We start from the raw sequence: 238,573 nt of genomic DNA on the forward strand, positions 1-238,573 counted from the left end.
GGGTCTGACTCATTATTGAACCTTGGCAATACTGATCATTTTACAGTTTCTCAAAGACTAGATTGCATACAGTATTCATCAAAATGATGACGTATCAATTCCATGTCCATTGCAACATGACCTTGCATTTGGCTGCATCAAAATATGTTGTTCAAAAGAGTCCAGCTGACTAAATCACTCTGTAGAACCAACCTATTCTTATTATTTAACACTCAACCAATTTGTGTCATCTGCAAATTTGACCAGCAATTATTTTATGTTCTGTTCCATTATGAAAGGTTCTGAATAGAATTGGGCCAAAAACAGATTCCTGTTGGAATTCTTGCTTCAGTATTTTCAGGTGAATCACTGCCATTTTCAGCTTGCCATATAAAAGCTGTTACCACCCCTAAACAAATCTAGACCTACATGATTGTTATTCTTTTTGAGGCATGCTATCTATTTACAACTTCTCTCCATCACAGCATATTTTGAATAGAACACAGCCTCAAGAGGAAGAGGTTGGGAACCATTGCCTTACAGGCACAGGTCTGAGGCTAAGACATTATGCCCTTATGTTGCTAAACAGACTAGGTCACATGGGTAATATGCTTCTAAGAGATGCTGTAAGAAGTGATACCCTTAATTACAACAATAATTTTCCTTCACTGTGCTTCATCATGTAACAACACTGTTTACAAGAACAAAAGCTTACAACATAGAAGACGAAATAAAATGGATAAACAAAAAATATTAGATTTATTCAGGTTATTGGAAAAGAAGAGGTTACTCATCTTGTGCAGTAACTGGAATTTTTTTTTTTTTTTTGAGATGTGTGCCCCTATGGGTGCTCCACTTCAGGTGCACACGAGCTCCCATGTGCCTTTGATCAGAAATTTTTGGTAACAGTGCCCGTTTAACTTGTGCATGCTCCCTACACATCCTCATTCCCTATACTTGGGCTGGGTGGGCAAATCATCCTTTGTTCCTTCTCTATCACAAAGTCCCACAGAGGAAACTCTCAAGCATAGGGGAAGGAGGGTGGGTAATGGCGTACACACAGGGGAACACATCTCCAGTAACTCCAGTTACTGCATAAAGTGAGTAACCTCTTCTTCAAATAATGTCCTATGTCAGTCCACAGCAGGTGAGACTCAAGCAGCATTCCCACTGGGAGAAGGGGGCTTCGGAGAAGAGTCTAACCTGAAGTCAAAACTGCATTGCCAACTGCAGCATCTGATCTAGAGGCATGAACCAAAGCACAGAGCTTGGAGAAAGTATACACTGACATCCAGATTGCAGCTCTGTAAGTTTCTGCAACTGGAACATCCTTAAGTAATGCCACAGAAGTAGAATGAAACCATGTAGAATGAGCTAGCGCACTAGGAGGAGGTTGAATGTTGGCAGAGTTGTAATATGAGATAATACATCCTGAAATCCACCTTGAAAGTATTTGCGTGGAGATTGTAGATCCTTTGGATCTGTCCATAATTGAAATAAACAGTCTGGGAGTCTTTCTGAATTGTTTGATTCTGTACAGATAGAAGGCTAATGCCCTTCTGACATCCAAAGTCTGAAAGGCAGCTTCCTGCCTACGCCGATGGTGTTTTGGGGAAAAAACTGTAAAACGAATGGTCTGATTAATATGAAATTCAGAAGACACCTTTGATAGACACTTGCAATGTGATTCTAATGTGATCTTTTCCTTGAAAAATACCATAAAAGGGTGGGAATCTGCCATTAAAATCCCCAGTTCTCCTATATTCCTGGCAGATGTGGTGGCCACCAAGAAAGCTGTTTTCATGGTTAGATGGAATAACAAACATGTGGTTAGTGGTTCAAAGAAGTTTTTTCATAAAGCAATTAAGAACAATGTTCAAGTCCTATATTGGAGTAGATTTTCTAAGCTGTGGAAGAAGATTCATCAGTCCTCTGAGGAGTGTTGACATTGTGGGGATGGGTAAAAACCAAAAAGCCTTTGACAGGTGAATGAACCGCTGTTATAGCTGCCAACAGAACCTTGAAGGAACTAATAGTAAGATCTGATCTTTTCAGTTCTAATGGTAGTCTAGGATGGTGGAAAGAGAACGAAGAGGAGAAACTTGTCAACTGGTACACTGGAGAGGAAAGATCTTCCATTTCTTAAGGTAAATATGTTGTGTAGAATCATTGCTAATTATATTTGACTGTTTACCTATGTCCTGTTAGAAGTTTAACAATTTATCAACCAAATTATCTTTTAGATGCTAATTCCCTTTTGAGTCTTAATTGCCTGACATTATGTATGCAAATATGATCAGTTAACTTTAAGAACAAAGATGTGAGATACTGCAGGAAATTAATATTAATTTATATTCAGTTTATATTTATATTTATATTCAGTTTAACTATCTGTTATAATGAAGGATCAGCTAATTGCCTTATGTGAATAAGTGTAACTAGTTTACTTGAGTATGCTTAGGAAATAGAAGATAAGTGTGAAGCAAAGGTCCACAGACTCTCTGCATAGCCTCTTCTTCCTCAGTGGAAAGCCTTGGTGATGATTGCTGTGAGAAGGCTTGTCAGCCTGTTAGAGAACTATAGAAACTAGAGAAACCGTGGGTCTGATCCTTTCATCTCAGGTCTGCTTAAACTTTAACAGGGAAGGTCTAAGCCATAGGACCGAGATCTCCCAGTAGTTACTTGGATTATTCTGGAATTCTCATGGAAAAATTCTGACAGACTCTACACCTGAACTGCCTACTGGACTATAACCCTGTGGATTGAGTCGAGAGAGACTTTTACAAATCAGCAGCCTCAGCATCTCTTACTCTGAAATTTTACTAAGGACATTTTACTCGTTCATATGTACATTGATATTGTGACCATTTATAACTCTCTTCTTTCTTTGATTAATAAATCTTAGATTTAGTTAATAAGGATAGTCTGTAAGTGGGTATTTGACCTGATGGATAATGTGTCTGAGCCTTTGGGATTAGAAAGGACCACATATATGGTGAATAACCCCTCACTATATTAGACTTGGCTGTCTAGATGGGAGCCCAGGGCTGGAATGCCTAAAGTGGACTGTATTTGGCTTCTAGTTCAAAGTATGGTGCTACAGGAGCACTTTCGTTACTGGTTTGATGACTGTAATAGAATAAACCACCAGTTTTGGGGAGTGTCTGCCCTGAGTGTGGCATTCTCAGTGTGGCCCATGTAGGCACCCAGTCACAATACCCTTGGACAGAGGAGAGGCCAAAAGGGAGCACACAGTACTGGGAGTGATTATGGTCGACTGTAGAACAAAGAAACCTTTTGTGAGCAGTGCAGAATCAGAAGACTCATGGTCAATGAATTCCAGAGGGGATGATAATTGTACACCCTGGATGGCTGACATCAGTATAAAAGGAGATCTCAATGAAAAATGCAGTCAGTGACCCAGAAGATATCGGTGCAGGTAAGTGTCCAATACCGGTAAGTAACTGAGATTCTGGCTGATCTGACACAAGATGCTTTGAATATCTAAACTTTTGTGGTACTGATACATAAGTGGGAGTTAAGTGGAGTCCTGTGGAGACCAGCATCAGTATGAGATAGGGACCTGTCTAGAATGTTTCAGTGCATCAGACACCAAACATCTTGAGTATGACCAGTCTCTGATTCAGATGGTACTGATGTAGTGGTCTGGGGATCTGGTAAAGGTACCAAAGTCTACTGAAAGATCTCATGGTACAGACCTTTTTTAAGTGGAATGTCTGCTTGTATGAACATGAGCACCCAGAGCAGAAGAGGTCTTGGTACTGAGTCTCATTTAGTAGAAGCTTGGCTCTTAGAGGAAGCCTTAGGCTTTTTACTTGTACTGGCCCTCAATAGTACCCCTTTTGGGGTCTCCAGAACCATCTCAGTCAGAGACCAAGACTGCTTGGAAGGAGATATAATACTCCCACTCCTTTTGTTGGTACTCATAGACTTAGCATGCAAGGGTCTCAGCACCATGGGCATGGTTACACTGGCATGGATACAGTTGCTGTGTCTCATGAGGCTTTCAGTGACCAAGACCCAGAGATGGACTGAATAGCAGCATTTGCGACTCTCAATAACTCAGATCCAGAGGTAGATGGGGCACTAAATGTGGTCTTAGGGCTTGCTTCTCCAACAATAATTTGATCTTTATTTTCTTATTTATTCTTATTTATTTTATTATTTATTTTATTTAGTTTTACAAGATCTGTTCTTGAATGAGGAGCAGATCTTATACTTGGCTTGTATATGGGTGTCTCTGAAACAACTGAGACACAGAGTGTCCATTGCTAACTGGGATAGCTTCCTGTGAGGAAAGATAGCACGTAAAGCCTGGGGAGCCCAACGTACCTGTAGCCTGAACAATTATTACACTCATAAGATTATGGATTGGGGTGCAACATGCCCTTATCACAGATGACATGTTCTTTTCCTAGACAGCTACTCAGAGTTAATTGAGAAGATGGAATTTGGTGAAACACACAGAGAAACATTATTTAATACAGACAACTATAATTAAAATCAGGCAAGAATCAATCTACATAACAATTAGAATAAATATAGTGTAGTGGGTTTACTGCATTGTTCATACTTACAGTCATGTATTGGGCATACTTACAATTTATGGAGACCATTGGAAATAAAGATGAAAGGGAAAATATGTGAAGCCCATCAGAAGGAAGGTCATGATTCAGTTTACACTGTCTCGGGTACCCAACAAACCTGAAGAAATGGGAACTGTGTGGTATTTTATATCCTTTCTTCTGTAATTCTGTACCGATATATACCATACTGGTCCTTTACCTTGTTTATAAGAAGGTCAATAGCTGAGCCTAGCTATATGTGGCCTTTAGGGTGCCCATAATTAAGCATAAACCATTAATATTCATGATTTACATCACTTATTTCTTAATAATTCCTATATATAAATGTTATCTAACTGCTTAGATACTGCATAGCAACCTAACTGCTAAAGCCCCCACAAAACTCCTTTCTTGTGGAATCCTCTGGTATACTACACTTGTTTCTGGTTCCTTGTTTGTCCCTCAAAATGAGTGCCAAATATCTAACCTGGGATCACCACTTTGGGCATACACTAGTCAGTTAAATCCTAACCTTTAGCATAACTAGTCCTACCAAGCTTTAACCTAATATAATAGGCCCTTAACTATAGCAAGCTTAATACCCATTTACTTATGTTCACCTGTTTGCTCCCTTCCACCCGCACCGTGCATGTTCCAAGCTAATAAGCAATACAACTTTTCAATCTTATGCTCCTATAATGCCATTTTACCTCTCGTAAGCATAAAATGACCCTCAAGACATGAGTCAGTGTCATAGATCATAAGATCAGGTCAGGGGGTCAACATACCCCAGATTATGAAAAAGTCCAGAACAACCCCTCAAAGAAGGGGAAAAAACAAAGGGAAAACAACAAACCCCAACAACTATCTATCTAACGTACGCTAGGGATAAGTGAAGCGAGAATGCCTGATGCTCCATCTCAGGCCAAAGGCCATTGAGAAAGAACTGAAGGCAGTTTGCCTGCACAGACCCATATATCCTTGGTATGGGGCATGAGGATGTTTAGGGCACATGTACAGGCCAAACAGGCACTGCTAGCGAAAATCTCTGAACAAAGGCACCTGGGGAGCACCCAGAGGGACACTATCCAAAGAACTTCTGCTCCATAAGCCTGGGGTGAGGAAAACAGTGGCAAAAAGATTTTATGCCACCCACATGTTCCTCAGATTTCCCCTTTTTAGGACACTCCCTGAGCAGCAGAAAGTAGCTAGAAGGGGCATCAAGGGTCTGTCCCCAAATTTACAAGCACCTATTGTTTAAAAAGTTTGACTTCACAATCTTAGAGCCTCATGTGCAAGACTGGTATCAATCTCATAGCTTCTCTTTGTTCTTGCACTCCAAATCTCTTCCTCCATCCCACCTTTCATTAGAGAACTACTGAAATCAGGTTGCCATTCCACTGTGCCCATCTGTGATGCTGTATGATTGAGTATGACCATTTATATAATTGATATTGCCACTATTATACAATTGCAACAAATCTTATACAAAGTATGCCATGTACGGTGTCAATGGAAAAGTTACGATTTGCTAAGTATGCTTATACTGTTTATATGCATGAATCATCTTTGTAGCTGAAGTTATGAATATTGGCTATATACTGGTATCTTACACATGTTGTATTTCTGGGTAACAGCCCCGTGATAAATTTACACTAGGGCGAGACAGCTATGTGTTGATGGCCCATTAAGGGCACTCAGCTCATAATGGGTCGTTGAAGAAATTAATTTCACTTATTAAGCCTTTCCTGCGGATGCCTCTAAAAAAATATGGGCATTGGCTGCCTCTGTGAGTCATCAAAGCATGGAAGGGCATGTGGTATGCTCATGTGACCCTGGACTCCATCTTGGGCCAGTAATTTTCCATGCACCTGGGCTGTGGGCTTTGTTTGGGACAGCAGCATTTCATGCACATGACAGAGGATATAAAAGGACTCCTGAGATATCTCCATTTTGTCTTTATTTCATGCTTCATTTCTCTGAAATAGATTTCTAACAAGGAAGCTTTAAACAAAGACTGATGACCTCCAATCTGTTTGGGTAATTCCAGAGAGACTTTTGCAAGTTAGCAGGTTATTCAATCACTGCTTCAAACCAGATAAAAGAATTTTGAAATCACTTGTATGTATATGATCTATTAACCATTTATAACTCTCTTTGCTTTTATAAAACCTTTAGTTTTTAGGATTGGCATCAGCATGATTATTAGGTCATAACTGATATATATATTGATCTGGTTAAGTGACTGATCTCTTGGGATTGGAAGAACTCTATATCCAAGTACATTGGTTTTCAGTAACCACTCATAAGCAAGTCCAGTGTCTGGTGGGTGAGCCAAGGGCTGGAATGCCTAAGGAGACTGTTTTGGGCGGCTTGTTAACCAGTGTGGTGATACGGAAGTTTACTTTTGTTACTAGCTTTATATGATATAATGATAGAATAACCACCTGTTTGGGGTGAATCTGCCCCATTTCTCAGCAGTTTGTCCTGAATTTGGCATTCTCAGCTTTGACCCACTGAGGAACACCATCTTATTTAAAATATGTCACCAACTTAGCATGTAAAGGTTGAATTGAACCAATTTAGTTGCAACACCATGCAGCCTGCTCACTTGCATCCAAAAAACCAGCTGTTTCTCCACCTTCACAGGTATTCAAAGGCCATTTCTTTTGTTTCCTGGCATCCTTTCAACAGAAACTAGGGTTTGTCAATTACAATCCCCACAGCTTTGTCTCAAAGCAATTAATGTGTTCCTTGAAAATCTGATGTAGTAATTTCAAGGCATTCATTTTGCAAAAATGCTTCTTAGATTCAGGTAATTATTCACTCAGCCTTTTACTCCCACTTACTTAGTTTCATTCTCATTGGTTAGAAAAAACAAAACTATAAAGAAGAATAAGATTGTATCAAACTGTCACAAAAGGTTTTGCATCAGCAATTATCCTAATCTCAAATGATGGATGAGACTTCATCTTTTACAATATAGTTTTTAAGCACAGGTTACATTGTGTTTAAGATGGAACTAGGAGATAAGGGAGAGAGGTCACATTTAAATATGGCTCCAAACAAAACCAGATGATGGATAAGATGCTAATTTCAGTCCAGTTCCTATTCTACCAAAACAATCACCCTTACTAGCACACTCTGGTAAGGTGCAACAGAAGTGCACTTAGAGCACAGTGGAGTGGAATCTTCCATTATTGCTCCCTGCGAGCAATAGAATGCTCTGCATTTGAACATTATTTTACTTGTACAATTCCAACAGAAAGTGGTTCCCTATTACAAAATGATACCACCACATTTGGAAACCTTGTTACAGGACAGATGCCAAGGATAAAATGATCTTAGAGATCAAACTGTTTTCCTCATCCATGAAGATGGTCTCTACAAGTCAGAGCACAGGTACTTTTGTAAGGGTGGGAGAAGAATGCAATGAGACTTTTGGCAACAGTAGTTATTCCTTCACTTTTGCTAGAGAATTTCCACCTATTCGTTACTTCGAACTTCTGGCTCTTGCTTTGACTTAATATGTTTCTGTGGAATGGACTGCAGTTCTTTTGTATTTGATCTTTTACCCCTGTTTAAATCAGTACAGAAGTTCAAAAGGACTGTAATATTTTCTTTCGAGGGTGATTTTAATGAGGGGGTATAAATTAGTCTTTGAAAAACTTCACCACATGTTTGAACCTCTAATTTATTTTGAATACACCCACAGAAGTCACTGCAGCATCTTCGGTGTAGACAAGCATGAGTTGAGGTGGCCTCTGAATCCACACAGAGATATTGCAAGGGGCACATTAAATATACTTGAGATACATCAGGCTCTAGTTATCAGCTATGTAAAATCCCTCATGGTTCTATGGGACCAGCCAACCAAGTTTCCAAATTTCTGGCATGTATTTGTTATAGGGCCTCTACAGATCAGAGAGACTTCCTGGTGCCCCCAATTTTGACTTACAAAAATAGAAAGTACAGTACAGTTGTGAGCTGTTCTTTTGAAAACAAGCATTGAAGACACTAGTGCCTCAAGTTTGGTTAGGCACTCTTAGGCCTACTCTACATGGGCTCCACAATCCTGCATTGTGGGGCATAACACCTCTCTCTGGTAGTCATTTATCTCAGCAGAAGTGGTCTCTGGGCCAGCACACTATGTATCCAGTTACCCTTTTCTTTTTTCTGTTGCACGTATAGCAGCCAAGGAAGACCAGTTAGCAGATTTACATCCTCTCAATGCAGCTGAACAATCTAATAATAATGCTCATTGTAGTATCTGCCTGCATGAGCCAAATTATGTAGGGATATATTAGTATCTGCAGATGTCACTTGCTGCTAATACATGCATCTGCTTCTCCCCAAGGAGACTCCTGAATAGTGAGCCTGAGGCTGGCCTTCCATGCTTCTAGAGATAAACTCACAAAGCTAAAACCAAAATTGGGCAAGAGTACTCCAGGCCAAGACTTAGTACCAGTGCCACATAACTCTGCCTCTTCCCCCTGCTAAAAGGCCCATGCCATGTATTGGCTTTTGACACTCAGGGCCTCCAAGTTTGAAGTCGGTAATACAGAGTGGTGGGTCAAACAAGTAGAGTTAGCAGCTCCCAACTCACCCAACTGTTCAAGTAACTTCTGATGTGGGAGATACTGATAGGACCACTGCTTGAAATTGGATGGCTGCCCATAAATCTGCTTGGTTACAAATAACTGGGCTTTAACAAGAGATCCAGAGAGAGCTTAAGGACCTGATATTACAACATAGAGAACTTGCTTGGAGAACAGGAGCAAAAGGAGAGAGGCCTCACAGTCTCTCCAAATATTCTTTCAAGGGAAGATTTTGGTTCATAAGCGGACTTTCATGTAAACAACGAACTTCAAGGAAACTCACTACTCTCCTGCACTGGGTGCACTGTCTCAGCTATGCCAAAATTAGAGGAATTTAGAAAATGTACAATGGTAGTTAAGTGAGGAACAGACATTCTGAGAGGACACTTCTGCCAATACCATTGTATAGGGAGCCTGACATAATGAACAAGGTCACACCTGCTCACATCCAAGTATAAGTGAAAGGACTCCAGAGAGACACACTAATGTCCTGGAGACTGACATTGCCCAGGGAAGGGTCAATCAGGGACACTGGAATTAAACCTATAATCAGACTGCATGCTGACAACCTGCAAGAGAAATAAATTAAGGACCACGGAAGCTACTTGCTGAAGTGAAACTAGGGGCTTTTACTTATAGAAAGAACATATGTGAACCCTCTATGAGATTACTAATAGAATCTGAACCAAGGCCTTTTATCTACACACCAAGGTTTGTTGTAGCTTTGCATTATATGCTTTCATGTTATTCTAGTTGTCTTTCCTTTACTATGGTATGTAAATTTTACTTTTTAATTTGGGTCCTCGGATTGAGAACATACAGCAGTGAGTTTACCTCAAACAAAGGGAAATCTCTTTCTTAACTCTGACAAGAGCAAAAAGTACCTCACCTGATCCACTTAGTTAAGAAGACCTCCAAAGAGGGACAAACAGGCTACATTCAGCAGGGGCATGCAGGGGGAAAAAGAGACAGTCATGAGTAACAGCAAGATTAGGGAATGAAGTTACATATTCTGCACACTAGAGGAAACATATTGCCCTAAGAAAATATTCTCAAGCCAGTCAAAAAGAGATATTTACATATTGCTAGAATCAGTTCTTCACCTGAAATGTTATTTCAGTTGTTGCATGTAACTCAAGAGGAAGCATTCCTTATATTTAACATACTGATTATGAACACAGCAAAATATATTCAGTTTACCTTTATTGAGCTGACAAATACCAGCCAAAAAACATTTATAAAAATCAAAATACTTAAATAACCATTAATTGAGAGAAGTGCCCTTACTAGTTCAATGAATAAGATCTAGCAACTACTCTATAGTTTAAAGTGATTTTTTTTAACCTAACATCTTTTGTGCAGCTTTTCTATTATGCTGTGTGGAGATATCAAAGTTGTATGCCCCAATTCTGTAATGACAATGACATTTATGAAACCAACTCTTTCAAAAATAGTAAACTGTTCTTTTGGACATAAAATCATCATGTGTTGCACTGCCACATTCTATGGTGTAGTCAACTACATAAAATAAATGTTAGTTGGTATGTTATCAGTGAACAAACTATCTAAATCATTAGTTTAACTTTTGCCTCATTTCACATGGTATACAAAGGAACTATTTTCACTGCTAACGTGAAATACTACACAAGGAAACAAGCAATTCAGTAAAAAATGGTCAGAGATCTCCTCAAAACTGATACACTAATACAGTATATTTCAGAAACTGACTAAAAGTTAGGCTACTAAAACATGAACAAAGATTTTTTGCCACAAGTGTATATGATTTCAGAAATACCAAAACGTGGCTAAATTGCATTGAAACTACATCTTATTCAGCAGAATACAATACATATTAATCCAGGCAAAAATAAGTTTAAGGACAAAAGTTTCAACAGAAATAATTTGCAGCATTTATTCAATACTGAATATTCAGATACTTTATCAAGCCAGTTACATGTAAAGTAACCTCTGCCATTTAAATTACAATGTATAATGTGCATTATCTAAAATTACTAGAATGCAGTAGCTTACAATTTACAGTTAGCTTTGAATGAACCAACAAAAGTGAAACTGGTTTTATATTGAGATTTGAGGGAATAGCGTACGCTACCTATAACAGACATTTAAATGACTTTCATGGCAAGCTCAATCTATGTAAAAAGAAAAGGGAGTCATTTCAAGAACTATGAATTCTTTCAGTTTAGGATTTGAACATTCACCTTCAAAATTAAATTTCAGTTTTATTTTTTCCAAATAATGAGGGAACTAAATATTACATTTGATTTACTATAACAAAGCCTGCTCTGAACATCTAAGCCCTGTTTCTAACTAGAGCAGAACAAGGAAGTTCCTCCACCAGCAAGATAGTTATTCCACCCATATTTATGATTGGAAAGAACTCCTTCATTTTTTCTTGATTAATACCTTAAAGCTGCTCATGAAGAGCAAGATCACAAGTACAATGGGTAAACTGTTCTAAATAGGACTTCAAGCAAAAGAAATATTCAGAACGAAGCTGCTTTTTTATCTCAACAACTGTTTTCAAGTTGAAACTAGACTTGGAAATTCACCCATACAGTCAGTTGACAGATCTCCTGACATTTTCAGTGGATGTTAGTTCCCATGCCAGGCATATTTGATATCTAAAATACAAAATTATGTGAATTTATAACAGCATTTTATGAAGATTTAATGTGTAACACACTTACACTTGACACAGGAAATATTTTACAACTTTAATATATTAAACATCTCAGCAAGGAACATAAAGCCTATGCACACAATACAGTGACATGAACAAACACTAAAGACTTATTTTTCCTTTCAATAGCACTGACATCGTGAATGGTTAACAAGTTATACTATATCGTAAAACAGTCTCCTTTCTCCACACAACCTATACATACAGTATCATATGGATATATTACATAGCACAGAAACAAGCAGCAGATGCATTAAGGGAATAGGGGCTATATGCATCATATAGCCTGCCTAAGAAGAGGCAAACAACAGAAAACATTTATGCAGTCAGCATAGATACAATCCGTATAGCTAATTAAATACCCGTCATTTTCAAAAGTAAATCCACAGTTAGGGGAAGAAAGGCTTTAAAGAGAGTTTTGCACCCAGCTTCAGAAGCAATATGAGCAGATTAAGCTATCAAAAACTGGGTCCACTCTAGACTGGCCTTGATGCACATGCAGTACATTTGTTTTCAGAATGCAAGATTAATTGGGAATGTCCGCACTATTGTTTCGATTTCCATATTTGTGATGAATGACTAGCAGCACAACACCTAGAAAGAAGCATATGGACCCCACAGTGATGTAAGCAATTCCCAGAAATGGATTTTTGCCTCCCATCCATGATATGGTACTCAGGATCATCCGTTTCCGTCCATCGAAACTGTACACAGGGTAATCTGAAGAATATATAGGAAAATTCACCCTAATTCCAGTCATTTAATTAGAAGTACGGCTGGCATATTAAAACTTGAGATCATTTCAGTTGGTAACAGAATGTAACACCATCCCTCCAATATCTGATTTCATTAGTAACCTAATTTTCATTCTCAGTTTTCATGTACTTTCCACTACTGTGCAGCAAAATGAAAAACAATAAGCATAATTACAGTAAGACTCTCACTGACCAGTACACAGCTGCTTGTCACACAAATGATTAAGAATTCTTGTACAGACCCTGCTAAATTTTTAATATCAACCTCTGCAATGACTGCCTTTTCTTCCTCCTGTCTGGTATTTTGGATTCTCACCTAACCTTCAACCTGTCATCTACTTTACCTGCTGCTCTGACAACATCCGTCTCATTAAACCCCTTCACTGGCTTTCATTCACCTTCAAGATCAATTTTAAGCATGTCCTGGAGCAGATCCTCAGCTGGTGTAAACTGTCATAGCTCCAATGACTACAGTTTCTACAAGTGGAGGGAGATGGTCCTTCACGTTCAAGGCTCCCATCTATTTCCTATTCTTTTCGCACAGTCTTTCTCTCTCCCTTCACTACGCCCAAACCACCAAACTTCCCCCTTTTTCAGTACATCTTCACTGTAGAAGTAACTGAAATGACTGAATCTGGACATGATTAGCGGCATAGACCTAGCCCAGCCACAAAAGGCGACAGTGCAGAGCTATACTCGAGTGCATCCACTGGACTGTGTCCACATGGGAGCTGTACTCTCAATGTGAAGCATTAAGACTTCTGGGATAATACTCTATGGTTTAGTGCTGCACGGCTCTGTGAACTATTTCCAAGTGTTTTGTGGAAGAACCTGTCAGTCCTTTATGGGCACCTGTGCTGAAGTGGTCTTAGCCCACCGGAAGTAAACCATTTCCAGTCTGTCATATGCTAGATTTCTGTCTGTAGTCTCCATTCTAACTTGTAGCATGGCCTGGATCCAACGCATCTGCGGTTGGCATTAATGCAACTCTCATTCTGGTAACAGGAAGCAGATGCAGGCACGACACTGGTAGGCGACATTTTGACAGCAGCTTGTCACCCTGAGAATGCAGCAGTGTGCCTTGCTAAGGAGATCACAAAGGCTGAAGGCAGACATGGAATATTGGAGATAGTTGATGCAGGTTTTAAACACTGTGGAATCCCTCCAACCTAACTAATGCTTCTGGAGCAAAACCACAAGCAGAGTGATGGGACTATATTGTCATGGAGAGCTGGGATGATAAGCAGAGAGGCCAGAATTTCCACATGAGGAAGGCCACATTCTTGGAGCGGCATGAGGAGCTTGTCTTGGCCCGTTGGGACCAGGACATGCAGAAGAGACAGAGAAAAAAAGATATACAGCCTGGTGGAGGATTGTGGGAAGGCAATGGCAGATTAGTCGTCCCTGAGTCGATTTGCCTGTGCCCATACTGCAAAATGAACTGGTTACCAGACCATGCATAAGCAGCACTATGGCTTTAGCATATACCTCCAGAGAGGCCAGATAGCTAGGGCCGAAAGCACCATAACAGAGCTAGAAATCTGTGTATACAGTCAGGAACTAGGTTAGGGACAATATCCAAGTAAGAGCCCAAGTTAACTCTGCAGCGAAGACAAGCCCTAAGGGTCCTCCAGCTTTGTCTCTGGGTTTACCATGCAAACCCTGTACCTGGAATCCATCCCTTGCATTGCCATGCCTCCACCACCTCCTCAAAAGGCACTATCGTTCTCTCCTCAGTAAAGTATTAAACTGAATGATTGTCTTTATACCTGTCTAAAGGACTTAGCACATTACTCCCACTACATAAATAATTCCGTACAAAAAACTAGTAAAAGAAAATGACTAAAGTTACAAAGTCAAGCACTCAAAATTAAGAAATGCCAGGACTAAGGTTTCCACAAGATGGATTTACTTGTGCATCTGTATATCCTGAAATCTGTGCAGCATGCTTCTGAATTTCTTGACCAGGAACTGAAAACTCGTAAATTAAACTAAACAGATTACACTAGAGTGTGCCTGAAGCTTCTGATTTTTTGGAACCAAAATTAATTGGTTTAAACAGCTTGCAGACTCCACAAGCATATCCTACATTCTTCCTGACCCAAAGTTATTCACTGTTTATGAACTTTTAAAAACTCAGGCTGTTTGACAAAACCCATCAAGAAGTCTCTGCACACCTCAACATTCTCAGAGCTTCAAGTTTTCACAGCAAAAACCAATTCAAAAGCCTACAAAACAATCTAAGGACCAGTTCTCATTTGAGGACAAATCAAAAATGTGAAATGTTTAGGCCAGAGTTTCCATGTGTCTGATAAATGCCAGGCTTTTCTAGAGTGATTCATTTGGGCACTTTTTACAGTATCAAACTAGTTACCTCCACTATAGATGCTATGTTGCCCTCTTCCAACCAATTAACAGAGCAGTGTTCTTTGCACAAGTAGTAAACTGGGCTGATAATTTCATTAATTTACAAATAGACATGCTATGTGGTTCTGCTATGCAACTAATAAAATAAAGTACAAAAAGGATATTATTCACAAACAACATCCTATGCATTAGCTTCTCTGAATTCATCTCAAAACAAAAGTTTCATATTACATATTCTCAAAACTGAAATACTGACATCTGACAAATTCTGAAAGCTACAAATACATACATTCAAATATTCCAGATGATATTAGCAGTTTTAAAAGTTTCAATAAAGGATACTGTATGTGATGTCCAAAGAGTACTTTCCAGCTTGTAAGGTAGGCTGCAAGTTATTCTTTCTCTCAATCAAGCGATATAGTTTACGAAATGTAGGCAATGCTGCAGTACGCATCCACACAATAAAGTCTTCATTAATGAACCCATTGTTGTCTGGTTCTGAATCCAGCATATACACTGGTTTGGGCCAGTTCACAGGCTTTGTTGTGCCTAAAATTAAAGAATTCAATTAACTAGAAATATTTAGACAAGAGGTATATCTTCCAGGTTTAGATACTGGGGTGCTCTTAAGAACTTTTTTCTAAGACTCTGAGGTGTATATGCATTTCCAGATATCGGCAATCAAAGGTAATTTAGTTTTTGGCCAATTATAAATCAATGCAAGGAATTAATACAGTTGCCAGAGGATCATACTCAGATCAATTTCAGTCAAAAAAAGTTAGATTTTGGAAAAAAATGATTTTTACAGAACCTATCAATAGAAATATTTTTAAATTTAAGATTAGTGAAGTGCTTTTGGTATCTAAAGAGTTGTAGGATTTGTCAGAGTTAGCAACCCAAAAATTGCAACACTCTGCTAGCATATTACAATTAGAAAGTCAGAATGGTTCAAAACTAAGTGAAACGCAAAAAAGAAAAAGTAGTCTGAGTGGTACAAAGTTACATTATTAAAATATATAGTAATCCAAAGCATTATTAGCAGCATAAACAATAAAGTTTTCTTATGGCTATGATTTTAAGTCAGCATACCTTTAACCATGACACAAAAAGTTAGAACCAGATTAACAGGATTAACAGAAAGGGTGAAACAAGCAGAAATTAAAAGTAAGATGGTAATTAAGTGCAACATTAGCTGCACTCCAGCATTAATTGTTAGCTGAATATTTTGTTTCAAACAATGTTTAACTCTTATAAGAACGAGCGTATGCCTGAAAGCCATGACTTTCACGATGATAATTTTTTGTTTAAATAAAGAGCATTGCCCCACTCAGTCTCACAAAGAGCAATACGCTTCCATAAATATTTACAAGTTAGTTAGTTGTCAGATCCAATGAATGCGAGTTTTTTACACAATCCATATTATAAAATAAAGAATTTGACTTAATTCCCCACGAGAGTTCATAAAGTTAGAATAGCGTGCCTTGATTTTTCTTTTTATGTTTATGACATGTTTTGCTTGACAAACCACTAACTTTACTTAAGACATTTTCTAGAATTTCAGAAAGATAGGCAGGGAATTATAACATGTTCTAATTCCAGCATTTTAAAATTTCTTTTTGAAAGTTTGAAAGTTTCTTTCAATGACTGTACTGATTTTAAATCATTAATAAAAATACTACAGTAAAATAAACACACATATGATTGTCTGAAAATGACCGAAACTCTCTCTCTGCAGGGCAAAAAAAGTGTTGAGCTTGGTATTCTTAGCAGAACCACAGCACAGTTATATTAGAATGTCCACTGCAATGCTTGTACAGGAAGAAAAAAATCAGTAACAATAGCTTTTTATTAAAATGTATTTGACATGTTTTCAATATAAAATTTTAAGATCTTACCTTGGAAAAGTGCTGTCAAATTATTTGCATTTCCAGAAGGATTCCTGAACTTAACGTTTTTATCTGTCCACCAAGCAATACCTTTTTTATTCAAAGTAATAGGCATCCTTGTTTCATTAATAATGTGAAACAATTCCAATGTATCTAATATGAGAAATTCAAGTTAGAGAAAGGGGGTATAAAAACCTTCAACTGACTCTAGTTTCATCTTTTTACATTTATTTGATACTTCCACACAAACTGGAGAAGGCAGCATTTATAGCTATGATTATCAGAGTAAATGAATTGTTTCATAGGACACAATATGTCATAGAATCATAGCAATGTAGGACTAAAAGGGACCATGATAGGTCTTCTAGTCAAGTCCACAGCACTGAGGCAGGACTAAGTATTATCTAGACCAGTGGTTCTCAAAGCCGGTCCGCCGCTTGTTCAGGGAAAGCCCCCGGCAGGCCGGGCCGCTCCAGGTCAATGGGGGCTGCAGGAAGGGCGGCCAGCACATCCCTCGGCCCACGCCGCTTCCCGCAGCCCCCATTGGCCTGGAGTGGCGAACCGCGGCCAGTGGGAGCCGCGATCAGCCAAACCTGCGGTCATGGCAGATAAACAAACCGGCCCAGCCTGCCAGGGGCTTTCCCTGAACAAGCGGCAGACCGGTGTTGAGAACCACTGATCTAGACCATCCTTGGCAGGTGTTTGTCTAACGTGTTCTTAAAAACCTCCAATGACAGAGATTCCACAGCCTCCCTAGGTAATTTGTTCCAGTGCTTACCTACCCTTATAGTTAAGAAGTTTTTCCTAATGTCTGACCTAAATCTCCCTTGCTGCAATTTAAGCCCATTCCTTCTTGTCCTGTCCTCAGTGATTAAGGCGAACAATCTCTCACCTTTTTTTAAAACACCTTTTACATACGTAAAGACAGTTATCTTCCGTCCACCCCCACTCTAAATCTTGTCTTCTCCAGACGAAAGAAACACAGTTTTTTCAATTTTTCCCTATAGGTTATGTTTTCTAGATCTTTAATATTTTTTGTTGCTTTCCTCTGGACTTGCTCTAGTTTGTCCAATCTTTCCTGAAGCATGATGTCCAGAACTGGACAGAATATTCCAACTGAAGCCTTATCAATGCTGAACAGAGTGCAAAAATTACTTCTTGTGTCTTGCTTATAACATTCCTGCTAATACATCCCAGCATGATATTCACTTTTTTTGCAACAGATTTAAATTGTTGACTCTTAATTTGTGATGCACTCAACCCCCAGAACCTTTTCTGCAATATTCTTTCCTAGGCAGTCATTTCTCACTTTGTATTTGTGCAACTGATTATTCCTTTCTAAGTGTAGTACTTCGCATTTGTCCTTCTTGAATTTCATCCTATTTAATTTAACAACATTTCTCCATTTTGTCAAGATCATCCTGAATTCTAATTCTGTCCCCGAAAGGGCTTGCAACTCTTCTCAGCTTGGTATCATCCACATACTTCGTAAGTGTACTTCCTATGTAATAATTTAAATAAATTATGTAGATATTCAATAGAACCAGACCCAGGACAGATCCTCGCAGGGCCGCACTCTGATTTGCCCTTCCCGCTTGATTGTGAACCATTGATGACTACTAAGATAATCGCTAATGGCTCAGAGATCTCTTCAGCCAGTTCCTTACCTATTCTAGGATGGATTTAATCAGGCCTTGCCAATTTGATGACATCTAGCTTGTCTACGTAATTCTTAACTTGTTCTTTTCCTATTTTAGTCTTAGATCCTACCCCATTTACACTGGTGTTCACTATGTTAGTCATCCAATCACTGTTTGTTTTCACCAAAAACAAGCACAAAAGGCATTTAACACTTATGCCATTGGTGCAATTTCTTGTTTTTGTCTTTCCCTCCTCATTAAGTAATGGGCCTACTGGGCCCTTGGCATTCCTCTTACTTCCCATGTATTTGTTACCCTTTATATTCCTAGCAACGTTAATCCTGGTTTGTGCATCAGTCTTTCTAATTTTGTCGCCAAATGCTTCTGTTTTTTTTAATATTCATCCTTTGTAATTTGACCAAGTTTCCACTTCTTGTATGACTCTTTATTGAGTTTCAGGTTACTGAAGATCTCCTAGTTAAGCCAGCATGATCCCTACCAAACTTCCTATCTTTCCTACATTTCCCCCACACTGGGATAGTTTGCTCTTGTAGCCTTAATAATGTCTCTCTAAAAATCTGACAACTCTTATGAACTCTTTTTTTCTCCCTTTGATTTGCTTCCCATGGGATCTTACCTACCAATTCTCTGAGTTTGCTAAAGTTTGTCTTCTTGAAGCCCATAATCTTTATTCTGTTGTTTTCTCTCCTACCATTCCTCAGAATCATGAACTCTATCATTTCATGATCATTTTCACCCAAGCTGCCTTCCACTTTCAGATCATCAAATAGTTCCTCCGTTTATCAGAATCAAATCTAGAATAGCCTCTCCCCCAGTTGCTTTCTCCACCTGCTATAATAAAAAGTTGTCACCAATGCATTCCAAGAACTTGTTGCATAAGCTGTGCCATGCTGTAGTATATTCCCAACAGAAGTCCAGGTAGTTGAAATCCCCCATCACCAAGTTCGGTGTTTTTGGATGGATTTTATTTATCATTATTCGTTGTTTTTAAAAAAAAAAAAAAAGCCTCATTCACCTCTTCTTCCTAGTAGTCTACAGTGGAAACCTACTATGACATCACCCCTCTATCCTTACCCAAAGACTTGCAACAAGTCTGTCGCCTACTTCCCTGTCAACTTCAGTGCAAGCGTATATACATTTTTGAATATATAAAGCAATGCTTCCTCCTTATTTCCCCTGCCTGTTCTTCCTGAACAAGCTACACCCTATATCCAATATTCCAGTCATGTGAATTATCCCACCAAGTTTATGTGATGCCAATTATGTCACAACTGTGATTCAATGGTATTTCTGATTCTTCCTGTTCATTCCCCATATTTCTTGCATTCGTATATAGACATCTATTTATTAGATTTCCCCTCTACATTTCCTCTGCTTTCTTTTGTCCCTGCTGTGCTTGCCCATGTTTCCCCCCAGATTCTGACCCTTCACCCAGAGCTCCATATATTTTATTTTATATATAGTACTATATATATATATATATATATATATATATATATATATAAACACATACTAGATAAACGTAACAGCCAGTGCCATGTGGAAGTTATCCCCAACCCCTGCTGCTATAATTGAATGAATCTGATAACACAGTTTCAGAAGGAAAATAAGCAGTAGCAGTTCCCCTAGCATGTTTCCCCTCCAGCACTCAAGTATAACAAAATCTATTTGCTCTGCACAGTTAAAGCTTGTCTAATTTAAAGACAAAATCCTCTAACATTTTTAATCAATTTAAAATAATTTATAGCACAATTTGACATGTGGACCAGATTGCAAAAGTGTCTTGATATTTTTATAAGGTGGTTTAAAAGAAAATACCATACCATTAAACATACTGTTGGCAATAGCTCCACAAGGAGCAATGGGTTTACCCTCACTCGTGCGGTAAGGCTCACACTCCTTACTGGGATTCTAATATTTAAAAGAAAAGAAGAGATAGTTGAGATCTGCAGCTAACTAATCCTATTATCAACTACATTTTCAGTATGCCTTGAACAACATAACTTGAATTGCCAAAAGTCTAAACTATTTAAAATATCATTTTTAATATTAATTGTAATAATTTTTACTCACTAAACAAAAACTGAATCAGAATTCAGAACCCACATAGTGCATACATTGTAGAATATAAAGGGTTTTTTTTAATCAATGCTCTATATAGTGGAGTTTTTGTATGCTTTTGATCTAATGCTTCAGCATACCCAAAATATATTTAAATAACATTTCCACCATTAAACCATTGAGAAAGTTGACTATCTGAAAAAAAGACTTAGGCACTTAACAGGAAATATTTATATACTGATAAAAGACCAATAAATATTATAAAATGAAAATGTAAAATGTTTTGAGACAAAGCATCCAAGTTAAAAAACTTACTTCAGTGGCACTACAGCCACTTACTGGAACTCTCCCACCCTTTTATAAAGGTCACAGGAAACAGAGAGAGAAGTATCTGCTGGAGCCACAAATAGCCAACAACTCCCTTATCAAGAGCCTAAGACCCAGTCTTCACTTAAAAGTTAGGTCGACATAGCTACAGATATGAAAACTGCATACCCCTGAGCACGACAGATATGCTGACCTAATCCCAAATGTAGATGCAGCTAGCTTGATGGAAGAATGCTTCCAATGACCTAGCTATAGCCTCTTGGGTACATGGAGTTCCTACAGTGATGGAAAAACCCATTCCATCACTGTAGTCTATGTCTTACACTAAGGGGCATAGCTATGGCACCACTGCTATGCCACTGTAGCACCCTTAGTTTAGACACGGCCTAATTAAGAACATAAGAATGGCCCAAATGGGTCAGACCAATGGTCGATCTAACCCAGTACTTTGTCTTCCAACAGTGGTTGGTGCCAGATGTCTCAAAGGGAATGAATAGAACAGTCCAATTATCAAGTGATCCATCCCTGTCATCCAGTCCCTAAATCTCTGACTGCCGGAAGCGGGAACACCCAGAGATTGAGGTTGCATCCCTGATCATCTTGGCTATTTGCCGCTGATGGACCTATCCTTCATTAACTTACCTAATTCTTTTTTGAACCCAGTTATACTTCACAACAATCCCTGGCAATGAGTTCCACAGGTTGACTGTGCCTTATGTGAAGAAGTACTTCCTTATGTTTGTTTTAAACCTGCTGCTTATTAATTTTATTGGGTGACCCCTAGTTCTTGTATTATGTGAAAGGTAAATAACACTTTCTTATTCACTTTCTCTACACCATTCATGATTTTATAGATCTCTATCATATCCCCCTCAGTCATCTCTTTTCTAAGATGAACAGTCCCACTCTTTTTAATCTCTCCTCATACTCATTCTTTTTTGCCTTTTCCTATACTTTTTCCAATTATAATACATCTTTTTTGAGATGGGGTGACCAGAACTGCATGCAGTATTCAAGATGTGGGTGTATCATGGATTTATATAGTTGCATTATGATATTTTCTGTTTAATTATCTATCCCTTTCCTAAAGGTTCATAAAATCGTTAAGTTTTTTGACTGCTGCTGCACATTAAGCAGATGTTTTCAGAGAACTATCCACAATTACTCCAAGATCTCTTTCTTGAGTGGGAACAGCTAATTTAGACCCCATCATTTTGTATGCATAGTTGGGAATATGTTTTCCAATGTGCGTTACTTTGCACCAATCAACATTTCATCTGCCATTTTGTTGCTCTGTAACCCAGATTTCTAACTCTTTGCAGTCTGCTTTGGACTTAACTATCTTGAGTAATTTTTTATAGTTCGTAAACTTTACCACCTCACTGTTAATCCCATTTCCCAGATTATTCACGAATATGTTAAACAGCGTAGGTCCCTGTATAGATCCTTGGGTGACCCTGCTATTAACCTCTCTCCACAGTGAAAACTGACCATTTATTCCTATCCTTTGTGTTCCCACACCACCTGTAGAAAACAAAGCATGCCTAAAGAGGCCATGAGAAACTTCACATAGTTGTTTTGAATACATGCATTTTAGTACTGATATTTGATAACTAGTAGCTAATCAACTGGAATGCTGAATCTGAGTATCCAATTCTAAGCATTGAAATCTGCTAACTAGCTGGCCATTTTTCATTAGTGAAAGATAAAACTTCAGACAGAACAGATGGAGCTAAACTGGTTTCACTGCCTGAAAAGCACCACAGATCTAAGCTAATCTAAACACATTTATTTGCAGTGAGCAATAATCAATCTACTGTACCACAATCCATCAGATAGAAGTACAGAATGTCCATTCAGTGCAACATATATGAAGTCACCAATATGACACTGATTCTTTGACAATGTCTCCTACTACATAAAGAGAAGTGTCTATTTCACCTCAATGCTGAAAATGCTTCTGCAGCATGTTGATTTATGTTACCTAATTATTACTAATGATTAGACTTGAGCATAAGTTTACTTACAAATAAAGAACTATTATCACCATTTAGTTGGCTGTCATCCCGAGACTTCACATAACGACGATGGTTTTGATAGAAGTTGGACAGTCCATAATACATAAACACATTGGTCTGCAAAATACAAGGTGGCAGATTGAAAGAGGATATTCAATAACACCAATACATAAGATAACGATCCATAAGATACATTAATTCCTGGTTGATACAGCCAGGAAATTGACAAATATTTACATATTGATGTTCTACATTTATTCTACATTAGTAATATTCATAATATTTGCTCAGGAGACAAATCAAAACAAAATGTTTTATACTGCCAGTATTGTAAACTCAGCCTGGCTTCTGAAAGACAAGTTGTGTCCTTCTAGCCTCACGTATCACAAGTAATCATCAAGAAATTCTGAAATACCTTACATTCGCTGTTTAACAATTCAAAGGCAACAATGAAAGTTTCTTTAGTGTCAATATCTAAGTTCAAGGGGTGTCCACACTCACTGTATCCAACACTAAGGCCCATATCCACAAAGGGACTTAGGCACAGCAATGCTGAGTATTGCTGTGCCTAATTTTTAGGCACCTAGAAAAATCACTGAAAGAATAATGGAATCCACGAAGCCTGAGTCAGGGTCTTAGCCTAGCTTTTCTATACAATGAATACGGAGAGATAGGTTACTAAAGCTGTGATCCACACAAGCCAGTAAGTTAGGTGGCTCCTTGCCTAACCTAGCCAATGGGAAATGCCAATGACAGGGGTATATCATAAGCCCCCTCCCTCTCATGGATTTTCACTGGCAAAATCTGGGCTACAGGGAGGCATCTAAGCCTGCTTGTTATCCACAACTGGGAAACTCCTCTCCTGGAGTCAGACGGCTTAGCGCCTAACCCATTCTTGCATGAAACAGAGGAGCAGCAGCCACCTTCCTTATAAGTTTTAGCCTACTGGTTAGAGGACTCCACCTGGAATATGAGAGACCCATGCTCAGTTCCTCCCCACCCCATCTGAAGGGAAGAATGGATTTGAACAATGGTCTCCCACTTGTCAGAAGAGCACTCCAACCACAGGACTATTGGGTATTCTGATCTGGGGGGTCTCTCACTTACAACACAAGAGGGGTCAGGCAGCATACAGTCACATGGTATTGCGCAATTCAAGTAGTCCCAATTTTCCAAATCTTTACATTATATGAGTGTTTCTGAAATTCACATAGAAACTCAAATTTTCTTTTAAAACATAAGACCCCCCAAACTTGTAAAACTGAATGCCCTTAGGGACATTCATAATACTAGTTTGCAAGCCTTGTTTACACTGAGTTTATTGTCAAAATCTCCTTTAATTGCACTACCACCTGCATGGTTCCATCAATGACTGGGAGTGCTAATGAAGCTGGCCACTTGCATCTATACAACAGGGTCATCTAACCCAGGTTAATGATAGTTAAAACATCAGCAGGCAGTCTATGCGAATGCTCCTTCATATTGTACCATCAATGGTGCAACAGAAAGAGAATTTACTAAAACGCTCAGTACAGACTGTTAAAGACTCACATGGTAAATCTATGGATTCGTGACTCAAGGATCTAGTTAATGTTACACATTTCTGGGTGATGATAAATAAATTAAGATCTGATTCAAACCTGTTGTACCGGATGTAGTTTGTAGAGAAGACATACAACACACAGGATTAGTTGATGGGTGAAGAGAAGAGCATAACAGGATTTAATTTTTAAGAATAAGGCAAGTATGATCTTCTAACATACAAATTTAGTTTTTTGACTTAACTAAGCAGATGTGAAGATAGCTAGTACAATACCTTACAAAAGCAATGATAAAATGCAAAAGGTATGAACGTAAAATTATGAGTAATTCTGATGGCAACTCACACACGAAGTAACAGACCTCAAAGGGATGATCCAGTGTAAAGTTAATGGTGCAAGTACAAGGTGGTGTGCTATTCCAGGACACGTTTAAACATTTGTTGCAGGGACTAGAAGAGTCAGTTCCTGTGTAATCAATCTGCAAGAGAAAGAGGATACTGAGTTACAAAGAGAGAAAAACATATCACGATTACTAAACCAAACAGACTGACATAATCTCTGCTGTTTCTCAATCAACTCCATCTCAAATCCAAAGAATATTCCCACACAGAAGACTTCATATAGAATTAAGGTTTCATAGGTGGATTTTTCACATCACAGAAGGGGGGAAAAAAAATAGAATGTCTGTGCTAAAAACAAATCAACACATGGAGGTTTACTTAATACACTGTTACTCCCCATTTAGGCACCTAAATGATGAGGCAAGATTTTCAAAAGCACTCAGAACCCAACCTAGGAGCCGCTGGGTGCTTTTGAAAGGCTAGTTCTTAATATAAGATATTAAGACAATGATGTTGGCATGTCTTTAAGGAAAGCTAGGAAGAACAGATTACCACTGGATGGTGGAAAATACCATCGGTGTTTATTTGATTGATTGTGGATTACCTAACTTTTAAAATAATGTTATTCAAACAACATTAATATGAAGACTTAAAAACCTCAGAGAATATATACATGGGTCAACTCATCATCCTGTTTGGTGTTTTAAACAAACCTTTATTGCAAAGTATGTAAATGCATGAATTTTGCACTGTGTCCTGAAGGATCAGTGATAATTTGAACTGTTTGGATGGTTTTCTTAAAGGCTATTGCACACTGTTTTGACAGGTCTATTGTTGCAGTTAAACCTATTGCCGACCCCCATTATCAACAATACTTTTTCTAGTGTATACCAGGTTTGAGTGTCAGCAAGAAGGTTGAATTAAATAAGGTTATCTAAAAAATAAACAAGTTTTAGGCCCTGTGTTCACTTGGAAATAGCACCATTTCAGCAGTCTCTGTAAGCAATGTGTTTGGATATAGATCTGTAACAGTGCTGCCCAGCCTGTCCTGATCTATACAGGCAGTTGAACTAGTATTGTACTGACACCCGTTGTCAACAATTGATAGTTTTTCTTTGGCAAGCCAAATCTAGGATGAAGTATCTTTCACACAGATCTTAACAGCCAGAACCCACTCTATTCTCTAGTCAGCCAAAGAGTCCTACATAAAAAACAAAGCTTGTTATTTTAAGGTTAAAAAGGCAGTTTGTATTTTAAAATGTCAAGTCTTTAAACAACTGACTGTAAACTCTATGAAGTAGAAAATCTCTCTCTCTCCCTCCATGTTTGTATACCAACAATGGGACCATACTGTTGATTGAGACCTCTTGTCTCTATGGTAATACTAAATATATTAATAATATATTTTTATTTTATTTATTTATTTTATTATATATTATATAATAATAATATTAAACAGTAATTGATAGTAGCAGTAATGCAGAAAGAGAAAGAACAAACCCCATATTTTTTTTCATTTGTAGGTCACCTATAATTGATAGCACACTTAACTGCTGTTATAGGTCAATTTTGTTCATCCCAACAAAGTAAATAATTGGACAATCATTCTGTATACATCATATTATTGATAGTTTAAAAAAACTGCTTTCGACGTGGCTCAGTTTGTCAGTATCTTTTAGAATTGATTTTCAATGTGATGTTTCAGCTCCTGAATGATTCCTAAATAATTTAAATTTATCAAACACTTGCTGCACTGTTCCCTGGGTAGAGGAAAAGCAAGCAAGAGAAACTGGTAAGACACCTTTTTGCTAGCCATATATTTGTTTTCCATCCAACAATTTTTTTTTTTTAAACTGGACTGCTATGAACACACTACCTATCCTCTGAAGTATGTTCATACGACCTAAACAGAATTTCAGAAAATGCTAGGAAAGCGCCTTACGTAAAGGATATGTAATTTTATGTTACGTTAAAGCTGTTAGATAGCTTCCATATTTCAATTAATGACAACTGGAACGAAAATCAGTGTGAAACCTATATATTGTTACTTGACATTTAGGTGAGTGATCAGGACTAATGAAGTATGCTTAAATTACTTCTTATACATTCCCCTTCATAAATAAAACCAATACAACCATTATTTTTTAAACAAGAGACAGAGTTTTATGGAATAAACACGTTTGCGTATAGTAAGAGGTGGAATTATTCACTCAGTCAGACTGCAATTAAATGTATTAACAGAGGTTCCCAGTGGTCCGCGAGCTCCATTCAGGTGGTCCGCAGATAGTTCCCTCTAAGATGCGTGCCTGGGTGACCACATACAGGAGAACGAAGGGCCACACATCTAAATTAGTGGAGCCACGTAGGCATGGTTCCAATAATTAGATGCCTGGACCCTGGAGAAGACGCACATGTAAGGTGATGTGGTGGCCTTGGGGAGAATAGGGGGCAATGGGGTGAGAAGAGGCGGTGGGGGGGGGGGGGGGAATTTGGGATGTCAAGGGCTGCAGCGGCCAGAGAAAGGGGCAACTTTCCCCAGCTCCAGGGCTGCGGCTACCAGGGAGAGACGGCCCTACTTCCCAGCTTCAGCTCTGTGGCTGCTGCAGGAAGGGAGAGACCCCACTCCTTTCCAGCCCCAGCTCGGGGGCTGCCGCGGCGGGGGACCCCCTTCCTTTATTACTGTTTTTTATATAGTGCTTTTACACCGCAGATCACGGATTGGATGCAGATACAAATTTTGAATCCGTGCAGGACTCTATTTGCCAGCTCTGGATTATTTCAGAGAGGCATATAGGCTACTCTAAAATATGCCAGCTAGCTATGGCTCTGAAAGGACAACATATAAGCCAGAAATGGCCCAGGCACATTCACATTCCAGCCACACCCTTTATTCCATTCCAGGGACTGCAAGAATGGCATAGAAAACAACTAAAATGGGTCTCTGCCAGTTAGGAATTTACTCATGCCAAGGGAATCCAACAGGTCTGTTGCAGCACAAGAAGGCTAGACTGCAGAAGAAAATTTGGTTATGTATCTTTAAAAAGACAATCATTAAAGAGTCTGGGAAATAAATGAATGATCCCCACTGGGATATAATCTTTTATCGTTATCACAACATATATTCCATGCCATTGAACCGTAACTTGTCAAAAAAAAAAAAAAACAGTGGGAACATATTTATTTATTTATTTTTAAATGAACATTCCTCTACAGCTAGCAAATCTATTTTATGTACTTTTATAGACACTATGGTCTTAGTCTCAATATAAGAACCCCAAAAAGAAAATGAACAGAATGTTTCCCAACCAAGCTGAAAAATGCTAATAGTACATAAACTGTAAGAAACTAGGCCAAAATTTTCACAACTGGGAACTTCCAATTAAATCTTCTTAGTCTATATTTAGGCCCAATCCCAAAAACACTTATCCACATGTTTAACTTTAATCAGTGGGGCTACTCATGCAAGAAACGTTAAGCATGTGTGCAAATGTTTGTTAGGTCAAGGTCCTAGGCACCTAGATAAAAGCAGTATATTTTTCAAAGATATTAAGTAACTGAAGCACAATTGACCTCACACACTATGTCTTCACTGCATCTGGAAGCAAGCTTCCCAGCTTGGGTTCACACGCTTGTTTTAGCAGGCTAAATTCAATACAGCTGTGTAGACATTGCTTTGACGCTGTGGCTCCCAAGCCCACCCTACCTCTTAGATTAGAAAGCCTGAGCTGAAACATTTATACAACTTTTTTTTTAATCACACTAGCATGAGCTCCACTAACACAAATCTGTGGACCTGGGCTGGGAGGCTCACTTCCAGATGCAGTACAGACATACCCATTGAGGCTGGGAGGGCACAGCTTTTCTGAAAATCAGATTACTTAAATTTTGTTATCTAAATATAAATTCAGAGCCTTAACTTCAGGCACTCTGCTCTGAAAAATTTGCCCTTTGATTTTAAATATTTTTGTTGTAATAATTTATTCTAGAACAAAGCTAAGAAAATTTGTTTCTTTAAAGAAACGATCAGCTACAATGGTGGTGAATGTGTTAGAAGCAACAACTTTTTACTCTTGTAAACTCTAAATTTGAGTGTTACTTTAATGATTGGAACATGTCCATCCTAAGCGTTATTTCAAGAAGTTACTCTATCAAATCCAACCAGGTTCTTTTAAGAAGCTCAGGGCTGATTTGGAGATGGGATGTGTGGCCTCAAATCTGGGCAGAAAGGCATATATATTTTTAGAAAGCAATTAAGAGTACACACAATACTGGGAGTACGTGAAGTACATTTCCACCTTATCTTTTAAATTCCTTGCCTTTGAGGGTTTATTTTTAAGTAGTCTGATGTTTATATTCCTTTGCATATTGTATTATGGTAGTGTTAACATTTTAACAGAGATATACAAATGAAAAATCTCAGACACTCTTTCAATCTAGCTAATGAAATCATTTCCACAACTACTCCATCTTCACTCCTCAAGGAAGTTATCTCCACTGACTGATAGACAGAAGTGAACAATACTGTTTTCTATACAACTGTATGACTCGATCTGCACACCAAAGTGTATTTTTAAGGGGCTCAATCTGCAGCCACATATCCACTTCACCCTTATACTGTGAGTAAACCCACTGTTTTAAATGGTACTACTGAAAGCAGCATCTATGTAAGTGTTTGCAAGATCAGGGTCTAAATCAACAAGAGAAGCTAAGAGCTGATCAGATTTAACAATGACGGCAAGTTTGTTTTTGATGATGACGCACAACTTTTCAGCTTGGAGCTTTTTAAGAGTTGTAAAGCCAAAGCTTAAGGGTTTATATGAAAGCTGAAGCTAAGTACCAGATGCAAAGTATTGTCTGAGTGTTTATACTACGCTATCACTGGAAAATGCAAACTGAAGAGCACATACCTTTGGTGCATTTACTGCTAAATTTATCTCTGACATGTCAGTCTTCTAGAGAGCACACATGCCAGGAAAAAATGTGTTTTTTATCATCAAAAAATAAACATGACTTTTAACATGCTACAGATGTTTACCTCAGTCTGCTATTAGCATTAAACTACATTTGCCTTGTCCACACTATGATTTTACCATGTGTTAGTAAATGTGGAAAAAAGCCACCTTTTTTCTTAGTGAAATCAAGGTCCTAGTGTTGAAATGTATGCTGACCAGGCTAGAGTAGTGGTCACCAACTTGTTGTTTGCGATTGACTGGTCGATCCTACAGACTGTCCCAGTTGATCGTGATCTCCGATGGTATAGTGGGGCTGCCGCTAAGGCAGGCTCCCTGCCTCCCCCAGCCCCACACCACTCCTGGAAGCAGCCAATGTGGCCCCATGGGGGAGGAGGAGACAGGGTTTGGCCAATGAGAGCTGTGGGGGCAGTGCCTGCAAAGAGGGGCAGCGTGCAAAGCCACATCCCCCGTCGCCCCCCGGGACTACACGGGCATGTTGGCCCCTTCCAGAAGTGATGTGGGGCTGGGGCAGACAGGAAGCCTACCTTAGCCTTGCTGCACCGCCAACTGGGAGCTACCAGAGGTAAGTGTCACCCAACAGGAGGCTTCACCCCAACCTCCAGCCATGAGCCCCCTCCTGGAGCCAGCACCCCATACCCCCTTCTGCCCCAGCCATGAGCCCCCTCCCAGAGCCAGCACCCCAACGCCCCTCCTACACCCAACCTCCTGCTCCAGCCCTGACCCTCCCTCTCAGAGCCAACACCCCGTGCCCTCTCCTGCACCCCAACACTCTGCCCCAACCAGAGCCTCCTCCTGCACCCAAACTCCCTCCCAGAACTTGCACCCCTTACTCTCTCTCTTGCATCCCAACCCCATGTCCCAGGCTCAGCCCAGAGCACCTCCCACACTGCGAACCCCTCGGCCCAGCCCAGAGCCCGCGTCCCCTTCCAAACCCCAACTCCAATCCCCTGCCGCAGCCGGATGAAAGTGAGTGAGGGTGTGGGGACAGCGAGTGACGGGGGAGGGGAGGATGGAATGGGCGGCCCTTGGGGAAGGGGTGAGGTAGATACCGGGTTACCCTTAAATTCAAGAAGTGATCTTGGGTGTAAAAAGTTTGGAGACCACTGGGCTAGAGAAATCAGTATCAAGGAAAGATGCTCAGGGTAGTAGGCAAGGTCATCTTTCATGTTTTGAGTCTACCACTCTATGTTCTTTCAACCTCCATTAGACAGTGCAAGAGATAAACAAGTAATTCAAAAAAAAAAAAAGAACGTTAACATTCGACCAAATTGACAAACACAATCACTTCCTACAGCAGCCACTTTTTCCACCTCTAAAACCACATCAACGACAACAGCATGAAGAGACAGGAAGGATCTGGCAATGCCCAGTGGAACAGCAGAACCCCTTTAATCCTGCAGGCTGCTAGACTGTCACACTCCCCATAAAACCTACCTCACCTGACCCTGGTCTGGAGGATGGATGCTCCCTGTGGAAGACTGGGTCTTCCAGTTATTGCCCAGGCTGGGGATTTTTCTCTGTGTTTCAGAGTAGCATTTGCAATCTCAACCATAATGTGGGGAATTATGGACGGCAGAGACCTATTAGCTACGCTACACTCCCCGCCGCCGCCACAGGCCGGTACTGTACAGCTGGGTCCCTACAGGGTATTTCTCAGAAGTGGTCGGCCTGAGTTCAGAAAGCCCCGTTCCCTCTTCCCAACGTTTCCTGCGCTCGAGATCGCCCCCGCTCACCCTCTGCCAAGGTTTCACCGAGAGACGACGGGCGCCGAGGGGGAAGCTCAGGCACCAGCTGAGAACAGGGAGCCGGCAGCCCCGGCAGCCCAGCGCCGCGAGAAGAGGCGCCCGACAGCCCGCGCCCCGTCCCGACCCCTCACCTCGTACTCGCGGATGTTGTTGGAGGTGACGAAGATGCCGATGCCGATGGGGATGAAGATGAGGCCGATGATGAAGAAGGCGGGCAGCACGGTGCCCGCGGTCAGGATGGGCTGCCAGGCCGGCAGGCGCTGCTGCTTGAATGCGGTGTTATCCGGCTTGCGGCTCTTCCCGGCCCCGCCGGCCGCAGCCCCCACTCCTGACGTGTGCCCGTCCGCCTCCTCCTTCGCGCTGTAGTTCACCGCCATGGGGCCGCCGAGGAGGGGGAGCAGCCAGCGCTCCGCTCGGGAACCGAGGCCGCCTACGCTCGGGCCAGTGAGGGACGCGAGAGCCCTGCGCCTGCGCCTGCGCCTGCGCGCGAGGAAGGGGACAGTTCCGCACCCGCGGAGCCACTAACAACAAACAAACGTCACCAGCTCGGGTGACCGGGGCCACCTTCTTCCGCCCGCCTTCCCCAACCTGCGCATGCGCCGTCGCAGTGGGCGAGGCAGGCGCTTGGCTGGATCCGGAGCGCACAATCGATGACGATAAGTGCCATTAACCTCCACCCCGCCGGCGCAGCAGGCGCCCCCTGCCCGTGCCCTGACGGCGCATGCGCAGATGAGCCCGCGCGCGCAATCTCTTCTCTCTCCCGCCCACGTTGAGGCGTCGCGTGATCCAGTTGCGCTGCCTCGCGAACGGCGACTCGTGTCCTGCGCAGAGACGCAAACGCGTCATCGGGCGGCGAGGGGGGGACTCAGTCAAGCCGCCTGAGCTGCGCCTTTCGAGTCGCCTCTCGCCCCGCTCAGGGCACCCGCGGCCGCCCCTGGACGCCGGGAGCGGGCGCGGAGGGGCTCTGCCCCGCGAACGAGACCCTGAGACGGCTGCCGTCCTAGGGCCGGGTGGGGGGGGACGCTAGTTTGGGCACGGTCAGATCGCCCCCCCACCCCCCCCGTGGCGGCGCGGCGCGGGAGCGCCTCGAGCCCAGCCGGGCCCCCTGCGAACATGGCTGGCCACTGCCTGCGCCCAGGGGCGTTGCCGCGCCGACGGCCCGAGCCCCGCGTGCGCAGGGGGAGCTGCCGCCGGCATTTGTCACACGCTCATTGCTCGGTTCAGCGTCCGTCTGGGAGGGCTACACTGCCGCGGGAACTCGCCCTACGCTACGCCACTCCAGCTGCGGGGATCACGTAGCCAGGGTTGACGTACCTTGGTCGAGTTACTGCGGGGTCCACACTGGAGGGCTCAGGGAGAAACTCTCTTCACTAGACCCACTAAATCGACCGCTGGTGGGTCGATCTCAGAGCATTGAGCCGGGCTGTAGTGTAGCCCTGGTCTACCGTGGGGGGAGGGGGGATTGATCTCTATTCAGCTACAGTTATTCAGGTAACTAAAGCTGCTTAGGTTGGCTTACTTAGATCGACTTATCGTGGTGTCTTCACTGGGGTGAGTCGACTGCTGCCGCTCCGCTGTCGACTCCACTTGCACCTCTCGCAGCTGTGGAGTGCAGGAGTCGATGGGAGAGCGCGTGGGGGTCGATTTATCGCATCCAGACTGCCGGTGGGTAGTGTAGACATACCCATAGTCATGCCCTGTTGTCATGGACGGGACCCACCTTCTGCCAGCCCAGGCTGAGGGGGCAAAGAGGCAAAACCGTCTGAAAGAAGTCTACTTTCCCTTCCTGCCCACTTGCACCATCTGCTGCAAAGCATTGCTAAAATCACCACGAAGGTGAACTAGTTTAATTTTGACTGTACTTAGAAAGTGGCTTTGGCTTGGTACCAACTGCGGGAACTAGTTTTGTTCTTTTGTCCAGTGTAACTATTTTGATTGGGGTGTGATGGTTTTTTAAAAAACTGAAATAGTACACCAGTACAGTCCCTAGTGGGGCTGTAAATATAGCAGTGTAGCTTATTCCCCTTTTTGTTTAGAAGAAAACTATACTGAAATAAACACGTGTAGATAGATACTACTGCATCTACTTTAGTAGAGTTGTATGAATTTCAGTATATATATAGGTATAGTCAAAGGAGTACAATGTGTCTAGATAAGAGTCACAGATTGATATTATTCCAGGATTTTATATTGGGGGAATCGCATTTAAGGAAGCAAAAATAAAATATCACATGTAATTTCACATAGTGGTGATAAACTGCTTCCCTCAAACAGTTTTACTTTGTGGAGGGCATTATGCAATTTGGATAGAAAATGGGAAATATATACATTTTTTAAAAAAAATGTACACACACCAGTATTCCTTTTCCCCCAACCCCTTTTCTCCATCCCAGCCTATCAATGATCTCTTGTACCTATGCAGAGCTCAGTGTAAGACTGGGGCCTTAATGTGTTTCATTTGTTAATTAGTCTTTGATGAAATGAAGACTATAGCTGTATCAATTTCAACATTCTTTACCAGTCTTTAACTAAGTTACATTTGAAAATTAAAATTAATTTTTGGGTGTATATGAAAGAGACAATGTATGTATAGGAATAATAAAATTTTAAGAAGCTTGCCATGTGGTATACTTCTTAAAATCTGTGTATCCCATTGAGGCTGAAAAAGCTTTTTTCTCTTATTGGTCAGTAACTGGTTAAAAGATAGGAAACAAAGAGTAGGAATAAATGCTCAGTTTTTAGAATGGAGAGAGGTAAATAGTGGTGTCCCCCAGGGGTCTGTACTGGGGCCAGTACTGATTCATAAAGGATCTGTTAAACAGTGAGAAGGTGGCAAAATTTGCAGATGATACAAAACTATTCAAGATATTTATGTCCAAAGAAGACTGCTAAGAATTACAAAGAGATCTCACAAAAGGGGTGACTGGGCAACAAATGGCAGATGAAATTCAGTGTTGAAAAATGCAAAATAATGCACATTGGAAAACATAATCCCAACTATACATATAAAATGATGGGATCTAAATTAGCTGTTACCACTCAAGAAAGAGGTCTTGGCGTCATAGTGGCTAGTTTTCTGAAAACATCCACGCAGTATGCAGCGGCAGTCACAAATGCTAATAGAATATTGGGAATCATTAAGAAAGGGGTAGACAAGACAGAAAATATCATGTGGCCTCTATATAAATCCATGATATGCCCACATCTTGAATACTGCGTGCAGTTCTGGTCACCCCATCTCAAAAAAGATATATTGGAATTGGAAAAAGTACAGAAACGGACAACAAAAATGATTAGGGATATGGAACAACTTCCATATGAGGAGAGATTAAGAAAACTGACTTTTCAGCTTGGAAAAGATGACTAAGGGGGGCTATGATTGAGGTCTATAAAGTCATGACTGGTGTGGAGAAAGTAAATAAGGAAACATTACTTACTCTTCACATAACATAGGAACTAGGGGTCACCCAAAGAAATGAGTAGGCAGCAGGTTTAAAACAAAAGGAAGGATTTCTTTACACAAGGCACAGTCTATGCCTTGGAACTCTTTGGAACTATGGAACTCTTTGCCAGAGTATGTTGTGAGGTCCGAAATTGAGGGTTCAAAAAAGAACTAGATAAGTTCATGGAGGAAAGGCCATCAATGGCTTTTAGCAAGGATGGGTAGGGATGCAAAACCATACTCTGAAGTTTCCCGAAGCTGGGAAATGGGTGACGGGATGATCACTCGATGATTACCAGTTCTGTTCATTCCCTCTGAAGCACTTGGCATTGGCCCCTGTTGGAAGATAGGATATTGACCTAGATGGATGATGGGTCTGATCCAGTATGGCTATTCTTAGGTTCTGCAAGAATTTATTCCATCACATTATGAACTTCTTTATAGCAACAAAGCTATAATAAATAATTAAGATTAATTAATAATTAAAGTAATCATTTATATTATATATGAATAATTAAAGCTATAATTAATATAATCAAAATAAAACTTGAACTTAGTAGATACAACTGTATGCTGTTAAACCAACTGAAGTATAATATAAAATACCCAAACTCTGCTGGAGAATAAAAGTTATCTAGTTATAAAATACTTGAAATTTATGAACCTACAACGTTCTTTTAAGTAAAAACAAACATTAATACAAAGTCAGTTATTTAAAAAATGTTAACATTGTGACAAATAGATAAAAACCAGGGAATTCACAGTTGAAGATGGAGTGGTCAATGCACCTATGTAATTTTCTGGTAATTTCTGATTTTATACAATAAATATTCTAATTTTAGTTCCCCTTCAAGTCCAATGCTGCCCTGGGAGACATAAATTGTAAAACTGCTATTGACTTCAACAGGAAGATTTGTGTTTGCAGAACTGAAGAGTTTAGTTTAGTCCCACTCAAAAAAAAAAACTTGAACCATTGTATTTCCTCACGTAAAGCCATGTTAACAATTATTTAAAGGATCTGACTGACTATAAGGGCTTCTAAAGAAGATCATGTTCTTCACCAATTTTTCATTTTTTAATATTGTTGCTATTTATGGATTCAGTGTGGCATGTACATGGCTTCATCTGAAAACATCATGATTATTTCCTTTAAAAAGTGCATGTATAGAAAATCATTTTTTTAATATATTTTAATAGACTTCTTTCAACGTACCCCGAAACAGACTAATTTTTCATATTTTGAAGTCACGATCAAATCTGAATTACGTTGCATTTGAAGTCAATAATACTAATTCACAGAAAGTTAAAGTTACCCTCCATATGAAGACTCTCTGCACAGGTGTGATTTTCAACCAGAAGGTATTTGTTGTTTTAGAGCTGCTTGCAACATGCCAGTTCTGTCAAACTTTATAATTCCACTCCATATAGAAAAGCATAAGTAGTACCTATCTATATGGTGTTTTATTTTGGCCAGTGCTCTCAGTCTCCCTCTTAGATAAGTAAGACAGTTCATCCAAAATATTTTTAAAAACGGATTAGGATAAAATAAACTATAAATGCATTTCTGTTAAACACTGGCTTAACTTTTTAAACTTTTAAAAGTGTGAATATGGATGGGTCGGATCGGGGGACGAGTGTTCCTAAAAACAAAAGGAAAATGTTTCTTCACACATACCATAACTAGATTTTTTGTTAATCTAGATGGAGTGGAAAGAAAAACTCATTCTACTGTTATTGAGACATTTATGCTATTTTTAAACCCAGAGAAACAATTTCAGTAGTGTTGTGTTACGTTTCATATAGCTGTCAGGTTCATTATAGATTAAGTCAAGCCAGTTCTTATCCCAGTTGATTATTCATTCACAGGTAATGTTTTTTAAGGCAATGGGCTTGGTTCATCATTATGATAATTCCCATTTTGTGCTGGTGTAACTTCATAGACATCAATGGACATAAGTGGGTCTGATTCACCAGTCTTACTCCTGTTTTACACAGGAAATCAATATTCCTCAGTCTGTGTAAGGAAATTGAAATATGCTATGTAAATTCTGGATGTCATTATAACTTTCCCATATTGATTACTATATCAGCACTTTATACCCAGTGAAAGTGAATTCTGTATAAAAAGTTTATACAGAACAAAAGAATATTAGGATTTCAGGAAACTTGGATCCAAGCTGTCACATAAAACTGAATTTTAAAATGTTGTCAATAAGATATACAAGGGACAAGCATGCTCCTGCTATTCTGCAGCTGTCGAATTTGCTGCAGAATTCCCCCCGCCCCAGCCTTGCTGCAGAATTGTACTCCAGAATAAAGTTTTGCCTTAAAAAAAAAAAATCCAGTTTCAATTGTTGTGAAATAACCTTGCAAAGATGATCGGAATGACTATAAACCAAATGTAATGTTAACTTCTCAAGTCTGCAGACAGCCAGATGGGTTATCTGCTTCTTAAAATCTAAGTGAGATGTTAACATCTACTTTTGACAAATTTAAAATGTCATAATTGTTAACTATTTCACTTTTGATCATTTCAGCAAAAAGGATTCATTAATATGCTTATCCCCAATCTCAAGCCACCTCTCCAAATGCCCCAATAGTCCTGCATTCAGTTGCCAAATCTTCCAATTTTTCCCGCAGCTTTACAGTACCATTATACACTAATAATGCAAAAGTCTGCAGCAAATTGGAAACTAAAAATGTGGGGAAAATTTAAAATAAAATGAATTTATTATAAAAAATAAATAGCATGAGGGATACCATACAGGTTCTATTCAATTTCATATATAATTCATTTAAAAATCCATTTTTAATTCAAATGTAGCTGCCACAGAATTCTCATTATGCTTCTTCAGAATGCAGCATCAATCATGGAAGGGCCATTGCTGGAAAATTTAAGTGCACCTTGCAGTGGCATACATGGGGTCTTGTTATATGATCATTTGGCCATCTTTACAATACAGTTTCCTTATACTTATATAGATGTGATATTTGATAGCATAGTGAAAACTCAAAGTTAGAAACAGTGGCATCATTAAATTTGCCAGATGATAGATCTTTCTTCATAGTACTGACAATATCTGAATGCATATAGTGTGCACTGTGATACTGTAATGAAATACCAGCCTAAAGATGGCAACTACAAAAACCATACAATTCCTTTTTTATCAGTAGTACTTACTATAAAATAAAACAAACAAGATTAACTTCAACACTGTTAGCCTTAGACATTTGTGGCATAATCCAAACACTTCGTTACATTTATATTCTTGTGAAAATTTATTTGTTACAGTATGAAGAAAATTGACTTTTTTCAGTACAGGCAGAAATAAACACATTGTAAAATAATAATAATCACAGCTTAGTGAAAACTGGTTTACAATGTTTAAAAATAATCTTTAAAATCAGGTAGTACTTCAGGGCTTTGGTTTGTTAGTACTCAGTTTTATGCTGAACCTCTGCACAGTGCAAGAAAAATTGTATACCAGTATACCCTTTATGGCAGTCCTTTGAGCATTTAGTCTCATATTCATATGGTGGCAGGAAAATGTGTTGCATACTTCTGTTAAAAATAAAGAAAGCACTGTTCAGATTAAAATTTAAACGTTCTTTCCTGTCTTTAATACAAAAATATCAATCAAACACTAAGAATTTTGACAGTACATTCTACAAATTAACATGCCATTTAGCGATTGGAAGGTTTGGGGAAAGTTACATTAAAGTGTTTTATAAAAATAAATTATATGGAAACACCACCAAACCAAATCAAGCAGGTGCCTTAGGCTTTGCAAAATAAGAGTAACATTCAGTGGGCACCATAACTGCTTTTCTCTTTCTCTACATATTTTCAAAATATCAACAAGGCCATTATTTTTAAAAACTCTACAAATAATCATAATAATCCAATGGAAGCAGTAAAAAACTTCTGTCAGTGATCAGTAGCACAGGAGACCATGGTGATAGTGGTAGAGGGCTTCAACAGTGATCCATCCAACTGGTGTGGAGAGGAAGTGCACACATATAGAATACATTGGGTATGGTATCTCATCTAGAGTTCATGCGTAACTGATGAATGATGACACTTTCTAAGAGAGAAGAGCAAAACATTTACTATTATATAATTGGAAATACAGGTAATTTTTAATAAAGTTAATAGGACTTAGCATTTATATAGTGCTTTTTTTATCTTCAGAGACTCTTAACGATTTAATTAAACATCACAACACTCCTTGGAGGTAGCAATTATTCCCATATAAAGATCTGAGACTGAGAAGAAATGTCCTGGCCAGTGCTACAGAGGGAGTCTGGGTTAGAGCCAGCATTAGAACTCAGAAGGCTCAGATTCCAAGTTCAATGCTCAGACCATCTCTCTGTCATTATACACAAAAAGTAATTCAACTAAAATATGTCTATAAAATGTGCATATTGACTGTCTCTCTCCCTCTTCTTCATAGGTTGATTGTCCTCCTAAGCACAGTTCATGTAAGATTTACTTGCAAAATTACTTTACATACTCCGTAGTCCCATAGAAGTCACTGAACTCACATGTTTAAAGACTTGCTTGCATGCTCATTTCAAGGATGCAAGTAGTCTAAATGACTTAAATGGGACCACTCACATAGTGAAATCCTGGCCCTACTGAAGTCAATGGTACTTTTCCCATTGACTTCAACAGAGCCAGGATTTCACACATAATGTATAAAGCTATGTGTAGACTTTGCAAGATAAGAGCTTACGTTTGTACTGTGCTAACATAAGAGGTCCTTGATCCTGATCAGTCTTTTGGTAGTACCACAACAAATATTAAATAATTAACTGTCTTATGGTCTAAAGTAATGTGTTTCCATTGCGCCCAAGATGATATTTACTAAATTGGAGTTTAACCATAAATGTAAATTTCAATATGCAGTGCAGCTTTAAAGAAACAATTTTTGTGGGCTTTAAATGATAAAATTGCAATCAGACATTTGAAATGTAGTATGATGTGCCTTCCAAAAGCATTTATTTCTATAGTTGAAACTTCTTATATAACTATGTGATTGTCTTCCCCTCCTTGTTTTCAAAAGCCATTTACAAGATATGCAATATAAATTCAGTGTATCCTTACCACTTTTATTAACATGTGCCTATGCTTCACCTTTTAAAAAAAATGTAGAATGTTTGATTGTGGGAGTTGTACAATATTGTAATTTTAAAACAGAAAAATATTCAAATATTTCATTTACACTTTATGCCAGAACCTTACCATTAGATGGCATATTTTCATTATTTTACTCATATGGTAAAACAAGGCTAAGACAACAAGTAGGAGAATGTGGGAACACAAGTGAAACAATGGAATTTCCCAATCAGCTGTATTCCTCTACATTTAATTTACCATTTACATAGGTTTCTCCATCCATACATGTCTATATTTCCTCCCACATTTGAATAATGAATATAATGAAGAAGAAGAATAAACTGTATTAAAAGTTAACCTTCACGACCAATGCAGTTTTATAACTTCAGGTTCTTGGAGAATATGAAGCAAGGTAAAAGCTGTATTTGCTTAACATCAAATTTTATTCATTTCCAAACACATCTATTAATTTCAGTGGGAGTCACATGAGCTTATTTTAAGAAAATGGTTCTTAATATCCAGTATATACATTATATATCTATAGACAGAGTTTGAAGACAAAAATTTACAATTTAAAAACAAAAATTTGGTAGGCAAAAAATGTTTCTTCCTTGTAAGGTCCAATTAATAACTGAACAGTGTAACTATAGTAAGCTTTCAAAATCAAAGTCTTCCTCTTATAGACCAAACATAACAAGTATGCAGGAGGAGGTCAGAGACTAGAGAGGATTAAGAATTCATACATTGTGTATACTTGTGTTCACTAATTTCTCTTATGCCTCACCCCTTCTAACATTTGACTTTGTAGTAATGTATGTATTCTTGCTATTAAAATAGATGTCCAAAGAGGTGTTTGTCTAAAATTTTCATAGGATATAACCTAGGGATGGCCAAACTTACTGACACTCTGAGCCGCATACAACAATCTTCAGAAATTGGAGAGCCGGGGCGCACCTGCTGGGGCTTGGGGCTTTTGCCCCAGGGGAGGTATCTGCCAGGCCTTGGGGCTTCAGCCCGCTCCTGCTGAGCCCTGAGTCCCAGTAGGTGCACCCCATGGGGCTGAAGTCCCAAGACCCCCCTCCTCACTGGACAGAAGCCCCTATCCAATCACCCTGCTGCAAGGCAAAGGTCCCAAGCGCCCCCCTGTGCCTCGTCTGGTAGGTGGAGAAGGGAGGGCCTGGAGGGGCTCCACGAGCCACACTTTAATTGTAAAAGAGCCGCATGCAGCTCGCGAGCCATGGTTTGGCCATCCCTGATATATTCTGGCACAGTGAGTAGGAATAATCTGGCAATGGCTAGAGAGAATGCTTCTGGGACTATAAATTTTACAGCTTCCATGAGCTATACATTTACTTAAAGAAACAAAACTTAATTAATTTACTCTAATGATAAAATTAAATGAAGACATCTGTATGGATAGGACCAAATTCAGATTTAAATTATATTGGGGTAAATCAGAGGTCGTTGTAGTTATTTGCATTTACACTGTTGTAAATGAGTTTAGAATCTGGCCCATAGCGAACAATTTGCATGAAGTCTCACCAATTCTGATAATAAAAGCAAATCACCTGACATTTTAACATTTGAAATTTAAATTAAATTTCTTTTTACAATTTACATGAATGGATAAACCAAATTATACAAAAAGATGTACTGGAGACAATGTAAGTCCCAGTGACAAAAGTGGAACATCATGTACCAATATAACTATTTCTGAACTTTTAAAATCATGTTTAGAAGAGTTTTTAATATGGGGAGTTGCTCATACTTCTATCTTGCAAGAAGCCAAAAAATAAAATAAAATAAACCCACACATGGTCCTACATGGTTTTATTCCTGCAGCTGATAGATCCCAATTTGGAAGTAGTTAACCCTTTCCAAAAAGCCAAAGACAAGCAGAGACCAAGTAGTAAGACAGTTTTAAAGTGAAGTCAACATCTATAATGACATATGTTAGAAAGAGCTCTGTCTGGGAGAGCTCAGTTGAAGGGAATGAGAATTACTCACACAGATGGAAGAGAAAAACATTCCCCTAAATGAGAACAAGTTAAAAGATGAACTCATAGAAATTACTGCCAGCACACTACAGGTTTCAAACTGACTTAGTGATGTCAGCAACTGATATGCGATAGGAACATATAATTGGTCTGAAAACCATCCTTATTATTGTAGCCAGTGTTGAAAACATGAAACATGGTAGGACGGTAGCCTTCCCTCTTTAAAGATGTGCTCTTGAAATTCTGACCAGTCACTGAACATTAGTGTTAACCTTGAGAGGATCTGAAAACACGTTTAATATGTTTTAGGTAATAATCTGGTATTTAGTCTATAATTGGCATGAACCTTTGCAGACCAATGCTGTTTTAGAGATTATGCACATGATATTAATCACCAAGTAAGTGGTTTAAAGTTTAAATACTGTCATGTACATTCTGTATGGTCATATTTATAAAAGTCACAAAACGTTATTTGCTTTTTTAATAAGAGTGAAGGACTGTGATCACAAAACGAAAAGAGTAAACAACTAATGATCAAGGTGGCCATAAGAAGTCAAGATATTGGTTGCTTAGCATATTTTAAGATCTGAAAGAAAACCTTTAGACTAGAGCTTGCATGTCATTATGAACCAAGTTCTGCAACCTTTCTCACACTGAGCAGCACTTAGATCCGTATTTCTGTTTATGGCTATGAGACTACTCACATGAGCAAGCTGTACTTAGCATGAGTAAGGGTGACAGCATCTGGCCCTATATAATCCAGTAGAAAACTTGTGTTAAGGATCAGATTTAAAATCAAATACAGGGAAATTCAGTTATGGAAGTTACTAAGTCCTTAATTCCACACATAGGTGCTGGAACACTTTTGTGATGTAACCTGACTCATTGTTCTGTGACTTTTCTCACAGACAGAGTTATTGTAACAGTCATGCTTCTTTCACTAGACAAAGTTTTTAAGGTGCTGAGTGACTTATCTTATTGTAGTCAGTACCTAGATTTCTACCTTCAAAGGAAAAGGCACTCTAAACTGTATGATCAAGATAGCTACGGTTCAACTTTTTAAGACTTTTGTGCTACAAGCCTTTTTTTTTTGTTTTGCAATTCCCTCCTTGCCCATTCTCTACTTAGAGTAGCAAACTTCAAGTAAATTAAAACATATTACAAAATGCTGAACTCACCTTATTTTTTAACCAAAGATACACACTAAACTTAAAACAGATATTCATAAGTAGTTTTAGGCATACAGTTTTCTCCAGCTTATACAAAATATTTCATTTCCATGAACCTCAAATAAACTCGTACACGTCAATATTTAGTAAATAATTTACATTACCCTTTGGCTTACATCAACCCTTACACTTTATCCTTCTTTCCTTTTGAGACCTTTGTAAGTTGTGACCTACCCTCTTCTTGCTAATATTTAAACAAGATTAGTATGTTTTCAGAGTCTTTTCCTACCAATATTCACAAGTTGTTATTTTTTGTTTGTTTGTGGGGGTTTTTTCCAGATTAGTTTCAGAAACACCCTTTTGACTGATTCTGATTCCTTGACCTTTTGCTAGGTTGGCTGTGGATCAGAGATTTTTCTCTGGTCTGGTCCTGGCAGTGGGATCTGCTACTGAATCCTCAAAATACTAGTCTGACTTGTCAATTCTGTTTCGTCTGGTGTTGCTGCATTCCTTCTCACCCTGATAACTCCACAAGTGGTAGTTCTAAGTTTTCCTCTCCAATTCTAGGTATGCTGTGGTGGCACTGGATATCCAGTTCCATCTGATAATTTCTTCTTTAGATAAAGTAGTCTCTCAAATCCCATCCAAAACAGATGCTGCTTTCAAGGCAGGCACATTTAGACTATTGTCCCATATATATATATATACTCACTTAAGTTAGGAAGACCTAGTTTCTTTTTAAAAGCTCTGAAAAAGAAGGCTTAAGCCATCTATAGTTCATTACTGTATCATGCCACATTACCAGGAGGCTCATCTACTTTGCAGCATTTAAAATTACTATTTTTAACTGAGTGGAAGCTTTGGTTTAGCTCCGCATTTACTGTTATAATGAACTTTTAGCTTCATGTTATTATGTTTAGAACATCTGCTGAAAAAGCTCTGATACATTAGAAATAATAAGAACTCACTAATGATTTCGTGAGCTACAGCTCACTTTGTCGGATGCATTCAGTGGAAAATACAGTGGGGAGATTTATATACGTAGAGAACATGAAACAATGGGTGTTACCATACACACTGAAAGGACAGTGATCACTTAAGATGAGCTATTACCAGCAGGAGAGCGGGGGGGGGGGGGGACTTTTGTAGTGATAACCAAGGTGGGCCATTTCCAGCAGTTGACAAGAATTTCCAGCAGTTGACAGTCTGAGGAACAGTGGGGGGTGGGGTGGGGAAATAAACATGGGGAAATAGTTTTACTTTGTGTAATTACCCATCCACTCCCAGTCTCTATTCAAGCCTAAGTTAATTGTATTCAGTTTGCAAATTAATTCCAATCCATAGTGGCCAGGATGGTGTTTTCACCTGTCTGGCACCCTGACAGCAGGATTGTCTGGCTATGTAGACTCCCTCCTCAGGCCCTACGTTACCAGCACTCCCAGCTATCTTCGAGACACCACTGACTTCCTGAGGAAACTACAATCCATCAGTAATCTTCCTCAAAACACCATCCTGACCACTATGGATGTAGAAGCCCTCTACACCAACATTCCACACAAAGATGGACTACAAGCCGTCAGGAACAGTATCCCCGATAATGTCACAGCAAATCTAGTGGCTGAACTTTGTGACTTTATCCTCACCCATAACTATTTCACATTTGGGGACAATGTATACCTTCAAATCAGCGGCACTGCTATGGGTACCCGCATGGCCTTGCAGTATGCCAACATTTTTATGGCTGACTTAGAAGAACGCTTCCTCAGCTCTTGTCCCCTAATGTCCCTACTCTACTTGCGCTACATTGATGACATCTTCATTATCTGGACTCATGGAAAAGAAGCCATTGAGGAATTCCACCATGATTTCATCCCACCATCAACCTCAGCCTGGACCAGTCCACACAAGAGATCCACTTCCTGGACACTATGGTGCTAATAAGCGATGGTCACATAAACACCACCCTATACCGGAAACCTACTGACCGCTATTCCTACCTACATGCCTCCAGCTTTCACCCAGACCACACCACATGATCCATTGTCTACAGCCAAACTCTACGATACAACCGCATTTGCTCCAACCCCTCAGACAGAGAAACACCTACAAGATCTCTATCAAACATTCTTACAACTACAGTACAAACCTGATGAAGGGAAGAAACAGATTGACAGAGCCAGGAGAGTACCCAGAAGTCACCTACTACAGGACAAGCCCAACAAAGAAAATAACAGAACGCCACTAGCCATCACCTTCAGCCCCCAAGTAAACCTCTCCAATGTATCATCAAGGATCTACAACCTATCCTGAAGGAGGACCCATCACTCTCACAGATCTTGGGAGACAAGCCAGTCCTTGCTTACAGACAGCCCCCTAACCTGAAACAAATACTCATCAGCAACCACACACCACACAACAGAACCACTAACCCAGGAACCTATCCTTACAACAAAGCCCGTTGCCAACTCTGTCCACATATCTATTTAGGGGACACCATCATAGGGCCTAATTACATCAGCCACACTATCAGAGGCTCGTTCACCTGTGCATCTACCAATGTGATATATGCCATCATGTGCCAGCAATGCCCCTCTGCGATGTACATTGGTCAAACTGGACAGTCTCTATGTAAAAGAATAAATGGACACAAATCAGACGTCAAGAATTATAACATTCAAAAAACAATCGGAGAATGCTTTAATCTCTCCGGTCACTTGATTACAGACCTGAGAGTGGCTATCCTTCAACAAAAAAAATTCAAATACAGACTCCAACAAGAGACTTCTGAATTGGAATTAATTTGCAAAGTGGATACAGTTAACTTAGGCTTGAATAGAGCCTGGGAGTGGATGGGTTATTACACAAAGTAAAATATTTCACCATGTTTATTCCTCAGCCCCCCCCCCACCCCACTGTTCCTCAGACATTCTTGTCAACTGCTGGAAATGGCCCACCTTGATTATCACTTCAAAAGTTACACACACACACACACCCGATCTCCTGTGGGTAATAGCTCATCTTAAGTGATCACTCTCGTTACAATGTGTATGGTAACACCTATTGTTTCATGTTTTCTATGTATATAAATCTGCCTACTGTATTTTCCACTGAAAGCAACCGATGAAGTGAGCTGTAGCTCACGAAAGCTTATGCTCAAATAAATTTGTTAGTCTCTAAGGTGCCACAAGTACTCCTTTTATTTTTGTGATGCTCATCAGGACATATTGTGCATGAAAGAAGAATAAGAATGCCTTCAAGATAGTGAGGCTGGGATAAGCTCTCTAACATAAATATCTATATCTTTAATAGGGTAGCAGCCAAAAGTGTGGATTAAGGATAAAGACTTTTTTGTTGCCCTCCACCGACAGACTTTTCTTTCAACCTCTCCTTCGCAAGAGAAACTAATCCCCCAATCCTTTGGTTCATTGCACTGACTCTGTACATGCTTCTAACTGAATTTGCTTCCTTCAGCATTCTCCCTCCCATTCATTTTGAGTTACACTTGTATTCTTCATGCTGCATCAGTCATCTTCCTTTCTCTTCTCTTCTCCAGTAAGGGCACCCATATTTGTGGGACTCTTAATAGCTCATTCAAATGGCTGAATCATTATATATTTTTAAAATGCACCCCTGGCCGAGACATAGCATGTCAAGTTACTTCAACCCAGAGTTCCTTTATTGTATCTTACTTGTGTGGAAATTGAGTTGGAATTGGGGAAATTCCCTTGACAATTATGGTGCTAACAAATGAAATAATGACATCAATCATTTGCATCCACACCCATTTCCATGCTGAAATACTTCCTTAAAACATGCTAAAAAAAACACAAACGGAAAAAATGCAAATACTTCAGTATAACCAGAACAAAACAGAACACAAACTGGTATGCCATAGCACTGTAAACTGGGTCTGTATTTGAGATAGACACGTACCAAACTTCAGGGAACACGCTGGAATTCAGGTTAAGTTGGGTGCAAAGCCTTCTGTCCCCTACCCTCTGTATCTGAGCAGAGTTCTCCATCAATTACTTTGCACCATTAACTGTCTGTATTAAGAACTGTTCTAAGACAGAAGAACTCTAGATAGCTGAAGTCAAACTACAGCACACTTTCTAATTATGGGCCTGATCCAAAGTAAACTGAAGTCAATGGTCTTGTCTACACTACCACGGTAAATCAATCTAAGGGTATGTCTATACTACCCGCCAGATCGGCGGGCAGTGATCGATCCAGCGGGGGTTGATTTATCGCGTCTAGTCTAGATGCGATAAATCGATCCCCGAGCGCTCTCCCATTGACTCCTGTACTCCACCGCTGCAAGAGGTGCAGGTAGAATCGACGGGGGAGCGGCAGCAGTCAACTCACCGCAGTGAAGATACCACGGTGAGTAGGTCTAAGTACGTCGACTTCAGCTACATTATTCACGTAGCGGAAGTTGCGTAATTTAGATTGATCTCATCCCCCTGCCCCCGCCAGTGTAGACCATGCCATAGTTACACTACTTAGTTATGTGAATAATGTAACTGAAGTTGACATAGCTAGACCCACTTATCACGGTATCTACACCGTGCAGTGTTGATGGGAGACGCTCTCCTGCCAAGTTACCTTACTCTTCTCGAGGAGCTGGAGTACAGGAGTCAATGGGAGAGCACTCTGTCATTGACTTAGCAAGTCTTCTCCAGACCCTCTAAATCAACATTGCTGCATTGATCACAGCAGTGCCGATCTAGCTGAAAGTATAGACAAGCCCAAAGAAAGTAATTCCATTGACTTCCATGGGTTTTGGATCAAGCCCAGATTGTGGCTGTAACAAAAAATCAATTAGATCAGAGCTTTCCAAAGTGTAGTCTGTGAATCGCTGCTGATCCATAGAGAGATGGCTGGTCACATGGTGCTGGCTCTTCCTCTTTGTTTCTCCAGCTATGAGACTTTGTTAAAAGAGACTTAAAAATACATAGCTTTTCTAGCATTACTTCTCTAGGCAAGCAATGCTTTAGTTGTCTCAGGAATGTTAAGTGATCATGAAAAAGGAGGGAGAGTGGTCTATTTGATCGTGAGTGAGATGGAAGGTAGTCCCATGAGACAATTTCTTAAGAAGTGGCCCACCCTATCAATACATTCAATAACCCCTGAATTAGATCAATGTATAAGTGAGGCTGCTCAGTCTGATTTCATTGTCTGCAAACATTATCAGTCTCCAAATAGCTTTTTAGCCCAGCATAGAAACAAAATTATATTGTTAAATTAAAGTCAAGACACACACACCTATTAGTTTGTTATGTTAAGTGACAGTTTCAGGACTTAATTAGTAAATGCAAACACCAGCAACTAACAGACAGGGGGTTGATTTCCATGGTAGCAGTAAAACCTGCACAACATACCCCCTTAGCCACTGCCCTCAGCCCTTCCCCCCGCCCAGGGAGGCAGAGCTGCTGGCTGAAGATTTCTTCAGTTCTATTTTCATAGACTGAGTCTCGGCACGAGGCTCGAATTTTGTCACATTTCCTGCTCCTGGGGCTGCCACTACTGGCTTTCCTGCTTTCATACCTTTTGACACAGGAATACGGGTGGGTGTAGGTCTCTGTGATGACCCATCCTGTCCTGTCTGCAAGAGAGAGAAAGGAAAGAAAAAGGATATAATTGTAAGCAAGATTTTTAAGATTTTTTCTTTAACAGATCCTAAATCTGTACAGTTCCTTACCTATCCAATGCACTGAGCACCACTAATGAAATATATCCACTCCAACCCAGGCCCTCCTTAACAAAGAGAGAGAAAAGTTGGACTTTGCAAGCATGCCCAGAAGGTTAACAAATCTAGGCTCTTGTGTACTAGTGGTGGGGAGCAAGTTCCAAAATGGAGTACCCCTCACAAGGAATGCCCTACCATCCAGCACCCTTTCACTTATATTGGGAGGGTTCCAGTTTGAGTGCCTTGGCTACTCTCAACAGTGGCAGAAAATCACTATCTAGGGCAACCTGGTCACTTTGGGCATCTAAATTATTTAATTAGTATTCAACTTTGGAATCAGGGCATCTCCTTTGGTATAAGGATGGTTGTCTCCTTTGCAGCATATTTAAATATTAGTGGCATGAAGCAAAACGAAACGGTGAAGAAGACACTTCGTACCAGAACAATTACTGCACAATGGTGAATATCATGCTAGAGGAGGACCCAAAATGCAGAGGTCAGATCCAGACCTTAGTTTTCTGGTGTTCAGATCCAGTATTTTGGGTTGGCTAATTAGAGATGGGGATCAGGTACGAAGCTCTGGATCCATACTTTTCTAAAGTTTGGAGCCATTCAGATCCAGGGAATTGGCCTACTCTTTTATTTTTGAGAAAAGAGAGGAAAAGGAGAGAAAGTCTCTACTCTCTCACCTACATTAATGTAGACAAGACCAGCACCTCTACGGGAAGAGATGGACTAGAAACCTAATAGGTCTTTACTATTTCCTGTTCATCTGACAGGCCAATGCATTCTGCAGCAAAAGAATTTGGAAGCCATTCTTTGCCATAGAACTATAGGCCAGAATCTAACTATCATGTAGAGAAAACGTGCATAGCCTTCCTTCATGGTTGAGAACAAAACATAATGCAAGTGTAAACTGATGCAGCATTGCACATCCATTGCCCTATTGGGCTGTTAAATTTGAAGCTTAATTAACAATATTAACTGCTTCACCACTGATCATTTTAAACAGAAAAAAAAATTAGTTATTGTGCTAATCCCAAACTCCCAGAACACATTCTCAAGTTCCGGAAGTCCCAGCTATCCTCAACCTAGAGGCTAAAATACTTCCAGGTTCCCTGACTATTTCTACATAGTAATTTTGCAGTGTGAAGACCAAGTCAGCAGCACATTGAAAACAGCAAATGTGGAAACAACATAAACGAAACTGAGTCAACAAAATAAACAGTGTTGGGGGCACTTAGTTGATTGTAGCATTTAGTTGCACATTACAAACCTTCGTTTAAAATAACCAAATGAATCTGGCACAGAATCTCCTCCCTGCTGCACCAGACTGCAGTAGAATCTAGGACCTTTGCCATACAGTTTAGTTTCAAGTTGCCATGGAGCACACGGGGTCCTGTTTATATGTACGGAGCTTTCCAAAAAGGAGTCAAACTACCACCATCCTTACCAGTCAGTCAGCACTCTCCATTACTTAATGTTCCAAGAACAGTACAAACCCACATGCATACATACAGAAAATAAAATAAATTAAATCACAATTGGGAAATTTGAATACTGACAGACCGATAGGAAGCAAACCATTTTCAACAATCAAAAGCAGTGTTTACAACAACATTTAAAGGAACTCGCATTTTTATGTCAAAACAAGTAAGAACCATGTTGTATGGCACAACATGCAAACACAGTCAATCGAAGTTGAAAAATATGTCAACATACCCTGGAGCCAAAATGACAAACATCCTGAACTCCCTGAAAGCATTCTCCGGTGTGTAAACATACAGCTATTAAATGAAGTAGCTGGAATCTCAGGCATTTCTTGAGTTTTAATGACACGTAAATTATTAACTGAAGATTCTGGCACTCTAGAGTTACTAGCTTCATGTCTAAAACACTCAAAAATCATTTTAAAGTATTTTGACTCTGCCCCCCACAGTCCCCAAAGAGGCACACTAACACGTCATCCAGATCATAGCTGACACCAGCTCAACACACAATTCCAAACACATGTTTTCCCTGCTAAGTGAAGGGAAAATTAGCTGTATGCAGGTCCCCACTGTCTGGCCAATGTGACTGAATAAACATGTAGACTAGGCTTCAAACAGCCTCAGCCAGTGCTTGTCGCAAACAGCCTCAGCCAGTGCTGTTTCTAGGGGCGGGCAAGAAGTGTGGTTGCCTTAGGTGCCAACTTCCAAGGTGTGCTGTACCCCTGTGCCGCTTGTGTGTGTGTGTGTGTCTCTCTCCTCCCCTTTGCTGATTGGCCAGCTGTGGTGTTTTGCGGGGTTCAGCTGCTTATGGGGGGCATCTAAAACATTTTTTTGGTGGCTGGGAAAATGGCTAAAGCTGCTTCTGCCTTAACAGTGTCAGTTGGAGAGAACCTACAGTGCTGTCTCTTGGTATCATTTTGCAGGATGCAGGGTCCGGTTGGTTCCCTTCTGCCCCACACGTTTGCAGGTGACTGCATTTTTTTCTGTTTTATGCAAATACACAGCATCAGCCAGAATTTGGCTCTCTACACTTTTATGAAGTTAATGCAGGACACCTATAAATGCTGCCTAATTAGGACTTGCAGAGTGAAGCTAAGCTGTTCTATTCCCAGAAGTACACACTAGTGGAACATTATAGGTACCCAGAACTAAATTTTAATGGAGGAGTAAACACATGCAACTGCCAGGCTATTTACGCCCATAATGGTGGCTCACTGCAGAACAGGCAGACATGACTACAAGTATACTAGTCAAAGTGTTCACAATGAGGAGGGTTGGTTAGTTTAAATAAACAGCAATGATTTGGACTTTTTGAAAGGTTAGCATATTCTTAAGCAGGTTATAACACAAATCCTCTTGAGTATATTTTATTACTATCTGAGAATGGCTATGTCACTTGCACATTATCTCTTGTAACATTTTTTAATATGTGAGTGGCAAAGTGGTACAGAGGGGGCAAGAACAGTCATAATGCAATAGAGAATTGGGTCCCAGTCCTGTAAAAACGTCACAGAAGGTATGTGGAACACACTGATGAGGAAATTACAGGACTGTTAATCATGGATTTTTGTGACTTGCATGAGTTAGCCAAGCACATCAGCACTTCCAAGATGGTGTCTGTAATTTCATTCAAATTGAGCCTGCTGGAGGCACTTATATAGATTTTTGGAAAATAAAAATAGTTAGACAGACTAGAGGGGATGTCAATTAAAAAAAAATACCCTACGTCCTAAATGGCCCAGACATGAAATTACAGACACCATCTTAGAATTTCACAGCTCAGGCAGAACTTCTAAAAATTACATGCTTGACCCTATAGAAATATCCTGCCTGTATAACTGGTGGTTCTGCAGAGTTTTGTCCCCTGCGCCACCTCCCTCCCCCCCCAGTTTATACAGTTAAGAAAAAGTTAAAACCATGGCAAATCTGTCATAAACAGACAAGAGACAGGTTTCAGAGTAGCAGCCGTGTTAGTCTGTATTCGCAAAAAGAAAAGGAGTACTTGTGGCACCTTAGAGACTAACAAATTTATTAGAGCATAAGCTTTCGTGAGCTACAGCTCACTTCAGACAAGAGACAGGAACTTCAGAATTAAATCTCTCACTCTGTTCTTTATTCACCCCACTGGGAATTATATTGCTACATACATCATATCAATTAGTTGAGAGCTATACACTAGCTAAGCACAATGGACTAAATTAAGAACTGACACCTACAAAAAACAGAAGCAGGGTTTCTCTCTGCATTGCCCCCTCTTCCTCTCTGTCCACCTTTCCCAACCACCATAGGAAAGTTTACAGCACCATCATTCTCTCCTTTCCTACAGCTTTGCAAGAGCTTCCTCATAAGGCTCACCTCAAGTGATTATCGTGAGACAATGCCAAAATGGACCATTTAAAACACAACAGGGCAAATTCTGCTCTAGTTATCCCAGTTAAAATCCAGAATAACTCCAGTGAAGACAGTAACATTAACAGTTTTTTGCAACTGTTCTTCTACAAGGCGGTCTCACAGCAAGTCCATTTTATGGCTTCCCATCTCCCCACCATGAGTCTGGGCAGATATCCCATGAAATTCTCTGCTACTTACCACTGATTGTGTTCCTCGTGTGGATGATGTTGTAACTGGAGTTATAGTTATGGTACTTGTCACTTTGCTTGCTCCAGGCCTGGAGGAGAAATGGTTCCTGGGGGAACGAAGGACGGTACCAGTCATAACCTCCTTTTCTGCTGCAACATTCATTGGTCTGACTGTTATCACAGGACTAGCTCCCTCAGAAGCAGCACCAGGGGAGCGTTTAAACTGAGAACCTAAGTGAATGTGAATTTTGTTGTCCTCTGTTGTTATAATGTTTGCATTGGCATTGTACTTCCGGATTGGGGTTGGGACAGTTTGTTTTTCTGGTGTTACTTTGAAAACAGCCCTTCCCATAGTCATATCCTGCAATTCTGGAGAGACAGAGATTTCTGCTGGTGCTGCAGACGTAGATACTGTCATAATCTGAATTGGGGACGTGGGTCTTTCCATGAAAGGAGCTCTTCCTCCATCTGAGGACTTTTCTCTGGAGAATGTAGTTATAGTAACAGGTGACATAGCACGCTCTGGGCCCACTGAGCTTTCACCACCTTTTCCTTTTTGCGACACATTTGGAGAGGGAATGATGGTAATCCGTGGCTTCTGATTTCCCAAGGTTGGAATGACAGTGGTGCTTGAAAAGAATTCCTCAGATGTTGGGCTAGTTATCTCCAGAGTAGCTGTACTATTCTCATGATCTGGAGTCACCCGAATATGAAGAGGTTGCCCCTGCTTTGGGGAAAGGACAACCTCTCCAGGATGTCCAGGGCTACCATGTGTTCTGGCTCCTTTATCATGAGCTGCCTGGGACACATTCTCTCTTTTTCTCATCCATGGTATCCAGGATTTCCTCATTGCAAGCTCATTTGCTGCTGGGGGATACCTGTCAAGCACAGATGAGCGTTCTATGGGTTTTTTCGATCCTACCTGTCGCAGATTACTCATGATGTGATTTTCCTCTTGGAAGGATTTCCTTATAAACACGGCTGGGGTTTCTTCTTCTGCTGCTTCACTGCTTACTGCATCAGTCTGCACCCCAGTGGATGTCACAGGAACATCTACCATTCTTCTACCATTCATGCTGGGTCTGAGGACACGACTGTAACGCTTAGAAAGCTCTAACTCTTTTGTTAAGTTCAGGACTTCCTGACCCATATTTTTGTTTTTATCTTCTTCTTCCATAAATCTTTGCTGAAGAACGGAATAATCAACTTGGAGCTGGGAAAGCTGGTCTTCTTTGTTCATCAGCTCATGAATTTTTTCCTTAAGAGCTTGCACTTCTGCTTTCAAATCTCTGCTTTTAGCTTCTTCTAACCGAAACCTGTGCCTCAACTCTGCTTCCTGACTCACCACTTCACCCTTCTCTATTGCTTTGTTTTTGGCAATCTGGAGCTTCATTTCCTCCAGTTGTTGAGAAAGGAAGTTAGCTTTGTTCTGCTCAGTCCTAAATTTCTGCTCCAGCTGATCATATTCATCCTCTGTCTTCATCAAGTCTCCTTCAACCACTTCCAATTGTTTGAGACGTTTTTTCAGTCTTTCAATTTCAATGGTTAGTTCTTTAATCTTGTTGTCCTCATGATAAGCAAGTTCTGGTCCTTTTCTGGCTCGACCTCTTGCTATTTCTCTTTCTACTTCCTCTATACCTTCAATTCTTTTCTTTAACAAATCAACTCTACAACTCAGTTCAGAGGATTTTTCTTCTTCACTTTTCAGTTTCCCAATTAATTCATCTCTTTCCTTTGTTAAACTGGACACTTTTTCCTCCATTTCAGTTTTCAGTTTCAAAAGCTTCTTACTTTCATCTATTAGTTTCTCAGTCACATCCATAACTTTACCTTGTTCCACTTTAACATTTTTGTTCAGACCTTCAATTTTTCTTTCTTCCTGCTTTATTTTTTCCATCATATTTTTTCTTTCATCCACCAGCATGACAGTAAATGACTTCAGCTTGGTAAGGTCCTCCTTTAAGCTTAGTTCAGCTTTTTCCAACTTACTTTCTGAAGATTCAAGATCTTTCACTCGAGTCTTCACCATGTCCAACTCACTTATTAAGTCTTTGGTTAAATTCTTTTCTTTCTCCAGATATAAGTGCAACTGGGTACATTCAGACTTACTTTTACTAAAAGCCTCTTCCAGCTTCTCCAGTTCTGACATTCTCTTCTGCAATTTTTCCACTTCAAGTTTCAGCTCTTTGCTATGATGTTCTTCCTCTTGCAGTTTCTTTTTCAGCTCTCTACACTGGGATTCAGTTTTTGTGATCTCCTCATCTTTGCCTTCCATTTCAAGTACACGCTTGCGTAGGTTTTCCACTTCAGCCATCAAGCTAGAGTTTCCACATTCTCCTTTTGCTATTTTATTTCTTAATTCCTGAAGTTCTTCCTCAGCCTTTTGAAGATTTTTGTTAGTTTCTTCTAGCTCCTCAATTCTACGAGTCAAACCAACCAACTTAAGTCTCAGCTGTCTATTATGTGACTCTTGATTACCCAGTTTAGTGGTCATCTCCTCATGCTCTTGAGAAAATGATAATGTCTTGTGTTCAAGTTCTGCTTCTAACTTCATCAATTTTTGTCCATCTTCTTTTGTTTTTGAACTAATAACTTTAAGCTTTTCTTCTTCTTCCTTTAGTTTCTGAGCAAGATCTTGTATTTTCTGACTTTGCTGACCAAGTTGTTCAATATGCATTTGTCTCTCATCCACCAGCATGAGTGCAAATGACTTGAGTTTGACCAGTTCGTCTCTCAGTTTATTGAGTCTCTTTGTGTGTTCTTTCTCCTTACGGGCTTGATAGATTTTTTCCTGTTCAAGAAGCTTCTTTAACCTGAAAAAAATGGAATAAATACATTATTCAAGTGCAATTTTCCCTTTACATTTCAAGTTTCAGCCACATTTTCTACAGGTTTTCATGTTTGCATTAGTGTCCAAGAGCACTCTTTCAACATTTGGTTTCTTTATAAGTCTCCCAAAGCACAGTTATTTAAATTAGGAAGCTTACTGGAAATCACACAAAATCATTGAGTATTCTGAAAACAAGTGTCAGGTGTAAGACTTTATCCTCCCTACATATTTTTCCCTTTATCTGGGTGTAAATACATTATTTCAGATTTCCTCTTTAATCCAATATATATGTGGCATCATTCAGTTGCAGAATATGTTATCTTCAGTTGCAGAGGTGACAAAGAAGATTTTAACATACAGCTTTGAACTGAACTATTCTAAATGTATTTCTCCATCATCATCATCCCACCTGAAAAAGTGCACAGTTTACCCAACAGGACATATCTATAGATTTACTGTCCCATTTATACTGTGCCTACTTTATAAGATGGAAGCCTCATTACTTTATTGTACGTGCAAGAATGCGTGAAATGAGATCAGAATTGAGTGAGTAGCTTCAAGCAGCCAGGCTTCACCAAATCAACACTGGTCAGAAGTGAAACAGCTGAACAGAAGTACAGGATGTCAGAACCGGGTCACCATCTAGACATTGCAGCAGTGGAAAATTAATATAAAAATAAGTTTGTCTGCTTAATGACTGCTACGTTAAAGACTTAAAAGTGTTTATTTTGGCTCAATTCCATATACAACACAGTACACAACTGGTACCACTCTACTGACTGCGAGGATCAGACTGATCAAAGCTTTGGCTATAACACAAATTCTCTACTTGACATACAGAAACTAGAGAGCAATTGAATTTTCTGACATTTCACAGAATGTAAAGGCTGATATATGAACTAGATCTATTATTATCAGAAAAATTATTTAAATCTGTAATATGTGCAATGATACTTTTCCAGCCCTATTCATATAACATTTCAAAGCAGAAACAAAAGTACAGTTTTATACAGTTTAGGCTTGTGCTTTAAATCCAGAACACATAGATATCAATGTAGAAAGTGCTAGTGCATTATTTAGCAGAGATTTGTAAAAGAGATGTTTTTCCACCGATATAAAGAGTTACTGTTGTTGTAGGGATATTTTTTGCCATAAATTTAGTAGTACTGCTGTAAAAAAAGTAACAATATTGTTTTAAAAAAGAAGATACAGATATGTTTACACAAATTACTGGGAAACTACGTACTGTTCAATTCATTATCAAAGTACTCTGAGTTCCCATATGACGATCCATCCAACAATACAAATTCATTTGCTTTCTTCAATCTATAGCCAAAACATTTTAACCCTTCACAACCAAGTGAAGAGCTAATTTATCTGAACCTTGATTTAATAGCAAGAACTAAATTAACTTGGTTGCCAGTGACTATTAATCTCTCACTCCTGATACCATAGGGATCAAAAAAGACCAGGAACTGGGATGAAAAGCCGTAAGAAAGGGGAGGGAACACTCCAGAACACTGAAGAATGCAATAGGCAGGGGAGGCGAGTGTCAAAGAGCATGACTGAATGAAAGGGTGGGATGGGACGTGGGTGGAAGAGGAGACTAGCAATGTTAGAAATGGAATTCATTGTTGGCTCAGGAGGAAAGGCAACAGTGGGAGCAGCATTTATCAGTGAGGCTACGTTTTAACCATGAGTATTTTTAGTAAAAGTCACAGACAGGTCACGGACAGTAAACAAAAATTCACGGCCCGTGACCTGTCCATGACTTTTACTAAAAATACGAGTGAATAAAACTTGGGATGTCTGCCCGGAGGCCCCACGAGTGCTGGGGGAGGGCAGGCCAGCTGCTTGCGGTGGTAGGGGGAAGGGCAGCATGTGGCCCGAGACCCCCGCTGGTAATAGGGGAGCACGGGCAGCAGTGCGTGGCCCAGGACCCCCGCTGGTGCTGGGGGGGAGGGAAAAGGGCTTGGCGGGGCCAGCAGGCTCCCTACCTGGCTCTGCATCTCCCCCCCAGCAGCAGTAGAGTTTGGGTGTGGGACGGGTAGGAGGTTGGGGCACAGGATGGGGTGAGGCGGGATCTGGGCGGCGCTTACCTGGGGGGCTCCCTGGAAGTGGCAACATCCCCCTCGCTCAGCTGCTAGGTGGAAGCATGGCCGCCTCCACCTGCAGGCACCGCCCCTGCAGCTCCCGTTGGCCACAGTTCCCAGCCAAAGGGATGTGTGAAGCCAGCGCTCTAGGTGGAGGCAGCGTGCAGAGCTGCCTGCCCATGCCTCCGCCAACCAGCTGAGCGAGGGGTATGCAACTGCTTCTGGGGATCCCCCCAGGTAAGTGCCACCCAGAGACCGCCTCACCCTGCCCCGTGCCACACCCAAACTCTGCTGCTGGGCACAAGGGCGCAGTGGCCTGAGACTGCCCCAGCAGTGGGCAGTGCACATGATGCAGGGGCTGCCTGAGCTGCCCCTGAGCCAGGTGCACCGGCTGCTGCAGAAGTCACGGAGGTCACGGAAAGTTGTGGAATCTGTGACTTCTGTGACCTCTGTGACAAACTCGCAGCTTTAATTATCAGGTATAGGATGCTGTTGCACATAGCACAGAGAAATGGGGAGGGGAAAGAGAGGGGAAAATCAGGGTAGCTAGCAGAAGATAAAAGAAAATATACCAGGAACGGGAGTAAATCTGTTTGTCTATTGCAGCCCCTAAGAGATGTGAAAAAATTAAAGTGGAAAAAAAAGAAGATCCCCAAGCAACATGCACTATCTTTATACATTCTAGGAAATTGTGCATAGGATGGCACTACCAACACCAACCTCCGTACTGCAAATTTCTTAAACAAGAACTGATTAACTAAGCTCTTATAAGGTCAGGTAAGCAAAAAGAACTGTATCTTTGAAAACTCTCAGGCCCCTTTTCCCAAAAAAGTTAATTTAAAACAGCCTAGGTGTTTGAATTACTGACATTCAATTAAGATACACATCCCCTCTGAATCTGGCTCAGAGTAAATTAGATTCATGAGAACATAAAAATGGCCATACTGGTTCAGCACAATGGTCCATCTAACCCAGTATCCTATCTTCCAGCAGTGGTCAGTGACAAATGCTTCAGAGGAAATGAACTGAACAAGGTAATAATTGAATGATCCATCCCATTGTCCAATCCCAACTTCAGGTAGTCAGAAGTTTAGGGACACCCAAGCAGAGGGTTACATCCCTGGCCATCCTGGCTAATAGCCATTGATGGGCCTATCCTCCATGAACTTATCTAATTCTTTTTTTAACCCTGTCATACTTTTGGTCTTCACAACATCCCCTGGCAATGAGTTCCACAGTTGACTGTGTCTTGTGTGAAGAAATACTTCCTTATGTTTGTTTTAAATTTGCTGTCTATTAATTTCATTGGGTGACCCCTAGTTCTGCTATTATATAAAGGGGTAAATAACACTTCCTCATTCATTTTCTCTACATCATTCATGATTTTATAGACCTCATTCATATCCCCCAATCATCTCTTTTCAACCTGTACAGTCACAGTCTTTTTAATCTCTCCTCATAGAGAAGTTGTTCCATATCCTAATCACTTTTGTTGCCCTTGTCTGTGCTTTTCCCAATTCTAACATATCTTTTTGACTGGTGACCAGAACTATGTGCAGTATTGAAGTTGTGGCCATAACATGGATTTATGTAGTGGCATTATGACATTTTCTGTTTTATTATTTATCCCTTTCCTAATCATTCCTAACATTCTGTTCGCTTTCTTGACTGCTGCTGCATATTGAGTGTATGTTTTCAGAGAACTATCCACAAGGACTCCAAGATCTCTTTCTTGAGTGGCAACAGCTAATTTAGACCCCATCATTTTGTATTTATAATTGGGATTACATTTTCCAATTTGCATTACTTTGCATTTATCAACATTGAATTTCATCTGCCATTTTGTTGCCCAGACAACCAGTTTTGTGAGATTCCTTTCTAATTCTTCACAATCAGCTTTGGACTTAACTATCTTGAGTAATTTTATATTGTCTGCAAACTTTGCCACCTCACTGTTTGTTTACCCCTTTTTCCAGATCACTTTTTAATATGTTGAATAACACTGGTCCCCTACAAATCCTTGGAGGCCTCTGCTATTTTCCTATCCACTGTGAAAACTGACAATCTATGACTACCCTTTGTTTCCTATCTTTTAACCAGTTACTGATCCATGAGAGGACCTTCCCTCTTATTCCATGACTTCTCACTTTGCTTAACAGACTTTGTTGAGGGACCTTCTCACAGGCTTTCTGGAAGTCCAAGTACACCATATCAGTGGAATAAGTCTTGTCCACATGTTTGCTGACCTCCTCAAAGAATTCTAATAGACTGGGGAGGCATGATTTCCTTTTACAAAAGTCATGTTGACTCTTGCCCAACAAATCATGTTCACTCATAATTCTATTCTTTACTATAATTTGTCTGGTACTGAAGTTAGGATTGCCTCTGGAACTTTTTTTTAAAAAGTGGCATTACATTAACTCTCAGTGATCTAGTATAGAGGCTGATATAAGCAATAAGTTATATATTGCAGTTAGTAGTTCTGCAATTTCATATTTGAGATCCTTAAGAACTCTTAGGTGAATACCCTTTAGTCCTACTGGCTTATTACTGTTTAATTTACCAATTTGTTCCAAAACCTTCTCTACTGACAACTCAGTCTGGGACAGTGCCTCAGATTTTCACCTAAAAAGAATGGCTCAGGTGTAGGAATCTCTCTCACATCGTCTGCAGTTAAGACAGATGCAAATAATTCATTAGCTTCTCCACAATGGCCTTTTCTTCTTTGAGTGCTCCTTTAGCCCCTCGATTGTCAAGTGGTCCCACTGATTGTTTGGCAGGCTTCCTGCTTCTGATGTATTAAAAAAAAATTTGCTGTTAGTTTTTTTGGCTTTTGCAAGTTGTTCCTGAAGTGCTTTTTTGGCCAGCCTAATTATACTTTTACACTTGACTTGAGAGAATTTATATTCCTTTTTATTTTCCTCAGTCGGATTTGTCTTCCAATTTTTAAAGAAAGCCTTTTTGTCTCTAACTGCCGCTGCTTTTGTCTCTGATAGCCATGCTTTGATTTTTTTTGTTCCCTTACTGTTTTTTTATTATTTGAGGAATACATTTAATTTGAGACTCTATTATGATGCTTTTTAAAAGTTTCCATGCAGCTAACAGGCATTTCACTCTTGTGACTGTTCCTTTTAATTTCCATTTAATTAGCCTCCTAATTTTTGCATAGTTCCCATTTTTGAAGATAATGCTAGTGTGGTAGATTTCTTAGCATTTTCCCCCGTAAAAAGATGTTAAATTTAATTACGTTATGGTCACTATTAGAGTGATTCATCTATCTTCACCTCTTGGAGCAGATCCAGTCCATTTAGGACTAAATCAAGAATTGTCTCTTCACTTGTGGGTTCCAGGGCCAGCTGCCCAAGAAGCAGTAATTAACGATATGTAGAAATTTTATCTCTGCATGCCATCCTCAGGTGACACGTTCCCAGTCAACATGGGTATAATTGAAACCCCACAATATTATTGGGTTGTCTGTTTTTGTAACCTCATTAACCTCCCTAGGGATTTCACAATCACCAACACCATCTTTGTCAGGCGGTCAGTTGTACATTCCTACTGCTATAGTCTTATTATTCAAGCATGGAATTTCTATCCATAGAGATTCTCTGGTACTGTTTGATTCATTTAAGATTTTTATTATATTTGACTCTATTCTTTCACAGAGTGCCACTCTCCCACCTATGCCACCTGTTCTGTCATGCCTATATATTTTGTACTTTGATAATCAATGGGACATGGTAACATCAAAGTTCCATCAATTTTCTGTGATGCCTATTATATCAATATTCTCACTTAATTCCAGGCATTCAAGTTCACGCAGTTTAGTATTTGGACTTCTTGCATTTTTATGCAAGCGCTGATAATCTGTATCAGTATTTAGTTAGCTGTGTTCATGTGATGTAATTGGCTGGGGCTCTCTCATTTGACTGCTTTTCTTCAACTTCTACCTGTACTTAATCAACTTCTATCGTCTCCTCTTTACTAGGATATAGAGAATCCTCGTTAATAAATTCTCCCCTAAGCGATGCATCTGTCGGAACTGTACGCTCCTCAGCATTTGTTAGCTTTCCCCCAGTCCTTAGTTTAAAAATTCCTCTATGACCTTATACCAAATATTTGAATGAGCATAAAGAAAACTAAATGGGTATCCAGTACATACCAAAGAACAAGAAAAAAGTAGAATGGATGATACTTTAATTTACTCCCTCTTTCACCGTCCTGTTATTTTGTTTTTTCCTCTTTATGAGTTACTCTAGTTAGACAAGTTTTCACTCCCTTGGATTCAGTAGGCCAAATTTAAAGGCAACACACAGGGAGGAGATGCAAGTTAGTTTTGGTAGGTGGGTACCAGTCTAAGGGCATTTAATGGTATGTCTACACACTATGGAGACTATACTGGCATAGTTGTAGCTATGTTCACATAACCTTGTAGAGTACATGCAGCCTACATCCATGGAAGGGGTTTTTCCATGGGTGTTGGAACACCACGTCCTTGAATGATGGCAGCTACATCAAAGGAAACATTCTTCTACTGACGTAGCTATGTTGCCCTGGGGGTTGGAATAGTTATACCAAGATGGGGTGTTTAATAATGGTTGCTAAAAAAAATCCCCCACCATCCAAATTTATAAAAACACAAAATGACAACCACACTAACCATTGCACTTGTTCTAGTCAACATCCATCTGTCCTCTGGGAAAAAAACAGGCCCCTTTTAGAGTATTGCAAATTGGGTTCCCAAAAATCAATCCTAAATTTTGAAAATCTTGATCTAAATGAATTTGCTTCAACTATACACTTGCTTCTTGCATTCATTTCCCATTAATATCTGAATAAACAACCTTTACTGGCATAAATATTCACAGAAAAGGTGTCAAAGTCACATGGACAAATATTAGCAGAAATTAAGTATTTGCATCAGAAGTCCTTGCATATGCCAGGAAAGGTCATGTGACTTATCTGATTACTCACAGCTGACCAATGCAGTACAATCCACAATGTATTTTTAAATAACCTCAAGAAAGTCGTAATCTTCTTGCTGATATTAAACCCGCAGAAACAACAGCTAACCTTGTTGTGTAATTTGTTATAGATTATTCTCCATGATCTAGTTTTCTGAGACTGTTGGAAAAGGACTGAATGGACATGGAGATTAAACTACGCTAACACGTGCTGTGTCCAGGTTGTGTGAGTCAAGTTAGAGCATCATCTGACAAGGATAAAGAATCACAGAAAGTGTCACTTCTAACACTGAACAAGGAATTTTATTAGCAAAGCCTATTATTCCCAAGGCTACTCCATCTCTCTCTGCAATATTCAAGAGTTTCTGCCTAGAACTTTCCCCATGCTCTCACTGATGGGCTTCCTGCTGTGTTTTTAAAAACAGGATACCTACTTTCACAGAGGGTTATGTAAAAACTCTTTTCCTTTACTTATGAAGCCCTGGTATAGTGCTGCCAACTCTCACTATTTTATCGTGACTCATAATATTTAGTGTTATTCTTAAACACCCAGCTTCTGGAGTCATACAAGTATGTGAGAACTTGAGCTTTCATTTTAAAAAAAGAACGAAATAGTATGTTTCAAGTTCTCAGAGTTGCAGAGAAAAGCTTGCAAATGTGACCCCAATGTATTCTAAAGGTTCAAAAATCAGAAGGCAAATAAAAAGAACCAAAATGGTGGGTTGTTTATTTTTTTAAATCTCATGATTTCTAAGCCAGTCTCATGGTTTTTGCATGCCTGACCCCTTATTTTCCAATGCTTGTGGTCAGGGCCGGCTCTACACTTTTTGCCACCCCAAGCAGTGCACCAGATTGCCACCTGAAGAAGGAAGCTGCCACCAAATTGCTGCCGTGGGACTATGAGGTTACAAGCTGCCACTGAATTGCCGGGTTGCGGCAAAAAAAACCCATGCCGCCCTAACGACGCACGGACTGCCGCTCCTTTAAGATTGCTGCCCCAGGCACCTGCTTGGAATGCTGGTGCCTGGAGCCAGCCCTGCTTGGGGTTTGATAGTACTGGTCATCTGTCAACAATTGCGAATGCCAACTAATCTGCTAAGCAGAGTTAGAACCGTAACTGGAAACTATTAATAATAAAGCTCCTTACAGAAATAACTGTTTATTAAGATAGAAGAGACGTTGGGGATCAGATCCAGGAGCAGAGCCATGCAGGTAAGCTGGCACTGCCATTGTTATGCCATCCCTATTCAGAAAGCACTACTATTTCTGGGGCAGTCAGGCTTGAACCTTTCACAAACAGTATAGCTACTTTTAAAGAATTAATGTTACAGTACTTCTATATGAATGAATGAATTAGTGAGTGTGTGCATTTTTACAAATGTAGTGTTGGACCTTCAGAACACTTAACTCTGTCTCAGTTCCTACACAGTAAAATCAGTTTAAGAAGCGGTCTTACATCAAATAGTAAACTTCTATTTCAGTGTCCACAGAAACCATTGAAAGTTGTTTTTGTGGAGGAAGGGCAGCAGAACCAAGTCAAAACTGGTAGTGGTGTGACAGTAATAGCAGAAACTGACACCCTTGTCTTAGTGTTACTGCTAAGAATAAAAGTGGCTTTTGTCTTGCTATGGCACCTACTATACAATACTTGAGGTTCAATGGTTAACTGGAATTTCAGCAGAAACCCAAGCTATGCTGTTCCATCTTGACCTTTACTACTGATTTAACAGTAGGCTTTGCCTCCATCATTAGCTTGGATGCTGTTGTTAAGGCTATCTGAGTCACATTGGCCTATATAAACTCCAATGACTCACCAGAAAAACACCCCCATAGACTCAGAGCAGGAAGATCTTAATATATAGTCCGGAACAACTCTGCTGTCTCCCATTGTCTACAGCCAAGCTCTACGATATAACCGCATTTGCTCCAACCCCTCAGACAGAGACAAACACCTACAAGATCTCTATCAAGTATTCTTACAACTACAATACCCACCTGCTGAAGTAAGAAACAGATTGACAGAGCCAGAAGAGTACCCAGAAGTCACCTACTACAGGACAGGCCCAACAAAAAAAATAACACAACGCCACTAGCCATCACCTTCAGCCCCCAACTAAAACCTCTCCAACGCATCATCAAGGATCTACAACCTATCCTGAAAGACGACCCATCACTCTCACAGATCTTGGGAGACAGGCCAGTCCTTGCTTACAGACAGCCCCCCAACCTGAAGCAAATACTCACCAGCAACCACACACCACACAACAGAACCACTAACCCAGCAACCTATCCTTGCAACAAAGCCCGTTGCCAACTCTGTCCACATATCATATCATCAGGGGACACCATCATAGGGCCTAATTACATCAGCCACACTATCAGAGGCTCGTTCACCTGTGCATCTACCAATGTGATATATGCCATCATGTGCCAGCAATGCCCCTCTGCCATGTACATTGGTCAAACTGGACAGTCTCTACGTAAAAGAATAAATGGACACAAATCAGACGTCAAGAATTATAACATTCAAAACCAATTGGAGAACACTTCAATCTCTCCGGTCACTCGATTACAGACCTGAGGGTGGCTATCCTTCAACAAAAAAAACTTCAAAAACAGACTCCAACGAGAGACTGCTGAATTGGAATTAATTTGCAAACTGGATACAATTAACTTAGGCTTGAATAGAGACTGGGAATGGATGAGTCATTACACAAAGTAAAACTATTTCCCCATGTTATTTCTCCCCCCCACCCCACCCCCCACTGTTCCTCAGATGTTCTTGTTAACTGCTGGAAATGGCCTACCTTGCTTGTCACCATGAAAGGTTTTCCTCCTTCTCCCCCCACTGCTGGTGATGGCTCATCTTAAGTGATCACTCTCCTTACAGTGTGTATGATAAAACCCATTGTTTCATGTTCTCTGTGTGTGTATATAAATCTCCCCACTGTATTTTCCACCAAATGCATCCGATGAAGTGAGTTGTAGCTCACAAAAGCTTATGCTCAAATAAATTTGTTAGTCTCTAAGGTGCCACAAGTACTCCTTTTCTTTTTGCAAATACAGACTAACACGGCTGCTACTCTGAAAGCTGTTCATACAGTATGAATACTTCTATACCAAGCAGTCAACTGCTGCTATTACACAGCTAAATATAGCTAACAATAGATATAATGACAGGTTTCAGAGTAGCAGCCGTGTTAGTCTGTATTCGCAAAAAGAAAAGGAGTACTTGTGGCACCTTACAGACTAACAAATTTATTTGAGCATAAGCTTTCGTGAGCTACAGCTCACTTCATCCGATGCATCCGATGAAGTGAGCTGTAGCTGACGAAAGCTTATGCTCAAATAAATTTGTTAGTCTCTAAGGTGCCACAAGTACTCCTTTTCTTTTTGCGAATAGATATAATGGACTGACAACTGAAGGTCTTCTTAAACAGCCAATCTGTTATTCTTTAAAACAATGACAACCAAGTTTCTTTTGGTGTAGTTCACCTAATACATATGAATTCTTTTCTCTCAAATATATTGAAGATTTCAAAACAAACATAAATTTTTAAAATCTTTCTGTGCTTTATAACTTCCAACCAATCTTTCTCTGATGTGTGCATAGAATAAAAACATCATTCTGATCTAAAACATATGGAAAGTTTCTGTTTCAATGGCCATAGGGGCAATTCTACAATGTCATGCACAAATTTGAAATTTATTAAATGTACTTCACAATGGATGGTGAATAAAAACCAATAATGATAGTTAGCACTTAGAGTCAATATGAGAACCTAGATAAATTTATAAGCCAGGATTTTCAGAAGTGACTAGCAATTTTAGGTGCCCAACTTGAGATAATTTAAAACTCCTGATTTTCAAAGAGAAGGTGCTCAGCAGTCTCTAAAAATCAGGCCCCTTTAGGGTGTTTCAAATTGAGCATCCAAAAATTCAAGTACCCCAAATGACTTTTGAAAATCATTATAATAGATTATATTGCACTTTTCATTTTTATATCTCACAGTACTTTATAATGGTGGGTAAACATCATTAACTTCATTATACAGATGTGGAGAACTGGGGCACAGAGTAAAGTAATTTGCCCATGCAAGTCAATGGCAGCACCAGGAATAGAACCCCCAGTTCAGTCGGATAATGGATCGTGTCAGAGGAGGGAAAAACTGTGTAAGCTCTTTGGAGCAGGTACCATTTTTCTGTTCTGCTTGTACAGTGCCTAGCACCTGGAGGACTTGGCACAATGGTGGTCATGGAGCTCCTAGGTGCAGTGCAAAGAAGAAAAAATAATAAATTTCAGAATTACTGTTAAAGAATAGAAATACACACTTTAGCTATTTACGTTTCTAACACTGGCAACATCGGGTGTTAGTATATTACGTTTCCTGTGCTTTGTGAATGGTGGGGGCATGTATATAAATAAAAATTCAAAATCTACAGAGTAAGTTATTATGAAGATGAAGCCAGCTAATGAAAGCCATCTTCCTCTTTGAGGGGGCCTATGGCATCAGCTTACACCACTCCTGCCAGTCACACAACAATCTTGAGGAAGCACCAGGAAGGCAAGCTCCTTTTTCCTGTCTTTAAAACTTGAGCCACAGAGCCAGAGGGTAAGTCTACGCTGCAGTTACAAACCCAGGGCTGGCCCAGGGGACTCAGACATTTGAGCTTGGGCTGCAGTCTGAGCTCTGGGGCTTTCCCACCTTGCAGGGTCCTAGACCCTGGGCTCCAGCCCAAGCCCGAATGTCTACACTGCAATTAAACAGCCCCTTAGTCTGAGCCCTGCAAGCCCAACTCAGCGGGCACAGGTTTTAATTGTAGTGTTGACATACAGGGAGTTTGTTTCTGCAGGACCACTTGAGAGGCCATGCAACTCATTGTTTCCAGTTAGAACAGGGGTGGGCAAAAAACTGGCCTGCGAGCTGCACCACGCAGCTAGGCCCTGCTCTGGTGCTCCAGCCGGGGCGCAGGGTTGGGGGCCACACGACGTGGCTCCGGGAAGCCACGGCATGGCCCGCTCTGGCTCCAATGGGAGCTGCAGGGATGGTGCTTGTGGATGGGGCAGCGTACAGAGCCATCTGGCCGCACCTCCGTGTAGGAACCGGAGAAGGGACATGCCACTGCTCCTGCACCCCTGCCCCAGCCCTGATCCCCCTCCAGCCCTCCAAACCCCTTGGTCCCAGCCCAGTGACCTTCCTACACCCCAAACTCCACGTCCCCAGCCCCATCCCAGAGCCCGCACCCCCTCCCATAACCCAAGCTCAATTTTGTGAGCATTCATGGCCTACCATACAATTTCTATTCCCTGATGTGGCCCTCGGGCCAAAAAGTTTCCCCACCCCTGAGTTAGAAAGTAATTGCCCATCAAACCTTGTTAAAGAACACCTGAGTAGAATTTTTTTTCAATTAAAAATTTATATGTTTTAAATAAAGCAATTCCTTCCCTACTTTATTCATGCTTTAATAACACAAATGATTTTGGAGAAGATATTATTTCATAGGTCACTGGGAAATCCTCTACTTGTCATCCAGATTGATAGTGTGTGTGATGGGGGAGGGGATTGAAGTGTGCAGTGATGCCCAGATATTTAAGAACATCCACTAGTTTTGAGTACCTCCATTTTTGGATGCACACCTTGAGACACCTAGAACCTGATTTGCATAGATTCTGAGCACCCACAATTCCAGTGAAAGTTAATGAAAGGTGCTGGGGCTCAGTGTCTTCCTGGGAAACAAACAACAAACAAATAAATCCATCCTACTATTCAAGGGGATACTCCAGAATATATGAAGGCACCCAAAATTAGTGGACACTTTTGAAATTTTGGGGTTCAACCTCTCCCCCAAGTCCATATGAACTGACAAAGAGAAGAGAATGAATGAAATATATTTGTATTAATTCCTTTTCTTGCTAGTCCCTGAAATTCCAACAACATCTAGCAGAAGGAAAGGGGAAGGTATGTTGCAATTATCTTGATACAGAATATTTATGAATAGCTGTTCAATTTAGCAAATTATAAATTGCATAAAAAAGTAAAGGTTCGTTAAATAGGTGATCACCAATGCTGGTAATCTATGGAAAAATGTTACCTGCATCATAAAATTAAAGCATAGACTGTGTATGCTAAACTAACTGTTCAATCATGTATTTAGCTGTGACACTTTGAGTACATTTCCCAAATCTGAAGAGCTTTGTGTAGCTCGAAAGCTTATCTTTTATTGGACCAACTTCTGCTGGTGAGAGAGACATTACCTCACCCATCTTGTCTATCATAGGAAAGCACACATTACAAATTTCTGAGAAGTGACTTAAATTAAATCAGACTTGTACATTAATAATTTTGGCCCTGTGGAACTTCACAACAATTATCAACTTAGACAGCGAAACTCATTTCCTTTATTTAGGAGGCTACACTCTGCTGACCTGAGACAACAACAATAGTTTTTTGTTTTTTTCTTCCTTCTTTTGAAACTTGCTAGCTGATTGTTTCAATTTTATTTATTTATTATTAAAATCACATTTGGTTAATATGGCTCATCACTCTTAATTTGTCCTCTCCTCTTTGAAACTGCGTACTGAGTAAGCTCACTATTTAGAGCAATTACACTTATTAGCTCCAATGCCTTGCCAGCTTTCCAAACTCCTTATTCACTTCAGAAAATAACCAAGGATCTTCAAACAAACAAACAAAATTGTTCAGGATGCAAGACAATACTCCAAATACTCAATAGCACTTTACCCTGATTTTTTTTTTTTCATTCTGGCTTTAAAAGAAATCATAAATTAAAAGATACAGAATTGCAGCATAGGTCAGAAAGGGGTGTGGGCAGAAAACATTCAAAATACATCAGTGGGATAAGGAAGATTTAAAATTTAGATCAGAGATTACATTAGAGTGGGCTGAGGTTGTCTTTTCCGTAACACTTCAATATGTTGTCTGTGCGCGTGTGCACACACACAGAAACACACACAGAAGCACAAAATATGAGCACCAAAACAAGGTGTACCTTTAAATGGTCTTTGAATTCTTCAAACCCAAACATTCCAAATAAGTTATTTTAAGACCATGATGTTCCAGTACCTTAATATAGTTTTTCCTCCCTTTCAAGTGAGTTAAAGTCTTGAGAGAGCTGTAACTTAAAAGACTGCAGAGTTCTCCCTTTAGAACATGTCAGATTAGTCAGTGCTTCATTAATGTACAAACACAGTTCCCAAGCTGTTCTTTTCAATAACACTTACAGCTGTTTCCTTGCCAAGTAAACCCATTAACAAGTGAAAGGCGAATGTACAAGAACAACTAACATTTGTTAAATAAAAGCAGATATTGATTTTCTTACCTTACAATTAGGAATATACATACATACATGCATATATATATATATATATATATATATTTGCAAGAGGCAAAAAAATAAAAATAAAAAATAAACCACCCCACGTTTGCTGAAGTACTTTAGCAGGCCATGCTCAAACCCCTGCTCCACAGGGAATTAGCCATCACATTCCAGCCATGTCATCAGAACAATGAAAGGTGAATGTTGTGCAAAACAGCTTGGGACCACTCACTGATGATGTCATCCCTCCCTTATATGGTTCATTATTGTGCAGATTTACTTTGGTCAGTGAGAAGGGGTGGAGTCCAGTGACTCTGGAAGGGAAGGCAGTTCTTAGGAAAAGAAAATAAACTGGCTGCAGAAAGGCTTAGTAAAATGCATAATCTATTCTAGATGGGGGGAAAACTGCATCCCTTCCATCCTCCCCTCACTTTTTTCCCTTTCAGAAAAACTGGATTCCAGCCAATTCTATTCAGCATGGCTGAATGCAAGTAGCAATCACATTAGCGGAAGATGCAGCATTCTGAACTGAAGTTAGCCAGGGTTTAGGTAAACAATTGATCCATATACAGAATTCCATCCAAAATACAACACAACTAATGAATAGCAAGCAACTTTTAAGTTACCTTTTCTTGCAGTTGCTTTCTTGGAAGTTATCTTTAGCAAAAATGGATATGAATAAGCTCTCCACACTGACCTGATGCTTCTGAATTTAAATCAGTTTAACTATCGTCAGGGTTTGCTTTTGTCAGCATTCTGCTATAATCCCATCTCCCCTCTTTCCCCCCTCTCCCCGCCACGGCCCCGGATTATTATTAACAGCTTCCCACCCTCTACCACCAGGTTTATAATTTAGCAGTTATAAGATATTCATTTGAAATCAGGGAGCATCTACAAGTTATGTTCTTTTAAATTAAACAAATATGCACCAAAGAGAAGTTTACAAGGCTGAGTTGCCACTTTTGTTTTTTTAGCTGAAGAAAAGCTTGAGGTGGTTTTTTTTCGGGGGGGCGAGGGGGAGTTGGTTAAAGTTAACAGTCATACTCTTGTTGATGATTTATTGACCCTATGGTCCATTCATAAAGAGATTTATATACTTATGCAAATAAAGGAAATCTATTGCTGCCCCCTCCCCAAAACAATAAACTTGCTTGTTTGTTTTTAAAAGCACATGCATGGCATGTCACAAGAAACAGTAACAGGACAAAAAGAACAAGGAGTTCTTGTGGCACCTTAGAGACTAACAAATTTATTTAAGCATAAGCTTTCGTGGGCTAAAACCCACTTTATCGATGCATGCAGTGGAAAATACAGTAGGAAGATATATATATACACACACACAGAGAACATGAACAAAATGGGTGTTGCCATACACACTATAATGAGAGTGATCAATTAAGGTGAGCTATTATCAGCAGGAGGAAAAAAAAAACACCTGACAATAGCTCATCCACTCTGAAACCAGTGACAGGACAGAAGAGCATAGTATTGCCAACCCCCAGTGTTTAAAAATCATGACTCAAGCTCCTCTCCCCCTCCAACAATTGAGATTTTTGTGTCCTTTTTAGATGCCTCTATGCTGTGTTTGGGTCACCTTTTAAAGCTTTATTTCTATACAAGCCCGAGGACTAGAAACTTTTTACTTTTTGAATAAGAGACTTTCAGATTTTCATTAATCACAGGATTCCAGAAGCTGGACTTTTAAGAAATAAAATCAAATATATTGTGAGATGGAAACACTGCAAGCACTCTATTATTATACGTAAATATTGTTAAGGTTGCAACGTCAAGCACTCAAAAATTAGAAAATTCCAGAGTAAAGGTTGCCTGTGCAACCATAATTCAGCTGCTTTGTGAGTATGTATTATGATACAGCCTTTAATTACATGATCACATACTTTTTTCCTTCAGGACCCCTGCCTTGTTCAGTGCACAGAAAGGCACTGCTCTAGACATGAAGCATGGCTGTGCAGTGAAAGAGATTGTTGTAGGACCCCGGCTTCGTATGTTTCAGAAGTTGGAAGGTATATAGCGAATGAGGCAGGGGACTGCAGGAAAATAAAGTTCAGTCTTATGGTTTAAGGCAAGTAAATGCTTCCATGGAGAATATTAGATTCTATCTGTGCCTCTGCCACAAAGTTCTTATGTGATGCTGGGAAAATCACTTCAAAACAAACTTTTCACAGGTGGTCACTAATTGTGTGTGCCTCATTTTCTGTGTTCCCAACTTGACAAGTGCTGAGCACTCACATCTGCAACTGAAATCAATGGGAGTTGCAATTTAAACATGTAAATGCTATAGAATGTGAAGTACTCTGAAAAATCAGGTACTAGCCATCTCAAATTGGGCACCAAAATTAGCGGATACTTTTGACCTTAATCTCTCTGTGCCAAAGTTCCCTATCTGTAAAAAGGGGATAATAATACCAAAATTTCTCATAGGGCTGTTGTAAAAATAAATTCATTAATATTTGTTATGTAATCTGATACTATAGAAAAGCCTTCAGAGCAGGGTTTGAATAGTGTACAGTAAATAAGGCCTGGAACCACACTTAGAACAATGAGGAGAAAACATAATATGAATAGCTGATCAATAATGAGTACGATCCATCCTATGCACTGAATGAGTTTGGGGGCCTGTGAAAAAAATTACGTGATCATGTAATTAAAGACTGCATCATAATGCATAGATACTAGGAAGCCAAATGAAGATTACCCTTAATTCTGGCATTTCCAAATGTTTGAGTTTTTGACTTTGCAACCTTAATAAATGTTCACTTAATGTAGTTTTTGTGTAAGTTCCTAGGTTTGTTAAAAAGCAAACTGACAACAGAAATTACATTATGTGGTATCATACGGACATCCACAGGGATCATCAGCAGGGTTGGAACCTTTAGATCCACCAGACAGACTTCTGCCTCTTGAACTAATGGAGTAGTTGATAGCAGCAGCATGTTGTTATCCTCTTTATGGACCAACACTAGAGACAGATGGAACACTTTGGCAGTGTATTTCACGGATATTTGCAGACAGCCATGAGCAGCAGGTATAAGAGACTTGGGGAGGCTACGCCTCCCGAATGGTGCAAGAAATGCTGGATGGCCTGCCATCTTTGGAGTGCCACCACCGGCTGCTCCCAAGAAGTGTGGGGGCTATCGGCACCCAGACGACGGACCCGCCTGCGCTCCAACTCGAGGTCCCCTTGCCGCTCGGCCTCTTCCCCTGTGGCCCCACCTGCCCTGTATTTCTTCCCGCCCATACTCCACCTCTTCCCCCAAGGCCATCTCACTACCTGCCACTCACTCCTCTCTACCTGCTCCCCTCATCGCTTCTGCTTATGACAGGAAGGGGTAGAAAGGAGCAAGTGGCAGGGGACTCAGGGGAGACAGCAGAGAGGAACGAGCAGTGGATGGGTAGGGGGAGTCAGGGGAAGGGGCAGAGAGGAACCAGCAGTGGACAGGTGAAGAGGGCATCAGGGAAAGAGGTGGAGTGGGGGCAGAAAGAGGCAGAGCAGGGCGGAGTTTTGGGCAGAGTGAGAGGCAGGGCCATGGTCTGGGTGCGGATGGCCCCTCCCACTTCCAGGGAGCTTCTGGAGCTCCCGCCCAGTCTCCCCATATGCAAGAGTCACACACCACTTGTGCAGACAGCAGAGGAATGGTGAGACTCAGGAATCTTGGGCTACGTTCTATGCTCTGAAGAGAAGTGTGTGCTAGTGGGCACAGAGTCTATTTCTCATTTCCCCCAAGGGTGACCCCTTCTTCTCCATTCTTTCTAACCTGTCCTTGTCCCAGTCCTGCCTCGTCCCCACCCCTGACTCCTCATCCAAGTTCCATTTTCCTCACCTGGCCAGTCCCGGTCTCTATTCCTCAGGCTTTTCATCCCAGTCTCAGTATTCTGGGTCAGCAAATCCTAGTCTTGCCAGTTGTGACTTGCCCCTTGGACTCCCCATTCCAGTCCCAGTATTCACACCTCAACTCCTCCCCCCCGCCATTACCCAGCCATTCTCAGTTCCCCACTTCATTTCATCTCTTTCTCTCCTTCAACCTGGCCCCCAATTGTCCCTCCCCAACCCATAATCCTCATCCCCACTGCCTCATAGTCACAATCTCCTTGTCTCAGTGTCCACCTCTTCCAACTCCCTCTCCCTTGCCCACCCAGCCCCACTTCTCTCCTTCCCAACCCTTCCCGCCCCTCATCAGATTTGACTCCTCACCCCTATCTTATGTCTGACTCCCGACCCCTAGCTCAGTCCCAGTATCCTGGCCCAGCCAGTCCCAGTTTCCACCGCAGTTCCGCCTTTTCCTCAGTCTTTTACTAGCTCCCAGTCCCATCCTCACTAGCCTCATTTCCCTCCCTGGCTCCCAGTCCCACCCCCTCTGCAACTCTCAGTATCAGTTTCCCTCTTCAAAGTCAAAATCTCAGCCTCCCCACCCTGTCCCCAAGGATGAAGCTAATCACACACAGAGACTACCAGTGCAGATCCAGCTCTCTTGTTCTGGCTCATTCAATCAGGCAGCTTCCTCCGCCACACTGCCTGAGCTGGGGGTCGTGTGTGTCTGTGTCTGTCTGTGTCTGTCTGTCTTTGAAAGCACAGGAGAGACAGGCTCTCTGCTTACAGGGAAAGTCCTGCCAGCCCTGGGCTGTAGCTTGTCAAGTGGTCATGGAATCTTTGGGGACATTTAGCTGCTCAAATCTAAGGTGTTTTTAACACGTGCAAACTGTGATTTTTCAGAGGCTTAGAATAAGCATTTGGGCAGATTTTCACAGGGATGGCACAAGGCACATCCCTGATATAAAGGGCACTTCCCTGCCAAATTTCAAGTCCCTGCTGCAAGACCGCTAGAGCCTTGCAAAGAAGAGGTCACCAAAATTTTGTAACATGGGCAAAACAATGTGTTTTCCCTAGCCTCATTCTTGGAGACAGCTGAACAGTTTGAGCTAAAATAAAAGAGAGAGAGATCAGCCTAAAATAGATATGTGACATGGAAAATTTCAGCCCCAGCAGTTAATGTTTGGGAAAGTTAAATAACAACACCTATGTCTTCCGTAGCTCTTTTCATCAGTCGACCTCAAAGCACTATACAAAGGAGGTAAGCAACATTATCCCCATTTTACAAATGAAGAAACTAAGGCACAGAGCAGTGAAGTGATTTGCCTAAGGTCGCCCAGCAGGCCCGTGGCCAAAATGGAAATAAAATCCTGGTCTCCTGACTCCCAGTCCAATGTGCTACCCACTAGTCCATACTGCCTCCCTATAAACAACTGAAAACAAGGTCTTATAATGGGAAGTGTCAGGCAACCTTTATAGCAGGTGGTGCTTCCACCCCTCCTATGTATTATTTGTATTGCTGTAGTACCTAGGAGCCCAAGTTATGGACCAGAACCTCTTTGTACTTGGCCCTGCCAAACTCTTTTTTGTGTATTGACCTAGAGTCATGGGGCACATTAATGCGAAGAAATTTCACCTTGTAAAGTTTAAGATACTGATACGTCAACTGTATTTGCATATTCATTTTAGGCCCATATTCAGGGCCAAAATGCCCTGACTGCACTTTTTAGTAGCTCCACACACAGTTCCAACTGATTGCCATATTTAGGGGTCAGGAAGCAATCTTCTCCCGGGTCAGAGACCATGGGGTTTTTTTGCCTTCCTCTGCAGCATGATGCATGGGTCACTTGCAGATTTAATCTAGTGTAAAAGGTGAATTCTCTGTAACTTGAGGTCTTTAAATCATGATTTGTGGACTTCAGTAACCCAGCCAGAAGTTAGGGGTCTATTACAGGAATGGGTGGGTGAGATTCTGTGACCTGCAATGTGCAAGAGGTCAGACTAGATGATCATTATGGTCCCTTCTGCCCTTAAAGTCTATGAGTCAGTGTATGTCTGTTTCAAAGGGTGTCTCTGTTCTCATGCTGGGTTTTAGCCAGCATAACTCTAGGCATATCCCCTAGAAATCTGGAGGGAGACAGTGGGGTTGGAGGCCTGTGTATAGCAGGATTTGGGTTAGAGTGTGAGTGGGGCTGGGGCCCTAGAGTGTTAGAAAAAGCAGCACACAGCAAGGGATGGGTCGTGAGCAAGAGAAGCTGAAGTGACCCGCAGAAGTAAGAGGTCAGGAAGGGAGAGAGGAAGGAAACTGGAGAGGCGCACGCGCACATACACACACAACGGAAAGAAAGATAATATCAGTGAGGCTGGAGAATAATGAATCCAAAATACTGGAAAAAGGAGGCAAATAAAAAGAAATAGAGAGAGAGAGAGGGATGAAGCTGGAAGGAGGGAGAAAAGAAAATGACAAATAAGGATGATGGAATCAAATAGAAAAACAAGAATGTAACTATGTATGCAGAGTCAGAGATTCCAAGGTGAGAGGAGACCATTGTGATCATCTAGTCTGACCTCCTCTATAACACAGACCATAGAACTTCCCCAAAATAATATCCTTTTAGAAAAACATCCAATCTTGATTTTAAATTTGTCATTGATGAAGAATTCACCACGACCCTTGGTAAATTGTTCTAATAATTAATTACTCTCACCATTACAAATGTACACCTTATTTCCAGTCTGAATTTATCTAGTTTCAAATTCCAGCCATTGAATCATGTTATACCTTTCTCTGCTAGACTGAAGAGCACAATACATATTTGTTCCCCATGTAGCTATTTATAAACTGTAGTAAAGTCACACTTTAATCTTCTTTTTGTTAAGCTAAATAGATTGAAAAACTCAAGGAGCTCACTTACAAGGCATGTTTTCTAACCCTTCAATCATTCTCATAGCTCTTCTCTGAAACCTGTCTAATTTATCAACATCCTTCTTGAACTGTGGGTGCCAGAACTAGATACAGTCTTCCAACAGCAATCACACCAGTGCCAATACAGAGGTAAAATACCCTCTTTTCTCCTCAAGATTCTCCTGTTTATGCATCTCATGATCACATTAGCTCTTTTGGTCACAGCATCACAGCGGGAGCTCATGTTCAGCTGATTATCCACCATGACCCCAAATCTTTTTCATCAAAGTCACTGCTTCAAAAGATGGAGTCCTATATCCTGTAAGTATGACCTACATTCTTTGTTCCCAGATATATACATTTACATTTAGCCATTGATAAAAATGCTAAATAGAGGAGGACCAAGAAGTGATGCCTGCAAGACATCTGGAAGCAAACCCACTTGATGATGATTCCCTGTTCACAGTTACATTTTGAGACCTATTAGTCAGCCATTTTTAGTCCATTTAATGTATGCCAGGTCAATATTATATCATTCTAGTTTCTTGAATCAAAATGTCATGCAATAACAAGTCAAAAACCTAACAGAAGTATAAGTATATTATGTCAATAATATTACCTTTATCAACCAAACCTGTAATCTCATAAAAAAATATCAAATTAGTTTGACAGGATCTATTTTCCATAAACCCATGTTGATTGGCATTAATTACATTACCCTCTTTTAATTCATTATTAATCAAGTCCCCTATCAGCTGCTTCATTATCTTACCTAGGACTGATGTCAGGTTAACAGGCCTATAATAACCTAGGTCATCCTGTTTATTCTTTTAAATACAGACACCAACTAATACCCCATCTTGTGCTTTATCTGTTAGGACATTGATCCATAAACATTGAAGGTCATTTTCTTTCAAGTTATCAGTTACTCAGAAACAGTAAAAGAGTAGCAGCCGTGTTAGTCTGTATTCGCAAAAGAAAAGGAGTACTTGTGGCACCTTAGAGACTAACAATTTATTAGCGCATAAGCTTTCGTGAGCTACAGCTCACTTCATCGGATGCATTTGGTGGAAAAAACAGAGGAGAGATTTATATACACACACACAGCATGAAGTTGACAGATTTCCTCTGCATCCGATGAAGTGAGCTGTAGCTCACGAAAGCTTATGCTCTAATAAATTTGTTAGTCTCTAAGGTGCCACAAATACTCCTTTTCTTTTTTCAGAAACAGTAAAACCACTTTTGACAGAGTGCATCTCTCCCTACCCTTTTGCCCACTTGATCCTTTCTAATTAGGTTATAACCATTGATTTTAACATTCCAACTGTGTGAGCCATCCCACCAGGTTTCAGTCTTATCAACTAGACCAAGTTTATGCTCATACATGAGCAAGTTCAGTTTTTCTTGCTTGTTACCCAGGCTCCATTGGTGCATAGGCCATTAAAAGAATTTCTTCTCATCATGTCCTTTGGTTCCTTGATTAATTTTGTTCTCAGCATCTCTTTTGTGCTGTGTTCTATCTTCCCTTTTTTTACCCTCCCCTTTTGCTATTAGTTTAACCCCCTCCTGACTACTCTAGCCAGCCTGTCCCCAAGCTGATTGGTCCCCCTTCTACTGGATCAAGGATCCAGGCCTAAATTCATATCAGTTTTTATATGTTTAATGTTTTTATCTTTACTTGCTTTGTGGGTCTGTTACAGTTAGGTCTGTAACTGCATAAATCATGGCCCTTGAACCACACCACCTTTTACCCCCATGTGGAGCACAGATTTAATCTGATAAGTAAAAGTGAACAGCTAAAAGCATTAAAATCCATTTTCAAAAATAACTAATTTTTTTCTCAAAACATATAGAATCAGAAAGAACTTATCAGGTTTCAGATATAGATTTTATTTCAGTTTAATCTAGAACTCTGAGTGTTTACACATTCTTAGGCCCCAATCCTGCAAACTGGGCGGATGCCTGTGTAGCATTCCATTAGGAATTCCTGCATGAGTAAGTGTTCTGATTGTAGGATCAGGGACCTTTATCAATATCCACAAAACCTCTCACAAACCACCTTGCCTTAAATAAAATCTCCTCCTCCAATGTCCTCTAACTTTCAAGGAAATCCTGCGAAACTAGAGAGAGGTCTTGCTGTATGACATGAAGGTCAACAAATGCATATCATATATAGAATCCCTTGACTCTCAAACAAATGTTTTCCCCACACATTTATCATGGTATGTTTGGCTGGCTGCTTGCTGTGGTTCTTTGATATAGAAAAGCCCATCACAGTATCCAAGACTAAGAGTCTCCCTTAAATATGTCTTGTGTAGTGGGCTTAAGAATTAAAACACTTTCCTTCATTTATTTGAGCTATTGCACTGTGCCAAAGTATAATGGAGCACATGAGGTATAACAGCATGAACTAAGGCTGAATAGAGTTTCACCTTTAACCCTGAGAGATTCTTTTGAAGAGTGGAATTAAATTCAGAGACTAAGCATTAAATGCCTTTTTAAAATTACTTTTTAATCTCTCCGTTTACACAAGAGGACTGAATAGGTCTAGTTTGCTCCCTACAAGATTTACAGGTAAGCACAACTTTTGCTTCTTAATCTCTACATTTAAGCTTTCACCAACATGAAGTAGTTTAAAACACTAAATTCCTGAACAAATTGCACTCACAATATTTGAGAAACCACATAAGACAAAAAACAGGAAAAGAAAAGGAGGCTGGGGGAGGGGAATCTCAAATTCCAGCCTAATTTAAAATTTGTGCTACATAGCTGGGTACAATCTTTTGCTACTATGAAGAGGAGAAACTGAGAAGCAAAAGATGGAATTGATTTAACTGTTTAATGACGTGCTAATAGACTACACATTGCTCTGATTTGTTGCTCTCTTTTGTCAGTGTTCTTAAGTGTCTGTAGCCATTGCCTGTAGCAAATGAGTATTTGATTATAAAATTTGCTGTAAACACTGCTTTGTATTCTTTCCAGGGACAGCCCCACCCTCTCCCTTGCTCTTTATCTTCAGTCCAAGTACATATGTAACAATAATAGCAAAGGCAGTATCTGCAACCTCCCCAGATTCACTAGCTATATTACAAATAACCTAAATGCTGCTACTAGTGCAAAGCAAAGCAAAACAAAACAAAGATTTCTCTGAATTTGTATTTACTTACAGATATCAAAATGCACATCATGTAGCTTGACAGGCTGCAAATTACTGTCCATAAAAAAAGCAAAGCAATGAAAACTTTTCATTATTAGGCTCCAGTGTTCTCCATGATCTTTTAGGTCACTTGTCTTTGCTATGTTTCTGGATAATTAGAACTCATTTTTTAGGTGCAAATCATAGAATCATAGAATCATAGAATATCAGGGTTGGAAGGGACCCCAGAAGGTCATCTAGTCCAACCCCCTGCTCAAAGCAGGACCAAGTCCCAGTTAAATCATCCCAGCCAGGGCTTTGTCAAGCCTGACCTTAAAAACCTCTAAGGAAGGAGATTCTACCACCTCCCTAGGTAACGCATTCCAGTGTTTCACCACCCTCTTAGTGAAAAAGTTTTTCCTAATATCCAATCTAAACCTCCCCCATTGCAACTTGAGACCATTACTCCTCGTTCTGTCATCTGCTACCATTGAGAACAGTCTAGAGCCATCCTCTTTGAAACCCCCTTTCAGGTAGTTGAAAGCAGCTATCAAATCCCCCCTCATTCTTCTCTTCTGCAGACTAAACAATCCCAGCTCCCTCAGCCTCTCCTCATAAGTCATGTGCTCTAGACCCCTAATCATTTTCGTTGCCCTTCGTTGTACTCTTTCCAATTTATCCACATCCTTCCTGTAGTGTGGGGCCCAAAACTGGACACAGTACTCCAGATGAGGCCTCACCAGTGTCGAATAGAGGGGAACGATCACGTCCCTCGATCTGCTCGCTATGCCCCTACTTATACAACCCAAAATGCCATTGGCCTTCTTGGCAACAAGGGCACACTGCTGACTCATATCCAGCTTCTCGTCCACTGTCACCCCTAGGTCCTTTTCCGCAGAACTGCTGCCGAGCCATTCGGTCCCTAGTCTGTAGCGGTGCATTGGATTCTTCCATCCTAAGTGCAGGACCCTGCATTTATCCTTATTGAACCTCATTAGATTTCTTTTGGCCCAATCCTCCAATTTGTCTAGGTCCTTCTGAATCCTATCCCTCCCCTCCAGCGTATCTACCACTCCTCCCAGTTTAGTATCATCCGCAAATTTGCTGAGAGTGCAATCCACACCATCCTCCAGATCATTTATGAAGATATTGAACAAAACGGGCCCCAGGACCGACCCCTGGGGCACTCCACTTGACACCGGCTGCCAACTAGACATGGAGCCATTGATCACTACCCGTTGAGCCCGACAATCTAGCCAGCTTTCTACCCACCTTATAGTGCATTCATCCAGCCCATACTTCCTTAACTTGCTGACAAGAATGCTGTGGGAGACCGTGTCAAAAGCTTTGCTAAAGTCAAGAAACAATACATCCACTGCTTTCCCTTCATCCACAGAACCAGTAATCTCATCATAAAAGGCGATTAGATTAGTCAGGCATGACCTTCCCTTGGTGAATCCATGCTGACTGTTCCTGATCACTTTCCTCTCCTCTAAGTGCTTCAGGATTGATTCTTTGAGGACCTGCTCCATGATTTTTCCAGGGACTGAGGTTAGGCTGACCGGCCTGTAGTTCCCAGGATCCTCCTTCTTCCCTTTTTTAAAGATGGGCACTACATTAGCCTTTTTCCAGTCATCCGGGACTTCCCCCGTTCGCCACGAGTTTTCAAAGATAATGGCCAAGGGCTCTGCAATCACAGCCGCCAATTCCTTCAGCAAATCTGTCTTCAAACTTCCACCTGTCCACATATCTTCCCATAGCTTAATAGATGTTAATTAATTCAATGGAACAAATTCCTGGTAGAGCATAAAAGAAGAACTCAGAAAAAAAGACTTTTTAATATACTGTTGAAAATATATTGAATTAGGTGGTTCCCTGTGCCTTTTGGGAAAAGTATACACTATATATATATATACACACACACCCCCACACCAAATCCTTGAAACTGAACCTTGTAGGAAAAGCCTAAATAAAAACCACAAGTTGGAATCTGTTCTGTTATATATTCTAGGCTATGCATTTTTATGTGGTATACGTCATACGCCCTAAAAAACTTCATTTGGTGATCTAAGCTGAACAACTGGCTTTGTTCACCTTTCCTTCTTATTTAAAACAGGTTGTTCCATGCAGCTGTTAAAAAAACCCAAAAACCTTGTTTTATTATTCCCCAGATAATTTCTAAATAAGTCATGCTGTCTGGGTTTAAGATTTTTCTTCTCTTTTTTTTTCAGTATGTAAATTTCACTACATTTTGACGTTGTTACCTTATGGAAGTATGATCCAAGAGCTAACCATAAATGTTTCTTTCTTTTTGACTTAAGAGAAATCATTCTTGCTTTCATGGAACTGCTATATGTTCTGATAATATTTCAAAAAGCTGATTTTGGAAGCAATGATATTACACACCTGAGTGGGAGATATTTACTAAAGAAACAAAACAAACATGATTTAACTTAAATCATAGATAAATCATAGATAAATGCAGAGAATCATAATAGTTGGTTTATGCGACTAATCCTTTTATCTGCCTATGAAGAAAGCCAGAGTCAGTGAGACTTCTCTGAGACTTCATCTTTAACGATGATTAAAGCTGAACATCATTCAGGACCTACCTAGACAGCAAGTTGTACTATGTCAGGGTTCTAATTGCTTTATGGCGTGGTTTGTTCTTGCCAGTATGGACAGGATTCAATCATGTTATAGAGCAATATCACGGTTCTTTAACAACAGGGGCCAAGTATATCCCTGGAGTAAGTGGCCTCAACTCTCAATGATTTCAGTGGGGTGTGTAGCTGCTAATGTCAGGGCTGTAGCATGGTTGCATGCTGCCCCCTATCTACCTGTCTAGACGCTCATGCCCACCTAATCATTGTAGTATCTTAGGGCTAGTCTAGACTAGACTCTAGCACTTCTGGTGAAGATGATGTATGCCAACGGGAGAGAGCTCTCCCGTTGGCATAATAAATCCACCTCCATGAGAGGTGGTAGCGCTGTTCACACTGGCACTTAGGTTGGTGTAACTATGTCACTCGGGGGGAAGGGGCTTATTCACACCCTTGAGCGACATAAGCTATACCGAAGCCAGTGGTACTGTATGCCTGGCCTAAGCAACTTCCATGTTGCTTCAGAGTACACTACTGATCCTCTCTTGCTCTAGTCAGGTTTCCTCCCTCCTTTTCCTCAACCCCATCTTCTTCTCCACCTCGTTTAGTTCTATCCCTTCTTCCTCCTTTTCTCCAGTTTTCTCTCCTCCCCTCCCCTATATCTTGCTGCCTTTATTTTCTAATTGTTTATGTAAAAACACTAAGTTGAGGCTGTGAAAAATGCTAAGTTTTATATTCTGCTCTGAAGGCCACGAGGTTAGAGATCATTTACAATGCAGAAGAATAAGAATCCATAGTCTTGGGCCAGCCATACACTGTCTTCCATTCTCAGAAGTTTGACCCTGGGGGGCATAAGTTTCATAGGTCTAGTGGAATGTATCTGTCATGGGAAATGACAGATGAGAGAAAAGTGGTTCCTTAGGTAGCTTGAACCTGTGTCATGCAGGGCTTTAGAGAGGAGAACTGAGATCTTGACCTTGACTTGGTGTCATAAAGGGAGCCAGTGTGGTAAACAGAATACCAGAGTGGCATGTTCTTTTGTTACTGAGTAGACTGATGGTAGCATGCTGGACCAATTACAAGCTTTTGTGGCTGGAACAGTCTTCCTTCCTCTTCTACCCAGCACCCTCTTTCTTTCTTCAAGGTCTTCCTTAAAAATAGGGGCTAGCACAAGGGGGACCTAGTCCATCACTGGGGTTCCTAGGCACAACCATAATACAAATAGTAAATCAGCATTATCAACAATTCTCACAGCCCCTCACTCCAGAACTGTAGTGTCCTATGTAGACTAAGTTCTTTAATTTCTTACCTACTTTTATAAAGCTCCATGAAACCACCCCAATGCTCCAACATCAGCCCTGTTTCCCTTCTTCCCTTCACCTCTAAACTCATCAACACTGAATGAACCATTTACAACTGTTGCCTTGAGTTTCTTTTGCCAAGCCAGTCATGGATCCCTTCTACTCTTTCTACTCAACTTAAACTGTTATCACAAAGGTCTCTAATAAGTCTTCACAGACAAATCTCAGGGCCTCTCACTCCATCCTCATCTTCCTTGACCTAACATCTCTTCACCATCTATCCTTCCTTCCATTCTTCCACTTGCACAAGCCTTACCACATTCTTCTCTCTGGGTACTTTATATCTAGCTCCTCTCGTTGTCCTTTCTTCCTTCACAAATCTTCCACTTGCAATCATTTCCCATGTTCACCTCCTCTTTGTTTCTGGTATCATCTGTCCTAAACTGATCATCCTTTTATTCCTACCATCCTTTCCTCTCAGACCCCTTCCTCTCCCCTGTTATGCTGGTTTTAATTCGGCTGACCTTGCTTCCAGCTGCTGTTCTTTCTCATAATGCCACCTAGAAGCAGCATGTATGAATCACAGGATGACTATGAGTTGCCAATGTGATGTGGCTGTGAAAAAGGCTAATGCAACCCTAAGATAAATCAGGCGAGGCATTTCCAGTAGAGATAGTGAAGTATTATTAACACTATACAAGGCATGGTGAGACCCAGAGGTGCTGACTTTCTGAGTTTGCGAGGGGTGCTCTGCCCCCACTCCACCCCTTCCCCCCTAAACTGCCCCCTGCCTCTTCCCACAGCTGAACCGGTGGGCGGGAGGGGGAGGATCTGATCCGTGGGGCTGTCGGTGGGTGCTAAACACCCACTATTTTTTTTCCAGTGGGTGCTCCAGGCCTGGAGAATCCACGGAGTCAGTGCCAATGGTGAGACCTCACCTGGAATACTGTGTTCAGTTCTGGTCTCTCGTGTTTAAGAAAGATGGATTCAAACTGGGACAGATGTAAAGAAGGGCTACTAGGATGATCAGAGGAATGAAGAACCTACCTTATGAGGAGAGACTTAAGGAACTTGGCTTGTTTAGCCTAACCAATGAAGAACGAGGGGAGATATGATTGCTTTCTATAAATACATTAGAGGGACAAACACTGGGGGGGGAGCGGGGGGAGAGAGGAGTTATTTAAGGTAAGGTGCCAATATAGGCACAAGAACAAATGGATGTCAACTGGCCATCCATAAATTTAGGCTTGAAATTAGACAAAAGTTTCCTGCCATCTGAGGAGTGAAGTTCTGGAACAGCCTTCCAAGGGGAGTAGTGGGGGTAAAAAAAACTAACTTGTTTTAAGACTGAGCTCGATAAGTTTATGGAAGGGATGGTATGATGAGATAGGCCATATACCACTGTAGGCAATCTGCAACTGCTATTTGCAAATATCTCCAATGGCTAGAAATGGAACACTAGATGGGAGGGCTCTGATTTACTTCAGAAAATTCTTTCCTAGGTGTCTGGCTGGTGGGTCTTGCCCGCATGCTAAGAGTCTAATTGATCGCCATATTTGAGGTCGGTAAGGAATTTTCCCCCAGATCAGATTGGCAGAGATCTCTGGGATGGGGATGGGGGTTTGCCTTCCTGTGCACTTTTGGGCAAGGGTCACTTACTGGTTTGAATTAGAGTAAATTGTGGATTTTCTGTAACTTGAAGTCTTTAAATCAAATATTGAGAACTTCCAGTAACTCAGCCAGAGGTTATGGGCCTATTGGAGGAGTGAGTGGATGAGGGTCTGTGGCAGGCAGGCAGGCCAGATGATCACGGTGAACCTGTTATGGGGCTGGTGAACAGGAACTCCTGAGTTCTAAACCTAATAATAATTGTCAGTCTCATCATTTCCTTTCATTTGATACATCAGTCTAGAAAGGCAAATAAAATGAGAGAGCAAAACACACAAAAATGTGAGCAAAACACAGCAGAAATTGCTGTTTTGTGCCAATTAATCCCAAAAGTCAGAGTGACAGAAGTTCTGGGAGAGGGATGGATCTGACTTTTCGGTGAACAGTGTAACAGAAAAGCTCTCCAAAGCAAAAGTTGAGACTCATGACTTAGGAAACCAGAGTAGCTCATGTAGCTGTGTACAATGGCATGAGAATGATCTAAGATTTAGGAGAAAAGTGAAAATCACCTGTGTGCAGAGAAGTAAGGCCAAAATAAATAAATAAATAATATAATATAATTTTCCTAATAGTAGAACAATTGCTAATGTGCAATTGGAGTGCAATTTCTTGGGTTGATCCCACCTTCACTGAAGTCATTAGTAACATTCCCATTGACTTCAATAGTCTAATATCAAGCCCTTCATTTTAGACATTATTTTTCTACTTTTTGAAATTGTTGTTTTACCTTTACACTTTAATCTTAGCCATTTATAATGTCATTTGCCTATACAATGAGTTTATATTAATTCTTTCAAAGATGTTTCTTAGGGTGCCATAACAGAAATTCTTAGCTTTATTTACTGAGGCTTTTTTTTTTAAGCAAACTTTCCAAAGAATGGCTTTCTACATAATTTAGCAAAAATGAATTTTCAAGAACTGTGCAACATAAATCAGCAGCTGCTTCTGACCCCAGGTGAGACTAATAGGTTTTAATAACTTCAAAACTGAGTAATCCTGACTGTCACCACAACCTAATATACCATGTCACAACTGTCAGTAGGAAAGATAGGAAAGGTATTTTCATTAATGTCCATTTCAGTATCTGTGGATTTTGCCTGGAATGCAAAAGAGCAAACACCTGTTCATTACATCAAACCTGCCCCACAAAGTCTCTAGTACTTTCTGTCCCCTTATTTTTTCAGTGTAATGAAGCTAGAAAGAGTAGGTTACATGGATAAAATGTGTATTTGTATCTACAGCCAGTTTTTCTACAGCTTCTTTGCTAAAATTAGTAAACTTCCCAAGTGATAGCTATCTTCTGTGTCTGTGCTAGCATGTTTCAGAGTAGCAGCCATCTTAGTCTGTATTCGCAAAAGAAAAGGAGTACTTGTGGCACCTTAGAGACTAACAAATTTATTTGAGCATAAGCTTTCGTGAGCTACAGCTCACTGCTAGCATGTTTATAGGTGACTGCAGAAGAAAATGGCTTCTCTGTACTTTCATCTGTATTTTATGTTATTTCTAGTGTGTAGAAATAGAGAGACAATAGAGAAAGAGACAAATTTTGCCTTCACATACACAACTCCTCTTGACTTCCATACGTACAGACACTGGAAGTGTTGAGAGAACTTCTCCCCCACAACTTCGTACTATCCTGTTTGTCTTTCATTGGATAGCTGCAAGGTTCATGCATCTTCACCCACATCCCACTCCAATTTTGCATCTGTTTGCCCAACCGTTGACTACTACAAATTTAATTGCCTTGTATATTACTATTGTTTTGATACGTATACAGTGCCATAAGTATGAATGGTGTAAAGTCCCTTTCCTGAAAAGCTAAGAACCTAAAATTACCAGTTCATCTGCAATGTACAACACTGACTGACTGTTGTTATAAAAATAAATATACAGTATTTGGCTACAGAAATGCTCTAAAATTTATATGGTCACAAGTGGAACAAATATGGTCTGCAAGTTATTTTGCTACAGAGCTAACTTTTATTCAGAGACTAAAAGTACAAACTGCAAGTAGGAAACAGCTTATTTATATACTTTTAAAAAGTTATTATTCAGATTCTGATTGGACTTACACCAGTATAAATCTTGGGTAGCTCCAACGTCATCAAAGGAGTAGCACCAATGTAAACTTGTGTATGTGAGACCACTAACCACACCAATACATTTATGGATTAATTGTGCACTCAGGTCTAAATTACAACTTCCTGCATTAGCCTGAGGCAAGGAGCTCAGATGCCACTGTAATGGACACAAAATGGTTCAGGGGTCCTTGGCCTGCCGGGTAGGGGGCAGCTATTTATCGAAACTGTTTGAAAGATATACTCATAGTGGAGGCCTATTGCTAACTTTTGGCTATAGAGAACAGATTGAAAATATTTTAAGGTCTTTTCAAGACACCACTTGAACTGGTATGCAATACCACCATTTTTCTTATAGTTCCATCAGTTTCTGCAAGGTTTTTGAATGCAAAATTAAGACTAACATGCTCAAACTGCAGAGCCTAAAGTCAGAGACACACAGTCTTTTATTGGACCAACTTCTGTTGGTGAGAGAGACAAGCTTTTGACTTTACACACAGCTCTTCTTCAGGTCCTAACACCTAAATTCTTAATGCACCCCATTAATAAGTGGTGCATAAGTAATATGTTAGCAGTGCTGAGCACCTGCCACTTCCATTGAAACTGTGCTTCTAGCCTGTCTGTTTGAGAAGAAAACTTTCTAACTGTGACCCTGATTCAGCTACGGTTTCCTATGGCTGTAGACAGCGTGAAAACATGAGTAGTAGAGCTGTTAACGAACAGATTTGTTTCAATTATGTGGTAACCATGAAAGACACCTTTGCCAATTTTAATGTCAATATTGCTAGTTATTTCACTCTGCGTGGAGCTTGAGATTGTGAGTGGAGCTTGAGTAGAGTAACTTCTCCCCCCACCCCCACTTGACCCATTGAGTATTTAGAGTGATGGGTCTGCAGATGCAGTAAACTTGTTCAGAAATAATGCTATAGATCTCTTCTGCATAATAATTTTCTCTGAAGGCCTGTAAAGCTGATTCTGACTTAGAAATAATCTGCAGTTGGAAGAGTAGCTGAAATACCACATGATGCTATTTTATGTGCTCCCAGTAGTGACTATAAGATCGGACAGTTTTAGGGATTTGGTAGGGATTTGGATTACCCCAAACTCATGGCAAATAGCACATCATGTTAGCCTCACAATATTTCCTCATTGTTTTTGTACAGCTAGATGTAGCTATATGTTTTCTCATTATTTTAACATTTGTGGAACAGTCCTGTTTAAATCTGAGATCAGGATCACAAGCTTTACAACTCAGCTAAAATACACGCTGAATACACTGAAACTGTAAAATAGAACTTGAAGAATGGATGACCTCAGGATCTTTTGATTTACTTAACTGTTTGGTTTCAGAGTAGCAGCAATGTTAGTCTGTATTCGCAAAAAGAAAAGGAGAACTTGTGGCATCTTAGAAACTAACAAATTTATTTGAGCATGAGCTTTCATGAGCTATAGCTCACTTCATTGGATAATAAATTTGTTAGTCTCTAAAGTGCCACAAGTACTCCTTTTCTTTTAACTGTTTGGAATTTGTTATTGTCCAATGTTTTCATAATAGACTGTCATTAAACTTGAACAACTTAATCTGCAATCCTAAAATTTTATCATATCAAGAGAAAAACTAATCTTTCTGAAGTATATAGATACTGATGTCAAGCTAAAGGAATGGGATGAAAGCCGTTTAATGATTGTAAAACTGTTGCCTTTGTCATTGTCAGTTTTTTAATTAATTAACACAAAATTCAGTTTATAGGTGCAATTACTGAAAAGTCAAAATAGACTGACTCAGTGAGTTACTGTTGCCAATAACGTAATGATAAGATGAGTAACCGTGGGCCATGCTGTGGATTCCTACCTACTGTGCTGGCTTTTCCTTCAGGCTCATAATTTAGAAAGCAGGTCAGAAAAACAAATAAATGAGAAAACTCAAAGTCAGAATAAGAAAATGGCTGAGAAGTCTTGGATGGATATACGCAACTCTCATCCGTGAAAGTTTCCAGAATTTAAAAGAAAAAACATGTTATATAATTAAGGGCCAAATTCTGTGCTATTTTATACTCTCCGGAGCCCTTCTGAAGCCACTGCATGGCATTACACTAAGAATTTGGCCTAAATGTTAAGTCCGAGAGATTAATTAACAGTGAACATTTCAAAATGACCTATGTTTGGTTAGACTATGCTGTAGATCGGTCACTGGCTGATTGATACTGTGGCCTTTTCTTCATTTTACTAATGCTCTAAAAATCAAAAGAATCTACAGGTCTGAAGGGGACCACGGGTAGAATCTTTACAACAATCTCAGAATTCTATCTCCTACTAGTACCCCCCTGGCTATTTCGGGTATATTTAAATAAATGAAACAACTGAAAATGTTTAATAAAGAAAGGGCTTGGTGCTGGCTTCTCATGGGATAAGGGAGAGGAGAAACTTTAATAACAAAAGCAGGGGAAAAAAAAGGACTTTGAAATCTGCTAACATCAATACTCCCATTTTTGTTTCAAGAAGGTTGTGCTTTTTATTACTTGCAGATCAGTTTTCTTTGCAGGTGATGTGGGCCCAGCATTACATCACCAGAAGAGCAGCCAGGAGTATCTTGATGCCAGGATGACTAAAGCAGAGAGGAATGTATTATCACAGACCGCTGAGAAACTTGCCAATACATTCCTTGCTGGGGGTGCTGCTCTGGGGGAGGAGGAGAGGAGACAATTTTGCATGAAGGGTGAAAGAAAACTTTGTAGAAGAATGATTGGGGTCAGAATCCTGCTGTCTCCTCTGCACAGATCTAATTATGGTCATGTACTTCAAAAAGAGGGTTTAACTAAAGCCAGATTTAGCTGGGCATTGCTTAAGAAATACAGCATGAATTCTCAACCCTGCCTTGGAGGAAAATGCTAAATGCTTCTCTGTACTTGGAACATTGTCCCATTAGTTGCAGAGTGCAATTTGAGGCTACAATGAGAAATGCAAACAGCCAATTCAAATCTTTATCACTGTAATGAAGTCTAGCATAAATATGTGTGTGTGTGTGTGTAATTTATATATCCATACATACATTGGTTCTGTCAGGCTGAAATATTGGTGTTCTATATTGACAGATAGGAAAGACATGGTATGTGTTGTGCTATAAATGTTTTATCAGCCTGGCTTTGGGATGGTATTCCCAAGTGTCAAAGCCATGAGTGAGTTACACAGATCATCCCAACTACATTCCAGTAAAACCCACATGCCATCCCACTCCATCATGTATTCTGTAAAATATATGCCATGTATATTACAGAAAAAGCTATTTTAGGAATGTTTTAGAGGGCTTTCAGGGGTATTTCTTGTATTCTTCTGCAAGACTATGGGCTTGGGCCTGATCCTGAATCATTAACATCAGTGCCACTGACTTGAATAAGAGAAGAAATGCCCTTATGAGTCCAACCAAACCAGGATTAGAGGGAGATAAAATTCAAACCAATAAATTTAAACACTTCCACCACTGATGCAAAATAGCTTTTCTAGGACTAAAATTGTCAGGGTTTAAGTCTGATCTCTCAGGCCTCTCCAGGACTTGTAGCAAGAGAAGTTTCACTGGGGATCTCTCCATTCCATTGTGCCTATTTCTAGCCCTGCAGGATCACTAGATAACAGACTTTAAAGTTTCAGAGTAGCAGCCATGTTAGTGTGTATCCGCAAAAAGAACAGGAGTACTTGTGGCACCTTAGAGACTAACAAATTTATTAGAGCATAAGCTTTTGTGGGCTACAGCCCGCTTCCTCAGATGCATAGAATGGAACATACAGTAAGATATATATAGCTATAGATATAGATATAGATATACACACACACATACAGAGAAGTGGAAGTTGCCATACAAATTAAGGTAAGCTAGTATTAGCAGGAGAAAAAAATGTTTGTAGTGATAATCAAGATGGCCCATTTAGGTAGTTGACAAGAAGGTGTGAGGATACTTAACATAGGGAAATAGATACAATATGTGTAATGATCCAGCCACTCCCAGTCTCCATTCAAACCCAAGTTAATGATATCTAGTTTGCATATTAATTCAAACTCAGCAGTTTCTCCTTGGAGTCTGTTTTTCAAACTTTTCTGTTACAAAATTGCCACCCTTAAATCTTTTACTGAGTGGCCAGAAAGGTTGCAGTGTTCTCCTACCCATTTATGAATGTTATGATTTCTGATGTCAGATTTGTTTCCATTTATTCTTTGCATAGAGACTGTCCAGTTTGGCCAATGTACGTGCCAGCAATGCCCCTCCATATACATTGGCCAAACCGGACAGTCTCTATGCAAAAGAATAAATGGACACAAATCTGTCAAGCCGGGCCTTAAAAAACCTCTAAGGATGGAGATTCCACCACCTCTGTAGGTAACCCATTACAGTGCTTCACCACCCTCCTAGTGTTTCACCAGATCCAAACCCTTTTATACTCTGGAGTAATTCAGATCTTAATCCAAACATGTTAGCTCAGATTCATTTCTGCAAAATGAATCTGAACACCACCACCTGATACAAATCCCTCTGAGCTGTACAGATTCAGATCTGAACCTGAACATTCAGGCTCAGGCCCATCTCTAAAGCCAATCTATTGTCTAGTTTTAAACAACAATATCCAGCATTGTAGTATCTCAATTCTCAGGCCCAGATCAAAGGCATTTAGGTACCTAATTCTTATTTGAAATCAATGGAGTTAGTTGCCTAAATATCTTGAGGATCTAGGTCTCAGAGCCTCCCAAATGATTAAAAATCAAGAATATAAACAGCCAGTGGCCTAATTTATTTTCTCTATGGGCCTCAAGATAGTTGGGGTAAATTTTTTGTTTGTGTGGGTTTTCTTCCATCTCTCTCAGCTACCTCTCCTATTACTCCCTTTCTTGTTCTTACTTCTTGTCTTCAGCTCTTTCTCTTCCATGATGTTGTTAGTTGTGACTGTATGGAAACCAAGTCAAAGGAGTGAGTTTTACCTTTCATTCTGAAGGCTCTGAGAATTGCAGTTGAGCTCATCTCGACTGCTAATGCTTTCCAAAGGCTTGCTCCTCTTGCCAAGGAAACCTTGTCTCCTCCTCTCATGGGTTTTACCTGTGAGATTGACAACTTCATAGGTCCAGTGGAGAACTTCCACTGAGGGAGATTGCACAATGGAATCAGGCATTCTCTGTGACTGTGTCTATTTTTGAGGACTGCATTGTCGCAACCCGCAGCATTGTGACTGAATCAGTGAGAGTCTGCAATGGTGCAATGCTTCCACCCTAGCCATCCTGCTTTAGGTGTACACAGCACTCCCTGCAAGCATTGCATGTTCTGGGTTTTGTTTCACTCATCCCATAATGCCTACAGCTGGGGGCCATGGTCACACCTGTAGATCGTAACCAATCACCCCTGAACCACTGCCAGACTGACTCTGGAGTGGACCTAGAGGCACAAGCTGTATTATGAGAAGCATCACTGCCTATGAGTGATGATGCCTGCAGACGTGAGGGACTGGACTGTATTCATTTCATTCATTTATTCAGTAGTATTTTTCATTTCAGTTTTGCCATTAATGTTTTTTCAGTTCTTATTTTCCTGGTCTTTTGCTTTCATTTGTAGCTGAACTAATGGCTTTCTTCTCTCCTGAGTGGAGAAAGGGGAGTGATCCAAGCCAGGATCTGAAGAGAGGCCATCTCTATAGGATACCCTCCATTTAGCACATCTAGTTTCTCCTGCTCCCTGCACAATGCAGTAGGACTTCCAGGTTACGAACCATTCCTTGGGGGGACAGTGAGGCAATGAATGGGTGCTGAGGCACCATGGGGAATTACAAGATAGTAATGGGATTCGGTGACAGCAATAGCCTTACTCTGCATTTTAGCTAATGACCCTTTCTATGTTCAATCTCAGGAGTGTGGGAGACACTGAGGCAGTGGATGGACAGCAGTGGCACTCCCCCAGTAGAGTGCACTGAAGGGTGTGCCCGCATTTGTCTGTTAATTGATCTTTGATTTTTGTCTTTTGTTTTCCAAGTGAATCTCCATGGGACCAAAGAAAGAGTTTAAAGTTTGTAATAAGTTGTAGTTTTTGTTATATTTTTATATCTTCTTTGCTATCTAAGGGTTGGGACTAAGCAGAGCTGAGGGCAACAAGCATTCCCTCTTGGCCTTGCCCTGAGGAGAGGTTTGTGGGTGAATGAACAGAGCCAAGAACTGCCTCAGCTGCTCTCATGCTTGCATGCAGCCAGCTTGACAGGTGATGGAGTCAGTGCTCTCAGCTGTCAAAGCTGTGACTGAAGGATAGGGAGGATCATTGTGGGACTGTGCTGAAAGGATCAGTTGCAGCTGCTACACCAGCCCTTCCTTTTCTACAGTGGCCAATTCTATCCAAGACCCCATCCCAACTCCACCCAGACCCAGCCATTCCTGGATCTTCACCAATCCCCAAGACCCAGCCATTCCTGTTCCCTCTGGACCCCACTTACCACTGATGTCTTTGAAAAGTGGCCCAGTGGCTTTCAGCCCTCTCCTTTCTTCCCAGGCTCTCTAGGGGCCTTAGATTGCTGTTCTCCTCCCACACTGGGACTTTAGGGGAGTTGAGGTGCCAGGCACAGGTTACTGCTCTTCCCACCTATTGAATTTTCTGTAGATAGTACTAGGCATTCTCCCCCAAGCCTTGGGCTGGAGGGATTGCCAGTCTGCTCACTGCTGTGGCATATACAATATACAGAAATATTTGCAACTATACAAAGACTTCAGCCATGATTTAGCTGGAGGGATGACTGTCCCCTTTCTGGACACAGGAAAGGGGCCTCCTAGCATCCCATCTCCCCAAAAACTTCATGAATGAGGAAGAGTTGGCCCTTACCCGGCACCTCATCTCCACAGAAGGCCCAGTGTGCTGTGAGTGGCCATCTTGTACTACTCACCCTATTAACCCTGACAAGGTGGGAGGGGAATGAAGACTACCCCACTTCCCTACCCAAAGCCACCAAGTACGAGTGAGGAAGAAGAGATGAGTGACAGGGTGCTAACCATGAATGCGAAGGCAAGACAATACCACAGGGCTATGGAGCTTGGTTAGCCTAAAGGCTTTGCAGTAGGAGAGAACAACAGAGGAGACTAAATAGAAGGTAAGGAGACTGTCAGGGAAGTGGCTTGGGAATAGGCCTGGATCTAGCTAATGTGTATGCTAGGCCTCAGTGGGTGGGAGGAAAGAAGAGTGCCAATGAAAGTGCAAGGCCTGGATAGTTGGCTGATGGAATGGTATCACCTGTACCTAACAGATACTGGCGAATTTAGCAGGCCACCAGGCGTCCTCCTGAAAGACAGCACAGACTGCAAACAGGATTAATTATATCTAATAATATATCTCATTGATGGAGATATTGAACAAGAACAGACAAGTAGTAAACTTTGCTAAACAGTAGAGGATAGAGAAGTACAGAACTGAAAAAGAGAATGAGGGTGGAGAAAATGGTGATAGAAGTGAGTAAGGGTAGAAAGATAGAATTGTGGTTAAGTTACAGGACTAGAAACAAGATATGTGGTTTGTATTCCAATCTTTATAAAAACAAACTATAGAGATATTTACAAAACACAAGGCCACCCTTTCTCTAGGGGCATCTTCTTTTGGAACTTCTGATTTCAACTCTTCCTAGTGTAGGGGTGCCTTCTTATAAGATTTTTTTCCCAGCATGCCTTTCTGGAGCTGGCTTTTTAAATTTGGTGAAGTCAAACAGCTACAGCCTTGGGGATCATTTTGTGACTGATTGCTGCTTGCTACAATTGCCTCTTCTTGATGGGTATGTTTATATGCTCCTGTTATGTTTTCCACCCAGTGCTTTGACAGTTTTTGATTGAATACCTAAACTATATAAGTATTATAGCATTATAAATATTATAAATGAGGATTGGGAAGATGTAAGAACAACGAGCCCTCTGATTGTTCTTAGAGAGCTCCAACCTTTAGCTTGGGCAAAGTGGTATGGGGCATGTGGTCTCTGAAAGGCAGCCTATAAAGTTATGAAAAGTTTAAGTTCTTTGAAGAGGGAAAGAGACATATAACTTCTAAGCATTATCATCGTTATGCCTGACTTGTAAGAAATGGACCTTCTACAGGATTGTTCTTTCTCTAGGTGTCCACTCTCCATTACCACTGCAGATACTGCATGTATAATGGGGTGAACAACAGTTTAACCTCAGCTCAGCTTCTGCTTTCCCTTGCACAAGGGGGACTGGATATTTGTTCAGTTCCGAGCACAGTGGGGCCTGGGCCTCAGAGAAATGCCATAATATGAATAATATAGATGATGCTGATGGTAAAATAAGAATGGCTAAGGGAAGAGAGAAGGGAAAATGCCTTTGGAAGGGTTGGCTCCCCATCCAGTGTCTTAGACTGGATTGAACCTTGAGCTGGAGATGGGTTTTTCTTATCTCAACTTATTTTATTTCCTGTTACAAACCTGTCTCTTGATGAAAAGACCTTGCTGACAGTTTCTGTGGGATTTTGTGATGAGTCATCTCACTAGTTATCTTTCTCTCTGAATTTGTCTTTCTAAAGATATACTTTCGTGTTTAAAAAATATATGAAATAAGCTATTTGAACTCAGATTAGTCTGGATCCTGAATTCCTTGTGCACTCCGATCCTAAAGGATCTGTCCCCTGAGGGTAAGAGTTGAGACCATTTAAGTCTAAATTAATGAACAATTTCCACATCTCATTCATAATGCCACTATATAAAGCCACGGTACACACATGCCTTGAATACTGCATGCAGTTCTGATCACCCCATCTCAAAAAAGATATATTAGAAATGGAAAAAGTACAGAGGAGGGCAACACAAATAATTAGGGATATAGAACAGCTTCTGTATGAGGAGAGATTAAAAAGACTGGGATTGTTCAGCTTGGAAGAGAGACAGCAAAAGGAAGAATAAGTGAATAAGGCAAAAGCGAACAAGGAAGTGTTATTTACCTTTCACATAACACAAATACCAGGAGTCATCCAAAGTAATTAATAAGTAGCAAGTTTAAAAAACTAAAAGGAAGTATTACTTTACACAATGCACAGTCAATCTGTGGAATTTATTGCTTGGGATGTTATGAAGGCCAAATGTATAACTGGGTTCAATAAAGAGCTAGATAAGTTCACGGAGGATAGGTCCATCAATGACTATTAGCCAAGATGGTCAGGGATACAGACCCAAACTCTGAGTGTCCCGAGCCTCTGACTGTCAGATGCTGGCACTGGATGACAGGGGTTGGGTCACTTGATAATTGCTCTGTTCTGTTCATTGCCTTTGAATTATCTGGCATTGGCCACTGTCAGAAAGACAGGATACTAGGCTACATGGGCCATTGGTCTCATCCAGTATGGCCGTTTTTATGCTATCCGATTTCTCTTGTCACTCAACAGAAATCAAAGGGGCTTCAACAGGTGCAATTCTTGCCCCACATCTATTTGTCCTGGTGACTGAGGCAAATGGCCTTGGCTGGGGTTCTCAAACTGGGGGTCAGGACCCCTCAGGGGGTCGCGAGGTTATTACATAGGGGGTCGCGAGCTGTCAACCTCCACTCCAAACCCCACTTTGCCTCCAGCATTTATAATGGTGTTAAATATATTTAAAGTGTTTTTAATTTATAAGGGGGGTCACACTCAGGGGCTTTCTATGTGAAAGGGGTCACCAGTACAAAAGTTTGAGAACCACTGGTTTTGGCTATTCCCAAAGGATCTGCTTTCAATATATATTTAAATTCAGAATTTTCTTTTTATTGCTGTTTTTGCACTATTCATGGAGTTTATAAAAGGAGGCACATAATGGAGCAGAGAGACTGAGAGAATGCACATAGAGATGGGACTGGATGTAGAGGATTAGTAACAGGAGACAGAACTCAACTCCAGATCACCAAAGAAAACATCATAAGCCAGTGATGACCAAGAGTTATCATTTTAGGGCTGTTTAGTGGCCCATATGAACTGAGCCGGTGATCTCAATTAAATCGGCAGTGATAATACAGTACACATAATAAATACCTCTCATCCTTGAAGGTGCTTTTCTAGGTTAGGGATAAAGTGAGGTTGCAGGGAAACTCTCACTGGCACTTTCAAACCATCCCTGATTGGTGGATTAAAAAATGGGCTTTAATCTCCAGGGTTGGTAGTGCTGCCAACTCTTATAATTTGATTGTGAGTCTCAGGATATTAGTTGTTTATCTTAAAGTCCCAGCTCCTTTAGTCATGTGACTATGTAAGACTCTCAGCTTTTTTTTTTTTTTTTAGTATCTTTCTAGCCCTTATGGCTGTGGAGAAATTATTGAAAATAGGAATGCTAACAGATCAAACTCAAAAGACAAATTTAAAAAGTCCCAGAAATTATTTATTGAAATCTCATAATTTTAAAGCCAATCTCATGATTCTGAGGGGCCCGAGTCATGATTTGTGAACATTTGGGGTTGGCAATGCTGCTGACAAACCAACAGAATTGTTTAGGGTTGCTCAGTCTGATTGATCTGAAATGCTCCCATGCTAATAGAAATTTGTGTTTGTTACACTTTTTAGACCACACTTCAGTGCTTTTGCAGTAGTCACTTTATAAGCTGATCAAATATATGAGAAATAATGTTGGCAAAATCAATGTGTAAAAAGGCTGATTTTGGAGATGTCAGTAATTCACTCTTTTTGCCTTATCTAAAAGAAATATTTTATACCTATTCTGTCAGGACAACACTCACCAATACTGCCTATCAGGAGAGAGAGTTCAAGGTGCAAAACTGCATTATTTGGACAACACAAATTCATTGCTGGGATGGTGAGATGGCAATAACTGCCAGATTAAAGGGAATGAGCTGGGTGATTTGTAGAAAGTAAATCAGAGAAGATAATACTGCAACACTCTTATAATCATTTGTTATCATAATATGTACTTCTATAGTGCTAAAGGCCTGATCCAAAGATCATTAAAGACAATCGGTAGCTTTCAATTAACTTCAATGGGCTTTGGATCAAACCCTTGTTTGTTGTAGTCTCTGGGCATACATATGTATCCCTACATACATGAATACTCAGCATATATAAAAATAATTTATATACAAGCACCAAAGGTGATAATTGTCATACTCCTTAACTGGAAAAACAAGCCAACATAATTCTTGATATGCTGTGAAGGTGACAACATTTCACATTATTGGGTAAAATGCAGCAGAGTTGTGCTCTTTGAAGTTTGTCAATCAGCTCAGCAATGCAGCCAAGACATACAGACTTAGTAGCTTCATGTATCATCTACAAAAAGATGGTCTTGAACCTCGCTGAGGAAACAGGTACAAATAATTTACTCAGTGAATCTCGCATCTTTCTTTCTGGGAATGTCTGCACGAGTCTGCGGTAGCAGATGGGCAGGACTAGGCAATTTTTAGAAAACATTTCCTTCCTGGGACACACACACCTTGCCTGAAGCTTCACTTTTCAATCAATTGTGAATTCACAGCCCTGGATGTGAAGAGTGCAATCAACTTCTTCTCACTTCCATGCCAAGGCTCTAGAATGTGGGTTGAAACCATGTCCTCCTGCTGTGCTAAACAGTGTTCCATTCCATAAGAAGCCTACCACCTTGGGTTCAGCATGCCAGATTAAAATTCAGTCAATGTAAATAAAATTGGATCACTTAAAAGTTTCCAGAAGATGAACCCAAATTGGGCACTGGTGTGGCCAAAGGAAATTCATTTTAAAATTCAAGTGCATACTCACAGAAATGTCTGGCGAGATCTCCCAGCTCTGGACCTGAACAACGTTTAGTACAATGCGATCACGGTGACATTTTACAAATAGTTCGCATGGGCAACAGATGTATCATATAAAAAAAATTTCACTTCTTAACTGAGGAAGTGTCAGGATGTTGAGGATATGCTACATAGTAACTCTAGTGCTCACCTTCACGCTCCTGCTCCAAGAGGTTGGTAAAGTCATCACTTTTGTTCATGTAATCTGTATGTTTATGCTTCTCGTTTTCCAGCTCATAAACTGTGCGCCGATGGCACTTCTCGGCCAAGAGGAGCTGTTCCAACATGCGGTCGATACGTCCTCTTTCTGCTTTTCTTCCAGTCTGTCCAGCTGGATTGTTGAAAAGGAGAATGGACTGTTTGAAAGGTCTCATTAACTGACATTGGCTGATCAACTAACCGAAGAAACTGTATTTAGTAATACCAGTTCAGTAATTTTATGTCTTGGGTTTACAAAAAAGCAGCGGCTAGGAACCAGAATAATTGTTCTGTGAAAAGAATGATTTCTTTATACAGTATATTTATATTAAACATTGCATAGCTCCCAGATATATGAAGAACAGAATGTGACACCATTTTATAATACTGAATGCTTCCTGCAACATGGTGCTGAGCACCTTCAACTCCTACCAACTGGAAGAGGAAATGAGGGTGTTCAGTGCCTCCAGGGAGGCAGGTCTGAGACAGTGATCTTTTAAGAACCTGAACAGACAAGGTGTTCAGCCTCTCCTGTCTGATAATGTGTTCTCAGGCCTATTGAAGTCAATGGCAGTTGAGCACACCCATCAGAACAAACGAGGGTGGACTCTATGTACAAATTAAGATGCCTAATGTTAGACAGCTAAATCCTGCATTCGAATGGCTAGATGGGAATTTAGATGCCTAAACATGGGGTTTGGCACTTAAGTTGCATGCCTAAAGCTGAAAATTGGGGTGTGCATCTGTGACATGCATAGATAGTCGCAGCTGCCATTCATTTGATTGATTAAAAATAAAATTAAATTAGCTAGAGTCAGTGTAGATTCTTTTTGTAATACTTTCTGGTTACTGTTCATTTTAGAACTTTTTTCTCTTCCTCTTCTTTTACAATTTATCTCATTACTTTATTGGGAATGGTTTATATTTTTTTAATTAGTCTAATTTTATTAGTTATATTGTTAATTATTATTATTTTATTATTATTATTATTCCAGCTATTTTTTCAAACACTAGTTTTCTGGTACATGTGTAAAAAGTTGCGAGGAACAGCAATACCAAACATTGCTATTCACGCTGCTACTTTCAGTGTTTTGTTGGGGAGAGGGCAATTGAATCTGAGTTCTCATTCAGTTTGTAACAAACTTCCCACTCAGCTAGACCCACACAGTACCTTTCTGATTATTGCCTCCAACAAAAAATATCAGCTATGTCCTGCCCTGATCACAGCTCAGCCCACCCATTTTGGGATCATGTCTTCTATAGGCCAGGGCTGGACAAGCTAGTTGACTAATTTTATGGTATCCCTGTAATAGGCTAAAGGAAAGATGAGAACAGGATGCCAGCTCTTTGAAACAACTCTAGATGATAAACAGGAGAGTCTGAGGTGCTCATTAAACCTTCACAAAGGGAGAGAGCCCTGGCATCAGCTGCATTCTCATCTGGACAATGGACCTTTGAAGCCAGAAAATATTGTAAACGCAGTATTTTTTATACCAATCATCTTCTAATAAATTCCTTGCTGTACAAGGTTTACAGAGAATAAAGAGTCCCTCCCAAACTATGGGACTCCATGGATACAATGTCCTTGCCACCTAGTACAAAAGAGTCCTTGTTAAGCTCTTTTAGCATTGTTCAAGTGAATATTTAATGTATCCTCCTGATGGTACAATCTGTTTTCCCTGCTTACTCGCCTCACAAATATTCCAGAGAATGTCACATTAAAAGTACACAGTGAATTTTAAATTGTCTTCTACTAGACACAATTAATATGAATTGTACTGTGTTCTACCCAGAGAGTCTTTGAAAAATTGTACATACATTGTGGCATATTATACATTTTTTGGCTGGCAGTTATCAGTGCTAGTTTTTTGACTTGCGGGTAGAGTTCATCAGCTGAACTGTTCCTATTCTGGTACTAAGCAATAAAGTGGCTGCATGCATCCTAAGATTCATGAGTGTTCTGTGACTCCTTTTTTCCTATATGAAGCAAATGTTGGCATGAGTTAATATGGGGGGTCTCTTGGCCATTCTTATGAATACCTAGCCTCATAATTTGCATTGGACACCTTGATATGGTGAGGGGATCTCAGATACATATATGTGTATTTATAATTTGTCCTGATCCTTCTTTACATTTTTTTAAACATAACCAATCACCCAGGCATGTTGAATCAGTTTGATCACTCTGTTGACCTCTAAATTCTGAAAAGATGTCATCTAATACAGTTGTTGTTCAACCATTGTATCATTATTACTGTAAGTATTGGTACCATTATTACTGATCTATTTAGAAAAAGTAGAAGAGATTAACTAAAACCCTAGGGATGCTAGTCTTTACCTTAATAACTGAACTCAAAGATGGCCTTTTTACCTTAAGAACATGCTCGGTGCTTAGTTTTGGATACACCCTATAGATATTAGGACCTTTTTCTGGTTTCCTACTTATTCTACACTGGTATAGCTTCATAGACTTCAAACCAAGGATCAAATGCTATACGTCTAACTTAGAGCCTGATCTTGCTCCCTATGAGCCTGATTCTCCACACTGTTACAACATTTTAATGCTCGTGTAACTTTGTTGACTTCAAGGGCATTACACCAGCATAAATCAGCATTATAATAGAGAATCAGGTTGACTGATGCCATTGGGTGCAGGATTGTGCCCACAGTCATCAGATTGGCAAAATGACTGTTGAAGACAAACTTTCTAAGGACTGAGTAAAGACTACGGGATTGGTCCCTAGACTTAACTTCTTCACCTGATGCTATGATCCAGTCTCATGAAAATTGGGGTGGGAGCTGAAATTTCTTGCATGTGGATTGACTTCAGTGGAGTAATATTAATAGTCTTCTCATCCTAACTGCTCACTTGATGATACTCTAACAGGAGACACACTGTCAAGAGCACTTATCACTAAAGATTGTACCTATTAATGGAAAGGAATTTAAAATGTAGAGTCAAAATTCACCATCCTAGGAGGGTTTGTCTTTGCTTAACTGCTTCAAGTTCAATACTTAGGGAGCAGGGGAAGGAGGGCAAAGTCCCCTAAAGAACATGAGAGGCTTTTGTTTTTGCATTCAAAGCCAATGCTATTATCATGAGGACACATGCTTTAGTGGTTTCTTAACAAGGAAATATTCACCTTCCCTTCAATTCCTTTTATTTGCATGAGCAGTGAACACCTGCATTTGGGCTCTTGCTTTGTGCAATGACAGCAAGTAAATGGGCACAGTCTATTCATCATGACTCACTCTATCAGTCCTTTCTTGGGGAATTGGATAAGTTATTACCTCTGAAATGGGTTTCTCATAGACATCTTCCCCTACAGATTTTTCTTGGGCAAGGATGGCATCCCTATGCAACACTCGCAGCACGTTCTCTGGAGCTGCAGATCCATAGTGGGGCCTCTAAAACTTCAGGTTTGGTTTTCCTCTGTCTTCAGCATGTGGATGACATCTTCTCTAGCCTGCGGGATTCAATTCATATAATTAGACAACCTACAATCAACAAGCAAACACACTTGTATTACTATAACTACGTGTGTGCAGTGTGTGTATATAGTACACACACAGAGTACATTGGGGGAGGGAATTAAAAGAATATTAAGATTGCAAAATCAAGCAGGTGGGAAATGCCAGAATAAAGATTGCCTCTGTAATAATTAATTTGACTCTTTGTGGGTATGAATTAGGATAGTCTTTCCTACCATCACGTATGAAGTCTATGACATTCAGGGGTAAAACCTAGCTCTCCTGGGTCCCAGTCTAGGACCTTAAGCAGAAATAAAACATCCTTGTTCTTCTTATTAGCTCCTGCCTCATCCACTGTCCATCCTGTGCACTGGATGAGGCAGGGTGTCTTGTAGAACAAAGAATATATGATCATGTATTAAACTACACCATACAGCACACACAAGGGGGCTGAATTAAGATTTCATGGGAAACTATAATTCTGTCATTTCCTAAATACTGAATGCTTGACTTTGCAACCATAATGTTCTTTTAAAGCCATTACGGTATGTAATTTCTAGGTTTTTAAAAAAGGAAACTGGAAAATAAAATACATGGAACCATATTAACTGCCACATGGATCAGCAGTAAGGTTTGAATCAAGGACCTTTATATTCATAGCATGGATCTCAAAAACTTGAGCTAAGAGAGTAACTAGTAGTAATAAAGAGCTGTAACATCTATGTGGATCAGCCACTACCGTGGGGACATGGCACACACTTTGACAGTGGCTTATCTAATATTTGCTAGACAACAGAGGAATCTTAGGAGTTTATTCCCGTCTCTGGATGTTTGTTCTTGTGGTTACAAATAGCAGAGCCAAGCACATTGATTTGACATGCTGTGGTTCTGCCATATCAGAAACAGAGGCCAGGTCTCACTCTGTCTGAAGTGACTTTGTGCAATACCTGTTGCCCATTGGTAAAATGGGGGAAGGGACACTTGCCTGTCCTCTTAACATGAAGTTATGAAGCCTTGCTCAATAAGAAGGGTTGTGAATTTCACAGAATTATAGTCAGTAAGTAGAGAAGAACTCATGCTTTCCTACTGGCTCTCCTCCTTCCCTTAGGTCAAAGAGGCAGCTGCTGCTCTTGCCCCATGTAATGCTCAATCTGTGCAGAGCTGGGAAGATATTTCAGTGCACATGGAAGGTTCAGAGATTTTAGCAGCAAGCTTCTATAAATCTCTAAACACACAAATGGTGATTTTCAAAGGCTTATAACTTGGCCAAATCTGGGCGTGTTTCCATGGGGAAGAAAAGGTACCTCTCTGGCCCCAGGACTATCACTCTGCTAATTTTACCAGGGAGGCACTAGAGCTCTTCAAAGAAAAGACTTTTAAACGTTAGCAAAACTAGCTCTTTTCCCAAACTTAATTCTTGGAAACAACTGAACCACTTTTACTGACACTTAAAAATTGAGCCTGAGGTTGAGAGTAAGCAGCCCACATAAGAACATTAACAGTTATAAACAACTAAGAACAGGGGCTTCTAATGGAAAATATTAGGCAACCAGGCATTGCAACTGTCTCTTCCTGTAATATAGAGAATTCATGATAGAGGAGTATAAATATTTTATCAGCATGAGTCTGAGGAAGCCACATTACTTATGAGTGACAAAATGAGTTATACAGGTCATCCCTAACTTATGCCAATAAAAGCTGTACACTACAATCCATCATGTCTCTGTATAAGATACTTACAGTACATGAAAAAAAGTTATTGTAGGAATGTTTTAGAGACATTAAAGAATATTTATCGTGACTATTTTTTCATACTCTCACTGTAACAGCAGGTAACATTACTTTATCATGAGTTCAGTGTTTCTGGGCTCAGAGGGAGCCATAAAACCCTCTCAAAGTGGAATGAAACAGTTTTCTATGTATATAAATATCACAATTTTCAAATCAATTCTCCTAGACCCCTCCAAAGGAAGAAGCAAGTATTGGATCCCACAGAAAAGCGGAAAGCACAGCAAGGCTGCAAGATATTGGATTATTAATTTGTGATTGTTCTGCCCCTCTACTACAGGACTGAATGTAATTTTAAGGGGGAAACAAGTAAATATTTCTCTGTGAGGTTGATTTTATTTCATATATTATGACCAACTCATTGAAGATATTTTTGGAATGTTAAAACGTTCAAAGGAGGATGGGAAGATGGATGGACAGGGGACAGATGAGATGCTCAAAGATATATGATATTAGTTCTTCACATAGTTCTATAACTTTTCAGATGGATATCACCATATGTGTATATATTTACAATATGTGATATATGTCCATGTCACATGTACTGTATATTCCCTTGTGTATATGTGTTTGTATGTGTGTATAAACGAATAAGTGTGGTGTGTAGATATAATATGCTCATTGTTCATATCCTCATCTTGTCAGGGGTATCAGCTAGTTCACCAAGTACTGTTTCCTTGTATGTTACCATGGGCTTATGATAACAATTTAGTGAAAAGCAAACTAACAAACAGATACTCCACTGAGGTTGCTAGGAAGCATCAAAGCAAAAATAGGTCTGTGCTAATAATAAACTGAACACAAATTGCTTTTATCTGGTAGACACAAATCCAGGAGTGGGAGGATTTTGAAGTGCAACTGCTCTTAAATCTTAATGGGCTACAGGGTCACAGAGTAGCTCTCAGTAGTTCTCAGGATTTCAGTTAGTCTCCCTACAAACTCCTCATAATGATTGCATAGGGAATTGGCTAAAATAGCTGGCCTGTGAAATTAATGATTTCATGCTTCCTCCAAATTACTAATTTTCCACTTAAACAACAAGACTAGCCCTTGCGTTGCTGTTTACGGTATAGTGAAAAAGTATATAATTAAAGATAAATTTTAGGACACAGGCCATTTTCAGATAGCAAGCCAAATAGTTCTGTTGAGAAAGAGCTGGGTTGCCTGGGCCACATACTTGGTTTAAAAAAAAGAAAAAGGCAGATTCTCCACTGTGAAGTACTTTTGTTGAAGTACTTCTTGGCTATGTCTTCACCACAAACGTCACTGACAAAACTTTTGTCAGTTTACAGCCACTGACATTCCTATATCACAAGAACATGTGCAACATTTGGCCGCTTTTGTTGTTGCTGCACATCGTAACCACTAGTGGTTGTGTCAGCAGAAGATGTAGTGCACTTTGCGTGGACATCCCAGTATCTTCTGCACCACTGTCTGATGCAATGCTTGTGGGACATTTTGCAGTGCATTTTGGGATACCAGCATAGTGCTCAGATTATGGGAGCTCACCCATAATTCCATCCCATAATTTTCATGCCATTTTAAAAAATTCCCACAGTTTCCTCATGCCACTTTTCTGTCTATCATGTCGCCAAAAGAAACATGAATCCTGAACAGCTCAGGGGAATTTTCAAGTCTGTTTTAGAAACTCAATGCACATTGAATTTGTGGAACTTCCGCTACCAACTGTAGTGCTGCAATGAAGATAAGACAATTGAGGAGGGGTAATGTATAATGTAGACAGTGAATTAAAACTGAGGGTGTTGCAGGCATTTGCTGATCACCTCCAAACAGTGGAGTGGTGCTTCTACACTGGAGAAAGGAGCACTGAATGGTGGGATCGCACTGTGATGCAGATTTGGAGTGACCAGCTGTGGCTGCAGAATTTCTGGATGCAGATGGCCACATTCCTGGATCTGTGTGTTGAGCTCACCTCAGCCCTCTAGCACAGGAGACATTAGAATGAGAGCAGCTTTGACAGTGGAAAAGCGGGTGGCAATTGCACTCTGGAAGCTGGCAACTCTGGTTGGTAGGTATCACTTTTGGTGTTAGAAAATCCAGTGGAGTGGTTGTCAGAAAGGTGTCCAAGGACATAAGTAGCTCTTGATATGCAGACATGTGAGTCTGGGCAATATGCAGAAAATAGATGAGGGATTTGAAGCCTCCCAAATTATAGTGGGACAATAGATTGCACACATATCTCAGTTCTGGCAAACAGAGACTCTATCATCCCAGCTGGTGGGTATTTTCTTTTATGTTTCCTGTTTGTTTAAGGATACAATGTTACTTAATATAACAAGGCACAAGCACAAGGAAGGGATTTCAGATTGGAAGTAAACTTGCATATAAAATCACAGACTGCAGTCTCTAGTGGGTTTTTGGTGGAATAAATGGGGTTTTCTGGCACTAGAAAACCATTTCTCAACTCCTTTCCCCTTGCCATTGCAGTAAGTGGGAACATCAGAGATATGAGATGATCAGATATTACAACAATTTCTAGTCAATCGAGATTTATTTTAAAGTTTGAGATTATTTAGACAAGAGATTAAGAATCACTGTGAGGAACTTAGAAAATGGACGAGTTTTCACTTTTAGAAAATCACTTTACCTTTTAAATTCACTTAACTAAAATTGTTTGATATGAAAACTCCAATGCTATTCAGATTGTATGTTCTTTAAAGCTGGTACCATATCTTATCTTCATTTATGCCTGTACAGTGCCTACCATGTTACTGATGCACTAGCAGTAGTTTTAAAGGTGAACTAGCACAAAAGTTACTTTTACCTAGTTAGAGTAGAAAGGTTTTTAGTTACTAGCAGTTTTTGTTCACCTGGGAACCATGTGAGGGGCTCTGTTGTGAACCTTTGAGAGGAGGCTTATGAATGTTACAAACTCAGTTCCACCTAATCTGAATTTAAGGCCTAAATTTACAAAATAAATAAGCCATTGCATTTGGGTGCCTCCATTTTCAGTGCCCAACCTGAGAATCCTTATACCGTGTTTTTCATACTATAAGAATAAAGGCTACCCAGTAAAAATCAGAGGCAATACAATTTGAAACTGATAAAATGAAATAATTTTTACACAACCACAACTAGCACATAGAACTCATTGCCACAAGATATTAAGTCCAAGATCTTACAGGAGTAAAAAATACTGGACATTTATAGGGATTCCACAGTTACATTAGAAAGGATAAAAGTATAAGGGATATATGCCCTCATGCTTGAGAGCCTAAGCCAACCACTAGCTTCTCTGTAGTTAGGCAGAAAATGCCTGTTTTCTGGCTTTCCATTATTGTCCATTGTGAATATTCTTATATCTTCTTACTCTGAAGCATTGGTTCTGGCCTCTATCAGAGAAGCTAGTGGACTAGATGAATCACTGATCTCATCTAGTATGGCAATACCTATATTCTTAATAACTAGAGACCATATTGTTGAAATTCACATATGCAGCTGGTGAGTGTTTTCAACTCAAAGGTAGAGAGTGACCAGGGCCAGGGTCAGAGCCAGGAAGCTATGGAATTTTAACTCTGGATTCCTGAGTTTCCAGTGTTTAGGGTTTTTATATAACATAGAATCATAGAATATTAGGGTTGGAAGAGACCTCAGGAGGTCATCTAGTCCAATCCCCTGCTCAAAGCAGGACCAACACCAATTAAATAATCCCAGCTAGAGTTTTGTCAAACCGGACCTTAAAAAACCTCTAAGGATGGAGATTCTTACCACTTCCCTATGTAATCCATTCTAGTCCTTCACCACCCTTCTAGTGAAATAGTGTTTCCTAATATTCAACCTATACCTCCCCGACTGCACTTGAGACCATTGCTTCTGTTCAGTCATCTGCCACCACAGAGAACAGCCTAGCTCCATCCTCTTGGAAACCCTCTTCAGGTAATTGAAGGCTACTATCAAATTCCCCCTCACTCTTCTCTTCTGCAGACTAAATAACCCCAATTCCCTCATCTGCTCCTCGTAAATCATGTGCCCCAGCCCCCTAATAATGTTTGTTGCCTTCCGCTGGACTCTCTCCAATTTTTCCACATCTCTTTCTGCGGTGGGGGGACCAAAACTGGACACAATACTCCAAGTGTGGCCTCACCAGTGCCAAATAGAGGGGAATAATCACTTCCCTTTATCTGCTGGCAATGCTGCTACTAATACAGCCCAATATGCACACTGCTGACTCATATCCATCTTCTCATCCACGGTAATCCCCAGGTCCTTTTCTGCAGAACCGCTGCTTAGCCAGTTGGTCCTCAGCCTGTAGTGGTGCATTGGATTCTTCCTTCTTAAGTACAGGAGTCTGCACTTGTCCTTGTTGAACCTCATCAGATTTCTTTTAGCCCAATCCTCCAATTTGTCTGGGTCACTCTGGACCCTGTCCCTACCCTCCAGAGTATCTACCTCTCCCCCCATTTTAGTGTCATCTGCAAACTTGCTGAGGGTGCAATTAATCTCATCATCCAGATAATTAATAAAGATGTTGAACAAAACTGACCCCAGAACTGACCCCTGGGGTACTCTGCTTGATACCGGCTGCCAATTAGACATCAAGTCGTTGATCAATTTGAGCCTGACAATCTAGCCAGCTTTCTATCCACCTTATAGTCCATTCATCCTATCCATATTTCTTTAACTTGCTGGCAAGAATACTGTGGGAGACTGTATCAGAAGCTTTGCTAAAGTCAAGATATATCACATCCATCGCTTTTCCCATATACACAGAGCCAGTTATTTCATCATAGAAGGCATCTATTAATATTGTGTTAAAGGACAATATTTCTCATCCTTGACAATCACATTCTTTGGTTGGGAATTTGAGTTTGGGGTTAGAAAGGAGCCCGAGGGTGTAGTTTCAATGGGATTTCAGTGACTGACAAATTAGGCTCTGCTGAAAATTAACCCGAGATATTTCTCTCCCACTTAGCATATAGAGGCTAATCTGGTTGAAAGAGCTGGGTAACCGGTAGCAGGTTCTGTAAGAAGAGGGTTTGGGCTGAGTGTGATCTATCATGTTATCTGTTTTGATATCTCAGTGTGATCTCTGGTGTCAGCTCAGCACTGAGGAATCATTTATGCCTTCTTCCTAATTCTTCCTGAGACCTGAAGGGAGAACAGTAGGATGCATTCTCCCCCAAAGTGAGTCAGAAATCATGTGGTCCTCTGGTCTAAAGCCTCTGAGAATAGCTGTTTAGTGAGCTGTTGAGGATTTAATTTGAAAAAGAAAGCTGTCTGTGAAGCTAAAGATTACAAAGGGTGAAAGACCATGTCTGACTTCATCATGGGAGGATACAACTCCATTGTAGCCTACATCTTGGAATCCCTTTTTTATCACTTCCCTTCATTCTACCAACACTGTCAGCCTCACTCCCCTTCATGCCCTCTTCCCACTTATAGCTTTATGCCTTCATCATGCTATTACCAGTGGTTGGAATAACCTTTCAATCACATCCTCTCCTCATTCAAATCCTTTAATAAAGGCACACTTATTCTGTAAGACCTTAACACTAATATTTGTCAATGCCTTCTCTACCCCAACACATTATAAAAGGAAGAGAGAACATTCCCCAAATTATAAACTAACACTGCCCCTCTCCTCTGGTCACCCAACATATCTGTCTTCTTTACCACTGATGTGGCTTTGATATTGTTTCTTGTCCCAAACTGACCATAGTCAGTGCTTTACAAATAATAAATAGCATCACAGATGTTTTAATTTTGTATAAAATATTCTTGGCCTGATTCTCACCACAAAGTTCCATTTACATCACTCTGGCCTTAAAGTGGGTATAAATTACACTGTAAATAAGGGCTTTGTGAAAAGGAGTCAGGCTGAGAACATTTTATGCAAAAGAGGAGGTTACTCATCTGTGCAGTAACTGATGTTCTTCGAGATGAGTGTCCCTGTGGGTGCTCCACTCCTGGTGCTGATATGTCCATGCACCTTCGCTCGGAGATTTGTACACCAGTACCCACACGGGCCGCACATCTGTGGTGCCTGCCTCAAGCGCTGCTGGTGCCTTAAGAGCATGTGCACAGCCATGACTCCTCAGTTCCTTCTCTATAAAGGAGACCGCCTCATACTCCAAAGTAGAGGGGAGGAGGGTGGGTAGTGGAGCACTCACAGGGACACTCATCTCGAAGAACGTCAGTTGCTACACAGGTGAGTAACCTCCTCTTCTACGAGAGAGAGATGTCCCTGTGTGTGCTCCACTCCAGGTGACTGAATAGCAGTATCTCTAGGATGTTAGGGACTTCAGATCTGGTAAGAAAGCTGTAGACAGCACAGCTTGGGCCATTTGAGTGTCAGTCAAGGGTCCCCAAGTAAAGGCATAGTGTTTCGCAAAGGTGTGCTCCGAAGCCCAGGTTGCAGCCTTGCAGGGGAATGTTATGTAGGAATGCAGCAGATGTTGACTCAAATCTGGTAGAGTGTTCCTTAATAGAGGTTGGAGGATGTATCTTCTTTAGTTGGTAGCATAAACAGATGCACTCCGATATGCAGTTGGATATTCTCTGGGTGGATAACGATTTGCCCTTAGATCGCTCTGCAATTGAGATACAAAGTTTAGGGGAAGCCCTGAACAGACTAATCCTAACCAAATAAAAGGACAAAGTTCTGAGCACATCAAGTGTGTGCATTGCTGCTTCGAAAGAGTTCACATGTGGTTTAGGAAAGAAGGCTAGTAGATGGATAGGTTCATTAAGATGGAAGGATGAATGTACCTTCAGGAGAAACTTTGGATGCATTCGAAGCATGACTTTATCCTTAAAAAAGATAGTATACGGTGGGTTAGCCATGAGAGCTCCAAGTTCTCCTACATGTCTGGCAGATGTAATTGCCACTGAGAACGCAACTTTCATTGAGAGGTGTAGTAGAGAGCAGGTTGCTAGCAGTTCAAAGGGCTTTTGTGTCAAACATGTGAGGACCAAATGGAGGTCCCATGGCTGAGTGGGGGTCTGATGGAGGACAGGGTCTGGATGCCTTTGAGGAATCTTTTTGTGGGGTAGGCAAAGATAGCAGTGTCACCCATGTTCTAGTGAAATGCTGTGATTGCTGCCAGATGTACCTTTATGGAGCTGAAGGAGAGCCCAGATTGTTGGAGCTCCAGAAGGTAGTTCAGCACGACTGGAAGAGGTGCGGAAGTAGAAGCGATTTACCTGGCAGAACACCATGCTGTGAACCTAGACCATTTATTGATATAGGTGGTGTGTGTAGATTGTGTCCTGCTGTGTAATAGTACAGTTTGCACCTGCTTGGAGCAGCCCCGTTCTTCGTAGGAGAACCATTGAAGAGCCATGCCTTGATGTGGAGCATTGCTATGTTTGGGTGGTGTAGATGGCCCCTGAGTTGGGACAATAAATTCGGAAGGGGGGTGAAGGGAGATTGGCGGACAAGTGGACGTCTGTGTTAGAAGTGGATACCATGGCTGTCAGGGCCATGTAGGGGCTATCAGAATGATCCTGGCCCTCTCTGTCTGTATCTTTAATACTATTTTGTGTAGGAGTGGTATCAGTAGGAATGTGTATAGTAGGCTGTCGTTCCATCTCATCATAAACGCGTTCCACATGGAATGTTTCCCCAGTCCCTCTCTGGAACAGAATTTGGGGCATTTCTTGTTGGTCACGGTTGCGAAGAGGTCCAGTTGTGGATAACCTCAGGTTTTGAAAATGTTGTATAGGATGGTGTTGTTTATCTCCCATTTATGGTCGAGTGGGAAGGATTGGCTGAGCTCGTACGCTGTGGTGTTTTGTGCGCTGATACGAGGCGGAGATATCTATATTGTGTTGAAGGCACCAATTCCAAAGTTTCATAGCCTCGGTGCAAAGTGAATGGGATTGGGCTCCCCCTTGTCCGTTTATATAAAACACAAAAGCAATGTTGTCGGTCATGATCCTGATCTTTTGTTTCTTGATGAGTGGGAGAAAGTGGAGGCAGGCATTGTGGACCACTTGCAGCTCGAGAAGATTTATACGCAGTAAGATGTCTGTAGGGACCATAATCCTTGAGTGGTATGGTGACCCATGTGTGCCCCCCAACCAGTGAGGAATGCATCTGTAGTGATTATAATTGAAGGGGATTCCTGTAAAAATGGGACCCTGGAACAGAGATTGTGTGGTCGAGTCCACCATATGAGTAAGTCCTTGATCTTGGTAGGCATGATGAAAGTTGCATAGTCTGTGTACATTTGGTTTGTGGATAGCCAACATTATAGGCATCGCAAGTACAAGCATGCGTTCTTGACCACAAAAGTGCATGCAGCCATGTGGCCTAGAAGTTGTAGGCAATCGTGAGCCGTGACCTGTGGGCTGTTCTGCAGTTTGGTGACCTGATTCTTTATGTTGATGAATCTCTCAGTTGGAAGAGATACAATGCTAGTTGTGGATTCGAGGTGTGCATCTAGGAACTCCAGCCATTGAGTAGGGATTAATGTGGATTTGTTTGTGTTTATTTGCAGGCCAAGTCCCTGAAAGCAGCCAATGGTCATCTGTGTGGTTCGGATGACTTCCTCTCGGGTCTGCAACTTGAGGGGGCAATCATCCAGGTAAGGGAAGATTATTATTCCTTTTTTCCTCAGTTGTGTGGTAACCACTGTGAGGATCTTGGAGAAGATGTAGAGTGCTGTTGAGAGGCTAAAGGGTAGGACCCTGTATTGGTAGTGGTTTGTTCCCAGAACAAATATGAGAAGATGTCTTTGGGCAGGGTGAATAGTTACGTGAAAATAAGCATCCTACAGGTTGAGGGCTGAAAACCAGTCTCCATGATCCAATGCTGGAATAATGATCATTAGGGTAACCATTTTTAATTTTTGCATTTTGATGAACTTGTTGAGTTGGCTGAAGTCGAGAATGGGTCACCATCCCCCACTCTTCTTTTGCATCAAAAAATAGTGGGAGTATTTTTCCCTGTGCTGATTGTGTACCCTCTCCACTGCTTCTGTTTGCAGAGGATGTTGTACCTCTTGGTGGAGCAAGTAATCATGAGAGGCGTCCCTGAAGAGGGACAGGGAATGGGGGTGAGGGGTGTATGGACAGAAAAGGGATGATATAGTCCGATTGGATAACCTCTAGGGCTCATCTGCCCATAGTGATGGCTCGCCAGTTGTCATACAATGGGGGCAAACGGTGACCACAGGGTTGAGTAATTAGTGTGAGCGCTGGAGTGGGTGGGAGGTCTTCTATGGCCTCGACCAAGGCTTCAAATCTGCTTGTTAGATGAAGGAGGTTGGGATGCTGCTGATGGCGGGGGAGGGGGGCGGCGGTGTTGAGACCTATGTCTCTGGTGTTGATGCTGTTGCTGAATGTATGGCTGTTGGTGTCTTTGTTGTGTGTACGCCGGGTATCATGGGCGTTGGTAAGGCAGATACCTATATTGTCTCCTTCTAGAGGCCTGTGTATGGATGCCTAGAGATCTCAGTATAGCCTTGGAATCTTTCATGGTGTGCAGCATCTCATTGGTCTTTGCTGCAAATAATTTCTCACCATCAAAGGGGAGATCCTCCATGGTGTTCTTTATCTCACGTGGGAAAGAGAAAGAGTTGAACCATAAAGCCCAGCGCATAACAACGGCCATCGTGGTGGACCTGGCTGTGGTGTCTGCAGCATCAAGGGCAGCCTGGAGTGCCATGTGGGAAATTATTTGCCCTTCAGAGACCACTGCCTTAAATTGCTGTCTCTTTTTTCTTCTGGAATATCATTAATAAATTTCATGAATTTCCCGTAATTTTTATGGTCATATTTGGCTAGGAGGGCGGCATAGTTTGCCACCCTGAATTGCAGTGTGGAGGATGCATAAACCTTGCAGTCAAATAAATCCATTCTTTTACTGTCCCTGTCAGAAGGAGTGGACTGAAAATGCTGCTGCTTGTTTCTTTGGTTCACTGCTTCCACTACCAGTGAGTTGGGAGCTGGATGTCTGAAAAGGAACTCTGAGCCCTTGGAGGGAACATAGTATTTTCGATCTGCCCTCTTGCAGGTTGCGGGTACAGTGGCTGGAGTTTGCAGATATTCTTGGTTGGGTCCATGATAGCTCCGTTGATCAGGAGGACAATCTTGGAGGAGGGCGCAGGTTACAAGATGTCTGTCAGTTCATGTTGAGTCACTGACACCTCCTCCATAGTGATCTTGAGTTCGTTAGCCACCCTTTTAAATAGTTCTTGAAAGTAGGTGAAATCATCTGCCATTGTCAGCGGGTGGTGGCATAATAGTCTCAGCAGGTGCGGAAATGGATTATTGTTATTTGGAGAGGTATCGGATGGCACCTCTTCTGTATGCACCACTGCAGGTTCCTCCTGTATCTCCAACACAGACGTTTGCGGAGGAGATCTGGTGAGTTTGCAGTTTGGTCTCCAAGCCCACTAAGTCTTTAGCCTCTCCAATCAGACTGCTGACAAAGCTGCACTTTAGTGCCCATTGAGGTGGTATGTTTTGGGATAGGACACTTGTCCACTGCAAGCTGGACTGAACGAGTCAAACTTGTTTCACATAAACCACCAAAGAGCCATTAGATTATATCAGTTTTCAGTCATTACCAAAATGGGCTGGATTGGAGTCAAACCAATGAGTCATTGGTGAAAGTAAAGCTCATACCAAGCCCCTGAGCCAATCAGTTTCTTAACTTCTTTCTTCAATTCTGGCTCTGCATAACTTGCCTTCCTGCTAACTGGCGCCACATCTTCTCAGAGCTACCTGCCTATCAGTAATAATCTGCTGCCTAACTAGTTAGTAATTAGTTTAGAATTTGCTGATCAAAGAGCTTCTTTATTTCAGTAACATAATGAGAATTCCCCAAGCTATTAGGAAGGAGTGTGGTGTAAAGTTAAGGGCAAATGATATCATTCATAAGCAATGTTTTCAGGAAACCATTAGAAGTTCATCTGGTATTTTTCACTTTCAAAAACTGCCTTTCTAATCACCATGGCACATTGGAATGATTACACAGGTAAAAGCACCATATAATACAGGATCAAAGTTTACAAAGTCATATTTTATCTCTGATTAATGGCATGACAGTAGCTGTGAAATCATGGATAGGAGGACATTTTTTATTACTTGTGCTGTTATTTTACACCTGCAGTTTATTAATAGTGCAACAGCTGCTGTGTACAGGAACAGAAACTAGATAAGGTCACAGGTTCCTCATGCAGTGTGGTGATCCTACCAGTAGCTAATTTCCTAAATTCCAATAGACTTTGCAAGCTTTTCACATAGTGCTAATAAAGACCAAGAGCAAGGCCTCATATTACACTCCTCTCAAGGAAATCAGGGGCTGTTCTCAACCTGGGCTCAGCTGTATCTGAAGCATGCTGGGTGATATGTCACTGCAGAGATTGAAGGGATCTTTTGTTTCTGGAAATTCCAGTTAGACAGTTCAGGTTATGCATGTGTACAATAAGGGTTCATCTAGATAAAATTAATGCAGATGACTTCTTCAGGCAGCTGTAGCCCTATTGTGTCTCAGAGCACATTATAAGCAAACATGGATATCAGGTGTAACATTCCTAACAAAAGTCCAAATGCTTAGATTTTGTAACTCTCCTTCTCGTTAGATTTTTAATAGATAGACTAATTTAAATATTTTTTTAAATCTTCCTACATTTTATGTTAAAATAAGAAAAAAATAGAATGAAGAAATAAAACTGGCCACTCCCAAGATATTAAATTGAGGCTCCTTTGAATCATATAATATTAAATTGTCCCTTTAAGGTCCTTCCATTAATATCCTACCTCCTCAAAGTATCCCTATGTACTCTTACAACGACTTTGTCACAGGGTAGCTGGGCTTTCTCCATAGACTGAGCCCAGGGCCCTGGACTGGAGCAGGTGAGCCCAATCAAGTTAATTAAAGAGGGCTGGGCTACACCTGCCCTAATAAGGTAATGCTACACAACAAAGAAAAACCCACAGCTGGCCTGTGCCAGCCAACTTGGGTGGATGGGTGGTTCAGGCTGTCTTTCACTGTTGTGTAGACTTCCAGGCTCCAGCTCTCCCACCCTGCAGGGTCCTAGAGCCCAGACTCCAACCTAAGCCCAGAAGTCTACACCGCAATGAAACAGCCCTGCAGTTGGGCCAACCGTGGGTTTTTCTTTGCTGTGTCGGTATACCCCCAAGGGCTGTTAGTAGGCAGCTGGCAGGAGGAAGGATTGAGACAGGCTGAGCCCTTGAGAGGAAAAGCCACAGCAGAATGGAGCTAGCAGCTGTGGTTGGTCCCTGGAGCAAGGGGGCAAGCTGCTCAGGGAAGCAGCCCTATGGATGCTGATCCAGGAGGGTAACAGAGCTGACTGATGCTGGAGGCTGCCAGGAGCTAGAGTGCTCCTGGGAGGGGTGGCCCTGAAGCCTGGGGCTCAGGATTGAGTTAAAACTGTTCTGTTTGTTTGTTTACCTCTGATATGAAAATAAACCTCCTTGAGTGAGGCTGGGCATAGCAGCCTGCTTTGGATCCGGGGAGAAGTGGTGGCCCTTGAAACACTCAAGCTGGGCATGTGTTGTTGGGATCAAATGTTTACTGAGCGCAAGATCCATTGCACAAAGCTAGAAGCTTGGATCCTGTCACTGAGCACCACTGCACGTTGCTTTTTTTTTTTTTTTTTGGTCAAACCCCTGAGAAATAGCTGTGGGAAAATGAAACTGAATTGTGTTATCCCTGTCCACAGCGTCCGTAACTTTTACCTTCCATTATGACACTGTCAGCGTGATATCAACTATCACCTGCATATTGCTGTGAGTCTCTTCCAATGATAATACAGAAAGTCCTATTAAAATCAATGTGTGGGGGGAGACATACGTTGGGCCAACCCGTCCCTGCTGTAAACACCACTGAAGTGACGCCAGTGGAGCTACATCAGAGATTAATCTGGGATCTTACAGTTTAAAAAAAAAAAAAAAGTCCAAGCTACAGATGGCTGTGCTACGGAGAAGTACTGAGCAATATATTACTTCTTACAGAAAGCTTCGAAACAGATCAAATGAGCACTAGAAGGCATCTGTCTGTTATTTCCTGCCCACACAGCTTTGTTCTGCTTTATTGCCAGAGAGCTCCATAGATGATGTCACTTTTCTCTGAAGAGAACAGGCCACCAGAGCCTTTCACTGACATAATTAATTATCTGTAGTCTGGGCTAGGGCCAACAAATTCCCATGGCAAGGCCCTTAGAAGTATTAACTCTACACTGCTTGATGCTTTCTGACTTTTAAAAGGCTGCAGTATAATTTCTTGTCTGTTGACATTGAAATGGAGCTCTACTCTGTATTATCAAATAATGGGTAGGTTGCTGCAACATACAGATTTACAGTTTCATGATCTTTGGCAGTGGAAAAGCAAACTCAAAAGGTCACTGTAGATTATGTACACAAATCAAAGCATGTTGGGATATGTCTTACATGCTTCAGGAATGCATCATAATGGCTCAACCTGCTGTTTTGGGGTTTGCTTTCTCCAGCCACATAAATGGTATCTTAGCCGCAGTTAATCATATAAAATATTGTACCCTGATAAAAGGTAACTTTGTTCAAAGCAGATTTTGCCAATAGTTAGTAACTTTGAATGCATAGATTTTAAGGCTAGATGGGTCTGTTTGATCATCTAGTCTGACCTCCTGTATATCACATCCCATAGAATCTCATGCAGGAATTCCTGCATCAAGCCCATAACTTCTGGCTAAGGTAAAACATACCTTTTTGCAAGATGCCCAATCTTGATTTAAAAACATGATGTGGTGGATTTGGCAGCACTTGCTTTGGTAAATTGTTCCAATGCCTAACTACCTTTACGTATAAAATGTGTTTTATTTCCAATCTGAATTTTTTAGCATCAGCTTCCAACCACGTGCTCTTGTTATGGCATTGTCTATTAGATCAGTGGTCCCCAAACTGTGAACAAGAGGTGCATCCCAGTCCTGGAGTTCCTTTGAATTGTTCCCCTGTGATATCTAGCCTCTGAGGCTGGTTTCTCACAGAAATATCAGATCCTCTGCCCCCAAGGGAGCAGTGTACACCAGTTTACCAGTGTACAACAGTTTACCTTAAACCATTGCTCCTGTAAAATGCAGAGCACTTGTAAGCATTATAATAATACAAAAGAAGGCTTATTTAAGAAAGAATAGTGATTCTACTAGAAATAAGAGAGTGTGGTAGAAACAGATGGCTGCAATACAAAACAAAATCATGAAATGTGAAGCTGGGTTTACACTTAATAGTTACCTTTTCTTTCTAATAAAGTTTAGTCTGTTGCAGAGCTGTCTGGCTTCACAAGAATCAGGGTCCAGTTTTTCATGAGAACATCTCCACTCCCCAAGATGCCTCCTCATTGAAAGGCTCCAGAGGACCTTTCCCCACTCTGTGTTACACTGAAACAATCTTTTGTCTCTATTCACAGGCAGGATGAATCCCTGTCTTGTTGTAATGTTCCTTTTTTTACCTTAAAGTGATTTCAATTGTTTGCAGTTGCCTCTGATGGTTTTCCATTAAAGCTCTTGGTACTGAGCAAAGATAAACAACTGAGGCTGGCATTGGATCAGCAGCTGAATAGGATGGGGTGACAACTTCCTCCTGCTTGAATGGGCCATCACTGATATATATTATCCCCTGGGGACTCATTGCTACTCCAAGTCCATAAGTACACTTTCAATATAAATACATTATCCCTTAAATATTACCCCTGCATATGTCTCATAATTAAGGCTAAGATTTTGTCATGGTTATTTTTAGTAAAAGTCACAGACAGGTCATGGGCAATAAACAAAAATTCACAGAAGCCGTGACCAGTCCATAACTTTTGCTGCTGAGGCTCCATGGTTTCTCCTGCCACTGTGGTGGCTGGGAATTGTACGGTTCCCCCTCTGCCCGCAGCAGCTGGAAGCTGCAGGGCATCCCCCCTCCACCCATGGCAGCTGGGAGCTGGAGTGACCATATTTCCCAAAGAGAAAACGGGACACCCCGAGCCACTCGCCCAAGGCATTCCCCTCCCTCTCCCCTGCATGAGGCTGTCACTCATCCCTGGAATCCTGAGGAGGGTCCCCTCAGGAGTCTGTCACCTGTCACTGGAACCTGGCGGGGCCCCCGTCACTGCTGTTATCTGTCGCTGGAACCCTGCCAGGGCCCCACTGGCTGCCAGCTCCAGAGTCCCACAGCCATTGGGGCTGAAGCAGAGAACTGTTACAGAGATCTCTGGAAGTCATGGAATCTGTGACTTCCATGACCTCCGTGATGTAAATGTAGCCTTACTCATAATGACTATGAATCTTGACAAGTTACAAGCTTTCTGTAGATACCTTACATGCTACTCTTTATGGATAAAGAGCCTGTAAGACATGTTTGGTGTAGTGAATTTGTCAGGTCTGAGGTGAGAGCTATTTGCAAAGAACAGGAGACCCTTTCCCAAGGAGTCTCTCTCATAACTATCTCCTGTTGATTGGTTCCTCCTGTGTTCAGGGAAACAGGACTTTGTACATTCCTTGTAAATAAACAAGATTACATCAAAGATACCTGATCCACCAATCTCTTCTTCTAGCTGGAACAACCTTGAATACCCTGGATTTTTAGCTGGCTTCTTGAGCCAAAATGGGATAGCACAATGTATGGTCAGGGCCAAAAAGGGCTAATCAAATGCAACACTCTCAGATACTAGGGATATAAATACCACAGAAAAGCCTATAAACATTGTAATCAGCTCATTGATAAGTGGTGCCATTGTCACCTCAGTGTAATCTCTCCTCCATTACCCTTCTTTTTAATTCATTTTCATACTGCAGCCCAGTTGGGAATGAGTAGGGAACACAACGACAAAAATACAAATATACCTTGCATATCAATATAGTGTTTGCCTAGAGAGTACACCATCATTAAGCTTGCAGGGGTGCAGCAGGAGGAGACAAGGGGCACTCTGATGCCTCAGTGCCCCAGCAGTCAAGATGATGAACTGCAGATGAAACCCTGCTGCCTCCCTGTGTAAGGTCTTAGTTTAACCCAGAGCACGATACACACAAACACAAATGTGTGCTAGTAGGTGGTGTTGGTAATAAACTGTATACAGAACTCTGCCTTGTCCAAGCGTTTCCTTGGCTTCTAACACGCGGATTTCAGTGCTCTGTATGCCAATGATGAACATTCATTTACTGATGATTGACATAGCTGCAGTAAAACTAGGACTGCATTACAGAAGATACTTGCCAGCTTAACCAACCATTTAAAACTATTTTAATGGAAGTTATCTAAAAAAATCTGGTCCTCCCAACATATGTCCCAATAGCATATGAAATTTAACACACTTAATATCTCACTATAATTTACCTTTTCAGCCTTCAAGGAAATAGTTTTCCATTATAAACCTGAACTCCTCTCTTTGTCTCTTTCAGACACAGAAGGGACAGATGATTATAAATTAAGAACTATACATGTTTGGTCTAAGGGCACTCTATTTTTGTTGTTGTTGTGGGGGGGAGAAGGGTCTGTTAGGAAATTATACTAAATTCTCTGAAAAAAAGAATCTATCATTTCCAGGACTCAGAAATATTTCATTTGCAAACCTCAGTGGGTGTATTTAGAGGAAGGCATCCCTTGGACAGTCTATCAATGATGCTTCATTTTGAGTGATAGTCTGGCATTGTTGTCTCTTGTATGCAGACCACTAAAATAAATCAATCAGACTCAACTTTTTTTTTGAACATCATGCAGAATCTTGAGGGCAAAGCCAGTAAGTTAGGGAAGATGTGGCAAGACCCAGGAGCATGAGAATAGTCAACAATTATCTGAGTGAAAATGTTACATTTCTCCCATCTAAAGCAATCAATAGGTGGAGCCTGTAACCCTAGATACAAGCCACTTTCTCAGAGTTCAGGTTTTCCAAAATATGGTTTGAAAGCTTATATTTGCTGTTATTAAAATGCATTTTTGGAAGGAAAAATATTAGTTTTGATTTCAAGAGATTATCTGCTCCTCAGCTGATGATCAGGAGACACAAACTTAATAAAAAGAAAAGGAGTACTTGTGGCACCTTAGAGACTAACAAATGCATCCGATGAAGTGAGCTGTAGCTCACAAAAGCTTATGCTCAAATAAATTTGTTAGTCTCTAAGGTGCCACAAGTACTCCTTTTCTTTTTGTGAATACAAACTAACACAGCTGCTATTCTGAAACTTAATAAATACACCATTAGGGCAGTAAAGCCAATAAAACCAGACTCAGAGCCACAAACTCGAACATTAACTAATGACTGATGACTCAGTACTGGCCTGCAATGTGACCTGTGATACATATGTTCACCGCAAGTTTGCTTCAAGAATCCCAGATAGTTTAGAGCTGGAGCGACTATAAAACTGCCGTGTGTTACAGGAGTGTCTGACATGTCTCTTCAGTAAAGAATGTGTCTTCGGTGAAGTACATAGGAAATTATACAAGCAATTCCCATGGTTGTTACTACACAATTCCCTATTAACTGAAGGAAAAAATATCTTCTGATGTCAGCTGATCAAAAAAACCTTTTATCCATTAACTTCAAAAGGTTATAATGAAAGAAAAGGCAATTAAAGAATGTGGATCATAATCGGCTCCCCTGGAAGCCAATGGAAGTCCAGCCATTGACACCTCTGGGAGAAAGATTCTGTCTTATAATTTTAGGAATGGTGGTGTCAGACTGTCCAATTCTGAAAGGCTAAGAAGAGAAGGCTAAGGATATTTCAAAAGAAATGTGTGTGACACTGGTAAACGAAGTGCCTGCTCTTGCCAAAGTTATAGGTGTCAGCTGAGCATTGACAAATTCATAGCTGGAAACCAGACCACCGCACCTATATGTTAATATTATTTAAGATGGGGGTTGAACTTGTAAAAATGTGTTTAGTCTCTATAAAATGCTTGTAAGTTGCTGCATGCAATAATCTTATTTGTAAAATGCCTGTATTCCATGCTATAATATGTAAATTTTGCTTTCTAACTGAAAAATGCCTGTTCTGAACTTCGTGGCACCTTAGAGACTAACAAATTTATTAGAGCATAAGCTTTCGTGAGCTACAGCTCACTTCATCGGATGCCTTTTCTTTTTGCGAATACAGACTAACACGGCTGCTACTCTGAAACCTGTTCTGAACTTGTGAACCTAGAGAGGAAAAGTGGTTCTCCCACCCATCCAGAAGAAATATCAAGACTTAGGGGACCATTGTGGAACATCACAACAAAAAGGCTGAATAAGGGCCCTCTTCTACCCAGGAAGGTGCTATGTGTGAGAAGGCAGGTCCCATCAGTTTGAATTCTGGAAGAGGGAATAAAGATGGCTAACATGAAGATTTTTCATCTCTTTGCTGTTTGGACTCTGACAGGGCTGGAGCTATGAAACAGAAGCAGAGATCCCCAGGGTCAACCTGGATTAGCTCTAAAAAGACATTCAGTGCTGACAGATTAATACATCTCTGTCACCTTTTGGAATCATAGACCAAACTCATTTGTGTATGCATCAGGGATGACCAAACTTACTGACACTCTGAGTCACATATGACAATCTTCAGAAGTTCGAGAGCTGGGGCATACCTGCCAGGGCTTGGGGCTTCAGCTGCTTTTGCTACTGCCTCTCCCCAAGGAGCTAAAACAGAGACCCCTCCCTGCAGCTCCCAGCTGTTTGCCACTGCCTCTCCACTCAGAGCTAACACCTGGGAGCTGAAGAGAGGGGCCGCTGAGGAAAAGAGAGGAAGTGTGCCTAGGGGTATGTAACTCTGTGCGCTGCTGGGAGGGCCAAACATTTAAATTGTGCCTCCCCCACTCTTACAGGTAGCTGTTGTCTCTGGTGGAAGTCCCTTGCCCCACCATCTCACTGCAGGGCAGAAGCTCCGAGCTCCGCCCCACAGTCTGGTAGGTGGAGAATGGTGGGTTTGGAGGGCTCTGGGAGCTGTACTTTAACAGCAAAAGAGCTGCATATGGCTCACGAGCCACAGTTTGGCCACCCCTGGTATATATATTGCCTGCTTTCACCTGTAAATAACCCTCTAATTTCTTTTTCTTAGTTAATAAATCCTTATTTAGCTACCATTGTTGTCTTTGGTGTGAGATATATTGTACAAATTGATCTTGGGTAAGTAACTGATCTCTTGGGACTGGGAACAACCTGAATATTTTGTGATTTTTGGTGTAAATGACCATTTATCATTAAGTCCAGCTTGCCTGGGTAACAAGATAGACTGAAGTGCCCAAGGGGACTGTTTGTGACTCCAGGGTCAGACTATTACAATGACTCAGGAGTTCACATTTGTTACTGGGTTGGTGAAGTCTAATTATAGAACATACCACCAGTTTGGAGTGTCTACCCTGCTTTTGACAATCTGCTCTGAAGTTGGCATTCTCAGTTGTGAGCCATTCCAGCCAGCATTACAAGGTACTCTTAGCCCTCCCTCAAGTCTAGTCTAGAAGATCCAGTAGAACTGACACCCGCCCTGGTTATTCTTTCTCTGTTCTGTTACCAATGCTAAGTTGGTTCAACAGAGTGTGATACAGCATGATGAGAGGGCAGCAGAAGAGTGTTAGAAGGGAGCCTTATTCCCTGTAGAGGGAAGAAAGTTTGCTATAGATTAATTAAAGCACCTGAAGCCAATTAGAGCACCTGAAGTCACCTGATTAAAAAACCCCTGCTTTAATCAGACAAGTGGAGGAGTTGAAGCAGAGTGGATTGTTTGAGTAGAGAGTAGTTTGGAAGAGTTGAAGCAGAGTGAATTGGTGTTGGAGTAGAGAACAGTTTGGAGGGAAGCAGAGGAGAGTTTGGAGAAGTGCTGTGGTGGGCTAAGAAGACCATGACCCTAGGTAAAGGGACACCTGGTTTGTGCAGGGGGAGGGCAGGAAGCCTCATAAGCTGAAGGACAGGAGAGGGAAGTAGCCCAGGGGAAGAAATTGCTAGTTCAAATGGTTTACCGCTATCCCGAGGGCCCCTGGGCTGAGACCAGTAGCAGAGGGTGGGCCCGGGTCCCTCGCTCTCCACTCCCCTCCTCTAGGACACTAGTGTGGTAGTTAATACCCCAGTTCAGGGGCAAGAAAAAATTCCCTGAACCCCTTCCAAGAAGAGAAAGTGCAAGACCCATCATAGTAGTGCTGGCAATTTGCCCTCAGAGACAGACTCTGGTTTTCACAGTTCATGGAGGAGGACAGATGGAGCTATTATGAAGGACCGATTCACCCTACAGTAAACTATAGGTAACAGCTTAAAAACTGACAGCTGATGTTTTTATAAACACATTTTTAAAAAAATGATCTACTTTTAAGGCAGTTTTATTTCAGCATTTTCCTGTTTCTACTGAAGTTAAGCTGGCTCTTTAGTAATAAATCGCCATACTTCTGTATACTGTGTCTTAGTACTTTCTCTTGCAAAGACAGAAGAGTTTCATTTTGTAATTCTAAATTTTTGTGAGTAAAGACTTGTGGTATGCTGGCTCGGATTGCCTTGAATCACAGTGCTTAAACAATGTAGTGATCGTATATTATAGCAAAACATGATTACACAGAATTGTTATCAGAGGTAAATTCCATTGTTTAAAAAAATAGAACTTTCATAAAGCCCTTACTATCTGAAATCTACTTTAGTTTGGTATCATGTCAAAAATAATGAGTTGCTAGAGAAGCAACATATATTCAGTCAGATCTGAGGGAATAGTTTAGTTCCTTGTAGTAATATGTTTTTTTGTTTTGTTTTGTTTTGTTTTTTTTGCACTCTCTTGTACATGGCATCTGCATAGCAACATTCTCTAGACGCAGTTGTCGGTCCATAAGTCATTTCAAGGACTCTTTTCTGATGTGGTTTTTTTTTTTTTTTTTTTTTTTTTTTTTTTTTTGCTACTTTACCATTCTACTGCTGACATTCTGCTGCAATATCGAGTCCCTCCTTCTCCTTCATTCTCTTCCTTTTTTTTCTCAATCCCTCCTCCTTTTTCCTTTTCCTGCTCTCTCTCTGTCATTGGTCTCTGTTCCTTTTCTCTTCGACTCCCTTCCTCCGTCATTCTACTCTTTTATTTCATTTAACCTACTTCTCTCTCCTGCTACTGATCTTACTTGTCTCCTTTTTTCTCTTGCTGTGTATATACCTAGAATGTTCTCGGCACTTTAGTAAAGTTAACTCTCATCTAAGCAATATGATCAGATAAGAGTTGACTAAATCAACTCATAATGTTCAGCATAGTTAATAACACCTTCACCAAACCACTACATGCATATGCTTCCTGCTCTCCTCGGCTCTCCTCCTCACGTCTCAGACACAGGTTTATCAATCCTGGTCACCCACACTCCATTCCAGATGACAAATGCTTCTCACACCAGCTGATACTCCTGATGGCCATTTCAGAACTCCCTCCACTTCCCTCACCTCACACACACTATTTGATTCTGTTGCCTTCCTCTGGATTGATTCTCCAGCAGCTTCTTCCCACTTCCCTTTCTAAGTGAGTCCCCCTCACAAATCATAACAACACCTCCATATACCACTCCTCCAACAGCTCCACCTTCCCTGCTCCAGTATTCAAGCAACTAATTATTTAATCAAATCAATTCAAGAATGTGGGAGCAAATGCTCCAGAGGAAAAAAGTGAGTATGTCCCATATTTCTTTAATCACTTTCCATATCACCCATCACAACAGTGTTTAAGTCTATCATCACAATTTCTGATGGAAACAAATACAGTACAAGCAGACAGAACCAGTTCTTACTGCCACAGTGATATCACTGTAAATACCCAAGAGAGATGGGAGGGAAGATGAAAAGCAATGATGTAGGTACACGTATTTATCTCAAATTTAGACTAATATTGATCTCCAAATGTGGAGATAAGGTCTTTGATGTGAAACCCATTCTCCAATTTGTCAAGGCCATTTTGAATTCATCCTCTCCTCCAAAGTGCTTGCAACCCCTCCCAAGTTGGTATCATCACAAATTTTATAAGCCTACTTTCCACTCTATTATCCTGCTAATTAATGAAAATATTGAATAGCACCAGAACCAGGACAGACACCTGCAGAACCCCACTAGATTTGTCCTCATCTAGCTATTAATTATTCTTTGAGTATAGTCTTTCAACCAAAAAGAAAAGCAGTACTTGTGGCACCTTAGAGACTAACAAATTTATTAGAGCATAAGCTTTCGTGAGCTACAGCTCACTTCATTGGATGCATTTATGCTCTAATAAATTTGTTAGTCTCTAAGGTGCCACAAGTACTGCTTTTCTTTTTGCGAATACAGACTAACACGGCTGCTACTCTGAAACCAGTCTTTCAACCAGTTTTCTTCATCATCAAACACACATAGTCTACTAAGGACCTTGAGAATCAAAGAATCATAGAAATGTAGAGCTGGAAAGGACCTCAAGTGGTCATCAAGTCCAGCCCTCTGCACTGAAGCAGGACCGACTAAACCTAGACCATCCCTGACAAGCGTTTATCCAAACTGTTCTTTAAAATCTCCAATGATGGGGATTCCACAACCTCCCTTGGAAGTCTATTCCAGAGCCTATCTACCCTTATAGTTCTAATATCTAACCTAAATTTCCTACCTTCAGCGGACATTGAGAACAATTGGTCACCATCCTCTTTATAATAGCCAGTAACATTTGAAGATCATTTTCAGCTCCCTTACCCCAGTCTTTTATCAAGACTAAACATGCCCTTTTTTAAAAAAAAAAACTTTTCCTCATAGGTCAGCTTTTCCAAACATTTTATAATTTTTGTTCCTCTCCTCTGGACACTCTACAATTTGTCCACAACTTTCCTGAAGTGCAGCACCCAGAAATACCAGCACCTCATAGAGCAGGACAATTGTCTCCTATGTCTTATATATGACACTCCTGTTAATATAAGACCATTGTACCTTCCAGAGTGACCACATCTGAGAGCACTGCACTAGGCATCATGTAGTGAAGTTCCCAGCTTTGGCTCAATCCTGCAAATCCATGAATTTCTGAAGCAGCTGCATAGGCAGTGCCAGGTAGGGTCAGGGTGTGCATCCTTTCAAGCTTCAATGGAGAGTTTGGCAGCATAGTGCACTAGTTGCATTTGTCCATTCTGGGAACACGGCCAAAGAGCATGCAACACCACTTTGAATATAACAAGCAATGGAAGGAAGGCTAGATCTTTGTGAGACTCTGACATTTTGCACAGAGTCAAACCACTTTGTGCTCAGGATTTGGTGCTAACACCACATATGGAATGTCTCTAGCCCAGCGGTTCTCCAACTGTGGGTTGGGACCCCAAAGTGGGTCATGACCCTATTTTAATGGGGTTGCCAGGACCGGTGTTAGATTTGCTGGAGCCAGGGGCCAGAGCCGAAGCCCAAGTCCCACTTCCCAGGCCGAAGCTGAAGCTCAAGCCCCACAGTTCGGGGCTGAAGTCTGAGGGCTTCAGCCCTGGACAGCGAGGCTCAGGTTACAGGCCTTCTGCCTGGGGCTGAAGCCCTTGGGCTTGGACTTTGGCTTTGGCCTCCTCACTCAGGGTGGTGGGACTTGGGCTTTGCCTCCCAGCACCTGGGGTGGTGGGGCTCGGGCAGGCTAAGGCTTTGGTCCCCTCTCCTGGGGTTGTGTAGTAATTGTTGTTGTTAGAAAGGGGGTTGCAGTGCAATGAAGCTTGAGAACCCCTACCAGGGATTTCCCTATACCCTCCCATGGGGGTGTTTACCCCCCCAAATTTCCCCAACTACCCTTCCCCCCCAGTTTTGTGAACTAGTTACATGCGGTGTTGCCAATTTAGTGATTGTTTGGAAATTTGAATTGAAATTGAAACATTAATACACACTTTAAAAGCATATACAGTATATGATAAAAGATGTGTATCTGAAAAATTATAATAGATTTGAAAAGTATGAACATAGCCTAGCTTCCTTATACAGCTGTTGTTTTTTATGACCATGTCAGTGCATTCATTTTGGTGATATTGACCAACTTAATAATTTCAAATGATGATTTGTAAGCAAAGTCTAAATGAGCTCTCCCTGACAGCTAGTGATGAGCTGGGGCTCAGGGGGAAAGGCTTCAGAACCAGACTGTATTTACATTCACACCTAATCTACCTAGATATCCAGCAAACAGAGCTGTGTTGCCCAAGTGATAGATTTTGGCTGGGGTTGGGTTACAAATCACTTGAATGTGGGGTGGGAGGGAGGTGTAATGAAATGTTCTTATTGTATGAGTAAAGGGCAGCAGAACTCTACTTAGCCTGTGCTGATTGTGGGCATCGAGAGAGGGTGGAGGCAGGTGTTTTGCTTGATGGTCTGCCTGAGTCACAAGTACTATAAGACCTGCCCCTCTCCACTGTTTAAAGACAGAGCTGATTAGGCTCCATAGATAGACCTGATTATAAGTGATTTCAGTTGTAGTGATCACTTAACAAAACAAAGACTAAGTGTTTAGATCTGCTGTGGGACAGTGTCTCTGTGGAAGAGATGGCCCAGTCTGCACTAGCAGTGAGGTTTCCCCACTAAGAGCTCAGCTAAAATCACTGAGAGCTGGGTGGAACCTCAAGAGACCAACTCGCAGAGGTCACAGTGGCAGCAGAAGGTGATGGTGCAGGGCCATTGGCAACAGAGCAATGGAGTGAATGGTGGCACAACGAAGAACAGTGAGCAGCTGAAGGAATGAGCACGGTGCCTTCTTGCCCCCCACCTGGGAGATGAACTCATGTGAAAGCACCTCTGAACTCTGAGTGTCCATTGACCAAGGATAACACCGGTGTGTGTTAATGAAGCTGTTAAGAATGTTGGAGACACAACACAGTTCATGTGAACAAACATGGCTGTGGCATCATACTTTCTATTTAAGTAAGAGATACCACACACTACAAACTGGAGGCCAATGTTAAGTGCATTGTCACTTGTTCATCCTGAAGTTGGTTCCGAACAAGATCAGCAAATGCTCACTATCTTTCTGCAAGAAACTCAACTGACTGGCTAGATGCATGTGGTGCAACAGTGAAAGACTCAACAGCTGAAAAAGCGAAGAACTCTCGCATTCAAAAAATTTGCATACATGACTGATGAATGCACCAATGCATATGGTCATCAAGTATTAAGTCTTGAACAGTGGTACGTCAGTATCATGTATCCTGTACATCAGTAGTAAGCCAGTACATGCATTTCTAAATATTCAAGTTGTAGAAAACCGATTGGCTGTATCTGTGACAACCCACATCTTAGAAGAGTTAAATGCTTGTCAATTGGACCCCAAACAGATGGTTGCTTGTGCATTTGATGGAGCTCCAAACTTCTCTGGAAGACATGGTGGAGGACAAGCTTTGCTCAGAGAAAAGTGTAACTCTAGTCTCTCCTATACACACAGCAGAGGCCATCTACTCCAAATAGCACTAGTACGAGCTGCAGACTCTTCAAAAGACATTTTAAAAGCTATAAATGTAATGTCTTCATTATATTCTTTTTTCAGCAAGAGTCCAAAAAGACTGAATATCTTGGAAAATATAGAAGATACACTGGGAATGAAGTTCAAATTAGTCCAACCTGGGAAAACCCTCTTGCTTTCTCATGAGCGATCCTTGGTTGTTGTCTTAAAATTACTCCAGCCATTATTACTGGCTTTGGAAAGTATCTATCAAGATGGGAGGGATCTAAGTAGTGAGACTGGTGGACTATTTTTGCTACTACGTTCAGAGAAGACTATTGCCATTCTCTCTCTCTTGTAAGTCTACTGTTGAAACCACTTGGGTCATTAAACAATGCCATCCAGGCATCTGCTACAACTGTATCTGCTAGATCTTTGTCCAGCAATAGAAGCTACATTTGGATCAATCAGAGAGCTATCCATTGAGAAAGTACTGAAAGAAACAAAGACTTCAGTCCAGAAGTTGACTAATGAAGGCATTTATATTGAATCCTTAAGTGAAGAAGATAAGAAGTGTTTGTTAAGACAACTGAAAAAGTACACAGACTTGGTTCTTTAAAATCTACAATAGCGACTTCTAGATTTTACTCAACCTCTACGTAGCTTTTACAAATCCCTGTCTTATAAAACACCAACAGTTGAATGGAGTGAGGCACTACCAGCAATGGAGCTGCCTTATGCTCAGGACAGAATAGAGAATTTGAACACAGAGTGGAATATCATATGACGAATGAATGAAGATTTGACTTCGACTTCTTTTTTATCATTTAATAGTGGCTCGACCTGATCTTTATGCTATGTTTCCTGAGCTGAAAGAAGTAGGAATTATCTCTTGCTACTCCCATCACAATAGCTACAGTTGAGCATTCTTTTTCATCATTGAATAGCATTTTGTATTTTGAAAGATGTCACCTTCTGCCTGATCATGTGAATGAACTAATGAGCATATCAATTGAAGGAATGGAAATACTGGATACACGAGAAGCCACCAAAGATGAATGCATTGCATTCAAAAAGTTCATTAACAGAGTTGTGCAAAACTATAACAAGAAACCAAGAAGGATGTAGATGTAGTGCTTCATAGAAGGCTTGAGTAGCCAACTTTAATTTGTGTGATGATTTTTAAAATCTAATAAAATGGTCATGTAACATTTTTCAGTTTTTACTATGGTGCCATACAGCCCACCTTCACCCTCATGGTCTCACTCCTCATCAGCCCTGACCCCGCCCCCCTTGTAATTTGAATGCCCCCCCAATTTCAATTCTTGGGGAAAACACTGACCCTACTTAAGCCATTCCAAGCCCACCTGTGGGAGTCCAAGTTTCTGATTCATATAGCAATACAGATTTGATATATCCTGAACATAATCTCATAGCAAAGATGTTTTTGTGTCCATTAGTAAGACATGGACTTCTTACAGGAGGCAGTAAGAACTATTTGTTGAAGAACATCTGGTTTGCTGTGACCATTTGAATTCTGCTTGCAGCCCAGGTGGATGAACTTGACAATGCTCTACACAGTTCTTGACCCCACTTTCTCCTAGAGTTCTCGTGGCCCAGCTCTCAGGTTCTGGATCTCAACCAGGTTTGCACCCACCTTATAGTAATTTCATCTATACCACATTTCCCTAGTTGCTTACGAGAACGTCACATGGGACTGTGTCAAAAGACTTATTAAACAGCCTACAGCTTCCATCTTCTCCACTAGACTAGTAAGGGACTTGGTAAGTAGTAAGTTTTTAAGGTCAGGCTTGACAAAGCCCTGGCTAGGATGATTTAACTGGGACTTGGTCCTGCTTTGAGCAGGGGGTTGGACTAGATGACCTTCTGGGGTCCCTTCCAACCCTGATATTCTATGATTCTATGATTCTAAGCCTGCCAAAGAAGGAAATTAGGTCGGTTTGCCATGATTTGTTCTTGACAAATCCATATTGGCTATTCCTTATAACCCTGTTATCCTCTAGGTGCTTACAAACTGATTGTTTAATAATTTGTTCCAGTATCTTTCTAAGTATCAAAGTTAGGCTGACTGGCCTATAATTCCTAGGTCCTCTTTGTTCCAATTTTTAAAGGTAGGTGCTATGTTTGTCCTTCTCCAGCCTCTGGAACCTCACCTGTCCTCCAGGAGCTCTCAAAGATAATCACTAATGGTTCCAAGATTACTTCAGCTAGTTCCCTGGAGTGGAGCTGCTGGACTGGAGAGGGTGGTGGAAGTAGGCTAGACTTGGTGCTGCTAGAAAAGAGGAGTTTGGGGGACAGGGGCTTGATCACTGAAAGGAGAAGGATGGTGGTGGTGGATGGGAGGAGTGGAGATAGTGATCAAAGGTAAGTGAGACAGGAGTGGGAGGGGATTGGGGATGAAGGGTGAAGAAGATATGAGACTGGAGAGGAATGAAAGATAGATCATTGTGGAAAGGGGAGGAGAACACAGCTGGAAAAGAAGGAAAAAAAGAGAAAGCTAAGGAAAGAGTGAATGTCAGATACTGACAGAGAGAGAAAGGTAAAGCAGAGTAGAATAGAATATATGAATATACAATGGAAGGAAAGAAAAGTGAGGTGAAAGGAAAGAGCAAGAAAAGGCTGTAATCATTTACCATTCTTAATTATTTATTAGAAAGATGAATGCCAAAATGCTACAATAAACTACCTATAAACATTGTTAGAGTACTGTATATGTACATGTACACACTATTTGAATTTGTAAGTAAAGGGGATTTCCTTACATCTTCGGAGGTCATTCCTTTGTGGGGCTATGACTACCGAAATCTCCCCCAAAGACCTTAACAAACAGAATAACAATTAACCCTTAAAGCCTTCATCATATGTGACACAGCAGCTCACTGGCATCAATGTGGAAAGGGTTCACTGTTCTTTATAAGCAGCTCCTGTTTCAGACCAGACAAACTCACTACACCACTTTCCTGGTATTTATCCATAAAGGGTAGCATGTGAGGTGTCTACTGAAAGGTTGTAACTTATCAATACTCATAACCAATGTGAGATGTGTACAGATAATATTTAAGGAATAATGGACCTTTATTGAAAACTATGCCTTATGGTCGTAAAGTAAAAATTAGTCACTCAAAAGTTAGGGACTCGTGTGTCTCAGTGATGGCCCATTCAAGTGCGATGGAGTTATCACCCCTCCCTGCTCGTCTGGTGATGTAATACAAGATTTAGTTGTCTACCCATCCCAGAACAACTATCAAATGAAAAACTATCGAAGACAACTGCAAACAATTGAAACCACTTGGAGTTAAAAAGGAACATTACTGCAGACAGGGGAATGCACTGTCTGTGAATAAAGACAAGACTGATGCAGCTTACCACAGCGTGGAGGAAGACACTGTGCATCCATTCGCTGAGGAGGCATGTTGCTGGCTGGGAGTGTTTCATGAAAGATTGGATCCAGGCTCTTGTAAAGTCAGCCAGCACTACAACAGACTGAACTTGGAGGGTGGGGGTGAGGAGGAGAAACCTACTTTATTAGATGGGAAAGGTAACTATCAATTAAGTATAGGACCTAGTTATGTTTTATGATTTTATTTTGTATTGTAATACATTTGTTTCCATCACTCTCGCTTGTTTCTAGTGGAATCTCTACTCTTTCTTAAATAAACCTTCTTTTGGTTTATTATAAGTATTGAGGATTACACAGGAGCAGCAATTTAAGGTAAAACTAGCAAACTGGGGTACGCTGCTCTCTTGGGAGCAGAGGATCTAGAATTTCGGCGAGTAGCCAGGGACTGAATATTACAGGGAAACAATTCAAGGGGACTTCGACACTGGGAGGCACCTACTGTTAACTTGCAAGGCAAAGACAGGGCTGGCATAGCCCAGATGAGGGCCCCGAGAGTGACTGACTAGTTGGTGGTGTTGGGGAGCTAGAACCCAGCTACCACAGGCAAGACTCCCTCTCATTAGAGGCAGGGGATAATAAGGTGACACTCTCAGTTCCTGGTACCATGAGAACCAATTCCAATATACCTCTCACTGACAGGCCCAAGACAATAGATAGTTGAATCTTACCGCATGCCCTGAATTCAACAAGTCCTGGGTCTGGCGCAGAGAGAATTGCATTCCTTAGGCCTTGCCTATACAGGGGATTTGTCCCTATATCAGTTACCAGTGGTAACAGCCACTACATAAACCCTTAGCATAGACAAGAAGAATCACAATTTATACAACATAGTTTATCCCAGTTTCAAGCAAAGGTAAGCCAGTTAGTGGCTTTGTCTGTTAGCTGTGGGGTTCTGGGATAGTGCAACCACACCAACGGTTGGGCAATGATAGCTGTGATTAGGGCAAACATCGGTGTAGCCAAGACCTTAGGCAAGGACTCCAATGGAGACTGCCCTGCTATCAGCCCCCTCTTTTTTTAATTGCTGGAAGTACTAGCTCAAGCACCTTGAATGTATGCAACTGATACAGTGTAACATAGGAAGAGATGCAATCCCTCAGATAGCTAGGCCCAAAGCAGTTAGAGTTTTATAGATTAAAACCAATACCTTACATGCAGTGTGAATGGTAGCCTTAGTCCAGTTCCTAATGTATAGGGGTTCACGTTACAAATTAGACTCGTATTAGCACTCTATCCAGAGAGACCAATGATTGAATGGACACACCAAGAAGTAGTCCCTCCAGGCTGGGAATTGGTGGTATGGTGGAAACTTGCACTGCCATTGACTATGCTAGGCCTATTGCTCTTAAGAGAAATGAATAACTCCAGTCTTCAGGGCTCTCAGTCTAGGGCCTTTCATGAGCAGAGGCACGGGTGCAAAACGAGGGGTGCAGAAGATGCTGCACCACCCCCTGGTTTTACGCGGGACTCCCAGCTGCCGGTCAGGCACCTGGGGCTCCACCTCCACCCCCAGGTTTGGCCCCAGCCTCAGCCCCCTTATCCCGTCCACATCATCACTGTCCCAGACCCATGGCCCTGCTCCTGGCCCCAGTTCTAGAGAGCAGTGGGGGGCACGGACAGGGGTAAGAGAGGGCACAGCTCCCCTGCTCTAAAAAAAAAAAAAATTCAAGCACCACTATTCATAAGCATCAAAATTAATTATAAAATGAAGCCTTGTTTTTAAAGGATAAAGCAAAATGTTTCCTTTACATATGGGTAGAATCACTTGGTCTTATTCCTTAAGCAAAGGATGTTACTCTGGTAGATTAATCTCTGCCCATCTGTCTAGCAATGTTTACACCTTGGACAATAAGCTCCTAAAAAGATGTTACATCTGACAATTTGAAAGAAAGACAGTTTCTCAGGGCAGCTGTTTTGTGGTAAATTCATACACCCTGAGTTTTAAGAATGAAATTTCATCCATCATATGGATAGTCACATTCCCCAGTATACAATCCACAACAGACAAAAATATTTGTAATTGGTATTTTATCAGGTTTCAGAGTAGCAGCCGTGTTAGTCTGTATTCGCAAAAAGAAAAGGAATATTTGTGGCACTTTAGAGACTAACAAATTTATTTGAGCATAAGCTTTCGTGAGCTGCAGCTCACTTCATTGGATGCATTCAGTTGGGAAATTTATATATACACACAGAGAACATGAAACAATGGTTTTATCATACACACTGTAAGGAGAGTGATCGCTCAAGATGAGCTATTACCAGCAGGAGGGCAGTGGGGGTGGAAAGGAGGAAGAAAACCTTTAGAGGTGATAATCAAGGTGGGCAATTTCCAGCAGCTGACAAGAACGTCTGAGGAACAGTGCGGGGAGGGGAGCGAAATAGTTTTACTTTGTGGAATGACCCATCCACTCCCAGTCTCTATTCACGCCTAAGTTAATTGTATCCAGTTTGCAAATTAATTCCAATTCAGCAGTCTCTCGTTGGAGTCTGTTTTTGAAGCTTTTTTGTTGAAGGATAGCCACCCTCAGGTCTGTAATCGAGTAACCGGAGAGATTGAAGTGTTCTCCGACTGGTTTTTGAATGTTATAATTCTTGATGTCTGATTTGTGTCCATTTATTCTTTTACATAGAGACTGTCCAGTTTGACCAATGTACATGGCAGAGGGGCATTGCTGGCACATGATGGCATATATCACATTGGTAGATGCGCAGGTGAACGAGCCTCTGATAGTGTGGCTGATGTGATTAGGCCCTATAATGGTGTCCCCTGAATAGATATGTGGACAGAGATAGCAACGGGTTTTGTTGCAAGGATAGATTCCTGGGTTAGTGGTTCTGTTGTGTGGTGTGAGGTTGCTGGCGAGTATTTGCTTCAGATTGGGGGGCTGTCTGTAAGCAAGGACTGGCCTGTCTCCCAAGATCTGTGAGAGTGATGGGTCCTCCTTCAGGATAGGTTGTAGATCCTTGATGACGCGTTGGAGAGGTTTTAGTTGGGGGCGGAAGGTGATGGCTAGTGGTGTTCTGTTGTTTTTTTTTTGTTGGACCTGCCCTGTAGTAGGTGACTTCTGGGTACTCTTCTGGCTCTGTCAATCTGATTCTTCACTTCAGCAGGTGGGTATTGTAGTTGTAGGAATGCATGATAGAGATCTTGTAGGTGTTTGTCTCTGTCTGAGGGGTTGGAGTAAACACAGTTGTATCGTAGAGCTTGGCTGTAGACAATGGATCGTGTGGTGTGATCTGGGTGAAAGCTGGAGGCATGTAGGTAGGAATAGCGGTCAGTAGGTTTCCGGTAGGATGGTGTTTATGTGACCATCGCTTATTAGCACGGTAGTGTCCAGGAAGTGGATCTCTTGTGTGGACTGGTCCAGGCTTAGGTTGATGATGGGATGGAAATTGTTGAAATCATGGTGGAATTCCTCAAGGGCTTCTTTTCCATGGGTCCAGATGATGAAGATGTCATCAATATAGCGCAAGTAGAGTAGGGGCATTAGGGGACGAGAGCTGAGGAAGCACTGTTCTAAGTCAGCCATAAAAATATTGGCGTACTGTCGGGCCATGCGGGTACCCATCGCAGTGCCACTGATTTGAAGGTATACATTGTCCCCAAATGTGAAATAGTTATGGGTGAGGACAAAGTCACCAAGTTCAGCCACCAGGTTAGCTGTGACATTATCGGGGATACTGTTCCTGACGGCTTGTAGTCCATCTTTGTGTGGAATGTTGGTGTAGAGGGCTTCTACATCCATAGTGGCCAGGATGGTTTTTTTAGGAAGCTCACTGGTGGATTGTAGTTTCCTCAGGAAGTCAGTGGTGTCTCCAAGATAGCTGGAAGTACTGGTAGCGTGGGAGGAGGGAGTCTACATAGCAAGACAATCCTGCTGTCAGGATGCCAATGCCTGAGATGATGAGGTGTCCAGGATTTCCAGGTTTATGGATTTTGGGTAGCAGATACCCCTGGTCAGGGTTCCAGGGGTGTATCTGTGCGGATTTGTTCTTGTGCTTTTTCAGGGAGTTTCTTGAGCAAATGGTGTAGTTTCTTTTGGTAACCCTCAGTGGTATCAGAGGGTAATGGCTTGTAGAAAGTGGTATTAGAGAGCTGCCTAGTAGCCTCTTGTTCATATTCCGACCTAGTCATGATGACAGCATCTCCTTTGTCAGCCTTTTTGATGTCAGAGTTGTTTCTGAGGCTGTGGATGGCATTGTGTTCTGCATGGCTGAGGTTATGGGGCAAGCGATGCTGCTTTTCCACAATTTCAGCTCGTGCACGTCGGCGGAAGCACTCTATGTAGAAGTCCAGGCTGCTGTTTCGACCTTCAGGGGAGTCCACCCAGAATCCTTCTTTTTGTAGTGTTGGTAGGAAGGTCTCTGTGGGTTAATATGTTGGTCAGAGGTGTGTTGGAAATATTCCTTGAGTCGGAGGCGTCGAAAATAGGATTCTAGGTCACCACAGAACTGTATCATGTTCGTGGGGGTGGAGGGGCAAAAGGAGAGGCCCCAAGACAGAACAGATTCTTCTGCTGGGGTAAGAGTATAGTTGGATAGATTAACAATATTGCTTAATATTGGTGGGTTACGGGAACCACTGTTGTGGCCCCTTGTGGCATGTAGTAGCTTAGATAGCTTAGTGTCCTTTTTCTTTTTTAGAGAAGCAAAGTGTGTGTTGTAAATGGCTTGTCTAGTTTTTGTAAAGTCCAGCCACGAGGAAGTTTGTGTGGAAGGTTGGTTCTTTATGAGAGTATCCAGTTTTGAGAGCTCATTCTTAATCTTTCCCTGTTTGCTGTAGAGGATGTTGATCAGGTGGTTCTGCAGTTTCTTTGAGAGTGTGTGGCACAAGCTGTCAGCATAGTCTGTGTGGTATGTAGATTGTAATGGATTGACAGATTGACAGAGCCAGAAGAGTACCCAGAAGTCACCTACTACAGGACAGGCGCAACAAAGAAAACAACAGAACGCCACTACCCATCACCTTCCGCCCCCAACTAAAACCTCTCCAACGCATCATCAAGGATCTACAACCTATCCTGAAGGACGACCCATCACTCTCACAGATCTTGGGAGACAGGCCAGTCCTTGCTTACAGACAGCCCCCCAATCTGAAGCAAATACTCACCAGCAACCACACACCACACAACAGAACCACTAACCCAGGAACCTATCCTTGCAACAAAGCCCGTTGCCAACTCTGTCCACATATCTATTCAGGGGACACCATTATAGGGCCTAATCACATCAGCCACACTATCAGAGGCTCATTCACCTGCGCATCTACCAATGTGATATATGCCATCATGTGCCAGCAATGCCCCTCTGCCATGTACGTTGGTCAGACTGGACAGTCTCTACGTAAAAGAATAAATGGACACAAATCAGACGTCAAGAATTACAACGTTCAAAACCCAGTCGGAGAACACTTCAATCTCTTTGGTCACTCGATCACAGACCTAAGAGTGGCTATACTTCAACAAAAAAGCTTCAAAAACAGACTCCAACGAGAGACTGCTGAATTGAATTTGCAAACTGGATACAATTAACTTAGGCGTGAATAGAGACTGGGAGTGGATGGGTCACTACACAAAGTAAAACTATTTTCCCCCCCCTCCCCACCCCTCACTGTTCCTCAGACCTTCTTGTCAACTGCTGGAAATGGCCCACCTTGATTATCACCTCTAAAGGCTTTCTTCCTCACTGCCCTCCTGCTGGTAATAGCTCATCTTAAGTGATCACTCTCCTTACAGAGTGTATGGTAAAACCCATTGTTTCATGTTCTCTGTGTGTGTGTGTATATAAATCTCCCCACTGTATTTTCCCACTGAATGCATCCGATAAAGTGAGCTGTAGCTCACGAAAGCTTATGCTCAAATAAATTTGTTAGTCTGTAAGGTGCCACAAGTACTCCTTTTCTTTTTGGTATTTTAACATAAATGATTAATTTAGGCCCTGATCTGCACCCACATAGAGTTGGCTGTAGACTAAGGGCCTCAGGAAGTATTTTCCACTTTGACAATGTCTACACTAACGAGCTTACAGCAGCACAGCTGTACCGATGCAGCTGCACCACTGTAAGATTGCTTGTGTAGCTGCTCTGTGCCGGCGGGGGAGAGCTTTCCTGTTGACATATTAAAATCACCTTCACATGCAGCAGTAGCTATGTCAGCAGGAGAAGTTCTCCTGCCAACATAGCACTGTCCACATCAGCGCTTCTGTCGGTGTAACTTATGTCGCTCGGGGTGTGGGGTTTTTTTTCACCTCTCCCCCCCCCCCCGAGCGACATAAGTTATACCAACAAAAGTGGTAGTGTAGACATGGCTTGTCTAAAGAGTGCAAGAGACAAATATAACTGGTAACCTCTGAGCTGTGTCTGATATATACCAGTGCCATGCTAAGGAATCATGCTAACACAGAGGTTATAACTAGAAGGTTGAGTTGAAAGGTGCTTCTACTTTAATTGGTGGGTAGTGTAGCTTTTAAGTTTGGTAGACAGTTTCCTACATCTGTCAGGCAACAGACAAAAACCTGGCTCATAATGATTTTCCTTGAAAAAATTAACTATTCCTAGTGGAGTACTGGGTTTGCAAATGAGATTTTTTTTTTTAATCCAAAATAGGAGGGAGGCTAGTAAAAATGTGTATATGCTGCTTCCTGTTTCCTTTCAGGCCCCTGATCAGGAAATGTTTAACATCAGGGTGGGTATTTCTGTAGATTAATGGCTGCTGTTTGGAAAGTATAGAGGGTATATTTTTCTTGCCAATACAAACATGTAGATGTATCAGACTAAAGCCTGTGCACGACAGATAAGATGACATCTTAGCTGGAAAGATTCCCCGATGCCTCTGCTGTTCTGTTATGGTAAGCTATGCCTTTTCTTTTGTGTCACTGAAATCACTGAAAGTATCAGGTACAGGGATATTATTCTTTCATGTCTGACTGTAGTTCAGGTTCTTCTTAAATCAATTTTTAAATCGTGATTTAAAAACCTGCAGACATTTTTCATGTTGTTATAAGGAAAACATCCCCTGCAAATTGTTTACCCCTATGTGTGAGGTGGATGGTTAAAGACTACATAATCACTGCTTACAGAAAGCAAGCAGAAAGATACTGCAGAATAACAACTATTGTATCAAGCGGTGTGTGGCTTTTTAAATTAGTTCCTGGCATGAGCTTGTTTGTTTCTTATTCCCTCCTGGAGAGGCTGTCTTTAAGGCTTCCCTGCCCATGAATATTGGGAAGAAGTCTAATTACTGCAAGTTTGTATATACATTTTTTTCTTCCTGCTTTCTTACAGAACCGTGTTTAAGCACTGGTGACTTTAGTGGTTTATGAAACTCTATTCTTCTGTAAATTCAGTAACTAGATATGGCCAAGCTAGGAAATTTGAAGATCAACAAATCAAAGTGTCTGACATGGCTTTAGGAACCAACTCAGGCTAGCTACTGGAGGTCATTGTACTTTTTTAAAAAAAAGTTATAATTAACAATGTTAGGAGACATCCATATGGCTTGTTAGCATTTTCAGCCCCTGGAGCAGAAGCTAGGGATTCACATCCCATACTAAGGTCTCATTATCAGTACCGACAGCAATGCAACAGAGTACTGGGAGGTCACTGCATTGTTAGAAGTCTGATAAATTAGATCAGTTGCCTTGTAGATGTTAAAGACTTTATGGCACTTTTTACAAAGATATTGGTTAATCCTAGATGCAAAGCCTGCAGTCATTTTCTCAACAAAACCTTGTCACGTGTCTATATGATGTTTGTTCTGCTGGTGTTTAAATGGTTTCCAAAGACAAGGCAGTACACCCCATTTTGCTTGTCCTGGACCCTGTCTCGATATCTTGAGTAGGAAAGGTGCTTTATAAAGCATCTAAACCATGGCACCAGAGCTGGGGCTAACAGGAGTCTCTTGTTCTGGAGATCAGCTAAGTAATGTAATTTGGACAATCCAGAAGGTTTGAAGACCAAACTAAACCCAGAGTTTGATTTGGCTCTATGAATCAAAACACTAGTCAAGCCACTACAAGTCAAGTTGACTATACACATCTGAAAAAGAAAATACGTAAAATGATACAGTGTAGTAGGTGACTGTGACAGCCAGGGAGTAATGCCAGTATATTCACCCTGGCATGATTCTTCTTTGGCATGTCCTCATTTATAATCACAAAGCCCAGACTTTCATCTCAAGCCAGGCTTCTTTGGTCTGCCCACTCTATTAACAATTCAATGCATTTAGCATAACTGGGTAAATAATTCAAATTGGTTTTTGAAGCTATATTAAAAACCCTGCGGATTAACAATTAATACTTCAATAGCATCTTCCTCCTGAGGATCCCAAAGTGCTTCACAGACTTGAACAAATTTAGCTTCACAGTCCTCTTGTGGGGTAGGTAAGTATCAGTAGATTATAAGCTCTTTGTGGCAGGGACTATTCATTTGTTTGAATAGTGACTAGTACAATGGACTACAATTTTGACTGAGAACTTTGGATGCTACTGCATTTCAGATGATTGTGCTCAGTTGCCATATGAGGATAATGGGTGGATGGATGGGCCTTTAATCTTTCTGTTCCCTCAATGTAAAGTGAGAGACAAAGACTGAAGACCCTGCTGGGCTCCAGTGAAGGCCACAGGAATTTACATGAATGGGAGCAAGATCAGCAATAATTTGTAACGAAAGAGGTGGCAGGGCTCAAGTTGGGTGGCGGGAGAGTGGCTGCTGCTGGCCAGCACCAGGCATGGTATGGTGTTGCCACTGTTACTTCTGCACTGCTGCTGCCAGCGATGCTGCCTTCAGAGTTGGGCAGCCAGAGAGTGGCAGCTACTGACCGGGCACCTAGCTCTGAAGGCAGTGCCGTGGCCAGCAGCAGCACAGAAGTAAGGGTGGCATGGTATGGTGTATTGCCACCCTTACGTCTGTGCTGTGGCTGGCAGCAGCACTGTCTACAGAAGCCCAGAGATGCTGGGGCTATGAACTGTCAAGCCTAGCAGTGGATTGAGTCCTGGCAAGCCCCAGCACAAATTAAGCACTGGGGATCAGGCTGTAAGTGACTTAACCAAAGTTAGACAGGATTCTACAACAGAGCCAAGAATAGAAGCAAATCTCCTGTCACATAGGCTTGTGTCTTCACCACAGAAGTCACAGGTTTCAGAGTAGCAGCCGTGTTAGTCTGTATTCACAAAAAGAAAAGGAGTACTTGTGGCACCTTAGAGACTAACAAATTTATTAGAGCATAAGCTTTCGTGAGCTACAGCTCACTTCATCGGATGCATTTGGATGAAGTGAGCTGTAGCTCACGAAAGCTTATGCTCTAATAAATTTGTTAGTCTCTAAGGTGCCACAAGTACTCCTTTTCTTTTCACTACAGAAGTGTACTTCATCCCTCCCCTATCAGTGGTGCATGCAAACCATTGAAGTGATTTCTGCTTAAATCTTTCAGGAAACTATACATATGCTAAATGATTAATCAGAGCAGACTGCATTCAACACTACAGCTGTGCGTGACAGTTTTGCTTTGCAAAAACTAACACTGATATTTTCAAACATAGTTGCAAATCTCATCCAACGTGAAATCTTCCCATTTTTAACAGTATACGTGGCTAGTGAAATTCTGCCCCAGAACCAATAGCATGACTTTTTGTAAAACTGAATCAGACAGAATTTCTTTCTCTTTATTTCCATTTGTCATAGAAAATTATTGTTGTATTCCTTTGGAAAGGTGCCTTTTGTTTGTGACATATTAAAGTTGAAAACCAAAGAACAATTTAGTTTCTGCTGCTAAATGAAAAGGAAAAAAAAAGCTGGTTTCTCTTCTCTGCTAACAAGATTATTTTTCTTTTATACATATCTACTAAGAAAGCAACCAATCAATGAACCTTAGACTGTGCCTTGGTATTTTGGTGATGAAATACTGGATGGAATAATAGTGTTCAGTAATGAGCTCAGGCCTGATATTTTTGCAGTGGTGGTGTAACCCAGATTTCTCACTGGTTGATCACTCACAACATAATTGTGTCCTGCCAGTGGATTAACGGGGAGGCAATGGGGATCAGTCCAAAACTAAAGGAAAAATCCAGCGAATGTGGCTTTCAGGAAAAGCAGGGATAACAGGCATAACAAAGTACTGTGAAAGAGTGGTTCACTGGAAAGAAGGGGCTGAGGATGATAAAAGCTGACCTCGTTTAAACTGCATGTGGAAACTTTTAGGAGAAATGCAGAGTGGGGATGCCACTATGAAAAGAAATCCCATCCCCCCTGTTATAGCACCATCCCATCTGTAGGTAAATGTCTCAACTCGGCCAGGAAAATTGGCATAGCTTTTGGAATGTTGCTGTGGTTCACAAATATAAACACAAGTACAGTATAAAAGGCTAAATTGTTTCATGTATTGCCCCACTGTCACCTCCAAGTTCTTTTCCAGCATTACTGATTTCCAGGTTTCTCCCTTGCACTGAATAACTGTCTTCTGGGTTATTTCCCCCATTGTACTTGTTTTGCATCTGAATCTCATTTGGTTGTTTTCTGCCCACATGCCTAATCTCTTTAGGCCTCTTAGTATTTCTCTTTCTCTTCTGACTGGTGTTTGAAACTCCTCCCACTTTAGTATCTGCAAATCACTAATGAGGATTTCAATAAGGCTGTACTTAATAGTGACTTCTGCACTAAACACCTCAACCTACTCAATCCCATTTGTGATTATTCCTCCTTTGGAGTCCTTTGTCTTAAATTTGTGTGCCAATGTTGAGATCCAAGTCTCTCAAGGTACGTCTACATCTGGAGCTGGGGGTATGATGCATAGCTGCAAAAGACATCCTCGCACTAGCTCTTACTGAGCAAGTATGCTAAAAATATAGTGTAGCCCTGGCAGCGTGAGCAGCAGGAGGGCCTAGCTGCCATAGCGTCTGCCTAGAGAGTCTCGCAGGCAGGTATTCAGGGCAGCTAGCCTGTCCCACTGCTTGCCCTGCTGTGGCTACATGCCATATTTAGTGCAATAGCTTGGTGAGGGTTAGTGTGAGTACGTCTCCTGGAGCTGGGAATTATCTCCCCAATTCCAAGGGCAAACATACCCGCAGAGAAGAGTGTAACAAGGAGAAGACACAGAAGAGTTAGGATGTTTTATTTACCTGCAATTCTCCTTCCATTATACTGAGGAGCCGGACTAAGTCCTCTTTAGAAAGTTCTATGGATTTCTTGTTCTTTCGTTCACCAGGTGCTGGTGATTTTAAGTGTCGTTTTACAGTCCCTGAGACCATGACCTCCTCTTCCTTTTGATGAGATTTGTTCTGTTTCTTGGCATCTTCCTGAAGGTTTTCATTCTCTGCATTGCTGACAATGGGCTTAGAACTGGAGAAATGCCCATTAGGAGAGCTTTCTCCACCTTGATTTCGGGATCTCATCCCCCCTACAGAGAGAAAATTATAAAGATGCATTTTCTAAGCATGTGTTCGTGTAAATAGTTTTACTTTATCTACAGCAGAATTATTGCCAAGAGGAAGAGCCATCTTCTCATTCTGAATACCAAGATTAATGTTATGCTCAGTGCAAAAGTGCTGAAAAGCTCCCCCATGTCAATAAGTTTGTCTTCGGAAGCCGATGAATCAAAATATTGATTATAAACTTAATAGAGCCTTAAAACATGGTAACCATACTGAGATGAGTTACATTCTGCAGTGCTTGAAATGATGTGGGAAACTGGTAACTAAAATTTTCTAGTCTCTATTTTATCATTCAGCATTCTGTTGGCTCACTGTAAGAAAAAATGAGAACACCAGGATTTGGAGGCACATCTTGATTTAACATGAGAGTTAGCTGAAAGGTAAGACTGTACTTAACATTTATAAAAGCATATACCTGGAGTGTAAGTTTTCTAAGAGACAGAGTGAGGCGGAATGTGACAAACTAGCTTCTTACCTGTGGTGTATTGGGCTCAATGTTGGTAACTGAGATAACCCTCTTATGCAGACTCTCCATCATTTCCAGTCTTGATTATTGTGATATCAACCTCTCCATCCCTCCCTAACACTTACATCACCTTCCTGGGTTCATACTAAACGGAGCTGTTAAAATAATCTATTCTGTATATCCCTCTGACCACAGAAACACCGTTTAATCCCTCCATTGGGCCTCCTTTAACTACACCAAGTTGAAGCTGTTTGCCCTCACTTTCAAGTGTCTTCCCCACACTGTCCATCCCTACATGTCTGCTCTTACCAACTTGCCTCTCATGCAGTTTTCACTCTGCCAAGAACAGCCCCATCTGCCAGTTTGTTGGCTTCTCTCACAAACATCTGTGTCATCTTCTGTGCTGCCCTCCAAGCACACAATTCCCTTCTTGATCTGATCAGTAAGGTCATTATTCTCTGTTCCATCACATCTCTTTGAGACTCACCTAGGTCTCAATGCCTATAGGAAATCAGCCAGTTAGTTATTGCTCAGGGGGGAGGTAGGATTTGTTGGCTCTCAATTATAAAATGCAAAATATAGTCAAGTGTATATATCTGGACATATATCTCTACGCTCCCAGCCTTCATATGTCACTTACCTATGGTAAGGTGTTTGATGCAGGGACTGTATCTTTCTAAGTATTTTTACAGTGCCTAGCACCATGAGTCCCCAGTTATGATTTGTACTCTGGATGCTATTCTGTGGCCTGCGCTGTGCAGGAGGTCGGACTAGATGATCAGAATGGTCCCTTCTGACCTTAGTATCTATGAATCTATGCTACTGTAATAGAACTATAAAATAGTAATAATGAATTTTGAGGCCTGTTTCAGGGCCAAATTGAGAGGTAAGAAGGCATAAGTTAGACTCCCTTACGTTAACTTTGTCACCCTAAAACTCAGACTTCCTTAGTCCTACTTATTAATGTGTAAGACTATAAACTGATGTAATTTATAAGCTGAACATTCAGAAGAAGGCATAAAAAAGTTTAAGTTAAAGGAAGGGGGGCCTCTTCAACTTCCGTTTTACACACACCCTGTTTCTTTCTGTGCTACACTCCTGTCTTCTGGCCCCTTTTTGTGTGAGTTGAGCCAATTTAGATTCCCTTAGACTTGGTTGGGTTAGGTAGGCATATTCAGAACTAACGTGTAAAGGGGTTGAAGATATAATAAGTGGAAGTGAGTGGAAAGGAGCTTAGATGGAGCATAAGTATAACAAACCTGTTTGAGGGACCTGGAGGAAGGTGTAAATAACGATATCTTAGATGCTCTCTAGACTTTCTTTGACATTCTTAGGGCTTGATTCTCTGATCGCTTATACTGGGGTAAAACTGATATAATTTTATTGATTTCAGCGGAATTACTCTTGATATACATATTAATAAGAATAGAATCTGGCCCCTAGATTTTTTTCTCAGACTTGCCTAAATTGACTTCTGACTTTAGTTTGCACTTTGTTCTCTAGTCATAGAAGATGATTTTCAGCACCAGAAGTACTACCAGTTTGGTATAATTGCCAATCTGTGTTGATGAAAAGCCCAGAAGTAGCAGAACAGTAATGACAATGCAAATCTTAAGGTACACTGGCAAATCAGTCTGGGTAATCTTACATAGAGCCTAGAAGGATTACACTTAAGTTGATTCTAGCCAGTGATATAAATATCTTGTTTAGATTAGCCTTAATTTTTCGTAATGTCATTCACAGTGTGCCTGTTTGGTTGTTTTTGTTTTTTTTTTTTTTCATTTTCATTTTCATCTGTTATATACTGGTTTAATGCTGTTGAATTCAATGAAGTCTATCTTGAGAAGAGAATCCAGCCCAGCGTTTTTAAGCAAGAGAGTCTCGTAATGAAGTTGCTTGCATTGTAGGGTTATTTTCACCCAGACAATATGTGATACAGGTATACAATAGCTACTAACTTCCTGAAAGCCTGCACAGTATATTATTCACCAGACAGTTTAGATTTATCACAAGAACTATGTTTTCTAAAAACAGATCTCAATTATGAGCATGAACAATACCTGAAGAGTTCAGGAAATCTTTTGGGTCTCAGGTTTGTAATGGAAAAATAAACACTGTACTATGTTTCCTTTCAGATAGGGCTACTCAATTTGTTTGGTTGTAATGGGTTTTAAACTCCACAACCATGTTTCCTCTCCAAGACGGAGCACTTGGGATTTACTTTGTCTCTATTTTCTATGTATTTCCTTTTGAGTCCCTCTGGTGTGCAGCCTCCAGCCACAAGAGCACCTAAAACATTTTTCATGGTTTAGACTTGAGAGTGAATGATTTCATGGTTTTAGAGCAGTGGTGGGCAATCTGCGGCCCTCGGGCCGCACATAGCCCATCAGGATAATCCACTGGCAGGCCGCCAGACAGTTTGTTCACATTTGCATGGCTGCCCGCAGCTACCAGTGGCTGCGGTTCGCTCTTCCCGGCCAATGGGAGCTGCAGGAAGTGGCGTAGGCCACAGTAGAGTGCCCTATAAATAATAAGGAAAAGATGAATGCTGTGATTATTTACTGGAACCTATATTGTTGTTCTGGACATACACAGATTCTTCAGTTTTGAAAAGTTAACACATACAATTTTTTTTGAAATGTTCTTTACTTTTATTGTAAGAAATCTTTGAGTAATTTTGCTGAGTAGAATGTCGGGAAGGTAGACTATCCGTTGTTCCAACTCTTTTTCTTCTATCTATTGTTATATAACCTCACTAGGGTTCCTGGAATAACAGACCAGATTGGAATATATTGTTACAGTAGCTGTGGGTTTATTAGAATCAGATCATGCAAAGATTTCTCTGAACCTAGCAGACAGTCCTTATGATAAGCAAACATGCTGATTTTGGCTATATAGTGGTTTCTCTTCTCAAAACAAAATAGTGTGAGAGTTCAAAAAAGACTGCTGATTTGGAACCATACTATGGTCACTGGCTGTGGACACAAATTGTCAACTGAAGATTAATAATAGATCTGAAGAAGAGAAACACCATACCGGTGTTTCTGTGACAGACTAACAATACGCTGCATGTATGTCCTATAAAAGGCTTTTTAAAGATGAGTCCAATCTGAAGCCATTTCTCGAAATTCCTCTTCCCTCAAAGTTTGGCATTCGGGTACTATGAAACACAGATTTGAGTCATCCCTGGCTTTGGTTTTACAAAATGCTCTCATGCCAATTTGAGTTATGCTACACATGTAGCCAGAAGAGAATGTAACCCTAATGACTAACAGTATGAAGAACGGAACAAACGTTAACCCTTTGTAGTTCTGCAGTTTGCTAAATCTCCAGGGGAAAAAAAAAGGGCTAGAGCACTACCCTACTGTGCTCTCTAGCTGCCGTTCTTCTCCTCTTATGGGTCACAGACTACCTGTACATCTGAAGAATCAAACTAAATACGAGGGTTTATTCCTCTTACCTTTACCAAATGTAAAGTAATTCATCAGGGGAGAGAGGGGGATTGAAAGATCATGTCCTTTTGTGATGGCGGATGTCAGGTGCTTGGTTAAGTACAGGTATCTGTACACTAGGTATCACGGGACAAACCCTTGCCTTGGTGCTTAGATAACCAAGCTGCAGGCTGATGATCTTCACTGGGACCAGGGAGAGAGTGCCCTCTCCCCCAGGGCACTGCATGGCTGCTCTATTTGAAATAACACCAGCAGTGCTCCATGAGGTAGGAAGAAGAGCTGGTGGATCCACAGGTCACACCCCTGCCTCTTTCTGCCAGCCTAAACTCATCTGGGAGCATGAGTGCAGTGAGACCCATACAAGTGGTTCACGGCCCCTGTGCAATGCATTGGAACAGCACTGCTGATGTCGGGGAGCACAGCAGTCACGGAGGAGAACCTGGATTTGGCCCTATTGGCACTATGTGGTTTCTGACAAACTGAATGGGGGAGGGGGTGTATTATAAAATATATTGGTATCTAATGTATATTACTGCTTTCTACTATCAATGGAATGGATGGCTAAACATCCCCTAACCTACGTTGGTGATTCTCTGCTCCTTGAAGCCTTTAAACCACGATTTGAGGACTTCAATAGCTCAGACATAGGTAAGGTTTTTCGTAGGAGTGGGTGGGTGAGATTCTGTGGCCTGTGTTGTGCAGGAGGTCGGACTAGATGATCAGAATGGTCCCTTCTGACCTTAGTATCTATGAAACAAGAACTTTTTATGTTGGTAGAAAACTAAAAAAAAAATAGAAAAAAACCTGCTCTCTGAGGTGCAGTATTGGTTGCCTTAATTTCCCTCTTTTTCTCATATTTTCAAATCAAATTATTTATTTGTATACTTTTTCAATTTTCTTTTCTTTTCAATAAAATGTGTGCTGGATGTGAGAAATTTCTGCATTATTTTAAATGAAAAAATATGTATGACTCAGTTTCCCACTTGCATATTGTGTATTTGCCTCTGGGACAGAGTTGGTCAGGTAGGCATGTCTGGATTGGTATGAATGAGTTATCAAGGACTTCAACAACATATGAATGGAGTTACCTTGACGATATAAAGGACGACCAACAACTGGACATTACTTTTAAGGAGACAAGGTGGATGAGCATGGGTAGCGGGTGAAGCTTCCCCTTGAAGGCTAGCCCCCGTCCCACCTCTTCTGACCAAGGCTCCACCCCCGCTCATTGCTCTTGGACCTCCCTCCTGTGACCCCAGCCAGGGGGCTGAGAGCTTGGTCAGGGCCACGGGGGGGAGGAGGCTGAGAGGTTGGCCCTGCATGGCAAAGCTCTCTGCCCTGGCTGGAGTTTGGCGCCCCTCTTCCATTCTACCCCTTATGCCCCCACTCCGCCTTTTCCACCCTGCGGCCCTGGCTGCTGCTTGCTCCTTCCACCACCCACTCCCCTTCTCCACTGCGGCCCTGAGACCAGAAAAGCTGTTCCCCTACTGCCACAGCGGGGACCAAGAGCTCCTCCAGCCACAGAGGGCCGTGGTGGGGGGAGATTTTCTGGGGGCCCCAAATCTGCCACTGATCCCCACCGACCCCCCATAGCAGCGCAAGGTTTGGAGAGGCTTAGCCTCCCTTTGCCTCCATTGCTTGCCGCCTATGTGTATGAGGTAATATCTTTTATTGGACCACCTTCCGCTGGTGAAAGAGACCAGCTTTTGAGCTTACATAGCACCGAAGAAGAGCTCTGTATAAGTTCAAAAGATTGTCTCTCTTTCACCAACAGAAGTTGGTCCAATAAAAGATATTACCTCACCCATCTTGTCTCTCTACTAACCAACGCAGCAATTAAATTTTGAATGACTGCCAATCAAGGGAGGTTGAACATGTGAAAACAGCTTGACTAAAGCTTGAAACCAGGAATTGAGATGTTAGGGGTCAGGCATAAGAACTCTGCTGCTTAGTGTAACGGATTTGAATTCAGGATGCTTGGGCAAGAGAGGCAGGTTGGGTTGCTACCATAGACACTCTTGCACACTTTTCTTTTCCATTCTAACCTAAGGACCTACATACTGTCTTTCCTTTGACTAATAACTGCTGGCTTGTCTTGAAAAGGCTGTCACTGCTAACATCCCTCTCAAAGGGATAGTGTCTCTGACAGGAATTCAGGTTCTTTTGGACTTGCTGAAAGAGCCATGGTGAGAAATAGGAGAACTAAGAACTATTTACCTATCAAAAATATTCTGAAACTTCCTTAGTCGTTGTGAGTTGATATAATGTTCTTCAAAACAAGACAGTTTCACAAAACTAGTGATATAACCTTCAGGGCAAATCCAGTGGACACAGAGTACAAAGCATGTGGTTTTATGATAGTGTCACTTTGGCTTCATCAATTTCAAGCGAAACTTTCAGTTACATTAGTTGCTCTTGAGCAATCCACTTTGTCTAGCTAAGGAGTGGCATGGACTTGTTTCACAGGGAGTCATGTCTAGCTGCCTTCAACTGAAAAGGCATTTTGACTATGTTGGCTGAGGGATAATCAGGAGAGGAATTTAGGTCACTACCTACTCAAAATGAACTTTTATCATTTGATCTGTGTCTGTCTGTTTGATTCCAAGGCTGGAAGGGACCATTGTGGTCATCTAGTGTAATTTCTTGTGTAACACAGGCCATAGAACTTCTCCAAAATAATTCCTAGAGCTTAACTTCTAGAAAAATATCCAGTCTTGATTTAAACATTCAGTGATGCAGAATTCACCAAGCACTTTGGTAAATTGTTCCAATGGTTAATAACACTCGCTATTAAAAATGTATATGCCTTATTTGGGTGGAGTTACTGTCCTTCCTAGCCTAGTACATCCAGTGCATGTGTTCTCACATAGCAAAGTGCCCACCTACAACTACAGTGCTTTTTTCTACTTATGATGCAACCTAAATGGGTATCTGGGATGCTTGTTTTTTAATCTGATGTTACAACGAAGTTTGGTTTTAAAAGAAAGTCATCACTGGTATATCAGTAATCAAGCAGATGGCTATTTTTACTGCACGGTACATTACTCTAATTCGTTTCCCACTAGGACGTCAATAGGAGTTTTGGCATTGATTTCAGTGAAATCAGAATTTGCCCAAAAATACAGTACTCTATAATGGATAGAGCCAGACTGTGCCGTTAAGGCACAGGGCTGTACTGGGACAGCATATCTGATCCAGTGCCTTTTAAGGCCAGGTGTACACTACACATTTTCTTTGATATAACTAAAAAGAAAAGGAGTACTTGTGGCACCTTAGAGATTAACAAATGTATTTGAGCATAAGCTTTTGTGAGCTACAGCTCACTTCATCGGATGCATTCAGTGGAAAATACAGTGGGGAGATTTATACACACTGAGTGAGAGAGAGCGAGAGAGAGAGAGAACATGAAACAATGGGTTTTATCACTCTCCTTACAGTGTGTATGATAAAACCCATTGTTTCATGTTCTCTGTGTGTGTATATAAATCTCCTCTGTATTTTCCACCAAATGCATCCGATGAAGTGGGCTGTAGCTCACGAAAGCTTATGCTCAAATACATTTGTTAGTCTCTAAGGTGCCACAAGTACTCCTTTTTTTATTGTGGCTTTAGGATCAGATTTTCAAAATTGCTCAACACCAAAAATTCCCCCACTGTGACGCTTATGGCCAAAAACAGCTCAGCAACACCCAACATGCTGAACACTCCTGAAAATCTGGACCTGATTTAGGTGCCTAATAGGAAATGAGCTCATTTGATTATCTAGTTCCAGTTCCTTGAGCTGAACACGTTTTGGAAAATCTGGCCCCTATTGCCCAAGATAAGTAAATATGACAAATAATAACGTATTTTTTTTTAAATTATTTTTGCATTGGTAATGTAAAGTGCTATTCATAAAAGATGTACTGGTAGTAACAGAGGTATATTGCAAAAAATACATTGGCCACAATTTTCAAACTCCTATGACTAGTATTAGGCACATGATGTAAAAGTGGCCTGGTTTTCAGAGTCATTGAAGGGCATTGTGCAGATGCCAAGTACCTTTGAAAATCAGGCCATTTTTTAGATACTTAAATATGGATTTAGGTGCCTAATTTTAGGCATTCAGGTCTGGTAAATGCACAAGAAAAGATTAGGAACCTATAAGGTCCTGGTTTGCAAATCAGACTAGAAAGATGCCTACAAGCAGAAAAATCACGGTTCCTCAAGAATTATACATAAACTGAGAAAATATTTTTCCCAGCAGTTCTGTGATAAGTGCTACTTTACTTTAATAATTTTCAGCCGACCACCAAGGAATGGTGGACAACAGATAAAGAATTATGGGCTTATTTTCCCAGGAGTGTTTGCAACCCCTGCACGGCAAAGGAGCTTCACTGTTGGGGGAGTGCTGAAGGCGATAGAGCTGTTGCCCTCTCCTGAGTGTTTTGCCGGGGACAGCAGCTTTATATTCCTGCCAGGGAGCCAGCCTGACTCTAACCTGCCTTGGGAGCCGTAATGCCCCATTCCAGCTCACCTAGCATAACAGGGGTCACAGGCATTTTAAGCCACTGTCCTCACGCTTGGCAGAATTTCCACCACTCTGGATTGTCAGCATGGATTTTATTGGAAGAAATCTCTGAAACCCAGGCAGTGAATTGGGCTCAATGCTTTTACCTCCCAACCATCTAAAAACTTGTGGTTGGAATAACTTAAAATATACAGTGAGGGGCAAGAGGAAAGTGTAGCTATACCAGTTGATATTCCCCTATATATCACTCCTGAATTATGTATTGGAAGACATTTTAAAGCCTACTCAATTTTCTAAATTGTGATTAATGAAGAGGAAAAAAACAGTAGAGATTTATATGCTGGAGAAAATGTGGCATCCTCCTTGACTATGCAGACCAATAAGATGGCTACACAAGAGTTAAATAGCAAATATTTCTGGATGGAAATGCTGATTATTATTATTAAAAGCTTAAACCTACCCCCGTATTTAAATTGCTCAAAATTACATCACTATAACTTTTTTTTTTTTTTTTAATTTTTGGATGGATCTGCTAAGCAGGGGACAACATAACTCCCATCAGCCCCCTTCCCATTTGCACATCCCCTTCCTCCTGGCCAGGTAAGGTGAACCAGAAAGTGGCCAGCCTGTGTTTGGAAGTAGCCCCCACATGGTGAGTCAAGAGCTGCAGAGAAATTAAATGTAGAGGTGAACCCCCAGGAACTGTATGCAAAAATTAACCGTGTGAAACAGGCTGTGACAGCTGGGCGCAAGTCTGTGAAAGATTTGTGGGGTAGCAGCAGCGGCTGGGCTAGGAGCCAGTGCAAAGGGGCCCCAATGACAGTCACTAACTGAGCCTGGCTTGGAAATGGGGAAGCTTCTATTTCCTTGAATAGAGACTGACCTAGACAGGGAACTCCAGGCCTGAAGAGTCCTAACCCTCTAATTGCTATTGCTCTCTTTGAACTGTAACTGTACCCTCTGTATCTAGGGTATTAGCAACTTATCTCTTTCCTGCCAGCCCTAGTAAAATACCCTTTCACTTAGCTGTGTGGCTGAATGGTTACTGGGACCTGCCATAGCTAGTACCAAGGCTATCCACTACAAGGCCTATCTGCTGAAGTGCTTGCCATTTCAGGAAAGATGTGGACAAATTGGAGAAAGCCCAGAGAAGTGCAACAAAAATTATTAAAGGTCTAGAAAACATGACCTCTGAGAGAAGATTGAAAAATTGGGTCTGTTTAGTTTGGAGAAGAGAAGACTGAGAAAAATTGTTCTTGACCTCTGAGGATAGGACAAGAAGCAATGGGCTTAAATTGCAGCAAGGAAGGTTTAGATTGGACATCAGGAAAAACTTCCTAATTGTCAGCATGGTTAAGCACTGAAATAAATTGCCTCAGGAGGTTGTGGAATCTCTGTCATTGGTGATTTTTAAGAGCAAGTTAACACCTGCTCTAGATAATACTTAGTCTAGATGATGGTCTAGATAATATTTAGTCCTGCCATGAGTGCAGGGGACTGGACTAGATGACCTCTTGAGGTCCCTTCCAGTCCTATGATTTGACAGAGTGTTGCCTCCCTGGTACTTGCATGTTTGTTTATACTCCAGCACTGAGCTGCCCATGCAATGACTGGGTTTGGGGCAGGGGAAATTAAATAGCAATTATCCTCTATGGATATGCTGTGTAATGGAAACCTTGGTCAGTTATGTTTGCATGTTAAAACCTAGTTAACCTATCCTACTTCCTTAAATGAAGAGGTAATTTTCTTTATATATGCTTGACTATTTCTTCACCAAATGTTATGATGTAAAATTGTATCTATAAAAGTCACAAGATTTGGCAAAGAACAGAAATTTCCATTCTGTCCCACACCCTAACCTCATCTCACCCCCCCCCCAAAAGAAAATATATCACATTAGGGTTATTCTTTGTAATTGAAACTTCTGGGAAAGCTAGAAGTACACTCTGATCTCCTGATAATGTTCATTTCTAAACCACCAACAGAGCTTTTTCTCATCTCCCCACTGCTTGCTCACACATGCACTGCTCTCTGCAGGTTTTTCATGGGCAACAGACATTTTTCACACCTGCTAAACTGAGAGTTTAATTGCAATTCTCCAGAGTGCAGAGTAACTGATTCTAGAATAATTATGCTCAGATTAACTCAGTGGGCCTAAATGCTCTGTATATAGTGAGAATACATCTTCCATACAGTTTTAGAGCAGTCAAGATAAAAAATGCACATTAAAGAAATAAATCCTTACCAGAGGTATTAATAACACTTCATATTATTAAAGCTGAAAGACTCTGTCAAATCAATTTTACTTTCAGGCGTTTGTGTGCTTGTTCACTTTTTGCATTTCAGCGGACAGTTTGTCTTCACTGCACTGTTAGCTCAGGGTATAACTCAAATATTGGCCCTAGTCCAACTACGGTTGCCAAATGTCTGATCACACAAACCTAAACACCCTTCCCAAGGCCCCGCCCACTCCATCCCCCCTCCCTCCACCACTCACTCTTCCCCACCCTCATTCACTTTCACTGGGCTGGGGTTGGGGTGCAGGAGGGAGTGTGGGGTGCAAGCTCTGGGAGGGAGTTTGGGTGCCGGAGGAGGCTCAGGGCTGGGGCAGGGCACTGGGGTGCAGGAGAGGGTGAGGGTTTCAGGCTTTTGGAGGGAGTTTGGGTGCAAGAGGGGGCTGAGGACGGGGTTTGGGTGCAGGAGGAGGTGCAGGGTGAAGGCTCCATCCACGAGGCTCTTACCTCAGGCGGCTTCTGGTTGGTGGCACAGCGGGGCTAAGGCAGGCTCCCTGCCTGCCCTGGCCCTGTGTCACTCCCAGAAATGGCTGGCATGTCCCTGCGGCTCCTTGGGGGAGTGGCAGGGGGCTCTGTGCACTGCCCATGCCTGAAAGCCCGCCCCCATGGCTCCCATTGGCCGCAGTTCCCAGCCAATGGGAGCTACAGAGTGGTGCTTGGGGCAGGGGCAGCGTGCGGCGCCACCCTGGCACCCCCATCCCTAACCCCCACTGGGAGCCGCAGAGATGTGCCAGCAGCTTTCAGGAACAGCGCGGAGCCAAGGCAGGCAGGGAGCCTGCCTTAGCCCCGCTGCGCCACTGGACTTTCAGCACCTAAAATCTCCTGATTTGGCTTTAGTAGCCTCTGAGAGCTAAGGCCTGATTCCAGGAGACACCCAGCGAAACCAGGAGGGTTGATAACCTAAGCCCGACTTTTGTCTGTACACAAATATCTCTAGCTCAAGTTAAGTGGTGCTTTCAACTGGAACTGTCAGGCTCATCAGGAGGTATGGGTTGAAGGTGGTGTGATGCTGATGCTTGAGCTATTAATGCCGTATGGACTCATTTAGTCTGTGCCTCTAACACTAAACATTCTGTGCTGTCTGAACGTTGTTTTGCAGTGTGAATGCTCTCACATGAGCTAGGCTAACTCCAGTGTGGATAACAGGACCTGATGCTTCAATGAAGACAAGTCTTCAGCCTAGGAAACTGAATTAGACTGGTCAGTTTTCTTATTGTTTCTAATCAGTTTCACTTTCTGATTTTCATGCAGCAATACAATGATTCAGTGTTTTGGGGTTCAAACACTGTAGACAAATATTTGAATCCAACCAAAAACATGATAAAACTATTTAAATCAATATTAAGTTTTGTAACTTGTTTAACTAACACAAATTTTAAAAGTCTAAGTTCTGATATAGTCCTTGAATTCATCTGTACAACATCATCAGACATGATTCAAACAGTGACTTTAAGTAAACAAGTCAACAAAATCCCAATCTATTCTAGAACTGCTTAAATGATGTGGTCTGATATGGACCTTTTTAGACAGTAACTGCAGCTGGTGGCGTGTTGTGTGATTGTATTTCATTATGACCATTGTTAGTGGTTTTTGTTGCTGTTGTCAGAAGAAAGGTTTACATACAGAGCAGTGACAATATGCATATCCTTATGCCTGCTGCAGTGCTTGCAAAAGCGTCTTTATTATAGCTGTGTTTATTGATTCAAAAGCCAGTTACTGGTTTTTAGGCCAGGAACTATGGGTCAAGAAAAAACATGTTAAAGGAAAGATTTTTTTTTTTTTTAAAAGTAGAAACATATCTGTGTGGTATTGTCTGATATTGTCCGGTATTGTCTATGGTTCAATGGATGGACTATAACATTGACCTTTACAACTACTAGAAACTACTGAGTACCACTGCAAGGGGAGTATCAGATACTGACCATCCTTCAGATGTATGATTTGCTGGGTCAAGGATAAGTATGAAAAACAGAGGGTTACCATTGAAAGGATAAAGGGACCCAGAGCATAAAAATATCTTTAAAGCCCAGAAATTCTCTAACATTCTAAGCACTATGAACTGAGCCATTCTCACAGAGTGTCAGCAGTCTCGGTTCTCTCCCTCAGTTCATCCTCATTAGCCAGCTTGTTGTTCAGGGTGTGCATTAGCAATGTGCATTCAGTTCCTGAAGAGACCTAAATAAAGGCGAATCTCTCTATTCTGGTAAACCACAACATGCCTGAATAGCTCTGTATTTATACTTGTCATTCATTGGCCCCTTTTTACCTCAGACATATAATTATGGTGAGGAAATTAAAAGAGATTTGATCATCTTGAGGTATCCTTCCCCATCCAATAATTTAAATACTATGAGATCTCAATATACTTTTCCTTCATAATTACCCCCTGAAAACCAGAAACATAAATATGAAGAAAAGTACTAAAAACCCTTGCACACCATGGGAAGCTAATAAAATACTATTTCCCACATCTATTGGTCAGTTCTATAAAAACAACATTTATTGTACTTATTGACCTCTAGGGTTTTCTAGCTGTGATACCAGCCTCTAATGAAAAAGAAGCTGGAGAAAGCTCTGTAATGAGGCTTTTTCAAACCTTGAAGAAACATTTCTAAAGCCGTAAAGGAGAAGGCCTGAGGTAAATGCTTTGTTCAAGTAAAGAATAATTATTGGGCTATAGAACACCAACACATTTTTAAATAAGACTGCAGCATGATCCAAACATAGTTTACTTTGGTGTGACATCGGATAAGTCATTAACGTACCACAGCCACTTGAGGAAGACAGTTATCACTCAGCACAACCTGCTCAGAAAGCCAGTTCAACCTGAGGTGCAAACTCCTGGGCACTTAAATCATCAGCCCTTGCCTCTGCTATTCAACAGTAGAGTACTGTGCTCCTGACTGGTGCTGCTCATCTCACAAGAGGCTGGTCGATGTAGAGCTTAACAAAGCTATGCATATTGTTACGGAGACTTTACGGAGAACTCCATTGCCACGGCTACTGATATTTAGTAACATAACACCAGCCCATATTCATCGTGAAAAGGCCTGTGTCATGCTGCTGGCCAAGATCTGTGACAATAGTGACCTGCCATTGTATGCAGACTTCTTCAACCATCTGCCAGCTCTCCTTTCTTCTAGACACCCTTTATGGTCATTTATGCCACCACAGGATATGACAATGGCATCTGCTTGGCGCAACGAGTGGTCAACGATCACAATCATTAATCACCCTCTCACTACTGACCTAACCGTCTGTCCAGCAGATTTTGATCTGCCAAGATACCTGTGATATCTCTGAACCAGTTTTGAACAGGACAGAGCAACTGTGAAACCAATCTTTTTAAATGAGGGTTTTCTAATGACCACTTCAGACTATATTGCATATCCTAGATGAGTGCCCACTGACTTATTGTGATGGTGGGCTACTGGCTCTCATCTGACTGATGATGATGATGATGCCATTAAATGGCTGGGCACATTGCACATACATTGACGATGAGTTAGCTCCTCTGCAGTGTGCAACCCAGGCATTAACATGTAAATTTTGCTCTCACTTATATAGTCTTTGTGTGTGTGTATTGTTGCACAGGGTATAGAAAACTAGAACTAGAAATATTTAATGCTAAATTCTGACCTGACAATTTAGTGCATGCAGTGTAGTTGTAGCTGTATCAATACCAGGATATCAGAGAGACAAGGTGGGTGAGGAAATATCTTTTATCTTCTGTTGGTAAGAGAGACAAGCTTTTGAGCCACACAGAATTCTTCTTAAAGTCGATGACCTTTCCAAGACCTGAACAACAGCTCTGTGTGGCTCAGGGGCATGCACAGGGGGAGAGGGGGGACAAGCAGGGGCGTAGGGCCCCAATAACTGGCAGGGGCACAGAACTCCTCCAGCCCTGGGTCCAGGGTGGGAGCTGACTGAGCTCTTAGCTACAGCATTTGTCAGCCAAAACCCCTCCTCCAGGAGCCAACATTTTCCAGAGCTCACCCACCCCACCCATTTCTCTGCCTCCACCAATCAACAGCTGAGATGATATGGGTGAAAATCCTCCTAACCAATAGTAGAGAGGCAGTGAGCAGAACCTCTGGGGGTGGGGCAGTCAAGGAAGGCATCAGTCGAGGGGGGAGCATGGGGTCCCTGGTTGTGGTAGCACAGGGTACCCTGTGGTGAGGGTGGGAGGAGAGGGGAGAACAGGGTCCCAGTGGTGCCACAGGGAGAGAGTGAGCTCCTCTGGTCTCGGAGATGGAGGCAGCACAGAATGTGCCCCTCCAAAAAGGGTCAAATTTTTATTCCTGTGAACACCCCTGGTGTGGCTTGAAAGCTGATCTCTCTCACCAGCAGAAGCTGTTCCAATAAAAGATATTTCCTCACCCACCTTGTTTCTGACAATTGACTGTCCTTCTCAATGAAATTAAAACTTTTCAGAACAAGATGTTCTCTTGGATGAAATATTTCATCTAAGGGATCTCTCTATCCTTATTAGTCTAAACCTATTCCATTTCTTGGAAGCTGATTGGCTCCAGAGATTGTGCCCCCCCCCCCCCCCGCCATGGCAGCCTGACAGTTCAAGCCAACTGACTCTAATCATTCTATCTCAGCAGTCTCTAGGGTCACTAATAAGACCTGCACTGTTCGTTCACCTCAGCAGGATGTTGTTTAATATTTTGCCTCACAGCAGTGAAGTCAAATCAAGTGATGTCATCATTTAAGAAATAACCCTGGGGACAAGTATAGCTAACCAGAATGGCAGCATTTATAGCAGTACAAGACACGTTTTCCCTTATAATTTCTAACTGAATTATTTGTGGATCCCAGCAGAATAGAAAATAAATGGGAAAGTGACATAAAACCAACTTGACATTTGCAGAACATATAATCTGTTATTGCAACTGACAAATGATCCAAGAGTGCTTTTGAAAACTCTGAATTGAACTATGAGAGGAAAAAGGGAAAATATGTTAAGAAATTGGAGCCAGACTCTCCTTTCGGTTAACCTGGTGCAATTCCATTGAGTCAATGGCTTTATACCACTGTACCTGAAAGGAATACCTGGCATTATATGACATGAGATAATTTTACTGATAAAATAAATACCTTTTTTTCCTGGAACGTTAGAACAGGAATTTTAAATCCCAAACAACTACTTCCAGAGTACAATTGTGCAATCTCCTTTTGTTTGTTTTGTTTTATTCACAGAAAGCATTTCACACCAGAACTGCAGTCAAGGACATCATATTTGTTATACCAAAGAGCTCTGAATCATGACTGACATTACACTTTACAGGAGGCAAAGCAGAGATCTCTGGGGTATTGATGTTAATTTGCACAAGATACATGAGGTGTAAAGAAATCATTGCTTTGCTTCATAAGAAGTCTGTCTTTTGGGACATATATGTGGCTTTGATCCTGCACCCATCAGAGTCAATATGAGTGTTTTCATTCATTTCAATGGGGAAAAGGATCAGGTTTATTATCTTTAAAAACTAATATAAATATGCAATCGTATAGAGCTGATAAAAGATAGTGAGCATTCATTCTGGTAATGAAGAGCTTAATTTTCAGTGCAGTTAATAAATGTTAAGAAGCAAAGGGGGATAATTTTTCTTTTGATTTGTATACTTTAGTAGATATTTAAATTATCAGAAGGGTGATTGTCATACACGCAAGCTAAGGGTAGCATAAAATCCCTCCTTTACCTGTAAAGGGTTAAGAAGCTCAGATAACCTGGTTGGCACCTGACCAAGAGGGGAGAAGATACTTTCAAATCTGTGGGGGAAGGCTTTTGTTTTTTAGGCTTGTGTGCTCTCTCTGGAGACAAAGAGAGAGACCAAGCAAGTAATCTAGCTCCTACTGAATGATACATCTAAACTTACAGAAATAGTGAGTAACAGCAAGAAAATGTGTTAGAGTATCTTTTTGTTTTAGCTTTTGAATTTTCCCTAGGCTAAGAGAGCGTTTTACTCCTGTGTTTTGTTTGTTTGTTTTTTTGTAACTTTAAAGTTTTGCCTAGAGGGGAATCCTCTGTGTTTTGAATCTGATTACCCTCTAAAATTACCTTCCATCCTGATTTTTACAGTGGTGCTACTTTTATTTTGTTTTTATAATAAAGTTCTGTTTTTAAGAACCTGATTGGTTTTTAGGATCCTAAAAACCCAAGGGTCTGGTCTGTGCTCACCTTGTTTACCTATCTGGTTGGTAGATTATTCTCAAGCCTCCTCAGGAAAGGGGGTGAAGGGGTTTGGGGGGATATTTTAGGGAAACAGGAACTCCAAGTGGTCCTTTTCCTGAATCTTTGTCTAATTCACTTGGTGGTGGCAGCAGTTCCCACCCAAGGACAAGGAAGGATTTGTGCCTTGGGGAAGTTTTTAACGTAAGCTGGTAGAAATAAGCTTAGGGGCTCTTTCATGTGGTCCCCACATCTGTACCCTAGAGTTCAGAGTGAGGAGGGAACCCTGACAGTGATTCTGACATGCTGGCACATGTCTGGAATAACTCCAGTTTGTTTAAAAGAGTTCCTCCAGACTTGGATCATTTTAAGTAAGATCAGAATCTTGGCCATTAACTTGAAAAAGCAACTTGGTCCATGATTTTCTAAGGTCTTGTTCACAGGGCACATAGTTTTAAAATAGCACTGGAGCATATTTTGCCTCCACACTATGTAATTTTAAAACTATGTTACAATCATGTTAACCATGTTCAAACCTTGCTCAGAAGGGGTAGCCTAGAACATGGCTCTGAATCGCATGGTTTAGCATCACTGACTGTTCATAGAGTGCTGGTCTGGTGCAGATGCTTTAAACCAGTTTTGAAAACTTTTTCATTCAATGCCAAATCATGTTGCAAAATAATCATTAGCTGTACATGTATAGATACAGTTGTATATGCTGGTTTCATTTTCTTATCTTGTTTCCAAATTTACTGTCTTCCAAGGTAACTTTCTCGTCTCTAGCCAGTCATACACTGAGCCTGATTCTTTTCTCACATACGCTGGTGTAAATAAGAAGCAACGCCACTGATGCTAATTAAATTAAACCAACATGGAAACCTGTGTGAAACCACAGATCAGATCTACTGACACTACCTTTTAGCTAAAGTACTGACTGTGTTTAGTTAGTCTTGGGTTGAAATCACTGGGATTTTTACCATTGATTTCAGTGGGATCAGGATTTCACCCATGCTGTTTGTATAAGTAGATTAGAAATCACTCTTTATCTTTGTACAGCAGGATGCATTTTTATTAGACCACAACATATCTTTCTCATTTTTCTAGGTCTTACTGTTGAGAATTTTAATCACATGTATATTAGCAGCATCAATATATTACTTTGAAATATGAGGCATGGAAATGTATAAGATAAACAGAGATCTATTTTTCAATTAGGATTGCCAGCAGATCCATCTGACACCAATGATTCCCATCAATTTGCTTTGCAGGAATTTGCTCCCCTCTGTTCCTTCCCCCTTTCGCATATACTGCTTTTGCCCCTTGTTCTCTGATGGAAAAAGGGAGGCCACTGATCAGGAAGATGAGTTTTTTAAAAGGAAATCAAGGTGTGACTGAGATCTATTCTCTAAATCCCTTTTGGAGACAAAATGTAGTGAAAATCCTTAACATAACATGCAGGGTCATGCAGAAAACACATTCTTCAACATTGCACTGGAGGTCTGTGCAGAGGCCCCAAAACAAGGAAGCTGGATCCACAGAGCAGAGAGCTGGCCAAGATACTCTAATGACCTAAAGATCTAATGATATCGCCCCTTCTCGCTGACTCTCCACTATTATTCTTCAGCAGGCCTATAGGCCCCATTTCTCAGTAAGGCTGACCCTGGGCTGAACACAGGAATGGAGGGGCTGGGAGTGGCAAAGAAGGTTTCAAACCTCCCTTTTCACTCCCTTTATTTTGGTATTAGAGTAGCAGCCGTGTTAGTCTGTATTCGCAAAAAAGAAAAGGAGTACTTGTGGCACCTTAAAGACTAACAAATTTATTTGAGCATAAGCTTTCGTGAGCTACAGCTCACTTCATCGGATGCCTCCTTTTTCTTTTTTTATTTTGGTAGCTATTTAGTGGCTGAGGCAGCCCCAACATCACTGAAAGCAGCCTCAGGACTGCTTAACTTATGGCCTGCTTCCCATGGCCCAGGGGAGACCAGTTGGAATGTGGTGTGAGCCTCCCACACACCAACTTCTTGCACAAGACACTATTCTAGAAGCCATGTACCAGTGAGCAAGCCCCCTTGTACAGCAAGTATTCCCTGGGGCCCCTTTGCAGTCCCTTTTTGCAACAGATAACTGGCATTACTCTCTGTGTGTGTGTGTGTGTGTGTGTGTGTGTATAGTAACTATGAATCTTCAAATATATCCCCAGAATACATATATTCTGTGTATCTCTAATGTGTATGTGTATATACTTGAAGATTCATCTTTATTACTAGCTGAAATATTCTCTAGCATAAAAGTTTCAATTTTTGTTTACTCTCAATTATCCAGTTAATTTGTTTTTGATCATTTTTGAGAGCCCCCTTTCCTCTTGCTTAACAACATTGTTTGTGGTTTTTAAAAGCCTTCTGTTCATTGCTGGCATTAATCTTCATATGTCCACTTAACAAATTAGGCCTGTGTTGCTCTTTTCCCTACTTGTATTAGGGCTCTATGTTCCCTCATGCTGTGATACGTGGACAGCAAATAAATATAAAATGAAGTTAAATAATCCTGAAATGAGTGGAGGAAGGGGAGAGGAATCAACCCAAAATCTCCTCCAATCGCACAGCACCCACACAAGCATCCAAAACCGTGTGGTCAGGGCTCCACAAATCTAGGAAGGGTATGTAGTTTCAGCAGATCTCCAAGGCAGTTGCTCTTTGTGGCATGTTCCCTTTGAAACTTGGTGAAACTTCCAAAATCAGTTGAAATTAAAAGAGGAAAGATGGTCTTGTGGGACTGGAAGTCAGGCGATTTGTCAGGCTACTTAGGGAGACATGCCACCTGGGAGCAGATACTTCTCAAGTTGATTGAAGTGACAGCCAGTCTACAGATATAAAAAACCTTTTCTCTATGGGTCACTGGGATTTGCAGGTTGACACTCCCTTCACTTCCACAATCCCTACTACCAATGGGCAACATTGTCAGAAACGCTGCACAATTAATCCCATGGAATCTCCTGGATTTCTGGACTTCTCTCCAGGGGTTTTATTACAGGAGAAGTATGAATTTTAAATGCCATGTCCCAAACTGTCCTGCCTGTTTTCAAAACTGGAAACATTGATCACATACTGTATGATGCCCCTCAGATTTTTCTCAGCACTTTTTTTGCATTCTATCAAAGTAGACTTTCTTAAGATCAAAACCAGGATATGTTGCTTCATTCAAGGATTAACCTCATCAGTATTTCAAATCAATTTGCTATTGAGTTTACTGAGGGCCTTGATCCAAAGCTGATTGAAGTCAATGGAAAAACTTTTTATTTCATTTACCACATAAACAAAAAAGTCTGTATTACTCGAGCATTTTGCAAAGTAAACATCTCTTCAATTCAGCTGTCCAACACTGAAATTCCTAAGATTGTTGAGAATTATTTCCCATTTGTCCTGTAGCATTGATTTGAGGTTTGTGATAAATATCAAAGAATTTTTTAATTCATAGTTTAAAAGCCTTTATAGCAGAAGTTCAACTATTATTTCTGGTATTCTGCTCTGAGCTAATCCTAATTAAGTATAAGTACTTTTTGTATTTATGCATTTCGTCTTGGAAGATACCCAAAAAAATGTAGCCACAGGAAAAGTATGATAAACTGAGAGGTTTATTTAATGGTTAATAAAAAAAAAACTGCTGGCATAGATTATTGTTAGTTTATTTTGGTTACAACATGGTTTGTAACTGAGGCCTGGTCTACAATATGTGGTTATTTCGGAATTAGCCGAGTTAATTCAAAATAAAACTGATTCCATCCACACGACCAAACCGTTTTTTTTTTATTTAAAGGGCTCTTTAATCCGGTTTCTGTATTCCACCTCAGCAAATGGAGTAGCGCTAAAATCGAGATCGCAGTTTTGGGTTACTGGTACTGTGGATGCAATTCCACGTTATTGGCCTCCGGAAGCTATCCCAGAATGCTCCCTTGTGACCGCTGTCAACTCTGATGCACTAGCCAGGTAGGCAGTAAAAGTCCTGGGAACTTTTGAATTTCATTTCCTGTTTGGTCACCATGGCGAGCTCATCAGCACAGTCCACCATCACAGGTGACCATGCAGTCCCAGATTCGCAGACGAGTTCCAGCATGGTCTGAACGAGAGGTACTGGATCTCATCGCATTTTGGGGAGACTAATCTGTTATGGCAGAACTACGTTCCAAAAAAAGAAATGCAAATATATACGCTAAAGTCTCCCAGGGCCATGACAGAAAGAGGCTACTCCAGGGACACAGAGCAGTGTAGTACAAAAATCAAGGAGCTCAGGGAGGCGAACGGGCACTCTGGGTCACAGCGCCATACATGCTGCTTCTACCGTGAGCTGCATGCAATTGTGGATGGTGACGACACCACTACCCCACCACTGTCCATGGACACATGCAAGGAGGGAGTAGCACAGAGAGAGGAGGAGGAGGAGGAGTTATTGGAGGATGAGGAGGAGGACAGTGCACAGGTGGCAAGTGGGGAATCCGTTTTCCCCCCTAGCCAGGAACTATTCTTAACGCTGGAGCCAATAGCCTCCCCCCACTCTCAAGGTGGACACCCGGACCATGACCCTGGAGAAGGCACTTCTGGTGAGTGAGAGCCTGACCGGAGCCATGTGGTGGGGGTGGGAGGAAACCCAGCTGTGCTGGGCTGTTTGCGGTTAGTTTAAAGGGCTCATCCCTGCTCAGAGCCTCATTGGAGCCACGTTGGGGGGTGGGGGTTGTGTGAAGCGATCATCCCAGAGAGCCCACAGGCCCTCCTTTTATACAGCAAACCCACCAGGCATTGCTTGCTATGGGAAAGGGGGCCCAGGAGTTTGAAAGCATTGAAATGAATGCAGAAGAAGCAGAACCCCTTGTACCCCTAGGGTTTACTATGGCTGACTGCAAGCTGAAATCTGTTGCCCAGCTGCGTGTGATGGCTTACTCACACCAAAGTGGCAGGCACTTCAGTATACGAGGCAAAATGCAACCTTGTACAGAAAGAACATGTGCTGTGTACTACGAATTGCCTGTTTCACTGAGAAAGAGTGTCCCCTTTGTTCTCTAAAATGTATCTTTTAAAATATTACCCTCCCTTTTCCTCCTCCTGCAGGTGCAAATGTTTCAACATGGCCCCTATCTACTCTGTCCCAGAGGCTGGTCCAGATTAGAAGGCAGAAAAAATGAACTTGGGACAACACGTTTGCCGAGCTCATGCAGTCCTCCAGCAATGACAGGGCCCAGCTGAATGTGTAGAGGTAAACAATTGCAGAGTCCTGTAATGCGTTCAGTGAACATGAAGAGAGGAGGGACAAGTGCTGTCATAAATATAAAGGGAAGGGTAACCACTTTTCTGTACAGTGCTATAAAATCCTTCCTGGACAGAGGCAAAGTCCTTTTACCTGTAAAGGGTTAAGAAGCTCGGGTAACCTGGCTGGCACCTGGCCAGCACCTGGCCCAAAATGACCAATTAGGGGACAAGATACTTTCAAATCTGGGAAAGGCTTTTGTCTGTCTGTGTGATACCTTTGCCGGGAACAGATCAAGGATGCAAGCCCTCCAACTCCTGTAAAGTTAGTAAGTAATCTAGTGAGAAAATGCTTTAGGTTTTCTTTGTTTTGGCTTGTAAAATTCGCTGTGCTAGAGGAAATGTGTACTCCTGTTTTTGTGACTTTTTGTAACTTAAGGTTTTGCCTAGAGGGATTCTCTGTTTTGAATCTGACTGCCTGCAAGATTATCTTCCATTCTGATCTTAGAGTTGTTCTCTTATCTTTTTTTTTTTGTTCTTCTAATAAAGTTCTGTTTTTTAAAAACCTGACTGGGTTTTTGGGGTCTTAAAAATCAAGGCTGGTTTGTGCTCATCTTGTTTGTTCTCAAGCCTCCCCAGGAAAGGGAGGTTAGGGGTTGGGGAGATATTTTGGGGAAATAGGAACTCCAAGTGGTCCTTTCCCTGTTCTTCATCTAAATCACTTGGTGGTGGCAGCATACTGTTCAAGGACAAGACGAAATTTGTGCCTTGGGAAAGTTATTAACCTAAACTGATAAAAAAATAAGCATGGGGGGTCTTTCAGGCAGGTCCCCACATCTGTACCCTAGAGTTCAGAGTGGGGAGGGAACCCTGGCACGCACAATGAGTGCAGGCAGGATGCTATGCTCAAGCTCATGGGGAGCAAACTGACATGCTCCGCTGTATGGTGGATCTAATGCAGGAAAGGCAGCAAGACCACAGACGGTCGCTGCAACCCCTGTATAACCGCCCTCCCTCCTCCTCAAGTTCCATAGCGTCCTCACTCAGACACCTACACACTCAACCCTAGAGGATTGCACAAGCACCAGAAGGCTGGCATATCCGAAATTTTGATTTGGTTTCTGGACTTGTCCTTCCCTCCTCCTCCACCCCCTAACCGAATCACCCCGCCTCCCCCAGTCTACCTTCTTATTTCTCTCAATGTGTTGTGCAACAAATAATAAAGAACGGTTTTTAAACAATTGTGACTTTATTTCCTTTCATATATATAGAGAGAGAGGGCGGCTAACGTCAAGAGAAACAAACACAACTGTCACACCGCACCCTGGCCAGTCATGAAACTGGCTTTCAAAGCTTCTCTGATGTGCAGCGCGCCCTGCTGCACTCTTCTAATCGCCCTATTTTCTGGCTGTGCGAAATTGGCCGCCAGGCGGGTTGCCTCAACCTCCCACCCTACCATAAACATCTCCCTCTTACTCTCACAGATATTGTGGAGCACACAACAAGCAGCAATTACAATTGGAATATTGGTTGTGCTGAGATCTAACCGAGTCAGTAAATTGTGTCGGAGTGCTTTTAAACGTCCAAAAGCACATTCTACGACCATTCTGTGCTTGCTCAGCCTACTGTCCAGGGTGCCTGTGTACGGCTTCAGGAGCCATGGCATTAAGGGGTAGGCTGGGTTCCTGAGGATAACAATAGGCATTTCAACATTTCCAGCCGTAATTTTCTGTCTGGGAAGTAAATCCCTTCCTGCAGCGGTTCAAACAGAACAGAGTTCCTGAAGATGCGAGCGTCATGCACCTTTCCCGGCCATCCCATGTTGTTGTCGGTGAAACTTCCCTTGTGATCCACCAGTGCTTGCAGCACCATGGAAAAGTACCCCTTGTGGTTTACATATTGGCCGCCTCGGTGTGCCAGGCCAAGATAGTGATATGTGTTCCGTCTATCACCCCACCACAGTTAGGGAACCCCAGTGCATTAAAACCATCCACAGTGGTCTGCACATTTCCCAGAGTCACTACCCTTGATAGCAGCTGGTCAATGATTGTGTTGGCTACTTGCAGCACAGCAGCCCCCACAGTAGATTTGCCCACTCCAAACTGATTTGCGACTGACCGGTAGCTGTTGGGCATTGCAAGCTTCCACAGGGCTATGGCCACTTGCTTCTCAACTGTGAGGGCTGCTATCATTTTGGTGTCTTTGCGCTTCAGGGCAGGGGACAGCAAGTCACAAAGTTCCATGAAAGTGGCCCTACTCATATGAAAGTTTCGCAGCCACTGGGAATCATCCCATACCTGCAACACTATGTGGTCCCACCAGTCTGTGCTTGTTTCCTGGGCCCAGAATTGGCGTTCCATAGTATGAACCTGGCCCATCACCACCATGATCTCCCACTCGCCACATGCCGTGCTTCTAGGAACACCTGTGTCCATGTCCTCATCAGTATCGTAATTGTGCTATCATCGCTTCCTCGCCCAGTTTTGCAGGTACTGCACGTACTGCTGGATAATGCACGAGGTATTTACAATGGTGAAAAATGGAGCGGAGATCTGAGCGGGCTCCATGCTTGCCGCACTATGGCGCCTGCACAGGTAATCCTGGAAAAAGGGCATGAAACATAGGAGAGCAGAGTGGCAGCAGAAGAGGTGCTGTTCAGTTCATGATAGCCGAAAAAAGGCAGGAAATGGTTGTCTTCTGTAGCTTTCAAGGAGGCAGGAGTCCAGGGCAGACAACATGGAGAGGCTCAGTAGCATGGCAAGAGCAGGAGAGCAGAGTTGGCGGTGGAAGCTGTGCTGCTCGGTTCACGATGGCAGCGGAAGCAGTCGACAAAGAAGAGAGAGTAGATATTATAGAGATTACATAGGAAGATGAGAGGAAATGTGAGTGGATTCATAGTAGCACCATACTGCACCGTCTGCTGAAAGCAGTATGGCATCTGCACGCCAAAAAGGCGCAAAACGATTGTCTGCCATAGCTTTCATGGAGGGAGGAGCGACTGACGAAACACACCCAGAAACACCCGCAAGAATGTTTTTGCCCCATCATGTACTGGGAGCTTATCCCACTATTCCAATGGGCGGCAGGGACTGCGGGAACTGTGGGATAGCTACCCATAGTGCACCGCTCCGACATTTGATGCTAGCCTCGGTACTGTAGACACACTCCGCCGAATTCACGCGCTTAGTGGGGACACATACGACCGAACGTATAAAATCACCTCTGAAAATTTGAATAGAATAATTTCAAAATACTTTCACACCATAGACGTACCCTGTGAGAGTAAGGCATTTTGTTAGAAACAGAGATGGACTGAACAAATTGATTTTTGAAGAAACTTTTAGAGCTCTCACTTTTCCTATGGCCAAGAGACAGCTTGAAATGAGTTTCACAACAACGGAAAACAAATTTTTTAACCAAAAAAACCCAAGAAATTTTTGGTAAAAATATTTGGGTTTGGGGAAAAAACTTATTTTAAGTAAAAGTATTCAGTTAAAATTTTGGGGGTTTGGTTTGATTTTTGGTAAAAATTTTCAGTCATTTATTTTTTAAACGCTAAATTTTTACAGAAAGTATTTTTTGTAACAAAAAAAAGTTTTGGGTTCATTTTTTTTGGTTGAAAAACCAAAATATTTTGATGGGAAAATGTATTTTTTAAAAAAATTTCCTTCGAAAACAGACTTTATTTTAAACCAGAACTACCATTAAGCCCCTATGATCCAACTGAGTTGGGTGAGAGTCACTGTAAGGTAGCTTTACAAAAAAGCCTCAACACAAGGAGCTTTCTTATATTACTGAAGTGGGATTTTATTATAACAACTAAAAATTACTAAAATATATTATGTATCTTAATCTTATTCATATCTATTCCCACAGCCCTCTTCGGTTTCATAAACCTACAGTCAAGGTTGGTGGTCCATTTTATTATTACCAACTCACTTCCTTTGCCAGTAAAATGTAACTGTTCTCATCCGTTTCTGTTAGGAAGTGCTAATTAAGCTGTTCAGATCCAGGCTCAGGAGTATTTAATGGGGTAAAACAAGGTACTGAAAGGAGGAGGCAGCTGTCCAAATTTATGTGCCTCTGTGGCTTAAAATATATAGTTAAACTCATGGACAACTGCCATAGCAACTATATACTTAAAAATAAGCATTGTAAAAACTGTGCTTCACGTAAAGGACATTTTGGCATGACATTTACATCGGAGCTATTCATTTAAAATCCTTGATGTAATCCACTGAAAGAGAAACATACTTTTAAAATTAACTTGTCTTTCTCGGATACGGAGCTGGTGCACCAATACTCTTTCCAATAGAGAAGTAACATTTCAAGCTTCTCTTCTATCTTGACAGATACAGAATATTCTAAATTGAATGTATAAGGATATCAACAGTATTTTGAATAACATTGTATACTAAAGGGACAAGTGGGTGAAGTAATATCTTTTATTGGACCAACTTATGTTAGTGAAAGAGACAAGCTTTTGAGTTTACATAAAGAAAAAGGTATTACCTCACCCACTTTGTGTCTCTACCCTGGGACCAACACTGCTTCAAAAACACTGCAAACAATATTATGTACTAAAGGCATTCTGGGTGATATTAGAAGTGTTATCTAAAATCAGCTATAAACAAACAAAACCATATATTGAGCCTTACCTTGTGTCAAAGATGCCTCCATGGAACAGACAGGAAAACATTGTATAATATAATTCAGCTAATGGTTAACTAAAGATTAATGCATTGTTAACCAGTTATCTAAATCCACTACCACTTCTTTTTAAGGTTTTGGGTGATCAGTTGTGTTGTGATTTGTTTTATAATAAAAAGAGCAAAGCTACCTAAATATCATGTTACTTATAAGAAAACCATTTACTTTTGTTATACCAAATTTAATTAGGCAACATAGGAACACAGAATTTGTCAAGCCAGATAAGATCAGCTGTCCTTCTACTCCACTATTCTACCTCTGACAGTGGCCAGTATGAGATGCTCCAGAACAAGCAGCCCTCCTAGTATTTAAAAGGAATTTGTTTCGCTATCTTATATGGCCATTGTTTATTATTCATATAAAAAAATCTTTTTTAAATTCCTACTAAGCTCTTGGCTTTAATCATCTAGTTTGGCAGACTTAACATGGGTTAATTATCCATTCTGTAAAAAAAAAATTTTCTTCTGTTTTTAAATCTGTAACCTTTCCATTTCTCTGCTAGTCTGTTGTGCTTGTATTATAAAACAGGTTAAATAGAAGTGTCCAGACAGTCTTCTCTATACCACTTATTGTTTTGTATATTTCTATTCTGTTCTCTTTTATTCCTTTCTTCCCTGAACTAAGTAGTTTTTTCAATTTTTCCTCATAAAGAAGTCACGCTGTGCCTCCTAATCATTTCCATCACACAGCTCTGAAACCCTTTTATTTTATCTATGTATTTTTTCAAAGATACTGACAAGGACTGAACTGGGTATTCTAGGTGAAGGTATACCACTGATTTCTAGAACAGCATTATAATATTTTCATTATAATATTAGTTTTGCATCCTAGCATTTTGTTAATGGCAACTGCATATTGAGCAGAGATTTTCATTGAGCTGTCCACAGTGATGCTCAGATCTCTTTCCTAGGTGGTTTTAGACATTCTAGAACCCAGAAGTGAATATGAGTAATTGACAATTTTCCTTTCAATGTGCATTCTCTTGGTGTTTTTTAACAATCAGTTTTATTTGTCTGTGATGGGGTGGATAAGCCCCACACCAGGGAACCAAGGGCTAACAAGCAGCTCTGGGACCAGAAGATCCTACCCAGCCACACCTGCTGGGCATGCTCAGAAGGGAATGGCCTAGCTCAGTCAGGATGGACAGAACAAGGGAGCAGTCCTGTGCTGATAGCTCTTGTAGAAAGGCTGCAGGAGCTCCATACTACCTGGACCAAACCCTGCTGCAGAGCTGCCCAAGACCCACTTGGAGATTGGGAACAGTGGGAGGGGATTGAAAGACCTCCAGATTGCTGTCAGTGAGAACCACCAGCCCTGCCCTGCCCTGTGAGTCCATAAACTGACTCCTGTTGTGACACTGGAGGGCCAGAGGCTGTAGAAGGAAGTGACCCAGGGAGCAGGTTTGGTGCCATCTGCCCCCCAGGCTGCATATCTGACCTGCTAGTCAAAGGGCCCTGGGTTGGAATCAGTTGGAGCAAGGAAGATCTGGGTTCCCCTACTGCCAGCCCCAGGGGTTCTCACCACTGGGTGAACCTGCTACGGGCTTGGGCCCAACCCTTCCAACATTTCCATCATACCTATCTTGGTTAGGTCCCCCTAAAGTTCCTCTATCTCCTGTATTCATGACTAACCTACATAATTTTCTCTTCTACAAATTTTGCCACCCAACTTTTCAAACCCTTTCCGTCTTCATATATTAATTCTGGTCCTAAAATAATACCTCTGAGCATTGCATTATTCATCTTTTGCCATATTAAAAATATACTATTATATATTTGAAGAGGAATTAGAAGATAACCCATTGTTTGTTTGGCTCCAATGTATCTTTACTCATTTTATTCGTTTATTACTACTTAATAGGCAATGGCTGCATAATTTTCAGCCTTCAAATAAAGGACTGAATTTTCCTTGTCTAGCAAGGAGTCATTGTTCATTATTATTGTTTAAGGGAGATAAACAATTCATGACAAGCTCTGGACAAGATGCAGGATCAGTCAGCCTTTCACTTTTAGTTCATTGGTATGAATCCAGTCCAGTTGATAGTGATCAAAATCATTATACTCCTTGACTTTTCACTTTCTGTATGAAATTAGTTGGGTTTTAGTAGAGTTCCTAACAGACAGATGTCCACATAATACAAACAGCACCAGCACACCTCGCCTCCGCAGAGTTGCTAAACACCGATCAAGCATAGAACATGAACTAATCTCCCACCTCCAAAGTGGATTGATAAAGAGGTGTATAGGCCTTACAAAGGTGAGGAAATCCTCCTGGGCCAGCAATATTTCATTCCAGGGATGCCTTTAAATACCTGTGGGTCAGGGGGCATCCTCACTGAGGGGAGAGGAAGGGTTCTCTGGGAAGCAATCTGGAGTTTAAGAAGTGCAATTTGCCAATTCTGGGCTTAGGCTGTAAAATAGAAACTCTATATGAAGGATAGATTGGAATCCTCCTCTAGCCTCATTGGTGAAGGTCAAGGCTGGATCAGGGTAGTTCTGGTTGACTTCTCTCTGAGATCTGGGAGAGCAATGTTGCTAGGAAATGTAGTCCTTCCTGAGACCCATATTTTAATCCTGATCTGATGCAAAGCATCAGGTAAGGACATAAAATATGTCTTTTCCACAGCTGAGGAGAGATCTGGAAGAAGTGAGACTGTGTTGGTATTGTCTCCTGGAAGCTCTGGCACGTGAACCCATTTTTGGTTGGTTGGTTTTTGTTTTGTATTGGGTTTGCAGCAGACCCCTCTGAAGAGGGTCTCTAAATTTCTGGAAGACTGTGGAAACACTGTACTGCCTTTGCTTGCAAACTGAAATAAAGCCCCTGGCAGGGGAACATTTTCTGTTAATAAACATCATAGATGAACATTTTGGGTTGTATGGCCTAGCCCAGGCTACCTCTATAGATGCACATAACTAAAAAAACTATTTTAGATATGTTTTAAAAAGATACAAGACTTGCCATTTTCCCTTCACCTGCTATTAGAAGCTTCCTTAGTAGTGTGTGACCAATATGATACTACTACCAAGCTTTCTTAGACCCGTAGATACGGCTGGGGAGCGTAAAGGTGAGAATATCAGTCCTGATAGGTCATGGGAAATTGAACATAAGAACAGCCATACTGGTCAGACCAAAGGTCCGTTTAGCCCAATATCCTATCTTCCAACAGTGGCCAAAGTTAGGTCCTTCACAGGGAATGAGAAGAACAGGTAATCAAGTGATCCAGCTTCTGGCAAACAGAGGCTAGGGACGTCATCCCTGCCCATCCTGGCTAATAGCCATTGATGGACCTATCCTCCATGAATTTACCTAGTTCATTATTGAACCTTGTTATAATCTTGGCCTTCACAATATCCTCTGGCAAAGAGTTCCACAGGTTGACTGTGTGTTGTGTGAAAAAATACTTCCTTTTGTTTTAAACCTGCTGCCTATTAATTTCACTTGGTGACTCCTAGTTCTTGTGTTAAGAGAAGGAGTAAATAACAATTCCTTATTTACTTTCTCTAAACTAGTCTAAACTGATTTTATAGACCTCTATCATATCCCTCTTTAGTCATCTCTTTTCTAAGTTGAAAAGTCCCAGTTTTAGTAACCTCTCCTCATATGGAAGCTTTTCCATACCCCCTAATCATTTTTGTTGCCCTTTTCTGAACTATATCTAATTCCAGTATATCTTTTTTTGAGATGGGGTGACCACATCTGCATACAATATTCAAGGATTGAATTGGATTTACATAGAGGCAATATAATATTTTCTGTCTTATTATCTATCCCTCTCTTAATGATTCCCAATACTCTCTGCTTTTTTGATTGCCGCAGCACATTGAGTGGGTGTTTTCAGAGAACTATCCACAATGACTCCAAGATCTCTTTCTTGAGTGGTAACTGCTAATTTAGACCCCATCATTTTATACGTATAATTGGGATTATGTTTTCCAATGTGCATTATTTTGCATTTATCAACATTGAATTTTATCTGCCATTTGGTTGCCCAGTCACCCAGTTTTATGAGATCCCTTTGTAACTCTTCACAGTCTTCTTTGGACTTAACTATACTGAGTAGTTTTGTATCATCTGAAAATGTTGCCACCTCACTGTTTGCCCCTTTTTCTAGATGAATATGTTGAATAGTACTGGTCCCAGTACACACTCCTGGGGGACACCACTATTTACTTCTCTCCATTCTGAAAATTGACCATGTAGTCCTACCTTTGTTTCGTAACTTTTTAACAAGTTACTGATCCATGAGAGGACCTTCCCTCATCCCATAACAGCTTACTTTGCTTGAGAGCCTTTGGTAAGGGATCTTGTCAAAGGCGTTCTGAAAATCTAAGTACACTATATCCACTGGATTCCCCCTTATGCACATGATTGTTGACCCCCTCAAACAATTCAAGTAGATTGGTGAGGCATGATTTCCCTTTACCAAAACCATGTTGACTTTTTCCCAATAAATTATATTCATCTATGTGTCTAACAGTTCTGTTGTTTACAATAGTTTCAACCAGTTTGCCCGCTACTGAAGTCTGGCTTATTGGCCTGTAATTGCTGGGATCTCCTCTGGAGCCTTTTTAAAAATTGGCATCACATTAGCTATCCTCCAGTCATCTGGTATAGAAACTGATTTAAATGATAGGTTACAAACTACAGTTAGTATTTCTGCAATTTCACATTTGAGTTCCTTCAGAACTCTTGGGTGAATACCATCTGGTCTCGGTGACTTATTACTGTTTAATTAATCAATTTGTACCAAAACGTCCTCTACTGACACCTCAATCTGGGACAGGTCCTGTGATTTGTCACCTAAAAAGAATGGCTCAGGTTTGGAAATCTCTCGCCCATCCTCACCCATGAAAACTGATGCAAAGAATTAATTCAGTTTCTCCACAATGGCCTTATCATCCTTGAGTGCTCCTTTAGCGTCTCGATTGTCCAGTTGCCCCACTGGTTGTTTAGCAGGCTTCCTGCTTCTGATATACTTAACAAAAATTTTGCTATTACTTTTTGAGTCTTTGGCTAGGTATTCTTAAAATTCTTTTTTGGCCTTCCTAATTATATTTTTACACTTGGAATGTTAGAAGTCATCCTGGGAGAGATAGACTAGTGAGCAGAATCCAGGCAAGGTGATCAAAGCTGCATGATAAATACAGCTTTTCGCATGGCTGTTTGCACCATATAATAATGTGTTTAATTAGTCAGTGGTTTGCTACCAACATTAAAAATCAATTGAAAACAGAAATGTATACTAATGTGTGTACATATAACTTTTTAAAAACAAAAGGCCAGATTCTTAGATTATGTAAATCAGTGTAGCCGTATTGAAATCAATGGAGCTATTGCAATTTAATCTCACTGAGGGTCTGGCCCAAAATGTTTACTGCTACATCGTGAGTGATGTCTTTGGTAAACTGTTTCAAACAAATGTATTCATTAAATTTAGTATGTTGATATAGTGCAAAAGGTCTCATTTTTAGAGTGATTGAACATTATAATACATATTCCATAACATAGTACACAGGCTATCTGTATCTTCAACAGAAGTCAGTTGAAATCAAATGACAGGCTACTATTTGGACCTTGGCATCTGCCTTTTACTTGTTTTATGCTAGACAGTCACACACAGGAAATATTTGTTATTACTGAGCAGAACCTGTTCTTGTAAAACAGAATATTTAAAGGACCTGAGAGTAAGAATAAAGGAATGGTGAATTGCAAAATTTAGAAGTATCTTCTTGCCCTTAAATTTAAATCTGAAGTCTACTTATTTCCCATGAAACAAGAGCTAAGGGTTGAGAATGCCATTTGTCTCTGGGAATTCAAATCAGTTGCATGCCATGGCTGAAGTGAAAGAGCATGCTTTTCATTAATGCCCACAATCTCTGTACTCAGAAAAGAAAAAGTGACTATGTTGCTTGCACAGTTTTAAAATACCAAGAGTTTTAATGTTACACCATCCAGAGACTTATATTTACTAATAAACTAACTATTGTGCCTCATAGAAACTCTTTAGTGACATTCTTCTAGCACCAACATCAGTGCTGAAACGGTTGCTTATTTCCATGTTGTCTGTCATCCACTTCTCAGTTAAGATAAAGAGACCAGCCTTAGTGTAAAGTATTGGAAATGTGATTCCCTTTGACAGAGCTAATTGAAGGACCACTGAAGTGCTTTAACTGCAGAAATATTTTAATATCTGAAACCATTAGCAGGATTCAGACTACAGGTATTAATTAAAATTACTGTTTCGAAAATAATTTCCTTATATGACAAGCTGTGTTCAAGATTCTCTCCCTCATGGAAGAGCTGGTGAAATTCCATCACATAAAGCATTATGAAGAATGCAGCCCCTGCTCTACTTTGTGTTGGTGATATATCATCAGCTCTTAGAGAAAGAACACAGAACCTTGAATTTGGTTCTTGGCAGATAAAAACTGTTCGGTTCACTTGTAAAATGTATTTGTCTTTAAATTTAAGGACACATTAGTTGTATTAGATGTAAATGCTTTCCCCAGTCTCCAGCCTGAATAACATGGCTGGGTACTGGGATCTCTGCAGAGACAGAAGTGGGGGAGATACCTTACATTCCCCTCTATGGACTCAGAGAGGAGTCATTTCCCAGATGCTAGTCCACTATCAAGAAACTGCTAGCACCACCCTTCCACAGATGCAAAGGGCCAAAGGATTCAGTTATCATCAGATCTTCCTGCCTTGCTCCAAACCTCACTGGCTCTCCATTTGCATGTGGCAATATAAAATAGCCCCTGTGGACCTGAGTGCTCTCAAACATAAAAAGTGAGCTCCCGTTGTCTCCATGCTCATGAAGCTGAGGGCATGACTTGCTCACTAATGATTTAAAAATCTTAGCCTTCTGCTTTTTTTTTCCCCAGTTCACCCTTAATTGCACTAAGGAATTAGTATTATTTGTATTGTGGAAGCTAGAGATGCCAATCTGGGCTCCATTGTGCTAGACATTGTACCCACATGCCCCAAGACAGTCCCTTCCCCCAAAGAATTATAAACTTAAAATACATTTTTGTGGACATCTTTTCTTTACATTTATATATTTCCTTTTGGAAGGGAGCTAGGGACTGGTCCTGTGAATTACTATGTAGATCTGGGTTCTTTGCTGTCATATACCATCTACCCTTAAGGAACTAAAAGGATCTAACAAGGATAACATTATCACAGCTGAATTTTTTGACCATAATATTATTGGGTGTGTTCAATAATACTAGCATTTCAGGTCCGTCATATCCAAGAATGATTACAATTCTCTTAGCTTTTTGCATCCATCAAATGGCAGCAGAACAAAAAGCCAATCTGCCCTTTTAAGGTAACAACAATGGCAAGCAATCAGCATTGCAGTTCAGGGAAGATGTTAAAATAACATCTAAAGGAACGTACTTAATTTCAGCCTACTGATGTAAATGAAAAATTCTTTTCAAATATATTTTGATATCTGATGTGCTGCTAAATACTTTTCAATGCTATGACTTTGATAAGTTCCATATATTCAAAATTTTGTTGCTACAAATATTTGGCATTAAAGTTAAACACATTTTAGATATTCTGAGATGTTCTTGGAGAAAATTAGTTACTCCCCCTCTGTCTTATGTCGAGTCTGATTATATAATAACATATGTCTGTATTGTACAGCAGATTTTATGCGGGTTCAGATGCCCCCATGATGAATGTGCACTGAATACACGAAACCTCGTTTCCTACAAGTCCACAACTGTTTCCATAAAATAAGCTGCCATATAATTTTTCAGTGGGAGTAAGAATGGGAGGTATGAAGCCCCATTGTGGAGGTGTGAATTCTCATTCCACACAATAACGGCAGCACTGCTGTGAAAGCTAGCCTTGCTCCTGAAGCCCTGACTGATGATGGGGAGTTGGGCAGAGAGATGGCAGGAAGTTCTGCACAACTTCCTGGGTCTAGGGCAGGTGAAAAGCAGGAATGGCTGGGACAACAGTGGTGCAGGGACAGCATGTTGTCCTGGGGAGTCTGCTCTGCACTGTACATGAGACTAAGCCAGAACCTCAAAAGGAAGAAGATGCCCCCGTCGGTGACTGAGGGAGTGAGTGAACAGATGTGTGGTGCCCTTTATGTCCTGCATATCTGAGCAGCCTGGGACTGTTTGTTATTTTGACCGCTAGAGGGAGAGCAGGAAGCAGTTCAACCAGAATCTGCCACTGAGCGGTCAGCTAGGGACCAGACCCAGGGGCCAGTTGAGACTCATCAGAGAAATCTGGGCCAGCACCAGGGATTATAGCAACAGACACCAAACACAACATAGACCTGGACTTCGCACTCAAAGCTCACACACTAGAGAGACACAATGGGGCATTTTGGATTCGGAATCTGTCTGTTTCTAATCAAGGTGACTGTTTGTACTAGTAATGGCATGGGAGTGATTCCTGGGTAAATTCCTGCTTCTCCAAAAGCAGTAAGAGAGGTCTCCACCACAAGCCAAGTCTTAGTAAGAAAAATTGAAGTAGATGCTACGATTGAATAATTCTCTTTCTTGATCTAAACTTAAATTGTCAGACAATGGGAATGAATGTTGATGCCTGATCAAATCCATTTTACCCACACTCCACATGTCACTTTTAGGGTACTATTAAATCAGTACACTAGATTCTCAGAAAACATGTGGTATCTTACTTTAAAAAAAATAGCTCCAAGTAAAGACTGAAGTTTTCTTCATTTGATTTATTAAATTCATTTTCCTCTTTTCTCATGCTTTCATTGAAAATCAACCAACTGAAAGTGTCCTTTCTCATTGTCTTCTCCTCCCTTTTATTGGCTATTATGTTTTAGAATGTATGTGAGATCTCTGGAGGACACAGGTGGCACATTTTCAAAGATGCTTTGAGACACCGTCTAAATATTCTGTATAACAATGGCAGCCAAATTTATTAATTTTTCTCCTTATCTGAAAAAGATTCATTTTGGCAGTGCTCTGGAAATATATGGGAACAATTTAACATCTGTGATTTATGTTTTCCTGCCTCTAATGTTTTATGACAGCTTTTTTAAAAGATGTGCTTATTTGACACTCAGCCAGTGTAATCTACTATGTCCTTAGGAATTCTGACCCTTTAAACCACAGTTGAATTTTTAATATAAGCTATTCAAGGCAGGGGATTTTTTCTCTAAGAAGCTGTTTTGAAATTCAAGAACAACATGGATGAAATGCTACAGAAGCCTGCCCTTAAACTAGAACTAGACAATGCTACTAAATTCTGCTGTGGCAGCAGGTATGTAGATAACATCTGTTTCTGCCCTGCACAATAGACTTGTGGAAGAAGAAAGTCACAGGAGAAGATGTTTTGCAAGAAAATAAACCTAACCTAAAATATAATACTGTAGCTTCTAAAACTTTCTTAGAACATCAAAGGCTACAGAATCTGGCCCCTAAAAGTGATTTGCAAAAGGGGGAGGAATCCTGGGGTTTGGGTCATTTTTAGTACTGCTCTGGCATAAAAGGAAGGCAGCAACTTGTTTTAAACATGGGGTATTTTTCTTGTTTCTTACCTTGTTCTGAGGCAGTATGGGGAAAGAAACATAGGGCTAGCCACTAAGTGTCCCATATTCCTTGCATCTGAATGGATTCTGGGACCATCTCCACAGGGCCTCCTGTAGCTCCATACCAGCTCTGTGCCTCAGGACCCACTCCTTCCAACTGCTTCCTGGCAACACAAGCTCCACTGGAGTCACACTGCCACCACTTTGTCAGTCAGCAGCAACCCTATGGACTAGCCTTAAAGGATGATGCCCACCACCAGGGGTCCAGCAATGGAAAATGTGGGAGGTTATTATTATTAATTATAGCCTGGGGCTGTAATAACTGCCTTATGGAATCTCCATGGGATCATCCAGAGTATGAGGCATTTCCGCTCAGCCTTACCCTGACATGTCTGCTGCTCTCCAATCCCAACCTCTCTCTTCCTCTTCTCATCTCACAGATCCTTGGACCTATGGTGCAGCCTTTGCAGGATGTAGGACAAGACTGGGTTCTGAGGTAGCTAATTCCCCACCCCTTCCCCTGATCTCTGTGTGGAGAGCCCACTCTGCATAAATCACTAGGGCATGATTAAATGAAGGGGGGAATTATTAATTGAGAAACTTGACTGTACTTACTGGGGGATTTTTATTTTATTAACTTGGGTAGCACATCTTTCCACTATTATTTTGATTATACATAGTAAACATAGACACTATTGTATTATATATCTACCTGTACATGGCTACTGCCATTGTCAAATTACATAAATTGGTATTTGGTTTCTTTGTGCACAAATTAAGGGCTTCTCTTCACTACCAGGGTAAGTCGACCTAAATTACGCTGAATAATGTAGCTGGAGTCGACGTAGCTTAAGTCAATTTACCGCGATGTCTTCACGGCACTGCGTCGACGGAAGATGCTCTCCCGTCAACTTACCTTACTCTTCTCAGGAGCTGGAGTACCGTATCAGAGTCGACTGGAGAGAATTCTGCTGTCGATTTAGCAGGTCTTCACTAGACCCGCTAAATCGACTCCCGCTGCATCGATTGCAGCAGTATCGATCTCCCCATCAGTGAACATGAGCCCTAACACTGATAAATAGTAAGTTTCTACCTTCTTTAATACTGCACATGAAAGTGCCTCTTTATGCATCCGATGAAGTGAGCTGTAGCTCACGAAAGCTTATGCTCAAATAAATTTGTTAGTCTCTAAGATGCTACAAGTCCTCCTTTTCTTTTCATGAATAGACTAACATGGCTGCTACTCTGAAACCTGCCTCTTTACTGTTTTCTTTTACAATTATGGAATATCTGCAGTCCCCTCTCATTTTAGTCTGGGTCCCCTTCTCCTTCTTTCTGCTCAAGATCTTTGGTCTATGAGATTATTTTGATGAGATTCCATTTCAGTGCATCACCAGAAATGTGTTCCATTAAGAATGTGTTCTGTAAAGGCAGCAAGAATAATTGCACTGCTAGGAGCAGAAGGAGAGAAGTGGTATGCAGGTAAACCCATGAGAAAGCTAGTTGTTATAGTCAAAGTAAAAGAGCTAAGAGGTAGAGGTGGTGTTGGGATTAACTGAAATGTTATCTGTTAGCTGTAGCTGTCAGCAAAAATACTAAAGAAACAGCAGCTGCATCATACCACTAGCAGAGGAGTGGAGCAATCCTAGATCCAAAACAGACTTCCGAGTCAGTGTTTTCTTCTAATGAACCCCATTAAGAGTCATGAGCTGTTTATTTTAAAGGCTAGTTTGACCTGGATGATAACGCTGCTGCTATTAAAATGGGTTCATAAAATATTTGAAATACAAATACAGAAGGCAGAACTATTTAAAGTAGAAGTTATGTGGGTATATTACTACATATCAGTTGTGCAACTAGCCTTACTAATGATTCTCAGCTACTGTATCCCAGCTTCATTTTAATTAACATAAAGGATAATTAATTGCTAATAAAAATACAAATTACATTGCTCAGTTAAAGCAAAAAGAATTGGTTTATTTTCAGCTATTGTAACATTTACTTGTCCTTTTTGGGAAAATATTTACAAAAGCATATCTTTCCATCTTTTTTGGCTGGCCTTATAGAATAAAAGAAACTGTCATTTTCTTTTGATCATGAATGCCAAGATAAATGTAATAAAGCCTGTGGGCTTTTTGTTGTTTTACTGTTTAGAAAAACCTATGCAACAGCCTGATGCAATTCTGATTGTCAAGCTAATGAAGTACAGTCAGACTTGTGATACTACAATGGGTCAGGAGACCTGGACATTTCTGAACTGAGGCCAAGGGAGCCCGGACACATCACAAAGGTGATGCATACATAACCTTTGTGGGAGGGCATGCTCAGTTAATTTTCAGCACCACATAGCTGCCAGATTCAAGGAGCAATCCTGATTTAAAGAGTGGCAGTTGTGCACTGATCAGTTTCCCAAGGGTTGTTGCCAAGAAAGCAGAACAAAGACGATCAAGCCAGAGTGGCTTAGTGATCTATGCTTCAGCATTTAAATTAGACTCACTGGACCAATAGGTCCAAATCTCAAGGTCCTTTCCCAGTAGATAGATGTACCATACAAGCTATTGTCTGGGGAACTTCTGATGATCTTTTGAGGACAATGTTTTCTGTGTACATAAAAAAAAATAAATGGCTCTCTTCATAAGAATTGTGGTGTTGCCATTGTGTCCATGAGAAGGACAGGCTGGTCGGCTGGAAGCCACACTCACTTAGACCTTGTTACATTTCAGTGGTACCCTGTGGTATGCATACAGATGCACAGCAGTTTTGATCCTTCAGAAAACTAGTCATGATGGGCTCAGTTTTGAGTAGTCTGGAGCACTCACCACTTTAAGGTGAATTGTATCCTGTGCCATAATGTTAGCAATTCTGTTTCCAGCAGGGCCAATTCCCATTCCCCTCTCTCCTCCTTCTTACAACTAAATGTAATATCTGCCAGAGACCCTCATTTCTTTACTCTCCCCCTACCCTTCCTTAGATGTGCCTTCTCTCACCCATCCCAATGGCTTCTCAAAGCTACAGGAGCTTTCACTGCCGCTTTAAAGAAAATTGGGAGCTCTCAGTGGTTCGCCCTCTGAACAGTGCTAGCTTGACTGCTTTTGGGGGTTTCTACTTGTCCTGGACCTCCACCTTTTGTCTTTCTCTGGAGGGAGCCTCAGGACAAGGAAAGCCCACCCCCCAGCCCGGAAATCCAATGCGACCCATAACCTGCTAAGAAGGATCTCCCAGATTTCTTGTTCCTAAGCCCCTTGGTCTTAACCAGCTAGCAGATCTATATTGGAAGTGGCTCTCCTTGGTAGCAGCAACAACTGCTAATTTGCAGCAGAGCCTTCACACTGATATCTATCTTCTCCTGTGTCTCAGCAACTTTAAGTGTGACCCCCAATCTGTTCACTCTTTGGACTGTGATTAACATGTGAACGTTGGACCTTCCACTAAGCTCAGACTCACTCTCCCTTCTCTCTAGCAGCATTGCCAACCACAAGCATTCAAACTTCAAGTCAAGACCCAAAATTTGAGGTTGGCTGGAAAATCATGACTTTAAAGCAATAATTTGAGGGGTTTTGTCCCTTCTGGTACTGGAATGTTTAGGATTCATGTTTTTTATCGGATTCCAGGCTCTAACAAAAATGCCAAATATCATTGTACTTGTGAGAGATGGCAATACTGTGTGAGCAAACTGTAGGCGCCGGGCTGTGACATTTAAGCCTTTCTCTTGTCTCACCAAACTGAGTGCACAACTCAGGATGACAAGATTGTTTTACAGGAACTTTTTTTCCTCGCAGGTTCTTTAGTCCCCTTCCCTGGCAGTTTTTCCTCTGGCTTTCCAACTTAGCTAGTGGAACCCAGGGCCCTCTGGTTAATTAGGAACTTCTGTGTTCCTCTCAGCTACTGGGTTACTCTGTCTTCTCCCGTTGGCCGATTTTGCCCCCAATTTTCTTTTCCTTCAGCACTCCATCTTGCACCAGAAGGCTCTCTGGAGTGCTGTCAGTGGTCTGACTACCATAGTGTTCCCTTGTCTATAGTAGGAAGTTTTAGAAAAAATGTCCACTGGTTCATATGGGAGTAATGGGAGTCAGAGTGTAGAGGAGGTATTTTTACTACTGTACCATTTGCTGACACAGCAGTAAACCCACCAGTAGCTGCCCAAGGCTTTTCTATGCACCGCCTCTGTTGCAGCTGAGCCAGCTGATATGTTTTTCTAAAGCTTCTTAGTGTTGACATTACTTAGTTTTTATTTGCATGGGTTTCCCTTATTGCAACATCATGGAGACATCTCACATCTTCACTTCCCCTCTGATGCCCTTTCAGTGCTGGCTAACTAACTGTTTTCCCTGCCTCAGAGCATAGGCTGTCCAGCCACACTTCATACTGTCCCCCTCCTCTGAGGCTGCATATTCTTACCCCAGCTTCTCTTCCCTCTTTATGCTGTAGAATCTGCTTTCCAAGAGTGAAGAGGTTTCAACTCTATTTTTGGTACAGTATCTGAACCTCTCACACTCTTTAATGTATTTATCCTCTACCCTGCAAGGCAGGGAAGAAATGAGGCACAGACAGACTATGTGACTTGTCCAAGTCTTACAGGAAATTTACAGTGGAGCTGGGACTGAACCTACATCCCTCAATTCCCAGGAAAGCATCATAACCCCAGGACCATCCTTCTCATCCATTATTATCTCGAAGATCTGATATCACCGCATGAAAACTGTATAAGAAGGATGGACTATGCATTCAGAACCTAGGGTGAATCAATTATGAAAGATCATCTGAATTTAGCAATGTAGCCTTCACCCACCAGGATATTGTCTCATTAATGGGAGCCACTTGTCAGATGCTTTATCATGCCTCAAGTATCTCCACTTTAGTATTCTGAACTCATTGTTGAGCAATATCTAAACACTGCTCCTCTCTGCATTTATGCCTGTCACTGGAGCTATCTTTATGTATTGCTTGCTTCCTCTGAGGAATTTATTGAGATCACAGTTGCATCCTGTGGAATTGTTATTCCTGGTATATTCATTTCATACCCAGCAATTAGGCCTTGCCAATATCTTGGATTCTGTATCTGTAAAACTCAGGCATAACCAGGTCAGGTATTGAGCTCTGGACAGCTAGTGGGTTTTATTTGTGATGCATCTTTCCTGTGCTTCCTTTGTGATGCTTGAGCTAAGGAGAAACTCAGTAATTCACATTTTTTGCTTTTGCAGCACCTTGTAGGTTCTCAGAGAACTTTGCAGACATGACTGATATATGCCTCATTGTTAGGTAGAGAAGTATTCTTGACTTCGTTTTGGAGATAGAGGCTGAAGAAGTGAGAGACTGTGTGAGTTGCCCAGGGTGTCTTAGGAGGTATTTCCATCTCTACTGCATAGAGTACAGGATCACTCAAGGTAACCTGTTTCTGTGGAAAAATCAGTTGATTGTATTACTGTCATTAAAGTGCTGTAAGTCTAAGTATCAGCAATACTGAGGGCAGCTCCATGCCTCAGTCCTCTGGTCTGCTCTTATATATTAGTTCTCTCATTTTTCCAGCACACGTGAGTAGATCCCCAGATGTAGGCTTCCATTCCTTTCACCCAAGATAAAGGGGCTTGTGCTAGAAAGTGTCTTCTCACACCGACATTGGTAAGGAATTTCCTCTGTGCCGATTTGTCAAATCCCAGGCACACCAGTTTTTGTTTTGGGGCCTTCAACCCAAGACTGTTCCTGGGACTGAGAAAGGGGAGTTTGGTTATCTGTTCCCCTGTATACACACTTTTTACTTCTAATGGCCTGGACCCTTTGCAGGAGCGGAGTGGACAGAGCAGTCATTATCCTAGTTGCCCACATAGTTTAGGGGTCCTGTCCCCCAGGCTTACTGGACTTTGTATGGAGTACATATGAGCTCTTTCAATCTGATCTTCTCTTTTAGAGGTCACCACCTCTACTCAGCGTCACCTTCTTTGAACCTCTTATCCCTCATAGTAGCAAATATGCCTGCTAAATAGCTGCATCCCTCAACAAAGAAGCTCTACTGTGGCTGGGATGACCTTTCTATAATTGTTTGGGCAGACATATTACAGCCTCGGGTTCTTCCCTTCAATAATTCTGAGTTTTGCTAGGTACAACAAGGGCTTGCAACACTCTTGTCAGAGTTGTTTCAGCTAGCTCAGCCTTCCAAGATCTAACGGGCTTTTTTTTTTACCATCTTCATACCTCCAAGTTTTCAGTGCCCTCTTATACAGAGATTCCCTCACTTGAACCTGTCATCTGTGCTTCACAGGCTGTGGGGAACTTGTATGAAAAGTTCCCATGCAGCTGTTGGTGGTGAAAGCAGGTCCTTTAGTAGTTATAGCCCTGACTTATCTTATTAGATAATTAAGATCCCTAATTATTGACTCCCCATTCTTTGTTTTTTCACAGGACTGAGACTTTTAAGAAACCTAAGGCAATGTTTGTTGTTGTTTTTCATGGTCCAAAGAGAGAAGAAAAGGGACTCCTCATTTCTAAGACTGCAGTTAGTAGCTGATAGAAATCTTGTATTAACATGACTTGTCAGCAGATGGGTAAACCACCTTTGCAGGCTCATTACAGTAGAAGCCTTTCCATTTCTTGGGTGGAGAAAGTGCAAGCCTCATCCCTTTGAAATCATCAGGGCTGCTTCTTGGTCTTTGCTTTGCCCCTTCACCAACCACTATGAAGTAACCCTAGACACATCTGTACAGACTTTGAGCAGAAAATAGCCAAAACTACTACTCAGGTTAATCAGTGTCACCTCTGGGAACACTGTTTGCCACATCTGCTTGCTATTTGGGTCCTCAGCAGGACAGGAGTAGAAGGAGATGTTCAACATGGGAAGTTTACTCAGCCGTGAAAGAGTTTTTCAGCATTCCCTTTCTTCTATCCAGCATCCCTGCACCACTTCCTTATTTACACGTTCATTTTACTCTCTCTTTCTCTGATAGTTCTGGTGTTTGGACTACCTGGAAGGATGAAAGGTGAACTCTGCTTCCATATATTTTCAGGCTTTTGATTTTCTTTACCTTCTTGCTTTCTGATAGATGGCACTAATTCTAACTGTGCTGCACTGCCGGAGGAAAAGGAGGAGGAATGGACAAACTCCCTTACCATGAGCAATCTTCCACTAAGAACACTTTTTAAGTGAAAAGGAAAAAACACAGCTTTCAACTGCTGTTGCTTTTTTGCCCTGATGTTGTTTCTGTTAATACTTAACAAAAAGGAACCAAATTGTTTCACTGTTACTACTGAAATCCTGAAACTGTTGCCAGAAAGAAAAGCAGTACTTGTGGCACCTTAGAGACTAACAAATTTATTAGAGCATAAGCTTTCGTGAGCTACAGCTCACTTAGCTGTAGCTCACGAAAGCTTATGCTCTAATAAATTTGTTAGTCTCTAAGGTGCCACAAGTACTGCTTTTCTTTTTGCGAATACAGACTAACACGGCGGCTACTCTGAAACCTGTTGCCAGAAAGAAACCCTGGACCTTCTCTCTGGTTCACTTTGTCTCGATGGTACGGTGAAGAGGATTGATTCCAATCTACTTACTACTACTAAGGAGTAGTATTTCTTATGTTCAAGCTTTCTTGATCCAGAGATGATGGGACACATGAGAGGAGTTTAGAGAAATGGGATTTGGGGTAAGATTGTGTCTCATGTGTCTATCACCTGACAGTGATACTAGCTGGACTTGTCCTAACTTGTGATAGCTGCTGCTGAATCTGGCACTGGATCCCAATGCCTCAGTCTTGTGGTTCTGAAAGGGGAACTTGAAAACCCCCTATCATCTCCAGACCTAGGAAACCTTGTTGCTGTGTGGCTTTGCATACAGAGGATCTCTCCATATTCTGCCTCCCTACAATCAACACTGCTCAGGGAACTCTCTGCCTGGCATTTCTCACTCTGGGGGCTAACAATTAAAATAAAGGGTATTTTCTTTTGTTTCAAAGGGTTTTTCTAGAGATGGCAACTGAACTCCTCACCCATTTAAACTAAACACTGCTCTACCCTGCTTTTGGTATGGGGGAACTTGCTCCTATGGCGGAGAAATTAGAGGAGAAGAGAAGTGCTATGGGAATAAGCACTGTTATCTTTGAACTGAGTTGTGATCTCAGAGGTGGTATGATCATAGTTACTGTTTTTGACAAGTAGGGGTTTCTTCAGCATTTGATGTGTTGATTGTTTAGATAAATGAGATTTTTTGATAACTGAGACTTAGACAAACAGAGTTTAAATGAACTTTAAATGACAGATCTCTGCCTAGAAGCTATTGTGCTCTGGGCAACATAGCACTGAACCATTTAAGGCTAACCACAAATGTTTTGCCACTTTTTCATTTGTGCCCAGGACTACATCTTTTAATGGCACAGTTAGTCTCATGAACAATCTACATTATACAGCAGAAAGATAATAATAGCACTTGAGTCACATAGCTAGGTATTCAGGGAGCTTAAGAGTTCTGTCTGGAATGTTCACAAACTCTGAACAGGAGAGCAAATCACATGGTTTTATTTTCTTTTAGTGTTTGTTTGTCAGTACAGTAACTACAAAGCTAATGGAAATTGCATCATTTCATTAAACATTCAGGTTGCTTCACTGAAATGGCATCATGAACTCACCATTCTCTTTCCTGTTGTTGTCAAGCTGTTTATCATTTAGCTACAAGAATGGGTACTAAAATAACTTACTTTAGACATGAGCGCATTAGAACTATGACTCACACGTAAGGGTCTGGTGGAAGACCTTCTTTTCAAAGGCCTCTTGGATAAACAAGGCAAGTTAGCAGTAATTCAGTTGTGCTGATTTCAGGATCTGCTACTTTCAACCACATTAATTTAGTTTACATTTTCCAAAAAAAAATTTAATCCATTTGATAAAGTAATGAAAATTCTTGTAGTAATGCGGCAGTATCTTTTTACTTTCAATGACACTCTTAAAACAAGTTAATAAAATTCTCTACTTACAACTGTTGTAATTGTTACACCAGTAGAATCTAATTTTTCAGTTGTTTAATCTATTAGTTTTATAAAGCAATGATATGTGCTTGTGTATATATATTTATATTCTCATGTATCTCTCAGTTAAATAGTTGAAACATTGGAGCAAAAAATAATAATAATCCACAAACAAAACAAAAACCACCCACCTCATCCCTAAATCTTATAGACTTTAGGGAAGAAAGATGCCCTTTAGATAAGAGACTTTAGGTTCTAAAATATTACTTTCACTCTTTCAGTAGAACAGCATAAATCACACAACATTATACAGATTGACATCATTTCCCCAAAAAGGAAGTGCAACAAAAGCAGCTCTTACTGAACTAAAGTACTGCTGGGGTTTAAATCAAACTAGAGCTTATTGCAACTTCATTGTGGGGTTTTCTCTCCTCAGATCCCATTGGTTAATATCCAGATGGGATAGGTCACTTCATATATTATTTTTAAAGTTTTATGAAACAAAATGAAACTCTTCAGTTACTATACAGAAATCTCTTCAATTCATCCCCCTCCCTCTAATTCCGTCTTGCTCATGTCAGCTAAACTGCAAGAGGTGGCCATTTAAGGGAAAAATACAAGCTCCAGTTTATTTCCCTGTAGTTTGTATGTTTTTCTCCCACTCCCTCAGCATTCTGTGATGCCAGATAGCATTTTTAAAGGGAAAAAGACAAACACTTCTGATTAACTTTTACTGCTAATGGCACATCTGCAGAATCAACAAAGTTTCCATTAAAACATTCTATTTTCTCTCTTTTCCTCTCAATTTGGTAGTATTAGAGTTAGCAATTTCCTGTTCATTGGGAAAATAAATAAGCAATAGTGTTTTATTGCTACACAACACTGATCTCCACACATCATTTTTAAACCATTCTTTGATTGTTTTAATAACTATGGGGTCAGTTAATGTGTCTCTTGGAATGAAGAAAATTCATAAATTGCAGAAATATTGTATAGTTATGCTTTTAAGCTATGTGTTCTTCATGGCAGGACCTCTGAAAAGTGCCTAGCCCATTATGGTGGCTACTACAATCTATATGATCTTACAAAGCCATCTTTGAATCTAGTACTTGTGGCTTTTACTTCTTCTGGATAAGATTTGGAGAGGTACGCCAACAAAAGCATCAAGGCAAATGACAGATAAAATATCTTAAATGGAAAAAATCCCTTCGTTCCCATTTAGTACGGTTTTATGTATGCACTGATTTTTTTTCCTGACCTGGTAATGAATACAAATCAGACAAAAGTACAACAATATTTGTGGGGAAATGAAAATGATAGATCTAATAATTTATGCTTCCCCAGAGGAACACTATTCCCAAATACATTATGCACACTTAAGTCTTCAGTTACAGTTATTAGACTCAATCCTGCTCCCATTGAAATTAATAGCAAAACTCCCATTGTCTTTCTTGGGAGCAGCATCAAGCCCTTGTACAAGAAAATATAAGTACCCTGCCACCCTTCCCCCACGACCGCCACAAACAATAGGCCGTGGTCTGGATTATAAATAATTTATATATCAGTATCACTAATTCTATAAGAACAGTAGTTGCTGAGTGACAAGAGAGAGCTTGAGAAACCCTAATTCTTTTCTAGAAAGCTGGCTTCCACTCCAGCTGTGTATCCCTAGAACTCAGCAGCACTGCACATTCCAAACAGGATTCTTAATATCATTGTATACAATTCTTCTGCCAGTTTTATGTGATGAGTGGATTCTGAAGTTTGTCAAATATACAAGTGGACAAATATTTTTAATAGTCAATGGAAAATAGATGAATGGAAGTATCCCCACGTCAGATCCTTGTTAACACATTAGGATAGAACTATAGAACTGAAAAGTGAGTTTGTGATTCATATAAAGAAGTGCTAAATGGTCTTTTTTACTTTAATGAGAATCTTATAAAATCATTGTCACAAGGCATTTTCTGTTTAATTATAATTAATTCTTGTTCAGGGTTTTCAGATACTAAATTTCCTCCGTGTCATTTCATATTGGATTTTATACAGCTACCTTACGGTGCATGGTATTTTACAGACATGTAAGAGGACACAGTCCTGCTCCAAATAGAGTTGACATTCTAAACCAGGGGTGGGTAAACTACAGCCCACAGGCCGGATCCGGCCTGCGAGCCATTTTAAGCTGGCCCGCGAGCTGCACCACAAGCTGGGCCCTGCTCCGGCGCCATGGCCCCACTCCTGCTCCTTTGTGCTCCAATGGCCCCCTCCAGCACTCTAATGGCAGCTGCAGGGATGGTGCATGTGGATGGGTCAGCGTGCAGAGCCGCCTGGCTGCACCTCCGTGTAGGAGCCAGAGAAGGGACATGCTACTGCTCCCAGGAGCCACTTGAGGTAAGCGCTGCTTGGAGCCTGCACCCCTGAGCCTTTCCCCATGCCCCAACCCCCTGCCTCAGCCCTGATCCCCCTCCCGCTCTCCAGACCACTTGATCCAAGCCTGGAGCACCCTACTGCACCCCACACCTCCCATCCCCAGCCCCACCCCAGAGCCCACACCCCCTCCCATACCCCAATTCCAATGTTGTGAGCATTCATGGCCTGCCATACAATTTCTATTCCCCAATGTGGCCCTCAGGGCAAAACGTTTGCCCACCCCTGTTCTAAACTAATATGATGAGAAACAACAATAGACTATGAGAAAGGAAGGGGAGAAACAGGAAACTAGGGGAAAAGTAAAATAGCTCATGGGAAAAGATTATTTACAAAGAATTCAGCTGCTCTATTTTTGTTTGATGTTCCTGTGGGGGAGTGGATACTTGTTTGTTAATAACTAAGCACTTAGACCCTAGAGGCCTGATTCTACTCTCATTGAAGTTAATGGCAACATTCCCCTGGGCATTAGTCATATGGATTTGGCCTCTGATTCAGTAAAGCGCTTAGGCATATGCTTAATTTAAGTATGAGAGTATTTCCATTGAGTTCAGTGGAACTATCCACAAGTGTAAAGTTAAGTATGTGTGTAAGTCTCTGCCGGATGAGGGCCCTAGCTTTTGCAGTGATGAGTACTATAGATAAACCATAGTTTGCTAGATTACATTAGTGTTTTAATATAGCCACTGACATAAGAGAGGAACAGATAATACCAGAGCTGAGATTAACGACCCACAGAATGTAAGATGGGGAAGGTAGAGGAAATGATAACTGATGGAGGCAAGGGCAGAACTACATTGAGCTTTGAAGGAGAATTCACAGTCTTTGAGCCTGATGTGTAAAGTGACATGGTCGGAATAGCAGGATAAGATGATGATTTTAGCTTTGAGTAGACTGAAAAAGGGAGGCCATAAAGGAGGAAGTTGCTACAGTCAAGATGAGAGAATTGAGCCATGAACCAGAGTGGTAGCAGTAGATATTGAAGGAAAGGGCTTGACAGTCTTTAGCATCATTATGACATGATTAGTTTCCCAGTGGCCACAGGTTCCAGAGGCTCAAATAAGAATGCTGTAATATGAAGGACAAATAGATATGACTGAGAAAATGACTGTCTGTGCTTATTCCAGTTTATCTTCCTAGATAATCTATATGGAGAAAAATACAGGCAACACCTGAAGAACTTTTTCTGCTCAATATAAAATTTAAGTTGGTTTCCATTCTGAAGAATAGTCAAAGCTACAAACAATCACAATGAAACCAGCTGTTGAATGGCTATATTGCCTATTTCACAGAGTTGATTGGAAAAATCTCAGAGCCTCTTTCTGGACACCTGTTGAGAAGAGTAATTTTAGCCTGCGTGCCCATTTTAAAATGGAAAAAGAAGGCAGAAGAATGTATAATCGTGATTTTATTTTGGATGGAGGTTTTCAGCAAACTATTTGAAAGTCACTTCATTTGATCAAGTTTTGGGGCTAATAAGACTAACCCTCCTCTTCCCCCCCCCCAAAAAAGGTTTATGGAGGAAAATTAAAATTACAATATAAAATGACATTACATTATTTTTGCCCCGAGACAGTAGTTATCCATAAAATGAGAGGAGAATCTGCTATTTCTTCTCAGCACTTTTAGTGAATTATCTACCACTGTATTCAGGAAGAAAATGACCAGATTTATTCTACTCTAATATCAATGAATATTAGAAAACAAACTTTAAACAATTAATATTTTCTACCCTATAGTTTTCTCTAGAAAAAAAAACTTGCTCAAGAAATATCTATGCTCTCACAAACTCTGAGTTTCCACTGTGAGCCTGAAAGAGGTCACAATAGAGTTGAAATAATTGTTATTATTAACTTATGGCTCACTAATTACCACTACATGCAAAAGAGTTTATTTCGAAGCAAGCAATGTGCCCCTTTTTAGGAAACAATCTGGTAAAAATGTAAAACATGGTGTCTTTTCAGAATTCTTTCCTGGCCTCAGCACTTCATCTTTTCCACTGTTTCACTGGCAGTTATATCCCTTGGCACTGCCAAATCAGAATTGATTTAGTGTATTGTTAGTTTTATCCAATTTGTAAACATTTCACAGCTGAACTATGGTACTGATGTAATGTATCTAGTATGCCGGGATGCATCTAAAATCCATTTTGATAAAGTAAGAAACTCTACACTTCCTGCAAGAGTCTATACCCTGAGTGTCAAACAAGGTAGAGGACACAGTCAACTCATATCTATTGAAAGAATCCCAGACTACAATCTCTTATCAGTGCTAATGGGATTTTTATTATTCCCCTAGTAATCTTTGCCTTCAGCCCTTAATAGGTATGGTACGTGGAATAGCTTTTGTAGTGAGCACATATTCCTTATCCATAAATGATAAAATTGTATAAAGAAAGCTGCTTTAGAAGAAAATATGGGTTAGTTTTTATTATTCCTTCATTTGACCGAGCTGCTTTTGTCAGTTCTGACATAGACTAATCACTATAAACAATTCCTGCTTAAATTACTTCGCAGTTCATGAAGCTGAAGAATACATGTTTTGAATAGATTCTCTTGAGCTGTTAGGGGAAAAGGTTTAAGTACTGACTGTCTTTTTTTTTTTTTTTTTTTTTTTTTTAAGAAACAAACAAACAGTTAGTGGAATGCAAAAAATTACACAGTTTAAGAACACTCGGGTACTAAAATCATAAGGGCTTTTTAAGAAGGCTCTGATCTGCAACTATCCAAGCAGCAATCTGATATTATACATATCGAAGTAGAAGCAGAAGCACTTAGAACTGTTGTCACAAGAGTAGAACAAAATGTACCAGGTGATACTAGTGTCCTTAGAGTTATGGAAAAAAACAGAAGAGTAGAAAGCAATAGCTCACAAGAACATACATAATTCAGCCACTGTATGGCTATTTCCTCTGGCTTACTACACAGGCTGTTGTTAGTTTTTATAGCAGTTAAATCTCTGGCTGCTAAGGGACAATAACCACTTTATTATTAAATCTTGGTGTGTCTTCTAACAGAATGAGTTTACAAAAACAAATTTTGAGAGTCTCAATCCATATTCCTTTTTCATGTGATTACTAGCTAGCGTCACTAGTCTTGTTTCAATCAAGTTTCAGAAAATGGTCTGAACAACAGTTTGATTCTCTGCTAAAACAGAAAAAAAAAGACATGCTCAACTTCTTATTTTAGCTTTTCTTTACTGAATTTTTCAAATTAGTAGAAGACTAATCACAGAAGGAAAAAAGACAAGCAACTTTCACAGGAGAAAATATAAATCACATCTTACAAAGATAATGTATTGGAGTAGTTAGTTCATTCTTACCTGACAGCAGTAGGAACCTGGGAATGTATTCTACAATGTCAGTTTGTTCTTGGTAGATCACAGCAACTTGCTCCACACTACCCAGGCAGATTTAAGACCTAGAAAAGTATCCAGTGCAGAAGCATCCACAGAGATAAGCTTTTTCCACTCTTCTAGGTCTACCAGCAGCTGAAGTAATGCAGAAAATAGGGTAGAGAGCAGAAGAGGAATGTAGTTTCTCCTCACAGAAATCCTAGTCAGGAGAAATAGGAGGTATGCTCTGTCTGTCTCACACCCAGACTTTTGTTTAAAAAGTTTTTCAACTGTTGCTAGGTGGTGTTAGGCTTTGGCAGTTTAGTTCTGAGATTGTATTTCCCCTCTTCTGCTCTCTTCACACACTGTTACAGCAATGACTTTGTTGAGCTCAGCTCGCTTGTTCTATATTTAACCAGTGTTCTCAGCAAGTCAAGCCTGTCAACAGCTGAGAAGTTTGAAGCAGGCTTTACTGAGTTCCTCAGCTGCTGAGTTACCAGTGGATGTAGAACTGCATCTCCTGACAACTACATTAATGAAAAGTTGTAGAGAAACTGTCAAAATCAAATCTTCCAGTGACTTCACTGGAGTAATTACTATTTTAAGCAATACATAGACGTTCTGTATTTGGGAATATATTTTCGAATGTTAGAAAGATACTTGTGTTGATACTCGTATTAACATCAACTCAATTTACACAGTAAGGAGTTTAATAAAACCTAGGATGTTTGTAATTTGAAAGGTATTCCCAGCCCTTGCAAAAAATAAATAAATCACACATTGGGAAAACATTTAAAAATATGTTTATTCTGAGTAAATGAGTAAACCATTTTCTGTTTGCACAGTTCAAATGTATCAAGCTGGCATGGAGATATAATGAAAGGCTTAGCTAGAAAGTGTTCAGAGTAACTTTTATTATGAATAAGACAGTATCAACTGTCTTCTTCCACTTGGACATTGCTGTTGTGATCCATCCCTTCATAACCTCCACATTTGAGTATGTCAGCTCTCACTAGGAATGAAGGTGAAAGACAGAAAAACTCCAATTTGTGCAACACACAACAGGCAAGAAAGAATCAGGAACACATCACACTAGTACTCTGCCCACTACACTGTCTCCACATTTGCTTCTGGATCTAAATCATTGTCCTAGTTCTTAAAGTCTCTTAACAATTTGAAGCCTGACAACTTTAGAGACTGCCTCTTTATCTACAAACTACACTATCCAGGGAAGGGAAGCTGCAGTTGACGGAGTCCAGAGCAATGCATAGTTCTCCAGTGCTGGAGTGACATTCTTTGCAAATGGCCCCTGGCAGTAAAACTCTTAACCACAGGAGTTCAGTGTGAGCCCAGCCTGTTTTTAGAACACATTCATCTCTTCCCAAAAGTCTTTCCCCAGTAACCTTCCCTGGCATCTTTCCTTGTGGTCTGAGAAGGGAGAGAGAAGGAACAAAGAATAGAGTGGAGAATAAAGGAGAAAGACACCCTGGGAAAAATACTGATTAATTTATCATTAATTTGTTTATGGCAGTACCTCTTATGTGCTAATCACTTTCCAGAAAAGTTAGGCAAAAGAAAGGAATAGTTCCAGCTCATGATCTAAGGAGTCAGATGGACAAGTAGACAAGACTGAGGGGTGACATGATAACAGTCATCAAGTATGTAAAAGATTATTATAAAAAGGAGTTCTTCTTAACCCCTGAGGACAGGGCAAAAAATAAGGGGCTTAAATTGTAGCAAGGAAGATTGAGGTTAAACATTAGGAAAAACTTAACTCTACAGATAGTTAAACACTGGAACAAATTACCTAGGAAGGTTTTGGAATGTCCATCATTGGAGGTTTTTAAGAACAGGTTCAACAAATACTTGTCAGGGATGGTCTAGATAATGCTTGTGTCATCTAATCCACTCCCCTGCACCAAAGCAGAACTATGTAGGTCCCTTCCAGTCCTGCATCTGTGATTCTATGATTATTACCCTTAGCTTGTGTTCTTGGTGCTTAGACCTCGTATTGATGGATTATAAATACTCTCTATGCTTAATGTGTCAAGTAGACTCTATTTTGGTGACCTAGTAGAGCTAATACTTTCTCATTGCATATTTAAATATTTGGTTTGGGTAGAGGAATAAGAATACTAGAATATAGCCAAGAATTTTTATAAACACAGAGATCACTGGAATCACTGGTGGAATTAATCTAAGTATTAGAAGACACAGAAGTCAGGAAATTGAGTTCTATTCAAAGCCCAGTGTCATGTAGTCACTCTTTGAACTTTGACAAGTCAATACAGCAACATTTTAAAAGAAGCCTCAAATTTTGAGTGCCTCAGAGTTAAAATTGAGTTACCTAAAATTAACAGCCACTTTTTAAAAGATTTTGGCTTTAACTTCCCTGTTAATGGATACACTACTGCCAATATTGCATTAACTACAATAAAGTTCAAGAAAATACACGAACACTGAATTCTTAAGAAAATTCAACTTTCACTCACCCCATCCACTTTAGAAGGTGCTACAATATGGGAGACTAAATACAATCACCCAGGCCAGTGCTTTTGCAACCTGTGATGACAATCTTCTGATGAAGTAAATCTACTCAGCCTTGTGCAACTGCAACCTCAGCTGCCAGAAATGCACCATAAAGTAGTGTGTGATTCCTGTAGGGCTTACTATGAAGCCCTACAGGAATTTGTGCCTCATTTCACTCATGGAAATTTAAACAAAGGAGTCTGAAACAAACATGAAGATGGGTTGCAAATGAATGATTATGGTATAGGTTCATAATATGAAAAAAAGAAAAGCTGAGCACCTCCTACCTAAGTACACTGGGGTATAAAGGAAGTATTTGTTTGCATTTGTGGAGTTATCAGACCCACAACCACATGAAAAGTTTGACCATATGGAAGCTGTTTTGTGTTTATTTCCAATTACTTATTTTATGGGGAAAATGGATAGAGAGAACAACAGCAAAACAAGCTACCAAAGGTAATAGTGAAAGTGACCTCCTGGCTGATCTACTAGCCCCACACCAACTGGAGGTAATAATATCTCCTAAACTAGCAGCACCGCCACTTTCTAAGAGAGCTTTCTTCTTGGGAAAACAGGAAACAGAAAGGGATAAGCACTGCTGCTACAAAGCTTGCAATGGCAGTTAAAGACATGGCAATTATTGCAATAGCAACACTAGAGGCAGAGGCCCATGCTGCATCAACAAAACCTGCTGCACCATTATCTTCTCCACCCACTGACCATGCCTTTTATTCAAATCTAATTTGTTGGGAGTCCACTATTAGCTCTCTGCCTCCTACTTAGCAGCACCCATTAAGGTAACTATGGGCCAGATTCTACCATTCATACTCATGTCAAGTAGTACTTTGCTTTGAGAGTATCTTGATTGATTTTGATGGGACTATTTGTGAAGTTGTGTACTACTCAGTGTGAAGAAAGGGTGGCAAAATGTGGCCCTACAGAAATCAAGAAAATCATCATAATCAATCACCATCTTTGAATGTAATGTTAGCTGCAGACATATAGGGATGATCATCATCAAACATGCAGAGTCTACTAAGGACCATTGTGCCAGCCAGAGGGGACCACAGTTGATAGTTTCTCACCAGGCCTTGTGTAGTGAAGTTCCCACATCTGGCTCAATCTTGAGATGCCACAAATCTCTGGGGTGGCCATACAAGTAGTGCCAGGTAGGGTCAGGGTATGTACCCCTTCGTATGTCGAGGGAGAGTTTGAGATCATGGTGTGCTGGCATCTTTTTGTCCATCCTGGTGATGTGGCCGAAGAGCATGCAACGCCACTTTTGAATAAAATGAGCAATTGAAGGAAGGCCAGATCTTTCTGAGATTGTACATTTGCACAAAGTCAAACCACTTAATGCTCTGGATTTAGCACTGACAGTGCATATGGAATACCTTGATATAGAGGGATGACTTGCACAAATTTTGCACGTCACGGTCTTTTGCAATTTCTGCCAAGATCTTGGGACATTTGATATTACCTATAATGATTATCTGTGGAACGGAGGTTTGTAGTCCTTCTCAGTAACCTAAAAATATCACTAGCAATGAAAGCCTGAAATGACTGCAGGTAACCGCACTGGTTAGTGGCAAAAAGCATTAATGGCCTCACCTTATCTTTCACTATCCTAGTTATTACATATCATCAATACAATGCTATACTTTGCCACAAAGGGTCAAACCCATAAAGAAATGGCAATAGGGTTACAAAAGCACAAGCTGAAGGCAAAATGATGTGTCCAGTTCTGGTATCCATGCTTCAAAAACGATGCTGAAACATTGGAAAGTGTTCAACAAGAGCTACAAGAATAACTTGAGCTCTAGAAAACATTCCTTATAGTAAAAGCCTTAACTTTCTCGGAGATTGAGCTTTATAAGAAGTTGGTCACCGTCTACAAATACCTACAGGAAGATATTTCTGATAGTATAGGGCTCTTTAATCAATCAGACAGCCATAATTAATGCAATATTTGGAAACTAGACAAATTCAGACTAGAAATAAGATACACATTTTTAGTAGTGAAAGTAATTAACTATTGGAACAACTTACTTAGGAACATAGTGGAATCTCATCACTTGAAGTCTTTAAGTCAAGACTGAATGTCTTTCTGAAACATAAGCTCCAGCTCAGTGCTTCTTAACTGGTGGGTTTTGACTCCTAATGCGGCCCATGAAAGGCAAATGGGGTGGCTGTAAAGTGTTGATAATTTCATAATTAAAGCAAAAAAATTGCACTCCCTCACTTCCCACTCACTCGGCTCCTTCATGGTTAAGTATTATCTGTCATCCACTTGATACACAGATATAATGTGAGTGTGTATGTGTATCAGTATTAGCATTGATAAATTGTTTAACTTTTACTTTAACAGTAAATGTAAAGGGATCATGAATTTTTTTTTTATTTCAAATAAGGGGTTATCAACCTGAAAAGACTGAAAAACACTGCTATAGCTCAAACAAGTTATGGGCTTGATGCAGAAATTACTAGGTGAATTCCTAAGGCTTGTTTTAAGCAGGAGGTCAAGCTAGATAGTAAAAATGGTCTCTTATGGCCTTAAAAATATTTATGAATCTATGTAATGTTCTTTTAGAAGGCAGAATATAGAATAGAGATTTTATTATCACCTTATCTGCCCATCACTTTGGTATCTGAGCAGATCTTATTTCCTGCAGCAATGAGGGTTCCTAGCATGTAACCTTTATTTCTTATTGCTGTTTAAATATTTGGCTCTTTTGCATATGTATAGCTTTATTTCCCTGTGTGTCTTGTGGGAATCCCATTAATGACACTATGGTATTAGTAAACATTTACTTTAGTGCTGTGATTTACAGAAGGGTGAGAAGAGTGCAACATTTTGTTCCTTCTGCAAGTTAGTCAAACTAAAATTGAGATCTAGTACTTTGTGGTCCTCAATTTTTATGACTGTGAGCAACAGGACTCATGGAATAAAAAGCATGTTGTTATTTTAGGTTCTGCTACTGCCTTTGGCTCTCTCTTGGCTTCTTTATATTCCTGGCTTATAAGAAGCTAGAAGAAGTTGGGCTTTGGTCATGTTTGGATTAGTGTTGTCTTGGCTCTTGCCTGTCAATTCCGTATTTTGAGAGGGTAGATATCTTTTTTAATTTTGGGGGGTACTGTTATTACCTCATAAATGCTGATATTGCTTTCTAGGTACTGGATCTGCCATATTCCCAGCCCACCCAGAAACATGCTTTCCCAGTATCAAAAAATGAAACACATCTTTACCTTTTAGCTCACAGAAATAATTTAGTTGCCTAATCTATTATCCTGCCAAATTCATGGAAGTCAATACAATTGTGTAAGACTTCACAATGCAAAGATTTTTCCTAAATTATGTGAATTATTGTGTAGGAAACAAAGTGAAAAAATACACATCATCAATTCTACTAACAGTGTTCGTATTTTTGTTTTTCTGTACATTTGCTCTCCTTAGTCTGATAAAATATGTGCCTTTTAATCTAAGTTACCAATAGTATATATGTGAACTACATGCAGGGATTCAGTCACTCAGGTGCCTTATCAAAAATAAACTTCCTGATGCTCCTAAGTAATAAATCCAAACTTCTGATAACAGGAACATTGAGTGCAATTTTATGGTCCTTGTGGTACCTTTTTTTGGATACTTTAAGCAATGAGTTTTAAATAGTCAATCTTCCATTTCCTTCTTTCACAGACTATCCTGAGCCAAAGCTATTTTGGATTGTTGTGTTACTTAAGTGAAAGATATGTTGTAAGGCTCTGTCATTTCAGTTATTCAAACTAGTATTTTACCTTAGATATTTTAGCATTTAGCCAACAAAAATATAGCATTTAGAAGGACCTCTCCAGATAAAATTAAATAAACCAAAGATGGCCAGGAACACATACAAAGGCATGTAAGTTGGTCAAAAATATAAATTATATAGATTCATAGCTTTTAAGTTCCTCTGGCACAATGGAACTCTCAACATAACAGTAAAGCTCATCTGAGTGGGAAACAGACCTTTCTACAGGACTCCCTAATTAAAAAAGTTACTACCTGCTCTGTAACTGTTCCTCTTCAAGATGTGCTGCACATGTCCATTCCACTTCAGGTGTGCATGCATCAAATGTGTGAATGTTGGAGACTTTTCCCTTAGTGGTACCCACTGGGGCAATGTGTGCACCCCCCACTGCTTCGTGCTGCTGTGCCATAGTATAAAGGACAAAGCCACCCTGACAACCTTCAGTTCATTTTTACTGGATAGACTCCAATATCATAGAATCCAGGACTGCCCCTGTCAACTCTTTTCTTTGAACAGAGAAGACTGACTTTTCCTCATTGATCAGAAGCCTCATCACCCGAGGATGGACTGGATCTTGGTCATGCTGAATTCTACCTGGCTCTTGGACCAACCTCTCACCAGCAAGTTATACAGGTATGGAAACACTTGAACTCCTGTTTTCTTTAGGAACACAACCACCATTGCCATGCATTTTGTAAATACTTTCAGAGTCATGAATAGGCCAAAAACAAAGGACTGTAAACGGACAGAGTTAGGGTCAACCAATCCCACTGAGGAATCTCCTATGGATTTGATATATTGCCACATGGAAATGTGTGTCCCTCAAGTCAAGGACAGCTATAAGCTGGACCCAGAAGGGGATAATGGATGCTGGAGTGGCCATATATATTTGTTTAGCTTTCACAGGTCTCATCTGGGTCTGAGACCTCTTTTTGCCTTTGGAATTAGGAAGTGGTGTGAATAAAACCCTATCCTTCTATGTAAAGGAGGAACCTCCTCCATGGCTCCCAACCAGAGGAGAGACTGGACCTCTTACAGGAGAATCTCCTCATGGGTGTGGTCCCTGAAGAGGGACTGGGAAGGACAGAAATACACTGAAGGCTGTATCCCAATTCCATCAGGCTTAGGACCCATTGGTATGTACTAATATTGGTCCAAACACTTAGGAAGTGGGATAGAAACAGGGATAAGAGAAGCTGGCATAGGACAAACTGCTAAGCAGTCCTTGACAAGGCAGTCAAACATACCGCTTGGCATTCCCAGACTGTTTGGATGGGCTTGCTGCTGACAGAAAGTTAGGTGGTGATCTCCTCCTATGACTCTTCCCTTTCCTCCTCGACTGGACAGATTGCTAAGGCATAAAGGGCTGGTAACAGTGGAATGATGAAAGGTGAAATTGCTTCTGCTGTGGGCACTAGTACCATCACCCGATCCCCTGGTTGGAACCGTTGAAGCTTCGCTTGGTGATTATAATGGGTTCATTGGTTCTCCTGTGCTCTCTCCAAGTGTTCCTGTACAATAGGCATAACTCGGGCTATCCGATCTCTCATCTGCAGTATATGCTCAACTATGTTTCTTCCGGGATTTGGCTCCTCTGGCTATCTCCAATATGCCCTGAGGCATATTGTAGTTCGAATGGAGGGAAACCCTTGGAGGCTTGTGGAACCTCCCGGATGGCAAACATGAGGTAAGGCACTAGAGTATCCCAATCTTTCCCATCCTGGCTCACCACTTTCCTGATCATGGCCTTGAGGGTCCTATTGAACCTTTCCACAAGGCCATCTGTTTGTGGGTGGTATACAGAGGTCCGTAGGGCTTGTACATGGAGCAATGAACAGAGATCTTTCATCAACTTGGACATGAAAGGTGTCCATTGATCAGTCAATATCTCCTTGGGTAGCCCAACCCAGGCAAAGATCTGTACTAGCTCCTTAGCTATTATCTTGGAAGCTGTGTTGCGCAGGGGAACAGCTTCCGGGTACCGGGTTGCATAGTCCAGTACAACAAGCGCATGTTGGTGGCCCCGAGCTGTCTTCTCTAGGGGCCCTACCAGATCCATGGCTATCCGTTCAAAAGGAATCTCTATTATTGGAAGAGGTATCAAAGGAGCCTGCAAGTGCGGGCAAGGGCTATGTCACAGACACTCCAGACAAGAGGTGCAGTATCGCCAGACATCTTCATGTACTCCAGGCCAGAAGAACTTCCGCAGGATCCGTGCCTGGGTTTTCTCTACCCCTAGGTGTCCTCCAAACAGATGACTGTGGGCGAGACTCAATATGGCTTTTTGACGTTTTCGTGGCACCAGAAGTTGTTGTATCTCTTGCTCCTGCATTTGCACCATGCAGTACAGGAGCTCTTTCTTCACTATAAAGAAAGGTCCGGGACCCTGGACCTTCCCATCCACAGGTATCCCATCAATCTCAGCCACCTCTTTCCTGGCGTTATTATATCTGGAATCCTCCACCCCGGTCCCGCACAAAACTCTCTCTCCCGGGACTAACCTGCCCAAGCTCCCAGGAGCCAGCTTCTGCTTCTTCCAATGGCTTGCCGCTGTCATGGCTGGGGGCAACTTCTGGCTCACCTTCTGTGGTGGAAGTTTCTCTGTTGGCTGCTCACGTCCATCTGCCTACTAGGGAGGTCTTCTGGCCCTGGATCAGGATCCGGGTTCCCAAGGCCTTCGCGGCCTTCCTCCCTTTTTTTGTCTTCCGGGTCTTTTGGGGGGCTGAGAACAGATCCTGAGAAATCTCAGCGAACATCGGGGGGGTGACATTCCCCCAGTGACGAGTCGCTGTCTTCAGGGTCCCCACCTCCCTCCAGCCTCTCCGGGAGGAGTAAATTATCAAACCCTGTATAGTCCCTCCCAATGACTACAGGATATAGGAGTTTCAGAACTATGCTCATGGTCACCTCAATGGGGTTTCCCTGAACCTCTGTCTCCACTGGGATGGTAGGGTAATGGCTCATGGCCCCATGCACGCACGTCACTGCTATGCATTTGGCTTGTAGCAGCTGACTATTTTTTACCAGCTTACCCGATATGAGAGTGATAGCACTCCGAGTCCACAAGTGCTATAGTCTCTGCTCCATTTATCCTCACTGGCTTGGTGTAATTATCTGGGGCTAATGTGCCCCCGCGAGGTGGATAAGGGAGCATGGGACCTCCCAATCCCCCAAGTTACATTGCATAGTGTTCTCAGTGCTGGGACACTGTGCTGCTATGTGTCCCCCTATGCATAACATCTATAATTGCTTTTAATCTGTCCCCTATCCTGGGGGTTAGGCGGTTTAGTCCCAGGGTTCCCCCACTCAGGCCAATCCCTTCCTTCTGGGGTCCCTGCTGGTTTTTAGCCCCCCCCTTCTTCCACCTAGGATTCCCCGGGGGTTTGGCTGCCCAACCTTCCAGGGTTGGGGTCGGGTACTTGTTTCAAAAGGGGCCTTCCTTGGGTAGTCAGGTCAGTTCCCTGGCTGTCATCCATCTTTCTACCAGTGTGATCATCTCATCGTACGTGGACGGATCGTTCCGGCCTACCCATTTGCGGAGATCTGGCGGCAGTCCCCGCATGTAATGGTCTATGACCAGGATCTTCAAAATCTCCTCCGGCCTGCACACCTCGGGCTGTAACCACTTCTGTGTGAGGTGTATGAGGTCAAATAGCTGGGACCTTGGGGGTTTGTTCTCCTGGTATTTCCACTCATAGAACCTGTAGGCCCTTACCACTGCTGTTACCCCTGATCGTGCTAGGATCTCTGCCTTCAGATGGGTATAGTCAGTGGCATCCGTGGCAGGCAAGTCAAAGTAGGCCTTCTGGGCCTCTCCATACAAAAAAGGGGCAAAAATGCTGGCCCACTGCTCCTGGGGCCACGCCTCACGCTGAGCAGTCCTTTCGAATGAGAGGAGATATGCCTCTATGTCATCTCCTGACATCATCTTTGGCAGACAACCGGTGGCCTTCAGGGTTCGCGTCCCATCGGACCCCCTGGCCTGGGTGGTGAGGATCTTCAGCTGGTCCACCATCTCTCAAGAGGGCACAATCTTGGGTCGTATTACTCATCAATAATTGATTGGTTTCCTGCTGTAGCCGCATAGACTCCTGTTGTGCCATTGCCTGAACCCGGGTGGCCTCCTGCTGGGCTGCCATGGCTTGTACCAGAGCTCTTACTACCTCCTCCATTGTGGTATAAAGCAAACAAACAAAAACCAAAACAAAAAAAAAAATATCCAAAACCCCAGTGCACTTTTTTTTTAAAACCTCTTTCTTCCACCACGATGTGAACAAAGTCACACTCCTAACATGAGTTGTGACAAAGCTCTGTCCTTGCCTCCATGGGTCCCGCGTTTCCTGGTGGATTTCGCTACCCTCAGAGGCTCACTGTGACCCTCCACGTAACCCTCCTCTCTCTAGAGACAAGGGTCACAGCCATTTTCATCATAAGCCAGCGAGGGAGGTGAGGAGAAGTTATCTTTCCTTGCACAGTCTCTGTTGTCTCCCAGTCTCAGTGATTAAACAGGGGGAAAAGGTGGGGGGGAGCCCATCCTCTACTCTGGGCTCCAGCCCAGGGACCCTAATAGTATCAGCTATGGTAGCTGACCTTTTAGAAACATGACATGTACAATTCCCTGGGCTACTTCCCTCACAGCAGCCCTCACTTCCTCAAGCTCCACTTTACCCTTACCGCAGGGCCTACTTCCTCGTGCCTGATATGGTGTGTACTACTCAGCCTCTCCAATAGCACAACTTCTTCCCACAGCTCCTGATATGCACTCCCACCTGACTGGCTGGGAGTCTTTTAACTAGTTTCAGCCAGCCCCTGATTGGCTTCAGGTGTCCCAATCAACATAGCATTCTCCCCGCCTTCTGGAAAGTTCTTAATTGGCCCCAGGTGTCTTAATTACCTGGAGCAGCTTCCATTTCACATAACCTGGTACCAGGGATTTGTTTAGCCTGGAGCTATCTCCTCTACTTTTCTATAGCCATCTGGCCTTGCCCCATCACAACATCTTTTAGAAGGAGTTTTTAAATCAAGACTGGATCTCTAAGTGATGGAGAATTTACCACATCTGTTCCAAATGTTAATTACACTCAATGTTAACAAAAGTAATTGCAATTTATTTCCACCTTGAATTTTGTTGACTTCTACATCTAGCCACTGGATCTTGTTATGCCTTTGTATACTAAGTCAATGAGCCTTCTTGTAACTGATGTCTTCTCCCTATGTACATTATAGATCATAATTAAGTCACTTAACTTTTTCTTCAGTATACTAAATATATGAGCACTTTTAGTCTCTAATAAGGCATATTTTCCATACTATGAAAGGAACCACTCAGATTATTCCCATCTATAAACAAAAGCCTAGTGCTCCAAATCTGTGACATTAGATTATGCAGGGAACAACTTGCAAACTTAAATATCTGCTTAAAAGGCAGCTTGGAATTTGTTTCATAAATGATCACAGTAGTCCCATACTTTCAAGTATGTATTGGTGCACTGTTCAACCCACAAGGGTATTACACTGAATTTCTACAGAATTTTAACACAATATAAAAATCAGCTTGTATGTAACACTAGAATGAAACTCACTTTCCTAAATCTAATTCTAAAGGGCCAGAAGAATGGACAGAAGCATTCTGATAAATGATCCTTTTCAATCACATGCAAGGGATATAGCAAATAATATTGTAAGCATTGTTCTTCCTCAATAAAACAAAAGTTTCACTTTTGAGTTTCATCTCTTGCTGTAACAAGAAGCAAGCTATGAGGTGGATGAGGACCTGATAGAGCATCTTTTTCATTGTTCATTGCTGCTTAATTAAATCTGGGCTAGTTAATCCCATACTGGTTTTGAAAAATCAGACAAGTTCTAATACAGCTGTAGCTTCATTGAAGTTATAGCAACAGTGATTTACCCTACCTGAGGGTCTAGCCACCTATCTTTAAAAAGGCTTAATTTCTCTATCATCTTCTCTTCATTAGATCAAGGAACTTGCAGGCAAGTCCAAATTACTCAAATGAACATTTCTTTATTATTTAGTTCATAATATGAATGTAAGCAGAACCGGGGAAAGGTTTATTTCCTATAGCCCTGCTCTTTACTCTCTCATATAATATTCTTGCCCCTTGGCCCAAGTGGATAGACAGTATTCAAGGCCTTGATGGATTGTTTCCATTAGGAGAATAAACTGATTATACAAGTCCGGTATTTCTTTGATGCAATCTTGTTTGTTTATGTAAGCAGAGTCAGGATGAGCTCTACCCTGACATCTGGTGGCGAGTCATGGTGGGTTATGGAAAAGAACTTCAGGGGCTGATCTCATTTGCATAGACACACCCACCCTGCCTAGATGGTCACTTTGGCTGCTGTAGGAGCCCCAGTTTCTCTGTTATTGGGGCAAGAATAAACTATTATTATCCTGATTATGAGAATCAAGGACAGTGGAACTGTACTTGGCCTTTTGTTATGATGGAGGGACTCACCATCAACTAAGCAGCACTCGCTAGGCAAGAGTCATGGGTTCCAAAACCCAGTGAATAGAGAGAGGTTGGGGATAGGTATTAGTACTTGGTGGTATAGGCCCCTTGCTGAGGGTCTTACATGTTAATTGCACTTTCTCCTCTCTTCACTGTGGAATATCAGAGCTAATTTTGATTCCCTTAGGAATCTAGTTACAGGCTGTTGAGCTGAATTCACTTTGGTCTAATAGTGCACCAGCACTGAAGCTCCCCTACTACAAGGGGAAATCACAAAAGAGCTAAAGTTACTAAGAAGCTGAAATCACTGAGTGTTGTGTTAAGTACTGGGGGAACCTGAAGATATATGGCGGAGAAGTTTGCGGGATGGTGAGCAGAACAAAGTGACTGGTGGAACAGAGCAGCTTGTGGAGCAGAGCAGTTTGTTGGATGCTTGGAGCAGCTCATGGGGGCATCTGGCAGAGTGGAGTCCCATGGAGAGGTGGGGCAATCAGCTTTGACCCACGTAAATTGCCCCTTAACTCCCCCTCCCATCTCCACCCAGTTTGGGAGGTAAAACTCTGCAGATAAACTTTTGAACTCTGGGGCTGCCCTCACCAGGGACAGAGATGTTTGGGTCCTTGGACTTTTGGGACTTTGGGTTGCTGGACTCAAGAACCAAAAGGAAAGGACACGCCCCAATTTGCTTGGGGTGGGTTTTTGCTCATGGGTTGTGTTATGAATCCTGTTGGTGGTGTTTCCCCAACATAATGCCACATTGTTTCTCTGTTATTAAAAGGCTTTTTGCTACACTTAGACTATGTGCTTGCGAGAGGGGAAGTTTTGCCTCTTGGAGGCGCCCAGTGCGGGTGGTATATATTTGTCCTAGGTCACTGGATGGGGGCTCGAGCCAGTTTTGCATTGTGTTATTGGAATGGAACCCCTAGATACTGAACCCGGTCCTTGTTGCTGCCAACTCTGAAGGGCAGAAGGGTTACATTTATAAAGAATGTACAAAGTCATTTTTCCCTAAACATAGTCAGAACAAACAGGTAGGCAGTTTCCTTGCTCACAGTTTCCAAGTCTGCCTTTCCACCCAGCATGCTGCCCAAAAGCACCTCTGTTGGTTTCCTCCCATGGCCACAATCACACTGCTTCCCTTTCTGTGTGCTCACTGTTCCCTTCTGCTTCTCACACACAAAGACATATAGCTCCATGCATCTATGCCCCAACCCCTGCATTTTCAAATCAGTCCCAGGGAAACCTGTCATTCTGTGTTGCATCTTGTTCAGTTCTTCCCATGTGGTCCAATGGCTTCTATTGTTTGGGCAGTGGCTTCTATCGTTTCAGCTATCTTACTCCATAAGGGAGCTTAATTGCTTCCTCCATTTAGCTTGAAATGAAAGGTGGCTTAACAATCCATCAGCTGCTTTGAGTTCTCTGATTGCTCATAGATCAAAGACACACTGTTTGGCAGCCATCAACACCTTCCAGCACAACAATGAATGATTCATCCACTAGTAAAATACAGCAACCTCTGGGGTGAAACATGGCAATTTTAGTGCACTCTACATCAGAGAAAGGGAAGAATAATTTTGTCCAAATGAGGCTGCAGTAGAATATTTTAGATCAGCTGAATGAATTATCAAAATTGGAATTTGACGAGACCATCAGAATTAGCACTGCTATTTTTGCAAGCAGGGTTCTTTAATGTCCACAAGAGATCAGAACCTTGGCTTTACTTCTCATCCAAAAGGCAGCACCTCCATTCGCACAGTGCCACCTACCAACACCCTGGAGTTTTTGTTCAGTACTAATTCAAAGAGAATTGCACCAAGTTCTGCAGCACCAATGCTGCACTCTGACATCACCTGGGTTTTCTTTGGATACTTTCATTTAAATGCTGACCCTTCCCCACCAGCTTTATTTCAGATATTTGAGATCACCATCTGACATCATAGGGCTACTGTTTAACAGATTTTGTTGGATGAAGCCTAAATTCACTTCAACACTTATGGATATGTCTACATTGTGGCTGGGGGTGTGAATGGCAGTGTATATAAACATACACTAGCTGTACTCTAGCTAAGCTTGCTAAATATAGAAGCGAGGACACCACAGTGCAGGCCTCAACACTGGCTACATAAGCCTTCCCTCATCCCCAGAGCTACGTACTCACTTATGCAGCCGTCACTGAAGCCTGCACCACAGTGTCCTCATTTCTATTTTTACCAAGTTAGGTAGAGTACAGCTAGTGCAGATACCTTTACGTAAGCTGCCATTCACTGCATTGGCTACATGTAAAAATTCCGTATGTGCCTGATTCTGCTATGGTTCACTTGCTGGGGAGAAATGTTTATTTTAATCATTTGATTAGTTCATTCGCTTCAATGATTTACTCAAGGTATATATGAGGCAGAATTTGGGTCACAAATCTCTTTTCAGATGTCTGATTATTTATACTATATTAATATTAGTTTTCTCATAGTAGCCTTTTAGTGAAAAGAGGTTATATATTAATATGCCTATCAAAAATTCATGTTAAAATATCTAGGCTAAGTTCTTGCAAATCAACATAGGTAAGCACCTGCTTGAAAACCTGCACCCAGCAAGGGTTGGGTCCTCCCCAGTTTGGAGAAAGTGTCTTGGCTCCCTGAAAACTCAGGACACTATCTTTCAGACAAGAGTCACAGAGGTGCACTGCAGCTCCAAAAGATACAAAAGTACTCTACGCATATACCTCTGCACAGGCTGTTTATGCTCTTTCCAAGAATAATCTGTGTGTGTTGACAAGGCAGAGGAGAGACTCAGTAAGGATGAGAAGGGTGGAGAGGGTATCCAGAATACAGGCACACTTTCATATTTGGGGGACATTTATGCACAAGGCCAGAATTTGACCTTTTGATTTACTCTGTTCTGTGAGATAAATTCAAGAATATAATCTCCACAAAGTATCAAAGAGAGACAGAATTGGTTTAAGTATAAAGAAGGGAGGAGTGTCTGTACATTAACGTGTGAATCTGTCAAATTGTTCTACAAATATTGGGCCCTCTGTTTTCCATTTACCACTGTATCATCCTATTTTACATTTTTTGTTTGGTTAGGGGAAGGATCCTGCTTAAGTACTTCTTGCTACTTTCTATTTAACAATTTGGGGTGCGCTAGTGAAAGGAATTAAATTGTAGTTGCCTTCAATTGCATGCATATGTATGACATGTCAGTGGTTTTCAAACGTGAAAAGCATCTTCCACAATACCATTCAAATAGCAATACTATTTGGAACACAGTGCTCAAAGTGCAATTTACAGGAAAGGATAGAGGTAGCATTGGGGTTTTTTATTGCCTAGAGAAAGGCTAGGAGAATTTAAAATTAGTATCAACAAACGTAAAAGAAAATAGGAAATAAAACCTTTTATTGCTCCAGAACCCATGATATTGCCCTTACTTTTCCATAGTAGCATATGATCCTTCTGTATACTTTGGCACTAAAGCCAAAAAACATAAAACTACTCCTGTTTTGCAAATAGCAGGGGGTTTGTATCTTTTAAAAAATACTGTTTGGAAAGTATTGTCTATATAAAGCAACTACTCCCACAGTGATTAGGATAACAGAAAAAGTTATAACATCTTGGGGCTGAATTCTCTGCATCTCCCTTTGACTTCATTAAAACATGCAGGGCTCCTCCAGAGAAGAATTTGGCCCCAATAAAGAGATGGGGATAGGAGATAATAAACCCATCTCCCTTTTTTTTAAATCAATATTCTAAACCTATTTAATCCTCATTATCTATTATGTACTCCTAAGAAAAAAGGAAATGAGTAATCATCCTCTTAGTACATCTCTAGCTTTTCTAGTGTGATGTTGTTCAGAGAATCCCTCTGGAACAAAACATAATATGCATGACTCTGACAAGCTCACTAATTTGATTGGTCTCTAACCTGTCCCTTTTGGGCAAGTTTATTGAGAAGGAAGCCCTGACAGTATCTGAAGTACTTAGAAGTCCTTCATCCTTGTAAATCAGGTTTCACTCCTAGGCATACTGTGGAAACTGAACTAGACTGATAGCTGAGAAATTCTCTACCAGTAAACAAATTTGATCTGCACAGTGCAAGATTGCAGTGTTATGGGTATGAGAACAAGGTAAAAAATGGTGAACAGAGGAATCTGATTCCACATTAACAAGACGGCTGCTGAACATCTAGCAAATCACCCCTGCCTTGGAGCAGAAATAAAAGCAAATAGGGAACTGTGTACCTGAGTGCCTCATTGCATATTGAGGAATACACCTCAGAACACAGGACTGGCAGGGATTTCCTGGGTTACTTGAGTCTAGTCCCCTGTTATAGCAGGCAACCCTCTCATATAATCCCATTCATAAATTTTTGAAAGTCCTTCTTAAAAACTAACTAGGTTTTTTGCCCCCATGACTTCTGTTGGAGCACTGTTCCAGAGCGTCACTCTGCCATCCACAGCCTCAGAAACAACTCTGACATCATAATCAAAAAGGCTGACAAAGGAGGTGCTGTCGTCATCATGAATAGGTCGGAGTATGAACAAGAGGCTACTAGGCAGCTCTCCAACACCACTTTCTACAAGCCATTACCCTCTGATCCCACTGAGAGTTACCAAAAGAAACTACAGCATTTGCTCAAGAAACTCCCTGAAAAAGCACAACAAATCCGCACAGATACACCCCTATAACTCCGACCTGGGGTATTCTATCTGCTACCCAAGATCCATAAACCTGGAAATCCTGGACGCCCCATCATCTCAGGCATTGGCACCCTGACAGCAGGATTGTCTGGCTATGTAGACTCCCTCCTCAGGCCCTTCGTTACCAGCACTCCCAGCTATCTTCGAGACACCACTGACTTCCTGAGGAAACTACAGTCCATTGCTGATCTTCCTAAAAACACCATCCTAGCCACTATGGATGTAGAAGCCCTCTACACCAACATTCCACACAAAGATGGACTACAAGCTGTTAGGAACAGTATCCCCGATAATGTCACAGCTAACCTGGTGGTTGAACTTTGTGACTTTGTCCTCACCCATAACTATTTCACATTTGGTGACAATGTATACCTTCAAATCAGCGGCACTGCGATGGGTACCCGCATGGCCCCACAGTATGCCAACATTTTTATGGCTGACTTAGAACAACGCTTCCTCAGCTCTCGTCCCCTAATGCCCCTACTCTACTTGCGCTACATTGATGACATCTTCATCATCTGGACCCATGGAAAAGAAGCCCTTGAGGAATTCCACCATGATTTCAACAATTTCCATCCCACCATCAACCTCAGCCTGGACCAGTACACACAAGAGATCCACTTCCTGGACACTACGGTGCTAATAAGCGATGGTCACATAAACACCACCCTATATCGGAAACCTACTGACTATTCCTAGGGGTAGCTATTCCTACCTACATGCCTAGCTTTCATCCAGATCATACCACACGATCCATTCTCTACAGCCAAGCTCTACGATATAACCGCATTTGCTCCAACCCCTCAGACAGAGACAAACACCTACAAGATCTCTATCATGCATTCTTACAACTACAATACCCACCTGCTGAAGTGAAGAAACAGATTGACAGAGCCAGAAGAGTACCCAGAAGTCACCTACTACAGGACAGGCCCAACAAAGAAAATAACAGAACGCCACTAGCCATCACCTTCAGCCCCCAACTAAAACCTCTCCAACGCATCATCAAGGATCTACAACCTATCCTGAAGGACGACCCATCACTGTCTCTTGGGAGACAGACCAGTCCTTCCTTACAGACAGCCCCCCAATCTGAAGCAAATACTCACCAGCAACCGCACACCACACAACAGAACCACTAACCCAGGAACCTATCCTTGCAACAAAGCCCGTTGCCAATTCTGTCCACATATCTATTCAGGGGATACCATCATAGGGCCTAATCACATCAGCCACACTATCAGAGGCTCGTTCACCTGCGCATCTACAAATGTGATATATGCCATCATGTGCCAGCAATGCCCCTCTGCCATGTACATTGGCCAAACTTGACAGTCTCTACGTAAAAGAATGAATGGACACAAATCAGACATCAAGAATTATAACATTCAAAAACCAGTTGGAGAACACTTCAATCTCTCTGGTCACTCGATTACAGACCTGAGAGTGGCTATCCTTCAACAAAAAAGCTTCAAAAACAGACTCCAACGAGAGACTGCTGAATTGGAATTAATTTGCAAACTGGATACAATTAACTTAGGCTTGAATAGAGACTGGGAATGGATGAGTCATTGCACAAAGTAAAACTATTTCCCCATGTTATTTCTCCCCCCACCCCACCCCCCACTGTTCCTCAGATATTCTTGTTAACTTCTGGAAATAGCCTACCTTGCTTGTCACCATGAAAGGTTTTCCTCCTTTCCCCCCCCTGCTGCTGGCGATGGCTTATCTTAAGTGATCACTCTCCTTACAGTGTGTATGATAAACCCATTGTTTCATGTTCTGTGTGTGTGTATATAAATCTCCCCTCTGTTTTTTCCACCAAATGCATCCGATGAAGTGAGCTGTAGCTCACGAAAGCTTATGCTCCAATAAATGTGTTAGTCTCTAAGGTGCCACAAGTACTCCTTTTCTTTTTGAGAATACAGACTAACACGGCTGCTACTCTGAAACTCCTTGAATAGTTAGAAGCCTTCTTCTAGTTTCCAGCCTAAATTTATTCATAGTCAGTTTATACCCATATTGTGTCAGCACTGTCCTTTAGCTTAAATAGATCTTCTCCCTCCCAAGTGTTTGCCACCCTGGTGTATTTGCAGAGAGCAATCCTATCCCTTCTCAGCCTTCATTTTGCTAGGATAAACAAGCCAAACTCTCTTTTTGTCTTCTCTCATAAGCTAGCCTCCGCATTCCATCCCCTGACCATGCTAGTAGCCCTTGTCTGCACCTGTTCCAGTTTGGGAATGGATGAGCAGAAATTGTATATAATAAGAATTATATACGCTGATACTTCAGATCCTAAGAGCCTATGTCACTTTTGAAAATGGGACATAGATGTTTTAAGTCACTGTAGGTACTGCTCCATTCAGCATTGCAAGGACTAAATACCTTTAAAAATCTGGGCCTACCTATCTAAAAAAAAGTCTCGGGAATCTCTTGAAATACACATTTTAAATGATACTCAAAACTCAGGAAATGTAAGCTTCATATATTTTTCTCCACAGTTATTGGATCTCTAATTTTACTCTATTGTACTATTCACTAGCTTACGCGGGACATTTCTTCAGCAAACAGTTAACTTCATATTGACTAGTCTTGCCTCCTCACCCATCTCTCTGCAGCAGGCACTAAACCCTTTTGCCATGTTTTCCACATATTTTGTTTCATTAAGGACAGTTTGCTTTCTCCTTAAAGAATGCCTTCTAGAAAGTCGAGAACATAATTTTCTCATTTATTTCAATTATTCTTCCCTCCTTTTATCACAAAAACATCCCCGAAATCAGTAATCCCCAAATGTTTTCAATTGCACCCCCTTATCCAGTCCGCACCTCACTGGGAGGCAGGGCTGGAAGATGGAGGGTGAGTGGGGCAGGACACGGGAAGGCTAGCCACACTTGGGGCAGAACGGGGGAGCTGCCGGTATCTCTTTCATTGGAGCCATCCCAGTGTTCCTCCAGGCTCCAGCAGCAGCTACTGATCTTCCTGCCCTCCCAGTGGCAGAGGACTTTCTGATCAAAAACTGGCACCTGGCAACTCTAACTGCTGGGGCTGGAGGCCACAGCTGGAAGCCGGGGCTGGGAGGGGAGCCATGGCTGGGGTGGAACTGGGGGCAGAGCAGGGTTGGGTGGTGCTCCCTCCCCACCCCCTAGGGGGCTGATCTAGGCCCACCACACTCTGTGGACATTCCTCTGTGCCCTCTAAGAGAGTGAATCCCACCGTTTGAGGATCATTGCCCTAGATCATACATTAAGTGCCTTCTGCACAGCTTACTCTTATTCGTTGTATGCTTCACAGGGAGAGTACCAAGATTGCCAACAAGCAACAACCATGGAGAGTATTACCACTAATCCTGTGGTAAGCTACAAACTGCTTTCCCCTCAGAAAAGAAGGGAAAAAGTTAAATACCTGAATATCATAATTGCACACTCCGGAAGAGACTCAGAGTAGAACAATGTATGTAAGACATTGCATAAATAAAACAATCATTCTGAATACAGAGTACCAAAGTTCAGAAGCCTGACCTAAATACCTTCATCCAGGAAATTACCTGTATAATTCTCCTGTAGATGAAGGGTGGGGTATTCAGGGAAGGGTGTGGGGAGCTGGTTATGTCTAATTAGTGCTTTATAAAATAAAAAAATGCACAAAGCTCACTGCTAGCCAAAAGGTAGAAGAATCTGAAAAAGAAAAGAGTCCCATATCCTTTAGCTAAAGTTTTAGGTTGAGTTTGGCCTGTTCTATCAACCCATAAGCCCTCAAACCATAGAGAAAAGCCATGAAATAAGAGGAAGTAGTAAAAGGATGGGAAAAGGAACAAGGGTGAAAAAGAAAAGAATCAGTGTAGGCAAGAACAGAAACCACACTGGACAATGAAAGGTTCAGCCAGCATACTCTGCAATAGCATGGCTGGAGTACAAATGCATAAATGATGAGAGCAATATTAGAAGCTAAATAGACAACCTCTTGTGATAAATTACTTTCTGTTGTTGTGGAATCTGTTTGGCTCACTCTGCATGCTGTTATGAAAAGGTCCAACCAGTCAAGGAGCAACAAAAATTCTTTAGCACAAGAGTTTGAGCTTCAAGTCTTTACTGGATTTGAGGTTTATTTTCCAGATTTTTAACAAAAGCCGAGGCTTTCACTGGGGTGCTGGAACAATTTGTATAGTGTGGGTGCTGAAAGCCATTAAACAAAACTGTAAACCCTGTATATGATGGAAACCAATTCAAGCCAGGAGTGTGGCTGCAACCCCCCCAGGCCCTCTAGTTCCAGCATCTATGGCTTTCACATAAAGCAAAAGAGCTTCCAAAGTAGCCCTTCAGCTACAAGGTGTGGCATTCTACTTTCCGTTTCCCATTCCTTATAAAGTTGTAAGGTTTCCAGTTAGCTCTGAGCACCTGACTGGACTTAATGAGTCATTGATAAGTGAGATGCTCATAGATTATGGTAATGAGCCCCATAAAAAAGCCTATATATACAATTTAAAAGCCAGTGAACCATTGCAGCTGCAGTTATTGTGGTTTCTTGTCCACAGTGGGGAGAGACTATGGTAGACTTTCTTGCTTCAGGGAGACCTGAGCTAGTAGTAGTTGTAATTAGAACTGGTCAGAAGTCAGAATTTCAATTTTTCAGAAAATTCCAAAATTGGGGGAAGGAAATTTGTTGCATTTCAGAACAAAACACAGAATTTCAAAATTTCCCACTGAAGGGAAATTCAAAAAATAAAAGTTTCAAAATAATGGAAACAGTTCATTTTGAAACTTTCCAAACAAAATTGACCCTGGGGGCCCATGGCTCCCAGCTCCGTGGCAAAGAGCCTGAGAGTCCCAGAGCTTCCAGGCTCCCTGGAAGCCAAACCCTTATTAGATGGCAACTTGGAATCTGGGAGCCCTGGAGTCCCTGGTCTCAGACAGTCTACACATGGTGGGACTGTCACGGAGTGACAGAGCCTGGGCTCCTCAGAAACCCACCACACAAGCTGGCAGGAAAACAAGCAGGGTTCTGATGGAACCTGCCTGTGGTTTGTCAGAAGTTCTAGGAAGCCAATATGTTTCCACAAAACATTTTGGATTCAACAAATCAGCATTTTCCAATGAAACTCTATTTCACCTGCAAATTCCCAGCCAGCTGTAGTAACAACCACTCTATGGGGCAGCATTTGTGTGTGAAATGTATCATACAAGCATTGTAAGCTCAAAGTATTCCATTCGTTTAGGTTTCAATTTTTTCTGTTTCAGAGTAGCAGCCGTTTTAGTCTGTATTCGCAAAAAGAAAAGGAGTACTTGTGGCACCTTAGAGACTAACAAATTTATTAGAGCATAAGCTTTCGTGAGCTACAGCTCACTTCATCGGATGCATTCCACCAAATGCATCCGATGAAGTGAGCTGTAGCTCACGAAAGCTTATGCTCTAATGAATTTTTTCTGTGTAACAGGTGTAGGGTCTCTGGCAAGAAATTAACTTCCTGTCCCTTTGCCCATGCTCATGTAAATCCTTTGCATCCTGCCACACTTGGGAACAGAGCAAATAGGAGGGGTCCCAACAGTAGGAGCAATCCCCACAATCTTTTTAGCTAGTATAAACTAAAATATGCAACTAAACAAAGGAAACAACTGCTGCCTTTGCAGATTACAATGTAGCTCCTTTCTCAGATAAGGGGCTTCAGGGAAGCAACTCAAAGCTGTTCTCACATACAGCACCACAGAATTAGAGACTGGAATTGAAACTGAGATTTGCCTGTTTTCCTGGTGCCTGAGAGATACAGCATCTGGAGGCTGGATTACACAGCTGACTGACAAGCAGGGCAAACAAATGCCAGTCCCCAATATCCTTCACATGGCTGGAACTTTCCAGACTTAAACTGAACAAGGACAGATACCCGTATATGGGAGGAGTTTTCAGATCACAGCCCATTTGAGATGCCTGGAAAACAACTGGAGAGCCTGGGACTGTCCTAACGTGTGAGCCAACCCTGGGCAGTGTCTAGAATCAGGGCCTCCAGCTCTGACTTCTTTACACTCATGTCCACCACTATGCCTGCCCCTGCCTTACCGTGTTCCTACTGCTCTAGCCTTACCTTTGTCCTACTTTTGACTTGAACCCCTCCTTGCCCGTTACCCTGCTTGTTCTAGCTCCTGACCTCTGGTTTGACCCTCAGCTCTAGCTCCTGTTGACTCTGGCTTGACCCATTACAGTGCCAGCTTAACATATAAACTAACTAAACTACAGTTTTGGGCCTCACAATATGAGAGGTCTCTAAAAAAGAAAAAAACTGACTCCATTTCAAATTGTATCAAATTCGGTTGATAGATAAAGAAGATTCTCTTTAAATATAGACATTTTCATTCAAATATGACAAAAATATATACATCTGGCTACACAAATACCCTTACCCTTCACTAATTGTTCAATATTGACAGGCGGGAGGCCAGGGCTGAGAAAAAAAAAGATAATTGGACTTGTAAAATTAGTATTTCTATGAGTGAGTCTGCTATCAGTCTCCTAAAGCAGAGTTTTGCTGGCCAGCAGCTACTGGTAAAATTCTGACTGTGCCTTCACAACTTATTTAAATGAATAAATAATCTCACTGCTGATAAAATCAGGAAAAATATGAGGTCAGAGGTGGCAGTGTCGTGAAGCAATCCTGCCAAGTTCATACTCGTATGTGTGTGTGTGTTTTCTTCTTTTGATCTGTACAGATGTACAATTGTGTATTTTAGTGCATACACCACTTTCTGCTTCATGCAGTATCCATGCCTCACATGATTGAATTTGCTGGCAATTGTCTTATGGACTTGGATCGAGTGGATCTTCAGGAGGATAAATTTGTGTTGGCTTCCCTCCATCAGTTTTGGGAACCTTCACAGTAAATATCAGAGTGCGCTGATGAAAGGATAAATAGAGGATTTTGAGAAAAGTAAAGGAAGATATACATATATATCAAACTATTCTGAGTACTTGGTGAACAAGTTATTTCAGACTATGTGCATATATGAGTTATAGGCTAGTAAAGCCTATAATATTCATTATGTATGTTTGAATATAGATTAGTTTTTCTCACTTTCTCAATGCCTGTCTAGAGATTACCAATCTTTTTTATTGGCATATTCTTTCTGTTTTGCACATATAGCTTGTTGTCACTCTGTGTGTCCAAGGTGTTTACTCGAGATGAATTGGTGGTCCTGGGGGAGACAGAGGATAGAGAAGTGAACGCAAAGAGAGATGTCTGCCTAGAAAAAACACTGGGATTTTCTGCTTGGCGGGTTTGGAGCACACAAGATAATATTTTATTATAGGTAGTACGCTATGTAAAAATTCTTATATAGACTTATAAATCAGATATTATATGCATAATGCATTGTGTTTTTATAGTGTGGCAAAAGAGAAATCTCACAATTCATTGTTTCGTAGTGAAAATTAAATCAGAATAAACATTTGTAAATATATTGTCTGGATAAACTTTATTTCCCCAACCAAATTCAAACGTTTTTTCATTAATTCATATGAAAAAAGGATAATTTTTCTTATTCATGGTGTAAAAAAAAAAGTATATATCCTCTCGTTTTTCTGTGAGAACAGACAAAATAGCACTAACTTTCACAGAAATATCATGGTAAAATAGCACAGGTTTCTGGCATATATATGTTAATAAAAATATTATTTGTTGTTTAGATATATAAATCAATATTTATAAATAAAAAATTAATTTTTTTACTGGTTTCAATAAAAACTTTCTGCTACTAATTTTAGTACCAATGTTAGGTAATTCAGCATAACCTTCTATAAAAACAAAACAAATCAATTTATTAGAAAAATACAACCAGCATCCAATTTTCTGATTGTTTGCTTATTACCCGTGTGTAATTCATATCAATATAACTAATAGGTGAGCTTTAAGCTTGTGGGTTACCCGCATCCTATATCCTCTATTGCCATCTTATATCCTTTAAGAGTCTCATTGCATATTCAGATTTGGAATTCCACAATTTAGATGCCCCATCAGAGAAGAAAAATGTCCTGAGAACTCTTCTAGTAAGTTGTATTATTTACTGGGGGTTTTTTTGTATTTTTTATATTGTATTGTTTACTTCTACTTTACTTACATATGCAATTAGTTCAAAGAATTCGTCTAAAATTTATTTCTGTCATGTCGTCACCGTTACAGAGAGGGTTGCTGAAAATGAAGATTTTTATTCTATTTTTACAATTTCTCCTTTATATATATATACTAACATAAAGCTTTTGTGTTTATATATTCAATGTCCTTTCTGTGATTTATTTATTTATTTATTTTATTATATGGGGCCTCTTACACTTGACACAGTTTAGGGCCTCAGAATGTCATAATCCGGCCCTGGCCCCCTGACTATGGTATCCAGTTCCTGCCCTCCAGTTTGACACTAGGCTCTGGCTCCTGACTCCAGACTGACCCTTGGCTCTGGTTCCTAGTTTCTGCCTCATGGTTTTACCCAGGACTTTGTCTCCCAATGACTGGCTATGGCTCTGACCCCAGCCATTAGGCCTGCTGCCCATTCTGGCCATTAGGCTAGACCACCCTCATCTTGGTCAGCCAACAGGTGGCCACTCTGTTTGTAGACAAAAAGCTGGATGCAGGGAGCAGCAGAAGGGGATGCAGTTCCAGAGTTACTTTCAGCTGCAGAAAACTGGATACTCTATTTTGTCTCCTGAACAAGAGGCTGCCTACCAGCTGAGCGTAGTAGAGCTACCTTTCCATGGCAAGTCAGGGGACGGACAGGAGCAGCCCACTCCACAAAGAAGAGACTGAGCTTGGTAGGCCTCTCCTGCACCAGAAACAAGGGGATGACCAGGGCTTGTGACAGCCTGGGATCCATTCCACCTGGAAGAGAGAAATATCATCTGCCCAGAGAAGAGCACCACCCCCTTTCTGTGAGCTCCAACTCCATCAAATAGCCAAAGTCTGTGAGGAGACATTAGAGAGAATTCTTATTACTTAAACTGTGGAAATTTGAGTATCTAAGGGAGGGAATGTTTGTCATTCATTTAGTTGTTATCCTTGACTCCCTGTCTTTCCCTATAGTTCCTGCTCTTGCCTGATATTTTTCCTGGATTAAAATTTGTTTATCCTTATCTCTTGGCCCCTTGATTTCCCATAATTATAATTTGTAATGTCCTAGAGGTCTTAGGGGTTGTCTACTAGTTTATGTCCCCCAACAACTAGGTACAGGCAAGAAGTGCAAAAAACCCAGAGCCCTTTTGGATCCTATAATAAGGATGAAACTTGTCTCTGCATGAGATGGAGAATTCCCACAGGAACTGAGGGCCATCAAAAACCTCACCACCTTCCACTCCAAGTGCAAATCATGCTTTGTTGAACATCTCTAATGTTAGCAAATAGCAACATGTACATAAACAAACCCAATAAAACTCTGATAATTTTTTACTGCACACACAATTCTCTCCCTGGGGAGGCAATGAGAGAGCAAACAAATATGACAAATTAGTCACATTGCTTAATGCACTTCTAGAAGGCAAACTCAGACACTACAGTGATGAACACAGTATAGAACCTGTATAGAAGAATTGGCCCTGAGGTGGATCATCAAGCCCCTGAGGACAATGTTTTATTATTTATAACGGTCTTTAACCTCACAGGAACTTATTCTTTCTCTAGCAACAAAATAAGCATCACACAAAAGCCATGGCCGATGATAATAAATAAAAAGACACTCAGCCTCTAGTATTTGAGATCTCCAGTCTTGGAGACAGATTGGAGAGGGCATCCCATAGCATGGAATAAGAATAATAATACACCTAATCATAAATAATTTGAGAAATAAACCTACCTCAAACTATTTGAACAAATTTTAAAAGATTTTTAAATGGTCAATTCTGAAAAGTATAGAATAAAACAGAAGTTCCTATATGGTTTAGAAAAATACAAAGAGAACTAGCTTTCCGAATTATCAAGCTGCCCACCTAAATTACATAGTAGACAGTACATACACAGTTTGCTTGTGCATGAAATAATCCAACCTTCTGAAATTGCTAAAGTCTATACCCTTTAAAGATCCCACAAAGAATAAAACACATTACAAACTAATATGGGTCAAATATACTTTAAATATTTAGAAATTCATTCATAAAATTGGACATCAAAATTTCCCTATCCCATTTAATAATTTGCAAACTTCTCCAACAATACTGTCTTCAAAGATCAGAGTTTTATAAATACCAGTGTATGAAATTACCTTCACAGCAGAACAGATTGAGCACAAGTTTGAGCAGCAATTTAAAAAAGGTAAATTAAACTGTCATTCTCTATGCATCTCAATAGTGCTGAAATAGGTAACTTATCTTATATAAAAGAGAACCAAGATACAGTAGAAGAGATTATAGGGCAGACCCTTCAGAATGCCTATTCTACCACCTACTCACCTTTATGAAGAGAATTCTTATGGAAAGTAAACAAATTTGTTTTATAACCCAATAATTGCCAACAAAATGAAATCAAACTTCTTCTAGCCTTTACCAATATTAAACAGATGCAGCTGTGAAATTCATCACCATGCTATTGCTTGTAAGACGAAATCACAAAATCATTCTTTTATATACAGTATGGATATGAGAAACTGTATGTGTGAACAGAATATAACTCACATTAGACTGTCAAAATCCAAAATGAGTTTATGGAACACTGGGTTTCAGCCAATGAGCTACTTGTTAAATGCAAGAAAAAGACAAACCATGATGACCTCAAACTAAAATTTTATTATACTATAAGTAGAAAGTTACCTTTGAAAGCTATCTGGTTTCTAAAGGTTTGCAATAGCAGAAGCCTTGGATTGCTGTTGAGCCAGGGTCTCCTATAAACCACTCTGAAGCCAAAACCTGAGCAACTTAGCTTCATGAGGCCCTCTCTGGTGTGGGGCCTTGGGCAATTGTCCTGTTTGCTACCTCCTAATGCTGACCCTGGCTTTTATATGCAGAAAAACAGTTTTTATAGCATGTTGGGTGGCAGGAGAGGAGAGGCTCAGAAAGAAAAAGGTTGAGAACCTCTAGTCTAGCTAATAACATTCCCTTCCAAATTTTAACTGAGCTCAGCTGCTTGATCTTAAGCTTTGGTTACCTGACATGAACTAGCCCTGTGGTTGTGTGTGTCAGCTGAAGCCAATGTAAATAAGGAAGAATATAGTGTAGAATAAAAATGCCTGAAAGCACCTTGATTAGGGTGAACAGACAGCAAATGTGAAAAATCAGGACAGGGCTGGGGTGGGGGGGGGGGTGGTAATAGGAGCCTATATAAGAAAAAAGACCCCAAAATCGGGACTGTCCCTATAAAATTGGGACATCTGGTCACCCTAACCCTGATTATCTTTGGAAAGTTTAATGAGTCACTTCCTACCCCTATTTATGTCAGATCTTTATGATGAAGATTACATCACATTTGGTATGGGGAAAAAAAGCCAGAACAAACATAACCATGCCTCAGAAAGGCTTATGTCTAATAGCAGACAGGAATTTACTTATGCAGTAGTGCTTTCTTTTTTACTCAGACATATGCCATGCCCATGGTATGGAACCAGCAAAATGCAACATTATAGTATAATGAGTCAAAATATCTGCTTTACTTATTGGGCCTATAAACACTCCATAGGTGAAACTTGCTTTTTATGAGGGGACCACAGTAAACCCTCCATATAGGGCCTAAATTGGGCTTCAGTGGTGCATAGACTTAGTGAGCTGATGCTTTACAAAGGGATGAATTTCAGCCCTCACACAAAATTCTCACTGAAGTGATTAACAAAATGTTCCAACATTCCTGAGCATTCAGGGACATAATGTACCTTTCACTCATCTGTGACTGGTTTTGCTTTTGGTGTTTTCTATCAAACTTTCCATTCTCTTAATACAGGACCAGATCCTTTGCTTAGTAAAGCCAACGAGAGAAGATTAAAGGGTGAGAAAACATTCATTAGACTTGTGTGGAAATGTAAATTTATTAGGGTAATGCTAAAAAGGACAAACATCTGTATTACTTCAAGGATTATATCTTCTGTTCACATATGTTAATGCTACAAATAAAGAGTTTAAAGGTTGGAAAAGCTTCCTCCTGAATCATTCCATTGGGGGTTGCCTATCCAGTCACACGGAACAGGCTACCATTCTGCTCCCAAACTTTATGGATTTCCTGGATCTAAGGAAGCAAGGGTCACACATGTTCCTTGAGTTGGTCTGCAGACTGTCATCCCCTTTCTGTTCCTTGGTACTGTACAACAGCGCCAATGGATCCTATTACCTGGGTCTCCCCTAATTGCATTTACCCTAAATAGCCCCACTAAAAGGAAGAGTTCCTTAACACAGAGAGGCACCATGAAAATGATTTTTAAAATGCCAATTGCTTTTACTTCCTCTGCTTTATCTTCAGAGACTTATAAACAATTGTGGGGGAACAATGTCTTAGCCCCTCCTGAACTCAATACAGCTTTGCATTCATTAGCTGGGAACAGCAGAAAGGATAGTGTTATTTATTCACATTAGGGACTCTTGTCTCCACCATACATTTTAAAAATAGAAAAGTCAATTTTCAGTAACAAATAAAATAAAAATCCCTAATATTTTTATTTAGGCTCATATTTTAAAATAAAATAAAATAACTTAATTTTAAAGTGCCCAAAACATTTTGGGCCTAAATTTGCTCTCAGTTAAGAGTGAACCAATGAGAGTTACACACCTCTGTAGCTAAGGGAAGAATTAGATCCTTTATTCCTAGGATAAGCCACTGGGTTTTGAGTTGTGCCTGAATAAGGACTGTAGGATTGGTCCATTGGAGGCTCCTGTCTGATAGATATTTACTCACAAAGAGCTGTCATAGAAACTGGTAAACTGAACAGTCTTTGCTAAAGAAAGTCTGAAGGACTGTAGTATTATTAGTAGAGATATACTCAGACAGCAATATTTGAACCTTAGTCAGCCTAAAGCGCAACAACAACTGATTCCAGGGTTTTTGCTTGTGTCATTATAAAGATGGGGGCCACATGCAGAAATCCTAACCGGAAATTAATGTTAAAGACTTTCAGGGTTTGGAGTTTTTCATCTCCAGAGTCTTGGTTGAGGCCCATTTCTACTTGTAAGACAAAACTTTATGGCACTGGAAGATTGGTAGGTGGAACCTAACAGTGCTTAGCCATAATACCCCCCCCTTTTGTCCCTCACATTCAGGAGTGCCAAATTTGTGACAAGCAAAACTACTAAAGCACAAAGGATACTGAGGATTTAGTTGTCAGAGTAAAAAAGGCCACAGAAAATTATTACTAGCATCCCATTAAAAGGGCATTACTCAAATGCAACATTCACAAATAAATCCCATGGCGAAGTATCATTAGACAATTGTATGAGTGACATTTACTACTACTTTATTTTTAAGATTTTGTTGTAGTAAAGTTATTCTTATGGATTTTCCTATTAACGGTATGTTATTAGTATTTTGTGCTTTCCCATACTTACTGAATGATTATATAGCACCACCTACTGATACAGAAACGTTCAAAAGAAGCTTCAGTGTGTATTTGGATTATATACAATTTGTGACCCTAGATCCTGCATAACCAGTTGGATTTGTTTGCTACCTGACCAAAGACAGCAAAATTGAGATACTAGCATTTAAAAACAGACAACCTCTAAGCCCAAAGAAGATTCAAGAAAATGATTATCCATTCATATCAGCACCATAACACAATGGTTAATGCCCTCATTGACTACATGGCTAAGGCAAACAGACTTTGGCCATTAGTGAAGAAATAAGTAAAAGTAGATGGTCATCCATCTGTAACAAACCAAAGTCTCTTTCATACCTAACAGACACTAACCTGCATTGACATTGTGCATACTTATTATAAGTCATTATATTGCATAGGGAAAGCACTCTTCAGTCTATGCTTTCGTTTTAAGATACAGTAGAACTTCACAGGTTTCAGAGTAGCAGCCGTGTTAGTCTGTATTCGCAAAAAGAAAAGGAGTACTTGTGGCACCTTAGAGACTAACAAATTTATTAGAGCATAAGCTTTCGTGAGCTACAGCTCACTTCATCGGATGCATTTGGTGGAAAAAACAGAGGAGAGATTTATATACACACACACACAGAGAACATGAAACAATGGGTTTATCATACACACTGTAAGGAGAGTGATCACTTAAGATAAGCCATCACCAACAGCAGGGGGGGAAAGGAGGAAAACCTTTCATGGTGACAAGCAGGTAGGCTAATTCCAGCAGTTAACAAGAATATCAGAGGAACAGTGGAGGGTGGGGTGGGAGGGAGAAATACCATGGGGAAATAGTTTTACTTTGTGTAATGACTCATCCATTCCCAGTCTCTATTCAAGCCTAAGTTAATTGTATCCAGTTTGCAAATTAATTCCAATTCAGCAGTCTCTCGTTGGAGTCTGTTTTTGAAGCTTTTTTGTTGAAGTATAGCCACTCTTAGGTCTGTGATCGAGTGACCAGAGAGATTGAAGTGTTCTCCAACTGGTTTTTGAATGTTATAATTCTTGACGTCTGATTTGTGTCCATTCATTCTTTTACGTAGAGACTGTCCAGTTTGGCCAATGTACATGGCAGAGGGGCATTGCTGGCACATGATGGCATATATCACATTGGTAGATGCGCAGGTGAATGAGCCTCTGATAGTGTGGCTGATGTGATTAGGCCCTATGATGGTATCCCCTGAATAGATATGTGGACAGAGTTGGCAACCGACTTTGTTGCAAGGATAGGTTCCTGGGTTAGTGGTTCTGTTGTGTGGTGTGTGGTTGCTGGTGAGTATTTGCTTCAGATTGGGGGGCTGTCTGTAAGCAAGGACTGGTCTGTCTCCCAAGATCTGAGAGAGTGATGGCTCGTCCTTCAGGATAGGTTGTAGATCCTTGATGATGCGTTGGAGAGGTTTTAGTTGGGGGCTGAAGGTGATGGCTAGTGGCGTTCTGTTGTTTTCTTTGTTGGGCCTGTCCTGTAGTAGGTGACTTCTGGGTACTCTTCTGGCTCTGTCAATCTGTTTCTTCACTTCAGCAGGTGGGTATTGTAGTTGTAGGAATGCATGATAGAGATCTAGGTGAAGGTGTTTGTCTCTGTCTGAGGGGTTGGAGCAAATGCGGTTATATCGTAGCGCTTGGCTGTAGACAATGGATCGAGTGGTATGATCTGGATGAAAGCTAGAGGCATGTAGGTAGGAATAGCGGTCAGTAGGTTTCCGATATAGGGTGGTGTTTATGTGACCATCGCTTATTAGCACCGTAGTGTCCAGGAAGTGGATCTCTTGTGTGGACTGGTCTAGGCTGAGGTTGATGGTGGGATGGAAATTGTTGAAATCATGGTGGAATTCCTCAAGAGCTTCTTTTCCATGGGTCCAGATGATGAAGATGTCATCAATGTAGCGCAAGTAGAGTAGGGGCATTAGGGGACGAGAGCTGAGGAAGCGTTGTTCTAAGTCAGCCATAAAAATGTTGGCATACTGTGGGGCCATGCGGGTACCCATCGCAGTGCCGCTGATTTGAAGGTATACATTGTCACCAAATGTGAAATAGTTATGGGTCAGGACAAAGTCACAAAGTTCTGCCACCAGGTTAGCCGTGACAGTATCGGGGATACTGTTCCTGACGGCTTGTAGTCCATCTTTGTGTGGAATGTTGGTGTAGAGGGCTTCTACATCCATAGTGGCTAGGATGGTGTTTTTAGGAAGATCACCAATGGACTGTAGTTTCCTCAGGAAATCGGTGGTGTCTCGAAGATAGCTGGGAGTGCTGGTAACGAAGGGCCTGAGGAGGGAGTCTACATAGCCAGACAATCCTGCTGTCAGGGTGCCAATGCCTGAGATGATGGGGCGTCCAGAATTTCCAGGTTTATGGATATTGGGTAGCAGATAGAATACCCCAGGTCGGGGCTCCAGGGGTGTGTCTGTGCGGATTTGTTCTTGTGTTTTTTCAGGGAGTTTCTTGAGCAAATGCTGTAGTTTCTTTTGGTAACTCTCAGTGGGATCAGAGGGTAATGGCTTGTATAAAGTGGTGTTGGAGAGCTGCCTAGTAGCCTCTTGTTCATACTCCGACCTATTCATGATGACAACAGCACCTCCTTTGTCAGCCTTTTTGATTATGATGTCAGAGTTGTTTCTGAGGCTGTGGATGGCACTGTGTTCTGCATGGCTGAGGTTATGGGGTAAGCGATGCTGCTTTTCCACAATTTCAGCTCGTGCACGTCGGCGGAAGCAGTCTATGTAGAAATCCAGGCTGCTGTTTCGACCTTCAGGAGGAGTCCACCCAGAATCCTTCTTTTTGTAGTGTTGGCAGGAAGGTCTCTGTGGGTTAATATGTTGGTCAGAGGTGTGTTGGAAATATTCCTTGAGTCTGAGACGTCGAAAGTAGGATTCTAGGTCACCACAGAACTGTATCATGTTCGTGGGGGTGGAGGGGCAAAAGGAGAGGCCCTGAGATAGGACAGATTCTTCTGCTGGGCTAAGAGTATAGTTGGATAGATTAACAATATTGCTGGGTGGGTTACGGGAACCATTGTTGTGGCCCCTTGTGGCATATAGTAGTTTAGATAGCTTAGTGTCCTTTTTCTTTTGTAGAGAATCAAAGTGTGTGTTGTAAATGGCTTGTCTAGTTTTTGTAAAGTCCAGCCACGAGGAAGTTTGTGTGGAAGGTTGGTTCTTTATGAGAGCATCCGATGAAGTGAGCTGTAGCTCACGAAAGCTTATGCTCTAATAAATTTGTTAGTCTCTAAGGTGCCACCGGTACTCCTTTTCAGTTTTGAGAGCTCATTCTTAATCTTTCCCTGTTTGCTGTAGAGGATGTTGATCAGGTGGTTCCGCAGTTTCCTTGAGAGTGTGTGGCACAAGCTGTCAGCATAGTCTGTGTGGTATGTAGATTGTAATGGATTTTTTACCTTCAGTCCTTTAGGTATGATGTCCATCTGTTTGCATTTGGAGAGGAAGATGATGTCTGTCTGTATCTGTGCGAGTTTTTTCATGAAGTTGACAGATTTCCACTCTATAAGGCTAAATTCAGTGCCTTGCATAATCACAGGTTTCAGAGTAGCAGCCGTGTTAGTCTGTATTCGCAAAAAGAAAAGGAGTACTTGTGGCACCTTAGAGACTAACAAATTTATTAGAGCATAAGCTTTCGTGAGCTACAGCTCACTTCATCGGATGCATTTGGTGGAAAAAACAGAGGAGAGATTTATATACACACACACACAGAGAACATGAAACAATGGGTTTATCATACACACTGTAAGGAGAGTGATCACTTAAGATAAGCCATCACCAACAGCAGGGGGGGGGGAAAGGAGGAAAACCTTTCATGGTGACAAGCAGGTAGGCTAATTCCAGCAGTTAACAAGAATATCAGAGGAACAGTGGGGGGTGGGGTGGGAGGGAGAAATACCATGGGGAAATAGTTTTACTTTGTGTAATGACTCATCCATTCCCAGTCTCTATTCAAGCCTAAGTTAATTGTATCCAGTTTGCAAATTAATTCCAATTCAGCAGTCTCTCGTTGGAGTCTGTTTTTGAAGCTTTTTTGTTGAAGTATAGCCACTCTTAGGTCTGTGATCGAGTGACCAGAGAGATTGAAGTGTTCTCCAACTGGTTTTTGAATGTTAGAATTCTTGACGTCTGATTTGTGTCCATTCATTCTTTTACGTAGAGACTGTCCAGTTTGGCCAATGTACATGGCAGAGGGGCGTTACAAACACCATGGGAATGGAGGTTGTTTGTAACTCTGAACAAAACATTATAGTAGTTCTTTCAAAAGTTTACAACTGAACATTGGCTTAATACAGCTTTGAAGAAAAATGCTGCTTTCCCTTTTTTTAGTAATTTACATTTAACAGTACTGTACTTGCCTTTCTTTGGGGTGTAGGGGGGAGGAGTCTCTGCTGCTGCCTGATTGCATACTTCTGGTTCCAAATGAGGTGTGTGGCTGACCGATCAGTTTGTAACTTTGGTGCTTGTAACTCTGAGGTTCTACTGCAATACAGTACTAGACATTTTCACTGAGAAAGTAGTCTTTAGAATGTGAACTAGTACTTCTAAGTTTGTTAATGATTTCTCCTAAAAATTCACAGGTTAGTTACACTGACCTTTAGAAAAAACTACAGTTCATATATTAGCTGTGCTCTTCTGCTTTTCATGAAGTACATAATCTGTTGCCACTAGACCAGGGAATCTGTAGGAAAGGGGAAATTCTTAAAAATTAGATATAAATTGTAACAAAGTACTGTAAATATGTCACTATTATGTTTCTTATTTCTATGTATCCAATAATCTCAATTAATAAAACAAACTGTTAAATATATGCATGACTGCCAGTCTTTGGGCTATGTAGAGTATTCACATAACTAAGAAGAAGGTAATTAAGTATTTATCGTTTAAGCAGTAGAGTCCATTTTCTTTCATCGTATTGAGCTTCAAAATTAAAACAACTTCTGATAAGTTTATGGCATAGTAGTACTATTTTAACACAATTGACAGAAGAAAGAATGCCCTTATCATAGCCTCTGCCACACTTTTCCAAAAGTTTCTGAACATTATAGTTGGCTAATGAACTCAGAGTCAAAGAAAGGAGATTGGACACGTTTCCAACATTTTTGAAAGCGCATAGAATAAAAATCTCTCATATCCAAAAAGACTTCTTCATGTGCAAGTAAAGTTAACAAATAGCATATACAGGATGTTTGTCAGTTGGACTTTATCATTGGGTAGTCTCTAGAAAATGTCTTACAGAATATTTTGATTCAGTTTAGGTTTAGATGTAGGATGTACAGTGTACAACAAAACTATGCATATTTTTGTGATGCAGAGAGCTCTGGATTCAATGAATAAGGCCAGTACAAATTAAACTTACCAGTAGAAATAAGGACTGCATTGAATAAATATCTGGCATAATTAATACATTCTTGTTCATTATTTAACCATTACTATGTTCAACTTGAAGACAGAAGTAATAGATTATATGTGGCTTTGATTTGAATTGATATTTCAATTAATGAAAACAAGAATTAAAGACAAATTGCTATCTTAATCATAAACATTTTCAAACATTTTAACAACAGGGTTTTTGGTCCTTCTGATGTCTTGCCTCGGATACGTGAGCTCCACTTGTTTTGAGTACATCTACACTGCACACCACTGACAGCAGCCTACAGTATGCGTAGCTACATGCCTCAGAGAGAGCAAGCTGTATCCACATAGCAGTGTGTAGATACACACATTAGTGAAAGGCTCTGTAAGCGGGGAATTAACAGGAAAAAGGCTCAAACTGCTCCCTGCTGCAGCAGGGAAAGGCTCTTGCAATGGGACCCTACACTGCTAAAAAGAATAGTGTGTAAACCTACACTGCTAAAAAGACCCTACACTGCTAATGGGACCCTACACTGCTAAAAAGAATGTAGAAGGGGAAGGCATTGCTTTGACACATAGAGAGCTATTGTAGGGTACTTATCCACAGACTTGGATATATCCAAGTATATCTTTATTTGCCTAAGCAGCGCCACACTGTCTACACTGATATTTATACACATGCTAAGAGTGTGCGCTATGTATGTCAAATATGTTAATCTCCTATTTAAAGTAAAGGGAATTGTGTGAGGGTAGAATTTGGCCCTAATACTATTCCCCAAATTGTATTGGGACCAACATTTGCTGTTAAGAGATTCAAATTTTCTGTTCCTTTAATGGAACAAAGATCACCATATACTCTTGATTGTTATATGTAGCACTACCAACTAAGTTAAGGTTGCCTGACATTTTCCATTATAAGACCCTGTTTGAAGATTGGCAAAGTCATAACAAACAATCCATTTGGCTGAAATTTTCAGTGTACAGTGTCTGCCTCAGGCTGCATTATTTATTTAGAAAGTTCCAGCAAAAACAGCTCAGTTATTTCCAAGAACAAGATAGTGAAAAATGCAATGTTAAAAAGATTCTGGCAATCTTTTCTTTGAGAAGCTCTAGGACCTCCAGGCTTAGGAGAAAGGGGATAAAATTTGACAGGGGGTGGCCTTTGCCTAATGAATGTGCCTTATGCTGGTCTATTAGAGAGAGGGGAGAACACCCAAATTTGACCAAGTTATAACCTTTGAAGAATCTCAGCTTGTACATGCTCAATAGAGACTTGTTAGAGTTTGGCAGCAAAATTTTCTGAAGATTCCACATTTACTGGGCATGCACCATCATGGGGCTGTTTAGGTTGAGTAGGATTTTTTCCTGTTATTATTGCTGTAGCACCAGGCAGCAGAACTGAGAACAGGAAGTCTCCCTCTCTCCTGTTCTTTCAATGCTCCACCTGCTGGCACCCAAGCAGCATGGAACAGGAAGTCACCTGACTCAAATGTTGAGGGAAAAGCCACATGGGGTGCAATGGGAGGTGGCAAAGGAAACAGATTGGGACAAAGAGTCTGGGGAGTTGGAGGGACACTGAATGAGAAACCATGAAAGTGGGTAGGAGAATAAAGACTGGTTAGAGAAGAAGCCTGTGAAGGGAGAGATTGGGATGAGGACTCCGAGGATGGAGGCTGGGATTTGAACAAGGATCCTGGAGAAGGAGAATGGGCCTTAGATTTGGATAAAGAGCTTAGAACTGGCACTGGTTCTTTGGAAAATATAGGATATGATCAGGTAATTGAAGGCTATTATCATGCACCCAAAGGAGAGGGGCACAAATTAAGGTTGTACAGATATCCGTAACTTGGTATTTCCTAACTTTGGAGTGCTTGACTTTGCAACTGGAATAAAGTTTCTAACCTAATGGGTGCCCAATTTCCTAGATTTTTAAATAAACTGGAAAAAAATCCACTAAGCTGTTATGAGAATTAGCTATTATCCTCAGACTCTCTCCATAATTTTGGAGACAAACACCATAAAAGAACATACAGAAGGATGAAAAGAAAATAGGAGCAGTTTGATGAGTTTAATCTATGGTAGCTGATTAGGCTTCTTTTTGAAGCCTCTTCAACTCTTTCTTCCTCATCTTGGTCATTCTTGTCAGCAGCTCTCATATATTGAGAAGATGGGGGCGGGGGGAAGGAGGAGGAGGAGGAAAAGCAGGAATCTACAGTTTCAGAGTTATCTCTCTCTCTCTCTCTGGGAGCAACACTACTAGGTAGTGATATGAAAAGTTCATCAGTTCACAAGAGTTCCAGGATTACTAGTTTACATATAGTCTTTCAGTACAAGCCCAAAGACATCTCTTTACAGTAAGTGTATTTTCATGCTAGAAGAGAATTAAGGGAGAATTTTAATTAGAGGCTAGATTCTGCTTTCATTACAAAAGGCACTAAGTTCAATGACATTATTCCAGATTTACTCCAGTGCCACTAAACACAATTAAACTCTGTTCTTAAACTCCAATTCAGGGGAACATTTAAACACATGCTTACATCCCATTGACTTCAATGAGACACCAGTACAGTGTTAAGTGGTTTCCTGAATCAGGACCTTGCATTGTAAAGTCTTTGGGGTGGGGACTGTTACTAGGTCTGTGCACAGACTAAACACAGTAGGGCCCAGCCACAATACAATTTTTTTTTCTACTAATACTGTGAGTCTTACAGAAAAATTAGGTAATGCTGACATGAGTATATAATTTATAAAATGATAAAAAGAGGGCACTGTAAAAAAGGAGTGTTAAAAGTAAATCAAGTTATGTTACTGGGTCTGAGTATGCTAGTGAGCTATACAGGCAGTGAATGAATAAAAAAGTGGAATGTAATTTAAGATAAACTGATATAGTTTATAGAATATCAAGTAAAGAGAATAAAGTTAAGTGTGTTTTTTAAATGGGGGAAATTTTCATTAATGACAAGTTATTTATTTGAAGAGTTTGTGCAAGTTTGCTAGTATTCATATTGCAGCTGAGCATAAAGAGTTGAAAGTTTAAGAAAACAAGCCTTAATGAAACATGTAATGTTTGCATTGATAAGCAAATTATAAAATTGTCAGTATCAAGTAGTTTTGCAGTAGTTGGACTAAATGCTTTATAAACAGTGAAAAAGGTGGAGGGAAACTCAATGTGAATCACTGAGATTAACTTTGGTTTTGTGCTATAATTTAATTCAGAAATACTTATGAGAATTCAGTTCTACTGAGTGGGATTCATTCTTTGATTGGAATATTTATTTCAAAAATGCTTTAATTTCAATAAGAAAAATGCAACTGATGTATTAATTTGAAAGCTTCTCAAATGAGCAATGTGATTATTTTGTCCTTGAGAAAAAACTGCCAATTGATGGATTAGCTGTAGTATAAATCTGCCCCCTAGTGTGAGACCAGAATAAAATCCTGCAATTTTAAAAAAGACTATCAAGAAATGAAAGGTCATCAGAAGGGAGATTGGAATTAAAGATAAGAATAATTAAACCATACCTCCATCAGCAGCAACCCTTTTGATGTGATTAAAGCAAATAGGAATCTTCATTACAACTCAGTCAGAGATGGGATTCTTGACACCTGTCACTGCAAAAACTGTTGACTGTTCAGATTGAATGAGAAATGGTTGCTGGATTTATTTCATCCTAACGTTACTGGCTCTTTGTAGACTGCGTAGGTCACAAAGTATGGTGGACTCAAATGGGAAAGCCATTTTTGTGCGTTTTGTGATGTTCCTAAAATTTTAAGAAATGTTTCATTAAAGTACACCAGCAGAGATTTGACAGATTGTGAAAACTGATGCATAGTTTTGTTTACAAAATAGCATGAACACAATGTGTATATGCCTCCACTTTATACAAATGCAGGATTTGCAGTTGTAATTTAGGTGCCAGCCTCTGAAAAATTAGTTCTAAAAGAATAATTTAAAAAGAAAAATATCCAATTCGCACGGGAACCCATTCTGCCTATTATTCTATATGTGGAAGTTTGAAAAATCAGGATGGCCATTGCTATTGATATCTAATGGAGCTTCTACAGCTCAATAATTCAAGCAGTCACTCAAGTTTAAGAAGGTTCCAGTTTCAGCTTCACAAGTGAAAAAATCAAGAGCGTAAAATGGCTTTTGTCAAACAAACATATACATCCCTCAGAAAACCACAAATGATAGATCTATCATAGACCAACCTATTCAGCAGAAAAGTCATTCTGCTGCAGAAAGCAATGCCTAGTAATCCTGCCTCACAACTCTGATTGCCAGTTTCTGAGTTGATCAGAGTCACTGGGACAAACTTGGAAGTTGTGGTTATTTATTAATATGGAGTGACATGACATTGCGTCAAAATAGTTTTGTAGTATCTTACCACGTGTTTATGCTTCCCACGTCTTTGACTTGTGAACATCCCACAAAAGATGGTTGGGCAGGGAGGAGAGAGAGAGAAGGAGAGAGTGCCAGGAAAAACAAATGTATGCAACAAATACTAGAAAGGGTGTGTAATAGGATGCATTCTATTCCTGCCTTCAAGCACCAAAGACACCACCCCAGCTCCATTGGTTGTGTAGCCACACCGCCAATTATTTGTTTCCTCCACCAACATCTTTACAGTCCTATGCAGAAATGCTATATACAGTGTCCCCTGCACTTCCAGCCTTTTTCCCAGTACCCAAGTGAGGCAAAGATTTCTCTTCTCTAAATTCTGTAAGAATGGGTTCTGGCACCTGACCCTGCTCCTCTGTCCCCATCGCTTCCTTCCTGTGCCCTTTTTAATCAGACTTGAGCTGATGGGCTAATTAGTTCTTTAGATAATTAATATCAGTTATTCCAATCAGCTTTCTCTAGGGGAACTAACTGGTATTAATGATCAGAGTGCAGCCTCACCTGTTGCCACCCATGACTGAATTAGAAATAGCTCCCTGCATTTTATCCCTTTACAAATATGCAGCATATGTTACTCTTACATGTTCACCTAAGATAGGAGTAAGTGGACATCCCTTTGGGGTAGTTTATTATGGGTTAATGATCCTTTTTATAGACTTGGTTCAGATGCTATTTGTAATATTAAGATCATACAGGTTAAGCATAAAAACAGGTCCTGGAACACTGCAATTCTAGAAGTCAGTAGGACTACTTGTAAATAAAGCTTATATTCACTAAATGTTTATTAAGTATATAATAATTATCACAAGTACATTTGGACCAGGTGTTACAATGAATTTGACCTATTGTCTAATAAAAATAGAAGGGAACACAATCCAAGTTGTCAATCTGATGTTTATATTAATCAGAATCATGTTTAAATTATTTTCTATATTTACCTTTATTTGTATTTAACTGTAATCCCTATTGCATGATTATGCCTATGTATATTTGAAGAAATCTCTGCGAAGGCAGTTGTAAATCCTTCCTCTCCTTGCTTGCGGAAAACATGAAAGAGGTAGTGATAGAGGTTTGTGCAGAGAAAGGGAGTTGGGGAAGATAATAAAAAGGAGTTTTTTGTTTTTTTTTAGAAGTTTAACATAACTATATACTAATAACGATAGCTATTTGTATTGTGCTTTTGCCTAGGGTCCTAGTACATGACTAAAGCCCCTATCATGCTAGGTACTATACAAACAGAAGAAGCATGACCCCCACCACAAAGAGCGTATAATCTAAGATATTACAGTTTATTCCCATTTATCCAAAACTACATGGAGAATTCAGATAATCTAAATCCCTTCCTTATCCCCCAGCATGATATACATGCCCTTTGCAACATGCTGGGGAACAAGGAAGGGAGTCAGATAATGCAGAGGTTCAGATAGAGCACAGAACCCAGGCCAGAACTGCAAGGGGGAGGATGACAAGCCCCCAGCAATGGGGGACGCTACTACTAGATGGCTCATGCTCTCTCATTTATCCCAACTCCTGATTGCCCAAATAAAATCCATGTCCCCCATGCTATTGGGCAAACCGGGAACACGCTGTGCTAGCCTTTCCCTCTTCCTTCCTGGAGAGCTCTCAGATGGAACGCTGGGGCCCAAACATTCCACA

The 238,573-nt window shown here is 41.1% G+C and overlaps 2 protein-coding genes across 2 annotated transcripts; both read right to left on the reverse strand.

Moving 5' to 3' along the window:
• Nucleotides 1-10,349: 10,349 nt before the first annotated feature.
• TMEM30A (transmembrane protein 30A) lies at nucleotides 10,350-32,718 on the reverse strand. The gene is made up of 7 exons (XM_038395043.2): nucleotides 31,671-32,718; nucleotides 24,842-24,958; nucleotides 22,949-23,056; nucleotides 20,357-20,444; nucleotides 16,882-17,025; nucleotides 15,329-15,535; nucleotides 10,350-12,584 (listed from the first exon to the last, which is right to left on the reverse strand). Exons 1-7 carry the CDS (start codon nucleotides 31,914-31,916, stop codon nucleotides 12,391-12,393), a joined length of 1,104 nt encoding a protein of 367 aa, XP_038250971.1. The 5' UTR covers nucleotides 31,917-32,718; the 3' UTR covers nucleotides 10,350-12,390.
• Nucleotides 32,719-37,687: 4,969 nt separating this feature from the next.
• FILIP1 (filamin A interacting protein 1) lies at nucleotides 37,688-196,558 on the reverse strand. Its single transcript, XM_043510526.1, is given in 10 exon segments — nucleotides 37,688-39,066; nucleotides 48,814-48,871; nucleotides 53,035-55,839; nucleotides 99,670-99,807; nucleotides 99,810-99,848; nucleotides 103,007-103,117; nucleotides 103,119-103,145; nucleotides 103,147-103,182; nucleotides 144,785-145,061; nucleotides 196,157-196,558. Coding segments are annotated over 9 exon segments (3,528 nt in total). The 5' UTR covers nucleotides 145,058-145,061; nucleotides 196,157-196,558; the 3' UTR covers nucleotides 37,688-39,025.
• Between the last annotated feature and the right edge of the window lie 42,015 nt (nucleotides 196,559-238,573).

The sequence above is a fragment of the Dermochelys coriacea genome, chromosome 3, assembly GCF_009764565.3.
Source record: "Dermochelys coriacea isolate rDerCor1 chromosome 3, rDerCor1.pri.v4, whole genome shotgun sequence".
Lineage (NCBI taxonomy): Eukaryota > Metazoa > Chordata > Testudines > Dermochelyidae > Dermochelys > Dermochelys coriacea.

Bases quoted from the DNA above. Each gene is read 5' to 3' on its own strand.
- TMEM30A (XM_038395043.2), bottom strand. From the start codon at position 31,916: ATGGCGGTGAACTACAGCGCGAAGGAGGAGGCGGACGGGCACACGTCA. The intron at 17,026-20,356 runs GTATGGTATTTT...TTCTCATATTAG, and splicing joins TGCCAACAGTATGTTTAATG to ATACATTGGAATTGTTTCAC. The intron at 12,585-15,328 runs GTATCCTTTATT...TATATTCTTCAG, and splicing joins CTCTTTGGACATCACATACA to ATTACCCTGTGTACAGTTTC.